General features: G+C 39.2%; 3 protein-coding genes across 15 annotated transcripts; 1 reads left to right on the top strand and 2 right to left on the bottom strand.

The window, feature by feature from the left end:
* Positions 1-213: 213 nt before the first annotated feature.
* On the bottom strand, positions 214-59299 carry ENPP1 (ectonucleotide pyrophosphatase/phosphodiesterase 1). The gene is made up of 25 exons (XM_039324124.1): positions 58863-59299; positions 43975-44047; positions 39117-39233; positions 37774-37899; positions 36143-36203; positions 34525-34622; positions 32433-32512; positions 31813-31932; positions 27803-27912; positions 25735-25800; positions 24775-24847; positions 23007-23115; positions 21814-21945; positions 20086-20117; positions 18640-18767; positions 17339-17408; positions 15048-15135; positions 14345-14520; positions 13583-13628; positions 13323-13477; positions 6386-6521; positions 4560-4640; positions 3428-3560; positions 2190-2346; positions 214-875 (listed from the first exon to the last, which is right to left on the bottom strand). Exons 1-25 carry the CDS (start codon positions 59232-59234, stop codon positions 702-704), a joined length of 2913 nt encoding a protein of 970 aa, XP_039180058.1. The 5' UTR covers positions 59235-59299; the 3' UTR covers positions 214-701.
* Positions 59300-64735: 5436 nt separating this feature from the next.
* ENPP3 (ectonucleotide pyrophosphatase/phosphodiesterase 3) lies at positions 64736-142602 on the bottom strand. 6 transcript variants are annotated; one of them, XM_039324216.1, is made up of 26 exons: positions 142074-142515; positions 141287-141463; positions 128994-129072; positions 126577-126699; positions 125421-125546; positions 119532-119592; positions 111734-111831; positions 111055-111134; positions 105095-105214; positions 103788-103897; positions 97149-97214; positions 96350-96422; positions 95149-95257; positions 94631-94759; positions 94212-94243; positions 92494-92621; positions 87913-87979; positions 86295-86382; positions 82369-82538; positions 82207-82258; positions 79136-79290; positions 72274-72406; positions 69504-69581; positions 68421-68553; positions 67819-67975; positions 64736-64994 (listed from the first exon to the last, which is right to left on the bottom strand). In XM_039324216.1, the coding sequence occupies exons 2-26, from the start codon at positions 141413-141415 to the stop codon at positions 64821-64823; spliced, it is 2670 nt and encodes an 889-aa protein (XP_039180150.1). In that variant the 5' UTR covers positions 141416-141463; positions 142074-142515; the 3' UTR covers positions 64736-64820. The 6 variants fall into 6 exon arrangements, 5 of the variants coding, with proteins under 5 accessions (XP_039180150.1, XP_039180163.1, XP_039180155.1 ...); XM_039324229.1 differs by lacking the exon at positions 126577-126699; XM_039324221.1 differs by lacking the exons at positions 141287-141463; positions 142074-142515 and adding an exon at positions 137322-137480.
* On the top strand, positions 140076-190982 carry MED23 (mediator complex subunit 23). 8 transcript variants are annotated; one of them, XM_039324139.1, is made up of 30 exons: positions 141246-141264; positions 148271-148302; positions 148403-148490; positions 148801-148925; positions 149241-149352; positions 151021-151119; positions 151981-152082; positions 152830-152899; positions 159407-159519; positions 161239-161334; positions 161998-162015; positions 169793-169993; positions 171788-171931; positions 172719-172864; positions 174049-174294; positions 174775-174917; positions 177147-177321; positions 178967-179130; positions 179586-179710; positions 180977-181182; positions 182082-182262; positions 182953-183123; positions 183490-183706; positions 185433-185669; positions 186460-186625; positions 187302-187374; positions 187487-187701; positions 188097-188217; positions 189232-189363; positions 190056-190982. In XM_039324139.1, exons 1-30 carry the CDS (start codon positions 141250-141252, stop codon positions 190224-190226), a joined length of 4104 nt encoding a protein of 1367 aa, XP_039180073.1. In that variant the 5' UTR covers positions 141246-141249; the 3' UTR covers positions 190227-190982. The 8 variants fall into 8 exon arrangements, with proteins under 8 accessions (XP_039180128.1, XP_039180138.1, XP_039180073.1 ...); XM_039324185.1 differs by lacking the exon at positions 141246-141264 and adding an exon at positions 144585-145468; XM_039324159.1 differs by lacking the exon at positions 141246-141264 and adding an exon at positions 145569-145728.
* The last annotated feature ends 68886 nt before the right edge of the window (positions 190983-259868 follow it).

Raw genomic sequence — 259868 nt, forward strand, 5'->3', positions numbered from 1 at the left:
GTGGCAGTATCAAAAACATAACATGAACATTATATAGTTACACTAACACGATGCAACTATCTTCTATGTTTTCAGGGACATGCAGTCCACTATATATTAGAACTGTAATCGTATAACCACACAACTGAAAGTAAATCCTATTAATCTTAAAAGAGCTTCTGAAACAATATTCATAGGTGTGTGTGATATTCCCCCCAAAATTAAGAATATCCATTAATTTATATTCTATTTATTAAACAGAGTGAAACAAAGTTCAGAAAATGTCAATAAAAAAACCTTTGTATATTACTTATAACTTTTAAAATATACATGCCAGTTGGGTTCACTTATAGTTAATTTGCTCTTGCCTCTTTGTTAAAAAAAAAAACAAAAACCTTAGACAGAATAAAGTAATTCCTGAACACTTTTATACAGTTGAAATCAATGTAGAACTGTTGGTTTTTACCCCATTTGATCTGTTGTGTTCATGTTGCAGATAGTCTTTTATAACAGTATAGACATTTCTATCGCACTGAAGAGAATAATAAGGCTGAAAGCTATTTGTCTCTGATATAGGTGGTCCATTAAATGTCCCTGAGATACAAAATGTGGCACAGTTTCTCTCTTGTTCCCATTTTGCTCCAGTACCTTCTGAAAATCTTCCAGCATGTTTACGTAGCTGTGATCTAGTCTCTCTTTTTTGGTACAGAAATGTAACAAAGTTAAATTCTGGCTTTCTCAAAACTTGGTAAATAGGTTTTCAACTGTAGAATATTAGCCACAGGCTGCTTTCTTTCATGATAAAAGCTAAGTCCTGTAAGAAGTTCCACATCTCTAACTCGAGCAACGTGAAATCTCATTCTCTCTTCGACCCATAAAGATTCGGGCTTGCCAACCTATTGGAAGAAAGAAGCAAGTATTCCAGTTCATGTTGCAGACATTCTGAGATATTTAAAAATTGAGTGCTAAATTGATAAATTGCTTTGAAGATGATCTGAGAATGTTCTCCAGAGCAAGAAGGTGTATCGCTGGAAAGGTGAATCTAATAGTCCTTACTTTCAACAGCTCATGACCTACTGACCATAAGGGGGCAGTAGAGTATAACTAGAGAATTAAGGGCCTGTTCTGTATCATGTCTTTGTCTCTTTCTGCCTCTTTTTTTAAAATTGATCAATGATTCAGGGCACTTCCACTTGCCTGTATTCCCAGGAACTTATGCAAAGAGAACATGGCTCAGAACTCTCTTGTTCTGAGAACATAATTAGCTGGGTACTAAAATTTGCCTGTTCCTATAAGGCAGGCTGGCTCAGAAATTCTGGGAGTTGAAGTCCATGAGTCATAAAAGAGCCAAGGTTGCCTACCCCTGCTATAAAGTATTTCCTAATGAATTAAACTCTTTTCTGCTGCAGTTATATCAAACTCACTTTATTGATCATTATTCATGTCATATTCCCATTCTCAGGAATGATCAAATGCACCCAAAGAAATTTAGCCTTCTTTCCCATAACAGTGTGAATGGAACAGTTGCAGAATTATAATGTTGAAAGAGGCCAATTTAATTCATTGATCCAATCCCTGTTCAGCATGGGAGTCCAAATTAAAGCAGCAGGACAGATTGTTTGAAAATAGTCAGTGGAAGGAAGCTTGGCATTTTTCTTGGTAATTGCTTCCACTGTTAAACAGTTAATGCTATTTGGAAACAGTTGCTGATGATCAGCTGGAAATTACTTCCTTAAAGCAGTTGTTCTATGTGCTGCACTCTGTGAAAACAGAAAGCAGAACTACATCTTCTGTCTGGTGTGTCAAGGACTACCTGTACTTTATCACTTTTTTCCTTTTTTTTGGGGGGGGGGTCATCAAATTTTTGACACCTTGCCAGATGACTGGTGGTACTCGGATATTGCCATATCCTAAAAGTGGTACAATGGGTGAAAAGGTTGAAAAGCCCTGCTCTATGACATCAATGCTCACATTAGCCATGTAATTAGGACTGTATTGATGTTGTGCTAAAGTTTATTCCAGGGCTAGAAATGAGGCTTTTTATATTAAAAGCTATGCAAAGCACCTTTTCTCTTTCAAAGCTTTTCTCATATATTTCTCACATTTTCAAGTCTCTGCCCACACCTATTATAAAAACTAGAAACTTGCACTAAACAAAACAGCACTTTTTGTGCATTTTTATGTTTCATATATTAAAAGATTATACTCACTATGCAACTTTCACTGTTGTCTTCTCTGTGGGGTATAATGTAAGATACAACCTCAAGGGATCCTTCACATTGCCAAGGCATTTGGGAAACATTTTTACAACTTGTCAATGTAATGAAGTAGTGAGTTGGAATGAGGACTGCTAAATTAGTTGAGTGCCTGACATTTAATTTTAAAAAGAAAAAAAGCAGCAACATTTTTGTGTTAGTTGTACTGAGCATACTCCACACACCAAAGAAATATACAAGCTATATACAGATCTCCCTTGCTAAACCAATTCTGCAAGCTATTAGGCACATTCAAAGAACTGGTTATAAACCTTTAAACGATATGTAATGAGTCCAGACTATTTGTATGAGAATTTTCTTCCTTTCAGTCAGTCTGGGCTTCATAATCTCCAAGATAATTTATTTTCTCAGATCATACTATTGAAATTAGATTTGATAGAATCCCTGGGCTTCTCAAGTAACTTTCATTTTAATGATGTGCAAATTATGTTTTTAAAATGTACTTGAAATGTATTTCCCTTTTCTAAATCTTATAATTTCTATTAAAATAGTGATGGACATTCTTTGTGGAAAGTATACTTTTAATACAGCAATGAATAAATACATCCACCTGATTTGAGGCATTCACCCAAACGATAGAAGCAACATTGCATTTTTGCAACACAAACTCTACTAGATTCATAGTTATGTGTGGATATCATGATGCACATGATATCTAAAAGTGATGACAAGATGCTGCTTTCATTATTTGTTTCTCCCCTGATATCCTTTCTCTGCTTCCCCAGGGATGCCTCTGATAAGGGCTGCCCACAACACCGCTAGAATGTTAATGTATATTCCTTGATACCAACTTGAATCATACTCTTAGATTATTGTGAACATTGAAATGGTTTCACCCACCAGCTTTTAAATACCATATCAAAATATCTTTCATACTGTTTGAAATAAAATATGTATTGAAATACTTATTTGAATGTAATTTTGTTTTTAAAAAGAAAAGCCATAATTTACACATGTTAAAATCAAATATAATGCATTGATAAATATGGAAGAAGCCACAAAGGGATTGATAGGCTCAATATAAATTGCTAATTGTCTTACTTCTTCAGGACATACATTCTGCTAAGTCAGAAAAATATATTTTAACTGAGGTTTGTTCCCAAAAATTAAATCAAAACAGTTATTTCAACACACAGTCACACACACAAAAGCTAAAACAGATCTCTGCTAACCTTCTTATTTCCTCTGGTGTATCATATACGCCATTGTAGTCGTAATCAAATATAGGACCTGTGATCACATTTACACCATTTCTGGCTGCAACATATGATGGTAGTAGGACAGCACTAAAATATTCCCAAATCACTGAAAGAACAAGGGAGAATATCTCTAAGACAATATCATGACTTGAAGACAACCAAGCCCATCAGTGATATTGCTGGTTGAAGGTCTATTTTTTTGTTCTAGGATCATGGGCTGCCTTTATTTTACTTATTTATCAAGGCAGTATGAATTTCATAACTATTTCCAAGTATGTTGGAACTACACAGTCCTAATATTTTGTGCTTGGCATACTGGAGGGCTGGAGCTTCGGATATGAGCTTCCAAATCCAAGAGATATTTATGAATGAATTTAACTCTGATGCGCATTGTCTGGACTTCCAAATATAAAGCAAACAATGGCATTTCCTTTGACCATCTTTTTTTTTATAGTTCTTGAATGGACTGACACTCTTTGCAGAGGTGATCTACAATCCAGAAATTCTCCTAATCTTTAGAAACAGATAATCAGTAGAAAATATTTCTTTCACTATAAACATTTTGCATCATGGTTTTACATAAAGACTATCTTGGCTAGTTTGAGAATCGCCCTTGGAGCCTAGGCAACCAAGGAAGCAGTGTTCAATCTACAGCCATAGGATTATCTATCTCTGGATTAGAGAACTGAAAACCATTCTCGATAGATTTTATTTAGAAGTCCCTTTGAGCTCAATGGGCTTACTCCTAAGTAAATAGACTATTTTAGAAGTGTCCTGCTTGCATGAGTATAGAAGCTATATAAAGGAACAGAAGATCCATTTATGTTTTGACTTGTTAAGCCATGGTATGATCATTTGAAGTAGACTGCAGACACATAGAATCAAGAATGTAGGCATTCAGGAAATTGTTATGAGACTGAAGAATTACAGTACAATGCAGCACAGCACCATCATTCATTGGACATTGCTACATGTATATTATTGCAACACAATCACAAGAGCATAACAATTATGCTTTAATAATATAATTAAATAATTATATTTCATTAGCTTATTATATTGTTCTCATAAAAAGAAGCAAAAGCCCATAAAAATTAGCCTTTACCTTGAAAAGCAGAATACATGGGCGCTATGTTGCTTGAGAGAACTCCTTCATAATAATTTTTCTCATCTTCTTCAATCAAATCTAGAAAAATAAAAATATATAAGCAAGCATTTAAAACTGACATTTATCAATATGTCAAATGATTGAAAAACCTTTCTAGTTTCTGAAATAAATACACGGCACTAAACATTTAAGTTCAAATACAATGTTCAAGGCTCAAAGAGATGGGTTTGGTTATTTATGTACTATACTTATTTTAATGTATAGGCCAGTGGTGGCGAACCTATGGCACGGGTACCAGAGGCGGCACTCAGAGCCCTGTCTGTGGGCAAGCGCGCCATCACCCCAGTCCTAGGCCTTCAACTGGGTTTTATAAAACCTTTTCACTTTAGGCCTCCACCGCCATGTGCAAAAAAAAAAAAAAGATTCAATCAGTCCATTTCAACTTCTCGCGGGGAAAAAAAGTTCTTGCAAAGTTGATCGATTGAACTTTTCAGTCCCACCCAGTCTGCCATTACCACCACAGCCCCACCCACCCAATGGGCCACATCCACCCAATGGGCCACACCCAGCCAATGGGCCACACCCACCCGGCACTCGACGATGCATAAGTGGGTTTTGGGTTGCAGTTTGGGCACTCAGTCTCTAAAAGATTCGCCATCACTGGTAAAGGCCATTCAATACCTAAACAACTCTAGGTGGCTTAAGATATATTATTACTAAATATTCTTAAGCCAGTACACCATTCTACTGCAATCCTCCCCAAAAGGCATTCCCAAGATAGGTGAGCTACATCTCCCCGAATGACCAACTGACATGGCTATTGGCCTGCTGACTAGACAATATAAATCTTGTAGTCCCGACATATTTAAAGGATACCAAATTGTGTGAAGCACTGCATTCACCAAAGAGAACATTCCAAAATTTCCCAGGAATGTTGACAAGCACACTGAACTTCCAAAGGATCAAAAGGCAATTCCTACTTAAAAGTTAACCTCAGCTTCAAACAAGAGGATGCCACCTAATTTGGGGATTGTGTTTATGAAAAGGAAACATCCAATTCATAAATTACTTGTAGAATATATAAAAAACCCATTTAAATATTAAAATAAATGTATGTGTTAAGATGACTGAGTTTCCAAAAGCAAATATGAAAATTTCAGAACCATTTTTTCCATATTAAGCCTTTCTGAATTAGTGGTTTCTAAAGTCATCTGGCCACTGCTACACCAAATACCATATTGATGCTCATTCAGTGAGAAATCAAGCATTTAATGTTTATGTACCACTCATAGCTGTATATTTATTTTAACATTAAAATGTTGGTTCTTTTGTAGTTTGAATTTAAAAGATAAAAGGTGTTTTGATAGCCAGCCATGTAGTATCTGCCAGCCATAATTCTACATTTTTCATATTTAGTAACATTTTGTATAAATATCAATTAAAGATTTTCTAGGTTGGCTTTGGCTTACGTCCAATATTTAATTCTTATATATAAAAGAAGATAGTCCACACATTTTAAGAAACAGAAACAAGTTTTATTTTGGCTATTAATTTAATCTCTGCTTTACTGATCTCAAATAATCTAACTAGGATTATACCTGGTTATTACCTTAATGGGAACCCAGCATGAAATCCCGGGACTATAAGCTAAATTAACTAGTAAAACAATATTCAGAAGAAGGCAACAGTGAGCTATTTGCATACTGTTGCCAAGAAAAAGCCATGGATATGCCTATAGAACCAGGAGTCAAATTTATCAGGAGAAAATTTATCTAAATATTGTTATTGCTCTGCTTAGAAATAAGACAGAAAATGGAAATTACTTGGAGGAAAAAGAAATCCATAGTTAAGCTGAGGGTGATTTTTGTAAAGTGAACAAGTTTGACTGCTATTTAAAGAAATACGATGATCCGTGTAGAAGCAGCTTCTGGTGGCACCTGCAGAGGCATTCCAGCTGTCCTAAGTAACAAAACAAAAATACCAGTGGTTATGTATATTTATTGTACATAAAAAATAAGACAAGATAAATATACAATAATCCAGCTATATTATGAAAGAGTGTTTTGTTTTAGTTCTATTAAGTCTATACAGCATGTACCTTAGATGTTTGCAAAGAGGATTTCTAAAGACCACTCTATTCACAACATTTATCATTTTATAAATCCATTATATTTTCCCCTATCAGGGGTAGACTGATGTAGCCCTTCTTTTGATCTATATCACTTCCCAGCTTCCTATAGGGTTTTTTGTTTTTGTTTTTTTTTTGTTCAGATTAGACTCTCATTATCAGGTAGAGCTTATGTAAGACAATTGGCCCACAGGAGTTATGAAATCCAAATGTTCAAACTGCTGTGCACATAGGCCTTTACTTGGCAAACAACTGGGTAGCAATATGTATGGTTTTAGGATGCAACAGGACAGAATTAACAAATTCTATTTCTAATCTATTCAGAGATTGTGTATGTGTGTGCGGACATTAGTATAGGCCAGGGATAGGCAACCATGGCTCTTTTATGACTCGTGGACTTCAACTGAGCATGGCTAGCTCAGGAATTCTGGGAGTTGAAGTCCACGAGTCATAAAAGAACCAAGGTTGCCTACCCCTGGTATAGGCTGTGCAGTTATCTGAATGCAAAGGAGAAAATGGACTTCAGATTCATATAAGGGTTCAAAAAGTATCAGTCAAGAGCATCTTAATTAAGCATGTCTTTTGCCAGGCTTATCCTTTTTTTCCTGCCCAGGAAAAGATGCAGCTGCTTTTAAAGTGTTCCTAAGATGGGCTAACTGTGCAGTCACACATACTTTAATTACTGTACATTGGAAGTGTACATTACTCAAGTATCATTATTCAAGTATCCTGCACAACATGCATGCATTCATATGCTGCACAGCACACACTGAGAAATTATATAAAGAGGTAGTGATTTAATCCATCTGCCTAGCAGCATAATAACTTTTCAAAACTAAGGCCAATTTTCTTGTATGAAGAGAAACTAGCAAAGGACAGATCAAAATAAATAACGGTCCTGATTTGACTGGAGAATGATGCAAATTCAGAAAAAAAAATTCCACAGTACATCTGTGAAGAAGCAACCAGTTTTTAATTTCTGGTTCTATGACTCAGAGAGAAGAATATGGTATATACTTATTGTTGAGTCCTTCGCGAAAGGCAAGACACGAGAAGCAGTTGTAGTTCTCAGGTTTTCTTTTATTCTGTGTTCAAGTTACAGATGAAGGCTTCAGCAACGCCCAAAAGCTCCCAGCCTCTTATATAGGCAATTCCCGGGTCAATGTGTTACTTTTCCCGCGCCAGCACCCGCGCATGCGCACAGGCGCTGGCGACAGCCTGTCTGGTCCCGGGCAGCTTGCACCTGCCCGGGACTGCCTGCAAACGCCCCGAGCCCATTTGCAAGGCTCGGGACATAACACCCCTTTCCCCCGGGCTAAGACTACTACCAACATACAATTATTTCTTGATGCAGTGTTCTACTCCCCAGTGCTCCTACTGTTTACTGGCTTTTGTTTAGCCAGCAATGTTATGTAATCCTCTAAGTACTTAGGAGATTTCCTTGCTCTCTGTGACCTTCTCAGCTCTGGGTTTCTGACAGGTGTTCCCTGACTGAAGGGAGACGTGAGCCTGTTCTCCTTATCTTGCCTTGGTGCCTTCCAAGGACTGTGCCCCAATGCCTGGCCTGCTTGCTCGCCCACCGGGCTCGTCAGGCCAGGGCTTCTGTCACTTTGTGACCTGGTTGACCTGCCTAGCTGTAGGCCCTCGGGCCCCTTGAAGTGATAGCCACTGCTGGGCGTCTCTGTAGAACCTCCTAGGTCCGTCCAAGACCTGTCAGGAGGCTGTCCATTCCCTAAACCCCGTTCTGTGTCTGGGCTCATGTGGGTTTCTGTACCTTCCCAAAACTCAGTTACTCCCTGATTTGGGCTAGAGGTGTTGTGGTCGGGACTTGGTTCCTCGACCACCTCCCTGTATGTTTGACCCCCTGTAGGACTTGGGGTAAGGTCAGGCCAACTCTGGGGATTATGTGCCAGCTCTCTTGCGGGGTATGATTTATTGGGATGCTCCCGGGTATCCTCCCTGACTGGAGTACTGTGCTGTGCAGGTGAATAGTGATTGTACCCCCGGGGTGACTCCCTGGCTGGAGTAGGCGTGAATGCCTGGTAGTTGGATAGGCTCTTAGAATTCCTGTTTGGGGCACTCGCGGAATCTTGGAATGGGCCGTTTGTGGCTCCATGATTGGAGGTGGGCAGCAGCTTGTGCCCCTCCCCTTGCTCTAAAGAGTCCCCCTCCCCCCCTGGAAAAGACCCAGGAGTCGCATCTGGAAGATCCCGCCTAGGGCGGAGTTGGTCGATGTGCCGGCGCAGGACACGACCGTTGTCCAGGGCTACCTCGTAGGATAGAGGACCTGTGACCCTGGAAATAGAAGCGGGGACCCATGTATGACCAGGCCCGTAATTGCGAGTCCAAACCAGGGCACCCACAAGTAGTTGTCTAGGTGCCCTAGGGTGTGAGGTAGATAAAGGTAGTCTGTCCGGATGCAACCGGTCAAGCTTTGTAGTCAGTTTGTGCCCCCAGCAAAGTTCAGCTGGGCTTCTCCCTGTAGAAGTGGACGGTGTGGTGCGATAAGAAAGGAGTAAGTCAGCCAACCTGTGATGCCAGTCCCCATAGGTGAGTTTCTTCAAGGCGTCCTTGGTGATGCGAACCATGCGTTCAGCCATACCGTTGGTCGACGGGTGGAAGGGTGCAGAAGTGGCATGACGAATCATGTTGGCCTGCAAGAAAGCTTGGAATTCGGAGGAAGTAAATTGAGGGCCGTTGTCAGACACAATGACATCTGGGAGCCCGTGTGCAGCAAAAATCCCCCTCAGTACCTGAATAGTCTTTGCAGTGGTGGTGGATGAGACAGGTACAACCTCAAGCCATTTTGAATGGCTGTCAACGAGGACCAAGAAGAATTGGCCCTGAAAAGGCCCAGCGTAGTCAATGTGCACCCTAGACCATGGGGACTGTGTTTTCTCCCATCTATGCACAGGAGCTTGGGGCATCTCTGGGCGAGAGCATTGGCACAGGTGGCATGCATGCACCTTAGCCTCAATGTCCTTGTCTAAACCAGGCCACCACAAGTGGCTGTGCGCAAGGGCCTTCATTCGAACAATGCCAGGATGACCCTCATGGAGGGAACCTAAGATCCTAGTCCTTATTGAGGTGGGAATGACAACTCTGTTTCCCCAAAGCAGACAACCCTGAGAGGTGGACAACTCGTTCCTTTTAGACCAGAAACTCTGAAACTCAGGACTAGGACAGTGCTCAGGCCATCCAGACAAAACCCAAGAAAGGACACGTGAAAGTGTGTGATCTGTGCCCGATTCAGCGGCTACATCCTTGGCGTTCAGAGGGGACTCTGGCAAGGCTTGGATGGATAGAATGTTAACAGCTGGCACAGGGTCAGCTTCTATTACTGGCAGGGGCAATCTACTGAGGCCATCAGCATGGCCCATCTCTTTCCCAGGCTTGTGAAATAATGAAAAATTATATGCAGACAAAAAAATAGACCATCTGAGCATTCTAGGTGAAATGATTTGGGGAGTTTGCTTACATGTGGTAAACAGTCCCAGCAGAGGCTTATGGTCAGTGAAGACCGTGAAATGCCTGCCATATAAAAAATCATGGAATTTTTTAATTCCAGCAACAACAGCTAAAGCCTCCCTGTCTATCTGAGCGTAGTTGCGCTCAGCAGAAGACAATGTTCTGGAGTAATATGCAACAGGAACCTGAGTTCCATCAGACCTGAGGTGGCTCAGGACAGCTCCGACCCCGTAAGGGGAAGCATCACAAGCGATGCACACAGGAAGGGACTCATTGAAGTGTGCAAGTACACTGTTAGAGGTGAGCAAGGCCTTGACCTCATTGAAACTATTCTCATGTGTTTGTGACCACTGCCACACTGCTTGTTTGTCTAATAGCCTGTGAAGAGGCTCAGCTACACTAGCTTTATGTGGAAGAAAAGAATTGTAAAAATTCAGGAGGCCCAGGAAGGCCTGAAGTTCGGCCTTAGACTTTGGCCTAGGTGCTTCTAAAATGGCAGTTAGTTTGGATTCAGCAGGGTGAATCCCAGCAGCATCAATTTTGAACCCCAAAAATTCAGTAGAAGGCACCCCTATTTTGCATTTGTCCTTCTTAAGCTTGAGGCCTGTCTTCCTGAATCTTAATAAAACAGCCCTTAGCCGTTCAGCTAGAATGTGTGTGGAGTCTCCTGCAATTAAGACATCATCAAAGTAGGGGCAAACCCCCGGTATACCTCGTAGTGTGTTTTCCATTACGCTTTGGAAAATCCCAGGAGCGACATTCACTCCAAACTGTAGCCTTTTTACCTTAAAGGCTCCTCTGTGGGTCACAATAGTCTGAGCTATAGCAGCATCATCATCAACAGGCAGCTGTTGATAAGCTTGAGCTAGGTCAAGCTTTGCAAAAACACGCCCCCCCTTGAGAGAGGCCAGGATATGACTGACCACAGGAACAGGATAGGCATGTTGCTGTAATGCCTTATTCAGAGTGCATTTGTAATCGGCACAAATGCGAATGTCCCCATTTGCCTTTAGAGGCGTGACAATGGGGGTCTCCCAAGGACTGGAGTCAACAGGTTCTAGAATTCCTTGTTGGATCAGTTTGTCCAACTCAGTGTCAATTTTACTCTTTAAAGCAAAAGGGACCCTTCTTGCTTTAATTCGAATAGGAGTGACAGTGGGGTCTAGTTTTAAGGACACGGGGGGTCCTTTGAATGTGCCCAGCTGGGGGCTGAAGACATCTGCGAATTCTTTGCAGACTTCCTGCAGATCGAGTGTTTGTAAGCTGTTGAGCCCCGTGACGTGTATCCCCAAGGCCTCAAACCACTCGAGTCCTATGAGACTCGTTCGTTCACCCCCTACTACTAATAGGTCTAGTGGACCTTCAAAATTCTTGTACTGAACGTTAAGGGTGGCCTCCCCCTTAACACACACTCTCGAATTCTGAAAGTCTGTTAGCACAATGTCAGAAGACCTTAACTTGGCCTGAGTTCCACTGCCGGAACAAATCTTCCTAAATGTATGTAAGGAGATGATTGAAAGTGCAGACCCCGTGTCTAGTTCCATAGTTAATGGAACACCTTGTAGCTTCACCTTGAGTGACAGCTTTTTCTTAATTGGCTTGTGTGTGCCTGTCCTAAGGGTGCTCCTTCGCGAAGCGCAAAACCCCACCCTATTCTGGCTGGGGACCCTGGTACCTTTCAGGCGTAATTCTTCCTAAGGTTGTACCTTTCGTCGGCCCAGACACACAGCTGCAATATGTCCTTGTTTTCCGCACGCCCGGCAGATAGTGGAGCGGAACTTGCAGTAGGTTCTCCTGTGGCGACCTCCACAGCCGATGCACTTGAGGGGAGCTGAAGAGCTTCCTTTCTGGTTCCCTTCCTTCGTGGGGTGGAGACGGTCGACTTCCTCATCCAGATCCTCCTCGGAGTTCCCTTGGACTTCTTCTTGGTGCACGGATGCAACATCTGGACTGTTCCTGATCGGCCGCATGTTCTTGATGGCGCCGCCTGCTGCTTCTTCTGCGGTGACTTCTCTCAAGGCATCTTGGAAGGACAAGTCCTCTTTGGCGAAAAGCCTCTGTTGTAACTCTCGATGCCTTAGCCCGCACACGAATCGGTCCCTCAGTCGTTCTTCAAGGTCCTTGAACTCGCAGTGCTTGGCGGCCTTTCTTAATGCGGCGATGTATTCTTTGGCCGATTCTCCGGATCGTTGATCCCTCTGCTCGAAGGTGTGGCGCCATGCGATGACGGACATCTTAGGCTGGAAGTGCTCCTTCAGTAGCTTCTTTAGATCTGCGTAGCTGACAGACTCTAATGGGACAGGTGCTGCGAGGTTCTCCGCGATTTCGAAGGCGTCTTGACCGCAGACACACAGCAGGGTGGCAGCCTTCAAGCTATCTTCCCTCACTTGGTTCACCTTGAGGTAGTTTTCCACCCTGGCTACGTAGGACTCCCACCTCTCTGGATGTGAGACGTCGAACTCCGAAAGCCTTCCAATTTTTGCCATCTTCAGGAGACGGGTCTATCAGCCAGCCTACCCCCAAATGTGCACTGGATTGGCGGGTAGTGCCGAGTCAACGCCGTTCCGCCGCTCAGGACTCACTTGGGTAAGCTTACACCTTTTTTTTCTTTTCCGTCGGTGCAAGGCATCCCACTTTCGTCGCCAGTGTTGAGTCCTTCGCGAAAGGCAAGACACGAGAAGCAGTTGTAGTTCTCAGGTTTTCTTTTATTCTGTGTTCAAGTTACAGATGAAGGCTTCAGCAATGCCCAAAAGCTCCCAGCCTCTTATATAGGCAATTCCCGGGTCAATGTGTTACTTTTCCCGCGCCAGCACCCGCGCATGTGCACAGCCTGTCTGGTCCCGGGCAGCTTGCACCTGCCCGGGACTGCCTGCAAATGCCCCGAGCCCGTTTGCAAGGCTCAGGACATAACACTTATCATGTATTTTCTCTGCAGAAATACATGAAAACATGTGATCACAGCTGGTAAAGAAATCAGGAAAAAAAAAATCCAGCAGCCAAGCTACATATGTTTCATGTATTTACTTAAACCATTCCTGAAAACATGCACTATTTAAAAATGATTAAATGAGCCCACATCTGGCTTGCCACATTGTTTTTTTCCTGCCACTCACTGCTTTATATCTTTTTCCTTCAAATGAAAACTGAATTACCCGCATACTTACATGCTTGTTAACAGAATAGCTACTCCACAGAGGCATCTTGATGTTCTGGCTAAATCCACTGATATAATGATGGTTGTGAAGGAGGCAAAACTTCTCCTTCTTTTGGAGTACACGGGGCCTCCCAAAAGGCAAGTTGTATTCTTCTATCTTCTTTACTACAGAAGGTAAAAAGGCAAACTAGGTCTGCTACTATATAGCAACTTCCCAGTCAAGGTTTTCTGCTTAATTTACCCATTTCCAGAAGCAGCTATAATACTTACTTTCTGAAATAGTAAGATCTACCTGTGGTTGAATCGGTGGCAAGGGCTATATGTAAAGGAAAGCAGAAGATGAAGTCATTTTTATGCAGCATCAGACATAAGAAACAAATAAAAAATTATGAAAAAAACAATCTACAGTAAACTACAAAATGATTGATAAATTGACAGAATGATGATATTGAGTAGTGTTGAATAGCGAAATGGGAGGCATATAAGTTATATGAATGTAGAGATATAGATAAAGATATATGAGATGAGATGAGAATACACACACACATACACACATGAGAGAGTGTGTTTTCTAGTCCTGCCATAGCATTGAAAGTCAGCTGGATATCCTTGGATCAGTCACTCTCTCTCAGTTCAACCCACATCACATGTTTGTTGTTTTTGTGGGGCCATCTTGGGTTATTTGTAAAAATAAGATGATAGATAGATAGATAGATAGATAGATAGATAGATAGATAGATAGATAAAGAGAGAGAGAGATACTCTTAAATGAATTGTATCCAAATTTGTCATATACAACCATGAAAATAGGAGGCATTTTTAATTAAAAATCACCAAAAATTCTAATTGCTATTCCTGAAGAGCAACTGTTGTTTCTCTAAGTCAGGGGTCTTCAAACGTGGCCCTTTTATGACTTGTGGACTTCAACTCCCAGAATTCCTCAGCCAGGCACGTTGGCTGAGGAATTCTGGGAGTTGAAGTCCACAAGTCATAAAAGGGCCACGTTTAAAGACCCCTGCTCTAGGTCCTTACCAAAGATTTACATGAGCAGATATGGCCATCAGTGGAGGTCCTCTGCCTCACCAAAGGGCATGAAGAAGGACTGCTTTCTTCTTGTGGATGCTTGGGAATATAAGTGACTCTCTTTAGAAGGTGGCTGAGGCTTCCATGAGTTCCATTGTTAGGGGCTGGTGTTAAATCAAGAAGATCTAAAATAGTCGAAAAAACTGTGTCAAAGATATTGAAGATATGCTTTACATCACAGTTTAAACATAATTCTTATAGTAAACATGCTATGGACATAAATGGTCACTACTTATCTATGTGCTAAATTTAATAGCAGGCCGTACCAGTTATTCCATAAAACTATAAGTATAAATAAAGCATGCTATTTTAAAAAATCCTAAGTACAAATAACTGTTATTAAAACTTAATATAAAAATAATCAGAAAGAGTTCAACGTATGGATGAAAACTAGAGAGATGCCCCATATGGCAAGTTTTAAAGAATCAAAAGAGAAGTTTTTAAAGGAAAAGAAAGGGAGTTAGATAGGGATCAAATTCCACTTCTAACGTTACTGGAAACTGGCATCAGCACAGACATCAGAAATAATCTTTCAGCTTTTCAATATAATAAACATAATGAAAGTAAGTAATATAATTCTAGATGAATGGTAAATATTTTCTAGAAATGTTTTGAGTTGATGAGGTAAAGGGGTCAGGCCAATTTATCGTACCACACATTAAGTTGTAGATTTCAATATTTTCAAATGGATCAACTTCTGTTTGAAACTTGAATCCAGGCCCAAATCCAATAAAGAGTGCCTACAACAAAAACCATAAATCTATTTACTTATTTATTCAATTTCTATAGCTGCCCAACTCAACTAAGTGACTCTGGTTGTAATTGGAATATCCAGCTGGTTTTTATCTGGAAAAATTGCTGAATTTCCCAAAGCAGTTGACTAAAAACATGCCTTCAGAAAAAGAGAAGAGTTAAATCTATATTTAAAAGAAAGCTGGCTCCCCTCTTAACAGATTTATGCAAATAGAAAAGTCACACAGGAAATCCAGATAAAAGCAAAGTTTGATATAGCATAGCTGACAGCAGATATCCACAATAGATTTCCACAATGGTCAATACTCCACTAGAACTACTTTTATTTCTCTGAACAATTAGAATATGTACCAAACCACACATATTTCTGTGCAAATGTTAGTACATTCATAGGCTAACTGCTTCCATTTTCTGTAAGTATTTAGAATACATCTGTGTTAAGATAAATGACAGCAAGCTGAAAGCTTTATTCCAGGCAATGAGGTTCATCAATTCTTTTGGTATTTTTTTTTCTTATTTTCTCCTAAAAACATCTGGCTCCCCCCCCACTACTGTGAATATTCTATTGCAAAGATTTGCATATTTTCTCTTTCAGTAATATAAAACAGCAAAGTTCTCCCAGCAAAACTATTTAGCTACTCTTTTTTTTCCTCCAAACATTATGCTTTTGCATTTCATCACAGCTGCTCAAAAGATAACATCAATGCAAAATGAAGAGGCTTACCATCTGCCTACAAGCTGATTCATTCAGCAACACAATCACTGTTTCTAACTTAAACAAATATAGATTATGAAACTCACAAATTTAGTATCCGCTACTGAATTACTTTCATCCCACAATATCTCATTGGCTGCTCACAGAAGGAGAAAGTCTTGCAATTTAAAGGAAATTAAATATTGCAACTGAGAAGATACTAATAATCTTGAGATTTCCACACCAAAATTTATTTATTTATTTATTTATTTGTTTGTTTGTTTATGAAGTTTGCCACACATCTCATGTCAAATACCTTCAGGCAGCTAACTGCATAAAAACATTAAAAAACATTAAAACCAACAGATATAAAATAACGAAGCAGATAAAAAGAACATTCTTTTTATCTGCTTTGTTATTTTATATCTGTTAGTTTTAATGTTTTGAGCCCTTCCTGACTCTAAGTCTGAATTAAACCTTGGAGGACTACTAAACTGTCAAGAAATAGTATTAGATTCAAAGAAGGCTATAATATTTTATTCATTTAGTTGTATCTTGCCTTTATTATTTTTACACATCCAACATGCCTTTTTCCTCTTATTATCCCCAGAATAACAACAACACCGTGAGGTGGGTTGGGCTGAGAGAAAGGGAAGGCCCAAGGTCACCCAGCTGGCTTTCAGGCTAAGGTGGGACTAGAACTTAAGAGTCTCCCACTTCCTAGACTGGTTACCTTAACCACTAGACCAGGAGTAGGCAACCTCGGCTCTTTTATGACTCATGGACATCAACTCCCAGAATTCCTGAGCCAGCTATGCTGGCTCAGGAATTCTGGGAGTTGAAGTCCATGAGTCATAAAAGAGCCGAGGTTGCCTACCCCTGCACTAGACCAAAGTGGCTCTCTATAATATTCTCTGTTATACAAAGGTCTGAAGAACTTAATTCACATTTTATACCTCAGCAAAGGAAATCAGGCTGAATATTAGAAATAATTTCCTGATAATAAGAGTGAAGGTTCTAAACACTGGCAGAATATCCACTGTCAGGGACAGTTTAGTAAATTTCTCCACAGAGCAGGGGGTTGAATTGGATGGATCATAAGACCCATTTCGAATCAACATCAGTATTATTATTTCACCTGCAGTTTTCTATAGTATGAAGTTCCTGTAAGTTCATAGGCTGCTCCCAGGCAAAGATCTGTTGAAAGGGGCTTGGAAAGTCCCTTGAAAGGTTGAAGGAAAGAAGAGGAAAGAGAGTATGGCAGGGGTCTTCAAATTTGGCCCTTTTATGATTTGTGGACTTCAACTCCCAGAATTCCTCAGCTAGGCACGCTGGCTGATGAATTCTGGGAGTTGAAGTCCACAAGTCATAAAAGGGCCAAATTTGAAGATCCCCAGAGTATGGAAATCTGAAAATAGAATCCCTGGTTAAAGAACCCCAAAACAGCCTAGGTTCATTAAAAAGTTTGGAAGGCACCAACAAATATTGCTATTTACCTGCATGTTTGCAAATACATTGTCTGACCCATGAAATCCACCAGTGCAATATTTGAGCTCAGACCGAATCCTGCAAAACACATAATAATAACAAATAAGCCTGCCAGGATCAATTGAAATAAAATCTCTTCTTGGCCTTTCTTTTCCATATTGAGTCTTCTTGATACAATGTAAGCCCATTTTCTCCTTTGGTGACTCTGATTATAGAATGCTCTTTGTCTGTTTACTAGTTTACTATCCTTGGTGAGACTTATGCCAAACTCCTTCAAGACCCAAAGCACCTGTATATTTCTTTGAGTGGTTATCTCTCAAACCACACATATAATATGGGTAGCTCCTAGTTGGAAGATTTTGGAGCTTACATAATTGTTTGGCAGATGCTCTGTCCCACCCTACATATCTACCCCCCATGCTACTGGGTAGAACAGTGGTGGCGAACCTATGGCACGAGTGCCAGAGGTGGCACTCGGAACCCTCTCTGTGGGCACATGTGCCGTTGCCCCAGCCCCGCCTCCCCCCACAGCCCCCTCCACACCAGTAACCCCCCCCAGAAGAGAGTTGCCCCAGGCACAGCCCCCTGGAGCAGCGCAGCCAAGGACATGGTAGCAGGGCAATGGGGACAAGACTCCACCCTTGCGCCCCATCGTAAACAGATGCTGCTGCTGGGCACGAGTGGAGGGCGTGGCCGCCATGGTGCTGCTGGGCAACCTGGGCAATCGGTGGGCCATGGAGGTGGTGGGTGGCCCTGCAGGTGGGTGGGGCAAGGGTGGAATGGGGGCAGTGCAGGGGCTGTGGGGCAGGCGTGGTGCAGTTTTTGGGCACTCGGTCTCTAAAAGGTTCGCCATCACTGGGGTAGAACTTTTATTACACCTCTTCAGTTCCTAAGACCAACATTGCAAATGAATTAAAGTCATCTGAAATTAGAGAAGGTAGGAGAACTGATTTTCTGAATTCACAGATGACCACTCAAATAACTTCAGTTAAGATAAATAGCTAGTTCTTCCACACTGTGGCCTCTGTTGTTCACAGATAACAAGTTGAAGGAGAATCTGATTCCCATAAGATGACTAAGGAGAGGACAACTGTTCCAAAAGCTGCATTTCTCAATGAGCAGAAGCTTGATAAAGGTGGAAGGTTGAGCCCATATGGCCCCTGGCATAACATTAGCAGGGTAATATGCACCCCTGTTGCTCTTGTGGAATGAAATGCAAGACTGAAGTGTAAGATAAGGCAGCAACAGAAATAATTTGCTCCCACTTAAGTGAAATAAATAGGAATTAAAACCAAAACCAAGAGCTTACCGGGCAAGCTGCCACTGCTGGTTCATATAAAAATGTACCGATTCAATCCGTTTATTACTGGCATAGTGAAATCGCTTGGGAAGCATCTGCTTCAGGTATGCTTTGAAATGCTGCTCTGGAAGCAAACACTGCAATGTGGAAATCACAGTAGGTGGTCATATCATCAACATGATGCAAAATATCTTACAGAGTTTATTTTTTCTCTCGACCTTGGTTGTAATCCACCCTCAGAAATCTACACTGGACAGTACTTAGAGATGTATGGAGATTTAAGAGGTAGAGAAATCAGCAATGACATTCTTCCTCTGATTACAGATAATTTTACCTATGTTTATTAAGGTTTACTTTCTTTTCTTCTAACAGGTGGCCCACGAGGAGCAGGTAGTACATAACTGATGTTGTTAAAGCACAGTTAATCATAAGCAAACATTTATTACAATATAGCATGACAGCCATAATAAATAACCAATTTCTCCTTCCATATGAAGCATCCAAAACCTGCTTGCACATCAAAGGCTTGCCTAAGTAAACATGTTGGGCCTGTGCTCTTTTTTTTAATATAATTTTTATTGAAGAGATTTTTAACAAGATTAAAAACAATACAAATATTCTTATAGGAAAACATTTTAAGTCAAATGAAGCATTAAAAAACAAAGTTCATAGCTTGTTTTAACTTGATTTGAAGCACAGTTTATTATGATCTGAACTCTTCAGGTATTGCTAATATAGTAACATATGAAGCTGATCTTCCTACTTTCCATCTCAAAACTTTTCGGTGATTTTGCTCCAAGACTTTCTGTAATGTCACGCAAGAAAACTGAAAACACATCTGGTATTTCCCAAGATCTCATTGAATTGGACATTCTAATTCAAAACCTCACATGAGAATAAAAAAAAAACTACAGGATTTGGGTGCCTTGCAAGATTTTTGGCCATGTAATATTTTTAAAGTATTTCCGCAAATGCTGTTTCGATTGCTGTACTGTAGCTATTGCGGAATCCACAAGTATTTTTGTATTCAAAAATAATATTCAAAATCCTGGTTTATCAACCACAATTTCTAGATTTAAAAATATCACTAAGACAAACCAAACCACCTTATCACTTAAAATAGTCTGACTATGAGCATAGTCAGATTATTTAAAAAAAAAAAAACATTTCTATCCAGGATTACTTTTTATACCAAATATTGATTGTTGTTTAATTTTTTCTTTCCCTCTCAGAAGAAAGGAACACTATAACAGCAATATAATAATATACCAAGGGGATGCAACCCCCATATCTTGATATGTCTAAAGGAGGGAAGATATATTAGATCTGGATGAGTTGACTAATTCTATAAATGATGGGGAAAATGTAGCTAATGTAGTTCGCTGGGTTGGGCAACTATATTAAATCTAATCAATGAAATAAGAGTCATGACTTGGAGAAGATGTCAGTACTTACTGTAAGGTTTCTGACAAGGCCTTCATAATCAACTAGAAGAGTTAGATGAGATAATTAGTTACCTATAGTTTTAAAAAAAGAAAAATAAATAATGTCCAACTAAGTATCTGCATCACATTTCATCTTGTTTATAAGCTAATCAAAATGTTCTTCTCTGCCACAGCCATTAAAAGTAATTCTTTACCATACAGCAGAACACAAGGATGTAACAGTATAGATAACCCTAAAACAGTTTTCTGAAAACTGCCCCATATTGAATTAATATTTAACATTCATGCACTCTAGGAGATTTCTGAGTGGTCAATGTAATTGTTAAAATAATAATAAGGCAAACTATATTATAATGTGGAATTAAAGGGCATAATGTTTTTGCTAAAGTATTGAATGCTGATGGTCTCTTCCAGACTGGCTTGCCTACACATAATGACCCGGGTCCAAACTTGCACTAGATAAAAACAAATAGTGCGAGTAGCTGCACGTTCCAAATTACATACAAATATCTACAGAAAATACATAAATTTCCCCCAAAACGTCCATATAAAGGTAATAAGCAGCAATTTTTTTTTTGCTTTAAGATATTATTTGAAAAAATATGACTGTAGATATGTATTGAGAAGATTTCAAAGATCAATTGTTCACTCTGTTCACTGGAAGACTACTTCTTCACTGTAAATCACTATCCTCTATGAAGCTTTGCCTACTGGTAGTAAAGAAATGTGGGAATCTGGTACCTGACACTGAACTTTCAAGTTTTGCTTTTAAACTTAATACCTATTAAGTTTTGCTTTTAAACTTAATACCTATTATATTATTATATAATAATTACAATATTTCTATTTGTTTTGATGTGTGATCCTAAGAGATGTTCAGTAGTACAGTTTTCATTGGAAGGTCTATGTCAAAGTTTCCAGAAGTTTATATAGTAATACCCAGTGATGGGATTCAGCCGGTTCGCACCACTTCAGCAGAACTGGTAGCTAATTTTTTGTTGCTCAAGCCCAGAACGGACTTCCGTAAGCGACATCTACACAGAGAACCGGTTGTTCACATATTTGAATCCCACCACTAGTAACACCTTTAGTGTCTCAATAATTTTTTTACAGCACAGTAGGCTTAAAGAGCACCCAAAACTCAGTTTCAGGAATGGATGTCACAAAAACTTTAAACATCCCACGGCATTCCCGTGAGTTTACATTCAAGAGCCACAGGGTAGGAATCACAGGCCATGCCCTACATGAATATCGATAGAGAGGAGTATTTAAATGTTTGCCATTGTTGTTTAAAAATATAACATTGTGACTTTTTTACAGGCGCAAATAAAGGGTGGAATCCAGTATTGATCATATTCTGGAAGAAAAAGAACATATACAGTCTCCCCACCAAAAATATCTCTAGCCAAATTAGTCTAGAACAGACATGTCAAACTTGTGATGACATCGCGCAAGGTATCGGGACGGTTTTACCATTGCCGGCAATGGGGTGGGCGCGGCTTCCGGATGACGCGTCCGGCCTGTGGGCTGGCAGTTTGACACCCCTGTTCTAGAAGGTCTCCAAAACAGGAAAGAATTGGCCATCCTCACTTCTGCGAGTCAGGTTATCAGGAAAAGTTCAACCAGTAAATGCAAGCATTTAATCTGATCCCACAGCTTCATATAAGATCAACATCCACACACTAAAACAACAATATAAAACAAGCAAGTAATTCAAATTGGTCTAGTAGTTACATACAAGAGAAATACTCATCTGGAGAATTTTGGGGTCTTAAGCGAGCTGCAGGGCCAGGTACCACAAACAGTTCTTTAACATTGCCCAAATATGCATCTAAGTAGACTGTTTTTTGGCAGTTGGCTTCCTCCATTCCTTGGAGAAAAATATAAAGATTTATGCTTGTTTATAAATATGGACATATTTTACTAATGCACTGAGTAAAAGTAGCTCTCAGGTATAATTACTAGCAAGAAATTAGCTCTAAGACTTGTTTGTTCATATAAATGAATATAAATTATTTCCACTCTCCATACTGTTTCCAACTTCTTTATATGCAAGTTCCAATGACTGAACAAAAAGTACCTGTTTAGAACCCACTTAAACTAGTAGTCTTTTTAAATAATAAACATCTAAGGCTCTAGTTCAGGGGTGGGGAACTATGGCCCTTTTATGAATTGTGGACTTCAACTCCCAGAATTCCTGAGCCAGTATAGCTGGCTCAGGAATTCTGGGAGTTGAAGTCCACAAGTCATAAAGGGGCCATTGTTCCCCACCTCTGTCCTAGATCAATGTCAATTCAATCCAAATAGGATATATACATGTCTGGACCCAGCATTTATACATGGAGCTCCAGATGGCTGGAAATGTAAGCAACTGGTGGTTATACAGTGGTTAGCCCAATCAGCAGGCAGGGTGCCACAGGGGTAGCCTAATCAGAAAATCTAGATCTAGAACATTCATTTCCTTCCTGACCAAGTGGTGCTCACTCTATGGACAACATCCTCTGAAGCTGTACCTCACATATAACTAAAATGAGTCATCTGTATGTCACATTAGCACTTTCATTTTCACTAAGCATTGTTGGTTTGGCACATGGCTTCAATTAAACCATGATTATAGTTTCTGTAATCAATAAACCAGATGAGTTAGAATTAAGTCCAATAGTGACCTTATGAAAATTTGCTCCTAAACTAGTTTACATTTTAGAAGTTTTTTTAATATTGCCAGACTACTGCAAAGTTATCTTTTCTTTCAAAACAATAGTTTACTGTTTCATTATTTATTTATCTGGTTTATTGATTACAGAAATTATAATCATACTTTAACTGAAACCATGTGCCAAACCATGTGGAAATGAAAGTGCTGAGATACAGATGAGTCATTTCAAGAATGTTTTATGTATTCTAAAATCTATATGGTTTAACAAGACTTACCATGGTCAGAAATAAGAATAATATTAATGCAGTTGTGCAGGTTCATTTGCTTAAGCCCATCCATCAACAGCCCAACCACTTTGTCTACTCTCTCTAATGCAAGAATGACCTGCAAATCAAAAGTGAAGAGAGGCAAAGTAAATAAGTTAACCCACATTTCAAAAAATGGTGGTTCCCAATAAATATTCTGCTGTCAGTAGAAAGTATCTGTCAGCAATATAGAGGAAGAATTGGTTTTTCATTAGCCTTCCTTTAATTCTGCTTGATATAGTTTGGAGAGTATTTTGGCACAATATAGCTGACTGATAATACTTTCCATCAGCAGCAGAAGATCAGTTAGATATCACCAAATAATTTTTCCATGTCCTTCATGATAGCTGCTGACTCAAGTAAAATTACTTATGACATAGACCACTGTCTAAGATTAGCAATTCCAGCAATTATCATTCATTGACTGCATGGCTGAGCTATGCCGGGTTGCTGTTTAATCACTCCTGTAACTGAGTTAAGAGATAAAGAGTCTTCCATAATAAAACTAAATAAACAAAGCCTTGCAGGCTAGCCAAATATTGTAGAAAACATTCTAAATTTCCAGAACACTTAACCAAGGAGGAGTATCACAAAAGCAAATGACAAAGAAGAAGCAAAAAATATCTAAAAATTAGGCCAATCCTGATATGTGCATCCTTCCTCAAAACAGTTGTTATTCCACGCCATGTGATAAGAAATAGATATTATTATTATTTTTAATTTATTAAATGTACACCCCACTTTTCTACCTATACAATGCCAACGGCAGCTTACAGTGATTAAAAATACAAATGATAAAATATAGGAATAAAAACAATGAAATTAAAATGAAACCAAAATTAAGACCAATGTCATTAGAAACAATTCAATTAGCAATTAAAAGTTTTTCCTAACTGTTAAGTGCTAGTCAAACACACTCCCTGGTCTGGGGACCACTTAAGAGAAAACCATCCTCACATACTAGATAGCCAAATTTCTAGCAGCAAGGGAGATCTTCAAAAGGATGATTCCGGTTGATATAAGTAACCAGGCAGGTTCAAAGCAGAAAAGAACAATTTTCATATTTTTATATAGTATATGTCTAGTCTAAGAAGAAGAAATGAGAAAAAAAACCTCCCAGTGCTGGTCTTCCATAACCCTTTTCTAACTCAGGGATCTAAATGTGTAAAGAATTCTGCATGTGGTTGAATGTTCAACAATTTTTTCCTCCATATTTAGGAATAGGCATTGTCCTTCCCCTTTAAAAATTAACTTTCACTTATATGTTTAATGCATAAAATTTGATCCAAGAAGTATTAAAGTGATCTCCTTTCAAAGTTCCAGACTACCATCTGATCCTTTAACCCAATGCACATACATATAATTCTCTGTTATCTAGTTGGGTCACTTATTTTTTTAAACACTTCTTAACTTTTAATCCTATCAGTGTTAATATGGATGTCTGAGTCTAGTTATTTAATATGACTGTAAATCTGAAATCTTCTTTAATAATTATGCTTAGCAATCTTGTCCATGGCCTCCATTGAATGTATTCTGCATCAAGATCTTTCATAGTTGTTTTCACTTTTTATATGTCATAACATTATACTCAAAGAGCTGTGCATCATTTTTATAATATATGAATAATTAAAAGAGGGGATCAAATAGCCTTTTAGTTAGATTTCTTTAATGTTGTAATCCTTAATCTACTATGGAACTTAATTTAAAAGAAATGCCATTATAACATTCATTTACTTACTTCACTGCTGATTGGCCCATAACGGTGTCCCGAGGAATCTGGTTCTTCTAAATACAGAGTGTAAAAGTGTGGTCTATATCAAACAGCATTAAAATGTAATATTTTACATATAAATTAAGAAAAGAGTGAAAATATTTAAATTCAGTAGACTTCATTAGAAACAATTGCATTAATAACAAATCTTGTGGTGATTTATATAAAAATGTATATTATAGTACACATATAGATAACATATGTGGATAAAGCATGATAACCTGGAGGCTGGGTTCTGAATCAAGGGGTCTTCAAACTTGGCAACTTTAAGACTTGTGGATTTCAACTCCCAGAATTCCAGGGCTGGCTGGGAATTCTGGGAGTTGAAGTCCACAAGTCTTAAAGTTGCCAAGTCTGAAGACCCCGGCCTTAAGCAAATTTTACTGTCTCAAATTCGGCCCATGATATGAGTAGTCCATGATATGAGTAGTAGTAGTAGTAGTAGTAGTAGTAGTAGTAGTAGTAATATCAATTTACTACAGTATGCATGAATGTTACAAGGATTTAAAGTATGCACATGAAGCATTCTGAACAATTGAAAGCACTGTGCAAATGTTACCTATAGTGAAACCTCAGTTTAAAGGACTTTAATTCAACAGATTTCAGATTCAACAGATAAAATTTCCACTGCAGTTACAGTTGAATTACGACATTGTGGTATATAACATTCTATCCAGGCTAACAGATAAATGGGAATAATAGAAACTCCTTTCACCAAACTGAAACATTAATGTGAAGAAATCACTATGTATTATATTACTCCACATTCATACTATGTTACAGTACAAGCTTTTATGAACCCTTTAAAATTTATTGAAACAAACTTCACAACATCCACAAGGTAAGCCAAATAGCCAACTCAACATAGCAGTTACTATTTGCCTTTCTATTATTTTATACATTGCTTTGTGATGGCAATTTACTTACCTTTCTTCTTCTGGTAATTTTAGCCAGCTAAGAAATGTTACTACTCTTTCTTCAAATGGTATTGATCTAAAGAGAAAATAGCAACAGAACACAGAGACTTGCATTTGGCTTTGGGCAGCTGTTGTTGATTTATTAAAACTGGATATAAAGTTCCAGCATATTCTAAAAGTCCAGAAAATAGGTCATTATAGATCAGGATTTGAACACTGTAACAATTATTACTTAGATACTTTGAATCAAGCAAGTTTTATGAATCCCATCTGCACTGCAGAAATTTGGACAGTCACTAGATGGCAGTAACTCTCTGATCATCTGAATAGCAATAGCACTTAGGCTTATATACTGCTTCATACAGTGATGGAATTCAAATACCTGAACAACCGGTTCTCTTATTCAATGCCTGGCCTCGGAGGCCTAGACTGGACTTCTGGAAGCCAGCCAGTTCTCCAAATGCAACAAAATTTAGCTACCAGTTCTTCCAAACTAGTGTGAACCGGCTGAATCCCACCATTGGCTTCATAGTGCTTTACAACCCTCTCTAAGCGGTTTACAGAGTGAGCATATTGCTCCCAACAATCTGGGTCCTCATTTTATCGATCTCAGAAGGATGGAAACCTTGAGCCATTCAGAATCAAACTCCTGGAGAGAGCGGTAAGTTAGCCTGCAGTACTGCATTCTAACCACTGCACCACCACAGCTCCATAATATTGTACCCTGAGGGTTTTATCTAAGACAGGGTTCTTCAGACCTGGCCCTTTTATGACTTGTGGACTTCAACTCCCAGAATTCCTCAGGCAGGCTGGCTGAGGAATTCTGGGAGTTGAAGTCCACAAGTCATAAAAGGGCCAAGTTTGAAGACCCCTGATCTAAGAGATACAGAAAAGAATAAGTGATGGTTGGTTTGAAATAAGCCTATCATTCAGAAAAGAATAAGAAGATATTTGCCATAACATGGTTAGCTAATTAATTTGCCTACTATTTTTATTAGAAAAAATATTTTCATGTATATCTTTGAAAACTAATTGGATTATTATGAAAATATCCAGAATATTTTAAACATCAAAATTTTCTAAAAACAAGTCAGGCTTTTTAAGTGCAGGAATATCTGCTTAGCATTTTCAGAGACTTGTGCTTGGAAATGCATATTTAGGACAACAAGCATACAGATATAATTCTAGAAATTCTATAATTACACCAACCCTGTGTGGATGCTGTGTAGCTTTACAAGCCAATACAATGTTAATTCTAGTGAAACTATTAACGAGGTTAAAATAAATTCATAAGCCCTAAGAAGTATATCCTTGTTTAATGGAACATCTGGAATCAATAAAACTTGCTTTTTGTAAGGAATGAGGTAGACTCAGTTATAGTGGCAATGGGTATAATATCAGAAGACCTGAAAGACCAGGTTAGGGACAGATCAAGAAGAAAATTTATCTGTGTGGTTGAAAATAATCAATCAACACACTTATAAAGTCTCTTCCCTACCATCTACAAAAAAATCCTCAAACTATATGTAAGAAGGATATTTGGAAAGAATTACTAATTCGGAATTCTTATGGAGCTTTTCAGCATGTTGTGTAACAAAAAAATTGAAAGCTAATTAACTTCTCTGAATGTCATCAATGCTAATCTTCAAATCTTTATACAAAAAAACAGCAAATGCATCACAAAATAATTTTTAATAAACAAGCAACTTACAATCAGCATAATATCAAAATCAACTAAACATGCAATCCCATAGAATGTAGGGGTTCCTAATAGAACAATTAAATAAATGTAATCCATAAGATAATACAAAATTAAATGATATGCTAATGACTGAGAGCATCTACTGGAGAATTTATTATGTGCTTAAAATTTACTCACAGATTTTCTTTGAAGAAGGTTTTCAACCTTATCAACCAACTAAACCTAAGTGATTGATAATATTTAAAACAACAGCAGAAGGGCACCACAGTAAGAGCTTTAAAAAGAGGAAAACTATTCCAAAAAAATCCTGCCACACTTAAAAGGTTTAGCTTTTTAGGACTTTATTCATGATATTCTCCAATTCACAAGTTCTCACCTATTGTATAATTTGTACAAGTTTGGAAAACTTCCATTGACATCAACATCTGAACCAGGCCAGAAAAACGAAGCAGATTTTAGTCCCTGATACATTGCAGTCAGCCAAATCTGTATAAAAAGATTTAAAAAAATAAATAAAGAAATAAAAAAAATTATTTCTGTTTTTGGAACAGTATTTAGAAAATAATTTGCTGCTTTAAAAGAATTCCATGGATTTCTGCTTGCCATTTTCTACCCCCTCACCTTACACTTCTATGTTGTCATCAAAAAGAATATATTCGTCACTAACCTCATGCCATTCTTCTCTTACAGAATCTTTCATTGATTGCCTATGTTTATAGCAATTTATTTTCCAAGGCCATTCATAAGAAGATGAGAAGCTACCTATATTTTGACAGTACCTCTGCTGAGTCTTTCACAAGATCTGCTAACCTGTTTCTTCTAACTATAGATAAATGCTTTATTTATTCATATAATCTGCAAGAATAACTGAATATTTCAACATTTCTCTGATCAGGTCTTTTCTACGCTACACGGTATTGCATTGAGCACTCTCGATCTTGTATTTACAAAGAAGGGCTTCATTTCGGACCTGTCTCCTGAAAGCCACAATTCCTTTTTCAAAAATAAGTGGATGGTGAAATTAATGGAGTTGGCAGAACATGGCGAAATTGATTGCTTTGATTAAAGAAAGATCTAGCTTTGTTTCTACTTGGTAATCACTCTTGAATTTTTTTTGAAACAAATGAGATTTTAACTTGGGTTTTGATGGTTAGATAAGGTTATGATGACTGAGGTATTGTTTAGTAGGATGCATTCTAGTTCAAAGTATCGTTAATTTATATGCTTTTATCTGGATGGAAGAAAGTTAAGACATTACTTTTTTCTACATCTTTTTGTTATAGTTGCTGTTTCTTGCACTCTCTAGGTTTTTTGTTTTGTTTTGTTTTTTTGTTACCACTTTCCCCAACTCCATTTTTGGTGCTTTTTTGTGTATTTTATATATTTTTGGAAATATAATAAAGTTTGGGGGGGGAAATTGTTCTTTCTTGTTTTTTTTTTGTTCTGTTTCCAAAGAGCATGGCAAATTAACCCACTATAAATTTAAGATGGCCTCCTTCTCCTGCACAGGCTATCTGGTCAGACATCACCAATATATCTGTCAATCCACAGTAGAGAAATGTGGCAAGGGCATTAAGGATTCTGCAAACTACAGATTCCATTTTCCAGCTGTCCTACATTAACACCCCTGACAAACTATTTCTTCTTCTCCCTTTTTTGCCTCAGTATTTTGTCCCCCTTGTCTAATGTTTCTCTCCTTTCCTGGTTTTCATCTCTATATCATTATCTCTTTTTCTACTTGAGAGCTGCAAAAGCTTGAAAAAAACAACAACTGAGAGGCTTCATGAACACAGGAAAACCATAAATGAGATTTGAGGATAACAGCAATCTCGTAATAACAATACCGAGAACAACAGCTATACTAGCATGTTGCAGAAATAATAAAGAATAACTGATCACATTTCTTTCAATGATCAGGAGGAATTGGAACACATGAAGAAAGTACAATATAAAGCAATCAGATTTTTTTTTTAAGATTCTGGGAACAACATGAAAGAAAAAAAGGCCTTTGTATTAGTAAAAATAAAAAAAATTAAAAGTTTCTGCCATTTATCTTAGAGTGTAGGAGGAAGTTTCTGTTTGCTCTAGTCAGGGGTAGGCAACCGTGGCTCTTTTATGACTCGTGGACTTCAACTCCCAGAATTCCTGAGCCAGCCATGCTGAGGGAAAAGGGAAAGGTTTCAGAGCTGGGCCATGCTGGTTCAGGAATTCTGGGAGTTGATGTCCACGAATCATAAAAGAGCCAAGGTTCTCTAGGTTATGCTGCTGGCCTAGAAACCAGGAGACTGAATTCTAGTCCCATCTTAGGCATGAAAACTGGCTGGATGACTTTGAACCAGACACCTTCTCCTAGTCCAGGACAAGGGTTGTTGTGGGGAAAATAGGATAGGGAAGGAGTATTGTGTATGTTCTCCTCCTTGGCTTATTTATAAAAATAATGAAGACAGGATATAAATACAATACTTTTTTTTTAAAGTAAAATAAAATTATAGTAATTTGTGCATGTTTTCAGTATCCTGAGAATAAAAATACATCAAAGGACTATGACACAATGAACCAAACAGCAAGCGTGGCCTATTACACAAAGACAGTTGAGGAATAAAAAGCAGGGAGAACAAGAAAAGAACAAATGAGATAGCAAGAGAAAAACCTTTCATGTTTCAAAACCTTTCATCAAAACAATCAGCACCGCTGAAAGGAGAACCTGCTTTTTGTCTACCAAAGCCTTGTATTGCACAAATCAATAAAATAAGGAAAAAGGAAAATACCCACTACCTGAAATTCTCTCAGCTTCCCATGAGACATCACGTTATAAATATTGCACCTATTGTATTTATAATTCTGTAGATAAAATTTGTACAGATCTATGGAATCAATGCAGCATACACCATAAAATGAACTGCAGCTTTCCCCCCCTTTTATGTCTGAATTGCTGATCTTAACTATGTAGTTTATTTGAACTCCAGTAAATGATTGTGCTGACTAGCGTCTTTCATATAATCTAAGTACCCTATGTCAAACACGTTACTGTCTTCCATTTTTCAAATGAAAAGGAAAAAAAGACCATCCCAACCGTATATCCCCAAGGGTATTTATGTCTGTTGCAATCATCACTGCACTGGAAAAGTCTCCACAATAATCACAGCTTAGGCTAATGTCTTCTGACCTGCCTGATCATTTCTTTTCAGTGTTTCCTTGGAAGGGAAGAACAACAGATGAGTCTGTTATTAGTCCTGTCCCCCTTTTTCAATCCTACATCCGTATGTGGATGAAACCCACTCTACCAATTTCTGCTCATTAATCCTGCAGCTCCATTTTCTCTGATCACATTTATGCTAACATGATTAAATATTGTGATTTGAAATGAAATCTAAACTTAACTAAATGGAGTGCTACTTTCTATGGTTAGAACAAATCTAAGCCCAGCAAATGCTTCCCATAGGACAAAACAGGCTGTCATGGTTTTTCAATTCCTCTCCATTCCCAAATGAGTCAATTCTTTTTTTCTCCAGATATCTCAAACTTTCCATAGGGGGAGCATCAGGAAAAGCAGAAATTAGAGAAACAGTTCTGCCACTTCTTTCTTCCAGCAAAAGTGAAACTTCATCAAGGGCAAGTCCCACCTGAGGTATAAATTACTGAATAGCTTGTTTTTTTTTTCTTTCAACCTCCCTTGTTCCTTCACTTGCTATCTTTATCATTATTATGTTACCATTTCTCTGTGGAGCAGGCAGATAGCCTTGGTTTTATCTTTAACTCTCTCTTTCTCTCATTTCTCATAGTTAGTCCTACGCAGCTCATGTTGCTTCTCCATGCAATAAAATTACACAATGATTTTCTCTTGCAGAACAAGCAGGCAGAAGGATAGCCGAGTGCACCCATGAACACCAATCAGAAGACACAATGAAAGCTCCTTAATTTCACAACATATTGACAGACTTAACCATCAACAGGGAAATTGTGGGCATCCTAGACTAAATTAAATCCAAAAATCTTAGGGAACACCTGGAAATTTGGCATTTAGACAAATCAGCGTCAACAGGCACATAGGTTATACAGCATTCAAAAGAGACTATAAGAAGCATTAAAAAAGAAAAAGAAAATATGAGATGATATTTAACAATTGGTGGTGGGTTGTCAGTGGGCGGTTACAGTCTGCCTAATTTTGCAGACAGTATAACAACATTTAGCTACATTCAAAGAGACTATATCTGACTGATCCGATAATAGCAATTGCACATAAAAGAAATTGGCGCTTTCCAGGTATTTTATTAGGTGAGCTATTATGAGATGGGTCCTTACAGAAGATACAATATAGTAGAATGTGAGATGCATTTAGTACCTTTTAATAATTAATAACACATTGTACTCAGAATTGATACTTACTGGCTGTCCTTGGTACCACTGTCGATTAGACTTCTCGGCATTTCTGAGTGTGAAAGTAGCATTTCTCTCTGGATCATACATTTTGTTATCCACTAGACCATGGGATTCTGGGTACAGACCCTGGAAGTAATTAATTAATATGCATCAACAATGATGACATATCAATAGTTGGAGACCCCAAGCTGTACATAGTAGGAGACAGTAATACTTGGAGATCCATCAGGTTTGATTCCTTCCAGCTTATTATTACAATAGTGGATTTTAAACTAAAGTTTGCTAAAAGAAACTCTACGTGTGTTTGTTAATCTTTTCTCACTATTCCACAGTTTGGAAAGTTTCTAGGCACTCTTCTCATGTGCAAGGCCCAAGAGAAGTTAAAGCATTAAGGCTAAATGACAATATTAGATTTAGAGTGAAAACAAAGAACACATCAGGCAAACAAATACTGGGACATTATGGTATCTACACTGGAAACATGGCATTAAGGAGTGGGAGAAAGTTACAGAAGTCACTCCTTGGTTATTTCTCCTAATATAACGAAATGGGATTTTTAAAACTCTGGTATTCTCCTTCAAAGAGAGTATGGAACGAGAAAAGCAAGAACTTCAACCTACTCTTACCGTAGCAATGCTGTAATGATTAGGGAATGTTTTTGATGGATATACTGGCCTTAGGCTGTGAGTATATGTCCCACATTTTCCTGTCAAGGAAAAAAAATACAATTCCATGTTTATAAATAACGCACTTTTTCATATCAAATATTCAGAATGATTTAGAATAATATGGCAATTCCCATATGGTTTTTTTTGCAGCAGCAATAGACAATACATGGGCAACCCCTGAATCTTTTTTTACCAGCTCTGAAACTGCCAAATGCCAAAAGCACTGAATCTGGGTAAAGAAATAAACACAATAGCCTCAGTTTTAAAATAGGCTTCGTACATATTAGGTAAATCACTCTGATTGCAAAATTCAGAATTCTCAATCAATATAGTCTTTATTGAGGAATGGTGGCATAGAGCAAGAATCAGGAAGGGATCTATTCATACAAATTAGGCGATATACAGAGTTCAGGCAGCCTTCCTCAATAGGCTGGAGACAGTTTTTGTTGGCCTAGTGAAAAAATCACAATTTCATCTACAAAATTGCTTTAGCTATTCCCTGTAGGGAGAACTATATGAATTTCTTCCCAAAGTACATATAAATATACTAATTGCTCATTAGACTTCTTGGATTTCCTGTGAAGCAATGGTTCCCTTAAAGAAAGAAAGTCAGCTTTGATTAGGCATTCTGACATTAATATTTTGCTACTGCAAGACAGAGATATTAAAAGGGATAATAGAGATATTGAAAAGAGATTCATATTCCCATATAATATTAATTTTTTTATATGAATGCTTAAAGCGTGCCTAAAATTGCTAAAAAGATATTGATTTCTTTGGACTTGTTTCATTATTAGTTAAAAATAAAAAAAAACATTCTACTATATTGTAATGCTGTATATTCTAAAAAATTAATTTAACATTTCCTGCAATAACTTGACACTCTTGATATATTGTAATAATGAACCATAAAAAGTCTATATATAACAAATGTATTATTGGGTCCTATGAATTTCATATTTGACTGGGACTTTTCAAACAGTTAACTCAAGAAAATCAGAACATACATACATACATACATACATATATATTAACTATATATGCTATCTGACTTCCAGAAACTCTGGGCTGTCACATCATGATACTATCTCAAAATATTACAGAGCTAAATACTTAATATAAAAGTTTAGGTAAAATGGGCATATGTTGTTATAGAATAGCTTAGAAAATAGTACATTCTACCAAGTCATAGTTTATTTTAACAATGGTTTGCTAAACTAATCATAGTGGCCTGGTTCACATGTAATACTAAACTATGGTTTGCAGACCGTAACTGCACTGGGTTTTTGCATCCCAGTAAGCCAAAATCAAACTACATTATCGTTTAGTCTGTTATATGAGCCTAATCAAATAGAGCAGGGGTGTCAAACTTGCCACGTCACGTGACATGTCACAACTTTTTTCCCCTTGTCAGAGCTGGGGTGGGCGTGGCTTCCACGTGACGCAGACCGGCAGCTTGACACCTCTGAAATAGAGGGACCCACTTGTTTTTAATATAGTTATTTTCTGTTCCTTTTCATTACAAAAAATAAAATAAATGTTATTACACTGTTCCAAATGAAATGCAAAATGCCCATCATCCTCACTGTCCTCACATATTTTAGGTACTGCTAAAAGTATCAAATAGGGAACTTAGGTTGAATTACTATATCAATAACTTACAGATGAAAAATACTTATTATTCTTCTGTCGTCTATCAGCCCTCTAAAATAAATAGGTTTCAAATATATTCAAGAGTCTTCTTTCTCTACCATCCCATTGCTCATACACTTCATAATTAATCATTCTTTAGAATATTAAAATTTCCATATCTGGAAATGTAATCATTACACGCTTATAAGAGTTTAAAAAGAATTGCTGAATTCAAGGAGGACTCCAGCAAGCTCATTCTTGGGTTTTGAATCACTGCTCACCCATGAAACGTCCAAGACTTATTTGGAGTTTACAAAGGATATGAAGAGCATCACGTCATATGAAAGGGAACACCACTTCATTCCCTTTTTTTCTTATTATCTCTGCTTGCTATTCCTCAGAAACAGTAGGTACTCACTTAATTTGCTAATAACAGGAAGAAGTTTGCCCCACGTTTGCAAATATTCAGCTCGGAATCCATCCAAAGAAAACAGCAACAGTGGAGGTTTTGTAAATCTGAGTTGGAAACAGTAGAAAAGTTAAGGTAAGCATCTAATAATTATTCATTATTTTCTACATGCTATAGATTAAAGGCCTCTTCCTCCAGGTGACCATAAGCATGTGGCAAAAGAAAGGAAAACCACATTAAAACTCACTATTCATTTACATCAGCTGTCTTCAGCCTGATGCCCTCTTAAAAACCTGAACCTCAGCTGCCATAACAATGGGAGCTATAGAACAGTGATGGCGAACCTTTTAGAGACCGAGTGCCCAAACTGCAACCCAAAACCCACTTATGCATTGTCGGGTGCCAGGTGGGTGTGGCCCATTGGCTGGGTGTGGCTAATTGGGGGTGTGGCCCATTGGGTGGGCGTGGCTGCGGTGGTAACGGCAGACTGGGTGGGACTACAAAGTTCAATCAATCAATTCCAACTTTGCAAGATCTTTTTTTTTCCTGCGAGAAGTTGAAATTGACTGATTGATTGAACCTTTTTTTTCTTTGCACACAGCAGCAGAAGCCTAAAGCGAAAAGGTTTTATAAAACCCAGCTGAAAGCCTAGGACTGGGGTGACAGCGCGCGTGCCCACAGAGAGGACTCTGAGTGCCACCTCTGGCACCCATGCCATAGGTTTGCCACCACTGCTATAGGAGATAAGAGTGACATTTTTTTATAGCACGAAGCTGGGAAGCTGCAGTATAGACTTTGCCAATCTACACAAAATTCTACCCGAGTGGGAGAAAGTAAATTTCTTTATGTAGAGCAAATATCTTCCCCACAAACGTGGACAGTGAGGAAAGAAGAAGCTGTAGCAACAATTATGGGGATGAAAAATATAATGTGAATTTGTGCACACACAAATAGGGCTTATATAGACATGTACACAGAGGCAAATCAGGCAATGGCAACTGGGACTGGAATTTCCATCACTAAGCAACATGGTCATAAAGTGCAACATCATGTGACTGCACCATTTAGTGACAGCAATTCTGGCACTTCCGGATGCCATTGTGAAGCGGATCACATGACATTGTTGAGTGTGACATGATCACATGGTCACCGTTTGCAACACCCTGCTGGTTTGCCCATTATCTTTGCTTGTGGGAAGCTGGCAATGAAAGTAGCAAAGAGCAATTGTGTGACCACATGTATGGCATGTTAAATAGCAACAGAAGTTAGCAGGCATCTTAGCAATTTAACCTTGACAGGGGCGCTGCAATGTCATAATTGTGAGCTGGTTGCCAAGTGCCTGGACTGCAATCATATGAGTGTCATGATGCTGTGTCAGCCAGAACTTTTGAGGACTGATTATAAGTGCCACTTGTTCAGCACCATCCTAAGTTCAAACAGTTGCTGAACAAGTGGTCATTAAGTAAAGACCACCTGTGATTCATATTTTTTAAACAAATATTTTTTTTAAGGTTTAGTTTTGGGATGAACTATTTTTCATCAAGGTTACTGCAAGAGACATTTTGATACCACATCCTCTCTCCACTGATTTTTAGAAAGTTGCAAAATCCATCTGAAATTTTCTTACCCTTCTGGACACTGGTTTTCACTTATGTCTTCACATTTCTCTTCAAGCCAACTTTTCTTTCCTTGGGGTTTTTTTTTTTTTTTAAAAAAAGAAGTTTATTACATTATTTTGTTCCTCAAAAGAGTAAAACTTATCTGATACTTTATGAATTGTGTAGTTGGGAAAATATTACGTTTTTTTTTTCTTAACCTACTAATTTCACATATATTGTGAGATTTTTCAACTCTTTTTTAAATCACAAACGCATTGGGCAGTGCAGATTTCAAGTTATTCTTGGATCCCAGCTTTGATATCACTATACAGATGACATCTGTGCTAAAAAAAGGTCATTAGGTGTAGCCATTTGTATTTTCTTTTCTTTTTTTTTTTTAAGAAAAAAGCTATAATTTTTAAAATGGTTATCGTAAATTGGTGCTCCTGATGTCTCTGTTGCTTGTTAATTCAGAAAAGCTACACCTGCCTATTCTCTAATGCAGTGTTTCTCAACCTTGACAATTTTAAGGCATGTGGACTTCAACTTCCAGAATTCCACAGCCAGCATTGCTGGCTGTGGAATTCTGGGAGTTGAAGTCCACATGCCTTAAAATTGTCAAGGTTGAGAAACACTGCTCTAATGGGAAAATGCTGCCAAATTACTGTCTTTTCCTTAGCCCAGTTCTGATATGAGACAGAACATGAGAACACTAATTGGAGGATGAGATACAAGAGAGCAAGCACAAGAGCAGAAAGGACTCGGCTCCCATTTCCTAAATTCCACATCTGATGTCTATTCAAATGCTTCTTCCTCCTCCCTTGCTAGGAAAGAACTGAGCATGGCTGACCACACTGAAGCTTGCGGTGTCCTTAGAAAGGAAGGTCAAGGCTGAAAAAATGATTTAAACAGTTCCCATGATTAAAGGAGCTTTGAACTGAAGACTTGGGATAATTTCTGGACTTAGAATGAATGTCCAATGTCAAACTGATATCCCACAGAGAATGCACACATCCTTGAGAAGCACCCACAACTTCTGAAGGCAAGCTGTTCCACTGGTTAATTGTTCTCACTGTTAGGAAGTTTCTCCTTAATTCCAGATTGCTTCTCTTCTTGATTAGTTTTCAACTATTGTTTCTTTTCCGGCCCTCTGGTGCTTTGGAAAATAAAATGATCCCCTCTTTTTTTTTTTTTTTTTTTTGTGGCAGCCTCTCAGATACTGGAATACTGCTATCATGTCACCCTTAATCCTTCCTTTTTGTAGACTGACCAAACCGAAATCCTGCAACCGTCAGATGCTTACTGTATATGAATTATCAGAGCAGATGCTTACTATATATGGAATCAGCAGCAAAGCATTATCCTTTAGTTTTAAAATCAAATGCTTGCTATAGCACATAAAATGGGATCCCAGTTAACTCAGCTCCCCCTGAAATCAGCCAGTCTTTTGTCACACTGTAACCAACCTATCCCAATAATTTCAATAGATTCTGCGTTTGAATAGACTTTGCCCTGTGCTTTCTTTAGAAAAAAATGTTTAAAGCAGTATTTTAAATCATACTTCTTGACCTAGAAACTAAAACAAAATCCTTGAAAAAGTAGAATAAATAGCCCAGTGCATTGCTGCTTTTGGAAGAAAGAAGCAAACGGGGAGTTTTACCTTCGCAAACAGAGTAATAATTGACGCAACAATTATTATTTTTCACACAATCATCAGAGCAGGAACAATGATACTCTGGCCGGTTTTTCTCACCACATCTAAATTTGGTGCACGTCCATATCTGAACTGTAACAGAGAGATACTATTTGAAATTAAACATGTCTGGGCTGGATAAAAACTGTACATGGAATTGCATGTCAAATTGTTACAAGGCTACAAACAAAAAAAGGGAAACTTTTCTTTTTGTACTTTCTGAACTCAAGGAAATAATTGAGAAAGGATCTCATGGGTAAAGTCACCAGTCTGGGAGAAGACCTAGTGCCATCATGTAAGTTATCCAACCAATTTAAATTCCCTATATCCCTACCTAATGCTTTTTTCCCCCCTACTCACCAATCCATGCACTCTCCCACTCTTTTAAACATCAGTAGAGACCTGGAACGCTTAGGGTCTAAAGATCTAAAACAGATCTTCTCAATCATTTTGGACTGATCAGCATATTTGGAATCTGGAGACCATATCACTGGCACCGGCACAAAATGGTTTGCCATGGAGTGGAGGTGGCCCCTTTAGAAAATAATGGCCATGGTAGGTAAGGCCAATCATGAAATATAATCACAGAACAGAATCATAGAATCATAGAATTCTTTATTGGCCCAAGTGTGATTGGACATACAAGGAATTTGTCTCACAGCGTATATATAAAAAAGCAAGTAATAGGTCATAGATCAGCGGTTCTCAACCTTTGTGTGACGGCGACCCCCATGTGTGGCGCGCATGCATGTCGCCACCCCCTGAGGGGGAAAAATGGCAGATCGCGTTGTTTGGCGACCCCCGTAAAATGGTTGTTCGACCCCAAATGGGGTCACGACCCATAGGTTGAGAACCGCTGTCATAGATCATAATAAACAGCAATTGATAAATCATAAGAAACCAAAGAAGAAGATAGCAGGAAAGATGACAGGATGAGAAAAGATGAGAAATGAGACAGTGCTGCGGGATTTAAGTATTAAATATTGAATTTACCAGAAAAGAAATTGGTAGGAAAGCTCCGTTTCTCCCCCTATAACCCTTATCTCCATTATGCCCTCTACTAGGAATATACAAACCATGCAAAATATGATTTAAAATATTAATTCAATTTGGCTTTCCATTCTGGATTTCCAACTCAATTAATCAGTTCTGACTGAATTTATTCAATTGAAATATATAGAAATATATACAACTGAAACATACACAATTGAAACAGATAGAAATAGTGATTGAAGTCCAGAAGCACAACTCCTTGAAAAACTGAGCTGCGATCAAATGAAATGTAATAAAATAAAACAAAATATGCTTACCAGGTTCTGTACAAGCTTCCTGAAAATCTAAACAGCAGTTTCCAAGTTCAATACATTCTTTGTCACAGCGGCATGTTCCAAATGTTCTTTCATAGCAACGACCCTTGCAGGTTTTCACTGAAATGTTTAATATTTACTTAATGTTACAAATTGAACACAGCGTTATATGTCAGGGTGGATCTGACATGGTTTGGCATCCACATGCATGAAAGTATGGATCCCCCTTTTAGTAACTCCCTTTTTGTTAACCCCTAACCAAAAAAATCGACCTTCTCAGTCTAAAAGAATATAAATGCTACTGAATCTGTCTATGAATATAGATGTGGAAGCAACATTGGAGGCATGCACGTTGTCTAAATTTCAACTTCAACAAATGAAGACTGTTGTGAACTGGGCCTGATGAGGAAACTCAGCAGGCCCAGAATTGTTGCTAATGGTCCCGGGCATTCTAAAAAGCTACCCAGGACCAGACAGAGTGGCGCCAGCCTTGTGCGCATGCACAAGGCACGAAGAAAGAAGACATCTTATTGGTTCACTCTGTCCGGGGTTCAAACCCTATAAAAAGGCCTCCGTGCCCTTTGCTTTTTGCTTGGAGTTGGAGTAGGAGAATAAAGCATCGATTAGTTGTCACCATGCAGCTTCATCATTCGCACATGAACGGAGAATATAACACTGGCAACAAAGGTGGGATCCTTTGCAAGCTGAAGAAAAAAAAGTTTTAAGGACTCACCCAGGAAGTCCTGAAGAACGGAAGACAGCGTCTGAATCAACATCCCAGCCTGCCAGTATAGCATCACTGTGAGCTTATCCAGTCCCTGTTGTAAGCCACATCCTGGCCTCCCTAAAGATGGGGGTGCATTTTTGCGAAACCTGTTGATGAGGCAACTGCAGAGGCCCAGACTATTGTAACTCACAGGGGGGGGGGCCTTCAAGGGTCAAGAGACTGCAATTTGGAGTCAATGCAGCCCCTGGCATATTCCAAAGTATCATGGAGAGCACACTTTGAGGTATTCCTGGGGTCTGTCCCTATTTCGATGACATCCTCATTGCTGGGGAGTCATCTCAAAATTTAGCAGAAAGATTAAGGGCTGTCTTGCTTCGTTTTTGACAGGCAGGCCTTAAGCTAAAGCAGGATAAATGCAAGATAGGAATCACTTCCACTGACTTCTTAGGTTTCAGGATTGATGCTCAAGGCATTCACCCTGCTGAAGCTAAACTACAAGCTATTCAACAGGCCCCAAGCCCCAAGTCCAAGAGTGAGCTGCAAGCCTTCTTGAGGCTCTTAAATTTTTACCATGCATTTTTCCCACACAAAGCTGCAGGGCAGAGCCATTACATAGGCTCTTAGACAAGCAGGCTCTTTGGCAGTGGACTAAAGTCCATGACAAGAGTTTCAATGAGGTTAAGGCCTTGCTCACTTCTAATGCTGTTTTAGCGCATTTCAATGAGCAACTGCCTGTTTGCATTGGATGTGATGCATCTCCTTATGGGGTGGGAGCAGTACTTAGCCATCTGAAGGCTGATGGGACACAAGTCCCTGTGGCCTATTATTCAAGAACTCTGTCATTTGCTGAGCGGAATTACGCTCAGATTGACAGAGAAGCCTTGGCCATAGTGGCTGGCATAAAGAAATTTCATGATTTCTTATATGGCCGCCATTTCACGGTCTATACAGACCATAAGCCTCTGTTAGGGTTGTTTACTACTAACAAACAGACACCACATATCATTTCTCTTCGTATGCTGAGATGGTCCATTTTCCTTTCAGCATATGACTACACTCTAGTTCACAAACCTGGAAAAGAAATGGGCCATGCAGATAGCCTAAGCAGATTGCCTTTAACTCAAGTAGAAGCAGACCCTGCTCCTGCCATAAATATTCTTTCCATTCAGGAGTTGCCTGAATCTCCCCTCAATGCTAGGGACGTGGCTGCTGAAACTGCCACTGATCACATGCTTACATGCATGCTGACATGGGTGTTGTCAGGATGGCCTGACTCGTGTCCAGATGCAACATTTCAAAGTTTTTGGCAAAGGAGACATGCACTGTCTACCTTTAATGGGTGCCTTTTATGGGGTAGCAGGGTAGTCATCCCAGCATCATTGAGGTCTAGAATCTTGATCTCTCTGCATGAGGGACATCCTGAGATAGTCAGAATGAAAGCGCTTGCGCGCAGCCATCTTTGGTGGCCTGGCCTCGATAAAGCCATAGAGACCCAGGTGCATGGGTGACAAGTGTGCCAACAGTCTCGGCCTGAAATGCCTCAGGCCCAAGTACATAGGTGGGAGGAAACTCAAACCCCATGGTCTCGAGTGCATATAGATTATGCTGGACCCTTTCAGAGGCAATTCTTCCTGGTTGTCATTGATAGCCATTCCAAGTGGCTAGAGGTTGTTTCTGTTTCCTCCACTACTACTGCCAGGACCATCCAGGTGTTGAGAGGAATTTTTGCATCACACGGTCTTCCAGATGTTCTGGTTTTGGATAATGGCCTTCAATTTACCTCTTCTGAGTTCCAGGCTTTTCTTCAGGCCAACCTGATCTGGCATGCAACTTCGGCTCCTCTCTATCCATCCTCCAACAGAATGGCAGAAAGGATGGTGCGCACCACCAAAGATGCCCTCAAGAAATTGACTTACAGTAACTGGCATCACAGGTTAGCTGACTTTCTTCTTGCACACCACACCACACCTGGCACGACCACAGGGAAAACCCCAGCTGAACTTCACTGGGGTCACAAACTCATTACTAAATTGGACAGACTGCACCCAGACTGGGTGGCTTCACAGGTGTCGCATCCGCGGGCACCAAGGAGACTAAAGTTGGGTGATCTGGTCTGGGCTAGGAACTACGCTCCTGATCATCTGTGGTTCCTGCTGTCATCTGTAAGATCTCTGGACCTCTATCATACGAAGTGATCTTGGGAGATGGCCGCGTCCTGCAGCGTCACATCGATTAACTGCGCTGGCAGTTGTCCCCTGTGGATTCCACCCCTGCCTCCGCTCTTGGGGGTGAGGGGCCCAGGAATTAAGTTGCACTTCATGTCAACCTCCTGAGACACAATCTCACACTTCAGGTCAACCTTATGAGACACAATCTCACTGTTCCTGGGACGTACCGCAGGTCACTAGGGATTTCCCAGGGGAGGTGCAAGGACATCCTCAGAGTTCAGCTACTGCGCAGAACAGGGAGTCATGTGTCGGCCACAGGGGACTGGGAGTATTGGGGCACATCTGCAACGCAGATCAAGTCCGAGACTGGTCGCGGGCTCGAGGTACTACATTCCCTGGAGCCATCCAGAGTAGTGGGAAATCCTCAGCCAATTCAGAGGGTTGGGGAATTTCAGCTGCTCTCATGGAGCCTGGGGAGAGCTCTGGCAATTCTGCCGGCACGCCTCACCAGGGGTCACCTGCAAAACCTGTGCATAAAAGTCCTAGTCTAGCAAGCCCAACAGTCCTGGTCTGCCTAGCCGGGCAGGTGAGCTGACAGGCCAGGCACCCTCCCTAACCTTGCGTAGGTCACAACGGGCTAAGGCCCCTCCTAAGCATCTAGGCGAATATGTGAGGTTCTTGTCAGTACAAGGGACTTTACAGGTCTAGGTTGAGGAGATGGGACCTTTGTGGGGTAGAAGATAGACACGCAAAGTCCACATTAGAGAGTGGGTTGGTTGGCTAACTCTGTTAGTTATAAGAAGGGTGTCTGCTTGTGAGCAGACTATTATTTTCTTTTAATTTATTTTATTATTATTATAAAAAAATTGGAATTGTGTATGTTCTATCCAGGGGGGAGGGGTGTTGTGTCCTGGGCCTGATGAGGAAACTCAGCAGGCCCAGAATTGTTGCAAATGGTCCCGGGCATTCTAAAAGCTGCCCGGGACCAGACAGTGCGGCGCTAGCCTTGTGCACATGCGCAAGGCGCGAAGAAAGAAGACATCTTATTGGTTCACTCTGTCTGGAGTTCAAGCCCTATAAAAAGGCCTGCGTGCCTTTTGCTTTTTTGCTTGGAGTTGGAGTAGGAGAATAAAGCATCGATTCATTGTCACCATGCATCTTCATCATTCGCACGTGAACGGAGAACACAACAGAGACCACATTGACCTATTAGATCTAAACTTGCCCATTTTCCCAAAAAGGATTAAACGAAGCCTTGTCTAGATTGGTCTAAATACAGCTTCATTTTCTCATTCCTTCTGAACTGTGGGAGGAAGAGGCTAAACTAAAATAAGTTTTGCCAGATTAAAAAACAAGGGGGAAAACCATTTCCATGAAAAACTTTGATGCTGGCTTAGCAATAGCTCTTCCTTGGCCCCATTCAAGACTGTATACTTAGTCTTATTTGCAAAATAATCCCATGTCCGTTGCTTGGTTGCTGTAGGATTTCTTTCAAGGAAGTATGCATAAAATTGTAAAATGAAGGTTGTGATCATAACATACTTACCAGTGATTTGCATGAGATCTGAAACTCATTTGATTAATTAACAAAGGCTTTTATTAATTAAATGGTAGTTCAGGTAAAAATATTACTAATAGCATTCATAATTTGTATTGTACTGATATCTTAATGGGAAAAAATTGACAATTAGGCATATTTATGTGAAATCAGAGGAAGCCCAGTGAGAAAAACAATGGCCTAAATTACTCTGTTTATGCCTGGAATATCTTCATATATAAATTCTTATTTTTGTTTAGGTGTTTCAAGAAGTAGTATGCACCTTATTCTGGATCTGGTTCAGCTGACAAACTGTTACTCATATGTACAGAGGACCAGCATGGAATGCTATGAATGTAATCTCTGGGGAAATGGAGATATTTTTAAAACTCATATATTGATTTTTCTATTAGCGTTTTTATTACTTACCATCTCTTGTACAGCTAGGCTTCAGTCCAAATATACATCCTAAGATAATTGTAAGCACAATGACGCATAATACCTAGAAAAGAAAAGAAAGGAAGTTTTTTTTAAAAAAAATCTACTACACTAATTATATTCATCAGAACTCAATAAAGCAATGGGTTGATTGGCTGGTAAAAAGACAGAACATTTTTAAAACTAAAGACACTGTAACACACATAAGTTTACCAAATGTTTATTGCTACAGCTCTGGAAAGATGACATCATAGTGCTCATGCAGTATAATGTGGTGTTTTTTTAGACTGTCTGTCAAACAAGAATTTACACAGTAATACATTTCACAGTTATTTGTTTGTTTGTTTTTGTTTTAAAATCCTTTGAAAGTGTTAATTTTTTTTTCTATAATTAAGTAAGAGATTCTAAAGAAAAAACAGCCATCATTTTGTTATTGGTTATAATAGCCATATTCTAATAACCATTTTTATCCTACTGTTTTCAAAACTCTTCTTCAATTGTAACTTGAAGATTGTTTCCAAAAGTGATTAAGAAAGTAGAGAATTTGGTTGAATGAAATGTTTTATAAAAGGCTGCACATTATAAATTGTGAGATGTTTCTTGTGTGCTTCAGCTGTTCTACTCATGAGTAAACCACAAGACTTCCATCGTGTAGTCTTTTCCCAGGGTGCAGGTAGATGATCTCTCAATCTCTCTTTTATTTGGAAAGGCTTCTCCAGATAAAAACAATCATTGGCTTCTGGTTCACTATTGCAGCATTGTCTCTACTCCTTTGGGGACATCTATTCTGCTACAGAATCTCACTGGAAGCCCAACTTTATTGGACTTCCATAAAGGAAGGCCAATGATAGAGTTCTCCAATGTAATTAGATCAGCGTTTTTTCAAACTTAGCCATTTTAAGATGTGTGGACTTCAGCTCCCAGAATTCTGCAGTTATCATGCTGGCTATGGAATTCTGGGAGTTGAAGTCCACACATAATGGGCAAGGTTGGGGAACACTGATTTAGAGGGTTGCATGGTGATGCATAAGGCTAGCCCAGAGAATACAATCATACTTCCAAATGGCAGAGGTCAGCCAAATATTTGCACTTTGAAATCCTGTTTCTAAGCTTTCCTTTCCAAATAAAAGAGTGATCAAGTTGTTAGACGATGTCATGCTTGTCCTACAAATAAGACATTTTTTTCTTCAAAGAAAAACAGTTAAACAGTTTAACACAGTTTTTGAATCTGTTTTTTCTTCATGTTTTATGTTGAGGAAGACAGATTATCCAGTATTAGCCTATAATAATTTCTAAAAGCTATCATTCAAAGCTTACCCTTCAACTAAAAGAAGAAACAGACTTGGTGTCATTGGCTACAAAGACATTATTCTGAACGGTGCCAAATACTGAAGGGGAATATTACTTTATTTGACTGAATAATGAGGTGATTTTTTTTTTTACTATGGAGAAAGAGTGATGAGTAGAGAAATAAAATCTTCCAAAAAGCATGAGCAGAAAATAAAAATACTGGCTTCCACATGTGGACAGTGTCATATTACAAATGGGTATGTATTGTTTGCCCCAGTGAAAACTCCAGAGGGAATCATTGCGGTCAGAAAAGAAAAGAATGAATCTTTTTTTGCAGTCAGGAAATCTTGAGGGAAAAAAAACTTGTTCCTGTGGAACTGCACTGATGTATGTTCAACAACAAACCACACACAGGCAAGTTCGTAGCACCACAAACCTCAGAACATTTCAAAAATATTCTCATGTTTACAGCAAATTGACCAGTAAAGGGCAAATGTTAAATGTTATGGCTAACTACCAAAGGGGGGGGGGGAATCTAATAGACAAGGCTAAGGCAAATAGATTGAGCTGGACTACTTTTTTAAAAAATGTAACCAGTTTTCTGGAATATGCAATTATAATACGGGACTTACAACCACAGTTGAGCCCAAAATTTCTGTTGCTAAACAAGGCAGTTGTTAAGTGAATTTACTCCCATTTTATGACCTTTTTTGCCACAGTTGTTAAGCGAACCACTGCCGTTATTAAGTAAATCACATGATCATTAAGCAAATCTGGCTCCCCACATTGACGTTGTCAGAAGCCAGCTGAGAAGGTTACAAATGGTGATCACATGACCCAAGGACACTGCCACCATAACAAATGCATGCAGTTGCCAAGTGCCTGAATTTTGATCACATGGCCATAGGGAGGCAACGACGGTCATAAGTGTGAAAAATGGTCAGAAGCCACTTTTTGCAGTGCCGTGGTAACTTTGAATGGACATTAAATAAGTGGTTGTAAGTTGAGGGCTACCATATTTCCAAAATTTCTAAAATAAACGGCATGAGGAGCTGCTTACAAAAATCCAGCTCCACAGAGGCTTACAATAAAGAAGTACCAGTAATGTTTCCTGTAAACAGTGTTTGAATAACTATTTTCAATAGGGATATAGTATCGCAGGAGTTTCTCTATATTCAAAGATGGAAAAGGGGGAATTGAATGAAAATAGTTGGCCCCTGGTTTCCATATATCTCCATAAGTCTAAAGAACAGCACACTACTGACAAAGATGGTTTATATTTCTGTTTGAGACTGTGTATACAATGATAAATAAAACAGTGTTCAATGTGAGGGAAGTTAGCCCAGAGAAGGAAATATTAAAAGGGCAGAAAAATATATTTTTCCTCAAAAGGATTTTTAAAAGTATTTTTTGAAAAGCAGAAATCAAACCTGGCCCCAAATCTATCTCTTTGCCCCAAGCAAGAGCTAGCCCCATACAAATGCAGATGTAAAACCATCAGAAAGTTGAAGCCAGAGCACTCAAGACGACAAAGAGAAAATCTGCATGCCCCACCCAAACTCTAGGAGTCATTAGCCCCATCACCTGGGAAGCAGGATATGATAATAGGATTAAACCACAGATATCAAGGCCTAGAAAAACACTCAGAAATAGCCTCAAGGTTCATGCCACAGGAGCAGGAAACTATTCCAAACAAGGCTAGAGGGGGTATAAAAACCTACTGCCCATGTGCTCAACTGCTCTTTCCTCTCCTCTGCTCTTTCTTGCAAAGACCATCTTTCTGCTTCTTCAATAAACTGTAACCTTCTTCCCAAAGCAGTTGCCATGTTGCTTATTTATCCCCGGCTTGGATGAACCAGGATGAAGACTTACTTCTGACAATTGGAAGGGATCCTGGATGCACTTGGATGCATGCAAACCTCTCTTCGTGCTATTGATTTACTCTAAACAAATATTAAGCATTCCAAGATTTTATTCGGATTTCATTGCCACTTCAGAATACATGATTTTCCACAAAGACTTTTGAGTTGTGACTATACCCTACATTACAATAAGCAAATATGAATTAGTTATGTTTGCAAAATAAAAATAAAAATCCTAACGCAACTTTTATTAAATAAATACATTTGGATAAGATAAAGGATTTCTGGAAAAGAAACTCTTAAAACTCTTATCTGCAGATCTAAAATAGCTTGAAATTAAATTTCACTGAAAACTGGAATTTTTTCCAGGTAAAAGTGGTATTAATTAATTATGACAGACCAAAATTTTGAGTGACGTTCTTTCTTAGGTCATTGCCATCCTCTGTCTGTCTATATTTGTTTCCTGAGGTTATGCTTCAAACAGCAGGTTCTTAAGAACAGGGAGTGGACACAAAATTCTGGGGAACATTCTGCTCTTAATTGTAATAGAAGATGACAAATCATCATCAGTACTTAATAAAGAAACATTTGCAAATGTCACTAGGTTTTATACAGAGAATGGTGAGAGGCCCAATCCAGTCCTTTGCTTTGCGCAGTAAACTATCTTGCAACACCTCTGTGGTTGAAAAAGCCCCAATGGGAAAAATATGTAAAAGAAAACATTAATCCAAACCTTCACAAAAACTATTATGCACTCAGATTTAGCCAGGAAGTGCTGGAGTTGCTTTAAAGAAGAATTACAAAATGCAATTTACTTAATTAATTTATAGCCTATCCATCTCATATACATGATTCCCGGTAGCCAACCATTAAAACAGAGCAAAAACAATACAAATTAAAAACAAAAGAAATAGCATTGTTCTAAAAAAAAAAATAGCAGAAAACAGCAGCCAAGAACATCAATTCAATACAAAACAGTCTTAGCCATACTATCGGCACCGCAGGCTTGATGGCAAAGCCCAGTTTAGTGCCCTGTTGTGTCAGCTGATATTAGAGCATTAGACTTTAAATTTATGTAACATACATAAATTTAAAAATAAAAACAACATATATAAAAGATAATTGTGCTTTTAAGTTATATTCAAATCCCATATTTTCTTAGAAACAACACAGAACTATCATTTCTATCAGTGAAGTTTAGCTGTGCCGCTTCCTGCTGAGGCAGTAAAGACCACAGAAGGAATCAAATTGACAACCAATTAAGGTGTTTTTAAAAACCAAAATAAATTCTCTCTCTGTCTATGAAACAACCCTATTTTACTGCTAAATGTATTTTTGTATGTGTTTGTACTGTAACAAACTTTTAAATTCTAAACATGAGTATTTAGGCCCCTTACGATTTCCCCTGTATGGAAGGAAGGTAGTTGAAGCAGCAGTCTATAAATATGATGTTGTGATAATTATGGGCCCTGTTACCTGATGGTTAATTAAGTAAAATAACTTTTTCATGATAGCAAGGGAGTAAAACCTTTGAACAGCAAATTAAGCAAGCATTTTTAGATGAAAACAAGATAAATTGTATCATAACTTTAGCACCTGTACAGTATTATACAATATAACATATTGGCTACAAAGCTAGACTATTTTCCTCAGAATATTTCTTCACTGCTACTCTTGATGGCTGTGGTTTCTACAGCCTGTCTTGTAATCTGTTTGAGTGTCATCATAGCCTAATGTGGAAAAAAAAAAACCAGGAAGGAAAATAAAAATCAAGCAGAACATGAGAGTCAAAAATGGAAAAATATCAGAGTTTTTTCAACAGCCCTCATTCAAAGCTGTTTTGGTCTTGAACTATGTGTCATTATGCTTTTCTTCTGCACCTTTATGTGTTCCCCAAATTATTACTCATTTCTAAAGAATGTCATATACGCAGGATTAAAAATATATATCAACAAGCTTGGTTCAAATGTACAGATACCATGGATAGCTCATTCTATAGTTTATAAGCCAAATTTACTTTTAGGGCGAATCAATGGGTATGAACATGCTTGTTCACAGCTAAGTCATAACACAGCATGATATAAGAATGCCTTCAACTAGCTTTACCCCATATTTTATATCCAAAGGTGAAATAACATCTGCCAATGGAATACATTTCTTCTTTTTCCTCCACTACCATCCAAATATCTTAGTTTAATATCAAGTTTAATTAACTTGAAGCATGCAAGTGCAGGAGAAAATCCTGCTTCATGAACCAAAGTAGCTGGACAGATGAAGCCTAAAGGAAGCCTAGCACTGTACAGGGTTCCAGATATGATTGTGTTCACTGAAGTATTCATGAGAGATTGATTATTTCCACCAACTACCCCTACATTTCCAGTTGTCAGGAAACAGTCTGAAGTGCTACATATGTTTGAATAATCTTCTGATATAAATAATTCTTGACTTATAAACATTTATTTAGTGACCATTCAAAGCTACAGTGGCACTCAAAAAGTGACTTATATGACTGTTTTCACACTGAGCCACCATTGCAGCATCATGATTCAGCCGCTTGGCTGAATCTAGCATGTATTTATGACAGTTGTTGTGTCCAGAGTCATGTAGTAACCTTTTGTGACCCTCTGACAAGCAAAGTCAATAGAGAAACCAGATTCACTTGAGAACCATGTTATTAACTGAACAACTGCAGTGATTCACTTAATGATTGTGGCAAGAAAAATCACAAAAGGAGGCAAAAGTCACTTAACAACTATCTTCTTGGCAATGGAAATTTTGGGCCCTGTTATGCTCATAAGTAAAGGACGACCTATACCAGGGATAGGCAACCTTGGCTCTTTTATGACTCGGTGGAATTCAACTCCCAGAATTCCTGGGCCAGCATGGCTCAGCTTGGAAACTTCTCCCTTTCCCCTCAGCATGGCTGGCTCAGGAATTCTGGGAGTTGAAGTCCATGAGTCATAAAAGAGCCACGGTTGCCTACCCCTGACCTATACTGAACAAGAGTGGAATTTGCAGAAATAGATTCAGATGACATGTGGAATGCAAACTATATACCGTATTTTCCGGCGTATAAGACAACCCCCAACTTTGGAGAAGATTTGCATGGTTTAGAAAGTCGTCTTATACGCCGGAAAACACGGTAGGTAGGATGAGATGAAGATTACTGAGCTCAGTAGAAAAGTGTATACAACTTAAAATAAATGCACTTAATTAGAGTTTCGCATGGCTGAAAATTGGCCTATATGAGCAGTCTTCTAAAGGGAAGATTGTGTACCACAAAGAAGAGCCCTGGGTTTTTTTGGTACCCAGCTGTAAAACAACTTCTGTCCTGAGGCAAATTTAAATTACTCCCAATGGTCATGCTGTCAATGTATACTGACATTAGGGAATGAACTCAAGAAAAAAAGGTCATGCAATTGCAAAAGTGAAAAGTGTGTGTGGGGGGGAGGGACATTGGAGACTTTACATATGATTTTGTTGGGTTTCAAGACCATAGACAAATCTAGGCATTCTAAGCCTAAACTCCAATATAAATTCCCCAGTGTTCAAAGTTTTAGGTGGGGTGTTCATGGGACCGGAAGGCAAACCGAGAAAAAATAACAAATGTATTCGGAGGATCTAGAATGATTGATGTGATTCTTAAGAAGCAGAGTGTACTGCTAAAGTTACAAAAATGTTCTTTTTTCCCCAAAACTGTTTTTATGCTTGCTACTGCACTTGGTAAGGCATTTACTTGAATAAATCAAGTTGCCTATTTCTAAGCCATCATCTTCTTAAACAGATTTTAAAATAGTCTAGTTTTATATGTTTCTTGCCTTTGCATAGCCATATTCAGGGCCTTTACAGAGATCATAATACTTCATAACATTTTTATGGCATACTGCACAGAGAATATAAATTAGCCCTGGGTTTAGCCACACTAGTGGCCAATTCAGTCATTGAGTCAAGTACCATAACTGTTCATTACTACATAGAAGGAAACCAATTGAGATAGAGAAATTTTACCAAGAACAGGCTACAAACCCTGAGGCCAAATAGAAATGGCTCAGACAGGATGAAATCACAATACAGTACTTGTGGAACAGAAACAGCCAAACCAGCAACAACTCTAATGACATATTAAGACCCTCACAGATGGAAGAGAGGAAGCAAAGAGCTTTTACTTTTTTTCTATTATTTTTAATTTCCATATGGGTATTGTTCTCTCTGACAGGTATCAGTCCTATTCATTAGGCTTGCTTTTGCAGTATAATTATGGGTGTGCTTTTAATTGTGCCAAGCTTAGAGTTGAAAAAGCAGACATTTGAGCTGTGAAGAACACTACTTGAAAGAAATAAAAATCTCTGTTGGATACCAGTAAGTTCCTTTTCCAAACCAATCTTCTGAAGACCCCCCAGGCAGTTACATTCTGGAAGATTAGCCACTTTATTAGTCAGCAACAGACGTATTATAGCACATACCCAGCAACCGATTTCTTATTGTGACAAGATCTTAATCACAAAGACAACCTCCCTGGTTGCTCTCCATTCAGTTTAAGCCTTTTAGACAATACTGGGGTCCAAGCTTGTGATTTGTTTGCAAATTCAAGAGATTAAGGAGAGCTAAAATGATTTATGGGCCCAATCTCCTGATTCTGGGATAACACTTTCCCCCAAGTTTTCTTTAAGCAGAAAGTTGATCTTTAAAGAATGTCCTCCAGAACAATACTGACTGCAGGTGGGCTGGATTTTTGGCTCAAAAAAAGTCAAATGGATAACTGAAATGGATTTTCTTCCACGATGCCAGGTCTTACATATGTTCCAAAGAAGACAGGTGATGAGAGTTGGACACCCCCTCCCCAGCCCAACTAAGAAATAATCTAGGAACACCCCAACTAAACTGGGTCAACAGCAGCCTGAGGCTAAAACAGCAAACACTTGACACACACAATGAGGAACCAGCTAGCAGCAATCAGGACACAACAATAAAAGTAATTAACACCTTTTAGGCAAGAAAAAGGAACTAACAATAGTCACAAACCAGCAAATCAAGAAAGACAAATTTTAACTCACCAATTAGAAATGGTAAGTTTGTTACCAATCAGAAATGACAAGTTTGGAAACCACAAAAGGGTATAAAAACCCCTGTTTAAAGATCACTCTGTCTAGCTAGCCGGGGACTCGAGCTGAATTGTCACTCAACGCTGATCCTCGAAATAAAACCTCTTTCTGGTAGCTGGCTTCACGATCTATTTCTTCTGCACTGCGCTGTCAAGGAGAATCCCGGCTGGAAGAACCGAACGGGGGAATTCCTCCCAACAATCTGGCGACCTACGAAGGGACTTCCAGCTCACCCAGCCACCGGACCGGGCCCGGAAGAGTCATCACCCAGCCGGCAGCGGACACTTTGATCCGTGGGGAAGCCTCCTCGGACCCTGCCCGGTCGGCATCGGGTAGCAAAGGGAGTTTTTGAGTCTTATGCTCGAACAGCTACCAGGAAAGAGGGTAAGTGCCACCAAATTTAAATCTATTAGGTTAAAGGGTCTGGGGGAACGAAAGGAAGAATGCATGAGTGTGTATGTGAGGCATCCTCCTCTTAGAATCAGCTGGAGCTCGCTCCCTCCGTGTGCCCTCTAGCCGCACCCCGACCTGCTGCTAGCTCTAGTAGAGCCGTGACCGGTGGAATTCGGGAAAGCAAGGGGGGGGCACCGGAGCGTGAGACCTTCTGGTGAGAGAGGAGGACCGAGCGGGCAGAGAAAGAGAGAGAAAACTCTATTCTGGGCAAGCCAGGACCCCTTCTGCCAGTAAATATTAAAGCAGTAGCCCCGAGCAGAGGTGGCCGCTCACCTCCGAGAATCTGTATTGGGAAAGAAGTCTCGCAAGGAGACTTCGACTGTGTATTGGGAAAGAAGTCTCGCAAGGAGACTTCGACTGTGTATTGGGAAAGAAGTCTCGCAAGGAGACTTCGACTGTGTATTGGGAAAGAAGTCTCGCAAGGAGACTTCGACTGTGTATTGGGAAAGAAGTCTCGCAAGGAGACTTCGACTGTGTATTGGGAAAGAAGTCTCGCAAGGAGACTTCGACTGTGTATTGGGAAAGAAGTCTCGCAAGGAGACTTCGACTGTATTAGGAGAAAGAAGTCTCGCAAGGAGACTTCGACTGTATTAGGAGAAAGAAGTCTCGCAAGGAGACTTCGACTGTTAGTGCCCTTTAACATTGAAAGGAAAATCCCGTTATAAAAGAATGGGGAGTTCCAATTCAAGGGCTGAAGTGGGTTTAAAACCCCGTTATAAAAGGTTGGGGAGTTCCAATTCAAGGGCCGAAGTGGGTTTCCCAGTTGAGAGCTTGCTCGAAGCCTGGGACAGGAATCAGCTTCCTGTCTAGGCTGGAATGAAGAAGAAGCGATTAGGGGAATTATGTAGGAAATGGGCTTTGCTTAAAGATGACCGCGGGAGACAAATTTGGCCCGAAGGTGGCACCCTAGAAATCAGAATACTAAAAGAACTTAGGTCAAGGATAGAGCCAACCCAACTACCGTACTCGTATTGCTGGGTCGAACTATCCAGACAGAGGAACCCGACCCAAGTCAACTTGGACCCCCAGCCTCCCTTAGATAACCCTGAACTGACCTTCATGGCCCCCTTGTTGAACAGGCCCATACCCGGGCGACCGAGGGGCCAGACAGGACACATTTTAACCCACACCCCTTTCTCCCCGTCCGATTTGGTTGTTTGGAAAAAGGATACTGCCACCTTTCGTGCGGATCCTCAAACCGTTATAGAGACCATAAAGTCTATTGTAGACACTCACAATTGGATTTTGCTGCTTCTGGACTTTCCTAGATGCAGAAAGGATCTGTTTAATTGGCAGAACCTGGAAAGCATGGGGGTTGGCCAGAGCACAGAACCTTTTGTTAGGGAAAAGGGAGAGAATGTGTGAAAATGAAATGGAATGAGTGAATGAAAGAATTGGATTTGGGCAACTAGCTGGTAAGGCCCTGTAAGCAATGCAAAGTTAGGAAAGAAGTCTCACAAGGAGACTTCGACTGTGTAGTGTATGAAAGAAAGACTTTGCTTAGGGCCTTGCTGGGAAACCAATTTGGCTAAATAAAGGTACTTAAAAGGGAAAATAAGAAATAGTGATTCTCTCTGTCTCTCTCTCTCTCTCTCTCTTCTCTATGCAACCACGTGGTATGTTTAAAATATGTGCCTTCCCTAACTTGAGTTATCTGAAATTTATGGTGGGAATGACTAGGATGTGTAAAACTAAGACTTCTGTTCGCTTGTCTTTGTGTATATGTTTGTCAAAGTCTGTGCATGAGAGGTAAATGTGACTATTAACTGTTTCAAATCCAAAGAAAAAAGAATTTTAAATTCTGCTAGAAATTATGCTTAAAAATAAGCCACAAAAAGGAAATACCTCACTCTGTTTGTCTGGCCAACAAACAGAGTGAAGAAAAAGAATGGTGTTTGTTTGTTTGTTTGTTTTCCTCTTTCTCTCTGTGTACGCTCAAGAACAGCCTTAAGTTACCATGAGGGATTGTTTTAAGTTTATCTGTTGGAAAAGTTTCACTTGCATTTACTGTATGTGTTTTATCTTTCCTTTTCCTGAAAAATGTGTGTCTATCTACAAGAGCCTTTTGAAACTCAAGTCTGCTTGTGTGGGGAAATAATTTTTTAAAGTTACTTTTCTTATCCTATCACTTACTGGTGAAACTACTATGAAGCTTTCTGAAACATAAGCATTTCTCAATCTCTAAAATGATGTGGTCTATTTTAGAATAAATGTTCTCCTACCTCTGGAAAGTTGCACACCTTAAAATATTAGGCTTTTAAAATTATTTGGAGTTTTCAGCATTTTCAAACTGCCTGCAAGTTACCCCCCTTCCAATTCTTTTCCTGCCCTTTGTTCTCCATACCTTTTGTCTGCCTCTCCTGGTAGACTCCACCCAGAAAGCGGGGGGGGGAGACCTTGTTCTTGTATCTTTCAGCCCTGAAACCTTCTCCCAAGCCTTTGGAAGCAGAACACACAGACCCAGATGCTGCCTCCATCCATTTGAGCCATGGAATTGAGTTTTGAATCCAGCCATCCACTAAAAAGCCACCAAACAATCTGAGTGGAATATCTTCCCAAGTCCTACCATTTACCCAGATGCCTGTGAGAGCTGCAGAAGGAAGGTGGTGCCATGTGAAGCCTCAGAAGAGAAAATTAAGACTGTGGGGGGAGGGTGGAAACTCATTGTAAACTTTTCTTTCTTGCCCCATTTGTATTGTAACAAGCCAGTTGAATGTATTAATGGAGAGATGGCATTTAGGAATAGGTGGCAGAACAAGTACTGAACACCTTGGACTTCTATCTGGTGGGAGGGAAAACTTTTCCAGAATGTTTGTATTGCCTGTTTTGTAGAAATAGCTGCATATGCACACATACACCATTCACACCATTCAGAGTCTATTCCCTCCACCTACCTTCAGTAAAGTTCCCCAGGCTGATTTTTGCTCTATTGCACCAAAGCTTTGTGGGACCAACTTCCAACAGATTCCAAGGGGTAGGGAACTAGGCCCCCTCAGGTGATTTGCAATTCATATGCCCTGACTAAGGAAACAACAGGAAAAATCACAAACTTCAGCCCTGAATATCTTGCACTGGTGAGCCCAGATTGGGATTCCTAGAGCTCAGTATGTGCAATTTAAAGAAAAATTTAATAGCCTGGCATATTGGACATTACAAACCTGGATGCACTGAATTAAGAGCTAAGGCAGGAAACAACCCCTAAAAACGGGCAACCATGTACTAAGGAAAACCATGGCTGTGAAGAATTTTGGGGGGTATGCAAACCTGACTGGAAGCTAAAGGTGACATCCAACATTTAAGAGAACTAGCACAAAACATTGGGCACAACCAGTCATCCTGGAACCTTTCCTGGCTCTTTTCATGGTTACCAGACTTCCATTGGTTGAAAATTCTCATTGTTAGTATAATCACAGTCGCAATAGGTGGAGCCCTCCTTTGTTGCCTATGCCAATTAGCACCTTTAGGGTTAAAATGCCTAAAGGTCTGCACAACTCCCATCAGAAGCAAGGGACAGAGCAAGAAAACATCTCTCATGATGTGCCAAATTGATCACCACTACCGTATATATGAACCAGTTGGGCTAATCACTGATACATCAGTAATAGCCCAAAATGGGGGAATTGATGAGAGTTGGACACCCCCTCCCCAGCCCAACTAAGAAATAATCTAGGAACACCCCAACTAAACTGGGTCAACAGCAGCCTGAGGCTAAAACAGCAAACACTTGACACACACAATGAGGAACCAGCTAGCAGCAATCAGGACACAACAATAAAAGTAATTAACACCTTTTAGGCAAGAAAAAGGAACTAACAATAGTCACAAACCAGCAAATCAAGAAAGACAAATTTTAACTCACCAATTAGAAATGGTAAGTTTGTTACCAATCAGAAATGACAAGTTTGGAAACCACAAAAGGGTATAAAAACCCCTGTTTAAAGATCACTCTGTCTAGCTAGCCGGGGACTCAAGCTGAATTGTCACTCAACGCTGATCCTCGAAATAAAACCTCTTTCTGGTAGCTGGCTTCACGATCTATTTCTTCTGCACTGCGCTGTCAAGGAGAATCCCGGCTGGAAGAACCGAACGGGGGAATTCCTCCCAACACAGGTATTTAGCATAACAAACTAAAAGTGCTCAACTCACAACATGATGGTGGGTCAGGAAAGTCCTGTAGAAGGGTGAATATAAGGAAGACAGATGTGGAGCATGAGAGAGGAGAGCAAGTACATCTGCTGAATGAGGTCATACTAATTTTCTTAAATCAGTTATTTATACATTATTTTATCTCAAAGATACATGGTGATAAATCCACAATACAGCTCATCTTCAGACCAAAGAAGTTAAAGGGCACCTAGACAGAATCTGTCCTACTTCCTTTGTATTACTTAATACAAAGTAGTTTTGTATTAGAAGCAGCTGTACAAAGCAAAGTAGCTTTGTACTAGAAGCAGCTGTTCTTCTAGTACTGATAAACCAAGCAATAGGATAATCCCAATTAAATGTGAATTAGAAAAATGAAACATCTATGGTAAGTGCAAGTACGGAAAGGAAATTAAAGTGCAAATAATATTAACTGGCACTGGAAAATATAAGCCTGTTAGACCCAATATCTAGCATGTATTTCTTGTTTATGTATTTTAGAAACTGCTCCTCTCCCTTACAGAGGGACTCTGGGTGGTGTACAAATAAAATGCTAAAAACTGAACATAAAAATTTAAAACAGAAGCAAAAATAGTAAAAGATTCAACCTTTAAAAGGTAATTAAAAGGCAGGGGAGGGGCCTTCAGGGCACTAACAAGACCCATAGGAGCCATATGTTCCTTTCTGAACCCCAAGTAAGTTGGCAGATTCAAGTCTTCAGATATTTTGAAGAAAGAATATTCCAAAGGGCATAGTGTATACAGTGTAGACTTCTTCAAATGATGCCCCACCCCAATGGCCATTCTCACTGGGAATTCTGGCTCCAGAGGGCATTTAATTGGAGGGGGCTGCTCCAAGCAAGATTCATTTGCTTGTCTCAACAAGGGATCTGTTTAAAATAGTTCAGGCAATACTACCACTTGGACATTATTCAGGATAGGGTTAAGGATGGTATATAATACTTTGCTCCTGAGAGAGCAAATCATTGAGTTTAAACCCTACCCTAAGATCTCTTACTGTTTGTGTCACCCATGTAGTTCTTCTGGAGAAGCTGATACTAAAGGAATTGCACTCTGTGCATCAATCTTCCTTAAACCTTTTTCTTCCTTTTTAAAGTTATGGAGGAACCCCAAAACAGTTTTTGTTTACTTGGGTTATATTTATCAAAATTTTACCATATGAAAAATTAAAACTGATGTATTCTCACAATTGTTTGATGGGATTCAACATATGCTGGCAATTTTTTTTTTTCATGGATCCCTGACAGACATTTGAGGGATCTCAACATTATAGCCCACACTCCTAGAATTGCACTTTAACAAACACTGCTCTATACGTTTAGAAGCCTGTCTCTATATATTATTTATGGTTACAAGTGTTTTGGGAAGAAATCAAGGCACTGAAACCATCACATCTGATGAAATCAAGCCTTCTGTCAATCACAATTGTGGTATTTGTGATTGTGCAGGGATAGAAAATGACTTGACCATGGCCCAGAAAACTTTGTAGTCTCTAAAGTCAGAGGTGTCTATAATCACGCCACAGATTAGCTTTCTTTAACCTGGCATCTTCCAGATCTGATGGCACTAAATTACCTGGGAAAGGTCCCACTATAAACGGGAAGGTATCAAGGCACACAGCAACAGGGGGACTGTCTTACACCAACCAGACTAGTGTGATTACCACTGAGTCCCAACAGCGGTCCAGGGAACCAGGCAGCATTTCTCCCAGTCCTACCCAGAGATTTAGACCTTCTCCACGCAAAATGTTTATCCATGCGTTTCAGCCCTCTCCTTGCAAAGCCCGGGTAGCTTTCTGTTTCCAACCAATTGCGCAAAAGTCCTTAAGCAAAGTCTGCATCCTTTTCAACACCCATCTTTCCTTCTCTGACCTCAGAGAAGCCTCATCCTCACAGTCGCCCCGCGAAGTGAGTCGCTTGGAACCCGGCTAAGACGCCCCCCTTTGGAGTCCAAGCGCTTTCCTCCAGTCCGGGGCTGAGCTGTCCTCCGAAAGCGCGCCGCCTCCTTACCAGGGAGAGGACTTTGTAGGAAGGATCCTTGTTTTTCCCTTTGAGCGCCGCCGCCGCCGCCGCCGCTTTCTCCGGCTCCTCCGACACCTCCAGAGCCGGCAGCATGGGCACCGCGGCTGAATTCGGTGGCTCTGTCCCGTAGGGGCGGAAGCTTTTCTCTTGGCCGTTAGAAGCGCCTTCGCTCGCCATCGCCTCAGCCGCGCCTGGTCTCGATTGGACTGGACCTGCTGCAGCCTCGGTTAATAAGCTGCTGTGATCCCACCTCTTCTGCTTCGGGCTCTCTTCAGACTCCGGATGCTTTGGTTTCCCGTCTTGGTTCGGCCTCCCCCGCTCCCCGCCCGCGCTTTCAGGGGATTGAGGGTGGGTTCCCATGCGTCCGAGTGGGAATATTAGAGACTTAGCCGGAAGGTGATTGGGGTTGTTTACGCACGGGGTTGAGGGTACAGCGTTTCTGTGTGTGTGTGTGTGTGTGTGTGTGTGTGTGTGTGTGTGTGTGTGTAGAGGAAAAGAGGGGAGGGGAGGGGAGGGAAAGTCGGGAGAGCAGCCACCTTATTTACACAAATTTTCCAGAAGGCAAAGCCATCTCTTCATTTCTAGACTGAAATGAAATCTATGTTCTGGAGGCTCATGATGGATGCTTAGTAGAAATGGCTTGCTGTCTTGGCAGTTCAAACATGAAATTCAAGCACACAGGCCCTTCACCCTTCCTGCCTTTCTGCTATTATCTTTTGGTCAGCTGAAGTCAAAACCTTCTGAAATCAGCTGCATGGATAAGGTCAGGTTGTTCTTTGGTTAGAGGCAGGCATTGCCCAAGAGGGATTGTGAGTATAGATTTTCCTTTTCTAATTGTATTTATTTATTTGTAAGTACAGAACTGGAATCTTGCAGATGTTCTGTTACTTCAATACATTTTGTGTATTCTCTCCCCTCCTTTTTCTATATACAGTTGCCTAGCGATTGAACTCCTTTGAGCTTGTATATCAATTCATGCATGTAGAATTGTAATCTTCTTACATTCAGCAAGCCAAATTGTTATATTTATTAATTAGATGTAGTACTCTACTTCAACCCCAAATTCTTTTTAGTTCACATGCACCAGCCATATAAATACAGCCATGGTAAAGGAAGATAAAACACCAAACCAAGTGATCACATAACAATCAGTAAACCCATTAGACCAATAACCTAACATTAGAGTGGGAGCCAATCAAATTTTGTGGGAGGCCCTGCTAGGGAAAAAAAATGACCTTGTGCAGGTTGGAGATGCTTAATAATTGCATGACAGAAGGTATATAGGCCAAAGACCAGACTGGTAATAATAGTTTTTTTAAAAAAAAATCCTGGATAAAAGCAATGGAAAATCACTTCCATATTGTTTCTAGAAAGATGGTATGGATGTGACTACGTCACTTGTCAGTAACAAGTCCTTCCTGAAGTAGACATATTTATATTTAAGCTGAGGTTTGAAATATCTTCACTGAAATGAAAGCTTCTACTTGTTTATAACCAATAGGCAGAAGATGGATATACATTTGGTTTCTTCCACAGGGACAAATATTGTTTTAGGCATTTTTACATTTAAAAGCATTACATTGCACTAAAGTGTCTAATTCTTTATGTGTTAGTATTAGATGCACATTGCTGTGTTGTGCTATGCTTTAATAAATGATATGGAATGGGCCAGTGAAGGTCTGTGCAGCACATTTAACAAATCAAGATTTTTCCATAGAAAAAAATCTCCCTGCACCCCAGTAGTATTTGTCACTCCTCAAAGGCTGTTGAAAGTGAATTATCTTGTTACCTTCGTTTTGAATCTCTCTACCAGTTTTCTTTTCCCTACAGGAGAGATGTAAATACAATTTTCCAGAGAACAGGTAGCTTTTCAAAAATGTATTTTTAGCTAACATCCTGTTTCACTCTCCCTCTATTTTTAAGTCACCTAGAGTGTTATTTTCAGAGATGCATTTTAGTTTAACTTTCTTCCCAATCTGGATAAAGGTACTAAAAACACTGAAAGGAGAAAATTTTGCCTATGGCTGAAGTTTTGTGCGCTTTTTCAGATATTTCTAATGCCAGACATTTGGACTGTAGGTAATAGGATTTGTTTTAGTTTTGGTATGTTATAAAATGACATTCCTGGATGTCCTGGATGAATATACAGAATGTGAGGCTTTTTGACTCAGTATCAGATTCCAGAAACAGTAGTTCTGTCATCCAAAAATGTTCTGCATTCCAAACATACATTAAAGATAACAAAAAACTTTTATTTTATAAATTGTTAATACTAGTTTACTGATCCTAATGATATTGGCTTTGATGTTTTTACAGACCTGGAATGGGGCTGCCCATGTTTCCTTATCTGGAAGCAAGGTCTTTTCAAATACTTTTAAACTTGTTCCTCCATACATTTGTTTCTCTATAGGTAGCAGTGAAAATTTGTTTTTCAGTCTAGCTTGTGATGGAAGCACAGATTTACTGTATATGTCCATTACTTGCTCTCTCTCTCTCTCTCTCTCTCTCTCTCTCTCTCTCTCTCTGTGTGTGTGTGTGTGTGTGTGTGCTTATGTAGATAAAGAGAGAAAAAGAGAGAGACAGACAGACAGACAGATAAACAGACAGATCCAATTGGAACTGATAAATAACATTGGGGATAGAGGTAGTAGGAAGTTTCTTAGTGGGCAGCACAACAATAAAAAAATGAATACAGTAACCTCGTGTATGAGATTTTGTAGGGATTTCTGGGTAAAAAAACCAGATTTTTTTTTTAGTTGCAAAGTGTTTTTGAGCTTGGAAGAAAGGGAAACTTAAAATGAGAGTGGAATGTGAAGAATGCCTTAATGAGGGCTGCATGTTCTTTTGCCACTGAGTTCCTGGCATTTGTAACATAACTTTAATATTCTTACACTTTATAGGGGGAGGAACTGCAGGGGAAAAAAATGGTAGACTAGGAAAAAAGAGGAAATAGGAAAGAAAGGAAAACCTTACGTGTGGGAAGTCAGCCCCCCAGAGAAGGAAATATTAAAAGGGCAGAAAAATATATTTTCTCAAAAGGATTTTAAAAACAGAAACCAACCCTGCCCCCAAGTCTCTCTGTCCCAAGCAGAAGCCAACTCTGTACAAATGCAGATGTAAACCATCAGAAAGGCCCCAGCTAGGAGATCAAGAAGACAAAGACACCTAAAATCTGCATACTCCACCCAAACTCTAAGAGTCATTAGCCCCAGCACCAGGGAAACAGGATATGACCTTTGGGACATAATAGGATTAACCTGCCACCATTAAGAATACCAGAAAGGCACACCCAGACTCAGGTCAGAATACATGACACAGGAAATACAAAGCCTAAAACAGGAACAGGAAACTACTTCAAACAAAAGGCTTCAAAGGGTATAAAAACCCACTCCCCACAGTACTCGGTCCTTTTTTCTCTCCTCTCTCCTGCCAGAACCATCTTTTTGTCTGGCTCTTCAATAAACTGCAACTTTCTTTCTAAAGCAGTTGCCATGTTGTTTATCCCCGACTTAGATGAATCATGATGAAGACTTTTCTTTCAACATACCCTACAGTAAATCTGTTTTTGGGTTTGTTTTTGAAGCAAGCATCTTTCCTGGATGGAACTCTTCTACATAATTATGTGTAAATAATTATATTTGCAACTTGAAGCAGCCTTCCTCAGTCTAGTAGTCTGCAGATAATGAGGGGATTCAAGATTATGGGACTTGTAGTCCAACACATTTGTAGAATGCTAAGTAGGGAAGACAGAACTGAAAATAATACACAAAGAAATGTCCTTTTTCTCAAGCATCTTTGAGATTATGTGTCGTTGAACTTTTAAGGCATTAATTCATTTTTTTAGTGTATGTGCACTATGAGTTTATTGTCCAAAAGAGGTTTGATGGGTGAACTCTTTCTGCTCATGCAGACAATAACATACCTATTTCAGCTCTACAAAAGGTCTTTGAAGACAATCATGCTCATGACAGGAAGCTGAGGAAATTAAATAAACATGTTCATCTTCAGACATGACAAGCACCTTTGACCTTATAAAACCTTTTTGTTTAGTAATTAATCTTCACACGTTTTGGAGAAAGTCCTCTTATGGCATTGGAATGAGATATGCTTGTTTCAAATTCATTGGTCATGGTTAAACTTTCATGGTTTATTAACTATAGCACTCCATGAAGCTATGCTAAAAAACCTGACTACTGACTGTACAATAAGGACAATTATTCTTCACATACTGAACTGAAAAGTTCAAGGGGTGTGTGTGTATCATATTCAAATATTTACAGATAAATTGTAATCAGACATATTCAGAAAAAAATTCTATGCAAATCAGATTCATTCGTTCAGCATAATTGGACTACTATGCAAAGCTTACCAGACTCAATTTTATAGTTAGATGACTTAATGAGGAAATACCTAAGTTTTGCATGGAGATTATTTGGCAACAAAACCAGGAACCCAGTTCAGATGCTGGACTTTTTGCCAATGTAGCAATAAAATTATTGCCATAGTGAACCAGACTGTTTTGTACTAGCAAACGGAAAAGGCTGTTAGCTGTGAACTCCCATACTTCAGTAAAATACTACAAATCTGTTTGTTTGTTTGTTTAATGTATATGCTGCTCATCTCACTATCAAGAGGCTCCTGTATCAGGAGTGAACAGAAACTGTGTAATGTGGAGTTGTGAATTATCAAGCTCAATACTCGTGTGAGTACAAAATATAATAACATGACATTCTGACTGTGTCAATATGAGAGATGCTGTAAAAATTAGTTTCATTAATAGGCTCGGTGATCCTTTGAGACTTTCAGAAATAGCAAATATATTTGGTATACATGAATGAGAGAGTGTTTTGAAATGAATTCAAAATGAGCTTTTTTAAACTTAATTTTGAAATTCAAAATAGCAAATAGAAGACAAATCAATGAAGCTGCAAGCTAAGCATCTAAGACTAATTGTTCTTGTTTTAAAAAAAGATGTAATCTTTTCTGAGGGAAAGGCCATCTAATTAGTTGGAAACCAATAGTTCTGTGAGCCTGCCTCTCATTCTGGTCAGGGAAAGCAAAGTGAAGTTCATCATAAATTGAGTGGAAAACAGGGGCAGGTCTATATATCGGAATTTAACCATTTCTTAATATTTTACCTACCGTATTTTCCGGCGTATAAGGCGACTTTCTAAACCATACAAATCATCTCCGAAGTCAGGGGTCGTCTTATACGCCGGAAAATACTGTATTTTCCGGCGTATAAGATGACTTTCTAACCATGCAAATCGTCTCCGAAGTCGGGGGGCATCTTATACACCAAATCGTCTATACGCCGGAAAATACGGTACTGAAAATTTCCCTATATTTCTCTCTCTCTTCCAGGAGATAGGTGTGGTGGAGGAAAATAACTTTATTCCTTACATAGATCACTTTTCTCCAATACAGACTGTGGATTTCAACTCTAGTACTGGTGGTATGCAAAGCACCTCAAATGCAAATTATTTTGAATGCGAAACAATCCATTTCAAATCCAAAGCAATTTATTTAAAATAGGCCGGTTCAATAATTTAAGCAGTATTTCAAAGTCAAGGATAGTTCTGGATGAAGCTCTATTACTTCTCTTTTTACGACAGGCATGTTAAACTGCTGGCCCACAGGCTGGATGCGTCATGCCGAAACCGTGCTCACCCCATTCCCGGCAATGGAGAAAAAATCCCAATACGTTGCGCGAAGTCACGTGACGTCACGAGTTTGACATGCCTGCTTTAGGAGAATTGTCCAGGAGGGCCTTCTATTTGAAATCATTTTAGGGTTTCCCAGCAATTATTTAATCTTGTTTTCAATATGCATGCAGACACAACAAGGAGAGAGAAAAAGAATACTTGCACAACAGTGTTTTTTATTATTATTATTAATAGCACTGATGCTGAGAACCATTTATCTGGAATAACCATAGATTTACATTCAGTTAACTGGATTTATAAATATAGGCAGGAATGTTTTCAACTGAAGGGTTTTTGGGAGAGGCTGTTTGAGCCCTGAATAAAAATTCAGACCAGTAAGAAGCTCCACATCACGAACTCGTGCTGTGTGAATCTGTATTCTTTCTTCAACCCACAGATTCTCTGGCGATGTGTCCTGATAAAGCAAGCAAATGTAACATTTGAGGCCTGTTTTGGCAGATAGCAAAGCAGCTTACCAGTCTTCTAAGTTTAAAATAAATAAAAATGTTATTTTTTTCACAGCAATCAGCTGTATTCATGGAATATTATATCAAGTGCTAGAGTGTATTCATGGAGCTAATAGATAATTATTATATTTTTATGGCCTATCCAGGGGTAGGCAACCTTGGCTCTTTTATAACTCGTGGACTTCAACTCCCAGAACAAGTCATAAAAGAGCCAAGGTTGCCTATCCCTGGCCTATACTGTTTGAGATTTAAATGAGCATACAATCCCATTATAGTATAAAGGGTGGAAACACAAAGTGTCCCCCTATTTTTGTCTTCCGTGAAAATGATAAAGAAAATGACAAGAGGAAACACCTTGCAGTGTCATCAAATTGCCCCCCACAGCCCCTTGTCCAAATTCCAGAATTAAAGCTTGAGGAAAATATGCTGTGAACATTGACCAAATTTTCTGGCAATAATATTTATTTCAGTGGAAAGCAGAAAAGGGCACAATGAAGAATAGAGCTTTGGCATATATAGTAGTCGGGCAAAACTGAAGGCAAATAAAATAAAGAAATATTGCAAGATAGATCAGACCCAAAAATCTATTTTCTAAGTTATTTCTAGTTACAGAAAAATTATTTCTAAATTTTATAGCTGAAGGGCCAGCTTTTCCAATAGTACTTGTGAAAAATAACTGTTTAGTAGTATTTTAATGCAAGCTGAATATGAGCCTACAATGTGAAGTTGTTGCAAAGAAAACAAATGCAATTTTAGCCTACATCAACAGAAAGTCATCATTTGACACTATTACAGAAAGTCATCATTTGACACTATTCTTCTTTGGTAAGACCCACATTATCCACTGTGTCCTATTCTGGACAGTACACTTTAAGAAGCATTTAGAGCAGGTGTCTCCAAACTTGATCACTTTAAGACTTGTGGACTTAGACTCCCAGAATTCCTGGCTGAGGAATTCTGGGAGTTGATATCTACAAGTCTTAAAGCTCTCAAGTTTGGAGACCCCTGATTTAAAGAAACTAGAATAGATTCAGAAAAGAGCTAAAGAGATGGCTGGGGATTTGAAGTTAAACTACCGTATTTTCCGGCGTATAGGATGACTCAGCATATAAGACGACCCCCAACTTCAGCGCTGATTTCCATGCCTAGAAAGTCATCTTATACGCCGGAAACTACTGTAATTTCCGGCGTCTAAGACTACCCCCGACTTCGGCGCTGATTTCCATGCTTTAGAAAGTCATCTTATATGCCGGAAAATACGGTATATGAAGAAAAATTACAAGTGCTGAATATTAAGCACTGAGAAAAGATGTCCAAAGGGGGAAATGGTAGTTCTCTTCAAAGCATCTGAAAGGTTGTCACATAGAAGAATGTCAAGATTTGTTCTCTCTCATTCCAGGCAGTGGTGGGATTCAACCGGTTCGCACCAGTTCGGCAGAACCGGTAGCTAATTTTTTGTTGCCCAGGCCCAGAATGCACTTCCGGAAGCGGCATCCATACTGAATCCCACCACTGATTCCAGGGAACATAGAATAATAATCTTAATTAAAGGAATTAAGTTATAGAAAAGCAGATTCTGGCTGGGTGCTATAGAAACTTCCTAACAGTATAGCAAAAGCAGTTTGACATTGCAGCCAATTGCCCAGAGAGGGGGGTGGCCTTTCCTTCATTGGATGAAAGCTTCTGTCTGGAATACTTTACTTCTATTCCTTCACCAAACAGGGATTGGATTCAGTAGCCTAAATGGCCCCTTCCGACTGTATGATCTATGATTTTTTATTTAAATGGGAAAATAAAATGGACCAAAATGATATTTTTCAGCTGTCAATTTTAAAATGTCTAGAGCTATTTATATACATTTGCAATTGTAATCTTTATTAAAGTATATGCATTTCCCACTTAATATACTTGTTTCCATTTAATATTCTAGTGTACATTCCTGTATTGCAGACAAGAATCTGGGCTAAGCAGTCTGTTTTGATTAAGACCATCTGCTGCATTCATAACAGAAGTGCAATGTAACTGTTGGACTACAGATTTGTATTTTAGCTTCTTAGCCACTGTTTCATAACAGATCCTAATCTAATTCCTGTAGGTATACAGCAGCAGGAGGTGGTGGTGGAGGAGGAGGAGGAGGAGGAATAAATCTTAATACATTTTCAGTTCAACTGTATTTAGCTCAAAATTCTATTGAACTTAATGATTATTAAGACAGTGATCTAATAACTCAGTACATTAGAAGAATCTATAGCTGTGGTGGCAAACCTATGGCACGCATGCCACAGGTGGCACACAGAGCCCTCTCTGTGGGCACGTGCGCTGTGCCCCAGTCCTAGGCCTTCAGCTGGGTTTTATAAAACCTTTTCGCTTTAGGCCTCTGCGCCGTGTGCAAAAAAAAAAAAAAGGTTCATTCAATCAATCAATCAATTTCAACTTCTTGCGGGAAAAAAAATCTCGCAAAGTTGGAAGTGATTGATTGAACATTTTAGTCCCACCCAGTCTGCCGTTACCACCACGGCCACACCCACCCAATGGGCCACACCCACCCAATGGGCCACACCCACCCAATGGGCCACACCCACCCAATGGACCGCGCCCACCCGGCACCCGACGATACATAAGTGGGTTTTGGGTTGCAGTTTGGGCACTCGGTCTCTAAAAGATTCACCATCACTGATCTATAGGCTAGATCCCATTGTGGAAGTAAAAAAAAAATCCAAGTTTGTGAACTGACAAGGCAAAATGTTTGGAAATCAGTGTGGCCACACTTACAGCACAGCTCTCTGAGTTGTCAGGACGATGAGGAAGAATGAAAGACAAAACCTTCAAAGGGCCCAGACAATTCAGTGGAGTGTTGATTTGATTCTCACAGCTAGTCAGCACAACAAAGTAATGAGTTGGGATGGGAATCTTTGTATTGTTTACATGCCTGCAAGAGAACGAGAATGCCAAGTTGTTAAATGAATCAATGATGACATGACTATGGGATGTACAAATGGCCATAAAGGCAGCCCAAAGTGCAGTCATGTGACTGCAGGGGATTCGTCAGAATTTCAGATTGGACCACAAGGAGCTTCCAGATAGATCAGTCACTAATTGATTGAGCATAACTTAGTCATTAGACACACAGAAATAAACCATATTTGTGAGATTAAAGATAACTATTTAAATTTTACTGCTTTAACAACAGTAAACTTGATTCTGTAAAACTGTCTGGATGAAATAATCTGTGTAATGATGTGTAATGTCATGTTAATTGGGAAAATTGCTAAAGCCAGTTGCATCCTACTTTTTTCATTGCCTATGAAATTATTCTAAGCAAATAAGGAAAATTAAAATATTGGTTTATCATTAAGCCTTTTAAATTTACTTACTGTTTGATTGTGTCGTAAGAATCAAAGTGTCCATCGTAATTATAATCAAAAATAGGCCCACTGATCACATTTAGTCCATTTCTCTCTCTAGCATATTTTGGAATTAGGGTAGTATGGAAGTAATTCCACAATCCTGTAATTAGGAGCACAGCAAGAGAGAATCAAATGTATGGGTGTCCATTTTCTATTGCATGTTGATAGAGAAGCGATGGGAACATATAGTATGTCCTCAGTATTTGCTGAAAAGTTACATTCTCATTTTTAAACCATAAAATAAATACGATATGATACGATGCACTACACTACACTACACTACAAAAATAAAATAATAAAATAAAAAATAAATAAATAAAATTAAATAAAATAAAATAATAAAATAAAATAAAATAATAAAATAAAATAAAATAATAAAATAAAACAAAATAACATAAAATACCAGGGTTGGATTTGACCGCAGTCCTAGTCCTCAGCATTTGTGAAACTGATATCTGGAATAGAGATTCTGTACAAAGCCTACCTTTTGCTCCTTGCTTCTATGGATCTTTGTAGCATCTGTTACCTTACCTTAGCTCAGTCTGCTCAGTATAGGACTGAATTGGCCCTACTATTTCCCTAGTGAAAAAGGTATTAGCAAATATACCAATATGTAATTAAAGGAGAGTCTACAAAAACCACTATCAATGGCTAACTTGTTCTTTTTAAGTCAGAGAATATTTATGATAAAATATTCATTTCTTGTTGCAGAATGTGCCCGATGAATGTTAGCATACATTTTCTCTGTCTTCTTCTTCTTCTTCTTCTCCTTCTTCCTCTTCCTCTTCCCCTCCTCCTCCTCCCCCTCCTTCCCCTTTGGCTGCTTCCCTATTAAATCATTTTAGAGTCAGGGACACCTACATTGAAATAATAATAAAAGCAATAATACCAATTTTGATATTGTTCCACCAAGGGATGTGGAAATGTGCCCTCTTCCAAAACAAAAAACAAGATTAAGTCAAGGGAGATATTTGAGGTGGGAAATGTGGTATGAAAAAAAGCATTGGTTCTTTCTTAATGCAATATCATGCCAAAATTATCTGAACTTACGTGTAAATCCTTTGAACATAGGAACAATGTTGCTAGTAATTAGAGCATCATACTGCTCAAAATTAGATGAGTTGAAGTCTGTGTGAAAAAAGTATGAATTAATGGCATGAATAGTGAAAAAGAAATCGAAAACACATGCAGTTTTCTTTTCAGCTGAATACTATTTCAATTTCAATGTTGAAGAATTTACTTCTGTACTATTTAAATGCTTCCTACACTCCACTCAAACAAGAAGTCAATTACAATAGAAAGAAACTGACCTGCAACAAACCTTACAGAGACATTTTTTTATGTTTTAGAGTCCCAGCTGGACAAATCATACTTCTAATTCTGTTATTCTCTAAATTCACTAAATTCCTAAGAGATTCTGTCTTTTTTTCTTTCTTCTAAATTCATCTGTTCCAGTTTTTAGCCATTTATATATAATATACGTTACCTACTTTCCTTCTTAAATGCAACTATCTTGGTCTTTAAAACATTAATTTTCAATTCATATTTATCATTGCGTTACAGAACCTATTCAAAATTTGCTGCAAATAATTCAGGTTCTCAGCTGACAACATGGCATCAACTGTACACAAATATGTGTACACATTTATATCCCCCCTCTAATGAGATCACATGCATTCTGTACAATTTCATCCATAATAAACAATTGAAGGGCCATCATAGATCCTTGTGTTGCTCCCTGCCCAACTTTGAATAATGTTCTAAGCAATTCCTTTGTTTATTTATTCAATTTATAGCCACCCAATAAATATATTGCTATCATATACTATTCTTATCATTTTAAGCAACCACATTTCAACTCCATGTACATGCAAGCATTCTTAATCTAAATCGGAAGGAGCGATGGCGCCTTTGTGACTTATGGACTTTAATTCCTGGCTGGCTCAGGAATTCTGAGAGTTGAAGTCCATAAGTCATAAAGGGGCCATCATTCCCCACCCTTGATCTAAATCAAGAAATGAAAAATTTCTTACTTTAATTATGAACTACTGAAAAGCAGAAATCTTATCTGCCATTCCCTGCTTGACATAAAAATGCAAGGCATTCTCTTATTTTTACTCACTATCATTTTGGCCAATATCTTTCCAAGCACATTTAACAAACTTATCTCCCGTGTCATGTTTGCACTCATTCTTGCTATCTTTGCCTTTGGAAAAGGGGATAATAATAAAGGCATTCTCCAAATTATCAGGCAGAATTGCAATACTCACAAACATTTAAGTTCTAAATAAACGTGTTAGTTGAAAATCACCTTCTGTTATGTTTAGTGATGGTTTTTTTAAAAAAACTTTATTCAACTCAGATTGTGACAGAATGGCGTGTAGGAGGACCGGCACAGAGGTAATTGTATAAAAATCCAATATTCAGATCCACCCCATTTTTTTCTGCCGTGCTGTGTTTGGCAGACATTTTTCCTATAAACTGGTAACAAGCCAAAGAAGGAGAGCAAAAACTGGAGGAATCTGTCAATTGTTTCTTAGCAGGTGCTGCACATGCATCATTGGGATGATATTATTGCATGGTGACTCAGGACAGGCACAACATGAGCAGGGTAGGCATTGGCAATAGTAGAGTTTCCTGTTCACTTAAGGATGGGTGGGCAGTGTGTGGTCTGTTGTGAGTTATGAGTACTTATCAAAAGAAGTGAAAATGTGTGTGTAAAAGAGTGTTCTTCCTCCCACTTCCTTCAATGGAACCAACTGTTGGGTACAGTATGTCAACAACAGCATAAGAGTAAGTTGAATGCAGTGAAGATCAATTACTTAAGCAGTGTATGTAGTTCAACAGGAAGAGTGAGAACAAATGTGGACCAAATACAAAAAAGAGGGGACAGTACAAAACTAGTGCCTCGAGAGGGTCATAGAATGAGAGTGAAAGAAGATTGTTTCCTCTTTGGTCACTTCTTTATAAATAGATCAAGAGGAAGGTGAAGATAAAAAGTCATGGTTCTTGACAGATAGAAATGATGAGATTTTCGGGGAGTACTGTAAGAGGGAGGAGCAGGAGGAGGAGGAGGAGGAGAAGGAAAGAAGAGAAAGAGAAAGAAAGAGAAAGACAGAAAAAGGAAGGAAGGGAGGGAGGAAGGAAGGAAGGAAGGAAGGAAGGAGATATAGGCGCTGTAAAAATTAGAATGATTGTAACACTAGAAAGGTATGGAAAGCTATAGTGAATGGTTTGATAACCTGGATTTGGCTATAGTTATTTAGCTTTTTCTTATTTTATGACTTATATTAGCCTTCCCAGCCAGCCACTAACAAGCAAAGTCAATGGGAAGAGCCAGATTCAATTAATGACTGCATGATTCACTAACAATTGCAGCGTGGTAAAGAGCTGTGGTTAAAAAGGTCGTAAAATGGGCAACACTCACTTAGGAACTGCCTTGTTCAGCAACGGAAATTTTGGGCTCAGTTGCGGTCATAAGTCAAGGACTATCTGTGTATATTTCTAGTTTATTTTATAAGCCAATCTTTCTCACAGCATCTTCCAGCCTTACTCACTTTAAATGCAAATCTGTGGAATAAAATATTTAGGATATTTTATGCTGCGGTCCGTGTCTAGAAAACACAACCGTTATATTATGTTCTTCTTACAGGCAAGAAACACCTCCAAAATATTTTCTTTTTTACTTGTCTTCGCACACCCCGCCCCCTGAATGCCACGCTTATCCCGCAGTTAGTGCTGTGTATATGTTTAAACACTCAGCCACATCCAGATAATTAAAACATTGTGCCCTTTCTATATAAAGAACAGTTCTACTTACTGGGAGGATAGAGGAAGCCGGGGGTGATAGTCAGGTCTGGCTGGTAGTTGGAGCAAGTTTGGCTCTGAGCTGCAGGGATTCGAACATCTAGCCGCAGACAGTCTGAAGCACTGGGAGGAACAGAAGTTGATGTCTGGAAGAGAAGAGGGCAAAAGAAAGCATTACACCCACAGCCGTGGCCATCCTTGGGTTTTGAGACTTCCTAGCCTGGTTTTCTTTGATTCTTTCTTTTCCCATTTTTTGTAATGAATCATGATGGCAGTGCTGGAAAATAGAAATGGCCTTCCTGACCTTTGCTCTCAGACGTACCTTGTTGGTTTAGTACAGAGGTAGGCAACCTTGGCTCTTTTATGACTCGTGGACTTCAACTCCCAGAATTCCTGAGCCAGCCATGCTGAGGGAAAAGGGAGAGGTTTCCAAGCTGAGTCATGCTGGCTCAGGAATTCTGGGAGTTGAAGTCCACGAATCATAAAAGAGCCAAGGTTGCCAATCCCTGGTTTAGTATTTCTTATTCTTCAGTATTCCATAGTTCACAGGTGGAAGAAACGGGAGAAGAATCCTCACAGCTTTGTCCTGAACCCATGACAAAACGGAAGCAACAACACCAAAGGGGGTTGCGTTGGAGATCACTAATGCCTTGGCCAAGCCATATTTCCTTAACTCTGCGGTTTTCTCAGAAGCAAACCACTGTGCTAGTCAAAATCAAGTTGTGAGTCATCAGAGAGAGACTACTCATGTTTGGAGCAGATGCATTCACTGTATTGCTATGATGAGTCATGACACAGTGCATATGCATAAGAAGCGCAGGTGAACAGACACCATCAAAGCAAGACACCATCCGCTCCGGAGTGGGAGAAAGTTTATGACGTTGCTAGTACTGTACTCCTAAATGAATGCAATAGTCACACCACTGTCTTCTGCTGGGCTGCGTTAGCCGCTCACCCGAAGGCAACCTTGATCTCTGCCAAATCAAACAAGAAGCGCCACCACATACAGGTAGTCCTCAACTTATGACCGCAATCAAGCCCAATATTTCTGTTGCTGAGACGTTTGTTAAGTGAGTTTTGCCTCACTTTGCAACCTTTCTTGCCACAGTTGTTTAAGTGAATCACCACAACTGTTAAGTTAGTAACACGGTTGTTAATGAAAGCTGGCTTCTCCACTGATTTTGCTTGGTAAAAGGTTGCAAAAGGTGATCACGTGACCTTGGGACACAGCAACGGTCGTAAGTATGAACCAGTTGCCAAGCATCTGAATTTTGATCACAGGATCCTGGGGATGCTTCAAATGTCATAAGTGTGAAAAATGATCACAAGACCCTTTTTTCATTGCCATTGTAACTTTGAATGGTCACCAAATGAACTGTTGTAAATTGAGGACTGTCCGTACCAGTTCATCTAGTCAGTTTGATTCTGGGTTTTGTCCTGATATTACTTTATCTTTTTTTTTGAGCCCCGTAAAACAATTGTACTATTATCCATTATCCTGAAAATGTTTTCTTTAATTACGTTACATGTCAATAGTGCCTTGTCATATGGTGTATTACAAGTAAATGGCATTAAGGAAAAGCCATCTGTGCAATTTTGAGATATTTCTTCATTGACGCTCCAGTTGACAGCCAAGAAGCTCTCAGGAGTCAATGCAGGAGCAGAGAACACAGAATAACCCCAAACTATATTTTTTTTTTACTGTACAGGTGTTCTTGACGCTAAGTCAAGCTTCAGTGATGTGGAAATGCTGCTATTCCATGTCTCTCTTTTCTCTTGGCTTGGCTCTCTCTCTCTCTCTCTCTCTGCACAAGCAGCAGCTAATTATGTACTGTAGAAGTTGGCAAACACAGTCCTGGCAACCCCACTGCCTCTTCTAAGATTTGGCCCAACCTGCACAGAAGACGGGGCTTAGAGGAAAAGGACAGTTACCATCTCTGGTAAAAAAAAAAAACCAAAAACAACAACCCTCCTTCAAAAGGGAGCTAGTAATCAATGTACCAAAAGGCATAATTTATTTGTATTTTGCGGGACTTTAAATACAGTATTTGGGAGAATCTGCTCTGACCTCCGAGTCCTCTTTCAGCCGCTTTTTCTAAAAGTGTCACAGGATGTAAATAATAAGTCATAAAATGGAAAAATCCAGCAAACTCGTTGAACCAGAGAGATATGTCCTGTTGATCTGGCTGCTTTTTTCATTTTTATTACAGAGTCAATTGTATTACTCTTCTAAAAGTTTTTCCACATTTTATAAAACCAGTGACATTTATTTCTACACATGACTTAGCCATCCTGTAGTGGAGAGATTCAATATGAGATTTTCTTCTGTTTTGTCCCCCTTTTGATTCAAAACAGACAATTCAGGATAGCAAATGGCAACAAAGCAAAATGTACCTAAAGTACATTACTGTTTCTGTTTTATTTTGCTAATGGCAAAGAATACAGTAATAAAAAATTGCTTCAGAATGGAGAAAAGGGGCAAATTTATTTCTGGAACACTGCAAGTAAATCAGTGAGAGGGAAAAGGCTAAGGATTTTTCCTTCTCAAAACCACTCCTCCCATTTCACAAAGTAATTTTTCTTTTTCTTTTTTTTTTAATAAAAAAGTCCATGAGATTCATTTTAAAATCTTTGTGCGAAGTCCAGTTTGTCCTTTAATGTGATGAATGTTAGGATAATTTAGAAATTTTTCTAAACATGGAATTAGTAGCATAAATGTTATTTTTAACTTTGAGTGGGAAAAGTTTAGCTTTCTGAGCGTAGTCTGTATATATGTCTGTTAGAGGGTGGAAAGGAAGAAGAAAATATTTGTGTGTTTCTATGTGGGAGAGGTTGATGGCTTGGTAAACCCAAATTCTTCCCCTCCTAAAACTTTTCCCCAGAGACAAAATGTTTGTGTTTAAATCATGATTAGGAAATCTGAGGAGTGTCTCTGCTGCAAAGCTTCTGGCTTACAATAACATGCTGAAGGCTGACTTTTATATTTTCTGGGACTACCGTAGTTCAGATTATTACTGGCATTATTTAATCAAATGCCAGATCAGATCATCAAGCATTTTTTTTAACCCTTATCGAATAAGCTGAGTTGCACTATTGCTTAAGCAGCTGGTTGGAGATTTTCCTAAACAGACAAGCTATTTATTTAACAAATGATTTATTTTAAGGTTGAAATGTTCTGCTGAATGTAAAATGTTCAGGTGAAGTAAAAAGGAGAAAAAGACCATCTGAGAAAAGACAAAAAAGAAGATACAGATATAACCAGCATCTTAAGAACCTAAGATGAAACAAAAACAAAACAAAGCCTGGGTCTTCCTGGTCTGATACTATCCGAGCCTGCATGTCCAACTTGGGTCTCGCCATGCCTTCTCAGCCCGTGTTTTTTGATCAGTACAATGAACCAAACAAATTTTGAGGGAATTAACAGACACAACAAAATGCTTGTTTCAGTATTAGGTGCCTATAGTTTAAGGCTTCTTTCACAGTGTTTGAGCACTTGGAAGGGATGATTGAGCCTAGCATGAATGGAAATGCTAGATTCAGCTCAGAATGCTTTGGACCAAGTTCTTCACTTGAAGCTCCCCATGGTCCTCTAATTCCATATTGCTTTATAAAATTCCAAGGGCTGGTCCTTAATCTTCAGAAGTGGTGAGATGGCAACTATGTAGGCGAAAACCCAGTACGGGACTTGCTTTTCATAACATTTTTTTTCAATTTATTTCCAAGCTAATCAGAACTTTTGAGATCCATCAGGCCATTGGCTTAATTCTTCACCTAACATTATTTTTTATTTAGTATCGCATCCTTTGTACAAATCAATACATTTTGAGAACCAGATGCCCTTTTTCATGAAAACATGTAAACATCTTAATATTCACCTGATTAGACTGAAAAAAAAACCTTTAAATCATTTTGCTGTTTAAAATATTAAGAATGCTTGCTGTAGGTGAAAGCTTATAGGGTGAAAATAACAGAAGCCTGGTGGCTCATCTTGTTTACTTATTTACTACATTTCATCAGGTTCAGCAGCTCAAGAAAATGCTAGATTAGGCAACTTTTAATTTCAAAGTATTAAAGAAGCCCTTGACCTGCTATGAAAGACATCGTATTTAGAATTTATAGAAAGGTTGATACCTGATTTTCCTATGAGAGCTCAACTTTCTATGAACTTTGGATTATGTTCTCTTGAACAAGGTTGAGTGACACAACAGCTGCTTTACGCTGTGGAAAAACCTTTGTATTCACTTCTCCATGACATCAGAAAAACTTTCTTGGCTGAGATTACATGTCATGGAAGAGAATGTGTGTGTGTGTGTGTGTGTGTGTGTGTACACGCACATGTAAGAATACACAGGTTTGGATACTCCCTTAGACATATGAAATAGCTAGGTAATTTTGGACCGGTCACACACTTCTTAACCTAAATTAGGAAGCTGAAAACACCCAGCTACTTGTCCACATTGGGCCAGCATTTTGAATTGTATTTTATAACATTCATTGAAAAGGCTTTTGCCCTGTAGTGGATTGATTTAGGTTCATAAAAATAATAAATGTCTCCAACTTTGATATATTAAAAGATGCCATCAGTTTTGAGAATCAGAAAGGCTACATCAAAGCCTGCTGTGGGCTATCCAAAAATGATAAGTAAAACAAATTAAGCAAAACAAAAGAATGCAAATACGTTTACTTTTAACATTGTCTATGTGGGCCTATATACTGTATATGTAATATACATCAACACCAGATTAATTCATAATGTCCAGGAAACCCTGATCCAACCTTAGCATGGAATAATATTACATATCAATAAGGTCATTATTTTCTGAAGTGGAAGAAGCAATCTCTCTTGATTCAGACCAAGGATTCAGGATTCATATTAGCCTCAACTGAGAATAATGTTAATTTTAGGCCCAGCTATCCTAAGGGCACCAGGTTGGGGAAGGTAATCTAAAGCATTTTCTCCAGCTACCTGGAAAAGGTATGGTAGCTCAGAGATGGCAAAAACTGTGCATACAGATTAAATCACTATGTTTCCAATCAGAGCTAGAAAAATCTCCCCTCCAACTCAACTTGCCAGTTAATATAGGATTTGGGGGCTAGCTAGTCACATTCATCTTAACGTGTTCTGTGAATTCAGTCCCTGTGATTAATGACTTCCAAGCCCACAGAGAGGAGACTTTCCCACTTCCACCAAGAAGTGCTTAGGCTTGCAAAGCATGTTGAAAGAACCACAACTTCCCAGTCTTGCCCACTCGGTTTGGGGGGGGGGGAATGACTATATTGAGAAACTTCAATTCTCCACCCTTCATCCCAAAGAAATCCAAAAAAACTGAAAACAGTCATCTCTACAAACTTCACCCATGTCCATCTATCTGTCTTAGTGAGATTCACAGATGGATTTTCTTAGAAAGTTTGGTGCACTGCACAGACAGCATAGAAGTGGTACATATAGAGGACAGAAAACATAATAACAGAGAAAGTGCGCCCCTCTGCCTTGAATGGCAACATAATTAGAACCCTGCTTTTCTTTATCATAACACCATTGCTTTTGACTGCCAAACCACTGAATGATTTTTAAAGGAGAATGGCTAACTACAGCAGTGGAATTGCTGCAGCTAAAATAGCAGGCCACACTCTTGAATGTCTGCTCTACATGTGCTGTTTTCTTTTAACTCCAAAGTACCTTAAGAGAATATGCAAATAAGCATTCTTTAAACATCAGTATGCAACTTTTGGACTTATCAGCAATATCATTCAGTGAATGAATGCTGTATTTGTATATGTTGTATTTTTCCATTCTGCAGACTGGGATTACCTTGGCACTCTGTGCTGTGGAATGGGGCGCTCAAGACGGAGCTTTGAAAATGAGTGGAGCACAGAAAAAATACAGTTTAAATTGGTTAAAGGCTCAGTAAACTCCGATTGCAATTAGAAGGCCCAGAAAGAGCACTATTGACCGTTCAAGAGAAAATTAGTTTGACAGTTATGTACAATCTGTTGGAAACTGGCAGGGAGACATTGGTTTGTGGCTAAAAGGATCAGACTTCAAAGCTGGGAGATTCCTGTTTGAAAGAAGAACGTTGGAAAAAAGACCTGGAGGTTTGATCCTCTGTGGTGGAGAAGATGACAGGACCCTGTCAGATATTTTTTAGTTTAATTTAACATAAATATAGCATATTTGATAGCATGGGAAATTAATGGAAATAACACCAATATAATACATTTTGAATATCAGATATGCTCCAGATTCTGCGTTTGAAACTGTGTTCACATAAAGAAAAATAAATTATTAGTACTGCTAGAATAAAAATGTAATTTAACGGGGGAAAAGCCTGTTTACAAAAGTTGTGTAACTGTGGCCTCATGTATCTTTTCTCAGGGAACCTAGATAAACAGAATTTTACTGCCAAAAGGAAACATTGCAACTATCAGCAGACAGTAGAAAAGATGCTATTGTATAAAAGCCTAAAATATATTCTAAAAAAAAAATAAAACCTTCCCAACCTTGGTTTGTATCATTCCATGACTTTGATGTCTTCCCTTCTGAGCATAAACCATCATTCATTTCTGGCATCCCACTCTGAGACTGAAAAATCTAAGGTTTGTTTTGTGAACTGTTAAATATATAACTAGACAAGAAGACTACTTATAAACTTAATACAGTCTATTTAATTTTTTTCCAGAAATAAACTTACCCATGATTTGCAGCAGTATGAAGAATGACCTAAACTTGATATGATTTATGTATCTGTGTCTCCATCACTATCATCATCTCTACCTCTGCATCCAACTCCACTTCTTTCCAGATCATCTTTTCCCCCTTTTTTCTCCCTAGACTTTCATTTTTCTATAAAAGGTAAATAAATCCAGAAACTTACTGATCTGTAGATAGTGTATGAACTCCATAGTGGCATCAAGATGTCTTGACTATATGCGCTTATATATTTAGCCTGGTGAAGGAGGCAGTACTTGCTGTGGTTCTGTAGAACCTGGGGTCTTCCATAAGGCAAATTATGAGCTTCAGACTCTTTTTCTAGAATATAAACCATAATTATGGAGTTTCACATTAATTGAGTACAATTCTTTCCAAAATTATTATGAATTGCTCATTCAAGATTTTTTTTACCATTCAATATATTGGAAAGAGCAAAACAATTGGGAATAACTGGAAAGCTGCCTATTTAAAACCTCACTTTGGGTTTTTCCTGGCCTATGTAATACTAGAATGTTGGCGACTTCTAACTCAACACATTGAGCCAAACTCTACATCTCCCACACCCCATTTGATATGAGCAGCATTTAAAGGAAAATAGTTGAACCACTGCCAATCAAACCTAACCAAGCTGTTACTTGATTCAGAAACAAAGTTCCCATTAGTGGGGGACAAAAAGGTGAACATACAATTGGAATGATGGATACCTTGGTTAGAGTGCTAATACAGTACACCAGGGCTTTTTTTTTTTTGTCATAGAACACCCGGAACAGAGTTCCGGCACTTTTTTGGGTGGAACCTTGTAGGGTAGGCAAGGCGGGTTGTATGACATGTGTGAGTTGGCACTTTTTTTTTTTTTTTTACAAAAAAAGCACTCCAGGACACATACAACTACCTGTGTTTATTCCTTTGATTGACTGATGAATCATCAGAATTGTACAGAGCAATGTTCCTTATGAGTATAAAAAAATCATGTAAATAATTATTATGATGCCCAGGAAAATGTCAAAAGGAAGAACAGAATAACTGTATTTGATACAGATTGTTAGTCATTTCTGCAAAACAGTTCTGACCCTCAGCCAAAGTTCTGCAGAACAGTTCTTGACCCTGAATTCACTAAATTCTTTGCAGAGAAAAAGCAGCCAATAACTGCAGGTCTCTAGGAGAAACCATCGCTTTATGAATGTGTTTATGTACGTGCATCTGCAGCTCTTTCCCTCGGCTTTATATCTTCCTTTTTCTCTATCTCAGTATAAGCTCAAGTACGATCCAAGGACACCTGGGGGGGTCTCCAAAAACCCTGTCAGAGATCTGAGAATTCAAAATTATTTGTCAAGTATTGGAGATATTTACAAAAATTTGAAATGATGTCATTCTTATCGTTATTATTTTCTATTTATTAAAAAATGAATTTTTTTATTCATGTTAATACCTAATGGATTTAATATTGTTATTTTTAACATGATTCAATAAATAAATATTCCACAAATGCAGCAAGTTTAATTTTTCACACAGTAAATATCCATAAAGATAATCCATACAAACAAATGGGGGGGGGTTTCCTCCTTCCTCTGTGAGACAGTTAAAAAGTCTGATAAATTAAATAATAAATGTAGGAAGGGGTTCCAAGAGGAAAAAGTTCAGAAAACACTGCTCTACCTCATTCTCTTAAAAAAAAAGAAAAGAAATAAAAAAAGAATCCCCTCCCCAAATGGTGATGCCACAATAGGTCTAACTGAAACACACTTTAAAAAACACTACACAAGATGTACAACCACAGTTGGTAGTTGTTAGGGAAGTTGCATCTAAGGTTAAAAACTTTTATGACCTTTTTTGCCATAGTTGTTAATCAAATCATTGCATAGTTATTAATCAAATCTGGCTTCCACCATTGACTTGGCTTGTCGGAAGCCAGCTGAGAAGGTCACAAATGGAAATCACATAATTCTGGGACACAGCAACTGTTACAAATACACGCCTGTTGCCAAGCACTTGAATTTTGATCACGTGTCTAATGGGAGCTGTGATGGTTGTAAAAGTAAGGACTGGTTGTAAGTCACTTTTTTCAATACTATTGTAACTTCAGGTAGTCACTAAACAAACAGTTATAAGGACTACCTGTGGTTACATTCCCTGTGTATAATAGAATTTACATTAACTTGGGTCTGGAATAACCTGGGGATTGTATATAGCAGTGTTTTTTAAACTTGGCAATTTTGAGGACTTCTGGGTGGCTGAGGAATTCTGAGAGTTGGAGTCCACATATTTTAAAGTTGCCAAGTTTGAGAAACACTGGCCTATTGGATTTTCTATAGTTTACTAATATAACCTTGGCTTCACTTGTAACATAGTTTATGCCAGTGGTGGCAAACCTATGGCACGGGTGCTAGAGGCGACACTCAGAGCCGTCTCTGTGGGCACGCGCGCCATCGCCCCAGTCCTAGGCCTTCAGCTGGGTTTTATAAAACCTTTTCGCTTTAGGCCTCCACTCCCGTGTGCAAAAAAAAAAAAAAAAGGTTCAATCAATCAGTCAATTTCAATTTCTCGCGGAAAAAAAAATCTTGCAAAGTTGGAATTCATTGATTGAACCTTTTAGTTCCGCCCAGTCTGCCGTTACCACCACGGCCACGGCCAGTCAATGGGCCACACCCAGCCAATGGGCCACATTCACCTGACACCCGACGATGCATAAGTGGATTTTGGGTTGCAATTTGGGCACTCGGTCTCTAAAAGGTTCACCATCACTGGTTTATGCCCATCTAATTAACTGGTAATATGGTTTATGCCCATAGTGGAGTCTGTATAAGATCTAGATCAGATCCTGAAATTCCAGTCTCCTAGAATTCTGATAGGAATCAATGTTATGGTGGATGCTGGAATGTTTATCTTCAGAGCTTATGATCTGTGTTTCTGTTTCCGTTTTTGTATGTATGTTTGCTTGTGTCTGTGTCTATGTCTGTCTGTGTTAAATTTATATAACCTTATTTATTAAATTAAATAATTAGATTTATATAGTTTTTTATATTAAATTGAATAATTAAATTTATACAGTTTATCTGTTAAATTGAATAATTAAATTTAGTATTTATATATTTGTTAAACTGATGTAACAAATTTATATATTTGTTAAATTTATATATCTGAATAAAATCTCTTCTAAAAGAACTAAATTCCCAAATGAGTGCCAGAACTCTTGAAACCTTTCACTAATTGAAAGTGGGTTTGTACCAGACTTACTTGCTTGATTGTTGAGGTTTAACCTTTGATTCACTTTTTCTAACTCTGTTATCTGCAAATACACAAATGCAGCAAAAGTCAAAAGAAAGGTCAAACACTGATACACAGTTTAGATTAAAAACATACTGAACAAGAGGCACCCCTGTCTTCCTGCAAACTTACTGAGCTACATTTACATCCTGAAACATCTGGACTGGGAACGGGGCCAAAAGGGCAAGAAAGAGGAGAAGACTGTTCTTTTGCTGGGGAGGGAGTGTAGAAAGGATTTTTTAGGAGGTGATTCAAGCTTCCATGTGTTCCGTTGTTTGGAGCAGGCTTAAGCTTCAGGAGATCTGTGAAAGAAAAAAAATTGCAGTTTTTCCACTGTGCATCAAAGACTTTGTTCAAGCACATGAACCTTTTTCAAGATTCTGATGTTTGAAGTTTGGACTGGGAAAAAAGAATGACAGAAGTGTGAAATCTGGAATCTCAAATGGAGAAGTTTCATGTGGGCATTTTGACTGAGGTACTCAATGAAAATTCTGGAATTATATTGGCTTTGTTTGAAGGGCTCAAAGCAAGTTGAAGGGCTTCTTCAGGTTTTTCTTAATAATTTGAAAGATGCCCTGATTCAGTATGACTTCATGTATTATACTTTTGTGGAAAAAAATTACTTTTGGAAGAGAGGAGGCATGCCTATGATAGCTGTAGTTACAAAGAGACCATTCTCTTAAAAAAAAACCTATAAAGATCTAGCTAAGAATAATATTCCCAAGAGTGCTTAAATGGCCTGTTGATGCTCTCAAAATAAGAATGGAGCATACCCCAACGCTACATATTCCATCTGCAGAGGAAAAAAGCAAGAACATCTTTTAAATAATCCTTTAATATTGCATTCTCTGGTTTCCTACCCCCACATGGTCAAGAGTTAGATTGATGGGCTCCAGTTGGTTACAGGGATTGTCCATTGATTGCTTTTTTCAATTTTAAAAGTTTGGGTTTGATTTAATGCCTGGATGTATTATGACTACTCCATTCCACATGTGCTCTGTCTCAGTCTACATAGACCAGTGGTGGCAAACCTATGGCATGGGTGCCAGAGGCGGCACTCAGAGCCCTCTCTGTGGGCACGTGCACCATCATCCCAGTCCTAGGCCTTCAGCTGGGTTTTATAAAACCTTTTCGCTTTAGGCTTCTGCCTCCGTGTGCAAAAAAAAAAAAAAAGGTTCAATCAATCAGTCAATTTCAACTTCTCGCAGGGAAAAAAAAAGATCTTGCAAAGTTGGAATTGGTTGATTGAACTTTTTAGTTCAGCCACGCCCACCCAACGGGCCACACTCACCCAATTGGCCACACCCAGCCAATGGGCCACACCCACCCGGCACCCAACGATGCATAAGTGGGTTTTGTGTTGCAGTTTAGGCACTCGGTCTCTAAAAAGTTTGCCATCACTGACATAGACTGAGGCACCTGTTTTGTTTTCTTTACTAGAGGTCATTCTACTCTGGGTACTTCTCTTCCTGGAATTGAACCCATTGCATATAAAGTAGGTGTATTGTTATGTTCCCTGAATGTAACGTCAAAGAGACAAAGAGACTGATAGGGAGGTTTCATTACAACAGGGAAAAGGCAGCAGTAAAGCACTGTGCCATAAGTCTAGTTACAGGAAAATAAAATAATGCACACAATAGCTTTAACAATAACCATGCTTCAGGGCATGGTTTAAGTAATCCTTTAATATTGCATTGTCTAGTTTCCTACCCCCACATGGTGAAGAGTTAGGTTAATGGGCTCCAGTGGTTCACAGGGATTGCCCATTGGCTGCTTTTTTCAATTTTAAAAGTTTGGTTTGATTTGCATAAGGTATGGAATTTTTTTCCTACCGAAGGTTGACTCCTTAAACTGGACAGATATATCCCTTCAAGAACTCTTTATATTAAAAACCTGATTATTTTCATTACACGTGAGATAAACAGCTTAGCTCAAGAATGTGATGGGTGTCCATCCTAATTTCCAAACATAGAAGGTAGAATTATGAATGAGCTTTTAAAATATATATTTTGTTATTTGTGATTCAGCAATGTAGATACCTTGTTACACTTAATACATAATAATAAATCATACACATAAACAAAGAAACACACACAGAGACACACACACACATATGTTGATTGTAATTAATGTATACATATACATATATTAACAAAATAAGAAAGAAAAACGAACACCAGGATATAATAAACCAGACTGTTTAATATAAACAAGCCTGTGGTTAAAAAGAGTCACTAAGCTTTCATCAGGCCAAATTACTGACGTCATCAGAGTTGGAGTAAAAGAAGATCAGGAAGGCAGCTCATATAGCCTCCTGCCTCTGCGCCCAGCTCCTTGAGCACGTCATTGGCCCATTTATTGTATTAATCCGTACCGTGCAGAGTTGTTCCACATCAGGCAAACTGTCCTTGGCTCTGCTAGTTGTTTTACGATCCTCAAGTGCTCTATTAGAGCGTGTGCAAGCATTTGAAGGGCGGCTGTCAACTGGTTCCTGCGCCCAATTTCCCTCCCTCCCAGGGCCATTATCCTCCCCTACCCCCAAGGTTGTTATTGTCTCTCCCGTAATTCCTCCACCCCAGTCTTGCAAAAAGCAGCTGTTCCGGCATTCCTGCTCTGTGTCTTCCCCCTCCCCCCCTCCTTCCAAATAGCCTCTCCCCGTCCATCCCTGGCTTAGGGCCATTTGGTCCATCATCTCCACCCATGGGAGTCATGGTCGCCTGACCTGTAGAGCCATTGTCCCAATTATGCAAGATGCTGTCCCATTGTTTCGGTCTCTGTTTTTTTCCTTTAACCAGGTCATCGTCCTCCTTAGAGACAGTTTGCCTGATTCGGAACAACTCTGCACGGTATGGATTGATACAATCAACGGGCCAATGACACGCTCAAGGAGCCGGGCACAGAGGCAGGAGGTTATATGAGCTGCGTTCCTGATCTCCTTTTACTCCAACTCTGATGACATTGGTAGTTTGGCCTGACGAAAGCTTAGTGACTCTTTTTAACCACAGGCTTGTTTATATTAAACAGTCTGGTTTATTATATCCTGGTGTTTGTTTTTCTTTTTTATTTTGTTAACATAATGCCCAGGATTTGCATTTTTAGCATTTTAAAAGATATATATTATTATTATTATTATTATTATATATATATTATTATATATATATTATTAAGAATATTAAAAACAAAACAATGATTCCTGGGTAGACTCATATTAAACAATAAAATATACGAACACCAGGAAGTTATAAAACTATAAAAAGTTTTAATAAAACCAGAATAAAACCAAGCTTTCACTGGCATCTGCCAACATCATCAGGGTAGTCTCCAGTTGATGGGAGAAGCTATTTATAAGTGTGGCGTTCTTTGCGCCCGGCTTCTTGACCTCGTCATGGGTCCCAGCCAATCCACCTGCGTTTTGATCGTAGTTTCTGTGTTGCAAGCTGTAATTTCCTCACTTTCCTTACTTGTGCTGGTACCACAGCTCTTCCTCCCTTCTTTGCATAACTGTAAGTCGGGGGGGACTCCTTAATTCCACGTAATTAGATGTGCACTGTCTGTGTTTATGTTGTTTATTCACCTCATCCTCCTTCTTGGTACTCCCTATTTCTCTTCTCCTCCCCCTGTTTCTCTGTTTACGATCCTCTTTCAAAACTATATCCTCATTGTTTGTCTCTGTAGCCCAAGATTCCATTGTGTTTACATCATCCTGTTTCCCAATCCTTCGTATCACTTTATTAACTCCCCTTTCTATTTTCTCTTCAATGGGGGTGATTTTATAACTTCCTGGTGTTCGTATATTTTATTGTATATATATTTTATGTTGCTAACAAAGAATAAAGAGAGAATGGTATAGCTATTTCGAGTTCCTTTAACTCTCTTCAGCCAAACTTACTCTTTCTGAGATTCGAACCTGGGCTATCTGCATGTTAGGCATGCAATATGATATTATTTATAGCAGTATGTTTTCTGTAATACTTCTGTTTCTTCATTCACTTAATTAATTCCATTTTAGATTTTAAAAAAGTCAGATATAAATTGGACAAGGCCTAGTTGATACTCACCACACATTAAGTTGTAAACTTCAATGTTTTCAAAAGATGTCACTTCATTTTTTTCATTAAAGCCTGGCCCATGTGCTAAAAAGATGGCCTGAACAATAACAGAAAATAGATTTACTAAATAACTTCCAGTTTTTGTTTTTCATAAATAAAGCCAATGTGAGGGTGAAGGTTCATTCTTTGAGCTTGTGGGTTAGTTTCCGAACATTTCGTTACCAGGCTAGGTAACATCTTCAGCAGTATTTAGGGGATAAAACCAAAGTATTGTAGCATTTTTTTTTTGAAATTCAAGATATAAATACTGTTAATTTGAGATAGTTGACTTGTGAATTAAAGCTTTCAACTAGTTAAAAACTTTCACTCACAATTTGCTCACAAAAACCTTACTCACAATGATCTGTATTGTAAACTTTGCAATAATTACATTGAGTTTTATAGCCTTTGCTTAGGACAGTGGTTCTCAACCTTTTTAATGTCGTGACCCCCAACCGGTTGTAAGTTGAGGACTAAACCAGTCGTAAGTTGAGGACTAAACTGGTCGTAAGTTGAGGACTACCCAACCGGTCATAAGTTGAGGACTTTCCCTGCTTGGGAGCGCCGTGCATGCATGGTGCTGCCCCCTGCGCCGGCTGAGGCGTAGCTGGCAAGCGGCAGAGATGGAGCAGGCTGACCACCGGCTGGGCCACCAGCTGGCCCAGCCCAAGGGAGATAAGGAACCACCGGAAAAGGGGAAAAAAATGGCGGACAGCCTTGCTTGGCGACCCCCATGAAATGGTCAATCGACCCCAAATGGGGTTGTGACCCATAGGTTGAGAACCGCTGGCTTAGGACGTGAGAAATGCTCCAGCTATTTTTCTGCCGAATATTTCAAAAGTATTAATGGGATAACATTCAATAGAAATATTGTCTTAAGTGCAAGAAAATTATCCTTTTTCAGCCTGAGGCCTGGGCACATTACAAAAGCAACCAAGTCCTGAGAATTCACTGCTGACACCTACTTCCATTACTGTCTATATATTTTTTTATCTTACCCTCAACTTAGATACATACTTATACATGTTGGCTGCTGTTGTGTCCTGGGGTTGATGAGGAAACTCAGCAGGCCCAGAATTGTTGCAAATGGTCCCGGGCATTCTAAAAGCTGCCTGGGACCAGACAGAGTGGCGCCAGCCTTGAGCGCATGCGCAAGGCGCGAAGAAAGAAGAACTCTTATTAGTTCACTCTGTCCGGGTTTCAAGCCCTATAAAAAGGCCTGTGTGCCTTTTGCTTTTTGCTTGGAGTAGGAGAATAAAGCAATGTTAGTTGTCACCATGTGTCTTCATCATTCGCATGCGAACGAAGGATTTAACAGCTGCTATGGCTGTAAACTACCACATTCAAGAAGACTAGCAATAAGAGTGGAAAATTAAACTCTCAAGAATTTGTGGATCTTCATGGAGAACTGTAATCATGTCTGATTTAGTTGATCATGCTGTCATTCACACACTTTAATTTCCCCTTAACCATTTACTCCTCCAATCACTCTGAATAACTCTTTCTGAGAATTGGGCAATCCTTTTGAACAGCACCCATGATACATAGAAATAAAAACAAAAAAAGAAGTAATCAACAGATCTCTTACCTGCATACTTTTGAATTCATTATCATAGCCATGGGTACCACCTTTACAACGAGTAAATTTTTTATCCCTAAAACCACATATGTATAGAATGAATATGTAGCAGTTAATTAGAAATACTAAATTTTCCAATTTAGTGTTGTGCCAAAAGAAGACATTTTTTTCAATCAATACAACGAAAATGTTTTCTTCAGCAATAGTTGGCCGTTGTCATTGCTTCAGAGAAGTTGTTACTGTTTATGAACTATCTATTAGTTTAGTTTAGCCCATAGGCCATATCAAAATACAGCGTTCCAAACACAAATTATTAATAAAATCCTATAAAAACAATAATTTAAAATGAAGTTGGAGTAAAATATAATAATTTAATATACAGATAAATAAAGTAAGATAAAATTATATTTCAGTATCACCCTTACAGCCTAACCTAATCAGTCCCACATATGCCAATCTCAGCCAAATCGTTTTGCTCAATACTGTCCAGAACTATCTATTCAGTAACGTCCTATGAATGGGATTTATTTTATCTCAGTAAATCAAATTGTCCCTTCAGCAGTGGTCCTCAACCTTTCTGGCTTTGCGGACCAGTGGGGGGGATGGTTCCACGTGAGCAGCAAGTGAGCGTTTGTGTGCAGCTCAATTTGTACAAGAGGCAGGCACTCGTGCATGCATGTGAAGCTCTGTTTGTGCAAGCAGCAGCCACACCATACCGGGCCACAGCCCGGAGGTTGGGGATCCCTGTTCTACAGCACTGTGGTGTCATACATTTACTACAAGATGCCTGATTGGCTATGATTCTTTTAAGCACAAAATAATTAGTGATATTAATGCATCAGCTGATGGAGAAACAGATGGGACAATTTTTCTACAATAGTTGGCTTCATATCATGCTTCTTTACACTTATACCACTGTATTACACTGACTACCCAGGCACACATATATGGGTATGTAACATATATATACATGCCATTCCTTGACAAAAGAATTATCCTTGTACTAGTGTGCATCTAAGAAACATGTTTGACAGATAAAGGATAGTTATGAGTCAAAAAGCTCTTAACTCTCATCTGTAATCTCCAGTTAAAATATCTTAGATGTGAGTCTTTTCCTCTGTGGTTCTGAGGAGACTTGTCCTCATATTTTGACTAACTGCATTTTCCTGAAAATTTAGCTTACTCATTGAATTTCTATTTGAACACTCCTAACAGTGTTCTTGGATTGCAATCTGGAAACTAAAGGAACTTCCAGATAGGACTTTAATGTCCCAACTTGCCTCCCAGTTCCGGACACTGTTGATCATTTATTAACTTGTCATTTTAAGGCTGAGTAATGAGCACAGGAGGAGGGGGTAATGAGGAGGGAGTGGCAGGGCTGGGGAGACGGTGCGCGTGCCCACAGAGAGGACTCTGAGTGCCACCTCTGGCATGTGTGCCATAGGTTCACCACCACTGTCCTAGATCACATATTCTTTGCAGTAATTCTGATTACCGATGGAAAATTAAGTCACAGTGATTTTCTGATTTATTGTATGCCTGAATATAGTGTGTAATTTCTTGATCCTACATATGCACTCCAACATGGGGCTCCTACTCTGGTCTTACAACCCCAAAAGGCTCTCTACTTCTCTTCTTGCAGACATTCTGTAAGCAAATAATACAGGATAGCAACTTGTCTGTACAACTATAGAGACGCAGGTGGAGGTGTACCTGATTTTCAAAAATCTAAAATCACCTTTGGGAGTAGATGCAGGCAGTGGTGCTGTTAGTACTGGACTATGGGGCAGTATGTGAAAGAGATGTACCAGTCTCAGCCGGACTTGTTGACTATCCTTGGAAGTAAATGAAATAATGGGCCTGAAATACAGGTAGTCCTTGACTTACAACATTTCATTTAGTGACTGTTCAAAGTTACAACGGCACCTGAAAAAAGCAACTTAAGACTATTTTTCACACTTATGACAGTTGCAGCATCCCCACAGTCAGGTGATTTACATTCAGGTGCTGGACAACTGACTCACATTTATGACGTTGCAGTGTCCCGGGGTCAGGGTATTTTCCTTTTGTGACCTCCTGACAAGCAAAGTCAATGGGGAAACCAGATTCACTTAACAGCCGGGTTACTCATTTAACGATTGCAGTGATTCACTTAACAAATGTGGCAAGAAATGTCGTTAAATGGGGCAAAACTCAGTTAACAAATTTCTCACTTAGCAACATATATTATGGGCCCAATTGCAGTCGTAACTCGAGGACTACCTATAATGACCAGCATTCCTAAATCATGAATTCTAAAAGAAACACTTCCAGAGGAGCCAATGACAGGGAGATAGTGGTGTTGGATTATTCAGATAGAAGCATTGTATGAAAATCTGGACTGCTCTGAAGTTGAACTTAATAAGCTGTAAGTTGATTCAAAATTGTTGTTGTACAACAATTATATGGTATATAAATTAGTCAAGCTTCATGATGACATTTTCCTTGTAAATGCAATTGCCAAACTGCAGGCATACCAACACAATCTGAACCATGCAACTGTAAAGAATTCTCTAAGCAAGATAAAAGGGAGGCATGTATGGTTATTTTAATAGAAAGTTACATAATAAAGAAGAATGTGGACCTTACAGAGATAGGATTCCTACAACGAAAAAAAAATAAGGTCAAATGTCCTTTAAAAAATGGCAAGGCTGCACAGGGATTACAAAAACAAAGTACAGACAAAGGAATAGATAGATTAGCCTTCCATGTTTTGATTTGCAGAGGGAAACAAGATCTATTCTGTTTATGCTGGGTGACAGTTTTATTTTCCGGGTGCTATTGAATGCCCTATTTTAAATTTTGCCTCACTGTAAATTATTTTGTGCTTTGTTCTGAAGGCAGTTATAACAGCCTTTTGGATATATTAAAGGCTTATCAAGATTTCAATATGAAATGTCAAAACATGATTTGCTTTTGTTCTAATTGCTTTTGAAATTTTTTTTTCACCAAGAGACAAATCCTCTTTAGAACATCTGGTTTCCTCTCCAACAACAATGTCCAAAAATAAATCACAGCTATAACATTAAGAGGCTGCCAATGTAGCAGTCATGCTGGATGGGGGATGACAGGCAATATGCTTCAAAAATCTGAAATATACAAAGTTGGTATACAGGGAAGAAATACCTTTCTGAGAGTTATCAAATAAATCTCTTGTGCTAAGAAAGCTTTCCCCATGTTATTTATGTAGCAATCATATCATTGTATGATCTCATTTACTTTTTTGGGAGGATCTACTAAGCAATGAAAGGAATCTAGTGCCTCAGGTTTTGGAAAATAACAGGATGTTATAACACAGTTCTTCTTAACTGGCTGGTACTACTCCAGAATTACTCACTTGGCTCACCAATAAGAAAAGGATATATATTTCCTTGCAGATAAAAGAAAAAATGAATGGAAAGGGTGTCTCCTATTATAAAACTGACAAAACAGAGAACTTCAAGTAAAGAGAAAATTCCATATGCAAACTGTGAAAACCCAAAGGGTCCTTAGGAATGCAGTCTTACAAAAGTTGCTGATTTACAACTTTCAGCATGCTCAGAATTAGCCTTTGTGGTCAGGGCCACTGAGAATTGTTTCCCATTTCTGCCTTCTCCTGGCCATCAGATGAACTCAAGAAGTACAAAGTTCAAACACTTGAGACTGCAACTTCACCTCTAATCCTTCTTCCAATAGTGACAGCAAGCTATAGGTGCTGGTTTAAATATTAATCATTATTCTGATCCTAAAATTTACTATTAACAAAGACAAGACCCTGGTGGGATTACGCTCTCAGACATTTGGAGTTTGCAGCATACAGCCGAGGACTGGGATGAGGAAGTCACAGAAGAGAAATCAGTCATTTTTATATTCTGACTCTTCTCACAAGAGGAGCCAGCCTTGAAATCATTTTCTTACTCAGAAGATAAGCCTTCTGTAGATATTTCATTATTTCAGCCTTACAGACGTTTGACAGAAATTTTTCGTAATTCAGATCTAGAGAGCACTTCCAGACAAGGTGAACCTGGTCATAATACAGGTTATGATTTCTAAACAAAGCTTCAGCTGGCTTTAGAACAGGGGTCCCCAACCCCCGGTCCATGCAAACAAGGGAAGCCTCATCTGCAGGATGTAGGCAGTACATGAAACCACGCCCCCTCCGGTCCACAGAAAAACCCCTCTCCACGGAACCAGTCCCTGATGCTCAAAAGGTTGAGGACCTCTGCTTTAGAATATTGCTGAGACAAGATCTTTCTATTATCCTAAGAAAGAAGAAGTACAATCACCTGCAGAGAGTGTTTTTCTCTCTTTATTTGTCCTGACTTTGTCTATCCTTATCTGTCATGCCTGATTTTCCATATAAGTTTCATGCAGTCACTGAGGACAACACATTAATCCTCAGAGCACTTGAAATCAAGTAGATAATAAAAATAAAACTTATATATGTATAAGTAAATGTACACATTAAAAAATAATATTTTGTTGCTTTCCTACAGTATATCTAAAACGGTCTATTTTATCATTCGATAAAAAGCTAAGCAATGTCTACAAATTTTTCTCTCTATACCGTACCTCACAGCCATCCACTGTTGATCAACCATAAGATTAACTTTGTCAATACGAATGTTGTTAGCATAGTGTAGTCTCTTTGGAAGGTCTTTGGACAAGTAAGCTTTAAAGTACTGTTTTGGCTTTCGACACTGAAAATGTCAAAGTGAAATGATGAGTTTTGCAGCATCACAGAATTAAAAAAATCAAAGATGAAAAGAAAACATGCTTTGAATGCAAATATTGAAGTGTTGCTATTATTGTTGTTGTTGTTGTTGTTATTATTATTATTATTATTATCTTGCAAAAGGACCTTTTGTAAATTCTTCAAAAGCATCTCTATAAACAAGCATTCAATTGATAAAGGAATGCTAGACTACTTTTTAATTATGCATCACAGTGATTCCAACATGTAGATGAAATGCTCCACAAGTCCACTTAATTAGTTTAATTTATAGGGCGCTCTCTCTCTCTCTCTCTCTCTCTCTCTCTCTCTCTCTCTCTCTCTCTCTCTCTCTCTGTGTCTCTCTCTCTCTCTCTGTGTGTGTGTGTGTGTGTGTGTGTGTTGTCTGTCAATCTATCAGTAGTCCTTGAGTTAGTCCCATAAGGGAGTCTGCTCATTAAGGTTATAATTGGGGATGGTTGTGACATGGGTCATAAAACATAACTGACCCAATTTTACAACCTTTTTGTGGTGGTTGTTAAATGAATCATTATGGTCGAGACACTGCAAACTGCAATTAGATGTAGCCCAATTACCAAGTGTCCAAAGTGGAGTCATGTGACCATGGGGTGCTTGGTTATCAGAACTTCAAATATGGCTTGTAAATATGTTCCAGATAGGTCCATTGAAATTTCAAATGGTTGCTAAGTGACCATTTGTAAGTTGAGGACTACATCTAGCTAACTACCTCACAAACACAGGGAAATAAGTTAAGAACATGTCAATTTCAACCTGTTTCAGAAGGTATTGATTCATTGATCATTCAAAACTTCTCCGTCCTCTAAAAACCACAGTAACAGACTTTAAGGACTGTTCTTTCTAATGTGGACTGAATTTAGCAGTTTTAGCTTTATATCTATCACAGCTGACAGTTATATGAAACAATAGTATGGACATTAAGGAAAATCGTGCAATTTACTTTATCTTCCATATGATGGTTGCCTTCTAAAGCGAGAGTAAGATACATTCACATCCAAACGTTAGGCATCACTGATCAAAATAGGTTTCAGTGAAACCCCAAGTAAACAGAACCCGACATATCATTTGTATGACATGAACTTAAACATGGCAAGCTTTCTGAAAATTTAAAAGCATACTACATGTACTTTTTCCAGGTTCAAGACAAGAAAGCAAAGAGTGTGATAGATTCAGAAGTCAGAGCATCTTTTCAGTTAGTGTAACAGACCTTAAGGATTTTTATCTTTGACGGAAATGCTATATAATTATATATAAGATGAACAATGACTAACTGGCTAGATTCAGTTGCTGCAATATCTAAATTAGTCCTAGAGGTATGAGAACAGAACAGGTCTATTATGAAGTGATGTAAGATGCAGAATCTTTCATTTAACCTCCAATAGAAGGTGTGATCTAAAATAGATATAAGTTCTATGCATCATCTCTCTCAAAGCAAACAGTAACGATGTGCTAAATAAATTATATTTCAGTAGTGATGCCTTCACTAAATGCTTGGACTATTATTTTCTTAGGAAGAAAAAAAAACAAAAAACATACTCACTGTAAGATTTTTAACAATTCCTTCAGAATCAACTGTTTGGAAGAAAAGAAAGGTTATGCAGTATGAATAATGTATTACTCTCAAACATTAAACTATCAATTCGTCTTCTTCAAATATGCTGCATCAAACCCATGGTAGTTGCATTTTTAAGGCATTAAGCCTTTTTAAAATACTTATCTAATGGTATCTGCAACGCTTGGTTTTAGCTCCCGTCTGAAAACCACATTTACATTATTCAGTATTCATTTTAATGATGAAATTTCTGGGAGTTACAGCAATTGAAAAAAGAAATTCAAGTACCATAGGCTCTCACGGGTGGCAAGTGACATTGCTCTAAGCTAGGCTCTACTAAAACTGTATGCTCTACTAAGCCTCTCACTTAAATTCTACAGTTTTATGATTCTGTGGTCCAAACTTACATGTATAAAAGTCTTTTGGAACATTTTTTGATCGAATACGAGGTGCTGGACCTTCATACATAAAAAAATCAACGTTATTAAAATAATTGGCCATGTATTCCAGTCGGTCACAGGATATTTCCTCCATGCCTAAAGAAAGGAGAGGAAAATGGTATGCAATTGAACAAATATTGACAAAACTGACAAGTTGACAAAGCTCTTTATTGAAATAGCGAACAACAAAACAACAAAACAACATATGAGCCGAGGTGGCGCAGCAGTTAGAGTGCAGTACTGCAGGCCACTTTAGCTGACTGTGTTCAGCAGGTCAGCGGTTCAAATCTCACCGGCTCAAGGTTGACTCAGCCTTCCATCCTTCCGGGGTAGGTAAAATGAGGACCCAGATTGTTGGGGGCAATGTAAATATATATATACATTGCTTACTGGTGTACACCATTTAGAGAGTGCTTGCACTTAAAGCGGTATATAAGTCTCATAAACAAACAAACAAACAAACAAACAAACAAACAAACATTTACCGTGATCAGCCAGAAGGATAAGATTGACACAATTATGCAGATTCCTTTGCTTTAAGCCTTCCATCAACATCCCCAGGGTCCGATCTGCCATTTGTAAAGCCTTAATTATCTATGCCAAAGGAGAAAAATAATAACTGGCATTTTATCATTCACATTAAGTCATATATTGCAATCAGTACTATCACAATAAATAATACAATAATAAAGAGAAATCCTTTTTTGGGCTACAGGTTGTGTTATTAGATCCTAATTTTTAACTGAATTACGTTTAGAAAAGTAATAAACTACTGTTATTAATAACATTTTTATGCATTATATTTGTCAGAGTAAAATACAAGTCCATCCACCACCACTCCCCCAGCACAATATTTATATAGTTGTTCTACATTGTCAAATAATAATTTTATAATAGCATAAATAATAAACAAATAATATGGCAAAAATAAAAATTGAGATATATCACAAGACTTGTAAATTGACCTATACTTTGCCTGCTCGTATCATTATTTTCCCCCGTTTCCTAAGTTGTTGGGAGTGTGCAATGTAGTGCATCACTTCCTAGAGGCTCAGATTATGAGTGGTTCTACAGGTAGTACTTGACTCATGAGCACAACTGAGCCCAAAATTTATGTTGCTAAGTGAGATAGTTGTTAAGTTAGTTTTGCCCCATTTTACCAACTTTTTTGCCACAGTTGTTAAGTGAATCACTGCAGCTGTTAAGTTACTAACACGGTTGTTAAGTGAATCTGACTTCCCCATTGACTTTGCTTGTCAGAAGTTCACAAAAGATGACCACATGATTCTTTGGGATACTGAGACCATCATAAAATATGATTCAGTTGCCAAGGGTCTGAATTTTGATCACGTGACTATGGTCGTAAGTGTGATAAACAGTCATAAGTCACTTTTTTCAGTGCTGTTGTAATGCTGAACGGTCACTAAATGAATTATTGTAAGTCAAGGACTACCTGTACGTTGCAATAAAAATGTTATTTGGTGTTAACCTTGGAACAGCTCAGCTTTTAGCATATATTATTCTACCAGTGTTTTTACCTCTAATAAAGAAAGGGCATTTCAGATGTGCTGTGGCATGTGTCATTGCGACCTTTTATGTATATATACCAACTAAAGTTTAACTTAAGTTCCACCTCTTTAAATACAGAACAACGGTGAAAGCAATACAAGAAAAAAAGATGCTTACTTCTCCACTAACAGGCCCATATTTATGTCCAGTCGTGTCTGGCTCCTCAATATACAATGTGAGGAAATCTGGTCTGCAGATTAAAAAGAAAGACCATTACTTTAAAGAAATTTCACTTCATCCAAAGATATATTATTAATTAACACGTTGCCAAAACAGTTTGAAACTCAATGTTGGCTGCTATCCTCTCCTAGAGCTAAAAAATCAGTCACATCAAACACCAAACTAGCTAGGAGAGGAAAGAATAGGAAAGGAAATTATTGAAAACAAAAGACAACATGGCACAAATATCCTAGAACCAGAATGCTGCCGGGATTATTTTCTCTCATTCTGTTGTCAGTTCTGAAAATGGAAGAAAGGGCAAAAATCTGGTTGACCACAAGATGGCAGGAAAAATGTTAGAGGTTTTGGTACCTCTTTCTGCCATCCAACGTTTAGCAAATTTTTGCAGCTCAGTTCAAATCACCTGAGAGGAGAGGCAAGAAGATGGCAACATTTAGTGTTTGAAGTTTTAAAAGGGGGGGAGGGGAGCAGATGACAATAACAGAAACCACCAGTGGTGGGATTCAAATATGTGAACAACCGGTTCTCTGGGTGGATGCTGCTTCCGGAAGTCCATTCTGGGCCTGGGCCAGAACTCAACAAAAAAATAGCTACCAGTTCTGCTGAACTGGTGCAAACCAGCTGAATCCCACCACTGGAAACCACGCTTCTTGGTTGGCAGCATATAATTAGGCGACTTGCTCAGCGTTTTATAAGAAAAGAGAATGTTGTTTCATTAAGTTTTCATGGCTATTACCTCTTAGCTTTGGGAAGATCTAGCCATTTTAGCACCTCTGTAACTCTTGCTTCAAACGGAATTGATCTACAAGGAATAAACATGTTATTTAGAAAGAAAACAATATGGCGACAAGGAGGACTTTGTTTTAGTGGACACGTCAGCAACATGTTTTTATGCCAATAGCAAGCAAGACAAGCAAAGAAGACAATCAGCACTTTCCCAGCTTCCCATTATGAGTAATGAAACATTGGTTACATTTTTTTGTGACTGACAGACGTCATTCTGTACAAAAATTTTAATATAGCAAAAACCAATTTGATAATTGCAAATGCAAAGCCACAACCAGGTTGACTTTATGTTGCAATGTGAACATAATGAAAAAACACTGTAGAAAAAAAAACCCTTAAGAGTAAATGCTACGTATAAAGAGTAAAAATAATGTATACAAAAAAGGCCTAAGCAAAACATAGTCCCTTCCAATTCCCTGCAAGAATCAATGCATGAAAAACTCCTCTCATGTGGCCCTCCTGTCCTTTTGTTTGGGATGGGGTTGGTAGAACATGACAGGAAGGAGATGAAAAATGGTTTCAAAATGCCAGAGCAAACTCGACACTGAATAAAGTAGAACAGAAGCTGTATTTTTCCCCAGCAGATTTAAGCTGAAGGCTGACCCGTCAATTAAGCAGAGTGACAAAATGTCTCAACCAGTAGGAGGCAGCAAGATATCAGAGGAGAACCTTCTCAGTTACTGGGATGCCCTTCAAGCCAACAAAAGATTTTTATGCTAATGCCAGGATTAAAAAAGGTGCTAGCCTAATTTAGGCAATTGTTATATATGAGAAAAGAATGAAACATGTCCCTCTCATGTTCTTCAAACCCAGCCTGGTATAATCCTGTATATGTTCCCTTTATGTATTTATCATACAAAGTGTTATGTCCCGAGCCTTGCAAACGGCTCGGGCATTTGCAGGCAGTCCCGGGCAGGTGCAAAGCTGCCCGGGACCAGACAGGCTGTCGCCAGCGCCGTGCGCATGCGCGGGTGCTGGCGCGGGAAAAGTAACCCATTTACCCGGGAGTTGCCTATATAAGAGGCTGTGAGGCGTTTGGGCGAGGCTGAAGCCATCTTCCTGTAAGCTGAACGCTGAATAAATGAAACTGAGAACTCCAGCTGCTTCTCGTGTCTGTTTTCCCGCCACCGACTCAACATTGGCGACGAGGATGGGATGCCTTGCACTACCTGGAAAGGAAGAAGTGTAAGCTTACCCAAGGAGTCCTGAGCGGCGAAAGAGGAACGGCGTCGACTCGGCAGCTGCCCGCCAATCCGGTGCGCATTCGGGGGTAGGCTGGCTGATAGACCCGTCTCCTGAAGATCCGAAGATGGCGAAAATCGGAAGGCTTTCGGAATTCGACGTCTCACATCCAGAGCGGTGGGAGTCCTACGTATCCAGAATGGAGAACTACTTCAAGGCAAACCAAGTGAGGGAAGATAGCTTGAAGGCGGCCACCCTGCTTTGCGTTTGCGGCCAAGACGCCTTCGAAATCGCAGAAAACCTTGCAGCACCTGTCCCAGTAGAGTCTGTAAGCTACGCAGACCTGAAGAAGCTGCTGAAGGAGCATTTCCATCCCAAGGTGTCCGTTATCTCATGGCGCCACACCTTCGAACAAAGGGATCAACGGTCCGGTGAGTCAGCCAAGGAATACATCGCCGCGTTACGGAAGGCCGCCAAGCCCTGCGAGTTCAAGGACCTCGAGGAACGACTGAGGGACCGATTCGTGTGCGGGTTAAGGCATCGCGAGCTACAACAGAGACTTTTCGCAAAGGAAGAATTATCCTTCCAAGACGCCTTAAGGGAAGTCACCGCAGAAGAAGCAGCAGGCGGCGCCGTCAAAAACATGCGGCCGATCAGAAACAGTGCAGAGGGTGCGTCCGTGCACCAGGAAGACGTCCGACGAAACTCCGAGGAGGATCCGGACGAGGAAGTCAACCGTCTACACCCCGCGAGGGAAGAGAACCAGAAGGAAAGCTCTTCGGCTCCGCTCAAGTGCATCGGCTGTGGAGGTCGCCACAGGAGAACCGACTGCAAGTTCCGCTCCGCTACCTGCCGGGCATGCGGTAAACAAGGGCACATTGCAGCTGTGTGCCTGGGCCGACGAAAGGCACAACCCCAAGAAGAACGCCTGAAGGGTACCAGATTCCCCAGCCAGAATAGGGTAGGTTTTTGCGCTTCGCGAAGAAGCATCTGTAGAACAGGCACACACAAGCCCATGAAGAAAAAGCTGTCACTCAACGTGAAGCTACAAGGGGTTCCATTATCTATGGAACTAGACACAGGGTCTGCCCTGTCCATCATTTCATTGCATACATTTAGGAAGATTTGTTCCAGAAGTGGGTCTAAGGCCAAGTTAAGGCCTTCTGATATTGTATTAACAGATTTTCAGAACTCAAGAGTGTGTGTTAAGGGGGAGGCCACCCTTAACGTGCAATACAAGAGTTTTGAAGGTCCACTAGACTTATTAGTAGTAGGGGGTGAACGAACGAGTCTCATAGGACTCGATTGGTTTGAGGCCCTGGGGATACACATCACAGGACTCAATAGCTTACAAACACTCGACCTACAGGAAGTCTGCACAGAATTTGCAGATGTTTTCAGCCCCCAGCTGGGCACATTCAAAGGACCACCTGTGTCCTTAAAGCTAGACCCCACTGTCACTCCCATTAGGATTAAAGCAAGAAGGGTCCCTTTTGCTTTAAAAAGTAAGATTGACACTGAACTAGACAAACTAATCCAACAGGGAATCCTAGAACCTGTTGATTCCAGCCCATGGGAGACCCCCATTGTCACGCCTCTAAAGGCAAATGGGGACATTCGCATTTGTGCTGATTACAAATGCACACTCAATAAGGCATTGCAGCAACATGCCTATCCTGTTCCTGTGGTCAGTCACATCCTGGCCTCTCTCAAGGGGGGGCGTGTTTTTGCAAAGCTTGACCTAGCTCAAGCATATCAACAGCTGCCTGTTGATGATGATGCTGCCATAGCTCAGACCATTGTGACCCACAGGGGAGCCTTTAAAGTAAAAAGGCTACAGTTTGGAGTAAATGTCGCTCCTGGGATTTTCCAAAGCGTAATGGAAAACACACTACGAGGTATACCAGGGGTCTGCCCCTACTTTGACGATGTCTTGATTGCAGGAGACTCCACACACATTCTAGCTGAAAGGCTTAGGGCTGTCCTGTTAAGATTCAGGAAATCAGGCCTCAAGCTCAGAAAAGACAAATGCCAGATTGGGGTGCCTTCTACTGAATTTCTGGGATTCAAAATTGATGCTGCTGGGATTCATCCTGCTGAATCCAAACTAACTGCTATTTTAGATGCACCCAGGCCAAAGTCTAAGGCCGAACTTCAGGCCTTCCTAGGCCTCCTGAATTTCTACAATTCTTTTCTTCCACATAAAGCTAGTGTAGCTGAGCCTCTTCACAGGCTACTAGACAAACAGGCTGTGTGGCTGTGGTCACAAGCGCATGAGGCTTGCTTTAAAGAAGTCAAGGCCTTGCTCACTTCTAACAGTGTTCTTGCACATTTCAACGAGTCTCTCCCTGTGTGCATCGCTTGTGATGCGTCCCCCTACGGGGTTGGAGCTGTCCTGAGTCACCTCAGGTCTGATGGAACTCAGGTTCCTATTGCATACTACTCCAGAACACTGTCTTCTGCCGAGCGCAACTACGCTCAGATAGACAGGGAGGCTCTGGCTGTTGTTGCTGGAATTAAAAATTCCACGATTTTCTATATGGCAGGCATTTCACGGTCTTCACTGACCATAAGCCTCTGCTGGGACTGTTTACCACACGTAAGCAGACTCCCCACATCATTTCCCCTAGAATGCTTAGGTGGTCTATTTTCTTGTCTGCATATGATTTTTCATTACTCCACAAGCCTGGGAAAGAAATGGGCCATGCTGATGGCCTCAGTAGATTGCCTCTGCCAGTAGTAGAAGCTGACCCGCGCCAGCTGTCAACATTCTATCAATCCAAGCCTTGCCCGAGCTCCCTCTTAGTGCCAGGGATGTTACCGCTGAAACAGGTACAGATCACACACTTTCACGTGTCCGCTCCTGGGTCCTGTCCGGGTGGCCTGAGCACTGCCCTAGTCCTGAGTTTCAGAGTTTCTGGTCCAAAAGAAACGAACTGTCCCTTTCTCAGGGTTGTCTGCTTTGGGGAAACAGAGTTGTCATTCCCACCTCAATGAGGACTAGGGTCTTAGAATCCCTCCACGAGGGTCATCCTGGCATTGTTCGTATGAAGGCTCTTGCACGCAGCCACTTGTGGTGGCCTGGTTTAGATAAAGATATTGAGGCTAAGGTACACGCATGCCACCTGTGCCAACGATCTCGCCCAGAGATGCCCCAAGCTCCTGTGCATAGATGGGAGGAAACACAGTCCCCATGGTCTAGGGTGCACATTGACTACGCTGGGCCCTTTCAGGGCCAGTTCTTCTTGGTCCTTGTTGACAGCCATTCAAAATGGCTTGAGGTTGTGCCTGTCTCATCCACCACCACTGCAAAGACTATTCAGGTACTGAGGGGGATTTTTGCTGCACACGGGCTGCCAGATGTCATTGTGTCCGACAACGGCCCTCAATTCACCTCCTCCGAATTCCAAGCTTTCTTACAGGCAAACCTGATTCGTCATGCCACGTCTGCGCCTTTTCACCCGTCCACCAACGGTATGGCTGAACGCATGGTGCGCATCGCAAAGGACGCCTTGAAGAGACTCACCTACGGGGACTGGCATCACAGGTTGGCTGACTTTCTCCTTTCTTATCGCACCACACCGTCCACTTCTACAGGGAGAAGTCCAGCTGAACTTCGTTGGGGGCGCCAACTTACTACTAGACTTGACCGGTTGCATCCGGACAGACTGCCTTCATCTACCTCACATCCTAGGGCACCTAGACAACTACTTGTGGGTGCCCCGGTTTGGGCTCGCAATTACGGGCCTGGTCATACATGGGTCCCCGCTTCTGTGTCCAGGATCACAGGTCCTCTCTCCTACGAGGTTGCCCTGGACAACGGTCGTGTCCTGCGTCGGCACATCGACCAACTTCGCTCTAGGCGAGACTTTTCTGCTGAGACTCCTGGGTCTTTTCCAGGGGGGGAGGGGGACCCTTTGGAGCAAAGGGAAGGGCAAGAGCTACTGCCCACCTCCACTGAGGGAGCCACAAACGGCTCGTCCCAAGGTTCTGCAATTGCTCCGAAAAGAAAGTCATGGAGCTTACCCACACAACAGGCACTCACGCCTACTCCAGCCAGGGAGTCACCCCGGGGGCATACTCACTTTCCACACACATCACACAGCACTCCAGCAACGGAGGATACCCGGGGGCATCCCAACAAATCATTCCCCGCAAGAGAGCTGGCACACAATTCCCAAGGTTGGCCTGACCTTACCCCAAATCCTACAGGGGGTCAAACATACACAGAGCTAGTCGAGGAACCAAGTCCCGACTACAACAACCCTAGCACAAATCAGGGAACACCTGAGTTTTGGGAAAGTACAGAAACCCACACGAGCCCGAACACAGAATGGGGTTCAGGGAATGGACAGCCTCCTGACAGGTCTTGGACTGACCTAGGAGGTTCTACAGAGATGCCCAGCAGCGGCTATCACTTCAAGGGGCCTGAGGGTCTACAGCTAGGTAGGTCAACCAGGTCACAAAGTAACAGAAGCCCTGGCCTGACGAGCCCGGTGGGCAAGCAAGCAGGCCAGGCATCGGGGCACAGTCCTTGGAAGACACCAGGGCACAATAGAGAGAACAGGCTCACGCCTCCCTCCAGTCAGGGGACTTATGCCAGTAACCCAGAGCTAAGAAGGTCACAGAGAGCAAAGAAATCTCCTAAGTATCTAGAAGATTACATAACATTGCTGGCAAGGCAAAAGCCAGTAATCAGTGGGAGCACTGGGGAGCAAAATGTCATATAAAATAAATGTTGTATGTTGGTAGTAGTTTTAGCCCGGGGGAAAGGGGTGTTATGTCCCGAGCCTTGCAAACGGCTCGGGCGTTTGCAGGCAGTCCCGGGCAGGTGCAAAGCTGCCCGGGACCAGACAGGCTGTCGCCAGCGCCGTGCGCATGCGCGGGTGCTGGCGCGGGAAAAGTAACCCATTTACCCGGGAGTTGCCTATATAAGAGGCTGCGAGGCGTTTGGGCGAGGCTGAAGCCATCTTCCTGTAAGCTGAACGCTGAATAAATGAAACTGAGAACTCCAGCTGCTTCTCGTGTCTGTTTTCCCGCCACGGACTCAACACAAAGCTTTTTTAATGCAGACATTATTTGACGTATGGGAGTGGGAAGGACTCTTTGAAAAGACACTTTGCTTCAATGGCTGCATGAACAAAACACCCATTCGCACCAACAGCAGCAATGTCTGTATAATCATTAGGAATTGAGCTTCGTTCAGGGATGTCATTCTTGGCAAAGGCTTACTGAATAATGATTTGGAAACTGTAAAATGAATGAAACATCAGTTCATTGCCAGTTTTCCCTTACTGTAATATATTTTTTGCACTTCAGATGTCCTATTGATTAAAAATTATATTCCCACAAAGATATCTGTAGCTGATGGGAGAACCTGTTGATATTTTTTCAGTCTTCAACTCACTTGTTATAATTCTTGAATATAGTTGGGTAAGATCCATTTATTTTTACTTCAGATCCAGGCCAAAAATAGGTGGCTGCTTTCAAACCTTGATAAGTTGCTGTATGCCAAATCTGCAAGAAGTGAACATACAATCAGTATCTTAAAAATGAATAAATGTAACATGTCTCCAGGTTTCTGCAGACAGTCCCCAGATTAAGAATGTCCAATTTAAAGAAAATCTCTAGATACTAATAAGGCCAGGCCTTTTTTTTCTCATAGAACACCCAGAACGGAGTTCCGGCACCTTTTCTGGATGGAACCTTGTAGGGTAGGCAAGGCGGGTTATATGACGTGTGTGAGTTCCGGCATCTTTTTTTTTTTTTTTTTTTTTTTTTTTTTTTTTTTTAGAAAAAAGGCACTGTATAGGGCTGCCTGTTACAAAATGGCAGAGGCAGAGTTACAATAGTTAAAATGCCGGACAGCTACTGGCAGCATGATCTGATACAAAATAGGGGATGGCATTTTCCTTTCTTGAATCAATGAAATGCTTTCATGAGAGTCACAAAGTAGTGTGTGCATTTTTAATATAGCATGCAGCCTTTTTTCAGCAGTTCATGAAAGTATTGTGCAGCTTCAGCGGTTCATCTGCTCGAGGAAGGAGAATGCTGTCTGCCATTTTGAGTCAGATCACTTTGCCTTCGCTGAAATTACAACAGTTACTTATGACTGATCTTTGCAACTGTCCACAGTCATGCGTCCAAAAATTTGGACAGCGAGAGACTGAATTCCAAGGAGTTCTTCTTGAATTCGATTCTTCTTGCTAAACAGTTTTTCCAGTGTTAAGTCAGTTTTTCCCATAGTTTTAAGATTTGAAACATATACATTTAAACTTTACAACTTTAAACTTTACAAAGAACTTGCATTACAATGTTGATGTAGTTATTGATCCCTGATATGCAGAAGTACAGGCCCAGTAATCTGTTCCCATTTAAATGCAAATTTTGGTTAAAGACAGAGTTAGGGAATGGAAATCATTCTTAATCCAGGACAGACTGTACTCACTCATCAGCAGTTTTTAAAAACTAGATGTGCTTTACTATCTTTCAGTCAAAACTGAAATCTAGAAAGCCAAGTTGATTTTTTACATGGGCACCTTCCCTATTTCCGTTTTCCTGCTAAGGAATTACAACATCTTCATAGCATTACTCTGTTGCCTTGAAGTTATATATGAAGTCACTTTGCATTACTGTTATTTCAATACAACAGTTGAATTTGCTATTGGGAAATCAAGTATATCTACACCAAGGAACAAAACTAAAGGTACATACAGGTTGTCCACCCCACCAGGCAGGATTTCTTGCAGTACTTGAGGATAATGAGAAGTTCAGATTTAAATTTACATCATATATATTATTGTCAATGATGCCATGGGATTCTGGATACAAGCCCTGAGGAAAAAAGATACATATTGATGCAGATGAATGAGCTGCTTAACATTTCTTCCAGGATTTGTGCTATTGGAGTGTACTACTACATATCAAGAGTAGAAAGATTTCAGGTTTGTAAGATTTAAATGTCTTGTAAAAGACATCCTGCAGACATTAGGCAAAATAATGATATTCTAATTATATTCAGAAGACATGCAGTGTGTGCAAATGACAAGGTCCTTTTGCATCCTCCTCTATGTTTGGCAGGCAATTAGTTATGCTGGAGAGGTTCCTCTATTCATAAAAGTTTTTCTGCATAATTAAAAATCCCAACCTTCCTTAATCATAAATACTCTATGAAAGCAGTCCAATCATGAAATGAATACATGTAGTCCTCAGCCTACAACCATTGTTTTAGCAACCATTTGAAGTTTCAACTATTACTTATGATTGAACTTTGCAACTGTTGCAGCATCTCCATAGTCATATGTTCAAAATTTGAATGCTTGGCAATTGGCATGTACTTAACAAAAGTTGCAGCATCACATTTATCTTGAAGTTAGAGATTGTGATAGGAAACTGGTTGACTTCCGGTTTTGTGTCCATAGCACATGACCGCACGAGAGCGGATCTCCGCTCCCCATGGCTAGTTTCGTCCTGCCAGGGGGACTCTAGATGAGCCCAAAATCGCCCCGAAGAGGTGATCATGAAGGAGGGGCACCCCATTGATTATGAAATGACAGCAATTGCTTTGTTTGATCTGGGGGAAGCCCTCCAAACCCGACAGGAGAAAGGCTAGCCGCATACCAGTGTCTAGCCAAAGCTACCTGCTGCCGAAGTCCAACCAGAACAACGGTGAACAGCGTGCTTGGAATTAGTGAGAGTATTTGATCTTCTCTCCCTTATTTTGCAACTAAATCCCTGGGAAAGATCTCCAAAGCAAAAAACCTCCGAAAGTGAGGGGAGGGGACTTTACTCCCAATTCCCCCATAGACGGAAGCGGCGAATTAACCTTTCAGGAGGAAAGAAACATACCAAAATTAAATTTAAAATACTATAATCTGATCAAATTTAGAAACTAAAGCAAACTGCTAAGATTATATTCTAAAGGATTTTTATGAAATTATAAAAAAAGAAAAATAATAAGAACTTCTTGTTTGAAAGAGCTGGAAAACAAAAATTTGCTGACATCTAGTGGACAATTAGAATATAGCACATTAAAGACAACACTCAGAAACAAAGAAAAAAATCTGTTCCCATGAACTCTAATAACTTTTAAGAAGATAGCTGCTAGGGAACAAGAAGAGAATGTACACTGGGCCAACTATAAGATTGGAAAGCGTCTGAAGGAAAAGAAAAACTTTGATTGTGATCTAAATTTATGAACTGTTTAAAAACTTTGATCTATGACTAATTTTTGAGAGGGGAAAGTTACAGGAAGGATTTAAGGTGGCTAAACATATTGAATTGCAATTCTGAAGTGGTTGACAATTGACTCCTGAAAGAAAGAATTGTTATAAAACATTGATTTTACTGAAACATTGACAAGTGAAAATTACAGTAGATTATAAAAATCATATATAAAGACAAGAACTATACAAAATTGGACTGTTTGGATTTTGAGTTCTGGCCAGCTTGACAAGGCTAATTACAGAGACTATGGCACTTATGACAGATTACTCGAAAGGGGGAAATAACATGGATATGACATATTCATCAAAAAATGATAGAAAACCACACTTAATATCTACTCTTGAAGGATTCTGCTGGAAAGATCAAAGACCCCTAGAAGCAACATTTCAAGACAAGACAAATACTTTCCAAGAAGAAATTTATGCAATGCTACAACAGATACAAATCACAATAGCTCTAAATCATGAGGAGATTAAACATAACTTTGATAACATAAATGAATACACTTTTAACTTAAATTTACAATCAAAAAACATTCAAAGAATGATGGTAAAGAATGTACAAACAAATCAGATAACAGAATGTGTACTAGAAAAAAAAATGACTTAATTGGCAAAGCCATAAATGAAGGCAATTATAACTTAATATAAACAAGAAAAAACTCACAAAATTTGGATACAACAATAAATATGGAAAAGATGCCTTATGCATTAGAACATCAAAATAAACCTGAGAAGAAAAAAAGACTTAACAAAATGGACACTGCTAGGAGAATCACTGTTTGGGAGATAAAAAGCATACATCTTACGTATTATGTATCCTCTACGCCTAACAACAACTACGAAAATACAAGAACTGTTTGACAAGTCGAAAATATTAATTTGGAAAACAATTTGGCAAAGGAAGAAGATTAGAGACAGGCTTAAGAGACTTGACTGGCCCTACCAGATGGAATGTTATACAAGCAACACTTGTTTGAAAATGGCTAAATAAACGAATAACCTTGGCTATAAAGGGGCTTTAGAATAAGTGGCATAAGAGATATAAGTGATATAGTATTTTTTGATAAGATATAAAAGGTAAAAATATTGGGATGATGAAAGTGAAGGAAAAGTTTGAACTTTAAAGACAAATTAAGTTTGAAAAGATTTAGGATTAAGGAATGACTGAAATATTAAGGGGAAATTAGGCTTAATAAGAACTTTGGGAAAAGGATATATAGTGATTCAATCAATTTTTACAAATAGAAGTGAAATATAAATAAATCAGAAAAGATGTTATAGGTAGATGTTATGATAGATAACTAGTATAGTATTTCTATAATATATGAAATATGAAAATACTGGGATGATATATTTAAGTGGAAAATTTGGATATTTAGATGTTAATTACTGAGAAAATTATGATTGATAAGAATTGTTTGAATATTATGGAGAAATTGAGCTTAAAGAAGATTTATGAAAATAAGATATATGGTAAATCAATAAGATGACTTTTATGAAAATAACATAAGTTGATAAGAAAAAAATGCTATATATGGACGCAATTATTGTTCGTATAAATATAGAAGAAAATGTTTTTATTTAATCATTTATACATGGAAAACATCAAATATCAAAAATTACATTTGTTTCATGCTGAATAAGGAGAATACTATTGGGAGAAGAGGATCAAGGAAATATATTATCAATTGATATACTAATTATGGAAATATAAAAATTAATTATTATTGACTGTTAATTAACTATTATTGATTGTATATTTTTTTTAAAAAAAATCATGAACCAAGACAAGATGCTGCACACCAGGCACTAAGATTATTATTGTAAAAAATCAATAAAACTCTTACCAAAAAAAAGGAAACTGGTTTAGGCCCTAAAATTTGGTTGTTTACAATTATATTGTGAGAAAATCAGCAATTTCTGTTAGGCATTCTATACCTAAGATCCTTTGCCTTAATATTTATTTTGCTTGATTTTGCTTTTGTAGTGAAGGTATGGTAATGTTGGCTTACATAAGAAGATATAACTGGAAAAGCCATAATGATTCAGTTTCTTTTGGATAGCCATTTCCCAAAAAGATTTGAAATTTTCTATAAGCATAAATGAGTCAGTCCACTTAGACTGTAGTATAGTTTTAGCCAGTAAGTGGAAAATATCTTTTGGATATTGGAGGTTGGATTCAAGTTTATTGACTATAGCTTCCTATCAAAGTACTGCTGGTAACACATAAAATGCTTCTCAAAAAATTGTTGGAATTCTTTCTAAGTTAATCACGTTATCTATTCCCAGTTGAGCCCCATGTAGTAGTAATTCTCAGGCTTTAGCTACATACAACTTAATTGCAACAGGAATAAACTGTGCTCTTCTGGAAAAATAGGTAAGATAAGATAAGATAACCTTTATTGTCATTTTTTTTACTGTGGGCACAACGGCACACATCAAAAATGAAATTTAATTGCCCCCTCTCAAGTGAAACACATACATGACACACACCTAAAATATACTATATACAACTTATGTATAGACCCACACCCCTACATATACATAGCAAATAAATATTAAATACTGTCCATCTTGAATATATAACAGAAGGAGGAGGCTTGAGAGTTCACAAGGTTAATGCTATACGGAATGAAACTATGGCTGAATCTGGATGTTCTGCTGTGGATACCACGAAGCCTCCTCCCAGAAGGTAACAAGGAAAACATGTTGTGAAGAGGATGTGTTGGGTCCCATATAATCTTACGGACCCTGCTCAAGCAGCGCTTCTGTGCTATGTCCTGGATGGGAGGGAGGGAACTGCCAATGATCTTTTTGGCCATTTTTCACCATTCTCTGCACTGCCTTCCTGTCTGAAGCAGTGATGCTTCCAAACCAGACTGTGATGCTATATGACAGGATGCTCTCGTTCATCTCCCTGTAGAAAGTGGTCAGGACAGGGGAAGGAAGGTGTGCTTTTTTCATGCGACACAGAAAATGCAGGCGCTGATGTGCCCGCTTTACCACTTTCTCACTGTTGAGCGACCAGGGCAGCCTACTCGTTAGCTGCACACCCAGAAATTTGATGCTGGTAATCATCTCCAAAGGTGAATCATTGATGCACAAAGATGTGTGGCTGTGCCTGCCTTTTCTGAAATCGACAATGATCTCTTTGTTTTTTCCAATATTTAAAACTAGGCTGTTTTCCTTACAAAATAATATTTGAATAGCTGATGCAGATATTTGCACATTGTGAGATAAATAATCCAGATGCACATTACTGCTTCCTGAAGTCTGAAAAATTATCCCTAAAAATCTAATGCTCTTAATCCGCTCAATGAATTACCCACCTAAATTTCAACATCTCTTTGGCATTTGGCAAAAGAGAGAATCTTGGAATAATTTATTATTGGCTCTTCCTCTGTACATTAATGCTAGATTGATATCAAAGCTCTTTTAAGGCTAATGGAAATCAGTACTGGTGCCAAGGATACTCTATGCATGAACAGCATGGAGTAATAAATTGATATATCTGTGGGCTAATTTAGGAGGACAAAAGGTAAAGTTACTTAAGTGAGAAACTGATCAATTCATAAAGTAATTGAATAAAACTGGAGACAATACACTGTCTAAGTCCCCTCCTTACTACTATTTCCTTTATGATATGTCCTCGATTACTATACCTGATCTTGAATTTAGTATTCTCATATATTTTAATGAGCAGCATTAATTATAGGGTATTCTTTAATTTATGCCACCATTTAGATCTAGATAATGTGTTGAAAGCTGATCTAAAGTCAATAAATTACCTGCAAGGAAAAAAAAACAATTTTCTGCATATTCTGGAGCATACTTAGAAAACACAAATGATTGGTGACCAACACTTAGTTTGCAAGTAGGCCTGCCTGGATAGAGCAAAGAAAAAAAGTAATTGCTAATGATACAAAGAATCTTGAGGGCTAGGAGAAGTTGTGTAAAACAGTTGTCGCATGTTTGTATTTCAGCAAACTGATGTTTTGTGAATGACTACAAGCCAGAGTGGAAGACATTTTTTTGAAAGTGATCATATTATCTCAGCATTCAAAATGTGCTCTCTGGGGGCATCTCCCAATCTGATTCTCTCTGGGTGTGTTCAGCTACAGAAAGGGTTACAAGTGGTATCTCTTTCCATACTACACAAATACACTTCAAGAGCATCTCACTGTTGTTTCCTATAAAAATAATTTCAAAGTCACTCAGACCATCAACTTTTCATAGATGGAATTTAGAGAGATGAAAAAGCTTATGATTTCAACTGATTCTTCTTTGCTGCTGCTTTTAGTTTGTTTTGGGTTTTGCATTGGGTGTTTGATTTTTAGGAGGAAATTTATATATTGTTTGATTTCTTATTATTGAAGGGCAGGGAGCAAGTCATATCATAGAATAGCAAATAAAATGTAGTTGATAAATGGCAGAGCCAATACTTACTGTAGCAATAGTGTAGTGGTTTACAAAGGTTTTGGTTGGATAAACCGCCCTCATGTATTTGGCATGAGTCCCACAAGTTTCTAAAATCAAATATGACATATAAAATGAGAATTACCCATTTTTATATCAATCTCCCTCCACCCTTGCTTTAATTAAAACATGTCAATCCAATTGAAAAAGGAGAAGAAATTTTAGCACAAATTTATATCAGTTTTTTCCTGGAAGCATTCCCCCCAACCCAGGAATATCAATAAGCAGAATCAGTCCTTAAACAAAGGGTATTAGATGTGGGCATCAGGATGAAATAAGCCAGGGGTCTTCAAATTTGGCAATTTAGGACTTGTGGACTTCAACTCCTACAATTCTTCAGCCAGCCCTGGCTGGCTGAGGAATTCTGGGAATTGAAGTCCACAAGTCTTAAAGTTGCCAACTTTGAAGACCCCTGAACTAAGCCAACTTCCATTCAGTGCAATTATAGGAAATCAATTCAACTGCTCTCGGAAGGGAAGGAATGATTGGATGGAATATCTTATGCAGGACACTCCATCCTGTGAAAGTTTGTTGCATCTTTCAGTTGCAGAACATTATCACTCATTATATATCTTCTTAAAATAGTTAGTTTCCTTACTTGCAGGAAGTTATTCAATATAAATCTTCTTAAAATAAAGAGTTTACTTACTAAGCTTATTAATATTGGGCATTAAACTATCCCAGTTTTCCAAATATCCAGCCCTAAAGCCATCCATTGAAAAAAGAATAAGTGGGGACTGTTCAAACCTAGAAGAAATCACAACATACATAATTTACTTTGTGTTAGCAGCATTATAGCAATTACTTGTAAAAAAACATAATTTCCCAAAAATATTGTATACATTTCAATCTGGGATATTTGTGTGATGAGTGTAAGGTGGGGCTCGTCATAATTCAGCAGCATAATGGTTGACACCTCATTCCTTTAGTATAAGGCAGGGGTGTCAAACTCAATTTCATTGAGGGCTGCATCAGCATTGTGGTTGCCCTTGGGGGTGGGTGTGACCAGGGTGGGTGCAGCCTACTGGGTGGTGTGGATGGAGTGGGTGTGGCCCACTGGGTGGGCATGGCCAGCTCTACACCGTTCGCATCAAGGGGGCCTGGGGGGGGCTGGGCAGAAGTGGGACAGATCTGAGGGGCTCTGGCAGAAGGGGATGGGACCAGGGCAAGTGCCAAGGAATGGTCCACTGGAGGAGCCTCACTGTTCCTCTCAAGCTATGGAGGGGACTGGATGGTGATACGGGCTGCCCAGAGCCCTGGGCAGCAGAGGTCAAACGCCCAGCCTGGCCCTTGAGCACCCGTGGCACCAAGCCCAGCCCCACTTCCCCAAGGGGGCACCCAGCTGCACTTATCTCCTCTTCAAGGCTGCTGCTGCTGTGCTTGCTCTCCTTAGCCAGGTTGCTCATGATGGGTACGAGGGCAAAGTCAGAGGGAGGCCCATTCCCTCTCCATGGGAATAGACCCAGCTTTGTATCCAAAGCTTCCTTAGCAATAGGATGGGAGACCCCCAGAATAGGCAGGAGGAGGGAGCAAGGGGATGGTGAAAGGGCAGCAGGGCAGGACTAAGGCAGGAGTTCCCTCAGATCCTCCCTCTCCTTCTTTCTTTCTTTCTTTCTTTCTTTCCTTCCTTCCTTCCTTCCTTCCTTCCTTCCTTCCTTCCTTCCTTCCTTCCTTCGTACAGAATGGTGAGAAAATATTTGAGATGAGGGAGGGAGAAAAACAGGCAAGAAACAGCTGGGGAGGTGTCACCCTTCGTGAGCAATGAAGAAATGCACCATTGCCTGGAAGTGGCCAGCACATGGCCCTCACCTACTTCACATATCTGGCTTGGTGGGCTCTGGGGGAGGGGATGCCATGAGCAGCGTGAGAGTCAACATTACTTGCACAATGCCGCCCAAGCCCCTGCCTGCCCAGTCTCAGCTTTGCACTTGCTGCCTGCTAAAACTGGCAGACTATGGGCTAGACAGCATTGCACTTCTCATCAGATTTGCACCACCTGGCTCAGCTCTTGGCACTGTGAGGAGAGTGCCCTGCTGCCTGCCGAAACCAGGCAGGCTAGGGGCTGGGCAGCATCGCGCTTCTTTTTGGATTCGCACCGCCCAGCTCAGCCTCTTGGCGCTGTGAGGAGAGCGCCTCGCTGCCTGCCAAAACCCCTCCCCCGGAACCCATCAAGCTGGATAGGTGAAGTAAGCGAGGGCCATTTGCTGGCCACTTCCAGGCAATGGTGCATTTCTTTATTCCTCACAAAGGATGACACCTCCCCAGCATGCACCCAGGGGGCAGGGCTGACGCGGCAGGGGCTGGTTCCTTGCTGTTTCCAGACGGCCTTGTGGAGCTTAGACTGAATGCATTTCAGCATAGATGGCCACCACAAAATTGTACATTGTCTCCCAGCTGGTGTGGGCCAGGGCCAAGGCAGCGGGGGCTGTTCCCTCACTGTTTCCAGGATGGCTTCGTGGGCCACATGAAACCACTTTGCGGGCCACATTTGGCCCCCGGGCCTTGTGTTTGACATGCCTGGTATAAGGATATGTGTCATCCTGTAGATTTTCACACACACACACACACACACACACAGAGAGAGAGAGAGAGACAGAGACAGAGACAGAGACAGACAGACAGACAGACAGACCCCTTAGGATTTCCTTGATTTCAGGAGTACAGTATTTTGATATAGGATGTAAAAGAATTTAAAGTAATCGTGGATTTCACTGGAAGCCAATCAGAACACACCATTCCAGCTGGAATAAACACTAGATCAAGCTGTGTTCTGTCTTATTTCTTTTAATTCCCTGGGAGGAAAATGTGCCTGAAAAAAGATACAATGCTGAAAACTAGACAGCACAACAAAACTTTATAAAAGCAAACAAAAAGAGAGAAGGAAGCCTAAGGACAGGTTACCCTATAAACACAGGGAATAAAAATATTCAGATTGTAATGGTTTCATAATTAGCTACATTGCTCTTTTAACGATTAGTCTAATCAGAAATAGGAATCAGGTTAATAGCTTTGCAGAAGTCTATTGATCAAGGGGCAGCTTCCTGTGCATTCTGACAACTTGGTAGAGTCCAAAGTTTACAAATATACTGAATATGGAAAAGTGGGTGAGCAATTAGATGAAAAATTTAAATTGCTACTGGTGATGAGCCAGTAGTAAAACTCATGCATACATAATAATGAAGAGAACTTGGGATTGGATACAATGAGTGAAAAGTGAAAATTTGCTGCAAAAGACCTTTTTATACGCAATCTTCCCTAACATGAATTAAACTTTGTTTGCATTGTGAGAGTTGAAGTTCAACATTTCTGGACAGCACAAGCTGGGAACCAGCTAGGAAATTATTTACCCTTCACTATATAATCCACTTCCTTATTATGCCACAAGTGATTAATCCTTTTAAGAACTATCAACATAGCTTAGAAAAAGTGATCCCTGCCCTGCCATCACAAGGTATAAGGGCAATAATGCATTTATATAGTCATATGTTCAATTGACAAAATCTTAAAAGACGATGCAGTAAAAGTGCTACACTCAATTTGCCAGCAAATTTGGAAAACTCAGTAGTGGCCACAGGATTGGAAAAGGTCAGTTTACATTCCAATTTCAAAGAAAGGCAATGCCAAAGAATGTTCAAACTATCGCACCATTGCACTCATTTCACATGGAAGTAAAGTTATGCTTAAAATCCTACAAGCTAGACTCCAGCAGTATGTGGATTGAGAACTTCCAGAAGTACAGGCAGGATTTCAAAGAGGCAGAGGAACTAGAGATCAAATTGCCAACATATGCTGGATCATGGAGAAAGCTAGGGAGTTTCAGAAAAACATCTACTTCTGCTTCATTGACTATGCAAAAGCCTTTGATTGTGTGGATCACAACAAATTGTGACAAATTCTTAAAGAGATGGGAGTACCAGACCATCTTACTTGTCTCTTGAGAAACCTATATGCAGGTCAAGAAGCAACAGTGAGAGCTGGACATGGAACCACTGATTGGTTCAAAATTGGAAAAGGTGTCTGGCAAGGCTGTATTCTGTCACCCTGCCTATTTAACTTATATGCAGAGCACAACATGAGAAAGGCAGGGCTAGATGAATCAAAAGTTGGAATTAAGATTGCTGGGAGAAATATCAACAACCTAAGATATGCAGATGATACCACTCTAATGGCAGAAAGTGAAGAGGAACTAAAGAGCCTCTTGACACAGGTGAAGAAGGAGAGTGAAAAAGTTGGCTTGAAACTCAACATTAAGAAAACCAAGATCATGGCATCCGGCCCTTTCAATTCCTGGCAAATAGATGGGGAAGAAATGGAGGTAGTGACAGATTTTATCTTCCTGGGCTTCAAGATCATCGCAGATAGGGACTGCAGCCAAGAAATTAAAAGACGCTTGCTCCTGGAGAAAAAGCTATGGCAAATCTAGACAGCATACTAAAAAGCAGAGATATCACATGCCAACAAAAGTACATATAATCAAGGCCATGGTTTTCCCAGTTGCAATGTATGGCTATGAAAGTTGGACCATAAGAAAAGCTGAGCGCCAAAGAACTGAGGCCTTTGAACTATGGTGCTGGAGAAGACTCCTGCGAGTCCCCTGGATTGCAAGGCAATCAAACCGGTCAGTCCTAGAGGAGATCAACCCTGACTGCTCTTTAGAAGGCCAGATCCTGAAGTTGAAATTCAAGTACTTTGGCCATCTAATGAGAAGGAAGGACTCACTGGAGAAGAGCCTAATGCTGGGAAAGATTGATGGCAATAAAAGAAAGGGATGACAGAGAATGAGGTGGCTGGATGGACTCACTGAAGCAGTAGGCATGAGCTTAAATGGACTGGTAGAGGACAGGAAGATGGTAGAGGACAGGAAGGCCTGGAGGAACGTTGTCCATGGGGTCGCGATGAGACAGACACGACTTCACAACTAACAAAAAATGTTCAATTGAAACCTCCTCAATTTCACAGATGTTCAAATATATCTGCATGTCCGGAGTCTATTGGTTTATCATTAAAAACAAGCTCTACTGGAAGAGGCACATGATATTAAAGTTCAACAACCATTTCTTGCAAGCTGATTACATCTCAGTTTAAGATTCAAACTAAATATTGCATGCAAATTAATATGGTACTTTAGACAGAGAGATTTAAAATAGATAATAGAAGAGTGGCTCAGAATTCTGGCTTTTTTTCTGTAATTCTCTCTCCCAAAGATGTTTGTCCTTCCAGAAGAATCAAAACAAATCTTTGCAATGCTATTTAAAGAGACAGTGTGCTCTGTGCTAAACTTCTTAAGTAAAATACAATGGGAACATGCAACCATTGTACCATTCTTGCTTTTGGTTTTATAGTTTTGTACATAGTCTTGTTAATATTTTAATATTTATGGTTTTAATTGTAAGCTACCCAGAGATGTGAGTGAGTGAGATAGGCTATATATACATTAAATTAAATTAAATTAAATTAAATGACTAAATACATTCTTACAAATTAGAATCGTGTATAATCATTGGAAAGGAACACATGGGATCTATGCTCGGAGTGAGGGTAGCAGTCTGATTCATCTCTCTTACAGCAACCTAAGAATACTTTCTCATCTCTTCGTATTATGGACAATGCTGTCCAACAGGGAGTGGAATTCAGAAATGGATTTTTATTTAAAAGGAGTTTTTGTCAAGCCTGCCAATAACAATACAAGGGTAACAATACAGTGCTAGGCTAGGATCAAGAAGTTCCCAGTTGAACTTCTGAAACCATTACACTGACTTTTAGACTAGGCTGCTTTCCCTACCTTCCTCCCCCCCCAAAAAAAAGTAAAAGGGAGAAGGTGATAATAGTCCTAATTCTCCCCCAGACAATGTTGGGAAAGTCCATCGAGGCAGGGAGGAGGGTTCAAGCAGGTAAGTAGTCTTTGTGCAGCGGCAAGAGGCATAAGTCTGACACCCCCACCCCAACTAAATCCCATAAAACCTTATCTGGTTGTTCCCAAGGGAAGGCAAGCAGTCTGAGGAGAAATTTGTAAAATACTGTAGATAGAACATAATCACTGACTTGACCTTTCACTGACGGATCTGGCTACTTGTGCCTGATACAAAAGCAGGGTATAAATGTTCTGAATATAGCTGTTCTAGTTTTGATGTGATGCATTAAGATCAATCTCATGCATTGTTCTCAAAGAGGAAAATCAAGAGGCAATTTACTAGAACACATGCAAAGGGAAGCAATGAAGGTGTGGTCAATTGTTCCAGTTTTGACGTGATGCAGTATTGTTTTAAAAGAGAAAAGCCAAGAGACACAATTTCCCAGAACACATACAAAAGGAAGCATTGAAAGTTGGATCAACTCAAAACAAACTGGAAAAAATGAAAGCAAACAGCAGAAAAGTTTTCATAATTACAGCCCAGAACAAGACAGAATAGGTGACAGAGCACTCAACTTTCAGGCTACCTTCTCATTGCCTCCTACCTCCTATCAGCTTCCTTGCATGTATTTGTGCACTCAGTGCAAATCATGGCAGGAAGAAAGTCAATGTTTATATGGCTCAACTTCTGCTTGCTTCCCTGTAGGAGCTGCACAGTTAGAATGCTGACTGAAGTGGAAGCCAAGGCAGGGACAGTTTTTATGAGAATAGATGGCAGTGGAAAGGGGGGGGGGGGATAGGAGTATCATTAGAGGCATTATTCATGAGGTGTTGAATGTTCCATTATAATAAAAGCTGCATAATAATGGCAAGTTTAATATTTTAATATGTTAACAATCACTGTAACATAGTTGTCATATGTTGATATTACCGTCCTCATTCTTAAGACATTTAAATTAAACATATAAGTAATATATTGCTCAATACACAGACAGAAAGTTAGTTTTCTTGCTGGTTCTCTATATCACATTTCATTATTCTTTCTCCAAAGCAAATAGTGTTGAGGGCTATGTAGTGTGGATAACAGCATTGATTAAAGAGTAGGATCCAGAACAATGTTTCTCAACCCAATTTCTCAATGTTTCTCAAGCAGTGTTCCAATATCTCAGGGGCTGCCACAAAGAAGAGGGAGTCAAGCTATTCTCCAAAGCGCCTGAAGCAGGACAAGAAGCAACGGATGGAAACTAATCAAGGAGAGAAGCAACCTAGAACTAAGGAGAAACTGCCTCACAGTTAGAACAATTATCCAGTAGAACAACCTGCCTCCAGAAGCAGTAAATGCTCCAACACTGGAAGTTTTTAAGAAGAGACTGGACAGCCATTTGTCTGAAATGGTATAGGGTTTCCTGCCTGAGCAGGCGGTTGGACTAGATGACCTCCAAGGTCCCTTCCAACTTTATTATTGTTGTTGTTGTTGTTGTTGTTGTTGTTATTAAACTGCAGCAACTTTGAGATAGTTGAACTTCAGTTGTAGGCGGAGTGATTCTGGAAGTTGAAATCACTCCTCTTGAAGTTGCTGAGGATGAGAAATACTGATCTTGAAGATCCCCTGTCACTATAGGAGTTTTCTGGGTGATTTTGAGCTGATCACTCTCAGCCCAATCTACTATGTTACAAGGTTATTGCTATGGGGGGGGGAGCAGAAAGAGGAGCATTTATATGTGCTATTTGTGTTTATATATACAATGCATATATATGTATTTTACATATGCTTTAGGAAAACCAGGTTATAATAATAAATACTTTTAAGAACAAAACAGAATTCTATTGATGGCGTATAATATGTGGGAACTAAAATGGTTAAGCAATTATTCATTGTACTGGAACATATGAAGAAATTCCAGTAAAGGATTACCAAGTGAGAGGCCACAACAGAAATGAGTGTATTTGTATAAAAGAAAAAAAATGGACAGAAAAGCAGATAAGTGAATAAAGGACAGGAAGAAATTAAATCAGTTTATTATAGCTGAACTCAGCTGAACTGAGCTTTTTTTTTTATTGTAAGCTACCCAGAATCATTAAGGTGAGATGGGTGATGCAGTAATTTGTTGAATAAGCAAGTAAAATAGGGCTGGAGCCTATTTGCACAAGTAAAAGACAGTGAAGAGATTCTACCTCCACCCCACCCAAAATATCAATGATAATAAAGCAAGTCAAAGGTTTTGCCTGCCGCAGACGTCACTGATGGATGTAATATCTTTGTTATGATCACGGCTTGTGTATATAAATTCACAGAGGTAACTGTCAACTATTGCTCAGTAACTCTAAACTTAAACTAAACTGTTTGGCGGGGGGGGGGGAGAACATAATTTATCTATTTAATCAGTGCATGAAACTCATTGAAGGGCAGGAACATCTTGGCAGTTAAAAAAAAGAACAAGATGTCACTTCCTGAAGTACCGTGGTCTGCCTGTATCTCATATGCAGGCCTCTTAAACATTTGTATCCGTTTGAAATAAGGTTTATCAATAAAAGAAGCAGAACTTTCACAACCCTGTTTTCTTAATCTGCTTGTTAAGCCTGCATACTGACTTACCCTGCTGGACACTGAGTAGCACCAGAAGAGGCACACTTATCTTTCAGCCATGATGTTTCTCCTGAAAAACACATATGAGAAGATAGATCTTAATTGCAGGCTTTTAGATTAAAAAGAAAAAAAGAGGTTGTTATCTCAGAGCTGGAAGGGACCCTGGAGGTCTTCTAGTCCAATCCCCTGCTCAAGCAAGAGACCCTATACCATTTCAGACGTGGTTGTCCAGTCTTTTCTTTAAAAACCCTCAGTGATGAAGCACCTACAACTTCTGAAGGCAAGCGATTCCACTGGTTAATTGTCTTCACTGTTAGAAAGTTTCTCCTTAATTTCAGGTTGCTTCTCTCCTTGATTAGTTTCCATCCATTGTTTCTTCTCTTGCCTTCTGGGGCTTTAGAAAATAAGTTGACCCCCTCTTCTTTGTGGCACCCCCTAAAATTCTGGAATACTGCTATCATGTTACCCCTAGTCCTTCTTTTCTCCAGACTGGCCATACCCAATTCCTGCAACTGTTCTTCATATGTTCTTGTTTCTAGGCCCTTAATCATCTTAGTTGGTCTTCTTTGCACCTTTTCCAAAGGAATAGAATAGAATAGAATAGAATAGAATAGAATAGAATAGAATAGAATAGAATAGAATAGAATAGAACCTTGGAGGTCTTCTAGTCCAGCCCCCTGGTCAAGCAGGAGAACCTATACCAGTGATGGTGAACCTTTTAGAGGCTGAGTGCCCAAAACTCACTTATTTATCGCAAAGTACCAGGGCTGTATCAGCATTGTGGTGCCCTCAGGAGGGGTGGGGGCGTGGCCCACTGGGTGGACATGGCAGTGATGGTCACAGCAGCCTGCCGGCCCCTTGACTAGCGTACTCTGGGGCTCCGCAGCCCGCTGCCAATACCGGACCATCCCTCCAGCAGCAGCAGGAGTAGGGGAAGGGGGAGGCACGTGATGCAGACAGCTGGACGCACCTACTCCGTCTCATCTGTTTTTGCTTGCAGTTGGAGAGCAGGTTGCTGCTGGTCATCTTGGCCCCCTCACAGATCTTGCCCTTGCCCACACGTGGAGCCTATTCCCCTTATACACCCGACATACCTTGGCCCTGCTTCAGGCCACCACAGCCAACAGCTCATGCAGGTCCATTAGGTTGCCGTCGTCGCTGCCCAGCAGCCCCGCCCAGCACAAAGGAGGTGAAGCGACCAGCTAGCAAGCTCAAGTAGCAGTGGTAGAGCACGCCCATGCCCAGCAAGCCAAAGGCCACCCCGAATGTAGAAAGCCAGATCCCCATTGGCGCCATGGCCCCCAGTCCCAGCTAGGTTTGCATGCCTCCCCCATCTCTGCTGGGCCTGGGCAGCCATGACACCGATGGGGATCCGACTTTCCCCACTTGGGGTGGTCTTTGGCTTGCTGGGCATAGGTGTGCTCTACCACCTGCACTTGAGCTTGCTAGCTGCCCCACTTTACCTCTTTTGTGCCGGATGGGCCAGGTGCTCCAGGCAGCAGCCTAATGGACCTGCACGAGCTGCTGGCAGTGGCGGCACTCGTCCCCACAGAGAGGGCTCTGAGTGCCACCTCTGGCACACGGGCCATAGGTTCGCCACCACTGACCTATACCATCTCAGACAAGTGACTGTCTAGCCTCTTCTTAAAAATCACTAGTGATGGAGCGCCCACGATTTCTGAAGGCAAGCTGTTCCACTGGTTAATTGTCCTCATTGTCAGGAAGTTTCTCCTTAATTCCAGGTTGCTTCTCTCTTTGATCAGTTTCCAACCATTGTTTCTCATCCTGCCTTCTGATGCTTTAGAGAATAATGTGGCTCCCTCTTCTTTGTGGCAGACCCTCAAATACTGGAACACTGTTATCATGTCTCCCGTTTCTTGTTTTCTTTACACTAGCCAAACCCAAGTCTTGCAGCTGTTCTTCGTATGTTTTAGTCTCCAGGCCTTTGATCATCTTAGTTGCTCTTCTCTGAATTTTTTTCCAAACTCTCAACATTCTTTTTGTAATATGGTGACTAAAACTGGATGGAGTATTCCAGGTGTGGTCTTACCAAGGATTTGTAAAGTGGTGCTAATGTTTCACATGATTTTGATTCTATGCCTTTGTTTATGCAATCAAGGATTGCATTAGCTTTTTTGGTGGCTGCTGTACACTGCTGGCTCATAGTCAAGTGATCATCCACTAGGACTCCACAGACTCACAGTTTCTGTTTTTGAGCCATGTTTCACCTAATCTGTACTTGTACCTGCCTAGGTGTTAAACCTTACTTTTCTCCACATTAAATTTCATGTTGTTGGATAGGGCCCATTGTTCAAGTATGTCAAGATCTTTTGGGATCCTGAGCTTGTCTTCTGGAATGTTGAGTATATATGCCAGTTTAGTGTCATCTGCAAATTTGATGACTTCTCTTCTATTCCCTCATTTAAGTCATTTATGAAGATATTGAAGAGTACTGGGCTTAACATGGGACACTGTGGTACCCTACTGCTTACTTCCCTCCATGTAGATGTAGTACCACCAAGGATTACTCATTGAGTACAGTTTGTCAGCCAGTTACAAATCCATCTAGTGGTGATACTGTCTATATCCCACATTTTTTTAGTTTTACTTTAAGTTAAATGAATGAATACAAATGAGTTAAGTCCAGAGATGCACAATATATTCTGTTAGCTGTATGGTTAGGAAATTAACCAAACAAATTTGTTTCTGAGGAAAAAAAAGACAGTATGAATATGCTTGGCTAAACTTTGCTGTAACCCAGATGGTTGCAGTAGAATTGAGATAAAGTAAAGAGATTAAATCTGATGCAAACTGGCAGGAGATTGACAGAAGGAAGTTAACTTGGGTGTTAAAAATCTGGTTATGCTGATCTGTAATTAAAAACCTGAGGAAATAGGATCCTTAAGGTAAATGGAGTTAACTATTAAGGGGAACAAATGGAAGATGCTGGAAGATAGCTTGGAGTCATTAAGAAAATCAGAACTGGGAGCCTCATGCAAAAGAAAAAAAAATCATGTTCCCAAACTGAAAAGTCTTAAGGAACAGAAACAAATGTGGAGCTATGTACAGACAAACATCTACATATAGAACAGTGCTTCTCAACGTTTGTGTGACGGTGACCCCCGTCACACAAACGTGCCGCGCATGCGCAGCGCGCATGCGCGGCGCCGCCCCCCGAGGGGGAAAAATGGCAGATCGCCTTGTTTGGCGACCCCCGAGAAATGGTCGATCGACCCCAAATTGGGTCGCGACCCATAGGTTGAGAACCGCTGATATAGAAGCATACATCTATATAAATAAAAATGTAAATGTTTGTTCAAAATCTTAAATCTCCGAAAGTTCTTCACCGATTGCTTTGAAATTTTGACACAGCGTTGTATTCGAATATGTGTGTGTTTTTATATACCTATATTATATAGATGTCACACCTGTGACAGGTAAAAACATGCTTGTTTTGAAAAACAGTGCCATCTGTTGAACGTAAAAGCAACACACACTACGATTTTACGACATGGACAATTATATGTTGCATGTTCTAGAGTCAGCAAACCAGACAATCTCTATATCTGCACAGACAATGGAACAACAAAAAATATTGCATATCCACAAGCATTGGGAAATTAAACATATTACAAACGTGCGCTTTCTCTTTTCTTTCTTTTCCATTTAACCAGACTGAGCCACAGCATTGCGTGGCTGGGTACAGCTAGTTATAGACTAAGAAATCAATGCAAAATAGTTCTAAAATTACTCAGGAAGAGCTAAAACCACAGAATCTTGGAAATCTGAACATCCTTCCCCTCTCCCTTTCTCTCACTCTCTATGTCTAAGTTAGAAAGGAGCATGACTGAGATTTTTACTCAAATTACTTTCTTGGAAGGGGGTCAAGCCTCACTTGTCTGATCATTGCCATGGTAGCAGCTCTTCCTTCTGACCATTTCCTAGTCCTTCTACATACAGGGAAGACTGGAGAAGAACAGATAAAGTTTAGTTTGGCCAGCAACAGCTAGAAAAAAGATAAGGTTAGCCTAGAAACCTTTTTTATCTTAAGGATATAAAAGAAATGCAAGACAAAGCTTCAAATTAAGGAGAGAGGAAAAAACTACTCATGAATAAGCAAAAGATAAAAGCAGGGTTTTTTTTTTCCTCATAGAATGCCCAGAACGGAGTTCCAGCATCTTTTTTAGATGGAACCTTGTAGGGTAGGCAAGGCGGGTTGTATGACGTGTGTGAGTCCCGGCACCTCTTTTTTTTTTTTTTTTTAGAAAAAAAGCACTGGATAAAAGTGACAACATAATTTTCTTCCCCTCCACCACCTTGCCCAACTGTTCCACTCCCTGCAATTGACAAGAGAGATAAAGCATCTTTAATGGAACAAAGGCTTCAGGAGTTTTGATTGGCAACAAACCAACAGAGAAAGACAGTACAAATTCTGAGGCATGATTACTCGTGCCTTGGTCATCTCAGGGGGGAGGGGGTTGTGTTACTACAATGCACTTTAGCTAGATGCACTTGAAGATCATTGCAGTGATGCAAACGATTAAGGACATTCCATCTCTATTATGTAAACTGCTGTGGGAAGTAAGACCCCCCCCCCCCAGAGAAAGAAATATTTTGAGGAATATTAAAAGGCAGAATATTATATTTCCCAAAAGGATCTTAAAGGCAGAAACCAACACTACCACCCCAAACTCTCTGCCCCAAACAGAAACCAGGTCTGCAGAAATGGGATAATCTTGTCAGAAAGATTGGAGTTAGGAAGCTGGGATTAGAAAGAAAGATCCCTAGAATCAACAATCCCTCACACCAAAAAAATCCAACAGTCATTAGCCACAGCCTCAGGGAAGCAGGATATGACCTTTGGGACATAATAGGATTAACCTACCACCATCAGAATACCAGAAAGCCACACTCAGACTCAGGTCAAAGTTCATGCCACAGGAACAACTCCAAACAAAAGCCCAAGAAGGTATAAAAATCCACTCCCTACTACATGTGGTCAGTTTTTTTTCCAGAGCCATCTTTCTGTCTGGCTCTCCTCTTCAATAAACTACAACCTTCTTTCTAAAGCAGTCGCCATGTTATTTATTCCCAGCTTGGACTGGACCCTGATGAAGATTTTTCCTTCAACACTGCATACTAATAAGCTTCCAGGTAGAGATCAAAAATATAGTTATCACTTATTAAACCCTTTATGGCATAAGGCCCAGCTAATTAGGGACTGCCTCTCTCCCATTATTTCTACCTATCCCAGAAGATCTGGGAGAGAACAGATCTTCTTACCATCCCATCTACTAAACAATGCCGTCTGATAGGCTTCCAGGAGCAGGCCTTTTCTATCTGCAGTACGGAATAGCAACCTCTCAAAAATTCAGACTTCCTGAATCTTGCGATACTTTAAATCAATATTTCTCAAATTTAGCAGCTTTAAGATTTCAACTCCCAGAATTCTCTAGCCAGCACAGCTTTAAATGGTATCTGGCAACATGTTACTTCCCTCAGGCACTGGGATATGTTATGATGTCCCCATCACATATAAGTATCTATTTCAGTTAATGTACATCTGTGTCCTCAATTATATGCAATGTGATCCTTATTTTTTAAATCTGTACACCATCGAAGTTCATTATTGAGTTGGACAGCTTTACAAATCTAAATTATAAATACATAAATACAAAACCACTAAGGAGCCTTTTGGAGGTAATGATAATTGGATAGTCATCTTTAAAACTTTAAAGAATTTAAAAAGTTTTGTATTTTGTGTCAGATCCCACTTGCATTATTAGCAAAGAACAATTCCCAAATGTAGCCTTATAATGTTTGTTTAATGCCTTCATTTTTTTTCCAAAAATGTTCCTGATAATATATTAAAATGCTTTGTCAAAAAGCCAATCTCACCTTTGCAAATGCTTTTGTAGTCTGTACAGCAATCTTTTTTTTCCAAGCAGTCTTCAGAACAGGAGCATAATACATTGGCTATTCGTTTCTCACCACAACGTAATTTACTACAAGACCAACTCTGAGCTATAAAAATGGAAATTATATATCATTATATATACATACACCTCTGTACAGAAAACCCAGATGAAAATGCAAGAAAAGCAATCTTGGAAATAGAATTCCATGAGAAAGCATGAGTATTTCTAGAAATATGTTCTCAAAGGTAGATTCATATGCCTATACATGTGCATTAATGATCATATATCTTTCAGATGTTTTCTTCCTGTCTGATGGATAGTTTGATTTCTTCTTAAACATGGGCATGGAAGATCTTTGCTCTTCAGCAATATTATATATATAAAATGCACATTCATCTGATTTCTACATGATAGTGGCATAAATTCTAGTCCCACCTTAGACATGAAAACCAGCTGGGTGACTTTGAGCTAGTCACTCTTTCTCAGCCCAATTCACCACACAGGGTTGTTGTTGTGGTGGTGGTGGTGGGGAAAATAGGAGGAGGAAGGAGGTTTACATATGTTTGCCATCTTGAGCTATTTATAAAAATAGTAAAGGCGAGATAAAAGAATATAAAATAAATTATGGGACTTGCACATTGCTATAATTTATTCTGTATTGGAAGGTATATTTATTACTACACAATCCAAAAGGATGGCTGAGAAAGTTTACATGGGGCAGTCTCCATTCTTACCCGTGGGGAGGCTTTGGAAAATCATCTTCCAATTTGCAGAGCAGACAGAGCAATTAAAAATAAGTCATAACATATAACCTACCTTGTCACATTAAACTATGCAGAGTCTCATTTACTACAGTGTGATTTTTTTTGTATATATTTCATTCTCTTGAAAATAACACATTCTGTAAAATTTCATGCAATTGTTTGAAATGGTATGGACGCTGGAGATCTGATTCAATTGAACAGTCATCAACCTCATCACTTGATCTAACCAAAGCATGCATAAAATCAATGCCTACTGATTTCCCTACAGAAAGGAAGTTTTAGTTTCTGCTACATTGATTAAGATTAATCACATCTGCTTTGAAAAATCGTGATTCTAAGATGAAATTAGCTGATTAGGAAAGTTGCGCATACTTGGTAGCACACAAGTATCCTCATAATCCGAGCAGCAAGCTTGGCGTTCTGTACACTTGTCATCACAACTACAGCCCGATGCCATTTTACTGAATGTCTCATTACATCTGTATCTGCAGCTCACTGGATAAACAATTAAAGAAAATTTTAAAAAGAGGTAGACAATTATTTCCGTAAACATCATACTCTCTCTCTCTCCCTCCCCGCCCTCTCTATCTCTGTGTGTATGGAGAGAGAGAGAGGAAAATAATACCACTTTCATTTCAGATACTGTCTATTGAGTTGACTCTATCAGAAGCTTCACATATCAACTGAGCATAGGACACTTCTTCATGTTTTATGTAATGAATTATATGAATTCCAATTCTGCCAGTAGCACCAGAACATAAAAATAGGGGAATTAGTCACTTCTCTATCACTTTTCTTTAATGTCAAGGTTATCTTGAATCACCAGTGTACTTAGGAATTAATTTTCATATCTTACTTAAAGTTAATCTTTTCATGCCTCATCAATAAGCACACCATTGCAATTAAGTGGTTACAGGCAGAGTGAGATCTGTGCAGACCTAGCTAATAAACAGCCAAATTTATATTATATGTATGACTCCAGCTATCTTTTGAAAGCCTAATTGTATCCGTGTCTTTAGACTATCCCTCACTGGCATGAAACCAGGAACAATAATATAAATATGAAATTCACTTGATTTGAAAATCTATTGGGACTGAATTTAAGCTTAAACTAGACTGACTAGACTATTTTTGGAGACTTCGGCATCCCACTTTTAATGCATTATGCACAATCAGTGTAGGCCAGAGCACAGTCATACTTCACCAGTGACAAAAGTAAAAATCTCTAACTTCTTTTCAGTTTACTCAAGGGACCTTAGCATGAGATGCTGTGATTCATTCTCGATGCATGAACAGACCTAGGAGCTGAAATAGGCATGGTCACATTTTCTGAATAGTTCCTGGAAGGCTATCTTGAGTTTCTTTCTATAACTTTATTCTCTTCCTCCTTTACGTATTATAGGAATATTAATCCTACCCTATCCTTTAGATTTAGATAGGATACTAAGGCTAAATCAAATGTGACAAAGGAGATTCATCTATCTACCTGTCTGCCTGTCTGTCTATCCTCTCTTGCTTAAATTTCATCAAGAACATTGCAGCACCAGGAGATGAGATGGAAATAGAGCATTCCATCAACCACGCTAAGAAGCAAAATCAGTTTTTTCAGCAGAATAGTTCTGTTTCCCCTCTCTTCTTTATCAAGCATTTTGTGTACCTTATTCATCTATAGCAACTTCCTCTAACAACTTGTACTGTACTTCTTAATCAGAGCTCTTAATCTAATGAACACTTTAAATCATTTTAACTGCAGTGCTTATTATTCTGACTTGTTACTATAATTAAAGGGCTATCTAGTGTTCAATTCCAGTTTAGTGCTAAAGAATCACAAAAAACAGTAAGAGCTTTGGAGTTGCAAATTACCAAGAAAACTGAGTAAGCAAGGCAATTGCCTATTGTCAAACTCTGTGTTGAATTTCTACTTAAATTGCAGTTATTATTTCTATGCATTATCAGACAACAGTGTCTGAGTGATCTTATCTGGGCTCAGATGCTAAGCAGAGTTTTGCATAGTTAATACAGAAGACTACAGGAAATCCAGGACTGTAGGTCATAGGCTAGACTAGAAAGTTGGGGAAAAAAACATTGGAAAAAATACTCTTGTTCCCATAAAAGTGATCAGGACCCAAAAGCATTTTAATTTGTTCATATTTTTTATTAATCTATGTCTCTGCATTTAAATTAGCATATGGAAAATATATGTGAATGTCTGTTTCCACACAAAAATCAATGTACCATGGCTTGCATTACTTAACCAATCTTAATTGATGTCTAGATTTTTTTCTAACAAGATTTATTGAAAGGGAGTGGGGACATTCCTGTACAGAAATCCCACAATTATCTCTTATGTTATTGAGACAGAGGCTTTTTCAGTCTTTTACTCTTGGTCTCTGTGTGAATTCGTAAAGAAGCTGCTGTCTTAGTTGGTGCATAAAGACTGCCCATGTGGCAAATCTTTCTCAAGCTTTCAGTTCAGAAAGCTGAAACTGAAACTTTCATGTAAAAATTGGGATGGGCTAAATCTCAGGGCTAAAATAGGCCTGGGAAATAAAATAAAATAATAAAATAAAATAATAAAATAAAATAAAACCTAGAAGTCAGTGGCAAATGATGTCAATAGTGTTGTCAAGAAGAAGAACATATAGACTTATGAATATTGTCATCACGAGTTAAGCTTGAATCAAAGGAATATTTATGTGAAAAGGGCTAGGTTTAACTTAAATACAGGTATATCAACTCAGTGACATGGTCTTTTCTTAACTGTTTTGGTTCAGTTGAAGTAAACATACCTTGTGGTTGCACAGATTCCTTCAGTCCAAGCCCTAAACCTAGTCCAAGGGTTACAGCCACCAAAGAAATGAAAAGAACCTATTAACAACAGGAAAGAATAAATTAAAAATACAGCATGTTGTACTTACATTGTCAACCAGAAAAACAACTAAAAGAAACAATACATGTTCAACATCAAGTTCCTTAGAATCAAAAGGAGATATTTTTTAGTCAAGGGGCTGCTTACCTCACTAAATTCAGTGAGTTTCGTTACCATATCAATAATTTATCAAAAAGGGTGTTGAGATTTTTTTTTAGAATCCCATGATATAAAAAAAAGTGAGGGGTAAGTTACCAGTGCAATTAAAATAAGTACAAGCTAAGATAATCCAAGGTTTTGCTTTTATCCTATTTTATAATGGCAGTTTAAACTGTAATCTGGATTCAGGCTTAATAGGGAATTGTAGTTTATTTTAAAAAGTGTGCAGATAATTCCACTTTCTTCATGACCACCAAAGAAAAAGATTCAGATTAACCTGATGAGGCCAAAATGTTACATGACTCCAAAGCACTGAATTACACTGGAACAATTTCTACTTTTTTCACAAAAAGGAAAACAGATGAGTTCAGCCTAACATCTTTTAAATAGCCAACAAATATGATAGTCATAGATGGTACCAACATCTAGCCAATCTTGTTTGACGTCCAAAAGCTGAGCATATTCAGACTTTAGCACAGTATCTGGGCTTCCACTAACTTACAGAATAGTCCAGAATTATAAATTGGAAGTCAAAATTCTTCCCAGCATAAGGAAATATTAAACTACTTTCCTAGTGTTAAGGAAATAATTTCCTTGTGTCTGTGTAGCTACTAGAAGTCAAGTTCAACTACTCTTAAGTCTATCTTTTCCATAACTCTACAACATTCAGAAGTTGAAAAATATCTTAAAAGAATACAAACGAGGAACTCAAAATTGATTGCCCATGCATGTTACAATGGAATATAATTTTTCATAGGTCTGAAGTAGATCAGACAGTATATCTACATATTTTAAAAAACCATTTCTACTTGTTGAATGATATATGGTACTATTTCAACTAGCAGGCAGAAATTATATTTCTGTTTTAAGTGAACAGAGGTATAGACCGCAGGAATCAGGAAATTCTATTTATAACCTTTCTCCAGTGGTACAAATATTCACAATAAATATTTCTGTTGTAGCTACCTAAGCTTAAACAAATAATATTTCCTCTTCCTATGCAAATTAAAAATAGCTATTATTTCCTTATAAAAGTAGAGGTATTGCCATGAATAGCAACTCATCATAGTTTGAAGTGATCTATGTGATAGATCATAATGCCATTCAAAATCTGTCAAAGAACAAAGAATAAGATATACAAAAAGAACAATAAACAGCCAGTCTGTGAACTGTATCAGAGAATTGAATATATTCTGAAATGTCAAAAATGACAGCTAATTCTTATATAGGGAGGGTGAATTTGGGAGTAATTCAACTGACTATCCACTTACTCTCGGTCTTTATATTTCAAAATATCAGAAATCTTTGGAAACCTTGAGACTTCCTTCCCCATCATAAGAAAGCCAGTCTTGGATAAGCTTTCCCCAGAAATACCTCAGTTTCCAGATATATTAGATTACATTTCAGCAGGGACCATGCTAGCTAAGGATGGAGGGAGATGTAAATAAAGGCACCTGGAGAACCATAAGTCTAGGTAAAACTGTATCAATTCATCTATTTTTTTCCTGCATTTTAATTTGGGTTTTCTTTTTGATTTGAATACAATTTTATATCTAGAATAATATATTATAAGTAGTCAATCCATGACCCATTAAGTCAGGCATGTCAAACTCGCAACATCACATGACGTCATGCGACATATCGTGACTTTTTCCCCAGTGCCAGCAATGGGGTGGGCACGGTTTCGGCGTGACGCATCCAGCCTGTGGGCCAGCAGTTTGACATGCCTGCATTAAGTCAACCTTCTTTACACATATAAGCTGCCCCTGTTTCCCCTCTCCTCATGACTCTCAGTAAAGCCCTGATAAACTCCTCCTCCTCCTCTGCACAGAACTGCCTGCCACATTGCTGGGGGTTGGACTAGATGACCTCCAAGGTCCCTTCCAACATCATCATCATCATCATCATTATTTACCATGAGGAAAACTGTACCCCTGGTCTCCACTCTGGTGTATCCCCAAGGGCCTCCTCCCTCCAGAGAGGAAGAGGGCTCACCTGTAAATTACTGGTCCTCCTCCAGCCAGCCTTAACTCACCAGCAAATATCCAAATTATTCTCTCATCTATCCCTTTCCATCCACCATCATTAACAATTTCAATTTTTGACCTCAGTTCCAAAGCAACCCAATGCACTTGACTATAGGGCCTTCCCACCAGCTAATTAGGCATAGGAGCTAGAACGATTTTGCATCACACAATCTATGTGTTTACAAGAAGAGAAGTCAGAAATCACAGTCACATGATTGTGGCTAACTGGCAAAGCTGCAGTAGCCACAATTTTACAAGCAGAACGGATGTGATGGGCCCCAGATTTATTTTTATTTTTTTTTTACAAAACCTTTAAGTTAGCCTATCTGAGATAACTTGGTTCAATTGTTGCTGTATGATGCACTGTTTTGGCCAATTGAAGCTTACATAAAAATATTCAAGCGAGTTTTAGAAGTATATAGGTTATGCACTTTTATTTTTAAAAAAAGATTTTTTTTTATTAGTATCATTGTTCAGGATCAAACAATACACTGAAACCAGGAGGTGGACTTTTTCTTTATCAAGCCTGATCCTGATTATTTTTTTCTGCAACATTTGAAAACTCAAGGCATAGCAAAATTGGGCTGCTGATTGTCTTGTGAATATGCCCAGCTTTATCTTGGCAATGAAATTTCCATGCACTTGCCAAATTAATACTATGCTTTCTATTGTGGATTGACTGGATAATTCAGTTATAGGATTTGGGTGCTTTTTAAATACATAAGATTTATATACTAGTATCAATGTTAAGATAGACAAATGGGCATTCAACATAGATATTTGGTTAAAAGCAAAAAATGAGAGGTTCTAAGTAGAGTTTGCTAAAAGAAGGATTTAGTTAGTCCATGCAAACTGCTCCTCGAGGATTTGGTGCAGGCTGCCTTTCATATCTGTAAAAATAGAGTTTTCTCTATATAATAACATATATTTTAAATTTCCAGAATTCTCTTGTTTAAATAAAATTAAATCATTTGTTTACGGCTGCATTATTGATTCAAGTGTAATGTATTGCAAGAGGACTATAGGTAGTCCTTCTTTAGTAACACCTTGTATAGCAGACATGTCAAACTCGCGACGTCACGTGACATCGCACAACGTATCGGGCCAGTTTTGCCATTGCCGGCAATGGGGTGGGTGCGGCTTCAGTATGATGAAACTGGCCCACAGGCCGGCAGTTTGACACCCCTGTTGTATAGCAACTGTTTGTAGTTATGACAGTAATGAAAAAAATAACTTTGCAATCAATCTTCAGATTTACACTCTCTGCATGTCTGTGAAGCAAAGGAAAACTGAAATAAGGCCATAAGCACAGTTGTGGTTATGCTTCGCGATCGCTTCACTTTATGACCAAGTTGCCGGTTCCAACTGTAGTCAGTAAACAAAGACTACTGCAATTCTCTGCTTTTTCTCAGAGGAAAAATCTGGAATATTTGAAAGTTCATTGCTAAAATATTGGCTGAGATGATGGTGGAGCTTCTACTTTATTATTAGAAGGCACATCAGAAAAAGATCAGCTATACTTGTGACTGATTCTGATGAATGTTTAACTGTGATGCATACATGGGCATGATCAACATAATGGATAGATCCCCACATTTGTGAACTCTGAGTGATCATGCTTAAACTGTACTGCAACACTGCCATTCTTATCATCTTTTCTTGAAAGTAAATTATTTAAACATGAATTTTCTTTTGAGGAAGCTCATTGCAGATTAGGGTATAGGTGTCCCTCTAAAATCAACCTAGCTTTCCAATTAGAGTATTTAGAATTGCAGCCAAAAGCCAATATTTATGAGATTAGATTACGGTATTTTCTTTAGGCTTCACTGCATTCTCCAAATATTAGTCATTGTTTCTGGTTCACAACTCAAGGATGTAAATGTTTGTAAAGAGAGAGAGGGAGGGAGGGAGAAAGCGAGGGAGGGAGGGAGAGAGGGGGGAGGGAGAGAGAGAGAGAGAACTTCTTTCACAATTATTGAGTAACCTGCTAAGTAAGCCCTGTGGAGAACCTGTACTCAAGGAGATGGAATTGGAAACTTTCTTTCCAACCCGCACAACCTGGGGCCTATCAATAAGGAAATAAAGTATCCAATTACATAAAGGGGTATTAAAACTAAATGTACAGGTATAGTATAGGGGGTACCTTGCTCAATAGTGGTAACTGTGAGAAGGATCTCGGAGTCCTAGTGGACAATCACTTAAATATAAGCCAGCAGTGTGCTGCAGCTGCCAAAAAAGCCCACACAGTGCTAGGCTGCATTAACAGAGGGATAGAATTAAGATCACGTGAAGTATTAATACCACTTTACAATGCCTTGGTAAGGCCACACTTGAAATACTGCATCCAGTTTTGGTCATCACGATGTAAAAAAGATGTTGAGACTCCAGAAAGAGTACAGAGAAGAGCAACAAAGATGATTAGGGGACTGAAGGCTAAAGCATATAAGGAACGGTTACTGGAATTGGGTGTGTCTAGTTTAATGAAGAGAAGGACGAGGGGGGACATGATAGCAGTGTTCCAATATCTCAGGGGCTGCCACAAAGAAGAGAGAGTAAAGCTATTTTCCAAAGTGCCTGAAGGCAGGACAAGAAGCAACGGATGGAAATTAATCAAGGAGAGAAGCAACCTAGAACTAAGGAGAAACTTCCTGACAGTTAGAACAATTAACCAGTGGAACAACCTGCCTCCAGAAGCGGTGAATGCTCCAACACTGGAAGTTTTTAAGAAGAGACTGGACAACCATTTGTCTAAAATGGTATAAGGTTTCCTGCCTGAGCAGGGGGTTGGACTAGATGACCTCCAAGGTTCCTTCCAACTTTATTATTATTATTTTGGATCCAAACCATTCTAGGAAAATTAAAGAAAAAACACACAATGAGTAGTATCTTTTCTAAGCAGATCTGATTTATTATTATTATGGATCATCGCACAGTCAGCCAGATGTTCAGACTGGATTTGGCATTTTGTCTACCTATCGAGTCCTTACCCAGGACCTGGGATAGGCAGATGTGGATGTTTGATGGTATTACAGATATCGTCGCAGGATGGAAGCAGTTCCTAGTAAGGCCGCCTTTTGCAATTGACTAATAGCGAATTTGTCAATGCCAATGGTGTTCAAGTGGTGCTCCAGTTGTTTTGGGATTGCACCCAAGGAGCCTATGACTATTGGTACTACCCTTGCTTGCTTTTGCCACAGTCTTTCTATTTCTATTTGTAGGTCTTTGTATTTTGTTATCTTCTCCAGTTCTTTCTCTTCTATTCTGCTGTCTCCAGGCACTGCCACGTCCACTATCCAGACTTTTTTGTCTTTCTTATCGACAATTGTTAACTCTGGGGTGTTATGTTGCAGGTGCTTGTCTGTTTGAATTCTGAAGTCCCAGAGCAGTTTAATTTTATCATTTTCTATGACTTTCTCTATTTTATGATCCCACCAGTTTTTGCTTACAGGCAAATGATATTTTTTGCAGATCTTCCAATGCACCATTGTTGCTACTTTGTCATGCCGCTGCTTGTAGTCAGTCTGTGCAATCTTTTCTGATTCTGGATGTTGTTCTTTCCAGAACTCGTGCATTCGTTTTAGATATCCTCTTCTTGTTGGACTTGATCTGTAGTAACAGATCATTATTTCTTTGTTTTCAATCACTGTGTATCTGTGACGGGTAAACACCTTTTCTTCTAGTAGTTCTGCAGCTGCTGGCCCTGGTTGCTCAGCCAACAGTCCTGAGTCCTGTAACCCATTTTTCACCAGATATCCAGGAACTCCAATATCTAGCGCGGACCCTGTTAACCCGGGCAACATCTGAGCCGGTATGGCATTCTGTAATTTATGTCTCACCATATTTTTTATGGGAGAGACACTCTTTGTCTGACTCCTCTGATGAGATCTGTCCAGTATGGTTGAACCTCTGGCATAGCTCTCATCTTTTTTTATTATTACTATTATTATTATTATTATTATTATTATTATTATTATTATTATTGTTATCCCCAGTGTGTTCACCAGATGCTATGGGATGATTGTGTCCAATGCTGAACTAAAATCCACAAACAGCATTCATACATGAGTATTCTTCCCCTCCAGGTGCACAAGCTAAGATGAAGCACACAGGAAAGTGCATCTTCTACAGAGCAGTTCTTTCAATAGGCAAACTGTAATGAGTCAAATGTAGAGGGAAGGCATGAAACCATGTAGTCCTTTACCAATCTCTCAAAATACTTCATCATAATGGAAGTGAGTGCAACTGGATGGTAATCAATCATTAAGGCATGTGATTTTAGGTTTTTTAGACACTGATACAATGATTACAGTTTTAAAACATGATGGAACCACGGTCTGATGCAACGAGCGATTGCAGATATCTGTGAGAACAGTGGCCAACTAGTCAGCACACTCCTTAAATACTCGCTCAGGGATATTATTATCAGGACCCACAGCTTTCCGAGTATTGACTTATAGCAGGACCTTCTGAACAGCAGTTGTATCAAGCCCAAGCATCTGCTCATCAAAAGGGGAACAGCCTTCCTTGCTGGAACATTGTCTGTGGCCTCAAACCATCCAAAAAAACATATTTAGCTTGTTTAGGAGTCTGTGTCACCCTTACATGTCAGGGAAGCTGCCTTATAATCAGTAATTATCTGAATACCTTGCCACATGTCTCGGGTCCATAGGATCTTGAAAGAAATTCTGTACTTTCTGACTATAGTCTAGCTTTGCTGATTTTATAGCAGACCTCAATTCAGCTCTTGCTATTCTAAGTGTGACATCTAAGGTTTCTCATTTGGTCGAATGATAATAGACTTAAGAACATTAACATCCTCCATACACATTTGGATATAAGCAGACACAGTAGAAGCATCAGTATGTTGTCCATTCATTGCAGCCTCTTTAAATATGTTCCAATTTGTGCATCCAAAACAGTCTTGTAGAGCTTCCATAACTCCTGCAGGCCACACTTTCACTTGTTTTCTACGGTAATTGGTCTCTTTCTAATTAAAAAGGTTTATATGCTGGCATAAGCATCACAGAAAGATGATCTGAGGTGCCAAAATGAGGGCAAGGGGCAGCCTTAAATGCTTTCTTGATGTTAGAGTAAGCTAAATCCAGAGAATTCGCACATCTGGTAGGAAAATCCATGTATTGATGGAAATTAGAGAGGGCCGCTTTCAAGTCAGTCTGATTGAAATCCTCTACCACAATGGGTAGACAGTTTGCAAGTCACTGATAGTGTGATAAAGAGCACTCAGGGCTTCATTCTTGTTGGCACTGGGGGGGGGGGCGAGAATATATACAGCTATGATTAGGATGACAGTGAATTCTCTTGGCAAATAAAAGGGTCTACATTTCACAGCCAAACACTCGACATCAGGAGAGCACTGGCTGAAGACTACCTTAGCATTGGCACACCACCTGTCACTAATATAAATACATACACCCCCACTACAGGATTTTCCACTGAAATCGCTGCTCCCGTCCAGCAGAAATGTTGAAAAGCCCATCATACTGATAGCATTGTCTGGAATAGATGACTTTAACCATGTCTCTGACCTCCTTGTTCGTGGTCAGCTCAAGTTTCAGATAATCCATTTTAGTTTCTAGGGAGCCAACATTGGCAAACAGGACATGTGGAAATGGAGCTCCATGTGGATTAGCCCTCAATTTAGCTTGTATTCCTGCACAACAACCCCACCTCCTTTTGTTTTTCTGATCCTGTCTCTTCCACCTTTTCCTTAAAGAAGCCTCGCTCCTTTCTGCTCCTGGAGCATGCTGCTGCCGCCGGTGCCTCCAATTCCTCCGAAAGCCTCTCTCCCTTCCTCTGGACCTGCCAAAAGCCTCATCCAGTTCCTTTGCTCCATAAGCCACGGGACCCCTCCTCCTCTGCCTCCTTTGGAAGCAGCCCTGATTCGCAATAGAATCCGTTGCTGTGCCAGCAGTAAGATCCTGCTGCCAGCAAAATTTTTCAATAGCTTCTTGATTCACTTTGGGACGAGTCCTTCAGAACTTTAGCATGGTCAGGATCCAGATCTGTGGTCCCAATTCCCTATCCTGATATCTAAGCCTTACCTTCTGCTGAATCATCTCTCCACTCTGGTTCCTTATGCTCCCAAAGGGGTTCCTTGGATATTCTTGACTAAGCATTAGAATGGGGATAACAATGAACATTACTTTTTACCAAAGAGGGAGGTACTATCCAGTCTCAAGGAGCTGCTGGAAGTGGCAACAGGTGATGACTGTGGTTCGTTCACTATGTACAGCTCCTCCTTGCTCTCTTTGGCTGAGATCCTACGTATGCACTTCATGGGGCATAAATCCTAATTAATGTACCAAGCTTAGTTTCTAAATGGAACTGTACTTTTCCTTGTCATCCCCATGCCCAAAGGCAGATGCATGTTAGAGGTGTTTTATCAAATAGTTTCTCATTTTCTTCCCTCTCCAAAATAATATATTTTTACTTTAACAAAATGCCAGAGAAATGAACGCAAGATAAATTTTATTTATTTATTTATTTGAATTGATTGATGATTGAATTGAATTTTCTGCCTATCTGAATTTTGTGACTTTGGCAGCTCAGAGTGCAAAACATAAAAAGAAGAAATTATAAAGCAGCATCATAGTACAGTAAACCCAAGGCCACTAAAATTATATCCAATCAAACCATACGCATCAGGCTTTACTTACAATCTATTATCTGTGCCTGACAGAAAAGTCACATCTTTAAGGAATTCCCAAAAGCTATTAAAACCAAGAGTATTTTTACAAGGTGGCCCCTAAAGCTTTTAATCACTTAACATTTGAAATCAAGGTTACTTCAGCTACACTGTGATTGAATTTAACAAAATTCAATCACAGCAAAATTCAATCACAGCATTTGTATTCCTTTGAATTCAAGATAGTGAAATACTATTCCATCCTCCATTTTCCTTACAACTGTGTGAAATAAGTTGGGCTAAGAAATGTTGACTGGCTCAAAGTCCCCCAGAGGATGCTGTAGTTTAAACTTTAGGGTATAACAATGTAGAAAAAATGAACTGAGATTCATTTTTCTTGTTTTGCTCTTCACAAAAATAATTCCACAGGGCAATCAAAAACAAGCTTCATTTCCAAATGGCTGTAGATAATAAAAGGATAGTCAGGAGTAAATGGAATAATTCACTTGATCACCTTGTCTAGGAGGAGAACATTAATCAATAATCTACTTACTTGGGTAAGTAACAGGTTACAATATCACTCTCATTCATTTGGATATGAGCTTTTCTTCACCTCTGCTTCAATCATCTATCCATGCAGTTGAGATTGCCTCTGTCAGTCACCTCAGTAATCTCTCAAATTTGGAAAATGAGTGGTATACTTATTGAGATATGCTTCAGAAGGTCCAGAAATCCATCAGGATTCATTAATCATTGTAAGGTGCCCTTATTTCCAAATGGTAAAATGATTTCAAAATGTAAAAAATAATCTTTTTATTCATTTTTATTATTAGACATATATTTCATCTTTATTTTACAACTTTAAAAAATAACTAAAAATATCTTGTTATTATAAGATTTCCTGCCTTTATTTTATATGATTCCAGGCAGTGTATAATGTTTCTGCCTTCTGTTTCCCCTTTAACAATAATCCTGTGAGCTGAGTTGGGCTGAGGGAGAATGACTTGCCTAAAAGTTACTCATCAACTTTCATGTCTAAGACAGGCCTAGAAATCCTGGCTTTCTAGTCCAAGATTTTAACGCCTACACCAAAGTGGCTCTCTAGTCCAGAGGTCCTCAACCTTTTGGGCACCGTAGAGAAAGGTTTTTCCAGACCAGAGGGTGCATGGTTTTGTGTGCTGCCTGCATCCCATGAATGGGGCTTTGCTTGTTTGTGCGGACCGGTTGTTGGTATGCCAGAGCCCTTACCGGTCCAAGGACTGGGGGTTGGGAACCCCTGCTCTAGTCCAAGACCAGACCATCCCTGACAAATGATTGTCCAATTGTTGCTTGAAAGTCTCTAGAATGTCTGGCTTCCATTATTCTAGAAGGCAAGACTTTCCATTGCTTAACAGCTCTCATGTCAGGAAATTCCTCCTTATTTGAAGATTGAATCTCCATCTGTAAAGCTTCCAAGAAACAAAACAGCAATCACCTTTATACCATGCCCTTTGTCCCTATTCTAGATCAATACTAAGGCATAGTTTAATGAGATAAATTCTCTTCCATCCATTGGTTCTTGTCTTACCCTCACGCCTCATGGGGAATAAATGCACACCCTACTCCCTGGGACCTCTTCCCTTCAAGGCTCCTAGCAACCCTTTGAAGACTACTATCATGTCTCTTCTTGGTCTTTTGTTTTTAGGCTAAGTATACCAATTCCTTTAACGTTCTTCATAGGCTTTGTTCTCCAGGACCCTCACTATCATTGTTTCTCTTCTCTACACTCTTGTTAATTCATCAGAGTCCTTCTTCATCAGCATTTCAAAAACATATTGTTTTGTTGGAACCAGACAATTCTGTCTTATTTAAGAAATCATTATTAACGAAACAGCAGCTATGCACACTACATAAAACTGGCGAAAATGTTGGACAGGTGAAAAGATATAAAATACAGGTGGTTCTTGACTTAGTGACAGTTCAAAGTTACAACAGTGCTGAAAAAAGGGAGTTATGACCATTTTTCATACAACCATTGCAGCATCTCCATGGTCCTGTGATCAAAATTCAGACCCTTGGCAACTGGTTCATATTTGTGACAGCTGCAGTGTCCCGGGGGGGGTCATGTGATCCCCTTTCGTGACCTTCTGACAAGCAAAGACAATTGCCAGATTCATTTAACAACCGTGTTACTAACTTAACAACTGCAGTGATTCACTAAACAACTATGGCAAGAAAGGTTGTAAAATGGGGAAAAACTCACTTAACAACTGTCTCGCTTAGCAACAGAAATTTTGGACTCAATTGTTGTTGTATTTGTATTTAGACTGGGCAACCATGTGTTTCCTCTAGCAGAATGAGCTACAGAAAGCCTCATATTAACGTTTTGTCTTTTCTTTTTGAACCATAAATTTATGGAAAAAGTTCACCACTCACTCTTAGACTTTCTTAGGAATTTTCCCAACAGATAACGTTGTTATTTTTTATCAGTCTTTAGTAAGAACTAATACAACATCTTTGATAAGTTTGTGTCAAAGTTCAGAGCAACTCTACTACTTCAGAAATCTCTCATTTTTCATTGTATAAGACACACGAATCCTTAGAAACACAGAGTATATTGTCCTAGATGTCTCTTATGAAAGGAGTTTATAGTTTGATCCAGTTCCAGGTATTTCCAGGTTAACAGGATGAAGTCACACTTTTTCTCTTATCTTTTGCCTGCAGATGTGGATTACTCTTAGCCACTGTAGATCAATTTCTCTAGCCTGAATTCAGATGTGTGGAATTTAGGATACACTAAATTAAGTCTATAATAATTCCTTTTTTGTGTCCGTCCCTTCAAATGAATGTTGATTCCTGGCAAGTATATGGAAATGTAGTCTGTGGGCATTTTCCCCCCCCAAAATGCCCCAAATTATGCCTGTGGTAGGAGTAGTATTTACATTCTTCCACTTTCTAATGGGAAAATGCCTTTAACCATGACACTAAACAGGCTCTCTCTAATAATTCATAGTAATACATCAGTATAATACAGAATAGTTGTAAACATTCACTTTTGTTTAAAACATGGGGGGGGGAAGAGAGAGAGAGAGAGAGAGAGAGAGAGAGAGAGAGATATTTATATACTATAAACAGGAAACAGTGATATCTGCCAACTTTGCTAACTCTGAATGTTTCAAGTGTTTGTATCAGCCCTTGAAGCAAACTGTCAATTGAAAACATTAACAATTAAAAGTATCTCTATTCATGCTGACAAATGTGACAAACAGAGCAGCAGAACCAGGATATTTCCAGACAAACAATGGAAAACTAGGAGTAAGTTTATGCTGTTAATCACAAAAGTGAAGAAGAGGGGATATAACAAAATGCAATGTTCAAATGTAAGTAAAGAATAACACTTACAACACAGAGTATCTTATATTTCCGAAGAGTGCTTCTTTTAATAATTCTCTCTGTTTGGAAATCTACCAGGTCCAAAGTGCTCTTCTCTCCCATCTCTGTCTCATCTTTATCTTCAGGAAACATTTCCATTTGTTGTGTTACTCTTTGCTCTGTCCTGTCCTTTCAGTTGTGCCTGAGCTGAAGAGAAATTGAGAAAGTATTATCTCTTTACTGGTAGCTTATAAACAAGAGCAGCCTTTGCTCATTTAGAGGGAGGACACCTAATCACCTTTTAACCAATACATGTAAAGGACAGAAGGCATTTTCAGCAATTTTCTGTTTGGAAACCGAAAGTGAGGGAGACAAAATAGAATTCCTTTCAGGCAGGAAAAACTGGGATTCAGAAAACATTCAAATAAATCAAGTATATTCAGTATTTTATCATTGTTAAAAAGAATGATTTATTTATTTATGAATCACATTTAGGAACTGCTCATTTTCTTCAAAGACGGATTCTGGCAGTTTGCAAATAAAATAATAATAAAAAAAACCCCACACTTTTTCCTGCACATTGTTTATATATTTTTCTGGATCCAGAAAAGTAGGTATCATAATTTTGGGATACAGTGAGGGGTGAACTTTTTCATTTAAGGAATTTATATGCCTCTTTTTTGCCCATGAACTATTGAAAGCAATTAAGAACTAATAATGCAAAGAATGGTTGAACCATATGACCCCTACCCATGAACTAGTGATGCTTTAGTAAACAGATTTGAAAGCTATGAATGGCAATGCTGTTTCAACTCACCGCAACCCATTGAGTAGGCAGGCTGCAATTGTCTTCCATGATCCAGCAGCTTTTTCCATCTTCTTCTGGTATAAGCTGTGCCATCTGGTCTGTCTGAAACACCTCACGTAAAGGTAAGCTGTTTGAGGGATTGTCCCAAAGATGTTTTTTCATGAGGCAACTGGACTTTCTTTTTTCTCTTTGAAGACGTTTCGCTTCTCATCCAAGAAGCTTCTTCAGTTCATGACCTGCATGACTGAGAATCTCTATATGCATTTGAGGGGTTGCTTTGCTCCTTATGGTCACCTGAGGCTGCTGTGGGCATGCTCAACCCTTGGTTCTGAGTCACTGATTCTCACAGCTATTTGTCTTTTGATACTGGAAGAGGGGCCAAATCAGAGATTGCAGAAGGGAGAGCACCATGGGAAGGAATCCCTGGAAGATCAATTCTCTCAGCACCAAAGAGACTCGATTCCCTTCATAGAATGGCAGCTAGAGAGCCATTTTCCCTGGTTCTATTCTCAAGGCGCAGGAAAGTGAGGTATCTAGCCAAGATACCCCTTCCTCCATGGCACAGTAGAACTGAGTCACAGACCTTGGGAGAAGTTTGAATGGAGGTGTCTGGTTGAAAAGCTACTCCCCCCCCACTTCTTTTCTCACAGAAGGTGGTCCTTCATTCTTCCTCATCTGCCACCCATAAGAAAAGCAGGGGAAGAGATATTCTCCCCCCTTCCCCAACTTCTATTATCATGGTTTGTGGAAGAAATAGGAGGAAGAAATACAGAATGGTTTCTGGTTTCAGTCTGTGATTTAGAATGATCACTGAGGAATTAGAAAATAAAATAAACAATCAAGAAAGACAGAGGTCTTACTCATCCTGTCTCTCTCCTTTCCCATTTCTTCTGAGACCTGAACCCCGATTTTGTTTTGTTGCTAAAACACAACAGAGGTAGAAGCAACGAGTGCTTCTTTAATCCAGTGCTATTCTGCTGACTCCTGTGCTGTTGCGTGCAAAGTATGACTTCTGGAATTCTTTTCAGCCTTCTTTAATCAGAAGCAGCCAATGGACATTCTGTATTTTCTTCCCATGTAACAAAGCCACATATTACGAATCTATGTTTGTTTCTATTGTCCTCTTTTGTTGCACGCACATATGCAAACAATGGAAACAAGGGTGTGTTGTATATTGTAAGAATTTGTGCCAAGGCTGAGAATGAGCAATAACTGTAAGCACAAACAGCAGATGAAAAAGTACATTTTTTTTGTCATAAAAAAAAATCCCTCTTGCAAACATTCTGGGAAACTGAGATTCCAAAGAAATGAGCTCACTACTAGAAGATGGCTGGAGAATTGTTTCAAAGTTCTGTACTTTGATTCCTCATGCTTGGCAGCACTAAAACTTACGCTGTGGAGAAAATAAAGTTAACAAACTGGAAGCTGTGCCCTTTCTCCTCCCTGTCTTTTGAACATTATCTCAGTCAAACTTCCTTTCTTAGTCTAATCCTATCAGACTCAAACTGACCCTTCCTTGCCCCCAGCAATCTCATCTAAACCAAAGAATAGAAGCCACTTTACTAGCTCACATTAGATAACCTTTTATCATCATTTTTTTACTGTGGGCACAAGGGCACACATCAAGAATGAAATTTAATTGCCCGCTCTCAAAGTGAAACACATACATGAAACACCCCTAAAACATATTATGTACAACACATGTATAGACCCACACCCCTACATGTACTGCCTAATTTACTACCTAATTTACTGAGATACACAGTCATGCCTGAGAGATTAAACTTTGTCCAACTTTGGAAGAAAGGTGCAAGACCAGTAGTCCTCGACTTACAATCACAATGTAAGTCCTCGACTTACAACCAAAATTTCTCTTGCTAAGCAAGACATTTCTTAAGTGAACTTTGCCCTATTTTATGATATTTCTTGCCAAAGTTGTTAATCAAATTCAGTCAAGTATGTTTACCCTATACACAATACATCATACAGTAAGGCAAATATAAACTCACAGCATGGTTTCTAAGCGGGTCTACCATGTTTATAAATATGAGCTGTGGTGGCGCAATGGTTAGAATGCAGTATTGCAGGCTAATTCTGCCAACTGCCAGAAGTTTGATCCTCTACGGCTCAAGGTTGACTCAGCCTTCCATCCTTCCGAAGTCGGTAAAATGAGGACACAGATTGTTGGGGGAAACATGCTGAGTCTGTAAACCGCTTAGAGGGCTGTAAAAGCACTGTGAAGCGGTATAAAATTCTAAGTGCTATTGCTATTTCCAATAAGTTCCTTTTTTTCTTTTCTTTTTTAATGTTTGTAAAAAATACAGTGGAAACCTTAGTATTAAACATTAAGTTCAAATACAGAAATCTTTCTATATTATAAAATAACTCAATGCATGCTATGCTATGATGATGATGTTATCCATTTGTTATATTTGACTCTAGGCGATTCTATGGGCCAGGTTTCTTCACATCTTCCAAACTTGCACTTGCGTTTTTTTTATGCCTTTTCTGTCCCTTTAAAATATTATCTAAATCATATAAAACATAGAAATATAATTTTAAATTTTTACTACCGTATATTTCTTTAAGCAAAGGCAATCTAATCATCCAATTTCAGTGTCAAAATTTATTTTCAAACAAAACATCTGAGAATAATCTCCCAGGGCAAAAAGAACATAAAAAGATAACATAATACTAATAATCAATATTCAAACTAACAGTACAAATATCCTCTCATCTTAAATGTAAGCATTACATAAAAAAACTGTAAATGCAAATAAAACATGTATAACTTTAACACGGCACAATGTTTATCTTATCAAAATAATCTAATCATAAAATCCCAAAATCAAAATATTACTTTTTTTCTTTCTCCAGCAAGAAATCCAAGAGTGGCCCCCAGGTAGCAATCAAATTTTTCAAATTACTTTCTAGTGTCTTGTGCGAAGCCAAGCAGGGTGATACAATTGGGGGCTGTGTACGTTTGCAAGCCTAGAGGCATTTGGATTCGGTCACCAAATTAAATTATGGGGGAATATCCCAAAGATGCTTTTTTTCACGAGGCAACTGGACTTTCTTGTTTTTCGTTGAAAGTCCAGTTGCCTCGTGAAAAAGGATCTTTGGGACAACAATGACCGGGATGACTGAGAATCTCCATAGACATTCTGGGGGAATACTGCTGGGTCTTCTTTTATTAAACAATGACCGGAGTCACTCCTGATGCGCGTCGTGCAAACGAGGCCAGAGAATCGGGATGCAATCCGGTGTGCATTTCCTTGGGGAATCGAGGAGCTTCGCAAATTCCACCGCTGGAAGATGCTTTTTTTCATCCGAGTTTGGCGCCCTTCGCGGAACTTTGAAGCAAGCAAATGGGAGCTCTCGATCCCACCCGCCAATCCGTTGCGGTGAGTAAAAGCTGCTGCATTCCCCCCCCCACACACACACACCCACCAGCAGAGGTAATAGTATTCCCCCCACCCGGCTCCTCGCGACCCGGATGCGAAAGGAAGCGCCTTCCGGAACAGTTCCGGGAAGGGAACCGGTGGGGGAGAGGAGAGCTTGTTGCTTCTTCTTCCGCCCGGATTGCGGCGGACTAAAGCCTCGGGATCGCGCCATGGCGGTCCCAATGGAGGCGCAGTTGCAGAGTATCTTCGAGGAGGTGGTGGTGAGTCTCGCCGCCCGCTACGGCAGTCATCATCATCATCAACAACAACAACAACCATCATCATCAAACGATGGCCGCCGCCTGAAAGGGGAATGCTGCGGGGAGTAGGGGGGTGGAAAGGGGACTGTCAGTTAATACTTAGTTGGGTAACCTTTAGCATGAATTACAGCCTTACAATGTCTTCCCATGGAGTGAACTAATTCCTTTAGTTCTGCAGCTGTTATAATGTTAAACCAAGATTGAATGATTGCTTCTATTAACTGGGTTTTATTGCTGGGTCGCTTCTGACTAACAAGTTTCTTTAGTTGGCTCCATAGATGTTCAGTTGGGTTAAGGTCTGGCTTATTCTCAGACCATTCCAGCAGTGGAATATGATTATCTTGAAACTACTTTTTGCATACAACAGCAACATGACATGGAGCTGAATCCTGTTGAAATATAAATCCTTCATTGTCTTGGAAAAGATTATGTGCGGAAGGCTTAAGTTTGGGCTCAAGTATTTCATTAATGTATTTTTAGCCATTTATATTCCCATTAATCACACAAATTCTGCCCACACCTTTTGATGTCATACAACCCCAGATCATAACACTGACTGGGTGTTTCACAGTACATGTAATGCAATCAGGATGCAAATCTTCTCCGATTCTTCTCCTTACATATTTTATGCCATCACTACCAAACAGGGAGATCTTGGTCTCATCACTCCAAATAACACTGTCCCATTGTTCCTCGGTCCAGGCAACATGGATTTTAGCCCTGTTTAGTCGTTTCAATCTTTGTTTGAGTGATAAAAGTGGCTTTTTTCATGGAATTCTAGATTTTAGGCCAAATTCCTGCAGTCTGCGCCGAACAGTCCTTGCACTCAGCTTCACATTGCATTGTGCCATTTCATCTTGTATACACCCAGATGATTTTCTTCTGTCACGTAGGCACAGTCTCTTAATTCTTCTATCATCACTTGCTATTGTGCACCTTTTCCTGCCTTTAACAGTGTGGTTTTGTAGTGACTGAGTCTCCTTATACTCTTCAAAAACTTAGAAATGCCACCTTTGGTTAAATTTCCACCAATTTTTCTTCTAATTTCTTTATAACTGTAGCCTTGTTCACTTAATAATACTATTTTACATCACTTTCTGGGCAACCAGTCAACTTTTTGCACCATTCTTTTAATTTTATTAGGTTTTACAAGCTTACTAAATGAAAGAACACAAAAAAATTCAACCAACTTGATAGCGATCACATAACACATTGACAAATGTCCTCCTCTCAGCTTTAATACATGACATCAATAACTGAATCCTACTGTGATCTGATTGGTTCATTGCCAAAACAAGACTCATGCTCATTGGCTACAATCAGATGAAGGAAAGCTACCTGATATCAACCTAAGCAAGTTGTGCTTCCTTTTTCTGGTTTGTGCTTCCTTTTTCATAGAATACAGATAATTGAACAAACTTTGTTGCATTACATTCTTGATTAAATTATTTTTCCATTGATATATAGTTTTATGGTACTACTCCAAAACAAAGTGGTGCTATTAGCCATCAAATCTCAAATGTACACTTTTCCCAAAAGATTTCCACAATTTTGACCACTACTGTATATTGCCTTGGGCTAGGCTGAATCTTCTGCTTCTAAAACTATGACAGATGAAAAACCCTTTGCTTTGTGTAAGTGCGTCATTTACACATCTCTGTCTTTTCCTGTTCATCACTCTTGCAGATGTAATAGTTCCCAACCTTGTGATTGCTTCCTCGTTAGGGAATTTTTATCATCCCTGCTCTCTCCAGTTCCATATTATTCTTTTTTGAGATGTGGGGCTAGTGCTTATAGATATTTTGTTAGTGGCAAGATTAGTGGCATGACCTCCCAGCATGGACTTTTCTATACATTGTATAGAAGTATAGACTTCTATTCATTGTATGTGTCTAGAATACATATGTAGGTTAATATTTTATTGACAGATGCTGGGACAGAGCAATAGGCAGCCCTTGTTTCTCTTTGGTTCCCCATTTCCCTTCAGTAATTTCTTTGTTCCATTTTTCTTTATCTCATGTAGTGAAATATCTTGAATTTTATCAATATTTTTATCAACCTCTCCTCTCTACCCAAAATATTTTCTTTTCTCTTAATTATCACCTTAGACCACTGGTTAATACTGGGGCTTGTTTATTTGTTTATTGGCTCTGTGATTACCTTTTTCTACTTGTTTACATGCGTTGAGGATAATTTTTACTTTAGTTAGTTGGTATCAGTAGATACCCCTCAAACACTGTGATTGGGTTTGTTCTAGTAGTAATATATATTAAACCCTAAACTTCAGTTTGATGTAATGGTTTGGCAGTAACTTTGGTATCATATACTTTTAATAAATGGAAAGAAAGTTGGCAAGTTGGTATCAGTAGATAAGTTTTTATTTGAGAATGTTTCTTGCTCTGCCGGTTCTAGATACTTTGATTTGAACATGGAATATAGGTGACATAGAATAAAAGCTAAGTTGTTATTAGAATGTGATACCATGTTTTAAATTCTTTTATAGAAAACAGAAGTCATTGAGGAAGCTTTTCCTGGGTAAGTGAAATGTAACCATTTCCTCGTATAACTGTAGAGATTCGGTTGTAGTAACTAGTGATGAAATACTTTATAAATAACTTGGCTTTACTTGTTTTAGCATGTTTATGGATACCCCAGAAGATGAGCGAACTAAATTAATTAGCTGTTTGAGTGCCTTTCGACAGTTCTGGAGCAATCTTTCCCAGGTGAGTATTTTATTTGCTGCTTTTTTAATGACATCCAATCCAAAATGATTCTCCAATCATTTCTTAAGTTGCAGAAGAGTTATATATGTGTGTGTGTGTGTGTATGTATATGTAAGGCCTTAAATTATTTCAGCTTAAAAGTTTTATCAAAATAAGAATGGTACAACCCAAAACTTTCAGTTGTCAATTCTTGCGTTGAGATTGTATGACTTGTAGAAAACTTTTATCAATATAAATATTTTTATTGATATTTAGTTTAGTTTTTAACAAATTGTGAAGTTGTTGAATAAATATATCTTTTATTTTACAGGAATCTCATGAACAGTGTGTTCAGTGGATTGTAAGGTTCATACATAGTCAACATAGTCCTAAAAGAATTTCTTTTCTATATGATTGTTTAGCAATGGCTGTGGAGACTGGGTTACTGCCACCCAGGTATGTTCCTTTCAAATAAACTACAGTAGATAATTTATTATAGGAGATCAGTTGCTTAAAGATGATGATGATTATGATGATGATAATAATAATAATAACAACTGGGAACTGCTTCCATCCTGCGACGATACCTGTAATACCATCAAACATCCACATCTGCCTATCCCAGGTCCTGGGTAAGGACTCGATAGGTAGACAAAATGCCAAATCCAGTCTGAACATCTGGCTGACTGTGCGATGATCCATAATAATAATACATCAGATCTGCTTAGAAAAGATACTACTCATTGTGTGTTTTTTCTTTAATTTTCCTAGAATGGTTTGTGAATCTCTGCTGAATTCTGACAATCTAGAATGGGAAAGGACACAGCTTTGGTCTCTGACATTTAAACTTGTTCAAAAAATAATTGGTGGTGTAGACTACAAGGTAATAACTATACATATATGCTATTTTTTATAATGCAGCATTAATAGCTTCCTTATATTTTATAGCCTTATACTTAACATCTATGTATTTGTTTTTAAGATTTATAAGGCTGCCCAACTCAAACAGTGGCATCTTTTGGATAGCATACAGCATTAAAAACAAGCAATGAACCATCTCCACTCCCATATGTTATTAAACATGTACAATATATAATATATAAAATTAAATGTCTACGATAAAGATAGGAGATAGAGCCATATTTTCAATTTATCTAATGTAGATTATAATGACTTATGAATTATAACAGTCTATAATGAATTCAGTAGTAGAATTGGAGAGACCTTAATTACCTGCTCCAGTGATTCTATTTTACCTGATATTACAATCTAAATTATTATCAGATCAGTCAATAATATTTCTAGTCGGGTTCAGACATCTCAAATGGGTTAGAACATGAATTGGCTTTTTCATCAATTGCTTTACTCATTGTTATATGATATATGCCAGGAATACTCATCTGATCTGTAGGATTTCTATAAAAGAAGGTCTTTGGGGCTGGGATCATGGCACAGTCATTAAAGATGAATGGAGATATCAAATACAGGAAGTAATTTGTCATCTGCCTTGATTCCACACCATCAAGAAGATCACTGCTCATTAATTTGTTCTTCTACATTACATCAGGGAAGCAGCGTATAACTTCTAACTAAAAAGAGAGCTGAAAAACGTCTAACCGACCTAAAAAAATTATGCAGACGGTTTTTGTGTGTGTGTGTGTGTGTGTGTGTTTAAAGAGAAGTGGCAGATTAGGCAATACAGTTTGAATGAAAAAGCTTATGTATTATCCTCTAGAACAGTGGTTCTCAACCTGTGGGTCAGGACCCCATTTGGGGTCAAACGACCATTTCATGGGTGTCGCCAAACATCGCAGTCCGCCATTTTTTTCCCCTTTTCCTTAGCTGTGCTACTCCCTTTTATTCTATTGGCTTTTGAAAGCCAATAGAATAGACTCTCTTGAATAGAGTCTAATTCTATTGGCTTTCAAAAGCCAGTAGGAATTGTCCAGGCTGTCTCTGCCATGCTGAGCCCGCCAAAAGTTCCATTCTGCAAACAGTGCTGTAAGTTGTCTGCAGCGAAGGTGAGCTGTCTGGAAGTTTCTACCCCTCCCTGCTGAGCACCTACTAAAAATGTAAGTAAAAGAGGGCCAGGAGTGGGAGGTGGGAGGCCGGTGGGCGCAGGGAGGTTGCTGGCGCACGTGGGGCCCGGCGAGTGCCTTACCTCCCTTGGGCTGGGCCAGCTGGTGGCCCAGCAGGTGGTCGGCCTGCGCCATCTCTGCCGCTTGCCAGCTACGCCTCGGCTGGCATGGGGTGGCACCACGCATGCATGGCGCTCCCGGGCAGGGAAAGTCCTCGACTTACGACCGGTTGAGTAGTCCTCGACTTACGACCGGTTGGGTTGTCCTCGACTTACGACCGGTTGGGGTCGCGGCATTAAAAAGGTTGAGAACCACTGCTCTAGAAGATACACTAGAATGACAGGCATAAAATGTTTTTGTACAATTTGATATTAGTGTTAAAATTTTAATTCATTTATACAAAATTAAAAAGTGAATTTTGAATTTTACATTTTGGCATAATTTTCCTTTGGAATTTGATCTGTATGTTACAGGGTGTACGGGACCTTTTGAAGGGTATCCTGGAGAAGATCCTAACTATTCCCAACACTGTGAGCTCTGCTGTTGTGCAGCAGCTATTAGCAGCAAGAGAGGTAAGGATATTAAATGGAGAAAACTAGATCCGAATTGCTTGCTGTTTTTTGGAGGAATAATTCAACATTTGTATAAATGTTTCAAAAAGAGACAACTGAGAAACATTCTGAGACTTTTCTGCTAATTAAGTTTTTTTGTAATTTGCAGACTATATTTGCTTAGAGGTAGTAATAGCATTCTTCAATTGATACTATTTCCTTGGGGTACTCAGTATAGGTAGTTCTTAATCTAATGTTATTTAAATTACAGATTCTAAAGATATGTGGATTGTATTATTTAAATTAAGTTTGCTTTGCTGCTTTGGTGTTTTATCCTAAAACAAAACAAAAGACTATTCATTATTCTCTAGTCTTTGTCAAAATGTTTAATGTTTTCAAATCTAATATTTTAATTTTATTTGTACAATAATTTTACTCAGAAACATGTATAATTTAAATAAACCCTAAACCTAATTTTAATTTAAATAATTTAAATGTGTGTGGCCTATTTTGAATATATTTTAAAATAATTAATCTCAGTAGGAAAATTTTGTCTCATAGCAAATAATCCCATAATTGATGTAGGACCACCGCGAAACACAGGAACTCACAAAATCTTCAGAAATATGGCAAAGGTTTGGGAGGTAGAAATATACCAGTAAATACTAAATATCTAAAAAAAAATTAAAAATTTTAAAAAATCTGGAACAATAACAAAATGGAATTGTTTTTGAAAGAAGACATGGGAAGCTGACTACAACTGGACAAGATTTTACATTGCACCATTTCAAAAGTTGATTTTATATATACATACATACATACATACATACATACATACATACATACATACAAACTCTTCTCTGGTTACTGGTTTTTCCTTAGGTTGTTGCATATATTTTGGAAAGGAATGCATGCTTATTGCCTGCTTACTTTGCCGTCACAGAAATCCGAAAATTGTATCCTGAAGGAAAACTTCCTCACTGGGTAAGATTTGATGTTTAAAAAAAAAAAAAATCCAATTTTGGACCTTAGGAAGTCAGGCATGATAGATAGTAAATTGGCAGTTTAACAAATTTGATAGATAGACAGACCAATATTTTTTAAGTTGTTATTACATAAAGAAAAAATTAATAGAAATAAAAGTTTAAAAGAATATAAAAATAGATAATACAGATAAAAGAGCAGGTTTGGTGGTGTGGTTAAGGTGTCAGGCTAAAAACTGGGAGACTGTGAGTTCTAGTTCTGCCTTGGGCACAAAGCCACTGTTATGGTAGTCATGGTTAGGCGGAATCCAGAGAGTTCTTTATTTTTTTTTTTGGGAATGGTTAAACAAATAAGGCATCCTGTAAATTATATCATTTGCACCTTCTATATTAGGGGTGTCAAACTGCCGGCCCATGGGTCGGACGCGTCACGAAACCGCGCCCACCCCATTGCCCGCAATGGGGGGAAAAGCTCCGATACGTCTCGCAACATCATGTGACGTCGCGAGTTTGACATGTCTGGTCTATATCATTTGCAACTCTTATGTCATTTGCAGAACGCTATTATGCAAACTGTGTAAATTGCTAGAAATTACTTAGGTTGCATAACGAGGTACATAAGTGCACACAAAGTTCATAGCACTGCAGTTTTCACAGTACTTTCAAGTTGTGATTTCTGGGTTTTGAATTAATCTGCAATTTGTAACTAGCGTTTAAATCATGTTTTCCTATTTTATATGTTTTTTAGTTGTTAGGTAACCTTGTATCAGATTTTGTGGATTCCTTCAGGCCTACAGCAAGAATAAATTCCATCTGTGGTAAGCATTTGCTGTGTATGTAGCAACTGAAGGATTATCTCTCTCTAGCCTATGAAGTTTGAAGGCATTTGGTATGTCTATTACTCATAGTTACCGTTAGTTCCTGAGCTCCAATCTATTACTTGGTATCAAACAAAACAGGCTACAGATTTGGTCATCAGGCTAAACATGATAGGTTTGCAAGGACTAATTTATTGCATTTCTATCCCTCTTTTTTTTTTTTTTTTCCTTTTGAGAGCTCAGAGTAGTTCATATAAGGTTTCTTTGCATGTTATCCCCAGAACAACTGCCTTATAAAATAAACTGCCCCGAGAAAGAGTGACTGGCCCCTGGTGTATTCAAGCTGGTATTTATAACTAATAAAATCCTTCATGGCTTAGATCCTGGTTATCTGTAGGGTTCTTTTTATTGTTTCTGCCAAGCCAGTAAGGTCAAGATGAACTTACATCAGTTGTGAAGGTTGTCATCTAGTGGACCTGGGAAATGTGATTTCTTAGTGGCTGTCCTATGGAACAGCATGCATATATATACATAATATAATATTATATTATAATATAATATAATAATATAATATAATATAATATAATATAATATATTTGGCTCCAAAAGATGCATTAGGGCTTATTTTCGGGGAAGCATGGTATCAGGGTGATCAGCCTGGCCAGGTCCCCACCCTCTGGTGCACGCACAAGAGGCGGCGAGTGCGTGGGGATCGATGGTGTCTGGCAGCAGCCGCAGCCCGCCAGCCCTTTGGCCAGTGCACTCTAGGACTGCGCAGCCAGTGCAGCGCAGGTGAGTTGATTACCTGTCCAAGCAACAGGTGGAGGCAGAAGAATGGGGGAGGCAGGCGATCCCGACGCGCAGCAGCACTGGCAGCTGGCAGAGGCAAAAGCATGCGGCTGAGGCAGACGATCCTGCTGCGTCGGATCTGCCTTCCCCCTTTGCCTCTGCTTTTGCTTGCTGCTGGTGCTGCTGCGCATCAGGATCACTTGCATCCCCTGTCCCTCTGCCTCCACTTGCTGCTGGTGATGTCACACATCGGGATTGCCTGCCTCCCCCCACGCCTCTACTCGGAGGACCGACCCGGTGGTCGCAGCACTAGGACTCACCTATCTGGGCTGCAGCTGTTGCCAGATGCTGTCAGCCCCCGCACACTCACCACCTGTGCTGGCCACGCCCCCCCCAGGCTGATGATGATCTTAATTGGGGCTTATTTAGGGGGTAGGGCTTATATTAGGAACACGCTAAAAATCAGCTAGGGCTTATTTTCTGGTTGGGTCTGCCTACATTTGTACTATTAATTGAATCAGTGTACAAATTAGGAAGGGAGGGAGGGACAAAGAAAACCTTTGCAAAGGAGTAGGATTAAATGGTTAGGTCCAACTGTCATGACCAGGATAATATAGATACCATTTATAAATATTAGATCTTTGGATTACTTTTGTCTGTAAAATGAGAATCCCTAATAATAACTTGTATATAATAATAAGACTGAATGTACAGAAAACAAAGCATGAATATTGAAATAATGTAATAATACAAGCAGAATGCTGGCAAAGAAAAGCGTGGCGTGGTGGCTGCAATACTGGTTAGAATGCAGTATTGCAGGCTAATTCTGCTGACTGCCAGCAGTTCGATCCTCTACAGCTCAAAGTTGACTCAGCCTTCCATCTTTCCGAGGTTGGTAAAATGAAGACCCAGACTCTGTAAACCACTTAGAGAATGCTATAAAGCACTATGAATCAGTATATAAGTCTAAGTGCTATTGCTATTATTATTAGTATGGTCAATTTCTAAAAAAAGAGTCAGAGAAAAGTGGATAAAGATGTTGTTGTTGTTAATTGCGAAGTCGTGTCCGACCCATCGCGACCCCATGGACAACATTCCTCCAGGTCTTCCTGTCCTCTACCATCTTCTGGAGTCCATTTAAATTCACACCTACTGCTTCAGTGACTCCATCCAGCCATCTCATTCTCTGTCGTCCCCTTCTTCTATTGCCCTCAATCTTTCCCAGCATTAGGCCCTTCTCCAGTGAGTCCTTCCTTCTCATTAGGTGGCCAAAGTATTTGAGTTTCAACTTCAGGATCTGGCCTTCTAAAGAGCAGTCGGGGTTGATCTCTTCTAGGACGACCGGTTTGAACGCCTTGCAGTCCAAGGGACTCGCAGGAGTCTTCTCCAGCACCACAGTTCAAAGGCCTCAATTCTTTTGCGCTCAGCCTTTCTTATGGTCCAACTTTCACAGCCATACATTGCAACTGGGAAAATCATGGCCTGGACTATGCGCACTTTTGTTGGCAGGGTGATGTCTCTGCTTTTTAGAATGCTGTCTAGATTTGCCATAGCTTTCCTCCCCAGGAGCAAGCGTCTTTTAATTTCTTGGCTGCAGTCCCCATCTGAGGTGATCTTGGAGCCCAGAAAAATAAAATCTGTCACTACCTCCATTTCTTCCCCATCTATTTGCCAGGAATTGAGAGGGCCGGATGCCATGATTTTGGTTTTCTTAATGTTGAGTTTCAAGCCAACTTTTGCACTCTCCTTCTTCACCCGCATCAAGAGGCTCTTTAGTTCCTCTTCACTTTCTGCCATTAGAGTGGTATCATCTGCATATCTTAGGTTGTTGATATTTCTCCCGGCAATCTTAATTCCAACTTTTGATTCATCTAGCCCTGCCTTTCTCATGATGTGCTCTGCATATAAGTTAAATAGGCAGGGCGACAGTATACAGCCTTGCCGGACTCCTTTTCCAATTTTGAACCAATCAGTGGTTCCGTGTTCGGTTCTCACTGTTGCTTCTTGACCCGCATATAGGTTTCTCAAGAGACAAATGAGATGGTCTGGTACTCCCATCTCTTTAAGAACTTGCCACAATTTGTTGTGATCCACACAATCAAAGGCTTTTGCATAGTCAATGAAGCAGAAGTAGATGTTTTTCTGGAACTCCCTAGCTTTCTCCATGATCCAGCGTATGTTGGCAATTTGATCTCTAGTTCCTCTGCCTCTTCGAAATCCTGCCTGTACTTCTGGTAGTTCTCGATCCACATACTGCTGGAGTCTAGCTTGTAGGATTTTAAGCATAACTTTACTAGCATGTGAAATGAGTGCAATGGTGCGATAGTTTGAACATTCTTTGGCATTGCCTTTCTTTGGAATTGGAATGTAAACTGACCTTTTCCAATCCTGTGGCCACTGTTGAGTTTTCCAAATTTGCTGGCAAATTGAGTGTAGCACTTTTACTGCATCTTCTTTTAAGATTTTGAATAGCTCAGCTGGAATACTGTCACCTCCACTAGCTTTGTTGTTGCTCAGATTTTCTAAGGCCCATTTCACTTCACATTCTAGGATGTCTGGTTCGAGGTCAGTGACCATCTCATTGTGGTTATCTGGGATGTTAAGCTCATTCTTGTATAGTTCTTCTGTGTAGTTTTGCCATCTCTTCTTAATCTCTTCTGCCTCTGTTAGGTCTCTGCCATTTTGGTCCTTTATCATGCCCATCTTTGCATGAAACGTTCCCTTCATATCTCCAATTTTCTTGAAGAGATCTCTGGTCCTCCCTGTTCTGTTGTTTTCTTCTATTTCTTTGCACTGTTCATTTAAGAAAGCATTCTTATCTCTTCTAGCTACTCTCTGGAATTCTGCATTCAATTGGGTGTATCTTTCTCTTTCTCCTTTGCCTTTCGCTTCCCTTCTTTCCTCAGCTATTTGCAAAGCTTCCTGAGACAGCCATTTTGCTTTCTTGCATTTCTTTTTCTTTGGGATGGTTTTAGTTGCTACCTCTTGTACAATGTTGCGAACTTCCATCCATAGTTCTTCAGGCATTCTGTCTATCAGATCCAGTTCCTTAAATCTATTTGTCACCTCTACTGTATATTCATCAGGAATATGATTTAGTTCATACCTGAGTGGCCTAGTGCTTTTCCCTACTTTTTTCAATTTAAGCCTAAATTTTGCAACGAGAAGCTCATGATCTGAGCCACAGTCAGCTCCTGGTCTTGTTTTTACTGACTGTATAGAGCTTCTCCATCTTTGGCTGCAGAGTACATAGTCAATCTGATTTCTATGTTGACCGTCTGGTGATGTCCATGTGTAGAGCCGTCTCTTGGGTTGTTGGAAAAGAGTGTTTGTTATGACCATCGTATTCTCTTGACAAAATTCTATTAGCCTGTGCCCTGCTTCATTTTGTTCTCCAAGGCCAAACTTGCCTGTTATTCCGGTTATCTTTTGGCTTCCTACCTTAGCATTCCAATCCCCCATGATGATAAGGACATCATTTTTTGGTGTTAATTCTATAAGGTGCTGTAGGGCTTCATAGAACCGGTCAATTTCATCCTCTTCAGCACCAGTGGTTGGGGCATAGATTTGGACTACTGTGATATTGAATGGTTTGCCTTGGATTCGAATTGAGATCATTCTGTCATTTTGGGGATTGTATCCCAGTATTGCTTTTCCTATTCTTTTATTGACTATGAAGGCTACTCCATTTCTTCTGAGGGATTCTTGCCCACAGTAGTATACCTGATGGTCATCTGAGTTAAATTCACCCATTCCTGTCCATTTTAGTTCGCTGATTCCTAAGATGTCGATGTTCAGTCTTGTCATCTCTTTTTTGACTACGTCTAGCTTGCCTTGATTCATGGATCTTACATTCCAGGTTCCTATGGAGAAAAAATCTTTACAGCATCGGACTTTCCTTTCACCACCAGATATATCCACAGCTGAGCGTCCTTTCGGCTTTGGCCCAGTCGCTTCATTCTTTCTGGCGCTACTAGTACTAGCCCTCTGCTCTTCCCCAGTAGCATATTGGACACCTTCCGACCTGAGGGGCTCATCTTCCAGCGTCATATCTTTTTTCCTTTTAGTACTGTCCATGGGGTTTTCATGGCAAAGATACTGGAGTGGTTTGCCATTTCCTTCTCCAGTGGATAAAGATAAAACCTGGCAATCGCTTACAACTGGAACACTAAAATAAAAAAAAAATCAAGAGAGTTTTTGGCTGCTCAAAAGCAAACTTTTTTCAACAAAATTTTATTAAATTTATATAGGTGAGGAAAAATAGGAAAAATACAGATATGGTAAAGGGAGGGGTAAAAGGAAGGGGGGAGAGGAAGGAATAAGGAATTAGGATAAAATAAGGATAGGTACAATCACATATTTCAACAAACAAGCAACCGTCCGAATCATAATAATGAGTAAATATCATATTCACCCATTTTTAACAAAGCTTAATCTGTAACATAATAAAAACAATTAGTAGACAAATACGTTAATCTATTAAGTAAACACTACTAATAAAATCTCAAAAAGATAAATCCTAACAATCAAAAATAACAAATGAAAATCAGTAAATCAGGAAAAGTAATTGTATTATCAAAATATTAATTAGAACGCGATTAAAAATCAGTCATCTATTCTAAAATATTAAATCCTTCAAGTTCTAAGGTGTCTCTAACCATTGATAATTTTTTTCCCAAGTTCTAAAATAAATTGATTGCTAATGCAATCAAGGCCACAACTGAAAAAAAAATCATCAAATGGTTCAAAGTACAGATTGTGCAAAGAAATAGAAGAAATAGTAGATCATCTATGCAGCTCATACAAGATGGTACAAATTGATTCTAACCAATGACCCAGCGTAGTTGCAAAATGACTCACTGAAACAGCTACAAAAATTATCATGTGCCAGTAATGAAAAACTGAAAAACATAGAGTTGAAAAAAGTAGTAAAAAATGAACAGGTTAAAATATTGTGAGATTTTCGAATACAAATTGATTGAAGTCTTGGCACATAACATAGCAGATTTAACTGGGGTTGAAAAGAAGGAAGTATCATGTGGCTTATTTGCGTGGCCCAGTTTCTGGCATGCCGCAGCCCAGTGCCGTCCACAGAGTGAGGGTTGGGGACTCCTGGAATAGTTGACCAATTGAGAAGCTCACAAAATATCAAGATCTGAAAATTGAAATTGAAAGATTATGGCATAAATTAGCCATCATGGTCCCAGTGGTTATCAGCACACTGGGTGCAGTACCAAAAATTTTTTGAATGGCAGTTAGAAAATCTCATGACTGGGATTTGCACAGAGTTCAATGTAAGATGGACAAATATATAAATGTGTTATATAATCTTCACATTGATAATATTTCCAACTGTCCATTACAAAAGACCACACTGTTTAGATCTGCATATATACTATGCCAATATATTGCAACGTAAGTTCTGGGGATGTGTATGAAGGTCAATGCCAGCTAAAGAACTGATTTAATATTGTTCTGTCTAATAACAGTAAAAAAGAATAACTGAAAAGTTATTCATATAACTCAGGATAACCTGATTATCCAAAATATCTGAAAATGGGACTTGTTAATATTTAAAATACTTACAGAATGTAATCTGTACCCATCTGTAGGAAGTTTTGCATATTTATAAAAAAGCTGAGTAACAATATCCCAGTTACGGTAATAATTACGTTTAGGGAATAATATGCTTTGTGATTTTCTCTCTTTGGTGTCCAGGACGATGCAGTCTTCTTCCTGTAGTGAACAATTCTGGTGCTATTTGCAATTCATGGAAACTGGACCCGACAACACTTCGTTTTCCGCTGAAAGGTCTTTTGCCATATGATAAGGTATATATAATAGAATAAATAAGCATATTAATCATATTTCAAAAATTCAGTGAAAATTGAGATTTAGCTTATTAATTGAATGCTTATAAAAACATTAAACAGATTTGTATGTGGGGAATTTTTGGGTGGGAGATACACCAAACATTGCACTAATCTTGGAAAAGGTTTCCTTCCTTCCTTTCTTCCTTCCTCCCTCCCTCCCTCACTCACTCACTCACTCACTCTTTCTCTCTTACCTACCTACCTAACAGGAAAGTAAAATAAAGTACCTTATTAGCCTTAAAGTAACCCCTGAAAAGATTTTGACAGCAACAAGATGTCTCAAGAGATCCCTTTAAATTTATTCAAAGCAAAGCAAACTGTTTTTAAAAAGATTCTTCTCAAAATCCAAAAATTCAGGACCAGATTTGGGCATAGCATAAAACATGCATGCTCTACATGCAGTACCTCTTCCAGTATTATTTGATTGATTCGAATTATGGCCCAACATGTTTTAGGCACCTTATAAATAAATAACAAAACAATTATTCCAAACCACAGAAATATAAAATACAAAATGTCTGCGAGAAACAGAGTGTAGCAACAATATTTTTTTTAAATACCCTAAAATGTTATTAATGAGGAAATGATGCATTTCCATTAGATTCCAGAGCTAATAGAAAGAAATCCAAATAAAATACCAACTGCCTTCATTCTGTTTCCTTAATAAGCAGCTATAGCAGCATCTAGTTACACCTGCACCTTGAGTGAGTCCTGCTTTTGTACCAATTAAAGCTCTGGGGATAAATTTACACCTTTCTTTTGACAATGATTCCTTGCTAATTTTCCAAACATAAAATGCTTGGAAAATAAAAGCCATAAAGAGGGTGAAATTATTTTGATTATGAACTTCTTGTCCACTAGAGTTAGCCTCAGTGAAGATGAAGGAGGGCTTTTTTCAGGTTTTTAAAGCAGCTGAATAAATGAGTGGTTTCAAAAACTGTCCCCAGTAATTTGTACATTGCCAAAAGTTCTGGCGGAACTGGCAGCCAAGCAGAGTGCCCCTGTGCCTGGAGGAAACTGGAAACAGCTTCTGAAGGAGCCACATGAGCCTGGCAGACCTCATAACCATTTTAATGCTTTGCATAAGCCTAATTTCCCTTTCTGTAGATGGATAGATGATTTTGCCAGATGCTGCCTAATATTTGAAACAGATCACTCCTATTATCTAAACAAATGAAGCCTGAAATAAGAATCTGGCAGGAAAAGCACTCAAGATAAAAGAGACAATTGAACATAAATCTGAGTTAATGCTTTCTTTCGGCATTTCGCAATCTTTTTAGGTCTGAGCACCGTTCCACGCTTCCACATAGGATAGGCTGGACATTTTTCTTGAAAAAGAATCTAAAGCCTTGTGTGAGATTTCTTTCAATCCCACCCAACAATTTCAGTTTGCTTAACAGAAAGTTTTGTTGCGTTCTCACGCACGAATGCTCAGATATTGCAAGACCAAATAATCTTAGGATACATCAGCCCAATGTATATACTGTGTCCTCTGTGTGTGTGTGTGTCTGTTTTTACTTGAAGGATTTGCAGACTGGGAGTATCACAGTGTGTAAGCGCTCGTGGGTGTCACATTGCCAAATGCTGCTTTGTGTGGACAGTGCATTTGATTTCAGCTTTCAAATTTATTTTGTGCCAATAGGTTGGGATTTGTTTGCTTTTATTCTTGTTTTCAAGGATCTGTTTGAGCCTCAGACTGCCTTGTTGCGGTATGTGCTGGAGCAGCCCTATTCCCGAGATATGGTCTGCAATATGCTAGGCCTAAACAAGCAGGTACTGTATTGTGCTGTAATGGCTTTTCCTTTGCATAGAACCTGCACTTTCTTTTCTCTTTTCTTTGCTGTAGCTAACTAAGCAAAACAGTTGAGGATCAGATCATATTTTTTTTTTTTTTTGCCTTCAGTACTATTGCATTAGGTTAATTGGGCACGATTATTTCTCTTCCTTACATATTGCTTTAAAAGACTTCTAAATTGAAAAATATTTTTTTTGTTTTGTTTTTTTAAAAAAAGGATATCTTTGGCATTGCTTTTTTCCCCTATAAGGCCAGCCTCAAATATACCCTGGACAGATTTTGTTCTACAGCAGGCATCTTCTCATTTAATATTGATGGACTGACTGATTGATTGACTGAAAGGTGGTGGTGATAGATGTATTGCTTAGATGAATAGTCGGTAGAATTTGTCTGTTGAATGCCTTGGCATGCTTTCATTACCTCTGATGGTAATGAATAGTCTACTGTTAATTGATATTATTTTATTTCAATTTTTGTGCTTCTTCTTCTTCTTTTTTTTTTTGGCCTGACCATGTGGGTGGGCTTGGTCTGATTTGGGGTAACTTGAGGCTGGCCTCATAGTCACTGTTTTGTCTTTTCTTTTTTTCTTCCTTTATTTTTGTTCTGTCCTGTCTTGTCCTGCCCATCCTCCAATGCTCTAGACCTTGAACATTGCTCAGGTATGTTCACAACCTTACTGTTGTATTGTGACTAACGATACGCTGGCTGCTTTCTAGCCACTGATTCCAGTTCGAGAATACGCATCTGGCCAGGGCTTGAAATTGGTGGGATTTTCACATGCAATGATAATAAGAACCACTTCCTCTGTAAATTGGAGGTTTCGAGGTTACCAGAGGATATACATAGCCAGTTCAGTACCTGGATAAGATTTATCCATTACTGTCCAATCCTTCCAGCGTTATTTTTGTTCAGACTATAAAATGTCTTTAAAAAAAAAAAAAAAAAAACCAAAGTTGCTACAAAAAGACCTAAAGAAAATTCCCTTTGTTGAATTTAACACTACGTAAGATTTGTTAATAAAAATTCAACTTGACTAGGAAAGGTCATGCTCAGCCTCTGTAATAAACGCGCTCACCAGAAGCTCCAAATGGGCTGAACCAGGTGGAAGAAAAAAAAGGAGGAGGAAAATTTTGAAAAATTTTGCAACTTTTACCTGCTGTATATGCTTGCCTGTTTGCACACTCAAATATTGGCAATTTTAGTCCATTTCTAATCTAACTTTAAAGTTCAGTGACAGTGTTTGCAATACCATAGTGAAGGTTGTGTCAGTGTTTTCATTTTGGGGGGGGAAAAACACGTTTATTTCATGGATTGTGCTTGACCATAACATTTGCTTGAAAATAAAACATTGCTACAGTAAATAAATAAATCCCCACTTCCACAAACTTTGAAGCACTTCCACAGGTTATTTTGCATTACAGCTGAACGTAAAATACTTTGGCCGTAATGAAGGATCTGAGTTGTAGAGTGCTGATTGTGGCAGATTGAGCTGTTGGAACACAACAATCTCTTTCCCATAGATGGCACAAAGAAAGACCTTCTTCCATGTAACATGTTCTTTCCTGTATCACGGCTACACAACTGCCCAATTCAGTGAACTCCCTGTGCAATTCAAAATGACACTGCACTTTAAATTCCTTGCATGTTTAGAGGTTTCATTGTACGGCAATATGTCAAAATTTTGTAGTATGGCAAATGTGTCCATTTTTCAATTCACTTTTTACAAGGGGACGTGCAGTGATGCTTGATTGGTAAACCCATAGATGTTAAGAGGCAGGTGCATTCTTCATGCAAATCTTCATATCTTAGACATATGTTGGTCAATCTATTGTTATTTTCTAAAGGCATCCCTCTTCTTAAGAAAAAAAAATCATAAAGTGCTTTACAAAAATTACTACAGCAACACAATTACAATTAATTGCTATTCTCCCCTCCGCATTCCCTGAATAGGACACTGATGTTGGGTCTTTTGGTATTTATATATGCCAGTGTTTCTCAACCTTGACCATTTTAAGTCATGTGGACTTCAACTCCCAGAATTCCACAGCCAGCATTGCTGGCTGTGGAATTCTGGGAGTTGAAGTCCACATGCCTTAAAATGGTCAAGGTTGAGAAACACTGATATATGCTATTATTCTATATGCTTTTTAGGAGATTTGCATTCCATAAAGCATATATGCATAACAGACACACTTGTTACATAAAATAGTAATTGATCTATAGGGGTTCCCAGAATAGTTCATCATATTACTTTTAAACTGTGTACCGAACTTTGTTTAATATCTGTGGAACATCTCAATCATCCAGGTCATAGTTGTCCCAAAGGTGCTTTTCAAAAGGCAACTGGGCTTTCTTTTTATTTTTTCCTTGAACATGTTTCACTTCTCATCCAAGAGGCTTCTTGGGTGAGAAGCGAAATGTCTTCAAAGAAAAAAAACCTCCAAGAAAGTCCAGATGCTTTTCGAAAAGTATTTTTGAAACTAACTTTGTTAGTTTTTCTTAAGTTGTATTCTTGCATTTTAACTTTATCTCTGTTAAAGAGCTTCCTACAGGAAGGATTTTCTGATAAGATAAACACAAAAATTACCATAAAGATCCTGAGTTTTCCATATATGGAGTTAAAGCAGTATTCTTTCCTTTCCCATCTCACCTCATTCAAACCAGATAAAGTCCTTAAAGAGACACAACTTTCTTCCTTGAAAGGGAGGCAAGTTCTGTATGAAAAAATATTGAGCTCCAGATGTTTAAACAAGATACTGTCTGTAATTCCTTTCTGCTACGTTTATGGACCCTTCTCTACTGTCTCCCTCAAATCTTCTTTCACCTTTACAGTATATGTATGCTTTTAAATTAAGAATGAAGATTTTGTGGGTTAAATTCTTCAAAACCCCATGATACTAGCTTTAGTAAAAAAAATTAACAGTTGTTGCCTAATGCGTTGCGAGTTATGAAACACTGAGACTTGTCATTTAATCTCAATTTTATGAGAGCAAACACTTATCGTCAAGCAACAAAACCTGGAATTAATGGTTTTTTGATGGAAATGCTGACAAACTCTGAGTTGTAGGTGTGCTGCCATAATAACAACAGTCTGTGAATTTCTTGTTCATTTGTCAGTGGAAAGCATGGAAGGATCATGTGTGACATTTCTTGATGGGAATTCAGATGTTGATGCTGAAAATTCCATCAGTTAGCTAATACTCAAATTATACTAACCAGTGGTTGGTAGATAAACGGGGGTATATTGAGATCTCTTTGGTACTTTAGACTTAGAAATGCACCAGAATTACATTCATTTGATACTGTACATTGCTAACAGATCATTAAATTGAAATACACAAAAATATGAGCTTATCTGCTCACACTGCTTCATGTGCGAAGTGTGGTTTTCCCCTGCAAATAAAGGTCCAGTGATACGAAGTTAAATCTGGTATGGCATACCCTTGTGATCTGTCTTCCTTGATTTACTTGGGAACAGATTCTATGGATAAGATGAGAAGTGTAAAGCATTATTACAAAAGGATTGTTGGTTATTTATTTTATATAATAATCCCAAGGCAAAGAATATTTTTTTCTGGCGTTCTATTTCTGGCTTGCATTCCAATAATAATTCTGTCCTTTTATTTTATTTTTTTGTTTATTTAGAAGGATAATCCCTTTCAGGTTAGAAAATTATTCTCAAATATATGTTTCTGTAATTAGATCACCAAAGTGGCTCTCTTCCTTATTTAGTTGAACTGAATAGGACAATGATGTTCTTAACACCTCTTTTAAGAAAATGGCACATTGACTCTTAAGGGACACATTGTTTGAAAACTTTCCTCTGTTTTTTTTTTGTTCTTTTTTAGTTTTGCTTTTTGAAGTTGAAAAGAAACAATTTGCTTCAAAGTTGTTTCTGCATATTTCTAGTCCAAACAGTAGCCCCAGATCTTATTCCATTTCAATTGTATTTATTGTGATTGTCATCATTTGTATACTGTCCTTTTTCCCAGAACAATATTTAAAAACACAATGCAAATATTACTCTAAATAGAACAAATATTAGCCTAAATCAGTGTTTCTCAACCTTGACCATTTTAAGGCATGTGGACTTCAACACAGCAATGCTGGGTGTGGAATTCTGGGAGTTGAAGTCCACATGCCTTAAAATGGTCAAGGTTGAGAAACACTGGCCTAAATAAATTAAAATACAAGAATTAAAGCCTACCCAGATGCTTGTGAAATTGCTCAGATAGTTGAGCATTCATATTCTAGACTTCTTAATAGAAGAGAAGCTTACATAGTTCATTTTTTTAAACAAGGTCTTCCTTTCTGCAGTCTTGATTTATAGATAAAAGGATTACATCATCAGTCTTACTAACATCACCCCTTATTAGGGTTAGTTTAAAAATTATCTACTTTTCAGTCTCTATTTCCTTAAGCAAAATTTTTACCAAGTTTGGATTTTTTTTTTACAAAATCTTTTTAAGGTAATCAATTGTTTAGTTGATCATAAGATTTGGTGTTTGCTGCAGTTCATTATCTGACTTCAACCCAAGGTTTATGAACTAAGTATTTAATTGGCCTTAATGGATGTCAGACAAGGAAAAAGACATGAACATTCTGTATTACATGCAGATTTGTAGTTTACAAAGTTCAAAGTGGAATATGAAAACTATTCAGATCTGAACTTACAAATGGGAAATGCGCTGGAAAAGTGCAACAAGAATTTGGGAACTTGAAACTTGAGTAAATTGGTCAAATTATCACCCTTGTCTAAGAGTAAAAGAGTATAAAACTGGGCTTGCACCCATAGAAGTAATAGCCGGATTAAGGAATGTTTTGGTATGCTGACCTGTATAGGAACGCCCATTTTGGTCTGTCTCAGTCTTTCTCCTAAGCTGCACATTAAAAATTAGATCTACTAATGGCCTCAGCATAGGTCTCTAAGTATTACTTTGCAAAATAGTCCAAAGTATCTATATTGCATAGTTGTTCTTTATCTAGCACTGCTGAAATGTCTTATGGTACAGGTAAAATGTGTAAAGAACACAATATCTTTCACTCTTCTCTGAGGGGCATAGGCCTTGGGGCATAGGCCTATTGCATTGTTTTCAAAAGACCATTTCTTTGTGGTCAATTCAAATTAAAACTGTGGCAATTTCATTTCTATTGGGTTTTTTCCCCCAATGGTTACTAAAACTATTTTTAAACAAGAAAGCCACATTAATCCTTTGACCACAGAAGCTCCAGTAGGTTCATATGTAAACCTTCATAACTTCTGAATGGATTGGCACACTTGTTTATGAATTAATTTATAGAAGAACTAGCATCACCCATCATTACACAGCAGACAGTCTAAACCAGGGGTAGACAACCTTGGGTCTTTTGTGACTCATGGACTTCAACTTCCAGAATTCCTGAGCCAGCATAGCTGGGAGTTGAAGTCCACGAGTCATAAAAGAGCCAAGGTTGCCTACCCCTGGTCTGAACACTTCAGAATGTAGCAACACATAGCTTAATCTGGGTTTGGAAACTAAAAGTTGGGCCTGGTATAATACTAGGAGGTGAGAGTACTGGGAAATACCAGGGCTGTATGGTGGACCTGGAACTTAACACTCTCCCAGAAGAAGGCAAGGGCAGGCCACTTCCATATGATTACCAAGAAAATAGCATGGATATGTCCTGGAAATCAAACTAGTTGACTTCATAGTATGGTACCTACAGCACAGAAAGAAATACGCTGATAAGCACTACTGACTTTTTGAAGAAAACATGAGGTCGAAGTTGAAAACATTAAATTGAGAAATATCTCAGTGATCTAGCCTATTTTTTTCTGTCAGGGGGGTGAGAATCAGATTTTGTGCTCTTAACAGTTTGGCTTTGATCTTTCCTGTTCCCTTACTCTCAAAGCACTGAAAGTAATACATAATTTACAAGAACAAAACTCAGCAAATGCTAAGACCCCAACAGTTTTTTGTTTCTTTTCTTTTTTTTCTTAAACCTCTTTTCCCCATAGAACTATTGAGAACAACTGATATATCTGCTGCTTTGTGGGTTCCATTTCCTGGTCAAGTTATAGTATGGTGGAAGCCAAGAACTGGCTTTTATATTTTTTCCAAACTAAAAAAAAATAAAAAAAAAATCATGAATTTTATTTTAACGATATATCCTGGCTTGATAATTATCACAACAACGTCGCATTGCTCCATATCAAATTATAGTGAATTTCAAGCCCTGAACACAGTAGTTTTGCATGCCGAATCATTAAATAGTTTGTAGTATTGTCTGTTGCATTCTGCTCTGCTTCATAATTAGTTGCATTTGGGAAAAAAAGTATTCTCAACTGGTGTTGATATTGCCCATTGTAAAATTGTAATGTGGTTGAGTTGTGATGATGGCATTGTGATTTTGAAAGAAGAGTCAGAAGCAACTAATGCTTTCTTTTTGATTAGAGTTCTTCTGTTTTTAAGCATGTTTTAAGAAAGCTCAGCTAGAATTGTAGCTTGGGGCAGTTTTGAGCTGGCAAAGAGCATGTGGAAGAGAGAGTGCTGTTCTTCAATTTTGTCGAAATTTTTTTGCCATTCTTGCATTCTATTGTTTAATTGGAAAGCATAATCCCTTTTTCATGGCAAAAAGCTACCCCCTCTGATTTAAGCTAAATATCTTTTTTCAAGGTAGTTCTTTTTTTTAATTCAGAGAAGTATCACAGGCTATCAGTTAGTCAAAGGAAAATTCATTAGGAGGAGTGCTAAAATGTTTTGAGTTAAATCATATTTGAATCCTGTGGCAAATTTTTTTTGCAAAAAGGAAAACAACCCCCAAATTGCTTTTTTTTTTTTTTTTTGCCTCTAGAAAGGGACGTGGCATTTTCATGATTAGATTCCAAACAGCTCCATATCTTTTCTGTATGGTCTCTTTAAGATAATATATTTTCCTTCATGCTAAAGCTGTGTTATGTTACAGGTCCATAATGTAAAACCAATATTCTTTGAGTTTAAAAAAAAAAAGAAAAATCTCAGAAATGGCTCACCTTAGTTTTATGGCAGTATCAGAGAATCCGTAAATCCACCCAATTACTGACTTCTAAAAATTACAGTCTTAGCTGTATCTTATAAAGTTCCCATCCGGGCTGTCCAAGTACAAAGTTTAATTTGTCATGTGCCATTTAGACATGAGAACTATACATTATAAAGCTATAAATTATACCAGGGATAATCTAAACCCAAGTGTTAGGTATAGACTGTAGAGAATCAAGCCAAGACTCAAATGTCCAGATAAATCTAAACAGTACAAGGCAAGGCAAGGCTGCAACAGGCTTTTAGTCCACCACTGGCTATTTCAGTAGAACACTTCTTACATAATACTCAAGTTCCTTCCCAATCCCAGAAAGGCTGTTTGGGAATAACATGAAGTGTTACAAAGCAGAATTGAATGAGTAGAGTGATTACATTGACATGCCAAGCCCTATGGAGCTTTATGAAGAGGAAATAAGCAGCAAGAAGCCTGAGGCTCATTCTCTCCTTTTTATGTGTCCTCTATACAGGAAAGATTTAGAACTTTTCCACTGGTTTGCCATATGGCCCAGCACGGCTTTAAACTGAAGTGTTGGCTACTTTCAGCAAACGAATTTCTCAAAATCACTTTTGGATGGCTTGAAACTAATTATGCAAACCATAGTTATTTGGGCAACATGACAGGCTCCAGTTAAATAAAAAAAGAGGCTTCGAGATTATATATAGCATTAATGAAGGAGTGCAAAGTGCATCTTGGAGATTACTAAGGCTTATTCCTCCTCTTTCGCTTGTCTCCTGTGTCTGGCTTAGCAGGATCCATGAATGCTATCAATTTGTCCATGGGTAACATCAAACTACATGCATACTAATATGTAGGTAGAAGCACCTTGTCTTCCCCCCCCCCTATTTAAATTATTGAGTTGTGACAAATGAAGTCTGAATAAGGAGGAGGATATCTGTTGGATATTGCTCCCAGGTTCTGTAAATTAACTTCAAATCATGCTTAATTACTTATACATAAAATAAAAAGCTCATAGGGTAAAAAGGAAGGAACAGAAAAGCATAGTCTGTATGGTAAATGGAAATTTGTTTTACTTAAATTATTTGAGTTTTTCAATTATTAGGAATACGGAAGTCAAATCAATTGCAACATTGTTTCAAGGTAGCATATTCCTAGATTGTTAATCAAAATGCATCATGGAACTGTATTCCCATAAACAGTCTTTTCAATCAATTCCATAGAGAAGTGGCTTGATAAATCGGCATAATAAGTAGAGTATGATATGAAGTGACCTGTAACATCAGACAGTTTTAATGCATTGGCTTACTTTGTAAATTTTTATGTTGAAAGCTCATGTCATGCTTCTCAGTTTACTAAAGTAAAGAGTGAAAACGATGAATGCTAGTTTTTGGAATGTTGTATCTGATTTCTACTTTGCAGCACAAACAGCGATGCCCTGTGCTGGAGGACCAGTTGGTCGATTTGGTGGTATATGCCATGGAGCGCTCAGAGACAGAGGAGAAATTTGATGATGGTGGAACCAGCCAGTTGCTGTGGCAGCATCTCTCCAGTCAGCTTATCTTCTTTGTACTTTTTCAGTTTGCAAGCTTCCCTCACATGGTCCTCTCTCTGCATCAGAAGGTAGGTTTTCAGTAGCAAGATCAAATGGATGACTATTTTTCAAGTTTTTTAAAAACTGTCTCACACTTACACATAGTTGTATCTCGTTGACCCTTCCGTTTTGGCACCAGTTTGGTAAGTGGGTACCTAGAGATCTTGAGCATTATGACATTACATACAAGCATTGACAAAATCCAACAATGATTGTTTTAACAGTAAAGATTAACATCAGGTATTCATAGCAGGTTGGGAAGTGTTTGGTATATCACCTACCAGTGTTTCCCCGAAAATAAGACCAGGTCTTATATATGTGTATGTTTGGTACATCACCTACCCAAAAGATCCAATAGATCTGATATTCGGGGGATATCATATTTTTCCCATGTACAGCAGATGGAAAGCGCGGGGGGGGGGCAGGGCAGGACAATGTGCGATATAAACAGCATGGCGTAGCCTGCACATGGAGTGGGGAGACAGCGCTTCGAAGCATGGCGGCAATTAGGCCAACCTCGGAGTGTGGGGGCGGACCAACTATCAGTAGGAGAGAGTTCATTGTACACATGTTGTACTTTGACAATAAAGATTGATTTGATTCAGGCGGGGGGGCGCACATGCCCTTCCTTGCCAGACTGACCCCTGCAGCTCTAGGTCGCAGTGGGAAGGACGCCGAGGCAGGAGTGGCCAGGTTGATGCTCCTCAGGGTGAAGCGGGGGTCTTTTGCCCTGGGGATGCTGGGGGGTTGCTTTCCTGGTCCGGCCCACGTGAGAGGTGAGCTGGGAGGCGGCAGCCCAGGGCCAAAGCGCCCATGGAACCCCAGAGGGTTGGGAAGGGTGCTGAAGTGAGTGGGCATCCTGTCTACAGCGCCAGTGCTGGATCACCCTTCCCCGCCAGAGCCAGAGTGTCACATTTCAATAGCTGCCAGCCTTATCCTTTGGCAGGTCTGGGCAGTGGCTGGAAAGAGATGGGCCCGTTTCAGAGCCTGGAGCCCTTGGGGGGGGATTGCCTTGCCACTGCTTTCCAGCTCCGTCGCATTTCTCTGGCACTATGGAGCTGAAGAGCTTGGCGCACCAATCTCTCTTCTGCAAAGCTTTCCTTCACTAACCTGCTTTCCAGCTCGGTTGCATTTCTCCGCCACCACATGCAGAGAAACAAATGAAGTTTGTGGGACTTAAAAAAAAAAAAAGTTCAATTAGACCTTCTAACTTCATGAGATCTTTTTTTTTTTTTTTTGGCAAGAAGTTGGAAAGTCTGATTAATTTTTTTTTCACTCCCCCCTAGCTCCCAAATGGCAGAGGGACCGGATAAGGGGACTGAGCTTCCCCCGCCCATCATCTGTAGCGCAGCAGTCTGACTTGGGAGGGGAGTGAAAGGGAAGAGGTGGATGGGCAGCCAAGTCATTGAACGGGCATGGGGAGGTTGCTGAGCGGGGACTGGCCTAGCTGCAGGGGTCCTGGGATGCAAGGCACATGGGGCAGTTCCCTCCACCACCTGCCTTGCCTCACCTCGTGGTGGTGCCGCGTGCCCTCCTATCCCATTGTGGCTGCGAGCAACCAGATGGTGGGATGGATTGGGACGGTTTTAACTAGGGCTTCAAAAAAATTTGATGCTTTTGGCTGAGTATGGAATGCTAATTTGTTTTTCAGTTTTTAATATTGAACTGCCTAGAATCAGAACAATTGGGGTTACATAAATGTTGGCAAATAACTTGTTGAGGAAAGCATCTTTACAAGTGTCTAAATGTATCATTTTTAGAAACTTGTAAGAGTTTACTTAGGCGTATGTATTTGGTATTCATGGACTTTCTTTGTCTTATAGTTGGCAGGACGAGGCCTGATCAAAGGCAGAGACCATTTGATGTGGGTGTTACTACAGTTCATCTCGGGAAGCATTCAGAAAAATGCATTAGGCGATTTTCTTCCTGTTATGAAGCTCTTTGACCTCCTCTACCCTGAGAAGGAAGTGAGTCACCATTTAAAATAGTTTTACTATTATTGATTTTGCTTCAGTTTTAACTGATATCCAAAGGATAAAATCAGTCCTTTCCCCACAGGGGATTATTTGGCAAAGAGGAGCCTGATGTTTTTTGGACATTGGGTACTGTTGGTCTAAAATCTCATCCCTTAAGGTTTTTATCTGATACTTCTTATACTTCATTTTTACAACTCTGAAAAGTGTATATATAATTGTATATAATATTGACACGACAAACACTTTTAAAGTAATGGGCATTATATGAGACTATTTTTGAAAATGATTTACGACTTCAGATGTGATAGCCAGGTTCATATCTGAAAATGCTGTTAGATTGTTGCCTCATGCAGGGAATGAAGGAATAGAATTCTTTTCAAGATCTTCCACTAGTTAATGGGATTTACAAGGAAGATAGAGTTAATATTTCTGAGTGTGCTTCTTGTCTGATGACCTAGCAAGGCTAGCAACATAGTTCAGTGGTCTGTTCCAAAGAGTAAAAACTAGATTAGAAGAAGACTCTCAAAGATAAAGTAGCCAACCTGACATTTGGCAAAATTAAGCAATGCTGATTGCCTGGTCAAGTTGAAAAAAAGAGAAAACATGAAGGTGAGTATTAGCGGATTGAATTGGTAACGTGTTTTAAGAGATAGTTACCTCAATAGATACGACAACTTCCTGAAAATGTAGTTACTCTGTTTCTAAATTTCGATTCACCATATCTATTTGCTGAATAATAATGGAATATAATTCAACATCATGTTCCTCTTTCCCTTAGTGCATTCCTGTGCCTGATATCAACAAACCGCAGTCAACCCATGCTTTTGCAATGACCTGTATCTGGATACATCTGAACAGAAAGGCTCACAGTGACAATTCCAAACTACAGATTCCAATTCCTCATTCTCTCAAGCTCCATCACGAGTAATTATGTTTTGTAAAGTCCTTTTCAATCATAATCATCCTGGAATCTCTGAAAAGAGGATGAACTCACACAAAAGAAGTATATATTTTCACTTTTACATTAAATGTATACCAAATCCTATAACTACAGAGCATCAGAAATGCATGCTTAAAATCAGGAAACATAAATCCTGACTTTAAAAAAACAACAACATTATCACATGATAGCATTTGAAACCAGTACTGCGGTAAAATTTCAGAATGACAAAACAGTCTTGAGAACTAAAAGACCGATAAAAATAGAACAATTTCTACTAAACAAAAGAAAGAAGGAAATAACCATCCCTGAGATGCAGTTTCAGGGAAACCCAGGAATGAAGCTTATCTAACTTCCTAGTAGCTGTTCTGTGTTTTATGATAAAGATGGGCAATCTGACTTACTGTAATTTCCGGCGTATAGGACGACTCGGCATATAAGACAACCCCCGACTTCGGCACCGAGTTGCATGCCTAGAAAGTCGTCTTATACGCTGGAAACTACCGTAATTTCCGGCGTATAGGACGACTTGGCATATAAGACGAACCCCGACTTCGGCACCGATTTGAATGCTTTAAAAATTCGTCTTATACGCCGGTATTTTAAAGGGCTTTTGAAGCCGTGGAAGGTATAAGGTATATTATAATTTATTTGTAACACTGCAGATGAATTGGGTTTTTTTCTGTGATTATTATTATAAATATATCATTTTATGGGGTTTTTAAAGGCAACTTTTCTACCCTATAACTTTTGTTCGGTTTTGTGAGGATTTTTATTTTCATTTTTTATAATTAAAAAAATCGTAAATGTATTCAGCCTAGCAAAAGTTTAATAGTCCCGTTTTGCTTATTGGCAAGGTGAAGACATTGGAAAATTGCTGCTAAATTTTGGCATCTCAAAATTTTTTTGAGTTGCTTCCCTATTTGCCTAAAGAGCAGCTATGTAGAATTAGGCCATGAGGTAAGAAGAGATGACTTGAGTGGGTGCTGGACTAATTTCTCTCTGATTTACTCCAAGTCATGTCTGTCTTATTCTGCAGAAAAAGTTGATGTCCCTATGAGTCTAATATACCATTATCACATATACATTTTTTTATGGCTAGTGTGTATTAGATCTTTTGCACATAAACAGGTTTCTCCCATTCACTTAAGTATCTTTGGGTATCCAGGTTCTTGCAACAGAGTCTAAGGAATAAAAGTCTTCACATGAACGACTACAAGATTGCCTTGCTGTGCAATGCTTATTCCACTAATTCAGAATGCTTTACGTTACCCATGGGTGTTCTGGTGGAAACTATTTATGGGAACGGCAACATGAGAATACCTCTCCCAGGAACCAACTGCATGGCTTCAGGCTCAATCACACCACTGCCAATGAACCTCTTGGACTCCCTTACAGTTCATGCCAAAATGAGGTAAAATATAATCAGTAACAACAGTGGATGCATTTGCCTGACGTGTTAAGCCACCCTGGGTGTTTATTTTTTTTCAATTATTAAACTGAAATACCTTATAAAGGCCATAAGCTCTCCATGATTTCAACTGGATTGGGTAGTTAGCATGAATGTGTGGGCCCTCCTTAACCCTGGCCTTGCCAGCTTTTTCATGATTCTGATGGCTTCTTTGTGATTAAGCATCCAAGCCTTAACTACAGTTTGAAACCCAACAAGTAACTATGATTTTGAATTCTGGTTAGTGCCAATCAAAACTGGTGGCTGCTCTGTATTGTGACAGAGGGGTTGCCAATCATGACTGAGCAGTCATTGGAATACTAAGAAACTGATGTACAGCTTCACTATTAGATTAACGCAAGCATAACTGCTTTTCCTGAATCCAAGAGTCCTAATTTTAAGAATTTGTTATGGAAAATAATACCTCTTCCTTCTTTTTTCCAGCCTTATTCACAGCATAGCCACCAGGGTAATAAAACTGGCCCATGCAAAGACTAGCTTGGCCTTAGCTCCAGCTCTTGTGGAAACATACAGCCGTCTGCTGGTTTACATGGAAATAGAATCCTTGGGCATCAAAGGTTTTATCAGTAAGAAAACTTCATTAATTAATATTCTTTTGGACAGCTAATTTTTAAGAACCTAAATTCCAAATCGAATTGCATAGAATCATCAGCAATTGTAATGATCTGTAGAATGTCTTTGAGAGACAGAAAGAGGATAAGAATCTTCATTTTTTTCTTCCCTTTTTTGTTTTTGTTTTTGTTTTAAGATATGAGAAATGTAAAATTTTGGGATGGCTTGTATGAGAAAAAAGACTTAAATATTTAAGTGTAATTAACTTTAAAAAAATCTTAACAGGTAAAAATATTTTTGAATATTGTGAGGAAAACAGATTTAAATAAGAACTTTAAAAACAGGATCTATGGCAAGGTGATTAAAATGATTCATTACAAAAGAAGCCTCCTATTGATGTGGTTGTAGAAATGCTAGAAAAATGTTCATATTCAATTGTTATTTATTAAAATACTAAGAAATGTACTACCGTATTTTACGGCGTATAAGGCAACCCGGCGTATAAGACGACCCCCACCTTCAGCGCCGATTTCCATGCCTAGAAAGTCATCCGCCGGAAACTACCGTAATTTCCGGCATATAAGACGACTCCCGACTTCGGTGCCAATTTCCGCGCTTTAGAAAGTCGTCTTATACGCCAGAAAATACGGTAGTTTAAGGTTGATAAAAAAGAATATTATTGGAAGAAGAGAAAATCAAGGAATGCTACTATGTGCAGTGTGGAATTATAGAAACCAATTGTTATTGATTCTTTGTAAATATAAACGCAGACAATACGCTGTTTACCAAATATTAATGGTGATTATGTTAAAAAAATTAATAATATATATATATATATTTTTAAAAAGAGACAGATAAGAGACAGCTTAGTCTGCAGGAGGAATGGGGGCATAGTAAACATTTCAGAAAGGACCCTTCCTAATTTCTTGAACTGAAAAGGTAAGGGGGTAGGGGAGAGATATATTTTCAGACTTGCGAGATTGATGTCAACCTTTCAAGGTAGTCCAGAAAGAAGATTAGTATTAACATTACCTTTATTGTTAGGTTACAATAACAGGATCCTGCAAGACTATTTTCCCCTAGTTGCTTCTTTGCATATTATAATATCAAAGAAACCATTCCTTAACGCTATGCAATAATCTAAAGAATATGGGGTATTATGTCTGATGAGAGACTTGGTCTCTCAGGAGAAAAGTCTGCCTGTTCTCATGTTACTTGATGCCAATCAGTCTATAACCTTCCAGAAATTGATTGATTATAGCCTCTACAATCTGACCATTGGCCATATTAGCTAAAAAATGATGGAAGAAAATATACTTATTTTGTGATATAAGTATCTTTTAGTGAAACTGAAATTTATCCTTTCAAAATCTAAGTCCATCAGAGGCAACATTTATATTATATTGTATATTCTCATAATGTTTTTTATGATTTCCGTCTCTCCGAAATTTCAGATAAAATGTTTAAAACCTTGAAAACTGTAAATAGCCTTGGTAAATAATTTAGAGTGAGAATGATTGGCCCAAGGTTAATTTGTGATTGGCTTTATTCATACATAATTGGCTATAATTTTAGAAGAATGATCTGAGGAATAAATCACAATAAACTGAATTCATACCTCTTTAACTATAATATTATATACAATTCACAATATTCATCTCACCTGCTAAATTGATTCTGCCATCAAGTCATTTTTGATTCCTAGTGACTACATAGATTTTCTCCACGATGATGTATCCTTAACCTCTTTTTTAAAACTCTCCCAATTACTCATCACCCCTGTAATTGAGTCACTCTTTAAATTACAGTTAAGCATAATACATTTTGTCATAGTGCAGTTTGTGAACCCAACCAATTTTTTTTGGGGGGGGGCTTAGATTGGTATCTGAAGCTACTCTACAATGACTTGATGTAGTCCCCTTGTTTTTCTTCACCTTGTATGAATCTTTGGCCTTTTACTAAAGACCTGCCCTTTAAATGGGATCTTTTAAGCTTGTGTGTAATGGTGTGGTGACTTGATAAACACTGTGACATTCTTATTTGTATAGTAATAATATGCCTGTAAAAATGAGCCTCTGGCTTTTCAGATTTTTCTATATAGCAGTAATATTTTACTGCAAAGAATATTGAGTTGAGAATTGTTTGTAAATGTAAGAATCTGGGTGGATTTATGCTTCCAAGAAAGCTGGCTTTCTCTTCATTTTTCACTAGAAAATAATTGGCAGGACTTCTTTTCTTCTCAGGTCAACTGCTGCCTACAGTTTTTAAGTCTCATGCTTGGGGGATCTTGCATACCCTGTTGGAGATGTTCAGCTATCGCATGCACCACATACAGCCTCATTACAGAGTCCAGCTTCTTAGTAATCTTCATTCTCTAGCTGCCTTTCCACAGACCAATCAAAACCAGCTTCATTTGTGGTAATAGTATTTTCAGCAAATCATCATTTTTGTTTTAGAAACACTAGGCTTGTCAGAAAATCATTCGAAGAATAAAATTGAACAAAATCTACACATTTAACTTATGACAGTCCTGCTAATTTGCACAGAATGGGAGCTTTGGGAGGGGGGGAATGTTTGATAGCAGTCCATATAGACTTGGATGTTAGTGCTGCCCACTGCTTATAAAATGGAGCTACCTTCCGTTCATTTTTAGGAACCATAAAGGATTCAATGGGAAAGTGAGGAAGACAGTTATATTGCATAACTGGAAGTCAGTTGGGTAATGGTCAGCACTTGCTTAGAGTTAAATGATAGTAAACAGAACTCAAGAGGGGTTGAACTTAGTTCTCTTGTGACTATGTAGGGATTCTAGGCTGATTCCCCTTTTAACTCCACTCCTAGATTCTGCCATTCCATCTACAGCTTTACAAATCAGAACAAACTTGAGAATTTCTCCTCCACCTCCCCTGCTTCTTCATTTTATTGGGCCTTGTGTAAGATTGAGTACTTAAAAAGAGCAGGGGGAGTTAAAATATAATCCACAGAACAAATCATAATAAACTCATTTAAACAATGCCAACCCATATTAACGATCAATTCAAAAGGCTATGCATTACATTATAGGAAAAGATTTAAGACCTCAATTTGAGTTTTAGCAATTAGTGATTTTTAAGCATTCTTCTGGATTCAATGTGGTACATACATTGAAATAATAATAACTGTGTCACCTGTCAACAATACATTTGTGCTTTAATTAAACCACAACTTTACTATTTTTAGTTGCAATTGCCTGATCAAGAACGTAAACATCAATTACAATTCTGGTTCCTGATTTTACCACCAATTCCAATTTCATCTGATGATTTAATTGAATAATAGGCTTAGTTCCAAGGAAGGAAGTGAAGAGACAAGCAAACATTTTGTTTTTTTCTTCTGGACTATGATTTAGTAAGCACTGAACTATTTTGAGAAATAAATTCAATCATTTAGATGCACGATACATTCTGGATTTCCTTCCTTAAGATAGCCTCTGGGTTTTTAGTAGCTTATTATAAGGGGTGGCCTTTATTGGGATGAATGGAAACTTTCCATTTCATCTTCAGTGCAGCTATATCTTGGGGATGGGATTATTTTGCTTTATTGTTTGATAAATTGCACCTTTTCATTTCATCTGACTCCTTGCAGATTATAATTTAAAAAATGTATCCATGAATTCAATCTGAGTTGTTTCAAGCAAAATGTACCTGAAATTAACTGGTTTGTAATTTTAGTTAGAAGTTAAAATATTTACTGTTATCTCCAGAGCCCCTGTTAAAGACTAAATTTACTTGCAGCATTTCTGCCTTGCTAAGCTACTTGAAATATACACGTATATATTCACAATGCTAGACGATACTAAAAAATAAGGTTACAAATCCAAATAGTGCTGGATTGATTACATCTCCTGTTTATTTCTTTGATGTAATGCCTTCAAGAGTCAATGCATTTCACCAATCTACAATTTAACCATGTGGGAAATGTGGCTTGTGCAATTTTATAATACAATTAATCGAAACTAGGTGTTTTCTACTTCAATTTTCTGTAATTAGCATAACATATCCTTCAGAGTGTATTCTTTTTATAGTGTGGAAAGCACAGCACTGCGGCTGATTACTGCCTTGGGCAGCTCTGAAGTCCAGCCACAATTTACTCGATTCCTTAATGAGCCCAAAACCGTGCTTTCAGCAGAATCGGAGGAACTGAACAGAGCACTCATTTTGACTCTAGCAAGAGCAACGCACGTCACAGGTAACAATTCCAGATTTTCATGGATCCTACTTAGAAAATAGAAATGGTTAGAACTGTGCTAATTTTTAAAGTATCTTAAATGTTGTTGATTTACCTCTACTGATAGACTTCTCAGATTGAACATGCAGTTGTTTTCTCTTGATATGACATGTAGATTCTAGTGTAGGATAATATTCCATTTAGAAATTGTATGAAGTCCATTCCTCTTGCAGCGACTTCAGGAATAGTTGGCTTAATTAGTGTAGTTCTGACTAGAATAAACCATATGGTACTAGGACTTGGACTGTTCACAGATTGAGTAATCATTTAATGAAGCTTAGCAGAAGTGAAGAACTATAATTAAGAGCAACTGAAGGATTGCAAACAGAATTACTGGATGATGATAGTATTCGTTAATCCAGTTGTGTTTGTTTTAATTTTTTGAATAGTCGGTTATGTTTAACTTTCTGTTTTAGATTTTTTCACAGGTTCAGATTCCATTCAGGGGACTTGGTGCAAAGATATCCTGCAAACTATCATGAGCTTTACTCCCCATAATTGGGCAACCCACACTTTGAGTTGTTTCCCAGCTCCTCTGCAGGTAATAGCTTAGCTTAAATCAGTCTTTCTCAATCCTGGCAAGTTTAAGATATGTAGACTTCCACTCTCAGATTGCCCAACCAATTCTGAGAGTTGAAGTTCACATATTTTAAATTTGCAAAGGTTGAGAAGCATTGGGTTCAGTAATCTTGTCATGAAAGATGATAATTATATTCTTGTATAAAATTTGCTTCGAGCTAAATATTATTTCCATCTGTTGTGTTTGTTTGTTTTTTCCTCCATTTCTACATTAGTCTTATCTTTTTAGAAATTTGTACAAAAACTCACGCTTTTGTTACAAAACGCACATTTATAAACATGCTCTATTGTCATTAACTTTGAATTAAATTACAATACTATAAGGTTGAATCTCATAATTATAAGAGGCAATAATATAATCCTACAATTATAAGATTCAATCTTTTAATTGCATTGAATTGCAATTTCAGTATCATCTTCAGGCATTCCAGTTCTGATGACTACTTAAAAAAAAAGATATGTCATGATGGGTTTTGTATATTTCTGTTGTACAGCTCTTCTTAGTTTTAAATATTTTTAACTTATTAAGAGTTTTAAAGCACATACACATGCGCACACAGTCATACACTAATGATTGATTATATTCCACAAGTCAGCATTGACTCTTAGCAATTACCTAAGACAGTGGTGGTGAACCTATGGCATGCATGCCAGAGGCGGCACTCAGAGCCCTCTCTGTGGGCACGTGCGCCGTCACCCCAGCTCCACCTCTCCCCACAGCCCCCTCCTCACCAACAGCCCCCCAGAGGAGAGTCGCCCCCGGGTGCAGCCCATGTGGAACAGCGCAGCCAAGGACATGGCAGCCGGGCAGACTTTAACAAGACTCCGCCCTCGTGCCCCATCACACACAGATGGTGCGGGGCACGGGCGGAGGACGTGGCCACCATGGCGTTGCTGGGCCGCCATGGCAATCTGCTGTGATGGTCCGTGGAGGCAGTGGGTGGCCCTGTGGGCAGGCAGAGGCAATTTTTGGGCACTTGGTCTCTAAAAGGTTCACCATCACTGACCTAAGAGGGTATCAGATTTATGTTTATCTTTGTCTATCAAGAAGATGAAAGTTAGAATTAAGTTGTCCAAAATGGAAGTTGGTAAAATTGTGCCATAGATAGAGAAGAGAGTTGGTCACTAGGAAAATTGAATTATTTAATTGGAGTGGCTTCACAGAATATAATACATTTTAGATAAAAATGAACTTTGTTTTAGTGACTACTAACTTGTTTTATTTCAGGCATTCTTCAAACAGAACAACGTGCCTCAAGAGAGCCGGTTCAACTTAAAAAAAAATGTGGAAGAGGAATACCGAAAGTGGAAATCCATGTCAATTGAAAATGATATCATCACCCATTTTTCTATGCAAGGCTCCCCTCCTCTCTTCCTGTGTCTCCTCTGGAAAATGCTCTTAGAAACCGATCACATTAACCAAATTGGTTATCGGTATGGTTTAAAAGATTTAATTATTGTTTATACCATGGCACTATAAAGCAAAATGGAATAATACTTGGGACACTGTAGACATAGAGAACATTTTCTGCATAGTGGCCATTCATTTGAAATAACACGTGTTTTGTTTTCTAAAGTTTGCAAAATACTGGATAGCACAGGAGCAAGTTTGCGGTATACTTTTCTTGTAATGCAAAACTCCTTGACTTACAGCCATTCGTTTAGTGACCTTTCGGAGTTAGAATGGCACTGGGAAAAAAAATGACTTACTACCAGTTTTCATACTTACGACCGTTGCAGCATCCCCATAATCATGTGATCAAAATTTGGGCATGTATTTATGACCGTTGCAATGTCCTGGGGTCATGTGATCACTTTTCGCGGACCTTCTGACAAACAGAATCAATGGAGAAGCTAGATTTCACTCAACAACTGTGTTACTAGCTTAACAACTGCAGTGATTCACTTAACTCTCTGGCAAGAAAGGTCCATGAGGCAAAACTGAAGAACTGTCTTGCTTAACAACAGAAGAGTTGGGCTCAATTGTGGTCGTAAGTCAAGGACTGCCTGTAATTGAACACATTAAACAGATTGCTAGTGGTACAATTAAAGTGGACTTTTATAACCGGTGCTTTCATTGCAAAGCAACACAGATTGTGCTTCTGTCAATAGCCTTGGGGAAAAAATCCATTTAGAAACCGAAGAATCACGACTTTCCATTTTACAACATTGTTTCATCAAATCTGGTTTATTCATACAAATTTCAATCTGTAGAACCTTCTAAGAGTGGAACTTTAAAAGCTGGTTACTTGATAACACAGCCTTTTGAGGAGGATGGGGGGGGGAATTGGTTTTCATATTATGTCATACTATACTTCTCTCTCCTACTTTAGAGTACTAGAAAGAATTGGAGCCAGAGCCCTGGTTGCTCATGTCAGGACATTTGCAGATTTCCTGGTCTATGAATTTTCTACCTCAGCTGGGGGCCAGCAGCTCAACAAATGTATTGAAATTCTTAATGACATGGTGTGGAAGTACAACATTGTGACATTGGATCGGTTGATACTGTGTTTGGTAAGGAATGCTGAGAGAGAAGTTGCCATTATCTGTTCAGAGATTTATCAGATATTATGATCACAATATTGCTTTCAAAGACTTTGCAAAATTTCGTGGATCCCAAAAACGCTGCTAAAATGTCATTGAAAGGCTCAGGAATTCTGGAAGTTGAAGTCCACGAGTCATAAAAAAGCCAAGGTTGCCTACCCCTGGTCTAAGTAATACAGCATTGCTGTACAAGCAGGCAATTAAAAAAATTGATATCAGAATCACATAGGCTTCTGTAAGTCTTGGTTGCCTCACCTCACTTCCTCAACTAGAAATGAATGGTGTTGGTGAATTGTATCATATTTTTATACATGATTATGGAAGGATTGAAATTAGTTCAAGTATTCATGTCAGTGGATTATCATGTCCTGTAGAGAAGGCTGTTTGATTCTTTGAAGGGTATTAAAAGAAATAATTTTAGATTTCCTTTCAACCACTATAAAGTGCATTCTTGAGAAATCCTAGTTTTCGTGAACAGGTTTTTGAGTCAAAAATTAAAAAAAATGTGGGAAGTTTTATATTTAACTGGTTTTCAAATTCTTTTTTTTTTTTTTACTTGAGCTATACTCCAGATAAATTAGAAATATTCCTGTAGGTATTTTGTAGCGCTGCCTTGTAGTTCAACTTTGATTCATTTTTAAATTGTTTTCATTATTTAAGGCAATGCGCAGTCATGAAGGCAATGAAGCCCAAGTGTGCTATTTCATTATTCAATTGCTCCTACTGAAACCCAATGACTTCCGAAACAGAGTGAGTGATTTTGTGAAGGAGAACTCTCCGGAGCATTGGCTACAGAATGACTGGCATACAAAACACATGAGCTACCACAAGGTACTTCTGGTTTGTCTTTTAATTGCCCTAAATAGCAGTGCTTCTACAACAAACAAATACACAACTATTTTTCCGAGTGGCAGAAGATCATCTTGTTAGTGATGGAGCACATTTGAAGTAATACTAGGATTGACGTACATTTTCTTGTTGTTATTGAGGGCTAATGATCATGATTGGCTGGGGAATTCTGGGAGTTGAAGTCCACAGAGGTTGGACACCTCTGATGTAGGTGTTTGTGCCAGATATTTTCCCATTAAAATATGGATATAAAGCATTAGAGAGAAATCTTACTCAAATGTGGGAAGAAAATAGAACATCAATAATGAAAGCTTGTTAAACCCAAGCAAATTATTTTTTTTCCCTCAGAAATACCCTGAAAAGCTGTATTTTGAAGGGTTAGCAGAGCAAGTCAATCCTCCTGTTCAAATCCAACCACAGTATTTACCAATTTACTTTGGGAACGTTTGCCTTCGCTTCCTGCCAGTGTTTGACATTGTGATCCACAGATTTCTGGAACTTTTACCAGTGTCCAAATCCTTGGAGACTCTGCTAGATCACTTAGGAGGCTTGTACAAATTTCACGGTGAGTTCTAATGAAAGTTGTTTTGTTGCTGTAATATTACTGAATTGATAATAATAAATGCTTATTGATTGATTGATAACAAATGTTCTCTGTAATTAAAATTTCTATTTATTTCATGACGTGTCTGAGTCTTATACCGACTGTGGCGATTGTGTTTGTCTTAAAAATGTGGTAGAGAAGTAATTGCATTGTCAGACTTGCTGCTGGAAAACTGTTTCTAGGATGAATGGAAACTGCAGACAGACAAGTTTGTAAAGAATAATTGAGTCAGGATATATTGAGCAGTGGCAATGCAGCAGGTCTGAGAAGTAAGCCCTCATTAAAAATACTCAGGCATGTGAGTGCATGGGTTAGTAGATGGATTCAGGAAGAGCTATCCTTTCTAGTGAAGAAAAAGAGAAGCCCTTGACTTCTGTTGAACTCTGTACAAGCATCAAATCTCTTGAAGTTGCCAGGAAACAGGTGACTATCTTTCAGTAATATGTTAGAGGAGATAAATGTGACACTGCATTTGTGAGTATATTCTAATCCTAATAGTATGAGTACACCTGTCCCCTCTCTTCCCTCTTTCTGATAACATTTTTTTCAAAAAAAAAATTAATTCTCCATGGTTTAAAATATTCAGATTGTGTAATCCAGCAACTTGAATTTTGGATCCATGCAAATTGGATTAATTACGCAAAATATAACTTACAGAATTTATTACGCAAAATATAAAGGCTAAATGAATTTGTTATCCTTTAGGTTACAAGAATTTTATCAAAGACCGAGTGAAAGATACATGGAGAAAAAATTCAATTGTCAGTTTTGTTAAATCTTAAGAGCTACAGCTTTCATGTGGTACACTTCTAACAGTATATACATAGGTTGGAAGAAAGCAAACATATAATCTTATATATGCAAACATATAATCTGATTATTACAAAGGGACTATATGGAGCCTTGGATTGATTTTCCTCAGCATTGTTTAAGAAGTGTTTAAAATGGAAAATTATTTTACCAAATAATTGTCTAACTAAACAAGTCTTTTCATCTTGAAGATGTTTATTTATCTTGTTTATCAGAATTTTAAGATTAGGTGATTTTTGTGTCACATGAATGAATCATCAAAGTTTTTAATTCTATCAGAGAATCAAGTTCCTGCACCATCTCCAAACATTTTGCATGCCATTTTGATTTGTGTGACTTCAGTCTTCTAATAATCTGCAAATCGCAAGAAAGAACTTTTGTAAGCCACCACTCCACAAAACTTTTTCTTTCACTGCCACTTTTGTTTGTGAGTGAAAAATAAATTTAGCTTTCAGCTGGTCTTTTCCTCATGACGGAAGCATGTCTAGGCTATACAGGTACAAAGAGGATAATAAAGGAATGTATATGAAGTCCATACAATTGCTGAATGAGATTCCCAGGTCTGGGAATGACATTTCAATATCCTTAATTCTTCTATAACTGGCAAACTGTAGTAAATTATGCAAATCTGAAAAGAAAGAAAAAAGAATAGCATGTGAAGAATGTCAGTTTATATAATTTGAACAAAGCACAGATCATTTTCTTGGTGTGTGTGTGTGTGTGTGTGTGTGTGTGTGTGTGTGTGTGTGTGTGTGTGTGTATATATATATATATATATATATATATATATATATATATATATATATATATATATATGGTAATCCAGATTGTAAAAAGTGCGAACACAGCTGCTTACTTAGGATTTGTTTCTTGGCAGATCGGCCAGTGACCTACCTCTACAATACCCTTCACTATTATGAGGGACATCTCCGAGAGCGAACCAACCTCAAACGGAAGCTTGTCCATGCCATCATTGGTTCCCTAAAGGACAACCGGCCATTAGGGTGGTGTTTAAGTGATACTTATCTTAAATGCGCTATGAATCCACGAGAAGATAACCCATGGGTCCCCGATGATATGTATTACTGCAAACTAATTGGGAGGCTGGTGGATAATATCCTTTCTAAAATAATGAATGTATATAAAATAATAGTATATAGAACATTGGTTATTCTCTTTAAACTAGCTGTGCTGTTATTTCTGTAGCATTCAGTTATTAATAGTTCTCTGCCAATAGCATTCAGACTATCACTGCAAAATGAGAACAATATACGGTATGTGCAATTTCAATGTTTTGCCATATCAGCGTTTACTAGGAAATAACTCCCAGTTAAGATAAGAACAATTGGCTTCCTAGCACAATAAGCACATTGCCTTATTTTAGTAGGTAAGCTAAAAAAATTTTTTTAAAAAAAGAGCAAAGAATCAAATCTTTTAGCTAGTTTACTTTTAAATTTTGAAGCTGAGGAAGTTTATTCAAAATGTAATAACATATTGTGTTCTTTGGTAGGAAATACATATGCTTAAGTAGCATACGTGCACAATTATTAAAGCTGGTCAGAGCAGTTGAAAGGTGATTTGCAGATGTGAATATACATGCCTTCTTTAAGCATTAGAGCAGGGGTGTCAAACTGCCGGCCCACAGGGCGGACGCGTCACGAGGAAACCGCACCCACCCCATTGCCAGCAACGCGCAACGTCACATGAGTTTGACATGTCTGCATTAGAGCACCCTTTAGAAAGCTTGCAGCTGCTTGAAAGGTCCTCCCCAATTATATATATGTGTGTGTCTGCACAACCTTTTTACTTCGCTGGCTGAAGAGCATCTGTTGGGTTTATGACATCATGTTTCACATACTTATTTCCTATAAAATACAGTAATTTATTAGCTTAACTGCAAACACCGATGGCTGGTAAATCATCCAGTCCATTCCCAAACTGTGATTGGAGGTTCAATGAATTTCCTAATCCAGCTGCCCACGCCCTCCATGTGACCTGTGTTGAACTCATGGCCTTGGCTGTTCCGGGGAAGGATGTGGGCAATGACCTTCTGAACGTTGTTTTGAAAAGGTATGTATTTTTTTTATAGAAATAATCCCAGTATTATGAAGCTAGAATATAGATTTTATTAGTTTAACACAGTGTTTCCCAAACTTGACAATTTTAAGGCATGAGGACTTCAACTCCCAGAATTCCACAGCCAGCAACGCTGGCTGTGGAATTCTGGGAGTTGAAGTCCTCATGCCTTAAAATTGTCAAGTTTGGGAAACACTGGTTTAACATAATCAAAAGAGGAAGGGTTATTGAAGTTTATTTAGTTGATTTGTTTTTGAACAGTACAGACAGTCCTCAACTTACAACCATTTGTTTAGTGACTAAAAAAAGTTTAGTGACTATTTTTCACACTTAACGACCATTGCAGTGTCCTTACGGTCATGTGATCAGACCTGGGGGTCATGTGATCATCTTTTGCCGCCACCTGACAAGCGGAATTGATGGGCAAGCCAGATCCACTTAACAACCATGTTACTACCTTAACAACTTCAGGGATTCACTTAACAGCTCTGACAAGAAATGCCATAAAATGGAGCAAAATTCATTTAACAGCTCTCTTGCTTAGCGACAGAAATTTTGGACTCAGTCGTGGTTGTACGTTGAGGACAACCAGTATGCATAGCTTTACTGTCCCAGTTCCAGACTCCAGAGTGCCAAAACTGATTTTTTTTTCCTCTTGCTTTCCTAACAGTCAGCCTCTGGTGCCCAGAGAAAATATCACCGCCTGGATGAATGCAATTGGGTTGGTTATCACTGCCTTACCTGTAAGTTACCTGGGGTTTAAAATTCCAATTAAAGGAAGAAAAAGGCATTTAGGTTATGCACATGCTAGCTCTCTCTCTAATCTTTGTTGTGCGTCTGATTTTGTTTTCCAAGGAGCCCTACTGGATTGTCCTCCATGAACGGATTGTGAGTGTTATCAACAGTCCTAGTTTGACTTCAGAGACGGAATGGGTTGGGTATCCATTCCAACTGTTTGACTTCACGGCTTGTCACCAGTCTTACTCTGAGATGTGCTGTAGCTACACCTTAGCATTGGCACATGCTGTCTGGCACCATTCAAGCATTGGCCAGCTTTCCCTCATTCCAAAGTAGGTATTACTGGGTGACGTTTGCAATCGATGAATATCATCTTCAGTAGTTTGCATGTGCTGTAGATCAAGGGGTCTTCAAACTTGGCAACTTTAAGACTTGTGGACTTCAATTTCCAGAATTCCTCAGCCAGCAGGGCTGACTGAGGAATTCTGGGAATTGAAGTCCACAAGTCTTAAAGTTGCCAAGTTTGAAGGCCTCTGCTGTATAGATAGATCACATATTCATACCAAGCTCCTACTAGGTACACTTAACGGTCAAATTTAATTATTTTTATCCCATGGCTATCAGTAATAATTGAGTCTTGATAGAATTTGGGAGCTTTCAAAAAAACTATTTTCAGTTACTTTCATTTTTGAAGATTTAATTTATTATATCTTACGAAATATTACAGGTTTCTCACTGAAGTGCTGATACCAATAGTTAAGACTGAATTCCAGCTCCTTTATGTCTATCATCTTGTTGGCCCGTTTCTACAGAGGTTCCAGCAAGAGAGGACCAGATGCATGCTAGAGGTAGGTTGCCATCCAAAAAAAAAAAAAATAGCTACACTGTTTAGATTTTGCAAAAGAATAAGTTAAAATTTTTCTGAATTGGGCAAAATTCTCCTTTCCAAAGGGAAGTTTGAAACAAACTTACAGGATATTTTTTTATATATATAAAGCTTCCAAGAATAATTGACTTAGTGAAGAAGTATTTGTATTCTTTCACAGGAACTTCATTTGGTAGGGAAGCACAAATGCAGTTTTCATCAAGGCACAGTGCAAATAAAAACAAAGACAGGACCCTAGACTTCAGCATTCATTATCTCGTTTCTTCAAGCAGAACAAAAAAAGTTTAAAAACGAATTCCCAAGGATATTTTGGGTGTCAAAAAAATTCACGGCACTTCAGCATAGATAGCTAAGCACAGTTGATTTCAAGCTCTCTCTGAAAACAAGGATCAATTTTTGGGTGGATTTTTTTTACCTCAGCATTCAATTGCTAGGCAGCTGAGAATGCACAAAATGCTTGTTTAATTATATTTTACCATATTCATAATAAAGTATTTTCACACAAATAGTCTTCTACAGACATGCATTGCCATAAAGAGATTTCATTTCCAAGACTAAAAATGCATATGCTGTTTTTGCTGCAGGTAGTTTTTTTTTTAATCATCCAACCATTTTGATAATAACTTTGTAAAACAGAACGTTGATCTTTTATGGAATTATAACATCAGTACAACTGAAAAACATACAGAAGTCATTATGTTTTTCTTCTTCATTGATTACATTTTTGTCATTTTATCCTTTTCGTCCCATACCTGGGATATAAATACTAAATGTGTTATTATTTTTATTGTTGTCAATTTCTTAACAATTTTAAACAAAAGGAATGAAAAAAATAGAAAATAATATAATTGTAATATAAGTGTTAACTTTATAATACGAATGTTGGAATTTAAAAATAAATCAAATTTGAACTGACCCAATATGGGGGAAAAAATTATGTGTTTTCAGTACACTTTATGTTTGTATCTGGCAATAGATTGGAGTAGCTTTTTATGAAATGCTTCTGGAAGTGGATCAATGCAACGTGCATCTCAGCTACATGGATCCCATCTGTGATTTTCTATACCATGTGAAGTATATGTTTACTGGAGACAGTGTGAAGGACCAAGTAAGTGAATAGTAGTTCTGACAAGAAATAGCACTTTGGAGTAGAATTGAAGTTTGATTCACTTTTCCCATCTGAGGTCAACAAATGCCCTGTGAATAAGAAGAAACCAACTGAACATTTTTCTTCCATTTTATACAAAAAGAAATATTAGATGCTTTGAATCAAATGTGAAACTTTTAACATTTTTTTTAATGAAATTTTCTCTTTTAGGTTTTTGTTTTTTAATATCCTGCCCTTTTAATGTCAATAGACCATTTTAATTAGAATAAGTGTTAATGACTTTCTGAAGACTCACTGCTATTATCTTCACCATATTGCCATTTAAACTGCTTCAGACTAGAAACCAACTTAAATTAAAAAAGATAGGACTGCTAGCTGTTTGAGAACTGATATCAGAAATAAATGTTTTGGGGAATAAATGCATGATGGCGGTTTTAGAAGTGGGGTGGATGTTTGCATTTTATAATTTGTTAGACATTCTTAATCTTTTTTTCTCTGCCCCCCATTTTAAATATAGAATATAGCCCTTGGGTTTTATATTTGGCTATTATTGTCATCCTGATGCCTTAGAAATCTAATAAATACCTAAAACTCTGACCCTTCAAGGACAAGCAGGATAAAAACCAAGCTAATACTAATAAACTGCATAATTTATACTGACATTTCTTTCACCTTTTTTCTTTTTATTAAAGGTTGAGAAAATTATTTGCAATTTAAGGCCAGCTTTGAAACTTCGATTGCGTTTCATACACATCAGCAAAATGGAGGCAGCTTCTGTTCCTCAACAGTCAATCAGCAACATTTCTCCAGCACCTCAGCCCAGTCAAATCCCAGTAAATGTTGCTTTGCCAGTGTCACAATAGAATAAAGGATGGAGCTTTGGGAGTTTAAATTTTACCCAGGATGAAACACCATTCAGTAATGCCTGCAGAACAATTCCCATTATATTCTTTCTGACCATATATTTGCTGCCTTTTTCGTGCTCAGAAGAACTCTAAGCAAAAGGAACTCTTAAGGATTATGAAAAGAGAAAATTGTTTCAATAACAGTTCTACCCATTTTTGCTTATTTTTCTTAATCCCAGTTTAATTATTTTTATCATCAGTAAATCACCGTTTATTTTTAATCATATCAAAAAAATAGGACATTGGTTTTACAGCCAGTTTTGGAAAAAGCTATGACAGTCAAAAACGAAGGCTGTAATTCTCAATTTAATTTGATAAGGAATATAATCAACTAAAAATGAAGAATTATGAAACAAGAATTTATGATTGTTGGCTGTGCATTCACTGCCAATGCTACAGAAAGTAATATTAGTTCAAACTGCAAGTAATATATTCAGTTCATTCAGCAGGCTACTGACTTATGATTGTAATTATGTTTAAAATATGTATATTTCTACAAGTAGTGGGTACTTAAATTTCCAGTGTTTGTATTTAGTATACTTTATTTTGGCTTTGTATTTATATTTTTTGGTTGAATTTTCTATTTTACTGAGGTCTTAATATAGGGGTGCATTTTATAGGGAAAGTTATGATTTGACAGCTGTTATTTGTAAAATATTGTTGAAGTTGGACAGAATTTGAAAAAAGGATATAATAAATACTTTTTACAACTGATTAAGTATTTTCATTAAAATTATTTAATATCAGTGCTGCTTACCTCAGTTTCCCAAATGCTGCAGAATTGCATTTCCCCAAACTAGTAACTGGAGTACACAAATTCAGACGGTTATATTTTTCTAAAATCTCATCTTCTAATGAACATAAGGGATGGATATTTTTCTCCACAGCACATTGACATTTGTATAAATGTATGTAACAGGAAAATCTCTCTGTTTATATTGTATTTTATGCTACATTTTTTTGTGTGAATGCTAAATAATTGACCTCAAACACCATCTGTAGTACAACGAAGAATAACAAGTTTAATTATCTATCCACATATCTAGCCATATTAAAAATGAATTGATTTATCCCTGTATCAGGGGACACAGCAACAGCCAATGTAGATCCTTCTGTGTGAAGCTCCAAAACATATCTATTGCTACAGCTGAGCTGGTTGTGGTATTCACGTCCTTTAGTACTTTGCCACAAGCTGGGTTGATCTCCATTACATATCCATAGCTTATAGCAACCCTGTAAAAATAAAGGGCAATTTTATCCTGATTTTAACAGCTCTAATCAAACACCCTTCAGAACTGGTGAAAGCATACCAGACATATTTAATTTGGATTTCTGCACTGAGAGGGATTGGAGCTGGTGGCCAAAATAACTCCTTCCAACTTGTGATTCTGAGACATGAAATCTGAGGGTCACGAAGAGTATACGTACCTTCAAATGGTAATGGATAGGCTAAATTAGCATCCCATTTTATTCTCTTCAAGGAAAGTTTCTGAATTTTTCTCTCTTCATTTGATTTCTCTCTTCATTTATTCTTGTCTTTTGTTCATTTGGATTAAAAATCTTCTGCCACTAAGACTTTCCTTGATGCTTACAAAAATAAATATTTAAGTATACATGTACTGCACATAAAATAACACATACGTCACATTCAAAAGCAATTATTCCACTTGTTTTACAAAGTTCCTCTGCAACATAGAGGCCCTTTCTCAAAGTCATTCCTCCAGGGACATAGAGCCAACAGAGTCCAAGCCATCAACAACAAAGCGGAACTGAATCGATCTCTCCTTCCTGAAGATAGAAACAGGGCTTTTGTTTAAAAGTCGTGGCTCCTTTGAAAAACTTTAAAATACTAATACGACAATTTTCTTCCTATACACAACCCAATGCTAGAAGCTTTGTGGGTGATTTTTTTTTTTTTTTGTATTCTGCCCTATTCCTGATCCGCAACTCTGTTTTCTGTTTTCCCCTCTTTTAAAAACTTAGCATGCACTTACTTGGGCCATCAATATGCAAACATTTCTGCCATCGCTTTCCCAATTCCAAGTTTATCTACCTCTGACACAAAACAGCATTTGATTCCAAGAAAGGTCATAAGGTTATTTAAACAAAAGTGAAATACAGGATGCATGAGTGACTTTTTTCACCTTCATCTCCAACTAATATTGATTGTTACTAGTCTTTCTCTTCCTCAGTCCCAGAAGAGTGAATTCTGCCCTCAGCATGTTTTGCTCTTAACACATTTTCCAGAATAGCTCCTGTATCAATAAAGGAGAATATTTTCAGTTCAGGGTTGAAATAAGGGGTCCTCCGTGCTCTCTGAGCTTGTTTGTGTTCTTGCAGAGGTTTCATTACACAAACTGATAATGCACTGATGATGTTACCTAGTTTGGGTAATGAAACGTCTGCAAGCGAGCTCCTGTATACTCTCTGTTGCTGTTATAGGTTATTATAACAGTATCCTGCAATACCACACTACCTACAGAAGAGAGATTTTTTTTTTTTTTTGCTGGCAAAATAGAACTATGCAGTACTAACCTCTTTGGAAGTCAGGAAAAAAATGAACTAGCAATTTTCCAGGACGGCATTTTCCTGTTCAGGGGCAGAGATAGAAAATCCTCTGGCATTATCATATTTCCCCAAAAATAAGACCCATCCAGAAAATAAGTCCTAGCATGATTTTTAGTGTGCGCCTGATATAAGCCCTACCCCAAAAATAAATCCTAAGAGTACACCCACTCTGTCCAACCATCTGGTTGCTTACTGCTGCAATGGAGCAGGAGGCCATGCACCGCACTGGTGCCATCGCCACGAGGTGAGGTGAGACAGGTGGTGGAGTGTGAGCTGTCCCACACCCACAGACCTCAGAACTGCCATGCAGCAATGGCGGAGGCCTTTCGCCGTCACTCCCCCCCAGCTCCGAAACAGCAGAGGGGGACCAGGTAAGGGGACCGAGCCTCCCCTGCCCATCCTGTTTAGTATGGCAGTCTAGCTTGGAAGGGGAGTGAAAGAGAAGAGGGGTGGGCAGCCGGGTCATTGAACAGGTGGGGGGAGGTCACCGAGCGGGGAGTGGCCTGGTTGCGGGGGCCCTAAAGTGCATGGGTGTTGGGCACATGGGGCAGTTCCACACACACCCCAGCCACCTGCCTCACCTCAACTCGCAGGAGCGGCACCAGACCGCTGGACATGGGCAACCACCTACCTCTGCCTGCCAGACACCTGCCAAAGATGCACAGAGCAGGGGAGGTGTGCACCGCCCAGTCCTTTGGCTGTCCACGCTGCTTTCCACTGGCACTGCTGCCACCTCCAGAGCATCTGCCCTGGGAAGCTGTGTAAGATGCAGCCGCAGGCAAGCACAGGTGTGGGGCAGAAGGGGCAGCTCCACCCCCTGCCACCCACCTCACCTCGTGGTGGCAACTCCCATTCACCTGTGCTGCGCAGGCTTCACAGCATGAGTGCACCAGCGAAAGGGCTGGCAGGCTGTGGCTACTGCTGGATGCCTTCGGCCCCCGCACTGTCACTGCCTCCTGAAAAAATAAGATCCTCTGAAAATAAGCCCTAACAGGTCTTTTGGACCAAAAATAAATATAAGACCCAGTCTTATTTTCGGGAAAACATGGTAGTTTCTATAGGAAGCAGGAACACTCTTCCCTCATTCTGGCCTCTGCTTTGGTCTGGGAAGGAGGCATTGCTGCAAATTGTGTTAACCTTTCTCATGCTCAGGCCATCCTGACTGATTTTTCCACAGCTTTCTTTCACTTTGTTGTGCTTTCCTTGGCTTTCATCCATCTTTTTGAGAGCTCACAGTCAGTTTCTGAACACTATGGAAACAGCCCATTGTCTATACTGTTGGCATCTCATTTTAAGCTCCAGAAATCTGTGGCATCCCTCAGAAAGTTAGCTAAGGAATCCTTGATGGAAAGATCGTGTTGTGAGCCCTCATAGGACACTGTGGCTCTTTACATGTTATTTTACATAGGATGAGGCTCTTTACATCTGGGTCACACTCTCTGAATTAAAGCTGCATCTTAGAACTCAGGGAGTAATGCTTGTGTTTGTACACATTTCATTAATTCATAATTGTTATTAGGGCATGCCATTAAAGCCACAATTAAAATCTTAGTCCATTTCCTAAAAAGTGTGCCCAGTTTAACTCAATGGAAGATCCTGAGTGTAATGTTAAACTCACAGTTCTACACATCTCTTATTCCAATGTAGACCTCTTTGACTGACAACCATACTTTCCTCCAAGGGAATCCAGGAACATTGGGCATCTAAGCAAACTCTTTTTCAAAAAAGTTGCATTAAATGATGATACTGCTCAATTAAAATCTCAGCTGAAACCCTATATACATGGAGTCCTCAACCTATGACCACAATTCGGACTGGAACTTCCATTGCTAATCAATGCAGTCGTTAAATGAGTTGCACTTGATTTTACAACTTTTTTGCCATAGTCATTAAATTGAATCAGTTTGGCCATTAAGTGAATCACATGGCTGTTAAGTGAATCCAGCTTCCCCCATTGACTTTGCTTGTCAGGAGGTAGCTGAGAAGGCCACAAATGGTGATTGTGGGACCCCAGGATATTGTAAATACATGCAGGTTGCCAAGTGTCCAAATTGTGATCATGTGACTACACAATGTTGTACCTGTTGCAAGTGCAAGGACCAATTTAAGTCACTTTTTTCAGTGCCATTGTAACTTTGAATAGTCATTAAGCAAATGGTTCTAAGTTGAGGTCTACTTGTATTAATAATTCTTTTTATTGAGAAGAGCCCACAGCCAACAAAACCCCCATTTAATTATGACCAAGGAAAGAATTACAGCACCAGCATGATTCATACTTTCCCATTTCGTCAACATAATCCGCTTCTCCAACTTTCATTTTTTTTCTGAAGAGTTATTTAAAGAACCTGAGAGATTTTTTTTTATCTTTGATTCTAAGGCACAATTCATCCAGACCTTGTTTTGTGTTTAAAACTACTATGTCTGTTTAGCAGCCAAAAATTGATTTTCAAAAAAAAAAAAATCAATTCCCTTTCTTCCCAAGACAGACATTTACTTGCAAATTACATATTCTGTCAGATGTGTGAGCCAGGGAACAAGACAATTCAAAGATAAGAACAGAACTGAAATTCTACTGAATCAATTACTGTATGTTGGAGTCACACAAATCTACACAGTAACTCCAGTGCTGCTTAAAAGCTCCATAACAATGTATATGTGAAAGGCATCTTAGCTGCTTAGAATGCATGGTTGTTATAGGATTTAAGTGCAATGTATGTGTTTAGCACTTATATCCCCTGTTGACACTGTAAGGACTTTGAACCACTCTTTTTACTTTTCATTCCACATATGAAGTATGTAAAAAGAGATGGAGCTTTATTTGCTTGATTGCAGGCATCATCTTGACCATTACAGTCCAGCCTGAGCACCCCATGAAGCACAAAATCAGTCTATTTGTGCAGTATTAATTTCCTTGTAAAAGTGTGATGCTTAGGGATGTTAATGAAGAAAGATAGAAATATGTTTTCTTTATTTACTCATTTATTCATTTAATTTCTATAGTTGCCCTTCTCAACTAGTGAGTCTGGGCAGTTTATAATTCTATTTTTTTTAAATAAACATTTAAAAACATTTAAACAATAAAAATATTCAGAATAAATATATATAGCAGCTGAGATAACCAATTTACAGTAAAGCCAAGAATTAGGGCCTTTAACACACTCAGAGCCTCAGGCTCGGGTACACAGCCAAGTTTTTAAAGCTTTACAAAAAGCCAGCAGTGTTGATGTTGACAAGGGCATCTAATCAAATTAACCAGAGATCAAGATGAACTGCAGCATGCTCAAAGATTGTCCCAATTGCCAGCCTGCAGAAAAAAGGAAGGAAACCCCACCCCAACAATTATGTGTTACAGTGAAAATGTATAACAACAAACACCTTTTATAGCAAAATAGTAAGAAACAAGTGTTGGTGAACTTAATTTTTGAGATCTACCTGGCATTTTGGTTTTCTGTAAACAAATATCTGTGGTCTCTACTAGATAGATAGATAGATAGATAGATAGATAGATAGATAGATAGATAGATAGATAGATAGATAGATAGATAGATAGATAGATAGATAGATAGATAGATAGATGAATGATGATGATATAGATCAGAGGTGTCAAACTGCCAGCCCGCGGGCTGGATGCACCATAGCGAAACCGTGCCCACCCCATTGCCAGCAATGGAAAAAAAGTCACGATACGTCGTAATACGTCACATGACATTGCGAGTTTGACACCCCTGATATAGATAAATAGACAGACAGACAGACAGACATAGATAAATAATAAGCAATAAAGGAATATGACAGCAACAGCCAGGTACCATCAAAGGATACAGATCCTGAGGAACCAGTTCAATAGGAAGAACAAGACATCAACATGTAAGCCTTGCCATTCGATACCCTGCCAGTATATTGAGCTGGTCAAAGGAGGACATAGACTGTCAATGTGAAGACCCTGAAGCTCTTCAAAATGTACAGACTGTACATCAGCCAGAAAGAGTGTGAGCAAAATCCTATGATGACTAGAAAGGGCTGAGCTAAAAAATAGCATTGACCAAAACAGCACAAGAACAGGCACTAAGTACCAGATCCATAGAAGCTGGGGTCTGCCAATAGTAGACAAGGCCCAAGTAGACAGTGCAGAAGACCTCAGAGACCTAGTCACAAATTGTAAGATCCAGGCAGGCATGACATACACTGAAGGGCATTGTGTACGAAAACATCTGCATTGTGTATAGGTTAGAATAGATCCTCCCTGTCAGCATGGGATATTCCATGGAAGGTTGTAGATAATAACAGATCTAAGATCCTGTAGGACTTCTAGATAGCAATAGCAATAGCACTTAGACTTATATACGGCTTCACAGTGCTTTACAGCCCTCTCTAAACGATTTACAGAGTCAGCATATTGCCCCCAACAATCCGGGTCCTCGTAAAGAGAAGAAAAAGTCAAAGCTATAAATGCAGGGGGGGAAATGTAAAGAAGGAGCTTCTGATTTTCTCTACTGCAGTTATAAATATAGATGTAAATTAACCTCTTGGTCCATGGTTACAGCATGATTTACATTTTCTTTTATAATCTATTTTTTCTTATCTTTTCTTTCTCTTATCTTTTCTAATCATCAAAACCATATATTAAAATTTCACTTTTTTCTGTTCATACAAAAACCTCTAAAACTTGTTTGCTTTTCCAATCGATTTGGAGTCTTCGTTTTATTAAATGGGATATTGCTGGGAAAGACATCAAAGTGCAGATTTCCATAATCTTTAATGCTGCACTCCAGAGAAAAGGCAGTGAGAAATTTCTGCCACAAAGAATTACTTGCAGACAAATAATAATAATAAATAATGCTTACTATGCAAGCACACAGAATAGAAATGGACAATGAACAGAACTTCAAGTATAATATTTGGCTAATGTATGTTGAATATGCTCTGGGAAATCATAAAACCTAGAACATTACTTGGTCTCAAGATGAGATGCAGAACAAGCCCCAGAATCCTCTGCAACCTAGATCAAGAAAGCCACTTTCTGGAGCCTAGCTGTCAGTCCATTCAGCTCAGCTGTGTGCCCTCTCATTGTTCCCCAAGACTCTACAGGAAATCTTTCATGGTGTTATCGGCGTATATTTTTTTCTCCCAAATTTATGGCTGAAAACTATGCAATTAATCCAATTTTAAGGCAAAAGTTTGCTTTGATTCTTTTAGGTCAGGAGTAGGCAACCTTGGCTCAGCTTGGAAACCTCTCCCTTTTCCCTCAGCATGGCTGGCTCAGGTGTTCTGGGAGTTGAAGTGCACGCATCATAAAAGAGCCAAGGTTGCCTACCCCTGAAAAATCAACCTATTCCATCCGGTGATATCACCAGTCCACAACACTTCTTGCAGTAACAACAAGTGTCCACTTCTGCTTTATAATGTAATGTTCTACAAGGTTCCTCATAATTTAAAGTCATGCCGAATGAATGTCAAGACAGCAGAACGTTGAGTAATTAACTAATTACTTGACTGACTCCATAGCGATCAAAGAAGACCTTGATTTATTAACAAAAAGCTTAGACTTCAGTATGATCAAGATGGAAGCTCTTGCCTCATTTTTCTGAAATATATTCTTCCTTTAGCACAGTGGTTCTCAACCTTTTTAATGCCACGACCCCCAACCAGTCATAAGTCGAGGACTATTCAACCGGTCGTAAGTCGAGGACTACTCAACTGGTGAAGCACCGTTTGCAGAATGGGACTTTTGGCGGGCTCAGCAGGGCAGAGACAGCCTGGACAATTCCTATTGCTTTTGAAAGCCAATAGAATTAGACTCTATTCAAGAGAGTCTATTCTATTGGCTTTCAAAAGCCAATAGAATAAAAGGGAGTAGCACAGCTAAGGAAAAGGGGAAAAAATGGCAGACTATGTTGTTTGGCGACCCCTGTGAAATGGTCATTCGACCCCAAATGGGGTCCCGACCCACATGTTGAAAACCACTGCTTTAGCAGTTCTGGACCCACTTAAAATCTAAAACAGGGGTCCTCAACCTTGGCAACTTTAAGACTTGTGGACTTCAACTCTCAGAATTCCTCAGCCAGCAAAGCTTAGAGTTTCCAAGGCTGAGGACCCCTGGTCTAATAAACATGGTATTTTCTATTACCTTGTGCTCTTAATTTGTCAAGTAACCCAGCTTCTCATAACATTACAGGGCTTTCTTCCACCCTTTCTTGACCCAACCAGGAAAAAAGAATATCAAAACAACACATTAGAGCAGGGGTGTCAAACTGGCAGCCCGCGGGCCAGATGCATCATAGCGAAATCACGCCCGCCCGATTGCCGGCAATGGCAAAAAAAGTCACAATACATCATGATACATCACATGATGTTGCGAGTTTGACACCACTGCATTAGAGTGTATCTACAAAATCATGCCATCTATATCCAAAATCTAATGCTGATAACTTATGATTATGTGACCAAAATTCCTCTCCTCACTCCAAATGTTGGCTGCCAAAAGCTGGCTACTGGGAATAGGATCTACATAGACTAATGAAATAATTAGAATGTTTTGGTTTGGAAGCATCACTGCTTCAGACAGGAAGGCGGTGCAGAGAGTGGTGAGGATGGCCAAACAGATCATTGGCAGCTCCCTCCCTCCCATCCAGGACATAGCACAGAAGCGCTGCTTGAGCAGGGTCTGTAAGATTATCTGGGACACCACACATCCTCTTCACGACCTGTTTTCCTTGTTACCTTCTGAGAGGAGGCTTCGCAGTAGCCAAAGCAGAACATCCAGATTCAGCCATAGTTTCATTCCATATAGCATTAACCTTGTGAACTCTCAAGCTTCCTTCTTCCGTTATATATTCAAGATGGACAGTATTTAATATTTATTTGTTATGTATATGTAGGGGTGTGGGTCTATATATATGTTATACATAGTATGTTTAGGTATGTATCATAAATGTGTTTCACTTTGAGAGCGGGCAACTAAATTTCATTTTTGATGTGTGCCGTTGTGCCCACAGTAAAAAAATGACAAGAAAGGTTATCTTATCTTATCTATCTTATAGCCATGTTTCTTAAGGCATGAGTTGTAAAATAACACTGTTCCCACAGCAATCTGTAGCTAACCTAAGAGTCCCAAGAGGAGCTTTGTGTCCATTCAATCCATTCAATTTCACTACAGATAGCCATTGCTAAACAGCCACAATTGAGACTCTGTTGCTAAGAGACAAGATCATTAAGCAAGACATCGTGTGACCAGGCCTTTTGATTTTATAACCAGCTGCTCTATTGACTCTGCTTGTAAGAAGCATGCAAATAGAAATTACGTGACCCCCGATGCTATGACAGTTGTAATTGTAAATGCCTGGCAGTTGCAAAATGCCCAAATCTTGTTTATATGATTGTGGGATGCTGCAACAGTTGTAAGTGTGAGGGCCTATAGTAAAGTTACTTTTCCAGCATCGTCTTAACTTTGATCAGTCACTCAGTACAGCAGTTGGTAAGTGAGGATAAATTGCAAAGCAAAAGGAGATGTTGGCAGATATTTCCTCAGACATCACAGTGAAAGTTCTGGAGGGAAAAAAAAATCCTTGAAGACCTCTGAAAGAAAGTTCACCAAGAACACAGACTTTTAGGTGAAAAGGCATGGAAGGTCCCACTGTGCTTCCTTCATCATAGATGGGAGAAAATGGATTTCAGCACTCACTGCAACCAAGACTGAATTCCAGGGTAGCCTGGAATTTCATCAAAAACCTTACTCGTAAGGTTTTTGATGAAACCTAGCTTCATGACCAGCATACACATATCCCTTTCAAATTTATAATCAGTGCATTCATGGGAGGGAAAATAACAGGCATCATTAATTATTTCAATTTCTTCCCGCCACTGCTGACTTTTTAAAAAGGAAGCCGTTGCAAATATTCCTCATTAAAAAAGTTAAAGGTCTGAAAGGTTTAGGATTTAATTTACTTTTAAATCCTTCCTTGAGCTGTAAAACTCAAGGCAGCGTACATCATGTTCCCTCCTCCAATTTTCTCTTCAGCACCAACCCTGTAGGGGGGCTGGACTGAGAGAAATACTATCCTGGATGATTAAAATAATAGAAAAGCACATTTACTTTGCAACATGTGCTACAACTTGTATAATTTTAAAACCTAATTTTAGAAATCTAAGCTACATTAGATTTCTGATAGAATATAGCTTGGCTATAAAGCTAAATTCTTGGACATTGAAGCCAGCAGAGCCATTTGTCCTGCCATGGTGGGAGAAATCTCTTCTGCCTTGCTGGAAGCCATCATATTTGGCTGCTCAAGCTTCAAAACAAAAAGCCTAACTGGCCACTCATACAAAAAGCTTGTTTGCAAGACAGCTGCTGCTGATGATTCAAATATTGATTTTTGAGTGATAACAATTGGCAGCAATCAAGCAAGGAAACATAAAAGCTTCCTTTCAATGGCTCCATGGTGTGGCACCCTTGAAGCAAGTAATCTAATGAGAAATTTGGGGGCAAGGAGAGATCACATTAAATTTCAGGTGAAAAAGTAAATGTTAAGTTGCCATAACCTTCATTCTTGCATTTAATTGAGAGCTCTTTCTTACATCCTTGTCTACAAGACCCCCATCAGTGTAATTGGATATGAGTGACTTATGTTCCTTCAGCAGGTCATGGTTTAATAGTAGTGGAACCATGTCTGTTTTTCAGACACAAGATTAAAGTCCGGGCTTAGAAACCAGAAAACTTTGTGTTCTAGTCCCAATTTAGGCATGAAAGCACACTGGGTGACTTTGGATCAGTCATCCTCTCTCAACCCAACCCACTTCACAGCATTTTATGTTTGCTGCCTTATTCTTATTTATAAAAATAAAGGTGGAACAGAAATCTATATTAATAAAAATGTAAATGTTTGTTTGTTCAAAATCTTAAATCTCCGAAAGTTCTTCACCGATTGCTTTGAAATTTTGACACAATGTTGCATTCAAATATGCACGTGTTTCTATATACCTATATTATATAGATGTCACACCTGTGACAGGTAAAAACATGCTTTTTTGAAAAACAGGTAAAACATGCTTTTTTGAAAAACAGCGCCATCTGTTGGACGTAATCTCTATATCTGCACACACAATGGAATAACAAAAAATATTGTATACCCACAAGCATTGTGAAATTAAACATATTACAAACGTGCGCTTTCTCTTTTGTTTCTTGAGCCACAGCAACGCGTGGCTGGGTACAGCTAGTAAATACATAAATAAATAACCACTTTACTAAGCCGTGCAGTCTCCAGATTTCCAGAAGATCAAGCGGAGGCAACAAAGAGATGCAGAAAATGTATTTGGTGCTGTCATCTAAGTGATAATCTGGATTTTTGCAAGCCACACACGGCAGTCCTAGACTGACTTAATGTTAAGGCCAAAACGTCCTCAGGCTTCTTCTATGTTTAAAATAAAATTTTGGCCCATTTGAAGATTAGTAAAAACACTCCCAGGAGAAAGCTTGGGCCATTCCTAGTAATCATTAGTCACTCCAGATAATGATTGCAGATGACTGCAGATTTAAAAGGAACAATTGTAGCAAAAAGACATTTTGAAGTCTCTTTTCAGGAACTGAAGAAGGATAAAAATTCCAGATCCTATGTTTGTTTATTTATTATATTTATATCCTGGGTTGGAGTAAGAGAGAATGACTGCCCTCGACTCAGAAGTCACCTAGCATAAAGGAACTGAGTCTCCTGGTTTCTCATCCAGTGCTTTAACCACTACTCCACAGGACCCATAGATTTGTTTGGTTTCTGCTAATTTCTCTTACAAAGATTTCTCCCCAACCTTAACCTTAACCCAATTTCTCTTGCAAACACTCAATATCATCTAACAGGGCTCATGTACATAATTTATTCCATCCTCTATTTATTGTTACAGGAACATATTAGAAGTTACTTTATTTTTTATTAAACAGAGACAATAAAAAACCCAGACTTAACAATGTGTGGAATTTTAAAACTATGAAACTCTCACTGGAATTTATAATAGTTTCCCGGGGAATGAAATTAATACAACAAACCAACCTATTTTGAGACACTAAAGGGGAATATTCCTGAATGTCAACTCCATTCCTGACTTTCGGACATTCTGTTGATACAAAAAAAAAAAAAAAACAACCCTCTTTTCCAACAGGTGACATAAGAAACCTTGTAGTCAGTGGCCAAGCAAGCCATTACATCCATTGGCTCTACTTTTAGACAAGATTTATTATTCTCAATGTCCATATTCTTTGAATAGCATTTCTATTGCACGGAAATGGATATCTGGACAAAGTAAGTGCATTCTTGCAGCCCAAATGTTCTCTAATAAAGGTTATTCTTCAGCACTGGAAAGACACAGATATTGTCCAAATTATTGAGCATTCTTGCCATTTATTGAAGTGCTTATATGTATGTCCACACATGCATGTGTATGTGTATGTGTCTGTGTCTCTCTGAATACATGCCCTGTATATTTTCCCCTTTTGTTTTATTTCTTTGTTTCTTTATCACTTTGTTGCTGCTATTGTTTGTATTCAATTAATCCAGGCTTCATACATTTGAACGACCACAAGATGGCAGCAAAGAGTTAGAATTTTCTGAATTTCTTGATTGCCATCTAATGGTCGCTTCGGTTTTGATAGCCCAGATCTATGTACTAGCCCTATTTAAGGTGAACTCCAAGCTAAACCATACTGTTTTTTAAATGAGCATATTGTCAGATTCTAAGTTGCAGATTATGGCTCAGTTAATCCACTGGGGTAAAAAAAAAACAGCAGCACCTGCACTAATTATCAAATATTTTTAATATGTTGTTGAAAACAATTACTGAGTTTCTTGCTAATTGATCCTTGAGGTTTATCTTTGCTAATTGATCCCTGTAGTTGCATCTTCACATGCAACTACAGACTGTTTGTTTGTTTGTTTGTTTGTTTGTTTGTTGGTGAAATACAAATCCAGTGATGGCTTGGACCAAGAATGGATTTATCAATAACAATATAGTTCTATGCCTGAGGAATCAGTCTATGTTTAATTCATCATTAGAATCACATTGCCTGGGATTTCTTTTCATCGTTTCCTAGCTTCCATTCAAATGATTAAGAAATTGACTAGGAACAAGCAACCCAGCTTCTAAACCCATCTTAGCCAGGGAAGTTCACTTTCTCTCAGGCCAACCTATCTGACAGGTTGTAAATATGAGGTGAAAAAAAAGGAAAGCATATCACCATTTACACCTAAATGAAAAGGCAGAAACAACATTTAATAAAAATAGAATCTCAAAAAATTATCTACAAAACAAACACTCAAAACAGTGCTCTAAAGCAGTACAATATGCTTTCCAGGGCCAACATTATAACAGTAGAAACATTTCTCAAATATTTGTTTTCTATTGTAACATGATCGGTCAATTCACAATAGTTCTGTTCCCAACCTAGTGAATCCAGAAGTACTAGACTATAATTCTCATAATGCCCAACTAGATTTTACCTGGATATGTTAGCTTATGAAAACACTTCTAGATGGCCAAAGATAAACGAAAAGCTGGCCCACACTATAGTAACTCAGTGCAATTCAGGAAGTATCCCAGCATCGATAGATTCTGGAAAAAAGGTTCTCAGTTGACAGGCAAATCAAAACTCTCCAGTGTAATTAAACCATGACTATTTATTAACATTCAAATGATCATTCTTTTTCTTGGCAGTGTATTGGCACTGTATGCTCTGAGCCTATTAACATTCATGAGAATGCAAGCTTTAACATTAAGATGTTATCTGTCTATGGCAGTGTTTCTCAACCTTGACAATTTTAAGGCATGTGGACTTCAACTCCCAGAATTCCACAACCAGTAGTGCTGGCTGTGGAATTCTGGGAGTTGAAGTCCACATGCCTTAAAATTGTCAAGGCTGAGAAACACTGGTCTATGATAAAATAAAGTTACTCTAGACTGTGATAATTTTTTAAAATCTTTCCCTGCAGATGCCTTTAGAATATGAATAAGAGCAGAGACAGAACAGGTCCCCATATATAAGTCTAACTTATTATCTGGTTAGTCACAGGCAAATCACACTTAAATTCTGAGCAGAGAAAAGAAAACAGGCGCCAAATGCTGAGAGGAAAGAATTAAACAAACTTCTAAGCCATGACATTTACTTCTTTTTAAAGGTGGCATTTGTTCCTAACACTGGAATTCCAAATAAGTGCATGCCATCCTGTGAAGGGGAGCAATAAGAAAGGTCAGGAACCCAGAAGGGTGTTACTCACTCTTTATAACTATTTCTCAGAACAATAGTTCAGATTTGATCTACAAAATAAAAATGGCAGAGAAATACAAAAAATGTATGCTTAATTCCTTGAGGCAGAAAACAAGCACTGAATTGTTCTCCTACTTACTTTATGAGATATTCATTCTGCTACCTATAACCAACATTCTATTAGAATTTCTATTTTAAAAGGTAACGGTATCCCTTGGCTTTTACTCTGCTAGTTGTGACCAACTTTCAGGGGCAGTCCTCATCTCCATTTCTTAAGCCTAAGAATCAGCATTTTCAGAGACATCACACTGCAGCACAAAGCATACGGCGGACAACTGTTACCTTCCCCCACATGCTTATATGTGGTACCTATTCATCTACTTGCATTTACATGCTTTCAAACTGCTAGGTTGGCAGGAGCTGGAACAAGTGACAGGAGCTCATTCCATCTTGTCACACTCGGGTCTCAAAGTGCTGAGCTATAGACCAGGGGTAGGCAATCTTGGCTCTTTTATGACTCATGGACTTCAACTCCCAGAATTCCTGAGCCAGCATGGCTCAGTATGGAAACCTCTCCCTTTCCTCTCAGCATGGCTGGCTCAGGAATTCTGGGAGTTGAAGTCCACAAGTCATAAAAGAGCCAAGGTTGCCTACCCCTGCTATAGACCTATAATAGTCTAAGACTCAGCATCTCAACTACCAAGCCACTGTGTCCCTTTCATTAGAATTTCTATATTTCTATATAAATATATTAGAATGAATGTTGTACAAGGAGTTGCATGTCCCAATAGTGAACATTTATGTCTTAATATTTTTTGTCTTTTAAGGGCCATTTTATTAACCATTTTTGGTTATTTTCTGGTAATTTCTATCTTTGCCAAATGTTTCATGTGCAGCTATGATATGTGAGTAAGTAAATTACATAATTTCCATGCTGCAAATTTCATGTATTATTCCCTTCTTTTGCTAACATTTGTGCCTCAATAAAACTAAAGTTAACAATAGAAAGTCTGGTTTAATTCATACATCTCCCTGATACATAAAGCCTTGTAAGCAACTTGCCCTAAATGCGTGTTTTTTTAAAAAAAAATCAGCTATCCTTAATAGACTCTTTTTGAAGACGTAGCTACTTCTAACTTATGTTATAGGAGGAGAGGGTCTATTAGATACAATACACCAACTTTTTGTATGGATTTTCCAAAGACACATTTTTGTCATGCAGATTTCTGAAGCATGAATAACAGATTACACCTTCACACATTGCTGCCTATTGATGCTTGGGATGGAATGTGGATTGCCTTGATTTTTTTTTTTCTACCTGAAATCCCCACCAGGCTAAATTTTACATCTTTGGAGCTGTGCACACAAATGCAGGCAGCAACTGCCTGAATTGGTTTCCAAAGCAGCTGCTGAAGTCTGGAAAACTAAGCTATTTGGATGTTTGGAAAAATGTTTTCTTGATCTTCCTTATGTTCCAAAGCTATGCTTTCAAAATAATTTGCAAGGTAGTTTTTTTATTACTTAAAGTATTTCTAATACAACTTAAAATGAGATAGCACATGTGATTTTAATATTGCTGTAAGTCTTTCTTTCCAATATACTTTCAAATGCATGAGCTAATGTGAAGAACAGCCGAGTCATCTGGGAAATTTAATTCAGTGTGGAAAACTGATTAATGATTAATGTAATTTGAATTAAGAATCAATGGATTGCCCTTTAGTAAATCCCTTTAGTGGGTTTTATCAAGACAGTCAGTCACAAATCATAATTAATAAACTACATTGTTTGGTTTCATACAACTTACTAGGCTGGAAACAAACATGTGTATGAGACAGGCAGTGAAATATCTGCATCTTTCTTCATGACCATCAGGTGGTGAATTTCTGAGCTAGCCCATAGAAGACATTCTATTAAGTATCTGTCTGCAGTAAAATATCCTATGGTTAGAATCTATATGGTACAAGCCAGGGCTTCCCAACTCCCAAGCTGTGGACCACCACCTGGCTGCAGCCCATGGGGAACTGGGCCAAGCAAGCAGCAGGCAAGCACACAAACTTTCATTTCTGCATGCGCAAGATTAGATTGAATGTGCAAACCCATCTCCTCCCCCCTCCCCGCTGCCACACACCACCACCAGTCCATGCAGTGAAAAAGGTTGAGACCCACTGATATAAACTACTTCTTAATGTTGAGGTTAGATTCCAGATTAAAGTTAGATTCCAAATTAAACTGTGCAGCATTATTTTTCTTATTATTCTTACACTTTCTCCTTCACAAAAACAGTAGATGACTGAACTAGTTCTAGAACACAAGAAAAAGATCAAGGTTTATAACTGATCTGGGCAGACAATTTATTCTCCAAAACACAGTTAATGACAAGCTCATATCAACCTTGGTCACAGCACTACAGCTGCTCCTTTAGCAGGTGACTTTTGTGTGTTCTACAAACAAGAGATTAATCACTACACCGAGTTTTACTTTCTCGGTTGACAGTTCAAAAGCTCTGCATGTGGAAAACTTAAAGAAGAAAAATGTTGGCTTTCCATGCAAGCATTTAAGCATGAATTAAAAATCAAAAGTCACAAAAAGATTCATCATGTGGCTGTTAGCCTAGAGCTTCTGTAATTATCATGAAGCCAACTTAAAGTTATACTGTAAGAAAAGAGTAACATGTGTTGAGCTTGTTGCAGCACTGTATTAATATATTATTTTATGGTCACTTTTTGAAAAAGATAAAGCATAAAAAATAAAATCATACAAAGTTCTATGTACTACGCACACAAGGAAAAGAGGTACATAGTGCTACTGAATTTCTCCCTACCAAACCTTCAATAAAACCATCAGCACTACACAGCTCTGCCATGCCAAAGAAATAAGGAGGAACAATTTCACAAAATACTTTTCCTAATGTGAAATGTACCACATTTGTGAGATTAATTTCTTAAATCTGTTAGCTAGCAGCTAGCTTGGGAAGGAGTGAGGTCAAAGAAGTGGAAATATAATAATCGGTCTTTGGTGTTCTCTGAACATGGGTTGTTTTCTTGCAAATATTTCAATACCCGAATGGGTAACATCATCAGGACTAGAAGGGAATGGGTTGTGTTCTCATTTTATATACTAGTGGCTTGCCGTGTCAGTGTTGGTGGGAGGGTTCTTGATAGTTCCTTAATTGGGATATTGTTCATTGCCTAACTCTCAAGCAGTGAACAATACCCCCAAAATCAAGAGAGTGCCAACCCTTACCTACCAATATTATCATCTATTGGTAAATGTATTTGTGAAACCACAATAAAAAGTTTGATATTAGTATCATTAGCTAGTGGTGGCGTAGTGATTGGAATGCAGTATTGCAGGCTAATTTTGCCAGCTGCCAGCAGTTTAATCCTCTATGCCTGAAGGTTGACTCAGCCTTCTATCCTTCTGAGGTGGGTAAAATGAGGACCCAGATTGTTGGGGGCAATATGCTGACTCTGTAAACTGCTTAGAAGGGGCTGTAAAGCACCGTGATGTGGTATATAAGTCTAAATTCTATTGCTATTGCCATTGCTAGTGGTTCAAAGTTGGCCTGGGAATGGAGCATGATTTGGGGCCAATCACCCTCTCTCAGCCTAGCTTACTTAATAAGTTTTTTGATGGCTAGCAACTTGACAAAGGGAATATATTGTATAATACCTTGAACTGAATTATAAACCTTATAAATACTTTAAGTGTACATATTCTTCAGTGATCCCATTCAGTGGGGCCCTTTTATCCTACTTATCACTAAGAACATTTAGAGTGAAAATAGAATCCTTCTTTGCTTCTTTGCTTGTCTTTGTTCAGTTTTCCCCATCAGAAGACAGCTATTCTTAGGTGTTTGCCTTCAGTCTGCTTCCTATCAGACAAAAATACTTTCCTTTTCTCCCACTCAAGAAGGCAGAAAGTTCAGAAATGCAGATTTTTTTTTTTTACTGGCACACATAATCCTTTCCTTTCAGCATCTTGATGGGCTTGGTTCTATTCCTACTCCTGTCTCCAAATCAGCAGCATTCAAAAACACAACACAAAACCACATATTGTAGTGTACAAAGCCTTGTCTGCTGGCTATCCTAAAAGTGACCTGGCCCAGCCATGTGGGAGCACTTCATCTACCTTGGCTGATCATCTATCTCCAAAAACCTCAGCAGAGCAGAACATGTTAATAAACAATAGACGATCACCAGCAAATCTCTGGACCATAGGCTGGACAGAAAATTATGGGAGAAAAATCCTAGAAAAAAAGACAGTAGCAAACCACTTTTGAATTGTGTCCGGAAAAAACCTTATCTGAAGGTAGCTGTTTTTGTTTTGTTTTTTAAACTCAGGCTTGCAAATGCCTTGATTAATGAGCATTTTGAACCAAGTCATTTTTCAGAGATAACTTTGAATCTTCCTAAACGTGAAGATAATAATGTCCCATAGGATTTTTGTTCTTGCTATGAGTTATTTCTTAGACATGTTCTTCATTTTTAATTTAAAGAGCAATGCAAATTCTATATTCCATAAATACTTTTTCTCCACTTTTAAATTATAGCCCTTGTCTTTGTATCCTTTCACACTCCACATATGGTTGCTGTAGCTAATATACCACAAAAATGGAGTAGTTAAGTAATTCATTTAGTAAATGTATTTGCATTCTCCTTTTTTGCGCAGAGATTTCAAGGAAACAAGGAGACATGTGTTTTTTTTTTAAAAAAAAAAACACCCACAATAAAATGCATTTATAAACTCAGTGACAAAATAAAAGCAAAAGCTATTTTGAACTATTTGGTCATAAAAGCTATTTTGGTCATAAAAACAATTTCCCCTTCTCCAACTATAGAACAAAGCTGACACCATGTGAATTTCTCTGAAGTGAGTACAGGTAATCCTCAGCTTATGATCACAAGTGAACCCAAACTATCCGTGGCTAAGCAAAACAATTGTTAAGTGAATTTTGCCCCATTTTACGATCTTTCTTGCCACAGTCGTTAAGTGAATCACCACAGTTGTTAAGTTAGTAACATGGTTGTTAAATGAAACTAGTTTCCCCATTGACTTTGCTTGTCAGAAGATCGCAAAAGGGGAGTACATGTCCCCAGGACACTGCAGCCATCTTAAATATGAGTCAGTTGCCAAGCCTCTGAATTTTGATCACATGATCCTGGGATGCCGCAACAGTCATAAGTGTGAAAAACAGTCATCAGTCACTTTTTTTCCAGTGCCGTTGTAACTTTAAACGGTCACTAAATGAACTGTTGTGAGTCAAGGACTACCTGTATTCCAGGTGCAGTGTAGCATTCCCTCCCAGGTCTCAGTCACCATGAAGGTTCAAAAGAAGATTCCCATTAGCAACACTAGGATTTAGGACAGGGGTTCTCAACCTTGGCAACTTTAAGACTTGTGGACTTCAACTCCCAGAATTCTTTGCTGGCTGTCTTAAAGTTGCCAAGGTTGAGAACCCCTGATTTAGGATAAGTGTTAGGATGTCTGGCCCCCAAGACCCATTTTTCCAACTCCAGAAACTGTTTCTGCAATTGATACTCCAATTCATTGGTATGGTTTCTTGTCATTTCAAGGAAGCTGAGAACTGGGAAACTGACAAATCTAGAGATGCCCAGGTTCAGGGAGGCTGCCCTTAAGAATTCACTCGTGCAGACTCCTTGCCTACTATAGAAGATTGGTTGCTTAAAGTTTCTAATTTAGCAGAAATGGCTAAAATTTCTGTTTATTTGAAGGATCATTCACAAGAAAGATACATCTCGGTGTGGAGAAGTTGGATAAATTTTGTACAGAACAAATATGGGATTAGAAAGTATCATTTAGTTTTTGAATAATTTAAAGTTTAAAGTCAAAATTATTTATATTGTTATTTATGTTTTTGTTTGGAATTTTTTTTTGTATTAGAGTTAAAGTATTTTAGGGATTTTATTATTTGTATAGTTGGATAAGTTTAGTTAGAATTTGTTTGTTTATTTGTAATCAGCTCTGGGAAGTGAGGGGGGGAGGATTGGGGTGGGGGTGGGATGGGAGGATATTATATTTAAAAACTTATATAAAACTTTTCAATTAAAAAAAAAAGAATTCACTCGTGCATAGGGAACCATCAACCAAGGGGAATTGTAGCTGCATTTTCCAACCTGACGCAAGGCCCCATTTGTGGGCTTCCAAATCTTGCTCCAGTTACAGTTTTTCCCTTTCTCCTCCCTGCTTTGCACAGCTTACCAGCTTGGCCCTGTTCCACGGCTGTCAATGCAAATGCTTCTGGCTGCTAGAAGCAGTTCAGTCAGAAGGGAAGAGCTTCCCACCTCATAGATGAGCAAAAAGACTGCAAGCTCTGAAGAGGCACCAGAGCAATAGAAACACCATCTGGAAAATAATATGAGGTAGAAGAGAGTGACTTGTGAGTGACTCATCACGAGCTCCATGGCATGTTGTTGTAGGTGCCAAACATCCATGGAATTGGAGCTCTCAGATGGAACAAAGTTTCCATTTCAAAACACTCTAGCTTCGAATAAATTTGATTTGGTTTATAAATTGACTGTTGGATTCCTAGGAAAAGGAAAGGCAGGTACATTTTCCAGCAGTGTCACATTGACATGCTTATTCTCAAAGAGGCGATTTTAGCATCTGACAGATATAAAGAACAAGTCAACATTATCACCCACTGAGTCTCCCAGAGATAAAATTAAGCACTGCAATTTTTGTAGGCACGTGACAAAAATAACCAAGGAATCATTTCAAAAAGTCAAGGATGCTTTCCATGTTTAGCCTAGCTTAAAAGATTGATGAATTCACAATTTCAAAAAGGTTGCAGGCAAAAAGCGAAAAATACAAAGCAGTCAGCTAGTTAGAATAGAACAGCTACAAACAGCAGATAGGGTTCTTTCTGGAATTTTATAAATAGAGGGCAGTGGTTCTCTTCAAACAAGTTGCCATGTCACTGTCATTATTAGCACATTCCACTTCAACACATATAGGTCAGTGAGTCTCAAGAGTGAATCTAGCACACTGGAGAATTTTTAATATAGATCTGAAACATAGATAGCAGAGAGGATCTTAAAATGCACATCCTACAGGGAAAGTGACTGCATTTAAATAATGGAGGAAAGTCAGAGAAGGTTTTTTTATCACTTAAATTTAAAAGAAAATAGTGCCTTGAAATATGGACTGGAGAACACTGGAGAAATATGCACTGAAGAACAGATTAATCCTATGAGAATTAAATCATTTCCCCTTTAAAGCCATTGTGTTCAAACAAAAGAAATCCCTCTGTGTATCGATTAGAAGAAATAACATGATAAATGGAAAACATTTGTGGGTATAGCTGACAGGGGTTAGTCTCTCAGTGGCAACTAAGCCAAATATCCCAAGTATTTTCTACCTATTATGCACCCAGAAGCCATGTGTTATTGCAATCAGCTAATGAGTCTATGCAGTATCATTTTAATCACTTATTTAGGTCTGCACACACAAACACATATCCCAAAATAATTGTGTTGCCCTTTCTGCAGCCCATTTTGAAACATAAATCCTGCTTATCTGGAGTATGTTTAAAATTAAAGCACTTAAGAAAAGATTAAAAACAAAACTAATTAAGAGTTCAAAAGCTTTGGCATAGGATTTTAAATTACTCTTGGGAATCATATATCTATCTATGTTGTCATGGTGAAGAAAGAGATGGATGTCTTATGAAACAAGAGAGTCATATTTCTGAAAAGAGTCATATTTCTGAAAAACCAATGTAATGGGCTATCAAAATACCCCAAATGGAGATATCCTTAATTTTTTTTTTAAAAAAAATCCTCAACTGATGATAGTCTATCTTTTCTTCCACTGCTTTAAAAATATTCTACCATTAAAAAGCTTTCGTAATTAGCTAGTTCATATACACTGAGAGTTTATTCACCAGAGAAAAATTCCTTGTGTGTCCAGTCATCCCAGGCCAATAAAGATTTCTATTCTATTCTATTCTATTCTATTCTATTCTATTCTATTCTATTCTATTCTATTCTATTCTATTCTTCGAATTTAATTTTTTATTTTGATAAATATGCTTTCTAGACTGCCCTTCTAGGATTCTAGGAACAGATGCAGAATAATTAAAGTGCAATATATAAAAATGATATGCTACCTTCCTGAAGGTTTTAGAATTCCTTTTTCTGAAGATTTCCTTTGTATGTATAAATATTGCATTTAATTCATGGCTTGGAATCAAAGAAAAGGAAAAGGGAAAAGGTAATCAGAAGATAAAACAGATGCTTTGACTGAGTCCTAATAGTCAAGAGATATACACTGTAAAAAAAATTTCATTCTGTTAATTGTGATTTTAATGAGCCGAGGTGGTGCAGCAGTTAGAGTGCAGTACTGCAGGCCACTTTAGCTGACTGTGTTCAGCAAGTCAGCGGTTCAAATCTCACGGGCTCAAGGTTGACTCAGCCTTCCATCCTTCCAAGGTAGGTAAAATGAGGACCCAGATTGTTGGGGGCAATGTAAAATATATATATATATACATTGCTTACTGCTGTACACCGCTTAGAGAGTGCTTGCACTTAAAGCGATATATAAGTCTCATAAATAAATAAATAAATGTTCCTTTGTTTGGAAAATGGAAAAATGGCCTAAATATAATTAAAATGCTCTGAGTTGCTAAATACATACACACATGCATAATGTTTGATTAACAGCAATCATGAGTGGGTTTTCTAGCTAATGGAAATCTGAGTACATTTGACTAATAATTTTCTGTCCCTCTCTTAATGACATCACTCTTCCAGATAGCTTTTTAGGAAATTACAGCAATCAAGATATATTCTAGTCTTTTTGTCCTTTAAAAAATTCAGGGCTTTTTTTTTTTTTTTGTCATAGAATGCACCGGAATGGAATTCTGGCACCTTTTTTTGATGAATTTTCCAGAGTTGCATTCTTTTCCTATTGTTCCCCTTCCTATCCTTATTTGTTTTTGAAAATGCCCTGCTGGTGCAAGTGGGGTCGCCTCTGGCACTGTCTGCCTCCTCTAGAAGGAGCCATGAGGCGCCGCAGAACCACAGCCAGAGCGTGGCTTGATTGGCTGGGTCGGACCATGCGGTGTGGAAGCCGATGGTGGCAGTGGGAGACACATAAACATGGAGGCCATCTTTCATGAGAGGGTGAGTGAGTCTTTTGCCCTCCCTTACAGAAAGAAAGAAAGGCGGTTGGCATGGAAGCTTGCCCGACAGCGAAACTTTGCTGTTTCAGTTCCTTGGGTACTTCAAAGGCTGGGATGTCTCTTTTTAGTCTTTTATACTTTATATTCAAACTTCAGAGGGGAAGAATAGGAATAAAGCCAATGTGATTTGGAGGTATTATTATTAATAATAATATATATTAGTTATGTATTGGGCAGATGTAAAGATAGGACCTGCAGTATGAGATATAATCAGATCTATTTATTAAATTGGGTTTAACATTGACAAAGTTTCAACTTTAATTTGTTTCAAGTCAATATCCATATTAAACTCCAAATGTAAATTTTTCCACCTTGTTTGACAACTTCTTTTTTTTTATTGAAAGTTTTTTAAATTTTACAAAACAAATCCCCTCCCCAATACCCCCCCTCCCATACCCTCCCCCCCTCCCCAAACCTCCCAAACCCTCCCCCAACCTTCCCAGAGTTGAGTACAGGCTTAATTAAAATTTTTCAAAAAAAAAAGAAAAGAAAAACTTAAAACACATATAAATCCTAAACAAATCTAAATACCTTAAATTAAATAGGTTATCTTCTCTAAAAAAATAATAATTATAGTCCTTAAACACATTATAATATACTCTAAACATTTTCTAATATCATACTTATAATATTATTCATCATTCTATATAAACTCCCTCCAAAACACAAATTTAAACATTACTTTCTTTGAACATCTATACGTACAATATAAATCTAATCTCTCCCTCTTTCTTTATCATAAAACAAAAAAAAATAAACATATAAACCTTCATTATACCATTGAAACAAAACACTCTTTGAATACTTAAGCTAAATACTTAAACTTAAACTTTAAACAAATTGTCTTCTCTTAAAAATAATAGTAATAACGATAATAATTAAAAAAATCCAATCATTAAACACGTTGTAATATACTCTAAACCTTTTCATGTCATACTTATATTCCATCATTCTTTATAAACTCCCTCCAAAACACAAATGTGAACATTACTTAAAACTTAAAACATTAAAGTCCCCTTATACGCATTTAAATCTTTACCAATAACAAATACCATCTTAAACACATTGTAATATACATCTTTACCAATAACAAATTGCATCTTAAAAATAATAATAATAATTAAAAAAAACCCAAACATTGAGGACATTATAATATACTCCAAACCTATTCATAACATACTTATATCAAATAAATACCTAAACAAAATACTTAAACTTAAACTTCTTATCTAAAATTTTCATTCAGTCTCCATATCAGTCTCTCTTGCCCATAAGCATCGAAAGAAATGCGTTAAAATCTGCCCTTGAAGATCGCTCCAAAAAATTTGTAAGTCCTGGTTCTCCCACAAACTCAGGAACCAATACCTGTGAAGCTTCCTCAACCTCCTTTTCTTTACGTTTATATGTTGAACAAGTTGTCTTCTGGTCTTCCATCTCTTGTGGAACTTCCTTGAGCTTCTTCTGTTGATCCTTTTCTTTACAGTTATATATTGCATAGGTTATCTTCTGCTCATCCATCTCTACTTGTTGAGGCCTCCCATTTTTAATTAATATAGGCTCTTCAGACTGCAATTCTGACATTAAAGGTTGCTCCAAAGAATTTATAAATCCTACTTCTCCCTCAGATTCAGGAACCAATACTTGTGGAACTTCCTTAAACTTCTTCTGTTGATCCTTTTCTTTACAATTATATGTTGCACAGGTTGTCTTCTGCTCCTCCGTCTCTACTTGTTGGGGCCCCTCAAACTGCAGTTCTGCCTTTTTTCTTCCAAAGCTTTAAGCATAGTAGGTGACAATGAGCATACCCCCAGGACCGAAGTATAAAAATCTTTTGCTTTAGAAACAGTATTAAGACTGTTGAGTCCGTGGCGGGAAGCAGACACGAGAAGCAGTTGAAGTTCTCAGTTTTCTTTATTCTGCGTTCAGCTTACAAGTAGATGGCTTCAGCAGCTCCCAAAACCTCCCAACTTCTTATATAGACATTTCCCGGGTAAATGCAATACTTTTTCCGCGCCAGCACCCACGCATGCGCACGGCGCTGGCGACAGCCTATCTGGTCCCGGGCAGCTTTGCACCTGCCCAGGACTGCCTGCAAATGCTCGAGCCGTTTGTAAGGCTCGGGACATAACACCCCTTTCCCCCGGGCTAAAACTACTACCAACATATAATCATTTATTTTATGCAGTGTTCTGCTTCTCAGTGCTCCTATCGTTACCTGGCTTTTGTTTAGCCAGCAATGTTATGTAATCCTCTAAGTATTAAGGAGACTTCTTTGCTCTCTGTGACCTTCTCAGCTCTGGGTTACTAGCATGAGTTCCCTGACTGGAGGGAGATGTGAGCCTGTTCTCCTTATTTTGCCTTGGTGGCTTCCAAGGACTGTGCCCTGCTGCTTGGCCTGCTTGCTCGCCCACCGGGCTCATCAGGCCAGGGCTTCTGTCACTTTGTGACCTGGTTGACCTGCCTAGCTGTAGACCCTCGGGCCCCTTGAAGTGATAGCCACTGCTGGGCGTCTCTGTTGAACCTCCTAGGTCCGTCCAAGACCTGTCAGGAGGCTGTCCATTCCCTGAACCCGTTCTGTGTCCGGGCTTGTGTGGGTTTCTGTACCTTCCCAAAACTCAGTTACTCCCTGATTTGGGCTAGAGGTGTTGTAGTCGGGACTTGGTTCCTCGACCACCTCCCTGTATGTTTGACCCCCTGTAGGATTTGGGGTAAGGTCAGGCCAACCGTGGGAATTGTGTGCCAGCTCTCTTGCGGGGAATGATTTGTTGGGATGCCCCCGGGTATCCTCCGTGACTGGAGGGCTGTGTGATGTGTGTGGAAAGTGAGTATGCCCTCGGGGTGATTCTCTGGCTGGAGTAGGCGTGGATGCCTGGTAATTAGGTAGGCTCATAGAATTCTTGTTCGGAGCTCTCGCGGAACCCTGGGATGGGCCGTTTGTAGCTCCATCAGTGGAGATGGGCAGCAGCTCGTGCCCTTCCCTTTGCTCCAAAGGGTCCCCCTCCCCCCCTGGAAAAGACCCAGGAGTCTCATCTGAAAAGTCCCACCGAGGGCGGAGTTGGTCGATGTGCCGACGCAGGACACGACCGTTGTCCAAGGCTACCTCGTAGGAGAGAGGACCTGTGACCCTGGAAATAGAAGCGGGGACCAATGTATGACCAGGCCCGTAATTGCGAGCCCAAACTGGGGCACCCACAAGTAGTTGTCTAGGTGCCCTAGGATGTGAGGTAGATGAAGGCAGTCTGTCCGGATGCAACCGGTCAAGTTTAGTAGTAAGTTGACGCCCCCAACGAAGTTCAGCTGGGCTTCTCCCTGTAGAAGTGGATGGTGTGGTGTGATAAGAAAGGAGAAAGTCAGCCAACCTGTGATGCCAGTCCCCGTAGGTGAGTCTTTTCAATGCGTCCTTTGTGATGCGCACCATACGTTCAGCCATACCGTTGGTGGACAGGTGGAAGGGTGCAGACGTGGCATGACGAATCATGTTTGCCTATAAGAAAGCTTGGAATTCGGAGGAAGTGAATTGAGAGCCGTTGTCGGACACAATGACATCTGGCAGCCCGTGTGCAGCAAAAATCCCCCTCAGTACCTGAATAGTCTTTGCAGTGGTGTTGGATGAGACAGGTACAACCTCAAGCCATTTCGAATGGCTGTCAACAAGGACCAAGAAGAACTGGCCCTGAAAGGGTCCAGCGTAGTCAATGTGCACCCTAGACCATGGGGACTGTGTGTCCTCCCATCTATGCATGGGAGCTTGGGGCATCTCTGGGCGAGATCGTTGGCACAGGTGGCATGCATGCACCTTAGCCTCAATATCTTTATCTAAACCAGGCCACCACAAGTGGCTGCGCACAAGAGCCTTCATACGAACAATGCCAGGATGACCCTCGTGGAGGGATTCTAAGACCCTAGTCCTCATTGAGGTGGGAATGACAACTCTGTTTCCCCAAAGCAGACAACCTGAGAAAGGGACAGCTCGTTCCTTTTGGACCAGAAACACTGAAACTCAGGACTAGGGCAGTGCTCAGGCCAACCAGACAAAACCCAGGAACGGACACGTGAAAGTGTGTGATCTGTACCTGATTCAGCGGCAACATCCCTGGCACTAAGAGGGAGCTCGGGCAAGGCTTGGATTGATAGAATGTTGACAGTTGGCGCAGGGTCAGCTTCTACTACTGGCAGAGGCAATCTACTGAGGCCATCAGCATGGCCCATTTCTTTTCCAGGCTTGTGGAGTAAGGAAAAATCATATGCCGACAAAAAGATAGACCACCTAAGCATTCTAGGGGAAATGATTTGGGGAGTCTGCTTACGTGTGGTAAACAGTCCCAGCAGAGGCTTATGGTCAGTGAAGACCGTGAAGTGCCTGCCATATAGAAAGTCATGGAATTTTTTAATTCCAGCAACAACAGCCAGAGCCTCCCTGTCTATCTGAGCGTAGTTGCGCTCAGCAGAAGACAATGTTCTGGAGTAATATGCAACAGGAACCTGAGTTCCATCAGACCTGAGGTGGCTCAGGACAGCTCCAACCCCGTAAGGGGACGCATCACAAGCGATGCACACAGGAAGAGACTCGTTGAAATGTGCAAGTACACTGTTAGAAGTGAGCAAAGCCTTGACTTTGTTAAAACAACCCTCATGCATTTGTGACCACTGCCACTGCTTGCTTGTCTAGTAGCCTGTGAAGAGGCTCAGCTACACTAGCTTTTTGTGGAAGAAAAGAATTGTAGAAATTCAGGAGGCCCAGGAAGGCCTGAAGTTCGGCCTTGGACTTTGGCCTAGGTGCTTCTAAAATAGCAGTTAGTTTGGATTCAGCAGGTGAATCCCAGCAGCATCAATTTTGAACCCCAGAAATTCAGTAGAAGGCACCCCAATCATGCATTTGTCTTTTTTGAGCTTGAGGCCTGATTTCCTGAATCTTAACAGAACAGCTCTTAGCCTTTCAGCTAGAATGTGTGTGGAGTCTCCTGCAATTAAGACATCATCAAAGTAGGGGCAAACCCCGGTATGCCCCGTAGTGTGTTTTCCATTACGCTTTGGAAAATCCCAGGAGCGACATTCACTCCAAACTGCAGCCTTTTTACCTTAAAGGCTCCCCTGTGGGTCACAATAGTCTGAGCTATAGCATCATCATCAACAGGCAGCTGTTGATACGCTTGAGCTAGGTCAAGCTTTGCAAAAACGCGCCCCCCCTTGAGGGAGGCCAGAATATGACTGACCACAGGACAGGATAGGCATGTTGCTGCAATGCCTTATTCAGAGTGCATTTGTAGTCAGCACAAATGCGAATGTCCCCATTTGCCTTTAGAGGCGTGACAATGGGGGTCTCCCAGGCTGGAATCAACAGGTTCTAGGATTCCCTGTTGATCAGTTTGTCTAACTCAGTGTCAATTTTACTCTTTAAAGCAAAAGGGACCCTTCTTGCTTTAATTCTAATGGGAGTGACAGTGGGGTCTAGCTTTAAGGACACAGGGGGTCCTTTGAATGTGCCCAGCTGGGGGCTGAAAACATCTGCAAATTCTTTGCAGACTTCCTGTAGGTCGAGTGTTTGTAAGCTGTTGAGTCCTGTGACGTGTATCCCCAGGGCCTCAAACCAATCGAGTCCTATGAGACTCGTTCGTTCACCCCCTACTACTAATAAGTCTAGTGGACCTTCAAAACTCTTGTATTGCACGTTAAAGGTGGCCTCCCCCTTAACACACACTCTTGAATTTTGAAAATCTGTTAATACAATGTCAGAAGGCCTTAACTTGGCCTGAGTTCCACTACCGGAACAAATCTTCCTAAATGTATGCAAGGAGATAATTGAAAAGGCAGACCCTGTGTCTAGTTCCATAGATAATGGAACCCCTTGTAGCTTCACCTTGAGTGACAGTTTTTTCTTAATGGGCTTGTGTGTGCCTGTCCTAAGGATGCTTCTTCGCGAAGCGCAAAAACCTACCCTATTCTGGCTGGGGACTCTGGTACCTTTCAGGCGCAGTTCTTCCTGAGGTTGTACCTTTCGTCGGCCCAGACACACAGCTGCAATGTGTCCGTGTTTGCCGCATGCCCGGCAGGTAGCGGAGCGGAACTTGCAGTCGGTTCTCCTGTGGCGACCTCCACAGCCGATGCACTTGAGCGGAGCTGAAGAGCTTCCCTTCTGTTTTTCTTCCTTCGTGGGGTGGAGACGGTCGACTTCCTCGTCTGGATCCTCCTCGGAGTTTCTTTGGACGTCTTCTTGGTGCACGGATGCAACCTCTGGACTGTTTCTGATCGGCCGCATGTTCTTGACAGCGCCGCCTGCTGCTTCTTCTGCGGTGACTTCCTTAAGGCATCTTGGTAGGACAATTCTTCTTTAGCGAAAAGTCTCTGTTGTAGATCTCGATGCCTTAACCCGCACACGAATCGGTCCCTCAGTCGTTCTTCGAGGTCTTTGAACTCGCAGTGCTTGGCGGCCTTCCGTAATGCGGCGATGAATTCTTTGGCCGACTCACCGGGCCGTTGATCCCTCTGCTCGAAGGTGTGGCGCCATGCGATGACGGACATCTTGGGGTGGAAGTGCTCCTTCAGTAGCTTCTTCAGATCTGCGTAGCTTACAGACTCTACTGGAACAGGTGCTGCAAGGTTTTCTGCGATGTCGAAGGCATCTTGGCCGCAAACACAAAGCAGGGTGGCAGCCTTCAAGCTCTCTTCCTTCACTTGGTTTGCCTTGAAGTAGTTCTCCACCCTGGCTACGTATGACTCCCACCGCTCTGGATGTGAGACGTCGAATTCCGAAAGCCTTCCAATTTTTGCCATCTTCAGGAGACGGGTCTATCAGCCAGCCTACCCCCGAATGCGCACTGGATTGGCGGGTAGCTGCCGAGTTGACGCCGTTCCGCCGCTCAGGACTCACGTGGGTAAGCTTACACTTCTTCCTTTCCAGGCGGTGTAAGGCAATCCCATCCTCGTCGCCAGTGTTGAGTCCGTCGCGGGAAGCAGACACGAGAAGCAGTTGAAGTTCTCAGTTTTCTTTATTCTGCGTTCAGCTTACAAGTAGATGGCTTCTGCAGCTCCCAAAACCTCCCAACTTCTTATATAGACATTTCCCGGGTAAATGCGATACTTTTTCCGCGCCAGCACCCGCGCATGCGCACGGCGCTGGCGACAGCCTGTCTGGTCCCGGGCAGCTTTGCACCTGCCCAGGACTGCCTGCAAACGCCCGAGCCGTTTGCAAGGCTCGGGACATAACAAAGACTATAACGTATCCCCAGGTAGCTCACCACCATTCCAATCGGAACATCCCATCTAAACAAAATTTGTCTCTTTTTAAGTTCGTCTGCTAAAAAAGCAAGCTCCTTTCTTCTTCTTAAAATTTTTGGTGGGATCTCCTTTAAAATTATAACATCTTGTGAAGCAATTTGAAACCTCTTCTTATAAAAAGCTTGTATAATTTCATTGCGCAGGGATCTTTTCCCAAAGTAAATTACCACGTCTCTTGGCAAATTCTTTTGCTCTGCCACCACAGAGTTAACTCTAAATGTCTGATCAATTCCACTAAGTATTTCCTCTTCTTCTCTATTCAGAATCACAGCAAAGTCCTTTGCCACCATCTCTCTCAAATCTCCTTGCACAGACTCATGTAAACCTCTGATTCTTAAGGCATATTCCATTTGTTTATATTGAAGCATAAGAATCTCATCTTGAAAGTTTTTCATCTCTTTTTCCATACTTTCAAATTTTTCCTCCATCAATTCCAATTTTTCTACTACCTCTTCTACGCGAGAATTCAACTTTTCAAGAACAGAGGCAACTCCTTTTAAAGTCAAAACTATCTCTTGCTTCAAAGTCTTATTATTTTCCTCTAAAATCTCTTTCATTTCTCCCCTAATTTGAAGTATAACATCTCCCATCATATCTTGCAAGTCCTTCACCATTGTTGACTGTGACAAGGAAGAAGGTGAAACTATTAATTTAGATTGTTGCCCTGATGATAATACCGAAGAAGAAGATTACTGGACGCTTTGGAGCCATCTTAAAAAAAAAAAAAAAAAAAACCACCTTGTTTGACAACTTCTTAAAAATAATTCAATCTTTTACAAGCAACCAAATTTTGTTTTATTGGGCCAATTTCATCCACATAGAAAGCTGACATTCCTACTTATTAAATTAAATGGGAATGCTACTGGTAAATGTCCCAAAAGATTAATAAAATGCCTTCTTGTGATTTAAAGCCACACAGTGCATGGTAACATTAATAGTATTAACTTACCTTTAGCTGACTGTGTTTAGCAGGTCAGCGGTTCAGATCTCACCGGCTCAAGGTTGACTCAGCCTTCCATCCTTCCGAGGTAGGTAAAATGAGGACCCAGATTGTTGGGGGCAATGTAAATATATATATATATATATATATATACATTGCTTACTGGTGTACACCGCTTAGAGAGTGCTTGCACTTAAAGCGGTATATAAGTCTCATAAATAAATAAATAAATAAACAAACAAACAAAATCCTAGTCTTTTAGATACACTAAAAATTGAAAGGTTTTTTTTTCAACTACAAAGGTAAGCTTTGTAGGGTAGGCAAGGCGGGTTGTATGACATGTGTGAGTTCTGGCACCTTTTTTATATATATATATAAAAAACACTGAATAAAGTCTCCCTACATCAGTGGTTCTCAACCTGTGGGTCGGGACCCCATTTGGGGTCAAATGACCATTTCACGGGGATCGCCAAACAAGGCTGTCCACCATTTTTCCCCCTTTTCTTTGACTACGCCCCTGGCACCCGGTGATGTATAAGTGGTTGGTGGTCACCACAACATGGGGAACTGTATTATGGGGTCATGGCATTAGAAAGGTTGAGAACCACTGCCCTAGATGTTCTTCAGGTAGACCCACATGTTTAGCCAAGCAGAGTTGAAAGTCCAGAGCCTCAAACTCCATTCTCCTACCACCCCCAGACCTATCCGTACCTCTGTTTCCCCCCTCCAAAAAACCCCCCAAGAATAATTGTATATCTAGAGCAAGAAGCCATAGACCACTGGTTTTCTGAAAGCCTTGGGGACCCAGCAAGAAAAATTCTGGAAGACCCAAGAGAAAATGTCCTAATTTTCTTGGAGTGATAGATGTCTTCTATTCACTAAGACCAAATAGCTGGGCCTGTCATCCAAAGAGGTAGACAGGGTTACTAGGTTCGAACTGATATGAATTTTTCTACAAGGCTGCAGTAGAAAGTCTTATCATAGCAGTGAGGTCCTATTCAAAGAAGGACAGGAAAGAGGAAGCTTGGAATACTTTTATTATTCTGCAAGTTAGATTCAGTATTCCAGCTATTTTTAGACTGGTCTACAGGACCTTTACGAAAGCTAATAGTTGGAAACCACCCCCACACCCTGGAGGGGTTCTATCTATAAATTGAAGCTGCCCACGTTCTCCACTCCAATCCTTCTTGAACTGAATTTAAATGCTTCTCTTTCCCCCTTTTTCTGACTTTGCATTTTACTCTTTATTTTGAACTTAATTACAGACTTCCCCTAGCTAGAATGAAGATGTCATTGTACTTATACTATCCATTATTGCCTAAACAAATTACTTAAATATTTCAATTCTGTTTGCATTATTGTTTTCCAGGATTTTTTTTTAATTGGAAGAGCATTGTAAACAGATTCATTTCACCAAAATGTACTTTTTGGCCTTATTATTTTGATGGCCCATTGCATTTAGGATGTGGTGGGGTTAGCCAGGCTCCTCAGTATATTTTTTAATATTCGTGACATCAAAACCAGAAACTTCTGAAAGAAGTTCAGAGGTGTCCAGATTAAAGGTTTGGCTGCCTCTCCAGAATCAAGAGGGATGAATCAGAACAATCGCTGTTCTATGTTCTGTCAGTACAAATAGGCGGCATTAACCAAGGAGAATGTATAGAGAAAGTCAAGCTTTCATCTTCAGCCCAACATGGTATCAGGGTATGGTCTAGAAGTACTATTATTCATTCACAACAGACAGGCAAAGAGGGAGGTGCACATTCAAAACAGAAAGCTTTGTTAGATAAAATTGTGCAGGGAGAACACAGTTCTAGCACCTGAGGCAATACAAGCCTACACTTTAGGAAGTCTGTACCAGAGACTGTTGAGTAGTTAAGCTTACAGCCCCGCCAATCCAGCTGCTATTAGCTTCCTTCACTGACAGCTTCTGTCATTGAAAAGGCATCCAGCTAGATTAGCATGCAGCATGCTTCTTTCCCTGCAAGCACTTTCTCAAGCTACTCCAGAAAGCAGGAAGTCGTTAACAGAATAGAAAAGACACAGGGGAAGAATAATTATGAATGTCATGCTTTTTTTTTTTTTTTACTTTTCCTTAACTACTGTAAAGCTTTCTTTACAATGAGGGAAACCCAGTTAGATTCCACCCTTCACCCTACAAACAAAGATGCCACCACTACCACCATCATCCAATGTTTCAATTGAAAAAAAAACCTCTTACATTACACAATGTTCATTCATGCATAAATTCATTCCATTTCTAATCTGCCAGATAACCAAAATTTTCTGGGAGAATTTTGTATTGAAAATATTACATGTTTCTAAATAGATTGAACACCCTAGCAGACAGATAAAACTCTGAGGTACAATGAATAAAAAATGCATAAAACATATGAAATTTACAATTCCTCTATAGAAATGGCTACTTAAAATCAGAGTGAGAGAATATAAAAATGCCTAGAGAAAGAGGATTGTCTTTGCCTGGGGTTAGAAAAAAAAGGGGGGGTTTCTGGTTTGTTTACCTGGCCCATAGGCAGAGTAGACACATCACTTTGGTCAATGGAGGAGAAGACCTGTTTTCTCACAGGAGGAGATTTATACCACTCTTAGATTTCAATCTTACAAGGTCGCTTGATTACATCTGAAAAGCTCAATAAAAAGATTCCCCAGATTCACCTGATCCAATCTGGGCTGAGCTAATATCTTTAATGTGGATATTTGAACAAAAGAGGGAATCCCAGCATTTTTCTTCTTGTACCTGTTTGTTCTAAATTCATCATTCATTCAGAATGATTAGTTGGTTACGTCCCATCAAGTTAGCATGCACTCTAACAATCATCTAGATAGATTTCTTTCAAGGCATGTTCAGGTGCAGTCAGGAAATTGAGAAATCCCAAGTAAGCTCAATACTTGAAGGCATAGATGTCTCCAAGAGGTAGAAGCTATGCTGTGAACCCTATTATATCATTTTGAGAGATGTCCTTATGCATTGGCTTATGAATTGTAGCCACTTTCAATACTTTGGCTCATTCAACTTTAAAATGGCTTCTAAACAAGCGTTTCTTAAAAAAGCTGTCTTCAATCAAAAACAAAACAAAGCAGCGGTTATTAGAGGATGCTCTGTAAGAGCATTGTCAAAGAACATTGGAAATTGGCAACAGTTATACATTACAGTATTAGTTACTGCAATGACACACTTTGATTTAGTGTCTCTTAAGAATCAGACTTTAGGGCTGAAGAAAAGTTGGGGTAACTCTAAATTGAAAAGTATATAGGTCCTCAAAAACTATGTCTCCCAAGATTATCTTAAGCATTATTTGCCAGAATGATAAATTCTATGTGACTGGCATAAAAATAGCATCCTCACAAAAAGATTAGTTCTCCTCTCATTCAAAAGCAATTATTTTGCTTACTTCATCCAAAAATCAGAACTCTTTTTCCTGTCATGTGGTAGATTTTCATGCAAATTGAGCTACAAATACTTTTATCCTCCTTTTTATTTATATTTATAACACACACACGCACACACACACACACATATACACACACACAGAGAGAGAGACATAGGCAACTCAAGATGCTGAATACACCTAATATTCCTGCCTCCAATTTTCTACCACATGACAGGAAAAAGAATTCTGGGTTTTGGATGAATTGGCTACCTTTATGCATGAAGCAACCAGCTCTCTCAGCCCAATTCATCCAGAAGTACGGGGGAGAATTCAGGTGACCCATAGCAAATTGGATCAGTCTAGGGCTTATGAGCAATTATGAACTGATGTAGGCTCATATCTTTCTCTCCAATCTTCTTCATGATCGTTGGCTGGGCAAAGCCCTTGGACTGCCTGGCAAGCAGTCCAAGGCTTTTACTGGTTTAGCACAAGACTGAAAAAAGCCAAACAGTGAAGTGATATAACCAATTTTATCTTCTTTGCCTCTCAAACAACTTAGGATAATTTAGAACTTGGCACTTATTACTGCTAAAGAAAGGAAAGAAAGGGGAAAGAGATCTTTTTTAAAAGGGCTACTTGTGACTCATTGCTTTTTATGATTTTTTTTCTTTTTTAAAAAACTTCATTTGATTTACAGGCAGATGTCCGAAGACAGTCAGAGAGACGACAGAGTCCCACAGACCCTGCTACAGACTACCCTGGTCTAATCGGTCACATCAGTTAGTGACATGAAAAAGAAGAAGAGCAGCAGAAATCATCACTGAACTGTAAGGCATCTTTATACAAAACATTTTTGGCCACCACAAAGTCAGGTCATATCTTGTGGCAGCTGGGGCTTTGTTCTCCTTTCTCTTCTGTAGCCCATGCACAGAGATGCAACATATTGGCCAGATGTACTTTTTCCCCCAATCTGGCACCCTGCATTGCAATATTGGACACTACTATTCTCAGTGTTTAGCATCCCCATGTTATGGCACCTTTGTGCTGGGCTTAATTGGTGCATCTGTGATAGTGGCCCTGGAGAGTACCAAAGTTAGAGGAGCCAACCAATCACTTTGCTTATTACTTTGTGCCCCCAAAAAATCAGTGCAGGACCATTCAACTTTGAATTGGAACTGATGCAAAGAGGCATGATAAAGACCAGCAATAAGAGCAACACATTTAAATCTGGTATTTTCTGCCAAGGTGAATGGGTGGATGGATGGCAATTTAATGTATTAATTGGGATGGGCCCAGTGCTAATGCCTGATATGAGTCCTGTTCTATACTCCATTACATCATTTGGCTGAAATCAGTTACAAACTCATGGGGGGGGGGTGGAACTATGTCTCTTTTATGCCTTTTGGACTTCAATTCCCAGAATTCCTGAGTCATTCATGCTGGCTCAGGAATTCTGGGAGTTGAAGTCCACAAGTCATAAAGGGGGCATAGTTTCCCACTTCTGATATAGATTATTGTGTACTTGCACATGCTTGTATATGCTCATAGATATGCAAGCAGGTGCTTAACTCATCACTCAATCCATTGCCTGACTTGGCACATGAGTCTCAGGCCCCAATGACGGCCTTCCCCTACTTCAAAATAACTTCAATCTCACCCAAACCTATTGTTCTAAAGCTGCTTTTTTACTTAGTTTTCTCTGGCTGGACTAAAACCCTGCCCTTTCCTCACCCTCCTGCTGTTCCTTGGCACACATCTCCCGAGCAGAATATCTCAGCACCCATCCTGCCAGGCTGCTGTGAGGTACATGCTCTGATAAGTTGGAATGACCTTCATTTTCAGCAGTCAATACAAGATGCAGGGCAGCCTCAAGCTTACCACCGCATCATGCTGGGTAGCAGATGATTCCCAGCAGCAAAAGTATTATCTCATTTTGAGATGCAAATTGGGCTACAAATACTCCAGCTGCTCTGCCTGTGCATTCTCTCTCTTCCGATGCCTATTCAAGGTTACAAACAACTGCAGAGCTGAGGTTCAGTTACCAATTTGGAGATATGAATTAGGAAGGGGATGGTGGGAAAAGCAACTCACAACCAGCTATCTCTAAGCCAAAGTCTGAAAACAGAACCATCTGCCAGGAAGAATGCTGGAGGAAATAGATGGGTGGTCCCTCTCAGCCTGAGGTTCAGGGTGCCATGTAGGACCAAGAATAAGCAGGTGAAGCATTCACCACCTTGGAAAGGCATCATCTGAAGGCAGCCATTCCCCCCCCCCCCCATTAGAAGGAAAATTGCTCACTTTCCTGAGCTGTCGTCAGTAAGGAGGCCGACAGCTGTTAAAGAAACAGCTCTCTGTTTTGTCAGCTTGAAAAAAAGCCTAGCTGTTGAACAATGACAGTCATTCATCAGGAGCAATTTTGCCAGCCATACTAACCAGATGATATAACTTTTAAATGCTATCCACAGCTTTAGAGGGGGGAAAAAGCTTCTATTCTTTTCTCTGAGTATGCAGACCCAGTTGGAGAAGGCTCCTGAAAATGCCATGGACAGCCAAGAAAACAAACAAAAGGAACCCTGAACAAATCAAGCCAGAGTTCACACTCAAGGCACAAATCACAAGGCTCCTATTATTATCGTACATCAGACACATTATGCAAAGACTTTGCTCTCCAGAGAAGTCTCTAATTTGGGGGGAGGTGAAAGGAAAGTGTAGAAGAGGATGACCAGCAAAAAAATAGATGGATAGACTTGATTACAGCAGCAATGCATGTCTTTTAGAAGACTGATACTGATGGCCATGGAGAAAATCTATCTATGTGATCATTAGAGTTGACTATGAGTTGATGGCACATAATCAATTCCAATGTAGAAAAGCCCAATCTTCATATTCACAAGAGCCCCAAAACTGGCCTTAGGATTTCCAAGCCAATCCAGAACTTCCAATCCAATCTATTCTTGTTGCAATTGAGGGAAGTTAGCCCAGAGAAGGAAATATTAAAAGGGCAGAAAAATATATTTTTCCTCAAAAAGATTTTTAAAACCAGAAACCAATCCTGGCCTCAAATCTCTTTGCCCCAAGCAGGAGCCAGCCCCATACAAATGCAGATGTAAAACCATCAGAAAGTTGGAACCAGAGAACTCAAGAAGACAAAGAGAAAATCTGCGTGCCCCACCCAAACTCTAGGAGTCATTAGCCCCACCACCAGGGAAGCAGGATATGATAATAGGATCAAACCACAGATATCAAGGCCTAGAAAAACACTCGGATTCAGTTCAAAGTTCATGCCACAGGAACAGGAAACTATTCCAAACAAGGCTAGAGAGGGTATAAATACCTACTGCCCATGTGCTCAGCCTCTTCTTTCCTCTGCTCTTTCCTGTAAGAACCATCTTTCTGCCTCTTCAATAAACTGTAACCTTCTTCCCAAAGCAGTTGCCATGTTGCTTGTTTATTCCCGGCTTAGATGAATCAGGATGAAGATTTTAATCCAGTACTCCTCTAAACTACTTGGCTCTTATAACAAAATTGGCACCATGTAGCAATCAGTATTTCTGAGTCACAGGGCAACAAATACTTCATCATATGTGATATACAAATACCAGATCAACCTGTTACAAGTATACAATATACAAAATTCAGAATGTGATATTAAAGAAATGTTCCTTTTAAATATGAAAAATATTTTTTTCCCATGTAGAATTGTGGACACTGTTTAAACTAAATTATGATATATGTTTCTTTAATAAACAAGATAAGAGCCACCGGATATTATTACATGAAGGGCTGGATGCAGTCTAAAGGCTTCTAGTTGAACAGCCACAGGTTTTCTAATGCTGGGACACATTCATACATTAAATGCCCATATGTTATGAGTTTTCAGAAGTTCCTAACCAAAAAGCAGGAAACAACATTGTTGCCATCGCAGAACTATTGAACATATAAGAATATATTGCAAAACAAAGGAAAAATGGATGGTAAAAGATCCTAGGCTAAGCAGTCCTTAGCAAAAGTAAAAATAAAAATAAATCTATGTCACTCAGATTCTGTAATCTCAGAAGCTGGGCAGGATTGGGTCTGAGTACATCACAGTCTAGCCAAGCCAAATGTCTGGAATGTTTGAGGTTTTATCCATGTCAAATTTCAGCCAAGTTTTGTGGGAAGAGCAGGAGAAGTTTAATATACCCCTCTCTTCTTTCATTGCCTCTTTAACATAGCTTGTGCACCAGCTGACCAACCCATCATCCCTGTGCCTTGCTTCCAGTGGTGGGATTTAGCTGGTTCGCACCACTTCAGCAGAACCGGTAAACTAATTTTTTGTTGCCCAGGCCCAGAATGGACTTCTGGAAGCGGCATCTACACAGAGAACCAGTTGCTTCCCTTTTCACTGCCGGTCCTAGGCTTGAGTTGAAGTACAGAATAATCCACCAAACTATTTGCTCCTTGCCTTGATCCTCTAAGTCTAAACCAGGGGTGTCAAACTGCTGGCCCATGGGCTGGTTGCATCACACAGAGGCTGTGACATTGCAACTGTCGGAAATATGACAAGCAAAGTCAGTAAGGAAGCCATTAGTAACCATGTTAGTAATTTAACAACTTCAGTGATTTACTTAACAACTGTGGCAAGAATGGGGATAAAACGGGGGCAAAACTCACTTAACAAATGTCTCACTTAACAACAGAAATTTTGGGATTAATTGTGGTCGTAAGTCAAAGACTACTTGTATTTAGCTTTCTTCTTGAAAAAAATATTTCTTCAAAGAAATATATCGCTGCTTTTTGGGGTTTTTTTTATTAAATTTGATACTTGATTCTCAATGACTCTGGACAGTTATAACGATCAAAACAAAGAAATTGTAATAAAACCAATTAAAAGGAAGAAAATATATAGCAAGAACAACAGACCAGATGGAATGAAGCAAGAAGCCTGCCCCTTCCTCAACAAAAACCTGAGCCAGGTCTTCCTGACTCTTTTAAACAATAGTAGAGTGGGGAGGGGGGTCAGTCAGATCCTGGAAGAATCTAATTCCAGAGGGCAGTCTGGAAAAGAATGCTTGCCCTTCTGGGGTCTATTGTTTAACGGAAGGAGCCAAAAGTGCACCAACCTTACAAGATCACATTGTCCAGGCAGATACTATGGGAGACAGGCAGTCCCACAAGTAACATAAAAGAAAATCAGTAGCCAAATGCAATAATATTTGGTACAAGCAATTCAAGAGAGATAAGAGAATAGTGAAGGAGATGTATAGAACAGAATAGACTAGACTAGACTAGACTAGACTAGACTAGACTAGACTAGACTAGACTAGAATAGAATAGAATAGAATAGAATAGAATAGAATAGAATAGAATAGATAACCTTTATTGTCATTTTTATACTGTGGGCACAATGGCACATATCAAAAATGAAATTTAGTTGCCCACTCTCAAAGTGAAACACATACATGACACACACCTAAACATACTATGAACAACATATATATAGACCCACATCCCTACATATATGTAGCAATGTAGTAGGGGTTGGACTAGATGACCTCCAAGGTCCCTTCCAACTTTATCATTATTATTATTATTAAATAAATATTAAATATTGTCCATCTTGAATACATAACGGAAGGAGGAAGCTTGAGAGTTCACAAGGTTAATGCTGTATGGAATGAAACTCTGGCTGAATCTGGATGTTTAGAATAGAATAGAATAGAATAGAATAGAATAGAATAGAATAGAATAGAATAGAATAGAATAGAATAGAATAGAATAACTTTATTGTCACTTTAAATGTACACTAATCAGCATACATTAAAATGAAATTTTGTTGCATTCAGCTCTCAAAGGTAACCATCTCCAATATACACTACATAAACATCAAAAAGTTATGCACATACCCATTTACACACACATATATGACACAGAGAAACAACACAGTCTAGTTCGGATGTACACATATACATGGCGGGAAAAAAGAATCCTGTGAATTTCAAGATGGATGGCATAAGGAACAAAGCTGTTACAGAATCTAGTAGTTCTGCTATAACTACTTCAAAACCTCCTTCCAGAGGGGAGCAACAGGAACAGACCATGCAGTGGGTGTGTGGGATTTCTAACAATGCTTCGAGCTCTAAGCACATAGCACTTGTAAGTAGTATCCTGAATAATAGAAAGTGAGCTTCCTATAATCTTCTCAGCTGTCCTTACCACTCTCTGTATGGACCTTCTATCTGAGGCTCTGCTACCACCAAACCAAACAGTGACGCAGTTTGTTAAGACATTCTCAATTGTGCCTCTGTAAAAAGTAGCCAGGACTGAAGGAGAAAGATGAGGACAGCGGAAGGGGAAGGAGAAGTGGAAGGGGAACGGAGGATTATTCCAAATAATCTTCAATGGATCATATATCAATGATGGGTCAACTGATCTAAGTCCAAGTTGAAACAGAGACTAAAATATACTCCCTCTGTCTTTTGGACACCTGATTTGTTTTTCTTCTTTCAGCCACCATTTTTTCCCTTCCACTGTTTCTAACACCCTCTTCTGTCTTTCCCAGAAGAAAGAGAGAAGCTTTATTAATGATCTTGATTGAGCACTTGCAGATGGATTTTGACATGAGGGCAAATGAAGCAGACAGTCGGGTAAGGCACTTCAGCAGCAGGATGTCCATTTTGGTCTAAAAGAATGAATTACAAAACTAAAGCTGTAATTTACAGCACATGCATGTGTGGAGACAACTGAGCTTTTCCATCCTACGCACTCATTTCACAAAAAGTGTCAACAAAATTCTCCAAATCAGAGAATGGAAATGATGCGCTTCGAGTAGCTGCAATCAACAAACAATGGAGAGGAAGAGAGAGTCGGAGATCTGATGGTCATTTTTCACATACTGTTCAGTTTAATATGATTGGGAACAAGATAATGAAGATGAAATCTGAAAATAATAATGGGGTTGGGAAAGATTAAAATAGGAAACATTATATGGAAGATTACAGCAGATTTAGTTCAATTAACTGAAAATTAACTATGCCTCTAGTTCAGTGGTTCTCAACCTTTTTAATGCTGCGACCCCCAACCGGTCATAAGTCGAGGACTACTCAACTGGTCGTAAGTCGAGGACTACTCAACTGGTGCAGCACCGTTTGCAGAATGGGACTGTAGGCAGGCTCAGCAGGGCAAAGACAGCCTGGAGAATTCCTATTGGCTTTTGAAAGCCAATAGAATTAGACTCTGTTCAAGAGAGTCTATTCTATTGGCTTTCAAAAGCCAATAGAATAAAAGTAGCACAGCTAAGGAAAAGGGGGGGGGCGAAATGGTGGACTGCGTTGTTTGGCGACCCCCATGAAATGGTCGTTCGACCCACAGGTTGAGAACCACTGCTCTAGTTGAATTCTGAGGTGAGCAATTTTATCCTGCCTCAATGTATATTTAGTACATACTCCTCTCTCTCTCTCTCTCTCTCTCTCTCTCTCTCTCTCTCTCTCTCTCTCTCTCTCTCTCTCTCTCTCTCTCCCTCTCTCCCTCTCTCTCTCTCTCTCTCTCTCTCTCTCTCTCTCTCTCTCTCTCTGGAGTTTGATATTCTCTGCTGACTTTACTGATAGTGAATATTAATTCCATTCTTGAATAAATCTGAGGCATTTAGTCATTCTACAGACAGTAAAATGAAGGAGATCCCCTCCTTACATTTCCTCCCTTCACATTACCCCTTCCAGCAGGTTGTATTTTCAGACCCAGCGTGAAATCAGGAAAGCTTCTTTAAAACTTGAAAGCCTGCCAACCATTGCCATGTCATTTCTTTCTGTAATGAGATTTTACCATAACTAATTAGCAGAAAGAGGTCGGTGAGAATGTTTTGAACAGTCCATAGCTGAAAAGCAGAGATCTTCCAATAAAAGCTTCAATGAAATGTCCACAAAAATAAATGCTGGTTTGTTATTCCTCTACCCCCACCTCTATCATTTTCATGACCATTTGTGTGTGTGTATATATATATACACAAAGGAGACTGCCAGTTGTATTATCTCATGGAAACCAGGAATGTTAATTAAATTACAATCCAGAGGCTGATAGATTTGTCCCCTTTGTTTGGAGAATGCTATTTCTTTCAGCATGATATGAAGGTTGAACCATCACCATGCATTCAAGTTAGATCAGGGGTGTCAAACTGCCAGTCCATGGGCCGCATACGTCACCAAGAAACTGGGCCCACCCCATTGCCGGCAATGGGAAAAAAGCTCCCATACAGTGTGTGACATCACGTGACATCACGAGTTTGACATGTCTGAGTTAGATGCAGCTGTGATTTAAATACATTTTGTGCAAAACTCCTTGATGTGGTTTCCTGAGTAGAACTCAATATGCTTTATGAAGCTCTAGTCATCTCCTTTCAAATATAGGTTCTCTTTTTACCCTGGTAGTAGCAAGTAATTCATTGGGGAAATAAATAATGCATTTTAATCTGACCCAGAAACCGTTTTGACTTTTTCTTCTCTAAAGTTTCTAGTTCTGTTGAAGCTGGACCCATCAAATGAGAAGTCTCAAATGGAAAATTTGGCTTCCAAAACATGAATGAGGAATTTGACTTTGTTGATATCTCAATGTCCTTCATATTCTCAACCATACATTGGTTGAGAATATGAAAGCAATCATACATTGCTTTCAGCCTGTTTCCGCATCTGTTGGCTAATTCAGCAGATTAAAAAACAGCTGACACACTTTTTTGTTTAGAGACTCCGTTTTCTATACCCATTTCTAGATTTAACAGTTTCGGCAAGCTATACTGTCCTAATAAAATGCACTGATGTGTGCAGTTTTCTTTACTGATACAAGCATTTTATCTGAAATTTCATTTTGTGAAATGCTTTTAGCACGCTTTCATGTGGTGCCATTATCACTCAATTTCTATCACCCACCCACCCCAATCCTTCACCAATCTGTTTGAAGTTGACCTTGGTCATCCTCCTTTCTTTCTTTGGATGTCTGGGAAGGCGTAGATATGTAAACAGCAAAAGAGTAAGATGTCATGATATGCATGCCATAACTTGCCTATTTGCAACAACAACTGGGACATGCAAATGTAACAGCTTCATTTATTTTATGACATCACCACACATGTGGTGTTATTTCGATGTCATCACAGTTGATACAGAAAAAGAAGATGATGATCAGAAGCAAGGCGGATAGATTCAGCTAGAGTAGTGATCAATATACTACTAGAAGAACTGAAGGACCAAGCTAGGGAGAGATTATCATAGAGAAAATCTATGTGGTTTTGCTACGAATCGACAACAACAACTTCAAAGAAAAAATAAGGGAGACATGACAGCAGTATTCCAGTATTTGAGGGGCTGCCACAAAGAAGAGGGGGTCATGTTATTCACCAAAGCATCAGAGGGAAGGACGAGAAACAATTATTGAAAACTGATTAAAGAGAAAAGCAACCTGGAATTAAGGAGAAACTTCCTGATAGTGAGGCCAATCAACCAATCAAACAGCTTGCCTTCAGAAATCGTGGGCGCTCCATCACTGGAGGTTTTTAAGAAGAGATTGTACAGTCACTTGTCTGAGATGGTATAGGTTCTCCTAATTGATCAGGGGGCTGGACTAGAAGACCTCCAAGGTCCCTTCCAACTTTACTACTATTACTATTACCTCCAAGGTCCCTTCCAGCTCTATTCTATTCATATCATAAATCATCACAGAGGATGCCACTGTTTCTGCCCACTATAAAATTCTGAAAATAGACAGAAAACCTCATGAGATAATCAGTTTTCCCTCCAGTAAATCCACAGGAGAGTAAAAAATATAGGAAGTCCTCGACTTACAACAGTTCATTTAGTGACTGTTTAAAGTTACAACAGCACTGAAAAATGTGACTTAGGACCATTTTTTATACTTACGACCTTTGCAGCATCCTCACGATCATATGATCAAAATTTGGATGCTTGACAACTGATTCATATTTGTGACCGTTGCTGTGTCCCAATATCATGTGATTACCTGTTGTGACTTTTAACAAGCAAAGTCAATGGGAAGCCAGATTCACTTAATAACCAGGTTGCTAACTTAAAACAACTTCAGTGATTCACTTAATAATTGTGGCATAAGGTCGTAAAATGGGGCAAAACTCACTTAACGAGTGTCTCACTTAACAACAGAAATTTTGGGCTCCGTTGTGGTTGTAAGTTGAGGACTGCCTGTATACGGCCCCAAAACAGTTTCCAGAAAACACCTCTGCAATTCCTAGAAAAACGAAAACCACTTTTCCATTCTCCCCCTATTGTAAATAGATTGACAGCATTCACACACACACACACACACACACACACACACACACACACACACCTTCTACGTTTTTGAAACACATAGAGTGCTTTTGCTAGGATTTACAAAAATAAAATCACACTGAACGGTTGCTGAGGGAGAAGGCATTATCCTTCCTATTTCTGTTCCAAAACCTCTGCAATTTAGGCCAGCAGAAAAATCAAATGGAGACATTTTTTGGGTTTTTTGCCCAAACTCTAACCACAGATATGGGTTGCAGGTTGAAATTCTCTGTGCCTGTTGGGGTAGGAGGAGAAATAATCTCTCACTACAGCCCAGGGGCAGAATGGGGAGAGGGAAAGAGAGCTTTGGTTATGCTGTTTATAGAAGCAGAGGAAGTCAAGAAGGAACAGTTGTGCTGCTGATTTTCAGGAGGCTCATGGAACTGGGTGCAAACTGATCAGAAGGATTAACATGGATTTGGCTGATAAAGTCTGCTTATATCACTGAGGCACACAAAAGCTTGAGGCAGCGTGAAGCTGATTAGAAGGATTAACAGGGAATCCCTAATCTGATGGCCCATATTCCTACCACAGCATTGTAGGTTGCTAATGTGAATCAAGTCCTTACTTGCATCCCAGAGAACATTGATTCAGCCCTTCAAGCCCGGCAATATATAATGTATAAGATCACCGACCAATAAGCTAACTTACTGCTTATGATTCCATAGTTCCATAAATTCCATAAGCTTTGATACCATAGTTAGACCCATCAGAACCAAGGATGTTTTACAAGAGCCGTATAACATTTCCTCCTTTTTCTTACTGCCCTGTGTTTTTCTGTCTCTTCTTTTTTCAATCCATAAAAATCAGTTAAAGACAGAAATATGAATGAGCAGTGCTGTGCTTCTGCTTCATAGCCATAGAATCTTTATTTACAGAGACAACCGGAGTTGCAAAAGTCGGAGTGGAGAATTTAGGTTTCACTGGAAAACCTTTGGCATTTATTTATTTACTGTATACTATCAGATTCAGACACCAGCCTGAAGATGACGAATGGGACTTCGTCGAAACGTCGCCAAAACGTCGCCAAGACACTTCCAATTTTACGTGGGTGATATATATATATATATTTACGTGGGTGATATATATATATATATAGGTCTTTGGTTGTTCGGGTTTTCTCCCGCGTAAAATTGGAAGTGTCTTGGCAACGTTTCGACGAAGTCACATTCGTCATCTTCAGGCTGGTGTTTTTAGCTTCTTGCTTTGAGCAGCAATGTGTGGTTTTAGCTGTTTCTTCCTTTTAACTGCCAGTGATTAAAAAGGTTAAAAATGTGAACCCTAGGGATATTCATAATAAAATATAAAAATGAACACTAGGGTAATAAAAACTAAAGAAGTACCGTTACATACCGGTACATACCGTTGGAGAGGAGGAAGGAAAGTCGGAGAGCGGCAGGGGGCGAGAGATCGAGCTGTCATACCCCCTACCTGACGATCCTGAGGACTCCCATAGAACATACGCGAGCGCTTCCAACAAGGTAAAAAAGGGGAGAACTAAGGAAGAACACGGTAACCAGGAGGGACGCGCCCCGATGACTATGCACACACCCCCCGGATTGAGCACTCGGAGTAAGACACGTGCGAGACAGCTGGGCATGACAACGAACAAGAGACGACCCCTCCACCATGCGGAATACCCCCCCACGCTATACCAGACTCGTAACAATTTACGGGATTACCAGGATGATAAACATATTAAAACCGAAAGCATTGAGACCGGAAATATATGGGACTCTAAAAGTAGCAACCGGACAGAACGGGGCGGAGAAAGGAACTTGGAACGTCCACCACCACCCAAGCCTGAGGGGAGATCGGAACATGAAAGCAACCGAAATAACTGGAATTGCCATTCAGCTAATCTGAGGTTGGGAGAACTGGAGACGGACGAGGATAAAAATACAACTAAGAAGAGAAAAAAAGCGCAGGCCAACTACACACGGCTGAACCAATCAGGCCCCATAACAAGATCAAGGAGCCGAGTGCAAACCTCGGCACGCCTATAAAAAGACCTTCTCATTCTCTGGCACGCCAGCCCTGAGGATGCCGGCAGGTGACGGCGAAAGCTTGGCGCTTTTTAAAACTTTTATAGTTTTAACCCATTAAAAACTTCTTTAGTTTTTATTACCCTAGTGTTCATTTTTATATTTTATTATATATTATCTATATATATATATATATATATATATATATATATATATATATATATATATATATATAATATATATTTTCTGAGGTTTTCGCGGGTGTTTGTATGTAGGTCTTTGTTGTTCGGGTTTTCTCCCGTGTAAAATTGGAAGTGTCTTGGCGACGTTTCGACGAAGTCCCATTCGTCATCTTCAGGCTGGTGTTTTCAGCTTCGTGCTTCGAGCAGCAATGTCGCCAGACACTTCCAATTTTACGCGGTGAGAAAACCCGAACAACCAAAGACCTATATATATATATATATATATATATATATATATATATATATATATATATATATATATATATGATATATATGATATATATGTTATTCTTATTTTTAAGAACTGATCAAACAATTTTACAAAAAGCTTTCAAGCTTTTAAGCACTGTGTAATTGAAGTCTTTGGCTAATTGCCCTTAATGTCCTCAAATTTTCTTCCCAACTTATATTCTGATGTTATCTTCATCTTATCATCAACTGACAATAAGACAGGCTTAAGTCTTCCTTAGCTGTATTGATCTTTAAGTAGTATTTTTCCCCACCACCCCCTTACCTTGACATCATCCAAAAGGAACTTTACAGTGTACAAATCTGTTAAACTTTGCAACCCACAAGCTTATAACACACAATACACCTGGCAATGATTGGGAGGGGGGAACAGGATGGGTACTGTCAATAGGGCTAACAATATTCAGGCTAGCACAGATTTCTGTCAACTCAAAGGGGAGGGCAAAGCAATTAATTCAGCAGAAAGAAAAGGCTGTTTAAGTGAGAATGTCCTCTTCATTCTTACCTTAGGGTTTATTATGTTTATTTATTATTTATTAGTAGTATTTACTTATAAACTTCTCCAATCCACTAGGCTCTGTTTGTGTTAGCCCTGCAAGATAGTTCAGACAAGAAGAACATCCAGGAGTACCAGGTTTGTTTTTATTGAAAGGTTACATTAATAGAATCTTGCAAGATTAAAAATATTTCTCTCCCCCCCCCTTTGTTTTTTACTGTCCAGAAAACGAGAGAGGATCCTTCTGAAGCAGCAGTTCTCAACCTGTGGGTCGTGACCCTTTTGGGGGTCAAGTGACGTTTTCACAGGGGTCGCCTAAGACCATCGGAAAACACATATTTCCGATGGTCTTAGGAACTGAGACACCACTCCTCTATCTGGCCGCCGCCACCACCTTCCTCCTCCACCGGCTCCTCCGCCTCCAGGGTGCCCTTCTCCTCCGACAGCACCTGCTCCTGCTGCCGCAGTGCCATGGCGTGTGCTCCCGACGCCACCTTGGGCCGGCTCAGCTGCGTGGGCGGCAGGGCCGAGCCGAGCTGGGTCTGGGCCGCTGCTGGTGCTGCCGCTGGGCTTCTCCGCTGCTGCCGCTGCTGCTGGCTGAGCTGAGCTGCGGCACCGAGCCAGTCCTCACACCTCCTGGTTGCCTGGCTGCGCTCTGCCCCTGGCCACCCTCTGCACAGCAGCAGAGCCTACCCCGCACCGCCCGGCCCACTTCCCTTGTCATCAGAGGCCGCCTCGGCCCTCTGGCACCCAGCGTGGCCCTGGGACTGGCGGGCAGGAGCAGCTCTTTCCTGGCTCACTGGGCTCCGGGCCTTGGAAGTGGCCAGGCAGTGGGGAAGAGGGCGAGTCAGTGGCAATGCCCCCATGTGCGTCGGAGGCCAGCCAGCTGGGCCGGAGAGAAGCCGCGCCTTCCAAGCGGGAGCTAGCACTCCAGCCGTGCCCCTCTCGCATGCACCGAGTCAGGGAAGGGCTGTGGCGGTGAAGGGCTGTGCGGCATGGAAAGGGGCTCCCGCGACCCCACCACTGCGATGGCGCTCAGGAGGCTGGAAGGGCGGGCAGGTCCCAGGAGGCGGCTGGGAGAGGGCAAGAAGTGCCAGGATGAGGATGGGGGGCTCCAGGTTGGTGGGCGTGAGAGGGCAGCCAGCGGCTCTGAGGCACGCGGATTCTCCGTGTGGCTTCCGAGACCCCGGAGGTGCTGCCACTTGGTTCTCCGCCAGGCTCTCCACCAGACTACCATCCCCAGCAGCCCTAAAAAGCACTATCAGAGAGTGGGGAATGCTGGGAGTTGCAGTTCATCACCATCTGGGAAAACATGACTCTCAAAAGATCAATCCTTCCTTCCTTCCTTCCTTCCTTCCATCTATCTCCTTCCCTTCCCCTTCAATCTCTCTCCTTCCTTCCTTCCTTCCTTCCTTCCTTCCTTCCTTCCTTCCTTCCTTCCTTCCTTCCTTCCTTCCTTCCTTCCTTCATTCATTCATTCATTCATTCATTCCCCCTTCAATCTCCTTCCTTCTCCATCTCCTTCCTTCCTTCCATCTCCAACTCCATCCCTTCCCCTTCAATCTCTCTCTCCTTCCTTCCTTCCCCCTTCAATCTCCTTCCTTCTCCATCTCCTTCCTTTCCCCTTCAATCTTCCTTCTTTCCTTCCCCTTCCCTCCCTCCCAACATTTTTGAGCAAGGAAGAGTAAGCTTCTCCAGCGACCATTGCTATATTGTTTTTGTGATTAATCACTATGCTTTAATTATGTTCAATTTTTAACAATGAAAATACACCCTACATATCAGATATTTACATTATGATTCATAACAGTAGCAAAATTACAGTTATGAAGTAACAACGAAAATAATTTTATGGTTGGGGGTCACCACATGAGGAACTGTATTAAAGGGTCACGGCATTAGGAAGGTTGAGAACCACTGTTCTGAAGCGTTTTCCATTCCATCCTCTCTTCTGAGGGCTGAGATATCTTTTACATCTCAGTTGTCCAGCTTGCGGCTCTTTCTCATATCTCCCAAGGTCATTCCCTTATATCACTACATCACAGCAAGCAAGAATTTCCAATATATAATGAATGAAAAATATTCAATCATCATCATTCCTGGCAACTGCCTGAAAAAGTCACAGTAGTTTTATTGACAAGATATTTGCCATTGCTTTCTTCCTAGGGCTGAGAGAGAGTGACTGGCCCAAGGCCATCCAGGTGACTGGCCCAAGGCAGGATTAGAATTTATGGTCTCCTGGTTTCTAGTCTGGTGCTTTAACCAATACAAGGAGTCCTTGGGTTATGACCTCTTGTTCAGCAACTATTCAAAATTACAATGGCACTGAATGAAGGAGAACTATGACCAATTCACAAAGTTGTGGCCATCACAATGTCCTCTTGCTCACACAATCATGACTTGGGCACACTTGGTAGCTGGCTCATAATTACAGTGATTGCAGCATTCCCTGGTAACGAAATCATCATTTGTAAACATTTGCCTATCCCAGATTCTTGGAAAGGACTCGAAAGATGGATTTAAAAGACCATATTTATTCTAAACATCTGGCTGACTATGCAGCCAGCCATAATGATTCTATAAAAGGAAGGCCACCATTGAGATCACCACTGTACAGCCTTAGAAGAAATAAGGGAAGACCATATCTAATCCAAAGCAAGGGGACAGCTATTCTGCCTTTTCTCTTTGTTTATATTATCTCTCTTTTGTTTTTATATTTAATAGTTTTTAATTTCATAATCTGGGTTTTGTTCTATTGCTCTTTTTGACAGAAGAGATTTCAAAAATTGTGATTCTGCTTCTGAAAATATTTGCAACCTTAATGGCCCACAGCAGGATTAAGGAAATGTTTCTTTCAAAATAACTAACATATTGGGAAAAAAATGTGTCTTCATTAATGTGAAGGACATCAGGATGTTTTATTGTTGATTGTGGAATTCAAGAAAGAATATCAATATGAACATAATATGAAAACAAATACCTATTCCATGTTAACTATCTGCATTTGAAATCATGATATATGAATAATACTCTTTGCAACATGTCATATTTAATTTAAAAAAAACAGTAGAAGAGGACAATAACAATAATTTAAACTTTTTGAAATACACAGAAATATGAGAATCAAAATATGGTATAGTACAGCAAGATCTTGAATTTGAATGAAATGTCTGATAGCTTTTACTATGATTTTATCTAGAATCTATCTTTGCCAACATGGGAGGATTTTAGGGCCTATTGTGGGGTTCAGAGCCCCCATCTTTGCCTATTTGGGGCAATAATAAAAGGGTTGGTAAAGAACCTCACCTAAAACACAATGCCAGAACTGTAAGAACATGCGATAAAAGCTTTTGATATTGATTCTGTCTTTTGCATGACAAGAATTACTGGAAAGAGGAACAGTGAGAACTCTGTTTCTGCTAGATGATTATCCTTGTTTATTTGGGAGAAAGGTCCTTTTAAATTTTTAAAATTGTCTTCAGTTGAAGCTTAAAAAAAACCACTAGGTTAAATCCCTGGAAACTTCCCCCAAAATGAAATGTACCAGCAAAACAAAAGAAGATGCAAATTTATGCAATTTGTACACAGAGAGCAATGCAAATTCAGACATCCTCAATTTATATCAGGGATAGGATACTGAGGACTCTTTTGAGCTCCCAGCCTAATTTCAAATCCCCTATGAAAAGGATAATTCAAATTCGAGAGAATTAAGACCAGACTACTCTCTGCAGTTATTCCCCACAGCCACTTATCTGGGAGGGAGAGAGAAAAGGGGAGAAGGAAGAAAACAAAAGGGGTGGGTGTGGGTAGACAATAGGCCTAGTAAGAAATAAGCAGACAGCAATGCAATGTTCAGAAAGAATATTTATGTGTGTCAGCTAATTTAACTAAGTTAGTCATAGCTAAGTGAGTCACCAGTGGAAATAAAAGTACTGTGTGGCATTGTGATTTCCGATTCCTGAATAGGTGAAGTAGATTTTTTTGCCATCTCTCTCAAAATTTGCTCCAGAATTTTTCCCACCCAGAACTCAAGATATTATTAAGTTGGAGACCTCAAGATAAAGGGGAAACATTCAGCAGGCTGATTTCATTCCATTCGTTGATGGGTATATTTGAAATTCAGCTTATGTTCTATTTGGTTTGGTTTTTAAATGATTTAAAAAAAAGTTCTTCATAACTTATGAGAAAAACTTATGTGAAACAGAAAAAGAAATCTGAGTCTGATATAACAGCAAGTTTTGTTTGTCATGAACTAGACACCTCAGAGAATGTTTAATAAGCTTCAGATACAATAGTTTTTTTACTGGAGATGCAATTCAGAAGTTGCCATATTAACTTATAACAGTGATGGCGAACCTTTTAGAGACCAAGTGCCCAAAACCCACCCCCTACACCACTCCTCCTCCTGCCCTGCCTGCTCCACCCCCATCCACCCCCTGCCCCACAGGGCCATGCACTGCCTCCATGGCCTGCTGCAGCAGATCGTCCAGGCAGCCCTGCAGTGCCATGTCAGCCACGTCCTCCATCCACATCCCGCAGCATCATCTACATGCTATGGGGTGCGAGGGTGGAGTCTTGTCCCTGCTGTCCGGCTATGTCCTGGGCTGCGCTGCTCCATATGGGCCATGCCTGGGGGCGATTCTTCTCCAGGGGGGCTGTTGGTGAGGAGGGGGCCACGGGGGAGGCGGGGCTTGGGCAATGGCACGTGTGCCCACAGAGAGGGCTCTGAGTGCCGCCTCTGGCACGCGTGCCATAGGTTCGCCACCACTGACCTAGAATATGATCTGATCCAGACTTATTATCACTACAATTTGTAGTGAAATCTACAGACTTGTTAATGTAGAATTATAGTAATCATACTGCTTTAACAGTGCATATGACTTGTTAACTATATACCCAATATTTGTTATCTATTGACTTTTTGCACAAAGAATGTGGCCAAAATAGTTATTATATAATAACACTGGAGAGATAAAATAAAGACTGATCAAAAATCTACTTTTTCAATGTTGAATTGCTGATTTATTATTTTTCAATGTTCGACTGGTCTTAAGGCCATTCCTCTTATTTGAATTAGCACAATACCTGGATATATCTAACTCATACCATTTGTCAAGCATAAATAGTCCTTGACGTATGACCACAATTGAGCCCAAAATTTCTGTTGCGAAGCAAGACGTTTGTTAAGTGAGTATTGCACCATTTTATATTCTTTTTGCCACAGTTATTAAGTGAATCACTGCCATTGTTAAATTAGTAACATGGTTATTAAGTGAAGCCGGCTTCCCATTGTCTTTGCTTGTCAGAAGTTCACAAAAGCTGATCACATGATCTCAGGACACTGCAACCGTCATAAATATGAGTCAGTTGCCAAGTGTCAGAATTTTGACCACGTGACCATGGGGATGCTGCAACAGTCATAAATGTGAAAAATGGTCATAAGTCACTTTTTTTAGTGCTATTTTGCAAATCAAAAGATATGAGAACCGATTTGATGCAGTAAGGCTCCAGGAGAGTCCATGAGGTCTAGTCCTGCCTTAGACATGAAGCCAGCTGGTTCACCTTTGGGCCAGTCATTCTCTCTCAGCCCTAGGAAAAAGGCAAGGGAAGATTAAACTATGGTACTTCTGCAGAAAGATGCAGGGACTTACCCAAACAATCTCCAAGAACTGAACAGTGGGGAAAAAAATCAAGACATGTTCGCAGTTATTGTAAACCATTCCTACTCCTTCTGCTGTGATACAGGAAGAAAACATTCACATATCCCACAGGAGGCTTATCCTGTTCTGAGCGTGATCACAAACAAGATACAATAGCTTCAACTCAGCAGGGTTACCTTCAGCTGCTGTACCTGGGTTTTCTTTTGCCAAGACAAAAAAGCAGCAACAAGAAAAACAAGAACAAAAACACCTCCAGTCTTGGAAAAGGAAGGCTAGGTGATCCCAAAGCAATCCCATATGTCAGGGCTTTTCAACCTTTTCACCCATTGTACCACTTTTAGGATATGGCAATATCCGAGTACTACCAGTCGCCTAGCAAGGTATCAAAAACTGGACACCCGCCCCAAAGGAAAAAAGTGATGAAGTACAGGTAGTCCTCAACTTACAACAGTTCACTTAGTGACTGTTCGAAGGTACAGTGGCACTGAAAAAGTGCCCCCCAAGCCACAGCCAAGCAAGACACCTGCCTGCCCACCCACGGCGCTCTTCCTCCTGTCCGACATTTTCATTGTTGTGAGCATTTCTGTTCAGATTGGCAGCAGGGATGGGGTGAGGGGTGTTTGGTTTTTATTCCCCCCATCTGCTGGGTGGTTGCAGCAGATTTTGGTCACTTCACATGACCTTGGGACACTGTGACCATCATAAATATGAATCAGTTTGCCAAGCATCTGAATGTAAATCACAAGACCTTGGAGATGCTACAACATTCCAGCTGATTGGCGCTTCTTCTGGGCACAGCAGAAGCACCGGGATCAGCGCCGAGCTCCAGCTGGAGCCTGTCACTGATCCTAGCACTTCCGCTGAGCCCTGACAGCCCCGAATAAGCACCAATCCTGACGCTTCCACTGAGCCAACAACCCTGCAGCTCCAGCCATCTCTCGCTCAGGCTTGTGCGGTGCTGCCACCGGTTCAGCTCATTCCCCTCCCCCGCTATTACTTTTCTAGGATGGTCGCTTACCACCTGCCAGGTGCCAATGTACCACAGGTGGTACCCGTACCACTGGTTGAAAAGCCCTGCCATATGTTACTGAGGGGATAAAAGCATCATCACTAGCATTATCTGTGTTGTTTTGTGGAATTACATAAGAATAAAGCAATCAGACAGTAGCAGATTTTGGTGAACCCTGAACATGAAGCCTCATATTGCTGCCAACAACATGCATGGCAGAGTAGCTGCCATTTCTTTCCACCTCCCTGATGAGTTTAGGTGGCTGAGATCCATTTCACAGCTGCTGCCATGTTAGATTCCCCAACAGGAAGTGCCAAAGAGGGCAGGAAACAGGGAAGGCAGCCCCTCCCCAAAAATCTCTGGCAACAACCGAGAGAGAGAGAGAGAGAGAGAGAGAGAGAGAGAGAGAGAGAGAGAGAGAGAGAGAGAGAGAGAGAGAGCTGGCAATGGAGCTTCTGAATTCTTGGGCCATGGCAGAAAACCCAATCGTGCCAATCTGAAGCTGGCTCTTTCTCTATAACCTGATCTCCATGGAAGCAGGATAGGGGGAAAAAATAAGGGAAAAAAAGGAAATGAGTTCTTTCTCATTTGCAAAATACTGTGAAATAGTGTTACGAGGATGATCGGGGAAAAGCATATGCTTAATTAATGGAGGGGCTTCAGTGTTTCCAGGCCACTTAATTATGTTATTTTTCAAAAACATGAAGCAAGTTTATGATTAATGGATCCTGGCCTCAAGTTAGGAAGCATAGGAAACTTGAAAAAAGATAGAAAATCCATTCATAAAAGGGCAGAGCTCCAGATAATTTTCTTCCATTTTCAATCCAATCTCGCACTTTGTAGGCTTCAAAAAAAAAAAAAATAGTAAAAACCCTGGAATGAAAGATTAAGGGTGCTTCCTATAACATGAAGACCTAGTTGATATAATGGGCTATATAATGAAAACAAACAGTACAGCTGACATGCCTTTATCATGCTTTGGGAATTATATATAGAATAAATGGAGTGTTAATCTTTCCTAGCAAGCAAGCTGCTATAATCTCCATGCAATGAAAGTAACTGTGCTAATAGTAATAATAGTGAGTGAGATACACAGAGAAAAATACAGTAGAAGGATAGAAAGATAATATACATTGTAACTGTGGTTTAGGAATCAATGCACAAGAAATGAGAAATTTATCCAGTAAGTAGTAGTATTAATCACAGCTGTCCAAATCTATATTAGCATCAAAGCCCTAGAATTGAAAACCTGCACAGTGCATTAGCAATTCCCATGTTGCTGTCTATTCAAGAGTCAGCCAAGACTTTGGCTGTTCTTTTTTATGATAGAATTTGAAGATCATATTATCAATCATTAAGGAAAGGGATAAATTATTTATGGCTTTTTAAAATGAAATTGGAGTTTTGTAAATAACATTTCTGATGCAGCCTCTATATTATAATTTTGTACAGCCGGGGCAGATCTAAAACCTATTAAGTAAGGTGCTAGACTTTAATTTTCAGAGAGTGAGTTGTTAAATCTCTGGTACCAAAAAAAGACAGATTAGCAAATTTATGAGCCTGTGAAAATCTTACAATAGATGTGCTAGTCTTTAAGATTTTGCAGTTAAGTGTTGTTTAGATTTTAAATTGGATGGTGTTTTGAAAATAGCATGCATCTCTTACAGATTGGTGATAGGTATTTAAAATTAACTGGTTTGTTTGTACATAACAGGAATGAAATCATTCGAACATCCTAAAGCAGAAATGGAAGTAAAATTGGCTTCGGCTGTTCTGAAACCAGATTGTAAGGAAGAAATGGGTTGACTTAAAAACAATTTTTAAACATGATATAGCATACTTGATATCAATCCTTTTTTTTCAAATTTAATATATTGGGTCATAACTAAGTGGGACATTTTGCATAATTAACATATAGCACATTGGTTTTGGATAGAAAATATCCCAGAACATAGTGTTCAGGAGTATCCATTGGGGGAAGGGTGAAAAAAGGGGAAATATTGCTGCTTTTATCATACTGCTATCATATTGACCATTCCTGTTCTAGAATAATATCCAAAGTAGATTCTTGAACTCCAGGGTTCATATGGTTTCAACAAAGTGTTCTTACTTCATCTTTCTGCAATGGCAGAAAGTTAATAATTTATTTCTTGATAAATATCCCACAATGTTGCTTCATACCTAAAGTGGCATCATGCCTGTAGTTTCTCATATCAAACTACACAAAACAAGGCAAGAAAATGGTAAGTGAACACCTGTTCAGCCTAGATGAGTTCAAATCACCAGGACCAGATGGATTACACCCCAAGGTTCTTAAGGAACTGGCAGATGTGATCTCAGAACCACTGAACTATATTTTTCAAAGATCCTGGAGCACTGGGGAACTACCAGCGGACTGGAAAAGAGCTGATGTAGTTCCCATCTTCAAAAAAGGGGGAAAAAAGGACCCAGGAAATTACAGACCTATCAGCCTGACCTCAATATCTGGGAAGATTCTGGAAAAGATAATCAAACAACAAATCAGTGAACACCTACAGGCAAACAAAGTCATTACTAAAAGCCAACATGGGTTTGTCAAAAACAGATCATACCAGACAAATCTTATTGCATTTTTGACCAAGTGACAAAATTAGTGGACCAAAGGAATGCTGTGGATATAATTTACTTGGACTTCAGTAAGGCATTTGACAAAGTAGACTACACCCTACTACTTGAGAAGATAGAAAAATGCGGGTTAGACAGCATCACCACCAGATGGATCCATAGCTGGCTGACCGGCCGTACTCAGCATGTGGTCCTCAATAGAACGGCATCTACATGGAGGGAAGTGTGTAGTGGGGTGCCCCAGGGTTCTGTTCTGTGCCCAGTGCTCTTCAACATCTTCATCAATGATCTGGACGAGGGGATAGATGGGGAACTCATCAAATTTGCAGATGACACCAAGCTGGCAGGAATAGCCAACACTCCAGAAGACAGGCTTAGGATACAGGAGGGACAGACTTGAACACTGGGCGCTATCTAACAAAATGAAATTCAGTGGTGAAAAAGTAAGGTTCTACATTTAGGCAAGAAAAAACAAATGTACAGGTATAGTATAGGGGGTATCTTGCTTAATAGTAGTAACTGTGAGAGGGATCTCGCAGTCCTAGTGGACAATCATTTAAATATGAGCAGGCAGTGTGCTGCAGCTGCCAAAAAAGCCAACACAGAGGGATAGAATCAAGATCACGTGAAGTATTAATACCACTTTACAATGCCTTGGTAAGGCCACACTTGAAATACTGCATCCAGTTTTGGTCACCACGATGTAAAAAAGATGTTGAGACTCTAGAAAGAGTACAGAGAACAGCAACAAAGATGATTAGGGGACTGGAGGCTAAAACATATAAGGAACGGTTGCTGGAATTGGGTATGTCTAGTTTAACGAAGAGAAGGATGAGGGGGGGACATGATAGCAGTGTTCCAATATCTCAGGGGCTGCCACAAAGAAGAGGGAGTCAAGCTATTCTCCAAAGTGCCTGAGGGCAGGACAAGAAGCAACGGGTGGAAACTAACCAAAGAGACAAGCAACCTAGAATTAAGGAGAAACTTCCTGACAGTTAGAACAATTAACCAGTGGAACAACCTGCCTTAAGAAGCAGTGAATGCGCCAACACTGGATGTTTTTAAGAAGAAACTGGGCAGCCATTTGTCCGAAATGGTATAGGGTTTCCTGCCTGAGCAGGGGGTTGGACTAGATGACCTTCAAGGTCCATTCCATCATCATCATCATCATCATCATCATCATCATTATTATTATTATTATTATTATTATTATTATTATTATTATTACATCTGAGGTCTGCTGTCCCAGGTGCTGAATCCAACCTAAGGTCTTCTATGGTCCATGTTCCCAAATCCAGATTCATAGTTGTAGGTAGTATGTCTACCACATTAGTGGCTAAAAAACACAGAAAACAAATGTCTCTTCTCTCCACATGGGCAGATGTTTCTCAACTTAATTTTTCTTTGGATGGAGTTTGCCGCAGCAGCAGATGGCTTACAAAGTTTTTTGCCTCTAGTAACACACATTCTTTAATTCTTTTTCAAGCTACCTTAGTCCAACTAGATTCCAGAATAGAATAGAACAGAACAGAACAGAATAGAATAGAATACTTTATTGGCCAAGTGTGATTGGACACACAAGGAATTGTCTCTGGTACACAAGCTCTCAGTGTACATACAAACAACAAGGTAATATAATCACAAGATGCCAATAGGAGAATGTAGTAGAAAAGATGAGAAGGATAATAGCATCTTGATGGTATCTACCCTGACTTGACGAAGCAGAGACAAATCAAAGGTTGGTTAATGTCTTTAAAAAGCTTCACATTATTTATTGTTAGTACACCTTTTTGCAAACCATTAAATTGTTCTAAATAAATATGATGATTGCTCTATTTACTCTTTTTGCTTTTTTCTATTGTATCATTCCTCTATCAACGATGTTTGGCATAAAATGGCCCCTTCACTTCCACTCTAGGTAGATGATGAAAATAGCACATAGTGTTTTACATCTTGCTATTACAACCCCTTGGAGACGTTTCTCTGACATCACCTGCCTTGTAGAAGAAGTGAAAATGGGGATATTTCCTAGAGCGTTGGGTTTTATTGTCTTATCACATGGCAGCACTTGTTTTAACTTTCCTGGGCTTGGAAGTTAAGTACAGTCAATACCTGAATAGAAGACCACCAAGGAACAAGTCTATACAGTGGAAAGTTGGGCCAACATTCTGGAAGAAATCATTGTCAAACCACTTCTATATTGTTGACAAGAAAACTGCCATGTTCTGTTTGTACAGTCACCAAGAATTATACTCAGTTCTGAGGGTGCCATTATCTTTTTATCTATATAGATGCAGAGTTTTAAAGAGTATGATTGGACACAAAAGGAACTGGACATACAGGTCATTTTCCAGGGCCCATTATATATTTATATGTAGAATTAGTCATCTTGGCAAAAATGTTGTACTAACCAACCAGGAGCGGTTGGCCAGTACTGTGAGGTAACTGAGGTGAAGAATATTTACTTTTTAAAGTACATTTTCATTCAGTATATTAATAGCCTCTTTCTAGATATTAGACAGTGAGCACTTGACCATTAATGTCAATAAGAATACAGCTTTCCATCTTTTTTCAGCTATGCTCTGTGTGCATCTCAGAGTTCTTACTAACAAGCTGTTTCATCAGCTGCTATTATAAAAGTTAATGTTTCAGATTTTACACAGGTCTGTTCCAAACAGGCAATTCTCATGATGGAATATAGACTGGGTTCCTACAAAGAACTATATTAATATTTTTTTCAAAAATAATTTGGAGAAATGAATAAGTAATGAAATGGCTAAGGGGGGGTGGACTGACACAAGACCATAAATGATATTCCAAGGTATGTGAAAGAGCAGTAAAATAGCTAAGACAATTCAATGGCTGAATTCATATATACATATGTTATACAAAGCCATGTTACTTTGCATGTTGTGTGCATATTTTCATTATGATTTATAAACTATTGATGACGGTTCAGCTTACATTCCATGTAAGTTCAGCTTCATAGCTTGCTCAAGAAATCTTTTAACCAAGTCCATGTAAAACAAATGGGACAAAATGGGGCAAAATTCTAATCCAAAAGATAAGTGATGGGGTCTGAGCTGACAAAGAAATAGAACAAAGAAATAGAACAAACATGTGCTTGTGGTAGAAAATATTAAGATGGTTAATCTGTATTTGAAGAGACAAACTTCCTTGTTTAGTGCCTACCTTATAATAAGCTGGAAAATTGTAATTACGCAAATCCAGAGTGCAACCACATATTTTGACTATGAATATAGACCTAACTGTTGCACCTTAAATAATGGAAAATAAGTAGGAGAAGGAAGCTAATTGTTCAGAGGGTTGAAGTAACTTTCTGATGAGGCATGGTTTGACTTTCAAACCTTAAAATGTTAAAATAAAGTAAATTTGGCTGCTGAATTTTCCCCCACACCCTTTATTAGCAATGGCCATAAGAGGCTCCTGCATTTTCTTCTGTGGAACAAAGTGTTTGTGTGCAACGAGAAGCACTGGATTCTCAAGAGGGAGGAGGCTGAGAATAGAATGAATGAGATGGTAACATTCTAGATTCCCAAACCCCTTACATACCGTAAATGCCGGCGTACAAGGCGACCCGGCGTATAAGACGACCCCCGTCTTTATAGCTGGGCCGCATTCCTAGAATGTCGTCTTATACGCCGGAAACTACCAGTATTTCCGGCGTATAAGACAACTTGGCGTATAAGACGACCCCCGTCTTTGGCGCCGATTTCAGCACTCGTGGAAGTCGTCTTATACGCCGGCATTTACGGCAATTTGTTTCCAACATTCCCCCAGATTGGACAGAATAAGAAGATAGGAAAAATTGTGAAGAGGACATGGTGGAAATTGGTAAGATTATGCATAATATGTAGATAAAAACACAGGAATTATATTTGCTCTCTCTTTCCCATTATAATAGGTGATGTGAAAAGAGGAAAAATCCATAAGAAATTCAGGACAGACACTCCTGTGCTAATGCAAAGCATGCTTTGGCTGGTGGATGAAATAGTTTACTAAGACATTAGAGAATAGCATGAAATATCACCATAGTTACAATGTACCTCACATCTGATGTTGTGTATGTTTTAAAAGTACTGAAAAGCAGCACGCACAGGATGTACCATGCTAGAGGGGCTTCCCTTTGTGATCTATTTGCTTCTGTGGGAAACAGAACACTGAAGTTCTTGATTGGTGATTAATATAATCTTTTAGAACTTTTTTGTTGCTACCGCACTCCACCCCATGACTAGCCAGCATTGGCTCATCTCAAAGAAGCAAGGTTGGATTTGTTTAGAACTTGCATAGGAAATTATCAGGAAATCACACAAGGGTGCTGAATAACAGAATAATGAAGTTGGAAGGAACCTTGGAGGTCTTCTAGTCCAACCCCCTGCTCAAGCAGGAAATCCTATTGCATAGCAGGCAAATGGCTGTCCAATCTCTTCTGAAAAACCTCCAGTGATGGAGCAGCCACAGCTTCTGGAGGCAAGCTGTTCCACTGGTTAATTGTTCTACCTCTCAGGAAAGTTCTTAAGTTCTAAGTAGAATTTACCCCCCCCCCTTGTAGGTGATGAAAATATTCACATGCAAAAAAAAAAATCCATGTGTTATCTTTAGTTTAATTTATTTAAAATAAATTGTTAGATTGTATGCTTTTTTTTAAAAAAACAGCCTACCTGTTGTATGTGGTGATCTTTTTTTTCAATTCTTAGCTGTCTATTTTTGTACCAGAACCAGCATTAGCTGCTTTAACTCTAAGAAACTAATTCCATTTCTCCTGGCAGAACCATGAGATTTTTCAGTTGCTTGTATTACGAACAGGAAAAAGTGTAGAAAAGAAATGTATGAAAGGCTGAGGGACATGTTTAAAGACTATAAAAGAAATATTATCTAACAGTTTCTTGAACGGAATTTCTAGTTATTTAAGTGTTCAGAATGGAAGAAAAAAGTGGGTAAGGAATTATTCTTTCCAAGAGCATAAAGTCAATTTAGTGATGATCAATTCTTCTTTTCTCAGGGAAATAACTGTGATCTAAACAAATGGGAATGGGGAATCTTGAAGAGATCTCAGAATAGAGAAAAAGGTGGGATAAGTCTGAGATCCTGAAATTATGATTTCTACAGACATGATCTCAAATACCACAGGAAACAGGTGGCACTGTTTAAGTTGGCTGTACTTCCGTTTCCCAGAAAATAAAAGAATCATCTAATGAAAGCCTACTAGAGCAGGGAACAGTACATTCATCTCTTTAAAAAAAAATCATTTCAGCTCTTCTAGTTAGGATATCTAATTATGTCTGTGATCAGGAATAAGATTGCTGTTTCAAGAGAAGCTTTGTTGTTTATTTCAGTGAAAGTTTTTCTTCTTCTAGTTAGTTTGGAAAACAACACTATTAATCTGATAAAGGAGAATATTTGTAGCTCAGGGTTGAAATGAGGAGTCCTTGATGCTTTCTGAGCTTGGTTGTTTTCTTACAGACATTTCATTACCCAAACTGGGCAACATCAGCGGTGTTAGTAAGCAATGGAGATTGTGGTGAACTGATAATGTTACTTAGTTTGGGTAATGAAACGTCTATTAAAAAAAACAATCAAACAATAAGAGCACCCAGGACTCCCTCAACGTTAGTCTCTATTAACATACAGTTCACAAAGAGTCAACACCTAACACAAGGCACCAATCATGCGCCAATGGTGTCAAACATTATCCTGTCAATAGTGGTATTAATAAACACAGAACAAGTTAAATTCATGCAATGCACAGTACACTGTAAACATTTGGTAGAAGTGAGATTATATTGTTATGGATAGCTACTTAAGTAATGATTAACCCATGGGACTAATAAAGCCTTGCTATTCTTAATGTTAGGATTTCTCCCTTAAGTAGAGCTAGAAATAATGTCTCTTGAGACTTAACAAAGAGGAGTTGGAAGATGTTTCAGTTCTAATACTGTAAAATGTTCCATTGAGAGCCAATATGGAACAAGAAGTCAAGGAAAGTTTCAGAGGTGATTTATCCCTCTTGTTACCATTAACTGAGATGAAACATATGAGACCCACATGTAGTTGGAAATTATAATAGTTATAATAATTATTAAACTTGCTAAACTGTGCACCACACTGTACAAACCACAGTATCTGAGTTCATAACACATGTTAAGCCAATATCAAATATATCACTCTATGTTAAGCACAATATGTTAAGCCAATGTATTTGACAAGATTGAAGACCTTACAAGAAAAACTCTGTAGTGACCCATTCTGAAGTAGCACTTCATTCCAATGGGTCTTCTGGCCTATGTTGAGAATCCATTCATTGTCTGTTTCCCATGTTAATTCTTTTTATTTCTCAATCTATTTCAGGTTCTACTTTATTTTATTGGTTTTTTTTACACCTGGCATCTAAAGATTTCCCCCCCCCCTCAAGTTCTGTGCTTGAAACTAGAGAAAGATATATAAAGAGATTAATCCACAGAGTCTGGAAAGCCTTTCGAAAGAAAGTGACTCAAGAAGTAAGCTTTCTTAAATACAAATATTATGCACTTGTACAGCAATTAGTAAAAATACTGTTGCATACTGAATAGCAATAGTATTTCGACTTATATACCGCTTCACAGTGCTTTACAGCCCTCTCTAAGCAGTTTAAAGAGTCAGCATATTATCCCGAACAATCTGGGTCCTCATTTTATTGACTTCAGAAGGATGGAAGGTTGAGTCAACCTTGAGCCTGACAGAATCGAACTGCCAAACTGCTGGTAGCCGGCAGTCAGCAGAAGTAGCCTGCAGTACTACATTCTAACCACTGTGCCACCAAGCCCATGTTCCAAGGATTGAGGATTTTCAGGAATTCCAGGCTCTGTAGATTAACTTCTTTATACATCTTTCTCTTAGTTTCTCAACATTGCCTGGGAGACCTATTAGAATGATGTGCCACTTCAGATAGGGTGGCTACAGAGGGCTTGTTTTGTTTTGTTTTGTTTTTTGCAATTATTTCAGTCTTATCAGTACATTGGCTTAACATATTGTGCTTAACATAAAATGGCACATTTGATGTAGGCCTTAACAAGTGTTGTGAACTCATATTGTGGTTGTAAAGTTGGTTTACACTTTAGCATTATGCATAAGACAGATCGCTGTGGCTTGTTATATAGACCAGGTTTGTTTAACCTATAGTTCAAACAATTGCTTTGCAAAGTGTATGAATATAGAAGGCAATAAATGTGCGAGACAGCAACTCCTGCAGCCTTAGTGGAGGGATTTAGCAGAGCAAACCAAATTACCTGCTATGAGATCATTATTACTATTTTAATACAGCTGGCTTAATTACAATCAGTGGGATTGTCTAAGTGGTCAAGCATTTCAAACTTTATCAAACTGAGCTATTAGCAATTTCATCTGAGATTATTGAATTAAAAAAAACTGAATATCTTATTGTACCATTTGTTTTGTGCAATTCCTGGTACACGCTTCAGTAATTGATGCAAAAGAGATTATCTGGGCTTAGTATTTACTGTCTAGATACTCTAAATGTATCTTGCTGAAGATGGATAAATGCAACAATATTCTCATAATCACATAGTGAATAATTACAATTTGCGAGTATAGGAAAAAACACAGTAATGGTGGATAGAATTTTTTTTTCTGTAACAACAATATACAGTAGGAGAGTGATTTAGACTGGGCTCAATGTAAATCTTTTTGGTGCAACACGAAGTCAACTAAGAGAATACAGTGCCATACAATATGGGGAAGGTCATGATCAAATGATTTAACAAGCAAACAAAATCTTAGATCTACAATAGCACAGATTTGTTCATCAAACAACTGCAATCAATGCGGCCTCAGTTGTTGTGAAACCTCCTTTGTATTTCATAAACACACTCACTGAAGTGATAAATTTGAATGGAGATATCTGTGTTCTCTCCTTGCACTTCTAAATTCATTTAATATCAAGTCTCTGTCATGTCATTTTTAAGGAAACAATCTTACTGTGGTAAATTGTAATAAAAATAGAAAACAGGTGTCAATATTCATGGGCATCTGCACCACACTTAATAAGTATAGCTGTTTCTAACATGGAGAGTAATATACTATCCATTCTTGTCCATATTAAAGATGAACAGATCTATTAAGAGAAGAAAGAACCCTTCTAATACAGAAAATAAGCATCATTAAATATAAGAATTTAAGCCCAAACACTGATTCAAGTATTTTTTGTTCAATTTTATATTCTCCTATATTATATTTTCTAAATTTATCTCTTGAGTCTTTCCCCTTGAAATTGATTCTTCCTATTCATCATTCTAATCAAAATATGATTAAATGACATTCTTGTCATTTAATTCCTAGTGTGGACTCACAAATAAATATCAGCTTATAAATAAATGTCTTACATACTATGAGGCCATCAGCCTAGCAAAGTGAGTGTGCAGAGACTAACTACACCAGACTCTAGAGCAGGGGTTCTCAACCTTGGCAACTTTAAGACTTGTGGACTTCAACTCCCAGAATTCCTCAGCCAGCAAAGCTCCACAAGTCTTAAAAGTTGCCAAGGTTGAGAACCCCTGCTCTAGAGATACAAATAGTGGATGCTCACTACAGTCAGTGGAGACCTGATAAATTTTAAAGAATGTTGCTCATCAGGACTGGGCTTTCAGCCCCATGTCAAGAGAAGCTCATAAATTTGAGTAATGAAATGATTCATGGCTCAGCAGGCCAAGTTCGTTTGATGCTGACAAAGTTAATCAATTTTAGACATGTTTAGTACTTGGATAGGAGACCATTAGAAAAATCCATGTATGTAGGTTGGACTGAGAAGTTGAAAAAGATGTCCCAGAAGAAAGTAATGACAAGCTGCTTCCATATTGTTGCCAATGTCCACGTAGTCATTAGTAATCAAGCTTGATTTAAAGGATTTTTTAAAATCCTTCAGAGTATGCATCTACTGGTAACCATAACTTTTATTAGATAACTTGTCTACCAAATGGCTTGTCTACCAAACAAAAAGATCACACATCTTCAAAAAGACTCAGGTTTATACCATACCAGCTCATACCATGCTGAATGATTGAAACATTGCTCTTGTGGTGAAGAAAATGTCAGAAATTTGCCCCTCCCCCCCAGACTTCTTGGTTCATTTGCCATTGTGGAGAGAAAATCTTTGGTATCTGGTAGCTTCACATAACATATTTGGAGAACTGAAGCACAATGGATGGAAAGATTATAATGGGAAGGACAAGCACTGATACCTATAGAAGTGAGAACAGAATGTATTTTCCCTTACATTTTAATGGTTTGTGTAACTTTAATGTACTGTATTTCCTGCAACTTTCCCACTCAACAATAGTGACTGTTGGGGGGGGGGAATTCAAAAAGCAACCTTACAAAAGCAAGGTTGCGGGCCACATATAGAAGCAGACTATGTTGTATTATAGAGGAGTCCTTGAAGATTCAGTGCATGATGATCTTTCAAACAATTTGTTTGTGCAACCCTGATAACCTTTGAAGTTATAATACCCAAGAGAGGGACGAAGCTAAAAGCATTCACCTCCTTTGGTTATGTCTATCTCACATGATTCAGTATTTAGAAAAAAAGCAAGATGCTCTCATATCTTCAGAGAGTTCCTGTCAGATAGAGAAATCACTGGCTACTCTCTCTGCACTCTCTAAATAATGTGTTGTCAACAAGAATTATGAATGCCTTGGTCATTTTAAAGCTCAATACTGTAACTATCTTCTAAAGGCTGTCAAATTCTTGGAAATTTAGATTAGATTAGATACATAACACACATTTAAAACATACTATATACAACATACGTACAGACCTACACCCTTACATATAAGTAACATATAAATATTAATCACTGTCCATCTTGAAATAACGGAAGGAGGAAGCATTAGTGTTCACTAGGTTAATACTGTATGGAACAAAACTGTGACTGAATCTGGATGTTCTGCTTTGGATACCATGGAGCCTCCTCCCAGAAGGTAACAAGGAAAACAGGTCGTGAACAGACAATCTTGCGGACCCTGCTCAAGCAACGCTTATGTGCTATGTCTTGGATGAAAGGGAGGGAACTGCCAATGATCTTTTCGGCCATCCTCACCACTCTCTACACCGCCTTCCTGTCTGAAGCAGTGATGCTTCTAAACCAGACTGTGATGCTGTATGACAGGATGCTCTCTATTGTCCCTCTGTAGAAAGTGGTAAGAACAGGGGAAGGAAGATGTGCTTTTCTCATGCGATGCAGAAAATGCAGGCACTGCTGTGCCTGCTTCGCCAGTGTCCCGCTGCTGAGTGACCAAGCTAGCCTACTTGTTAACTGCACTTATTTTTTACGGCACATTTGGATGACCATCAAACTCATCACAAGTATTTCCAGGTTTTGAAGCGTTCCCCTAGCTTAGTGACCTTATTTTCCCTCTTTCTACTTCTTGAATATTTGTTCAATAGACTTACAGTGCCAAGCTAATTACCTCCAGGAAGTAACAGGCTATTATGCCAGGCTAAGCAACAATGGCTCAAATCAAGAGAAGCAGCTCATTGGCAAAAGACATAGGAACGACTGCCCATTTTTAACCACTGTGCATGCATACTTTGAACACACATATGGATACATTGTTAAGGATGGAACATTTCTTGATTGTCTGTTTTACCCACTGAGATGACACTCAGATAGTAATAATAATACTATATGCTCCATTAAATGTTTGGATAGAGAAATGTGGGACAATTTCCACTGTCCTTGCTCCCTATCAACACATACTGAGTGAGTTCATATGTGCATATGACTAGGCTTCTATTTCCAGAGTCACAGAAGGATGCTGAAAAGTATGTCCGTATCTGCTCATCAACAGTAGGTTTCCTCATCCCAGTGTGCTGTCAACGGTTCTAGCCATATGCTAAATAAATAAATGTCAACATTCCAACAATATTAAATCTGTGACTTAGATTGCTGCAATGGATAAATTGTCTATTTATGGGCCGCTAGGGCAAGTAGGGCATAACTGTGCAAAAGTCAAATGTGTTCACCCTCTATTTAAAATGTACAAAATTCAGCATGGTACCTACAGGAATCTCACAATGCAAGGTCTTTTTTTTTTTAAATCTTTTTTTTTAAAGCACCTGTCTGTTGGTAGAGTTGGGCGACTATAGAAATTAAATAAATAAAAATAAAAAAACTTCCTTTTTTATCACCATCAGGAGATGATTTTAAATACAGTGGGGCTCCAAGTCAGATGCTTAAAGTTCCTTAAATAACAACAAGAATAGGAATTCTGAACATATGTAGCTGTTTGCTTCTGTGTACCAAAATACTAAATAATTCTGATGAAATGGATATACCCATCAGAAAGAAAAGAGTGAATGAATGAGCTGTAAACAGAATTGAAAACAGCAGGACTGTACAAGGT

This window comes from Crotalus tigris, unplaced genomic scaffold (genome assembly GCF_016545835.1).
Source record: "Crotalus tigris isolate CLP2741 ecotype Arizona unplaced genomic scaffold, ASM1654583v1 scf7180000017611.44802233496:7321179, whole genome shotgun sequence".
Lineage (NCBI taxonomy): Eukaryota > Metazoa > Chordata > Lepidosauria > Squamata > Viperidae > Crotalus > Crotalus tigris.

Bases quoted from the DNA above. Each gene is read 5' to 3' on its own strand.
- ENPP1 (XM_039324124.1), bottom strand. From the start codon at position 59,234: ATGGGAACCCACCCTCAATCCCCTGAAAGCGCGGGCGGGGAGCGGGGG. The intron at 18,768-20,085 runs GTAAGTACTGAC...TCCACATTGCAG, and splicing joins GCCTTGTCAGAAACCTTACA to TGTTTGCTTCCAGAGCAGCA. The intron at 14,521-15,047 runs GTACGATAAATT...CGACTATTTTAG, and splicing joins AATCTACAACTTAATGTGTG to ATCTTCTTGATTTAACACCA.
- ENPP3 (XM_039324216.1), bottom strand. From the start codon at position 141,415: ATGGAAATGTTTCCTGAAGATAAAGATGAGACAGAGATGGGAGAGAAG. The intron at 126,700-128,993 runs GTATGTTTACTT...TTGTTTATCCAG, and splicing joins GGAATCTGTGCAACCACAAG to TGAGCTGCAGATACAGATGT. The intron at 82,539-86,294 runs GTGAGTATCAAC...TTTCTTTCACAG, and splicing joins AGTTTACAACTTAATGTGTG to ATCTCCTGAAGCTTAAGCCT.
- MED23 (XM_039324159.1), top strand. From the start codon at position 145,678: ATGGCGGTCCCAATGGAGGCGCAGTTGCAGAGTATCTTCGAGGAGGTG. The intron at 186,626-187,301 runs GTATGTATTTTT...CTTTCCTAACAG, and splicing joins CTGAACGTTGTTTTGAAAAG to TCAGCCTCTGGTGCCCAGAG. The intron at 187,702-188,096 runs GTAGGTATTACT...GAAATATTACAG, and splicing joins CAGCTTTCCCTCATTCCAAA to GTTTCTCACTGAAGTGCTGA.